At 48.7% G+C, this 279895-nt stretch overlaps 12 protein-coding genes and 1 long non-coding RNA gene across 23 annotated transcripts; 8 read left to right on the top strand and 5 right to left on the bottom strand.

The window, feature by feature from the left end:
* Positions 1-6006: 6006 nt before the first annotated feature.
* EIF1AD (eukaryotic translation initiation factor 1A domain containing) lies at positions 6007-8917 on the bottom strand. Of its 2 annotated transcripts, none has more exons than XM_007170977.3 (7): positions 8379-8917; positions 7825-7890; positions 7550-7747; positions 7294-7402; positions 7083-7191; positions 6863-6910; positions 6007-6324 (listed from the first exon to the last, which is right to left on the bottom strand). In XM_007170977.3, the coding sequence occupies exons 3-7, from the start codon at positions 7634-7636 to the stop codon at positions 6180-6182; spliced, it is 498 nt and encodes a 165-aa protein (XP_007171039.2). In that variant the 5' UTR covers positions 7637-7747; positions 7825-7890; positions 8379-8917; the 3' UTR covers positions 6007-6179. The 2 variants fall into 2 exon arrangements, with proteins under 2 accessions (XP_007171039.2, XP_007171040.2); XM_007170978.3 differs by having other exon boundaries at positions 7550-7724.
* Positions 8918-8959: 42 nt separating this feature from the next.
* On the top strand, positions 8960-10657 carry BANF1 (BAF nuclear assembly factor 1). Its single transcript, XM_057552867.1, has 3 exons — positions 8960-9098; positions 9734-9881; positions 10127-10657. The coding sequence occupies exons 2-3, from the start codon at positions 9759-9761 to the stop codon at positions 10271-10273; spliced, it is 270 nt and encodes an 89-aa protein (XP_057408850.1). The 5' UTR covers positions 8960-9098; positions 9734-9758; the 3' UTR covers positions 10274-10657.
* Positions 10658-10668: 11 nt separating this feature from the next.
* LOC130708838 (uncharacterized) lies at positions 10669-16122 on the bottom strand. The gene is made up of 3 exons (XR_009009247.1): positions 15992-16122; positions 10986-11454; positions 10669-10916 (listed from the first exon to the last, which is right to left on the bottom strand). It is a non-coding gene; the product is annotated as an uncharacterized LOC130708838 (long non-coding RNA).
* Positions 16123-16436: 314 nt separating this feature from the next.
* Positions 16437-17833, top strand: CST6 (cystatin E/M). The gene is made up of 3 exons (XM_057552866.1): positions 16437-16688; positions 17215-17340; positions 17691-17833. The coding sequence occupies exons 1-3, from the start codon at positions 16437-16439 to the stop codon at positions 17772-17774; spliced, it is 462 nt and encodes a 153-aa protein (XP_057408849.1). The 3' UTR covers positions 17775-17833.
* A 2825-nt stretch (positions 17834-20658) lies between these two features.
* CATSPER1 (cation channel sperm associated 1) lies at positions 20659-29294 on the bottom strand. The gene is made up of 14 exons (XM_007171252.2): positions 29238-29294; positions 28805-29191; positions 28301-28718; positions 27176-27388; positions 26336-26449; positions 25999-26155; positions 25664-25755; positions 25373-25516; positions 25145-25208; positions 24917-24989; positions 24719-24779; positions 23211-23286; positions 20947-21061; positions 20659-20789 (listed from the first exon to the last, which is right to left on the bottom strand). The coding sequence occupies exons 1-14, from the start codon at positions 29292-29294 to the stop codon at positions 20763-20765; spliced, it is 1998 nt and encodes a 665-aa protein (XP_007171314.2). The 3' UTR covers positions 20659-20762.
* Positions 29295-46374: 17080 nt separating this feature from the next.
* GAL3ST3 (galactose-3-O-sulfotransferase 3) lies at positions 46375-54203 on the bottom strand. The gene is made up of 3 exons (XM_057553349.1): positions 54014-54203; positions 50370-50603; positions 46375-48046 (listed from the first exon to the last, which is right to left on the bottom strand). The coding sequence occupies exons 2-3, from the start codon at positions 50489-50491 to the stop codon at positions 46885-46887; spliced, it is 1284 nt and encodes a 427-aa protein (XP_057409332.1). The 5' UTR covers positions 50492-50603; positions 54014-54203; the 3' UTR covers positions 46375-46884.
* A 2993-nt stretch (positions 54204-57196) lies between these two features.
* On the top strand, positions 57197-71102 carry SF3B2 (splicing factor 3b subunit 2). Of its 2 annotated transcripts, none has more exons than XM_057553537.1 (22): positions 57197-57383; positions 57543-57592; positions 57868-57945; positions 58732-58980; positions 59196-59243; positions 60367-60484; positions 61200-61300; positions 61662-61758; positions 61924-62015; positions 62398-62613; positions 62767-62904; positions 63224-63304; positions 63512-63739; positions 64559-64708; positions 65382-65471; positions 65584-65691; positions 66771-66878; positions 67166-67308; positions 67400-67501; positions 70128-70227; positions 70333-70518; positions 70855-71102. In XM_057553537.1, exons 1-22 carry the CDS (start codon positions 57251-57253, stop codon positions 70924-70926), a joined length of 2688 nt encoding a protein of 895 aa, XP_057409520.1. In that variant the 5' UTR covers positions 57197-57250; the 3' UTR covers positions 70927-71102. The 2 variants fall into 2 exon arrangements, with proteins under 2 accessions (XP_057409520.1, XP_057409521.1); XM_057553538.1 differs by having other exon boundaries at positions 57198-57383; positions 57546-57592.
* A 1459-nt stretch (positions 71103-72561) lies between these two features.
* On the top strand, positions 72562-230770 carry PACS1 (phosphofurin acidic cluster sorting protein 1). Of its 2 annotated transcripts, none has more exons than XM_057552954.1 (24): positions 72562-73130; positions 192255-192342; positions 203155-203244; positions 204390-204515; positions 206836-206980; positions 207218-207309; positions 207404-207484; positions 210050-210109; positions 210911-211071; positions 211432-211525; positions 216020-216100; positions 217789-217904; positions 218043-218178; positions 219254-219358; positions 220061-220167; positions 220842-220996; positions 221132-221242; positions 222250-222352; positions 222763-222805; positions 224967-225009; positions 225261-225396; positions 227602-227828; positions 229056-229175; positions 229296-230770. In XM_057552954.1, the coding sequence occupies exons 1-24, from the start codon at positions 72784-72786 to the stop codon at positions 229409-229411; spliced, it is 2883 nt and encodes a 960-aa protein (XP_057408937.1). In that variant the 5' UTR covers positions 72562-72783; the 3' UTR covers positions 229412-230770. The 2 variants fall into 2 exon arrangements, with proteins under 2 accessions (XP_057408937.1, XP_007171045.1); XM_007170983.2 differs by lacking the exon at positions 72562-73130 and adding an exon at positions 109738-109786 and having other exon boundaries at positions 229296-230769.
* Positions 230771-242583: 11813 nt separating this feature from the next.
* On the top strand, positions 242584-252311 carry KLC2 (kinesin light chain 2). Of its 6 annotated transcripts, none has more exons than XM_007170985.2 (16): positions 242584-242690; positions 243523-243797; positions 246152-246382; positions 246524-246593; positions 247251-247473; positions 248127-248214; positions 248307-248408; positions 248506-248679; positions 248787-248886; positions 249538-249587; positions 249695-249762; positions 250197-250305; positions 250408-250566; positions 250643-250767; positions 250977-251034; positions 251338-252311. In XM_007170985.2, the coding sequence occupies exons 2-16, from the start codon at positions 243570-243572 to the stop codon at positions 251419-251421; spliced, it is 1869 nt and encodes a 622-aa protein (XP_007171047.2). In that variant the 5' UTR covers positions 242584-242690; positions 243523-243569; the 3' UTR covers positions 251422-252311. The 6 variants fall into 6 exon arrangements, with proteins under 6 accessions (XP_007171047.2, XP_057409120.1, XP_057409117.1 ...); XM_057553137.1 differs by having other exon boundaries at positions 242606-242690; positions 243559-243797; XM_057553134.1 differs by lacking the exon at positions 242584-242690 and adding an exon at positions 242729-242834.
* Positions 252312-252973: 662 nt separating this feature from the next.
* On the top strand, positions 252974-260331 carry RAB1B (RAB1B, member RAS oncogene family). 2 transcript variants are annotated; one of them, XM_007170988.2, is made up of 6 exons: positions 252974-253121; positions 254781-254853; positions 255146-255241; positions 255355-255450; positions 258638-258769; positions 258862-260331. In XM_007170988.2, exons 1-6 carry the CDS (start codon positions 253108-253110, stop codon positions 259054-259056), a joined length of 606 nt encoding a protein of 201 aa, XP_007171050.1. In that variant the 5' UTR covers positions 252974-253107; the 3' UTR covers positions 259057-260331. The 2 variants fall into 2 exon arrangements, with proteins under 2 accessions (XP_007171050.1, XP_007171049.1); XM_007170987.3 differs by lacking the exon at positions 252974-253121 and adding an exon at positions 253740-253872.
* Positions 260332-261091: 760 nt separating this feature from the next.
* On the top strand, positions 261092-267199 carry CNIH2 (cornichon family AMPA receptor auxiliary protein 2). The gene is made up of 6 exons (XM_057553132.1): positions 261092-261400; positions 265239-265307; positions 265756-265803; positions 266040-266152; positions 266254-266397; positions 266592-267199. The coding sequence occupies exons 1-6, from the start codon at positions 261320-261322 to the stop codon at positions 266617-266619; spliced, it is 483 nt and encodes a 160-aa protein (XP_057409115.1). The 5' UTR covers positions 261092-261319; the 3' UTR covers positions 266620-267199.
* A 426-nt stretch (positions 267200-267625) lies between these two features.
* On the bottom strand, positions 267626-271843 carry YIF1A (Yip1 interacting factor homolog A, membrane trafficking protein). Of its 2 annotated transcripts, none has more exons than XM_028163725.2 (8): positions 271550-271843; positions 270658-270869; positions 270388-270492; positions 270170-270248; positions 268790-268847; positions 268464-268619; positions 267920-268013; positions 267626-267850 (listed from the first exon to the last, which is right to left on the bottom strand). In XM_028163725.2, the coding sequence occupies exons 1-8, from the start codon at positions 271578-271580 to the stop codon at positions 267665-267667; spliced, it is 921 nt and encodes a 306-aa protein (XP_028019526.1). In that variant the 5' UTR covers positions 271581-271843; the 3' UTR covers positions 267626-267664. The 2 variants fall into 2 exon arrangements, with proteins under 2 accessions (XP_028019526.1, XP_007171052.2); XM_007170990.2 differs by having other exon boundaries at positions 267626-267828; positions 271550-271783.
* A 2717-nt stretch (positions 271844-274560) lies between these two features.
* TMEM151A (transmembrane protein 151A) lies at positions 274561-279435 on the top strand. The gene is made up of 2 exons (XM_028163596.2): positions 274561-274752; positions 276989-279435. The coding sequence occupies exons 1-2, from the start codon at positions 274675-274677 to the stop codon at positions 278318-278320; spliced, it is 1410 nt and encodes a 469-aa protein (XP_028019397.2). The 5' UTR covers positions 274561-274674; the 3' UTR covers positions 278321-279435.
* Positions 279436-279895: the final 460 nt, after the last annotated feature.

Genomic DNA, 279895 nt, shown 5'->3' with positions numbered 1-279895 from the left:
AAAATGATAGTGTCTATAAAAAAAAAACCTACTGCAAAAATGCCAGGCACAGGTCGTTTTACAGTAAGTTTTACCAAAAATTTTAGAAGTGTAAAATCCCAGTCTTACACAAACACTAATAACGAGAGAGAACATTCTCCAATTCATTTTACGAGGTTGGCATAACCTTGATAAAACAAAACAAAACCACCCAGACAAGGGCAACACAGGAAAGGAAAAGCTTAAACCATCTCACTTATGAACCTGGATGCCAAAATCCTCCCAAACATCAGAAAACCAATTCCAGCAATACACTGAAAAATGTATCATGGCTATTTTATTCCAGGAATGCAAGGATGTCTTAACATGAGAAACTGTGTCAAGATATCTCACCATGTTTACATATTACAGGAGAAAAACCATGCGGCTAGCTGAGTGCCAGGGGTGCTCCTTGGCACACATACATGGGTGGCTGGATGACAAGGGAGGAAAGTGAGCTGGGCTGCATGGGGGGGTCCGATGGAAATGATCTGGCTGTAAAGGTTGGTCCTAAAGTGATAGATGTGCGGAGTCTGACGGGCCACAAGTCTCAAACCTAACTGCAGCAGGGGTCGGTACTATTAGGCAACAAATCACATGGACTGGCCATGGCATTGGGGAAAGAGGGCTCCTGAACGTCAGCTCATTCGGGGAGATCTATTCATATATGGTTGGACTCCACTACTAAGTTGGGAGAATAGAGGTGGAATTCAACTTTGGAGAATGACAAAGGGGAACAGTATGCAGAATACAAGGACTCTACCTCCATCAGAATTCCTAGGTATGACCCCCAGGAGTTAAATGGCTGATGAGAGAGGGAGAAGTCGAGATTAAAAGGTTTTAGGAAGAAAAAAGAGGTTATTAGGTAGATCACAGAATCACTGAGGGCTGGAGAAAAACATAAGGCCAAGCTTAGATACAATGCCCCCCCCAAATCACACAAATACACCCGAAAAAGTGGGAAACGGAATTCCCTGGTGGTCCAGTGGTTAGGACTCAGTGCTTTCACTACCGTGGCCTGGGTTCAATCCCTCGTCGGGGAAATGAAATTCCCGCAAGCGATGCGGCTTGGCCAAAAAAAAAAAAAGAAAAGAAAAAAAGCAGGAAACAAAGGAGTATTTAAAGGAAGATTTTTAGCCCTAAATGTACTAGAAAATGAGTCTGAAATTAAGCATACAACCCAATAAGTCAGAATGAGCAAATAACCCCAAAGAAACAGAAGGAAAAGGCCAATAAAGTAGACAGGTATCTTGCAAAGCTAGTCAAAGAAAATAAAATACACAGAATTCAGGACAACGTGTGTTGTTTTGGGAATTCCCTGGCAGTCCAGTGGTTAGGACTCCGGGGCGCTCTCACTGCCCCGGGGTTCAATCCCTGGTTGGGGAACTAAAATCCCACAAGCTGCATAGTATGGCCAAAAAAAACCTCCCCAAAACAGAAACGACAAATGTTTGTTGTTTTATCTGCTCTCACCCCTTGCCCCCTTTTTGGGTAAAAGAACCTCTCTATCCCCTGGGAAACGCATGTCATATGGGTCAGGGAGGCTCATCTCGCCTCCCCTTATTCCCCCTACTCAGCCCTGGCCAGAGTGGTTACCAGGAGAGGGTAAGTGACCAGAGCAAGACCAGTCGGTCTTCCCTGAAGTTCATGGATCCTGAAGAAGTAACTCTTTGTCTGTCAGGACCAAGTGCAAACTGGAGCTTCCTGAAGAAAAAACCTACAGGGAGAAAGGGATTGCTCAACCAAGAGGAGCACAGACTATCCAATAAATAAATGAGAGCCCTGACGAAACCATGCTGGCCTAGGTCAGCTCTGCCTAAAGCTCTGCCCTGAGACTGCAGACCAATGAGCCCTTGTTTGCTTCTGCTGGTTTGAATTAGACTTTTGTCACTTTTAAGTAAGACAGTCCCAAATGATACAAATAGTACGCATGATGTTTTGCCAAAAAAGGCTTAAATATACATAAAACGCACAATTCTAAAAAAATATAAATTACCGAAATTGACTCAAGGATAGAAAACTTGAATAAAATGCCACAGAAAAATTACAAGGCAGTCAAAGATCTACCCTTAAAAAAGGAATCAAGCACAGATTTTATAATTAAAATTCAATCAAACCCTGAAGAAACAACTCCTTTTCTTTTAAAAAAAATTTAAAAAAAAATTTTATTTATTTATTTTTGGATAGATTGGGTCTTCATTCCTGCACACAGGCTTTCTCTAGTTGTGGCGAGCCGGGGCTACTCTTCATTGCGGTATGTATGCTTCTCATTGCAGGGGCTTCTCTTGTTGCGGAGCACGGGCTCTAGGCCAGCAGTCTTCAGTAGCTGTGGCACGAGGGCTCAGCAGTTGCGGCTCGCGAGCTCTAGAGCCCAGGCTCAGTAGTCGTGGCGCATGGGCTTAGTTGCTCCGTGGCATGTGGGATCTTCCTGGACCAGGGATCGAACCTGTGTCCCCTGCACTGGCAGGAGGATTCTTAACCACTGCGCCACCAGGGAAGTCCCAAAACAACTCCTTTTCTATAAATTACTCCAGTCCAAAGAAGAAGATTAAATGTCTCCAAACCCATTCTACAAGGCTAGCATAAGGTTGTTGTCAAAATGGGACACAGAGATCATTAAAATAAAAAATGAAATTGGCCCAAGGATATAAAAATCCTGAAGAAATAAACATAAAACTAAGCAGAGTTTACATCAGAATTCAAGAATGGTTCAACACCAGGAAACCTAATCATGTAAATCAGTGCAATAATAAAAAAAATCTTTTGACTATCTCATAAATGTCAAAATTCATCACTGTTGAATAAAGGAAAAAAACACTCAGTAAGTTGGGTACAGAAGGAAACATCTTCAGCCTAATGAAGTTTATCAACCAGAAACCCAAAGCAAGAATAATATTTCATGATGAAACATGAGAACAATTCTCACTAAGAGAGGAACAAACAAGGGTGCCATCCAACATTATACCGGAAGTCCTGGCCTCCATAATTCACAAGGAAAAGAAATGAGTGTAAAGGACAGGATGAAACTGCCGCTGGTAGAATATGATTTGACACTCTATCCAGAAAGCCAAGAGAATCAACTGAAGAACTCTTAGAACTAATGAGAATTCAGTTAGATAAATAGGTGGGCACACAGAGATGGACAGCTTTCCTACCTGCCAGTGATGGCTGGAAATGTAATTTCAAAAGAACCCATTCATAACGACAAATAGCTCTAAAATTCTTAAGACTACATTGAACTAGACCCATATGAAGACAACATTTTTTTTTTTTTTTTGTCCACATGGCTTGCAGGATCTTAGTTCCCCAACCAGGGATCAAACCAGTGGCCCCTGCAGTGGGAGTGTGGAGTCCTAACCACTGGACCACCAAGAAATTCCCAGAAGATGACATCTTATAAAAGAATACACATAACTCATTTCTGTACAGGAAGATCAAAAACAACCGTTAAGTACCACTCCTCTCCAAATCACACTATGAGATTTAAAACCACGCCAACAGAAATTGCAACAGAACTTTTAAATGCAATGACCAGTTCATCCTAAAGTTTTTATGTAAAAGAAAACAGGAAAATTCCAAGGAATGATGGGGCAAGGGTGAGGGAGAATGAGTTATCAATCATGCTATAAAATATGGCGCGTGAGAGGGGCCGCGATAGTGAGAGGCCCGCGCACCGCAATGAAGAGTGGCCCCCGCACTGTGATGAAGAGTGGCCCCCGCTTGCCACAACTAGAGAAAGCCCTCGCACAGAAACGAAGACCCAACAAAGCCATACATACATACATACATAAAAAAAAAAAAAAAAAAAATATGGCGCGTGCACACACAATCAGTGGGCCAGATTCCAAAGAGATCCATATATATGCAGGAATTTCATTTATTTTAAAAAAAGGTATTTTGGACCAGTGAGCAAAGAATGAACCACTCAATAAATGGTATAGGGACAAGTGGCTAGCCCTTTAGGGAAAAAAAGTTAGCCATCTTCCATACAAAAATAAACTTCAGATGAGTTAAAAATACACTCACATCTTCAACTTACCTGGTTAATTTTTTGCACATGAATGTATATACATACATTTCTATATGTGCATATATACACACATAAGCACACACACATGTGTATGTATGTATTTAAGACTACACTAAGCAAGCGTAAAAAGAGAGTGAATGAGGAGCAGGTAAATGAAGCGGTAGCCGGAGAGGATGTGGGATCAGTGACAGGTTTTTTTCTGGTTGTTTTTCAGATGGGAGATTGTATAGCACCTTTGATGCTAACATACCCAGTACAGAGGATGACAAAAACCAAAACTCACAAAAACTCCTTAAGTAAAGAGAGACAGGCTCCGAAGCACGAGAGGAAAGGCTTAAGTCCCACCGGATTGCAATGGGCAGTAAAATGACAGGAAGATCCATGAGCACAGTTGTAGGGTTGGTAACAGAGAGGTAAGAGTTCCCTCCAATGGTTACTATTTCTCAATGAAGAATGAGCTACAGTCTGTAACTAGCAGGACAAGAGGGATTTGATTAAAAAAAAAAAAGAGTTTTCTGGGGCTTCCCTGGTGGTGCAGTGGTTGAGAATCTGCCTGCCAATGCAGGGGACACGGGTTCGAGCCCTGGTCTGGGAAGATCCCACATGCCGCGGAGCAACTGGGCCCATAAGCCACAACTACTGAGCCTGCACGGCCGGAGCCTGTGCTCCGCAACAAGAGAGGCCGCGATAGTGAGAGGCCCGCGCACCGTGATGAAGAGTGGCCCCCACTCGCCACAACTAGAGAAAGCCCTCGCACAGAAACTTGGACCTAACACAGTCAAAAATAAATAAATAAATAAATTTATTTTAAAAAAAAAGTTTTCTAATACGACATCCCAGGGTAGATCTGCCAGGCAGTGCTGAGTGGCCATCTGAGGCTTGTAATTACGAATTTAAGGTAAAACTAATGAACCAGGTTGGCTGTTTTCTCTAACAGTTACTTGCGTACAGGCAGAGGTGAGTGACTGGGTTGACCAGGGTTAGGTTTTACTAGATGAACACGATGGAGGAAGAAAGGGAGTACAGGGCGTAGACCACGGAATTGATGCTGCACAGGGAAGGAAGTGAAGATAGGAGATGACGGTGAGAATGTGGCAGGGCTGGAGGATGAAGATAAAGAATTTCTGTGGGGGGCGGGAGGGGTGGTAGTTGAGCAAGGAGGCCTGGAGGTGGTGATTGTACAGGTTTTTGAATTCAAATGGTGTTGCAATTTCTAGTGACGTCAGGGGTCCAGAGAGTGACTACGGATATAGGCAACAGGCCTGAAATAGAGAAGACAAGGGCATCAGTGATGGGAACATCAAGGACCTAGGTGGCCACAGCATTGAATGGGCCCATCCATGGGATGTAGAAAAACAATGATGGAAGCAAGGGTAGAAGACTCTAAGCCAGGAGGTAAACTTCAACGTCTGAGCAGTGACTAAAAGGTGAATGCCAGCAATGAAGAGGGAGAATGTACAGTTAGAGGTAAAAAGCTTCCAAGGAGAAGTGGGATGATGTGGTTTGCACGAGGGCTGAGGAGTGATGGTCTGAGCAGCCACGAGGAGGCCACCAACCAGGGCATGTACACAGCAGCATGGAGGTGGGCGCTCCTGCAGTCACAGGTGACTAGAAAGGCAGGGAGAACAGCTTACGAGGCACTGTGAAATTCATCCTGAGGGTCTCTTAGAGGCAGATGGGCACTAAGTCCCGCTGTGATCCTGAATGCCTGAGTCAGTACTAACTGCAAGCAGGCAATGAAGTGGGAATGCTCCCAGTTATTAACTACACGCAAGGAAGCACACAGGGCCTGGCACTTACTAAGTGCCCGATGAGAGAGGGAGAAACTAGGAAAGATTCCAGCCATTTCCCATTTCCTGCCCATTCAGCCCACCTGCCCATGAGGCCACCACCTAGGAGCAGTTTTTAACTTTACCACATGTCCCTCCTTCCTCCAAAGAGCCACTCCGACACCAGCATAAGTCATCACCCACCAGGGGTTTAATTCTCCTATGTCAGAAAGTCAGTTCAGAGAAGGGCCCTGCCTTGTCCCCATCCAGGGGGAAAGATCCACAGAGCCTCCTGGGAATGGCCAAGCTCAGAGGAGCCAAGGACTAGTCTCTGAGCAAGAGGAGAAGTGGGTCCCGGGGTCTCAGGCTGTCTCCTCTTCTTCACTCTCCTCCTCACTCTCATGATACTGTCTGCGGTTGGTGTTAACAAAAAGGTCAGCATCATCTTCAGAGCTGGACTCTTCTACTGATGACTGTGGCTCAGCTGGGAGTTCTGGCTGAGCCTGTCTGCATCGGGGCGGGGGGAAAGGACAGTTAGCCCAATGCCTTCTGGGGAAACCAAGAAGCCCCACAAAAAGGAGGACCATATGGCCAAGCAGTCAGGGCTCAGCGAGTCAGACACAGAGAGAATTGCAGGAAACTTGGCCAAGAAAAAGCGGCAGGAAACTACCTCCTCCTCACCCCCACCTCAAAAGTTTGCTAGAGCTACTGATTTTAATAATAATGATTCTACTACAACCGACACTCAATGAACCCACATTGCTTACCAGATACTATGCTCAGCAATTTTACAAGCATTAGTCTCTTTAACCCTTACAAAGCTCCCATTTTATAAGTTAATCTGCTTAAAATCACTCAGTTATAACTCGAAAAACCGGAACTTTAACCCAGGGGATCTGACTTTTAAGCCATACTTTTAACCACAAACTTAGAAGCTCTCACCAGGGACCCTATGTAGGAATGAAGGAAGGTTCTATTTCCCCTCAAGGTACCAAGGCCTGAAGCCCCATTTTCTGTCTTCCCTACCCCAGGACTTGTGCCTCACCTGTTCTGGTTATTGTGTTTCTCAGCCACTTCGGAGAAGGCCTCAGGCCTGTGCCAAGAGAAGAGCCGAAGTCAGAAAGGACAGACAAACCCCTCAGCAAAAAAGCTGTTTCCAGCTGTTCCTGCCTGAGATGTCATGATATTCCCTCCCCTAATTCCACAGCTAGGAAGTAAGTCCTCCAGAGAAGTAGGGCAGCCAGTGACCAAGGGGACCACCCTACCAGAGCCCCTCCTTCTGCAGAGAGCGCACGTGGTCTTTGCAGAGCACAAAGGAGATCTCAGCCTTCACCTTCTCTCCCTCTTCAATAGGGTCAACGATGAGAAAGTCCCCTGCAGATAGAGAGGAGAAAAAGTACAGTCAGTCCTGCTTGCAGTGACAGAAGCTGAGGCCATAGGAAACGGTTCTGTCTCCAAAAGGGCAGCCTCTCTCACCTCTCTTGATCCAGATGTTCTTGCGGTATTTGGAGGGCATGCTCACCAGGAAGCGCTGCCCCTGGGCTGTCTCCACCTCATGCAGATTGTTCCCTGGGGTCCTGAGTACCTGGTCCAGGAGAGACCAAGAACCAGTCAGCCTCATCAGCCAGTTCCAACACCTACTGAGCTGTGGTGCACCCTGCCCCCACCCCAGGGGCCCAACAGGAGTGGAGGGGTGGGGGAGGCAGAGCAGCTGGTCCCCAAAGCCACTCACCCTCACGATCTGCTGCTGGTCGGAGGGCACCATGTGCTCCCCCAGCACCTCCTTCACCACATGCTTCCTCTTGGTGGCCTGAGACATGTTCGGTCCTGTCCCAGGGCGGTGAGGGATGCAGAGACTATCAACTCCTCCTCCTGAGTTTCTTGGATGGCAGGCTCAGAATGCACGACTGTTTTGAAGATGGGGAGAAGCCTTTTACTGAGGAGTGACACAGTGTCCTGGTTAAGAACATGAGCTCTGAAATCCAATTGCTTGGATTCAAATCCTACCTTGGTTATTTCCTGGCTGTTCAATTTCTTTAGACCTCAGAGAAAAGCAGTAGCTAACTCAGAGCACTGTTATTAAAACAAAATAATCGTAAGCAAAACACTTAGCACAGTGTAAGACACGTAAAAAAACTCGTATTATTCTTAAGTACTGACATAACCACAAAAACTAAATACGTGTTCTAGAAAAATAAATCATTCTGGCAACCACTTGGGGAAGGAGTGAGATAAACCATTTCTTCCTCAACATGCTTGTAAATCCCAGGTGCAGCCCAACCACACAACACAGATGCTCAATCTCTCAACACAGTACAGACACAGACAAGTTAGGAGAATCCAAGTCAGGAACGAGTTAATTAAAGGTCGGGGTAGGCTGGCTTGGTCTTCGACATGTACTGTTTCTGACTTGGGTACTGAAAAAACAAGAACTAATGCGTACTCAGGAGACTGATGGCTTCCAAAGGAAACTCCGACGTGTCATCCCTAGTTGCCGCCCCCTGCCCTCCTGCCTCCCTATTCTGGAGGAAAAACGCTCAGAGAGAAAGCCCCATACTTACTCTCTGGCCCTCGAATCCCACGGGGGCTGCCTGAAAGACCCCGCTCTCCAGGCGGGACGCTGAGATCGGCTCGTCCACGACTCACTTCGCAGCTGAGCCAATGAAAGCCCAGAAAAAGGACTTGCCGGCGGTCACGACAGTGGAGTCGCCTTGGACTCAGGTCTCCGGCGCCTTCGGTTCCCGTCAGACTCTCACAAGCCCGACAGCGAGGAGGACGGCGCGGGTCAGCCTGAGTCGGACACCGTCCTTCCGGCGCTCTCCCGGAAGTCTCCTGGCCACGCCTCTCTCCTTGTCCGTCCCTCTAACTCTTCCCACCATCAGGTCGGCCAAGGCTAAGTCCTTTAAGTTCCGGATGCCGTGCAGCAGAGAAATAAAGTTTTCTTATCACAGACCTCTGCTCCCTGAGACCGGAAATGCTTCCCGAGAAGCGAGACCACAGAAGGCAGCCCGGCCTCCCGCGAAGCAACCGGAAAGGAGCGCCTACTAAGGGCACCCTCAAGGTCCGGGGGTGCCTCAACTCGGTGACTGTAAGCGGCTAGAAGCGCCCAATGTAGATTTTTTTTTTTTTTAAGGCGGCCCTTGAGGCGACCCGGAAGCGGAAGTGGAAGAAAGTTCTAGTGGGTTGAGGGATCGGCGGGAGCAGCCGGGTGGCGGGAGAAGCCGTGACGGGAACCGGAGCTGTGAGTGAGCGCGAGCCGCGGAGCAAGGCCCGGGCTGGAGGTCGGAGGAGGCGCGGGGAGGAGGGGAGGGGCCGCAAGTGCTGCGACGGGCCAGAGAATGCGCTCTCGGACGCGCCCTCTGAGAGGGTTCGGCCGCGGCACGGGGAGGGGGCGGGGCGCGGCGCGTTGTGGGCGGGCCCGGCGGCGTGGAGCTTGAGGGGCTGGCGGCGTGGAGCTTGAGGGGCAGGCTGAGCGGGTGTGTGCGCTCCCGGTGCGCCTTCGCTCTGTGAGCAGCCTGTGGGGCGGGTGGGAGAGCCCTTCATTTGCTTTTCGGACCAGGTGGTCGTTCCAGGCTGGGTCAGTGCCGCCTTTGCCCAGCCAAGGTCAAAGAGCAGTGACAGCTTTAGGATGGGCCCTGGGTACTGACCGACGCCTTTTGTCCTGCGTGCACCACCTGGTAGGGCAGGATAGTTTCTCCTGTGGGGCGGTACCAAAACGCAGCTTCCGCAGGGAGTGGCAGAGACCTTTGTCTTGAACAGTGAGGAAAAGACTCTACTTGGATCTGTGTTCTCATCCGTAAACTGGGGGAAATCGAGAAAGCCTCCCTAACGGATGCTCTAGCTGTCTCTTACTGTGAGATTGCCAGTGGGCCTTCGAGAGTTCCCGGGTTTTTAGCCATAACCTCCCTTTTCTTAGGATTCCCAGATTAAGCCTGATCAAGATGACAACCTCCCAAAAGCACCGAGACTTCGTGGCAGAGCCCATGGGGGAAAAGCCAGTGGGAAGCCTGGCCGGGATTGGTGAAGTCCTGGGCAAGAAGCTGGAGGAAAAGGGCTTTGACAAGGTGTGGGGTAGCTGCGTGCAGCCGGGGAGGGCCAGGGGTGGCCGACTACAGTGCTTCCCCGCAGCTGGGGAGTGAGGAGAGTGCGTGTACCTGTTGGGGATGGGCGGTGAGATCTGCAGAGCCCGCAGGCTGGAGCCTGCCCCGTCTCCTGGGCTCCTGTGCTGGGAGCGGCGCGGAAGTGGCCTTCTTGTTCTTAGTCCCACAGAGCGCTCAGCAGCCCGCCTTTTGCTTTGCCCGTCTTGCAGGCCTATGTGGTCCTTGGTCAGTTTCTGGTGCTAAGGAAAAATGAAGATCTTTTCCGGGAATGGCTGAAGGACACGTGCGGCGCGAACGCCAAGCAGTCCCGGGACTGCTTCGGGTGCCTTCGAGAGTGGTGCGACGCGTTCCTGTGATGCTCTCTGGGGAGCCCCCGACCCCGAGCCCCAGCACTGAGTCTCCAGAGTTTGCAGCCAAGTGAGGACTCTTCCCCTGTCCTCTACAAAGGAAACGATTGCTGTTGTCGTGCGCACCTCCCATGTACTCCAGGGTCTTTTGGGAGTTCTCTCCCCTCACCATTTCAACTTTTTTGGAATTCTTATCCTTGCATGCATCCCCCTTCTCCTTTCCCTGCCAGTTTCGTGACAGCAGTTACCAGCTTTTCTGAGTGATTCCTGGCCCTGTCCCCGCCCCCCTGCCCCCACCTCTGGTCTGTTTTATGCCATTTGGCCCTTTTTCTGGCAGAACGGTCACTGTCCTTGTAAAGTTTTTTAAATCAATAAAGTCAGTGGCCTTCGTGACTGGGCTTTGTACGTGAGAAGCAGGCGGGCTGGGAGTGGCCTATTCCTCAGGGAGTGACCAGGTTTGCCGCCCTCCTTACCAGTGCAGATCGAAACTGGCAGCTTCCTTCCCACTCCGGAGGGCAGCCATCCTGGCCACACAGGCCTTGGGCAGGTGCCTTGGCGTGTCTCAGTCCTTTAGTAATGTGGGAGAGAGTTTGGGTTGATCCCTTCCTGGGATCCAGATGTCCATGTGGTCGGCAGCTGGGCTAGGCAGCACCTGGTGGAAAAGTCAGTGGCGTTCAGAGCTACTAGGAAAAGGGTGGCCGGGATGTGGGTGAAGGTTTACCTGCCAACTGTCCGGTGCTCTCCTGGCCTCTGGGAGGAGTGGGCGGGGCTCTTGCAGGCTGCCCTGTTCTCTTAGGGAGGCAGAGTGTGAGCATCGCAACTGGGGTAGGGGCTTGAGTGAGTTACACGTTTATCTAGTATATTTTCATCTTTATTTCATTGAAGATTTAGTATGAACTAAGTCCAGAGCTAAGATCTTTGCAAACACTTTTTTCTTTCACAATAACAAGTGACTGTTTCCTCTTCTACGGGTGAGGAAGACTGGTCCTCAAAACATAATATGGAAACCTGAGAGCCCTGTGTTCCTTGGTCATGGCGCTTGGCCTCTCTGAGACTCAGTTTCCCCTCCTGGAAAATGATGTTGTAAGGATCAGATGCAGTGCTGGCATTGTTCAGGACACTGGCACACCTGCACCGGCACCTCAGCGAATGTTCACAGCAGCTTTGTTTATCCTCAGAGGGCTTACAGTCTGGTGAGGAGAGAAATGACAGATAATAAATACAAACATTGGGATAATATGAGAAGATTTCCACGATCTCAGTGTAGGGAAAGATTAAGAAAAAGCTGATAAATTCAACTCCATTAGAGAAACTTTAGTCATCTAAAGATACCGTAAAACGAGTGAGGAGCCTAACCCACGGGTGGAAATATTCGCAACACATACAGACAACAGAGGACTCTCTAGAGCACGTTCAGAGCTGCAATCAAGAAAAAGCAGACAACACAACAGGATAATGGGTAGAAGACGTGGAAGGCAGCCACAGAGGAATACCCAGGTGGTGAGTAAGCCTGTCAGAAGGTGTTCAGTCACATTCGTAATCAGAAATGCAAACACGATGCCATTATACGCTCACGGAATTGGCAAAAATTTGTAAGTCAGATGATACCAAGTGCTGATGAGGAAGTGGAGCCACAGGAACAGATATCCAGCTGGTGGGAGTGTAAATTGGTATGAACAGTTGGGGAAAAGGTTGTTCGCCAGTAAAACCGAAGACCCACCCTGTGAGCCGGCAATTCCGCTCCCAGGGTTGTGACTGAGGACACGCACACCTGCACCAGCACTTGAGCAACTGTTCACAGCAGCTTTGTCTATAAGGGCCCCCAGCTGGATCCCTATGTAGGGATCTCCATGGGTGGTAAAACTAGAGGAAAAAAAAAATGCTTATTGCAAAAGTCGATGGTAAAGAAAAAAGTTGGGAGTGATTGCCTTTGGGGGAGGGAGGCGGGTGTGATGCCTGGGAGTGCTTGGGGCTGGGAGTGGCAGTTTCCACTTTTTGCCCTGTGTGGTGGTGATCAGGTACGTTCTGTGTACTTCTCTGCACGTTAGCTATATCTCAGAACAGTAGAAGAAAGATAAAAGGGAAACCAAAAATAAAGACCCGAGGATCGAGCAATTAGGTGATTACTCAGAAAGTATGATGGTTATTAGTAGAGATGAAGGTTCAGTGCAAGCCTGGGTCTGGGAAGTGTGAGAAGCTCCCCTGGAAGGTCACCAGGTGGCCGGAGCTGGGCCCAGCTTGTGTTAACAGGCTGCTGCCTGGGAGGGTGCCAGTCTGAAGACCAGACTGAGGTGGTAATGTGGGCTGTCCCTGGAGTTTCAGGCCATACTGTGTTTTTCATGTTACTCTGGTTGGGTCCAGGGTCACCTTGGAGTCCCCTCAGCCTTGACCCATGTGCTGTGATGCTGTCACACAGGCCTGGTGTGCTTAGGCAGGGGCTGGGCAGGGCCACGGCCTCTCCCTGCTCAGCCTTGGTACTGCCACATGGTTACTGGCACTCTGTGAGGTAATGGAGACTCGCTCATCTTCCACGATGCCCTTCCTGCGGCTTCTGTCCCTGCTGGTTGCTGGGGGCTGCCCGGTGGAGCCCTGTGGGACGGGCTTCCCTGCCTCACGCACAGGCTTTGTCTGTGAAGGGGCTGAAGCCTGCCTTCTCACCTCACCCTCAGGCCCAGGCAGTATCTGTGACAGGTTGGTGGGCCCCGAACCCTCGATCTGGTCTTCTTTGTGCGTCGCACCCAACTTCCCGCATCAGTCCTGGAGCCGAAGGAGACCAACGGCATCTGGAATGTTCCTTGTGACACTGGCCTCTCAGAGGCCCAGCCCCGCCTCAGCCAGCAGGACAAAGGGAACAAGGCCTAGAACATTGGAGAAAGCAGACCTGGGTGGGGGTGGGTAGGAGGCGGGTTATCTAGACGTCAGCCCACATTGCCCGACAGGATGTGCCTGGCGGAGACACGGGTGGGCCTGGAAGTCAGCAAATATTGACCCGGTGCTCCCCCTCCCTGCTGCACCCAAGCCAGAGCTTAATGCCCTGAGCCAGTCTATCATGAGTTCCCAGATCTGCCCCAAAGCTTGAGGTGGACCCAACCCATGCACTCCGGGGTCCTGAAGGGGTCCTGCTGCCCCTGGGGAGGAAGTAGGGAGAGGCTACAGGGCAAACCCAAGCCCAAGACTCACCTCGCCACCTGCCCCAGTGGCAGCCCAGAAGGTGTGAAGTACGTGCTCGTGACCGTCACACGCGTACATGTGAAGTACGTGCAACCCCCTTTCATGTTGCCTCCTCCCTGCAGGGACCCAGGGCTCTCTCTACTGTCACTTCTGGCCTTGACGGATGGTAGCTTGAAAGAGCCCGCCAGGCCCGGCTCTGTGCTCAATTCCTTCCGTGTGACCTGGAACAAGTTGCTTCACTGCTCTGAGCCTCAGTCTCCTCCTGTGTTAGCTGGCGCAGGTTTGTGAAGATTCAACCAGCTAATGAACGCGAAACCCGGGGCACTTGGGAGAGCTCCTCCCCAGAGGGCAGCTTTAATCACGGTCGGATCGCAGCTTTCCTTGCCACACAGCCCCTTTTCCAGGACGTGATCCAGCAGGAAAGGGGAGACGAGCCCTGGGCAGGGAATAACTGCGGCCCAGCTCAAGGTTCAAGGAAGAGGGTTCTGGGAGCAGCGTGAAGGCCCGGGGTGACGTGATCCCGGGGTGAAGGGGATATCGAGGGCCCACCCTGGTCAGCAAGACCCATCAGCCAGGGACAAGAGAGGGGTGCCGTGGGCAACCTGGGTTGGGATGTCTGGGTCACAGCAAAACTGAAAGCTGTGTCCTGTGGCCAGTGGGGATGGCCCATCTGAGCTCAAACCTGGCCCAGGCCTCCTTCTGGAAGCCAGAGTGGTCCAGACTAAGCATGAATGGAGTCCAGGCTAAGACTCTTTTCCAGATGAGACCCAGCCCTGGGAAAACCCTTCCCAGGGCACCCGCACCACCACAGCAGACCTCATATCCCTGTGGAGCGGTCCAGAAGTCACACACTAGGATGCTGGCACATGGTTGCCCCCCAGCCCCCACCCCTGACCCCCTTTGACCCTGCATTTTCTCCTTGTAAAAAGAAGTAATAATCACTGCTTCTGCAGCGCTGTTATGAGGATGAGAGAACATATGTTGAGTCCCTGGTGCAAGGCTTGGCTCATACCAGGAGCCTGATAATTGTTCATTTCCCTTCCCCATCCCTCTTTTCTCACCAGGACACCACTTCTAGCTGAGTGAGTGACCTTAGACAAGTGTCCTGACCTCTCTGATTAACTTTCTTCATCTGCAAAATGAGCATGATGGTTACTAACTTGGTGCTTATGAGAACAGACCAGTGGGTGAAAAGTCTTTGAAAATTGTTAGGTTGCCATGCAAAAGATTTGCTGGTGTCGGCGCAAAGGAATAACAGGTAGAGTAGGGGCAAGTGAGCTGGGGACCCCCTGGCCCTTGGTGAGTCAGAGACTGGGCCTTGGCTTATTTCCCAGGGAGCTGTTGGAGTTTAAGTGTGGCCACAGCTGAGTTCCAAGTAACAGGAGAGCAGATCCGGGAGAACCCGAGGAGACTCCTGGCCCCTTGGGGCTGCCTCTCCACCTCTCCCCTGGGCTGCGGGCTTGGGCCTCTTACTCCCCCACTCCCAGCTTCTCTCAGGTTGGGCTCCTGCCTGACCTTGGCCTCTTCATCAAGCCAGGCTCTTGCCAGCTCTCACACAAATGGGTCTGTCCCTTTAAGGCAGACACCTGAGCCCACAACAAACTTGAGACTGTCCCTTGGCATCCAAAGATTGTTTTTCACAGCTGGGCTGAGGGGGTGGGGTAGTAGCTGGACTGGGCAGTGACCACACTGGTCCTGGTCTCCCTGGGAGAAATCAGTGCCTTTCCTGGCCCTGGGATTCTGAGAGGCCGAGAATTGGTGGGGGGGATGCTGGATGCTTTCTCATAATATTCATCACAATCATAGCTACCACTTATTAAGCACCAACACTTTTAAGCACCAACACTTAGTTGGGTACTGAAAACCACAGCCTGTCCCAAACCTCAGGTAAGATCCTTGGAAGCCCTAAGCACTAATAAGATCTTTGTGTCCCAGGAGCAAAAAGCCCCACCTCCCCCTGGCAACAAGTGATTAAAAGTACAAACGACCCTGAACTCTAAAATACTAATTCTAAAAAATTCCAACAAAAGCCAGACTTTTCCCGTGTTGACTACTTCAATGCTGTTTTTTATAGATTAATTGTCAGATTATTCCCAAAAACATCATAGCCCTATATTGCTGGTACCTCCAGCATAGGCCCAGTTTACCTATGGGTGACCCAGTCTTGGGCCGTTATTGTCAGCACAACCTTAGAAGACAAGAGTTGTCACATTTCTTCAGATGAGGACACTGAGGCTCCCAGAGGTCCAGGGACTTGCTGGAAGTCCCCCAGGCAGTAAATGGCAGAGCTGGGACCACCCACACACCTCCTTCTGGCCAGTTCTCATCCTTTGGGTTCAGTCTGGCTTGAGAGCACAGATTTGGGTTAGACTGCTGGGGCTCAAAAGCCAGTGTCACCGTTTACTCTTTACCAGTCGGTGTCCTTGGGCAAAATCAGTTGTTCCCTCTTTGTCCTGTTTACTCCTCTGTAAAGTGGAAACATTACTGATCCCCACATCATGCTGGTCGTGAGGGTTAAACAGTGCCCCGCTCCGCGCAGTAACGTCTCCTACTTACCTGCTGTTTATACAGCTCCTGGCCTCCCCTAAGCACTTTACTTATTGAATCCTCACAGCAACCCGTTTCACAGAGGAGGAAAGTGAGGCCGTGAGAGTGAAGTAACTTCTCCAAGGCTACACAGTGGAGACAGTTAAGAGCTTGCTGGTAGCTGTTGTTGGTATTTCACACGTGATGGGCCTCTGCGAATTGTCCCACTGGTGGCACTTGTTGCTGGGGGCTGTCCTTGCCCTTTCCCTCACCGGACTAGGTGTGCCTGGAGGGCACGTAGCGTCGTGATACACAGGTGTGCTGGGGCTGTCCGCTGTCCCCCTCGGCGTCCGGAAGGCGGCCTTGCCCAGGCCCGGTGATCCCTCCCCGCCGGCGGAGGCAGGCGGCGGGCGGGGGCGGGGCCGGGCGGGGCCGCGGAGCCCGTAAAAGCGGCGCGGGCCGCGGCTGAACACCGATGCCGGCAACCATGGCGCGTCAGAGTCTCCTGCTGCCGCTGGTCCTGGCCCTGCTCGCGCTCTACCTCCTGGCGCTGCCCCGCGACGCCCGGGCCCGGCCGGGGGATCGCAAGGTCGGAGAGCGGCAGGACCTGTCGCCCAACGACCCGCAGGTGCGGAAGGCGACGCAGGCAGCCATGGCCACCTACAACATGGGCAGCAACAGCATCTACTACTTCCGCGACACCACCATCCTCCGGGCGCAGAGCCAGGTGCGCCCGGCCGGCGGGGCGGGGCGGGGCCGTGAGAGGCGAGCGCGGCCCCAGCCGGGCCGCAGATGGAGGGGGCGACACAAGAGTAATCAGCCTGGCATTTTAATACAACATATTTTTCAAAATCCAATTAATTCCAAAACTTCTTGCGGAACAGAATATCTAAATTTCGGATAAGATCCAACCCTGAATTCACACGGCTACCTCACTAGCCTCACACTCGTCCCTGCCGGGATGGGCGAGTTGGGGGGGTGGGGTGAGGGAGATGGGGCAGTTGTGTGGACTTGGGTCTCAGCCTCCTGCGTGGCCCAGGCTCTGCCCCTCTCCCCAGGGCTCCCCACCAGAACTGCCTGCCGCCCCCTCCCCGCCCTTCCTCTCCCCCCATCCCAGACCTGAATCCCAAAGGCAGTGTGCTGGATATGTCCTAGGGAAGGTAATGGGAGATGGGAGCAAACGGAGGGAGGTGAGAGGTCCAGGTCAAAGGTTGTCCCCCGGCACCCCTGACCTGCCCCCACCTCTGCCCCAGCTGGTGGCGGGCATCAAGTACTACCTGACGGTGGAGATGGGGAGCACGGCCTGCCGGAAGAATGCCGTGGCTGGAGACCACATAGACCTCACCACCTGCCCCCTGGCCGGAGGGGTGCAGCAGGAGGTAACAGCCCTGCCCCCAGCCAGGCATCTGCTCAGCCAGCGGCCAGCAGCCGGGCCCTCAGGTTGTACAGCTTGAATTGGTCTGGCTGGCCGAGCTGACGTCTGGCTGAACCTGTCCCTGCCTTCTGGATGACTCAGCCCTGAGACCAGGGCGAGGGTGCAGAGAGGAGCAGACTGGGGCTTCCCCTGGAGTAAGGGCTGGGCTGGAAAGATCTGGGCTCTGGTCCTGGGCATCTAACTTGATGTTCCTTCTTGCATCCCAGAGCACCACAGGCACAGGGCTGACTGTTGGGAGCAGGCGGCCTGGGGCCTGGGCTCACCCCTCCTTCTTTCCTAATGATCTATTTGCAGAAGCTGAGCTGTGACTTTGAGATCCTTATGGTTCCCTGGCAGAACTCCTCCCAACTCCTAAAGCACGACTGTGTGACCCTGTAGTAGACCCCTGTGGGCTTGGGGGAGGGAGGGAGCGGGCGGGTCTGGGCAGGAGTGGGCACATCGGTGGAGGGCATGTCAGGTCCCTAGACCATATTTGTGGCAATAAATTGCTAGCACTGCTTCTTGCATTGGTCTCTTCTGAGTGCCTCACTCTTCCTCCCTCTCCCATTCCCCAGTCCCACTCTCGGCAGCTCCCAACAGCCCCCTCCAGCTGACAGGGTGCCCACACCACCCACAGCTGAGCTTCTGCTGTCTCAGCCCAGATGGTGCTAAGGGTGCAAAGTTCAGCTCCCAAATTTGGGGTCCCCCGAACACCCCAGCATCACAGACGTAGAGGAACGAACCTCCAGAGACTCCCAATATTGGCAGAGTTATGGGTTCAGAGACAAAGTCACAGGAGAGGGATGACGCCCCAAGACTGGAAAGGGACGGGAGCCAGTGAAGACTCTGAGCGGCACCTGAGTTCTGCTTCCTCTCAGTTGCCAAGACGACTCAGAATGGCGCGTGGGAGTTTTAGCCAGCCTGGCCCCAGGACACTGAGCTCTCAGCCTGTGAGATTCAAAGAAATGTTCTTTTTTTTTTTTTTTTAATTTATTTATTTATGGCTGTGTTGGGTCTTCGTTTCTGTGCGAGGGCTTTCTCTAGTTGTGGCAAGCAGGGGCCACTCTTCATCGCGGTGCGCGGGCCTCTCACTATCGCGGCCTCTCCCGTTGCGGAGCACAGGCTCCAGACGCGCAGGCTCAGTAATTGTGGCTCACGGGCCCAGTTGCTCTGCGGCATGTGGGATCTTCCCAGACCAGGGCTCGAACCCGTGTCCCCTGCATTGGCAGGCAGATTCTCAACCACTGCGCCACCAGGGAAGCCCCAGCCTGTGAGATTCTTATACCAGCATGTGGCCCAGAGATGGCAGAGCCCCCGCAGGCCAAGAGACCACGAAGGCTGGACACTGTGGACCACATGCCAGAAGGACTCCCCAATGCTTTGTCCTGAGCAAGACGCCTGCAAGGGGCTGGCAGGGAGCGCCAAGGGGACCGAGGTCAAATCCATTGTCCGTAGGAGGGATAAGGGGACAGATGCAATTCAACGTCATTTAAAGAAGAGATGGAACATTTTTTGCACACCTGAATTTGTGGCTGGAATTAACGCTCACTACACATGCACACACACACATCCAGGACTTCTCAAGACGCCAAACAGACACACACACAAACCCACCATGCACCCTCAGATTGCTCCCAGACACCACACATATATCCAGAGAAAGACACACATAACCTAGCAAACCGGAAACACAGACACACACACTCAGAAGCAACACCCCCATCCCGAGGATAACCTGGAGAATACACCCCAAAAGCCACAGCCCCAGGGACACACCTGCCCCAGCCGGAGCTGTTCCTCAGATGCACAGACACACACCCATGCCTGAGACAGGACGGGCAGGAAGCAGCTCCTGTGGGAGCGCGAGGTGTGGGCACCCCGGGGCCCGGCCGCCCGGCCTCGCGCCTGCGCATGCCTGCCTGGCTCCCTGCCGATGCTGGCACTTAATGAGGGACAGCCCCAGCTCCCAGGCCCTGCCCTCTAGGGCCCTGGGAGACCGTATGGGGTGGGGATGGGGAGATGGCAAATAAACTGACTCCCACCTGGAAGCTTGAGGGGCTGAGTCTGACAGGAGTGAGGGATGGAGGGAAAACTTCCAGCCTCCCGGCGGCTCAAGCCTGTTGGATGTGGCAGCGCAGACAGCCCAGGGGCCTGCGGAGGGGCTGCCGCTGCAAGGAGCTCCCGTGTGCCACCGAGCAGGAGCCTCCTGAGTGGCTGCCACAGGGTGAGAAGTGGCAGGAAATGCTTGTTGAATCAGTGTGTGAGGTGGTGGGGTAGGGTGAGGCCGGGTGGCCTCTCCACCCCCGGAATCTGTGCCCAAATCCCAGATGGCATTTCCTCCCCACAGTCTATGCCCAGGCCCTGGGCCAGCCCGCACCCTCAGCCAGGCCAGGGAGGAGACACGCTGCTTCTGTCCGGGGGCCCGGAGACGTCACCACTGTCTGGTCCGCACTGGAAGTAGGGGGGTGGCTGGCAAAACTGTCTGTCACCTCTCAGCTCCCACTCCCGGGTTCCGTCCCCGATTCCCTCCAGCTTCACTCTGCTAGAGGTGAGGTGGGTCTCCCATCTGGTGGGAGACCTCCCTCTGGCTGGGCTCCAGCTTGACTTAGTGCTCAGTGCCCCGCCGCCATCTTGGGCATCCTGCCCAGGCTCAGGCTGAAAGCAGGGGAGCTCATCCCTTGCTTTCCTCTAACAGAGGCTTGTCCACTCCACGCACACCCCGCCCCCCGCCCCGAGGCCACAAGGACTTGAGCAGCCTCCACCCGCCCTCCCCTCACTGAGGCTCTTTAGCCTGACCCCAGGCAGGGCAGGGTATGGCGATGACCTCTGCCTTCGGAGCTCAGGCTGTCCCCATCGAGTTGGCACCCTTGTGCTGGATGCCGACGGTGCCGGTAGGCCTGGGCTCTGAGACCTCATTTCTGGAGCATCCTGGTCCCTCAGGCCCCAACCGTGGGCTGTCCCAGCCTGTTCTTTTTCTCCTGTCTCCTGGGCCAGACGGGCCTCCCTCCCCAAAGCAGGGTGACCGCTCCCTCCCCCTCCAGCACTGAGCCTGGCCCACTTTCCACGTCACCCCGCTGGCTGCTGTTAAGGCCCTGCCAGGCCAGGATGCCAGGCCCCAGTGGGGCAGGGAGGGATCCAAGGACAGAGCCTTTCACCTGGAACACTCGCACACACACACGCTCGAGGACGCACATGCGTGCAGGCCCACAGGTTCCCTTGTGCCTCGGCCCAGCCAGTAAGGACACGGAGCCACCTGGGGTTTTAAAACTCTGTTGGGGCCCAGCCCTGCAGGCCCAGTGATCTTTCCAGCAGAGATGGGGACTTGGCCCGACCCGGGGGAGAGCCTGCCAGAGGCTGAAGTCTGGACTCGGGCTGCCACTCTGGGGATCACTTCCTGAAGTCCTCTTCTCCAGCCTGCGGGGTGGGGTGGGAGGTGATGGCGCAGGCCCTCTGCTTCCCAGAGGCCCACACCACTGTTACTCGGGGCGGCTTCCAGGCAAAGCCTCCGGGGCCCCGGCCTTCCAGTGCCCTCCCCCTCCATCTGGCTCCTCCCAGGTCCCGCCTGGTTCACCTCAAATGCGGTGTCCACAATCTCATCTATGACAGCTGCCTGGGAGCGGAATTTCTGCTGGAAATGCTCCACCCCGGACACCAACTGCAGGAAGTGGAACAGGAGCTCCTGCTGCCTGAGGGCGGGTGGGGGGAGGCAAGGCTGGGCCATCTCAGCCCCCAGAGCCCCCTTCTCCCCCCCATTCACAGCACCCCATGCCTCCATTTCCAGCCAGGGCACCACTTTTCTGTGTGTATATTTCCTCCATGGTATATTTCCTTTTCCACATATCCGCCCCCTGCTGCCACCAGCTGCCGGTACCACAGGGGGTTCTGATGATTAAACTGTTTACCTCCAAACCACCCATCTCTCCATCCATCCAAGCTACCCCACACTGACTCATGCACCCACTCAACCACCTACCCGCATACCCGCCTGTCTGTCTAGCCACTGCCTCACCCATGGGACCACCCCACCCTTTCCCTCGACTCACCTATCCCTCCATCCACCTGCTCTTCCCTGGCCCCGCCCCCCACCCCTTCACAGTCAGCCATCCACCTAACCCCCCAGCCCCACCCACTACCCATTCATTAACTCCTTCACTGCCAGCCTGTCTCATCAATCCAGCCATCAGATAACCCTGAAATCAATGAACACTGCACGGTGCTCCGAGGACAAAGAAACAAATAAGAAACAGCCCCTGCCCTTAAGAAGCTCAGTCTGTGGCAGAGCCAGAAAAGCAAACCAAGGGTCTTTACACTTGTGATAAGTATAAACAGAGGACATTGAGGGGCCCAGAGGAGGAAAACCTCACCCAAGTACTGGGGATCAGGAAAGGCTTCTGGAGGAAGCGTCACTGAGCTGAGCTTGAAAGACACTTGAGGGTTTGCTGAGCTCAGACCGGGTTTCTGGTGCGCCAAGGTCTGTGAGCAGCGGGGAGCGTACTGGGGGCCGGGGGTGGGCCTCGGGACGGATGAATTCAAGGTGGAGACGTCCAGGGGAGGTCAAAGCAGGGCGCCCGGATCTTAAGCTAAGAGAGACAGGAGCCCTTGTAGGGCTGTAAACTCGGGGAAGGCAGGGAAAGCCAAAACTACTTTTAACAAAGATCACTCCCTAAATCATTAAAAAGAAAAAGGAAGGAAGAAAAAAAGGATTCAAACAAACAAACAAAACAACAAAAACAACGACCACTCTCAGTGGAGGTGGAGGTGGGCCAGTGGAGAAGAGTTTGGAGGCCTAGAAACCCCCAGGGAAAGCGTCACAGAGGAGCCAAGGCCCAGCCCAGGCCAAGGTACGAGGATCTGGAACGTGGAGGGTGGAAGGCGGCCAGGAGGGCGGCCAGGAGATGAAACGAGCAGGATTGCATTTCAGCTTTTCCAGCTCTTGATCACCTGAGCCTGGTGTTGGCAGCCAGAGAACATTCCAGGCAGAGAGAACAGTGTGGGCAAGGGCCTGAAGGTGGAGAAGTATGTGCTGTGCTGTACGTAAAGCCAGGATGTGCTGGAGGTGTGGGGCGGGGCTGCCGTGATCACGGAGGGCTTGGCGCTTAAGCTCTGTCGGTGGCCAAGAAGAGCCTGGAAGGTGCCAGCAGTCAGGCTGGTTTGGAGCCGGTCTGGATGAGGTGGGGCGGGGCCCAGCTTTCGGGGTGAAGGCTCTCTGGGGAGCCAGGTCTGAGAGCCAGGGCGCAGGAGTCTGTGCCAAGGACCCCTGGCCATGAGCACAGCCACGAGTCCCCAGCTGTCCTGGCCCAGCCGACCACTCGCGTTGACATCTGCCTCCCAGGCCTTTACCAAGCTGTTTCCCGACCCACCCTCCTCATCCCTGAAGCCAGCTGGAGTCCACCCACCCTATGTGGCCCCGCGAAGGTCTTTAGAGGGGGGCCCTCACGGGCAGGTGCTAGTCTGTGTCCTCTTTGGGCCTCTGGAGTCCTCGCAGAACCTGGCCCAGAGCAAGGATCAGGGATGCTTCTGGAGCAAAAAGATGAGCAGAGCCCCTGCTCCTGCAGCCTCTGGCCGCTGCCCTGCCCTGGGCCCTTGGCCTCAGAGGGGCTCTCGTGGCCCTTCAGGTGCTGCTGGTGGGATTCTCTTGGTGGTACCAGGTGACTCTGAGTGAGCAGAAGCCACTCAAGGCCTCCACATCCCACCCACAGGCTCTACATAAGCCTTAGGGCTCTACCGCCCTTCCAGAGAGGCGGGCAATGCCCCTTTCCCATGGCGGCCCACCGGTCTGGCCCCCGGACCTCTCCCCTTAGACCTGAGGCCTCCGCTCCCTTTGCATCTCCTTACTCCTCAGTCATGGCTCCGAATTTTTTCTCAATGAGCTGCTTCTGTATGGTGTGTCCACTTATCACCTCTTTAGGCTCTGGATGTAGGGAAAGAAGGGGGAGGTCAAGAAGCTGCCTGGATTGAGAGAAGGTGGAGGAAACCCCGTGTGTCATGGAGATAGTCGAACAGGAGCTAAAGGGGGTTTTGTCCAGGATGACCCCAAAGAGATTGCTTCTCCGGGCATGGAGTGTGCTTTGTTTGTTTGTTTGCCCATCCAGCAGGCGTTCCCTCTTCTTCTGGTAAAAGTCTCCCAATTTTCCTGGGGAACCACTCCCACCCCTTTCGGTGCACGTTGCCTAGCTGGGGTTGACCCCACCCCCCAGCTCTAAGGACATGTGACTCAAGCCTGGCCAAGCAGAATAGCCTATCCTTTCAGCTATAGCGATTGGTTCAGAAATAGGCAGGTGACCAAACTGAGCCAAGGAGATTCATTTCTGGGACGTTGTTTGAACCACCGGGAGAAGAGGACCCCTGCTGGGAGAGCTTGGGGTACTTAAACTGTGAGGATTTGGGACTAGAGTTGCAGGTGGTCGCTTTCCCACCACAAAGGAAGAGCACCCTAAGCACAAAACCACACAGAGAGCCACAGAGCAGAGAGCTGGAAGGAGACCAAATTTCAACCATCATTGGGTCCTGGATCCAGCCGTTCCTGAAAGCCCATGCACTCTCAAGTTCCTAATAATTTGAGACAGTTAATTCCTCTTTTTGCTTAAGCTTTTCTGCACTGAGTGTTCATGATGGAGAGGGCAGGTGAGGGGCCAGGTGACCCCTGAGGGCCCTTAGTCCTCTGGTGTTGATGATCCTAAGAGTGGGATTCTGGAGCTCAGATTCTAAAGTTCTGAAGGTCTTTAAGCAGGAGGCAAAGTAATTGGCTCAAAATCTACCCAGAAAGTCAGGTGTGTAAAGATGAATATGTACAGAAAACTTCATTTTTATAGACTCTCAATTCTTATAGACACTTTGAGTGACTCTGGACGAGTGTGTATAACACCTTGACAAAAGCCTCAAAGGCAGTTGAAACCACCTCATATAAGACCAACTGCTATAAACTTTGTAAGTTATTAACAGAGACGAACGTTTGGTGAATCATAATTTGGCTAATTAGTTGTTTTGCAAATGGGTCTTTCAAGAATTGACTATCAGTTTAATTGGTTGTTGGCGGTTAGTCGTGGAGCTTTTTGGACCAAAGTTCTAAGCTCTGAAAGTTCTCCTGAGTGTCAGGTTCTAAGACTCTAAAGCTGGGCCTTGGGAATTCCCTGGCAGTCGGTCCAGTGGTTAGGACTTGGCGCTTTCACTGCCGGGGCCTGAGTTCGATCCCTGGTTGGGGAACTAAGATGCCTCTAGCCGCGCAGCGTGGCCAAAAATAAATAAATAAATAGATAGATAGATAAATAGATAAATAAATACATACATACATAAGCTGAGCCTGGAGCTCTGTGCCTGCCTGGAAAGAAGTGGGGTACTGGTACCTGCTTCGATGAGCTCTATCAGTGAGTCATCCAGTAGCTTCTCATGGATCTGGGAGGCCTTCTGCGAAGAAGAGGCCTCAGTTCTGCCAGAGCCCCATGTCTGCCCATCCCTGGAGCACCTTCCTTCCTTCCCTCCAGCTTCTGTGTCCCCCTCCCTGTGCCTTCCTGATTGGTCCCCCTGCCCCACTCCCTCACTACCTCCTGCTTCACTTTCTCCAGGCCTTTGAGCAGGGCCATCTGGAAGTTATCCACCAGGACGGCAATCACCAGGCTGGGGGGGTGGAGACAGGAGGAGGCTGGAGGGGAGGCCCTGAAGCCTCCTCTGGGTTCACCGTGGCAGAACCATGGTGAGAGGGGAGGGGAGGGGATGCCTCGGGGTTAGGCTGGGGGAAGTGAAGCTGGGGAGCACAGGCATGGGGGCCTCACTTGAGGAAGATGAAGTACTGGATGATGATATATATCATGAGAATGGGGATGATGTACCAGGCACCTGGGAGAGAGGGGGCCATTCGAGCTGTGAGTTCCTTGCCGGTCCTCACCACACCCCTGCCAGCAAGCCTCAGAAGCCCCACTTTGCAGATGGGGTAACTGAGCCCTCAGGGTCTGCCCACCCAGCCAGCCCCTGCCCTCCACCCAGCCTGAGGCCTGCCCTACCCTGGGCTCGGCTGTCCAGGTAGATGAGGGACCAGTCGTCCAGGGTGAGCAAAGTGAAGAGGGTGAAGATGGTGGTGAAGATGTTCTGGAAGCGCTTGGGGTCAGAGTAGCGGAACAGTGCCCGGAGCACCACAGAGAACAGGACTGGCTGTTGAGGACCAAACCAGGCTCACAGGGTCCTCTCTCCCCTTCTTCCTCTCTCCCTGCCACCCCCAGTTCCTGGTCCCTCCCCCCAGCTCTGTCCATTGCAGCACCTCACTCTCCCAGCCCAGTCCCCGTGGCACAGGATACAGAGACAGGTGAACATGAGGATGAGGATGGCGGTGATGGACGGCAAGGACCGGGCCAGGGTCCCGGTCACTTCCTGGAGGCTGGTCAGGAAGCTGTGGGCAGAGGTTGAGAGAGAGGCTGAGTCAGTGGGGTGGGGATCTGTGTCTAGCAGCTGGAGCTGATTACAGATTTCAGACTGCTGATTACAGGGGTGGGAGGTCCCTGATTTGCTAGTGACTTGGGGTGGGGGGTGTCCCAGACCCTCTCTGGAAAATAAAGAGATTGATCCTAGTGGATGGCAGGAAAAGCAGGCTGGAGTCTGCAGCCTCCTTGTGGGCAGCTGTGGGTCCGCTGACCTGAGCCTCCGCAGGACCCGGATAGCTCGCAAGGCTCGCAGGCTCTTGAAGACCTTGAAGATGCGGAAGATGCTTTGGTTGTAGACCACGCGCATGGAGGAAGAGTTGACCTGCATGAGCATGAAGTCCAGCACAGCCATGACCATGATGAAGAAATCTACAGAAACAGGGGCACCTGGGTGTCATGGGCTCCTGCCCAGGCTCACAGACCTCCCAGCGCCAACACCCCCTGCTCCTGTCGCCCCTGGGCAGTTCAGGGGCTCCCACTACACACAGACACACAGACACACACACAGACACACACACACACACACACACACGCCCCATCCCTACCCACCCAGGTTGTTCCAGGGGTCCAAAAAATACTTGAGGCCCAGAGCAATGATTTTGAGCACAGCTTCCACCACGTAGATGCAGAGGAAGATGGAGTCCAAGGCCATGAAGTACCACTCTGTGGGGAACACGGGGGAGGGGAGTCTCACTCAGGGGTCTCCCCAGCAACCCAGCCCCTCCTTCCTCCTCCCCACTGGAACCTCACCCTCAGCCATTTAGGGAGAACCTGACTCTGCCCAATGTCTGTGTGTCTTAACTGCTCTGTGACTCACTTTTCTTGCCTATAAAATGGTGATAATCACAGTCTGCCTGATAGAATTTTCACAAGCATTAAATGCTTTTCACATAGTAAAGGGCTTAGAATGGAGCCTGAAACAGCTTGCAAGAAACATCACTCTTCTTCTTCTCTCCTTAGTTTATGGGCCCTGTGGCAGGTCCTTACCTTCACTCTGCTCCCCAGGGTTTTAGGGACCATCTTCCCAGGTTTCCCACCCTCATCCCTCCAGGGCCTCCTGCTTGCACAGTCTCCTGGCCCTTCCAGCCGACCTGGGTTCTGGGCATCCTTCCGGCAAAGCAGCATACTTAGAGCTGATGCGCCACCTGGTGGCTATAGTCCAAAACAGCATATCCTCAAATTTATTGGGCTTTGGTGTCTCTGGCGGGCTGGTTGACTTCAGCAAAACTCTCTGAGCCTCACTCTACTGCTGGGCAATGCCGCTTACTTCCCAGGGTGAGGATCAAATGGGATAATGAAATAAATCACCCGGCACTTGGTCCGGCCCCCGGGAGGCTTGGGACAACATCAGTGGCCTTCTCCATGTGAACAGGGCTCCCTGGCTCTTACCACCCCGGACCTCGACTTCAGCGAAGGTCTGGGCCACGAGCATGATGGTGTTGAGGCAGACGATGAAGACGATGAAGGCTTCAAAGGCCAGGGAGTCAGTCAGTTTCCTGAGCATTCTCGAAAGGCCCCAAATGAGGTGGCTTAATTTTTCCCACAAAAAATAGAAGAGGTCCACAGTGTGCAGCTTCTTGTGGGTTCGTGGGGCTCGGCCAGCTGTAAAAGGGCCAGAAAGCCAAGCCCATGGGGGAAGGGGACACGGGGATCCGGTCTCCCTCGCAGGCTTGCCTGCCATGAGCTCACTCGGGTGCCTCCATGCTGGTCCTGCGCTGGTATAGGAGCCACAGGCTTGACTCCTTCCCCGACAGATGCCAGCTTGCTTGGGATTTGGGGTCTGCTTGAGCTCACGCTCCTACACCTCCATGCTTTTCTTTAGTCACATGGCAACTTACACACGGAAGACCCGATCCTCCTCGCCACCCCATCCTCTTGGTAAACTCTCCCTCTCCCTCCAAGATGCAGCTGAAACATCTCCCCCCATTGGCTGCCTTTTCTGCCCACAAACAATTAGACACTCATCCCTCACTGCTTGTTTGTGAGGCTGATGCCGTGTTTACGGAACTACCAGGGGCCAAGTTTGGGGGATCATATGTTAACAGCCAAAGTCTCTCCCTGCCCTCTAACCAGGCCCTCATTCAGGCACTGGTTCCAGCCTCTGGCCTCAAGAAGCTCACAGTTCAGTGGCGGAAACATGGACGAACAGAATCCACAGTGGTAAATGTTCTGATACGGATGATAGGCCCCTCTCACTGGGTAGTCTGGGATTGGTTGTATAAGTGATCACCCCCAGCTTTCATACTAGAGAAGAGGAAATGTTCGAGAAGTGAACATGCGAATGAATAAAGCAGTGACTGCATGAACCAACAACCGACAGTCTGGAGAAGTGCCTAATTCCAGGAATAAAAGATTGGATGATGAACAGTCAGGCGAGTGAATAGCCAATGGGATACACCTGCAGGTGAGAGCAAGCCTCATGATCTGCGGAAGGACGTGCAGGGCCTGACTCAGGTCTGGAATCTGGGCCAGGCAGGTGGAGTTGGGGGGTGGGGGGGGCGAGCCAAGACTCACTTTTGCACTTCTGAATCTGCTCGTCTTCTTTGGGCCAGCTTTCCGAGGTTTTAGAGGAGGAGCCCTGAGGATGGACTTTGCTGGAGGTCTGGGCAGGGTGTGAGTGCACTGTGTTCAGGGAACGAGCCAAGCTGAAGACCGAGGTCTGTCTGTCTGGCTTGCTAGGTTGGGGGGCTACTTGACGAGAATAGGCAGGGGCGAGGGAGGCTGAGGCCACGCTGTGGGACGCGTATGGGCCAAAGAGTTGGGAGCTACCACGACGGTGCTCCCCATAGCGGTGATCTCGGAGGAGGTAATCACGAGGATGTGCGCCGTGCTGGTGCTCTCCGTGGTGGTGCTCGGCACGGTGGCCGTGCAGGTGCCCGTCATGGCGGTAGGACCCCGTGGAGGCAGGCCTTCTGTGGTGATGGGCTTCATGCTGATGGTGCCCGCCATGGTGATGGGCCTCCCTATGCTGGGCAGGGCTACCAGAGTGGGACAAGTCTCTGTGGTAGTAAGGCTCACCTTGGTGATAAAGCCCACTATGGTGGGAAACCTCACTGTGGTGGTGAAACCCACCATGGTGGTGGGACTCCCTGTGTTGGTGGGGCCCCCCATGATGTCTCCTGCTACCGTGGTGGTGCTCATCATCAAAGTTGTCCTCACCATAGGAATGGTGGGAGATGAAAGTGCCACGGGAGGTATCCGGGAAGAGGGATGAGGAGTGGTGGGCTCCACCATGATGGTGGGCCTCACCGTGGTCGGGGGAGTGGTGGGAGTGGTGGGAATGGCGGGAGAAGGCATTGTCATGGAAGTCTTGAGATCCACCACGATGAGGGGATATGCCATGATGGTGGGACTCACCATGGGGACGGGACACCCTTTGGTGATGGCGGTGGACTCCACCATGGCCTGGCCTGTGGTGTGTGGTTGGTGAGCTGGGGTGAGAGAACACAACCGAGTCATCAGTGTCTGCCTCACTTTGAGCCTTTTCAGCCATCGAGAGTTGATCCATGACTATGCTGTGAACCCTGGAATGAGGAAAGCTCAAGATGTGGGCCTAAGAGCCCTTCCTGGATTGCCTTTCTCATCTAAGCCGTGGCACTGGGGCTTCTAGGAAAGCCTGACTTCTCATGGAATTCTCCCCTCTATGATGTCACAAACAGGCCCCTTAGCAGGCTTAATTCCCAAATGCCTCCTCCTGGGCTACAGTCCAGAATCAAGGATCAGTGTGTCTAACCTCCTCAATGTAAAAGGACAAAACTGAGGTCAAGAAAGGGGAAGGGACTGGCCCAAGGTGACCCAGCAGGTCAATGCGAAAGCTGGACAAAGAATTCCGGGGTGACACCATAGGCCCCAGCAGTTGCTTTAGCTCTGGTACTGGAAAAAACTTTAAGAAGCCAAATGGTCTAGTCCCCAGTTGTACCTAGATACCAACTGGCTCTAAGGTTCAAACTGCCCAACTCCACTGTAAGTAGGTGTGTGACCTTGAGCTAGCTGCTTAATCTTCCTATGCCTCAGTTTCTTCCTCTGTAAAATGGGGATAATAACACCTACCTCAAAGGATCAAAAAGGTTAAGATATGTAAAACTTATACTTACAGCACAATAAATGTTAATTAGTATCGTTATTCTCTCCTTCATCATTGACAGGGATGAAGAGGAAATCCCTGTCTTGGGTTATTACTAAAATAAAGCCATCAGCCATTATTTACTGAGGACTTACTTTAAGAACTTTTTTTTCTTTTTAAATTTATTTATCTATTTATTTATTTATGGCTGCACTGAGTCTTTGTTGCTGTGCGCGGGCTTTTGTCTAGTTGCGGCGAGCGGGGGCTACTCTTCATTGTGGTGCGTGGGCTTCTCATTGCTGTGGCTTCTCTTGTTGGGGAGCACAGGCTCTAGACACACGGGCTTCAGTAGTTGTGGCACGTGGGCTCTAGAGCACAGGCTCAGTAGTTGTGGCGCACGGGCTTAGTTGCTCCACGGCATGTGGAATCTTCCCGGACCAGGGCTCGAACCCGTGTCTCCTGCGTTGGCAGGCAGATTCCTAACCACTGCGCCACCAGGGAAGCCCACAAGGCTTCATTTAAAGCAATGTAAGGTCCACAGGAAAATTGAGGGGAAGGTAGAGAGATTTCCCATATGCCCTTTGCCCCGACCACATGCATAGTCTCCCACATTATTAACATTCCAACCAAAGTGGTACGTTTATTACAATTGATGAACCTACAATGACACAGCACCATCCTCCAGATTCCATAGTTTACATTAGGATTCACTCTTGGCATTGTATATTCTATGGGTTTGTATGCACTTTTAATATAATCCTCACAATAACCTCACAGGATGGATATTATTACCCCCATTTTACAGAGGAAGGTACTGTGGCTCAAAGAGTATAAATGAGCTGCTCATTAAATAAGAACTTAAAATCAGCGCGAGCTCCAAACTTCTCCCCCACCATGCTGTCCTGTCTTCCTGCTGAAATCCACCAGAATTCATTCATGCACAGTGCAGCTCTTCTGGAAGCTTTCAGGTCCCTCGTTTGACTACAGCTGCTTCCTGAGTGCTTGGTCACAGCCAGGTCCATAGCAGCATTGGGTACCAGGTTCCCAGTGATGAAAGCCCTCAAAAGGGCTCAGTGTCTGTTGCCAGTAGCAGACAGGGCAAAAGTTTGTGATAGGACTACTAATTGTTCCACAAATCCATTCTCCTCCTCTTCCTGGCACGTGGCCTCCCAGCTAGAGATGACATTTCCCAGTGTGCCTTGCATCTAGGCGTGGCCAAAGGGTGAGAGCAGAAGTAATGTGAGAACTTCCGGGTTTTGGATTTAAAGCACTGGGCCGGGAACCTCTGTTTCCCACCGTTCCTATGGGCTAGAGCGTGGATCAACAAGCAGACAGGATCGATATTCAAGGGCAGAGATTTCTAAGTTCTGCAAAACCACGGAATTAGCCTTGAGATGTTTCTACTTTACGGATTCTGTCTTGTGATGAGAAAAAAAACCCTCAGCATTATTTTTGAAACTCATGTGCTGTGTGATGCCAGCGCTTTCAGTGATGGACAGTAATGGAGCAGCCTCGGGAACCATTTGTGAAAGGTTGTTCAGCCCCGTCTGCAGTGCTCATTGGGTGGGGCCTTGCTCAGTTTTCAGCGTGAGATCAGGAAGTCTGTCGATCATGTGTGAACACGGCATTGCCCGGATAGGAGGTGGTAAAGACGGTGACCTCAGCCTCACCCTCCTGGTTACCTCCCCCCACCTCCCCTTAGGCGCGGATGACTGACTTAGGGGCGCAAACACTCTTTCTGGTGTGATAGAAAATCAGAGGAAATTTTTCTTCTAAAGAAATCATTTTTGCCGCGACGTAGCGGCCTCCCTGCCACTTTGCTGTTGATGCGAACACTGTAAAACATGAATTATGCAGGTTAGAGGTGAATTTCAGCATGATTTCATATCTTGTTGCAAGTTTCCTGTTTAGTTATTTATGATGCCCTTCTATTGTATGTCTTATTAGCGTTTGTGTTTTACAAATGTGTCTAGTGATTCCACGTGATGCTGTTTTATCATCAGGTGTGAAGTGAAAGAGGAGGAGCTTAGGACTGTGGACAAATCTGGTAGGGTTAGCGATGAAGAATTACAATTTACAAGTGTAGCAATGGCTTCAGGAAAATTGAAGAGAACTAAACTACAAATTACAGCCATTTGACAAATAAATGTGCTCATTTTTAACCTATGGTATCTCAAAACAAACAAGGTAAGGCTTTTATAGGCTACATTTAGTACAAAGGCTCAAAGAGCAAGTTATCTGTAACAGACCAATTGTCCAGAAAAAGAACCCAATAATGCTGGCATGTAAAATTATATGAGTGATGTGTTAGCGCAAGATGCTCAACAAAAGAGTGAAAGTGTTCTACTCTCAGAGAGAGTGACAGCACAACGTATTGATGTCACATGATGTTGAAGACCTTTTTTTTTTTTTCTTGGTAGTTAGCTGAAAAACAACAGATTCTTTATCCAGGCTGATGAGTCAACAGATTTCACTGATAAATGCCATGTTATACCACTTCTAAGATTTGTAAATGATGCTGGTAATCAAGACATTTTTTTTTTCTGCAGCAAACAGCTTTTACATACAAACAGCCAAGATATGATTAATGTTTTCTTCATATCTAGAATCAAAAGGTCTGTCTTGGAAGAACTGCCTTGGCATTTGAAATGATGGTGTTTCCATCAAAAGTTGGCTCCATAAGAGTTTTCACTGCAGTTATAAAAAAACAAAACCAGGACTTCCCCAGCGGTCCAGTGGTTAAGACTTCATGCTTCTACTGCAGGCGGGGGTTCAGGTTCGATCCCTGGTCGGGGAAGATCCTGAATGCCCCGTGGCATGACCAAAAGAAAAAAGAAAAAGAAAAAACACAAAACCAACCAAAACCCAACAAACAAAAACCTGTTGTTGCCACACACACTACTTTCCTTACAGGGAGGTACAGGTGTCACAAACTCTTGGAGATGAAAAAAAGAATGATGCTGCAAAATGGTTAACTTGATGAAACAAAGACTTAACTTGAGCATGTTTAAAAAACTGTGACTGGGCTTCCCTGGTGGTGCAGTGGTTAAGAATCTGCCTGTCAACGCAGGGAACACGAGCTCAAGCCCTGGTCCGGGAAGATCCCACATGCCGTGGAGCAACTAAGCCCATGCGCCAAAACTGCTGAGCCTGCGCTCTAGAGCCCGTGCTTCGCAACAAGAGAAGCCACCGCAACGAGAAGCCCGCGCACCACAACGAAGAGTAGCCCCCACTCGCTGCAACTAGAGAAAGCCCGCGCTCAGCAACGAAGACCCAATGCAGCCAAAAAAATTAAAAAACAAAACAAAACAAAACAAAACAAAAAACTGTGATTATGGGGAATTCCCTGGCAGTCCAGTGGTTAAGACTCCACACTCTCACTGCTGAGGGTGAGGGTTCAATCCCTGGTCGAGGAACTAAGATCCTGCAAGCCGTGTGGTATGGTGTGGCGTGGCCAAACCCTCCCCCAAACCAAAAAAAACCCTGTGATTATGATCCAGCAAGTAACTTCTGGGTATGCACCCAAAGAATTGAAAGCAGGGACTCAAACAGGTATTCATACACCCCTGTTTGTAACAGCATTCTCCACAACAGCCAAGAGGTGGAAACAACCCAAATGTCCATGGACAGATGGAGAGATAAGCCAAATGTGGTCCATAGATAAAATGGAATATTATTCAGCCTTAAAAGGAAGGAACTACTGACAACATACTACAACACGGATGAACCCTGAAGACACTATGCTAAGTGAAATAAGCCAGACACAAAAGAACAAATATCATATGCTTCCACTTAAATGAGGTACCCAGAATAGGCACATTTATAGACACAGAAGGTTAAATAGCGGTTACCAGAGGCTGTGGGAAGGGGATGATGGAAAGTTATTGTTTAACGGGTGCAGAGTTTCAGTTTGGGATGATGGAAAGTTCTGGAGATGGACCGTGGTGAGTGTTACACAACAGTGTGAGTGTACTCAGTGCCCCTGAATTGTACATTAGAAATGGTTAAAATGGCAAATTTTATGTTAATGAATATTTTACCACAATAAATTTTTTCTTAATTAAAAAAAAAACTGTGTGAAAACCTGGACGAAGAACACAGACGTCTCCTATACAGACATATAGAAATCTGGTGGCTTCCCACTTTGTGGTAGGTCCATTGAGAAAGCACCAATTTAGTTGGGGAAAGAGGCTGGCTGAATCTTTAGAATGGGTCATCTCAGCCAATTAGTGACGACTCCTGTGCTGATTAGCTTACATTGCGTTTACGTGGGACATGAATAACTTCCCATTTTGTGAGCATTTTAAGAAGTCATCCACAGACCTCTTCCCTAGACCATCATGTCATCAAGTTCCCAGTTGTGTTCTTTCCAAGTCTCTGTACATGGCCAGCCCATCAGATATTGCTCAAGAGTCCATATAAATCTGCACCTTAGCCCCTCTTTCCTTCCACACAAAGTGGATAATATATGTATTGCCCAAAGTTCTGCTCACTGGGAGGATTTTTCTTCACCACCGTCTTTCAGGGCCAACTCTGAATGGGGCTGTCGTGCAGCAACCGTCCACTTCCGGCTGTCGCTGGCTTATTGTGCAAAGTCTTCCATAAATCAGGCCTGTCCTTTTTCCTCCTCTCCTTGAAGCCTTTGAGTGTAAACAGAGGGAAAGGAGGTGAAGCATTAGAAACAGACATCACGGTAGGCTGAAGCACCTGCTCATGTAATTCATTTGTGTCTTCTGGATCAGACCTCCCTTGCTATACAGGAGGTCCATGTTGATTACCTCTTTTATATGTATTAGCGTGTATTTGTTAATCTCAAACTGCTACTTTATACCTTCCCCCCAGTATCATATATACTACTTCAATTTCTAATGGGATGCAACTGTGAAAATCCAATTTCATGATTCTGTGGGTCAGATAACACCCAGTTTATGATGAACATTTGGGTCTGATAATCACTAGGTGTTCCATAAATCAGTCATTCAGTCTTCACCAAGGGCCAGTAGCAAGCCATAGGCTGCTTTTGAGAGGATAGAATAGTTGTTGGCAGAGGATAGCATGACAAAAATTCCATGGGTCTTAGCTGTGATCCTCCTATTGGGGCTTGCTAGAGATGCCACATGGCATCTTTGGCTGACACCTAAGTCAGGGACGTGGATCTACTAGGCATAATGCCCAAGTGGTAGGGCAGCTTACACCACAGGCTGGGCTTTTGAAGAGCTTTTTTTAGATCCAGATCGAACATTGTCAGATTTACAGGTTATCCAGAAAATGAGTCAAAGCAGTTTGCCCCAGTGGGACCTACGTTGGCTCCAAAATCCAAAAGGCACACCGTACATTGCTCCTCTTTCTTCGTGACATATAGTGTTAAGCAGCAGCAACTTGCCTCTCACTTTATTTATTTTTTACATTTTATTTATTTTGGTCGCGCCACGTGGCATGTGGGATCCTAGTTCCCTGACCAGGGATCGAACACACGCCCCCTGCATGGGAAACAAGGAGTCTTAAGCACTGGACTGCCAGGGAAGTCCCTGTCTCTCACTTTGGAAGAGACGTGCAACATTCCCCAGACTTCTGGACCCCTGGAAACTTTCCTGATGTGGCAGGCAATTTGAACTTCCACGGGGTTCATCTCCAGCTCTCTGGCACACATATGTTTAAGGCACCTAAGGTGCTTGCTATTTCCTGATCATAGTGTCCAGTTAGCATAGTGGCTTCAATTGAGTGTGTCAAGATGGTATTCTCTGTGTTGTCAAGACTATCAACGTCCCTTTGGACCTTGCAGTTTGCTGGAGAATGGCATAATCCAGGGACAAGACAGTAAAGGTATACTGTTATCCTTGCCATGTAAATGCAAACAGTGTAAATTCCCATATTCATGGGAATGTAAGAGAAAGCATTTACTAGTTCAATAGCCACATAACAGTTGCTGGGGTTTATACTGAGTTTCTCCAATAAAGATCTCAAATTTAGAGTTGCAGCTGTGATTGGCATTGCTACATCACTAAGCTTGCTTTTCCACCTGCAAATAAGTAGGGGATATGCCTGGAATCACCACTTTTGCATCTCTCAAACCCCTAAAGGTGGCACTAATCTCTGCAGTTTCTTCAGGTTGTTGTATCACTTGATTTATAACTTCGCAGGGGTGGGGGGACAATTCCAGAGGTTTCCACTTGGCCCTTTTACCATAATCGTCCACACTACAGGGGAAGGGAAGCAACGTGAGAGTCTGCCAGCTACTGAGTACTAATCTCACAATCAATTCTGGAATGGGGGAACTAACCACAGCGTGAATCTGAGGGCCTCAGGAATGCGACCTTTCATCTCTAAAGGCCTTTAGTGCTAACTGGTCTCCACAGGTAATAATATTTGAATTAACATCTGAAGCTGCAGTGAATTTGTAGTGTCATTTTAGCTAAGCTGGAACTGCTTCCCAGAATTCTCTTCTCTGCATAGTTCTCTTTAGTGTGGGCCACGAGTGACATTTTGTGTAAGATTTGGGAAGTAGAAGTGAAACAGGAGTTGTATCCTTTTTCCATGAGGAAGGTTGGTGCAGGGGCACCAGAAGCAGTTGCATCTCCCTCACAATGACCCTCATTTGCTAGCTCACCTTTTTTGGCATCGAGCAGTACCTGGGTCCACAGCTCCTCCAGCTTTTGCTACTCTTGTTTCAGGTGCATGTTTAGCTCCCTGATGGAGTGCCAGCTTCTCCTGTGGGTCACCTGCTTCATTAAAGTTGGAAGCTTAGATGCAGTGAGAGACTGATACAGGTTCTGGTCCATCCTGTGGGTACTAGCTTATTCTCACAGGTGCGAGTTCATTCTTGCCTCCCTCACCTCACATCACATTCATTCCAGCTGTCTGCCTGCCATCATTTAGCTCCAGCACCAGAAACAAAGACGTCAGTCTTATATGATCTGCCCTCACAATTATATAGGGTCTTATCCATATGATACATCTTTACTGCCTATAATAGCTCCCAGTAATTTTGTTTCTCTGGATTTTATTTAAATCCTGGCTGATATAGTAACTTTATTTTTTTAATGGTTTTTTTGTTGTTGGTGGTGGTGGGGTTTTTCTTGTTTTTGTTTCTGGTTTTTTTTTTGGCTGTGCCATGTGGCTTGTGGGATCTTAGTTCCCCCCACCAGGGATTGAACATCTTCAGCAGTGAAAGCACAGAGTCGTAACCACTGGACCACCAGGGAATTCCTCAGTAACTTAAAAAATACACAACTTGCCATTTTCTGTGTCTAAAGAAACTTATAGCTCTTGTCTCTTGTCCCTTTGTGCACAAAGGTAAATAAATCAATGTTTCCAGTATCTTCCTTATTGTAACAAAGTGCTTATGACAGGTTGGGTTTTGTTTTGCTTCTTAGGAGTGCTGGATGAAAACAGAATCAGGAGTAAGCTCCTTCGCTTGGAGAAAGAGGGAACGGTAGTATGATAGACTGAACGTAAAAATAACCCCCGTTCTCTCCTGCTTCTATCCATAATGCCCCATGAAATGTGACTTTGAAACATCGACTTTCCCACCTCTTAAATCTGAACAGGTTTGGCTAATGAAATGGGGCAGAAGTGATGGAGTGTCTCTTGACAGCCTCAAAAGAGCTTGCCCGTTTTTCGTTGTTCTCTTGGACCCGCACTTGGGCGATGAGAACAAGCCCAGTCTCCTCTGCTGAAGATAAGAGAGACCATATGGAACATAGCTGAGTCATATGGGCTGAGGCCATCACAGACTAGCTAGCCCCTCCCCACCCTGCAGTTGATCCTGCACTGAGAGTGAGCACAGCTGAGATCAGTCAAGCCCAGCCCAGATCAGCAGAACCACCCAGATGACCCATACTCTAATGAGAAACAATGCATTTTAATAATTGATTAATTAATTAATTAATTAATGGCTGCCTTGGGTCTTTGTTGCTGCACGTGGGCTTTCTCTAATTGCATTGAGTGGGGGCTACTCTTCTTTGCAGTGCGTGGGCTTCTTACTGCAGTGGCTTCTCTTGTTGCAGAGCATGGGCTCTAGGCACACAGGCTTCAGTAGTTGTGGCATGTGGGCTCAGTAGTTGTGGCATGCGGGCTTCAGTAGTTGTGGCTCACAGGCTCTAGAGCGCAGGCTCAGTAGTTGTGGTGCACAGGCTTAGTTGCTCCACGGTATGTGGGATCTTCCCGGACCAGGGCTCGAGCCCGTGTTCCCTGCATTGGCAGGTGGATTCTTAACCACTGTACCACCAGGGAAGTCCATAGAATGCATTTTTAAAAGCCATTAGATTTTGGGGTGGTTTGTTACACAGCACATTGCTAACTAATACAGGAGCATGGGAAAATGGACATTTTGAAGAATGGTGAGGAACTTTACAGGTGGATCAGAAAAGAAAAGGCACTATGGGCAAAGAGAAGATCATGTGCCAAGAATGGAGGTGTGAATTGTCCTGGCACCTTCAGGCAGTGGTGTGCTGGGAAGCATTTGACACCTATCTCTCCATGTGTAGTTCTGATGTGAATTTTGGTTGCTATTTTTTGGTTTTGTTAATGAGTAACAGACTTTTTCCATGAAGGACCAAGAGGTAAATGTTTTAGTCTTTCAGGGCCACACAGTCTCTATTGCAATGACTCAACTCTGCTACTGTAGTGCAGAAACAGCCACAGAACAATAAGGAAAAGAATAGGTGTGGCTGGGTTCCAAAAAAACTTTATTTACACAAATAGGTGGTGGGCCAGATTTGGCTTGTAGTTTGCTTATCCCTGCTCTAGATGATTAACAAAACAATAAATCAATCTGATTTATAGTGGTTGTTGATTTGCAGTGTAACTACTTGCACCATGGCTGATTTCACGCTACCAATGTAACGTCGCTGAACACTGTCTGGAAGAAATGGACAATAAGGAGCATCCTATTCTCTAGGATTTCCACCAGGCAGATACAATAGACCTACATAAGCTTAAGAGCAGAAATAATAGTAAAATCTAGTAAACGAATTGGGAAGTAATGAGTTGTGAGTATTTATTACCTTTGTTCTTAATATAATTTATTTAATAGTAAGTTTATGTAATCTAATTAAAATTTTAATTTAATTTTTAATATAATTTAATTGTGTTCAACAACCAGCTGGCAAAATTCAGCATTCTAGAGCCAGTAAGAGCCAGACCTGGCATACCACTGCATTCAGGGAATGGTGTGTAATCCAGAGTGACTGGAGCAAGATGGGGGGGTGGGGATAGAGGGGCAATGGGAGATGCAGGTGAAAGGTTTTTGGAGGGTCAGACTAGGCTGGGCCTTGTGGGCTGGTAAGGGGGGGTGGCCTTTCAAAGAGTGATGAGATCAGATCAGCTGGCTCTAAGAAGGATGGCTGCACACAGAGAGGAGTCTCTTTGCTGTGGGGATCCTGAGGCCGGTGGGTCAGTTAGGAAGCTGTTGGCATAACCAGCAGAGAAATTCTGATGGCTGGGACTACAGGAGATGTTGGGAAAGAGAAATGGGTTGATGTCAGTTATTCAGGCGTCTGGATCTACAGGATGCAACGACGCATAGGTGGTGTTGGGGAAAGGGTGAGGGACACATTAAGGGGACATCAAGGATTGGGGCTTGAGCATCCTCAGGAACTGGGGCGCCGGTCCCTGAAACTGAGAGCGCTGGAGAAGGAGCTGGTTTGGCAGAAGATGAGTGTTTGGTTTGAACATAGTGGGTTTGACGATCCCGGGAACACTCAGGAGGGGATCCCTGGGCTGGAGGCAAAGTTGGGAAAGAGGACCCAGGACCTTGCCTCCTGGGGCTCCGGTGGCAGGACACTCATGGGAGTGTCCCCACTCTTGTCTCTGCCCTGGCTCCAGGCCGCCTCTGAGCCACATTCCCTCTCGGGAACTCAGTCTCCCCATTTGTAGTGGGGGATTAGGGTCTGACTCCTGCGCTCCTGTTGCCTGGCTTTTGTGAAAATCCCATGAGATCCGGGTGCGGGTTGAGAGGGGGGTGGAGGACGCTTTTCCTGTCCTGTCCTCGGCCCGCTGGAGGGCACTGGGGGACTCCTGGGAAGGAGACGATGGCCAGCCAGATTCCTGAGGCCTGGCTGGGTCAGAAGAGCCCAGCTCAGGTTCCCCCCATCGCCTCCCCTTCTGCCCTGCATTCCCTTGTCTGGATGGCCTGGGGGGCTGTCCCCTCTCCTCAGGTTCTCTTGCCCTGCAGCCCCTCTCCACTCCTCTCGCACAGCCCCAGAAGCCGCCAGCCAATTGCGCTGGCAGATCCCTGCCTTCCTCACCTCCGACACCCAAAGTGTCTCCCTGCCCCTCCCTCCCACTCGAGCCGCTCTCAGGGGGCTTTTATAAAGAGGCTCTTTAACAAGGAGCCTGCATTCTTGTTTCGGTCCTTGCTCAGGCTCTCCCTGAGTGTGTGGGTGAGCCTGGGCATATCACCTTTTTGTACCTCAGTTTCCCCTTCTGTGAAAAGAGGATAAGAATAGCACCTACCTCATGGGGTTGTTGTTAAGAAGCACGTAAGTTAAAATGCAGAAAGCATGGAGAAAAGCGCCCAGCACGTAGCAAGTGCTCAATAAATGTTAGCTGGTGCCGTGTCCCTCCTTGCCGTGCCTTCTCCCTGCAGCATCTGCGGTTTATTAAAGGCCTTTCTCCCGCTCCCCTCAGTGGCTGCATCATCTACAACAGAGCTCCCTACCTGGTGCCCTGCTGTGCCAGGAGTGGGCTACAGGTGGGCTGAGACGGTGACTCCCTCCTCTCCGGGGACAGCCCAGCACCCCCTGCTGGTCATCTCTGGTATTCCATTTACTCCAGTGTCCCGTGCAGAACAAGCCGGACTTCTTTTTTTTTTTCTTTTTTTTTTTTATAAATTTATTTATTTATTTATATTTATTTTTGGCTGTGTTGGGTCTTCGTTTCTGTGCGAGGGCTTTCTCTAGTTGCGGCAAGTGGGGGCCACTCTTCATCGCGGTGCGCGGGCCTCTCACTATCGCGGCCTCTCTTGTTGCGGAGCACAGGCTCCAGACGCGCAGGCTCAGTAGTTGTGGCTCACGGGCCCAGTCGCTCCGCGGCATGTGGGATCCTCCCAGACCAGGGCTCGAACCCGTGCCCCCCGCATCGGCAGGCGGACTCCCAACCACTGCGCCACCAGGGAAGCCCCCAAGCCAGACTTCTAAGCGTGAGATTCAAGGCCTTTCCTAACCGGACACTGGCATGCTTCTCCCCACACAGGTAGCCCAGCATTCTCTGTCTGGAGCACGCTTCCCTGTCCCTGTTCTCAGCTTTGAAACTGCCAGGAGATGCCTCAGGGAGCTCCAAGGGGCTCCGGTTCCTTAGGTCTCAGCGCAGAAAGAATTCAGTGAAAGGCAAAGTGACAGATAAGAAGTGATTAATTAGAACAGGATGCTTGCGAGGCTTACAAGCGGGCGGGTGAGCATCCCGCTGCACTGCCCCCAAGTACTTAGTGCGTTACATTTTTATAATCAAAGGAAAAGAGGGGAGGGGGAGAAGGCCACCTTCTTCCTCGTTCTCCTTTGAGTCTTCCATCATTAACTCCTCCGACATGTCGGGTGGGTTTTTTTTTTTTTTTTTGACCCTATATGACCCATCTGGGACTGTCATGGCACTATGGAAAAATTATTTCAGGTCTCAGTAGAATGAGGGTCTTTCACTTTGAAATGTCACCTTTCCCTAAATTATTGTTTTTTATGAGTGCAGAGAGTATGCCCTAGGGGTCATTATCTTGTTGACATCACTGGGCAGGATGTAGGCATTATTTTTCTACTATTGTTTTATTGTCTTGAGGCATGACTTGTGCCTCCATTGCTTAGTGTTGTTGCTAAGCACCTTGCTCTGCTTCGTGAGTCAAGCAAGCCCACATTGTTTCAGGGTTTTCCCATTGCTTTCCTCAGTGATCATTAACTTACTGTGGTCTCCCAAAGCCCCCTAAAGTTCCCTGTCTATCTACAGTCCCCTAGTGGGATTTCTAAACTAACTATTTGATTATCCCACTCTATCCCTATCACCTTCTCCAGGGCGCCTCTCCAGACGGCTCAGGCAGACACTCCTGTCCTCCTCTGCTCCCCATGAAACCGAGCAGGACCCTGTGGGGCTCCTGGCACAGAAGGCTGTCCGTGTCCCCCATTTCTTGTTGTAGGGAACAGGCTCCCACCTCCATGACCTTCCCTGAGTTCCAAAGGGCAGATTCAAACAGTTGCTAATCAGGGAAGGGAGGGGAGGCAGAGACAAGGAAGGAGGAGCCAAGAACAATAGTGCAGCCTTGGGGCAGGGTCCTGGTTCTGTCTCAAGGGACACACATAACAATTTATTTGAGCTCTTTACAGAACTAAAATCTCCAACAAATGCAGTCAGCATTCTTCATTCCAGAGAAGACCACCTGAGACCAGATTAAAGGAACCAGAGAAGCTCATCAAGAGATTACCTGAGGGGGCTTCCCTGGTGGCACAGTGGTTGAGAATCTGCCTGCCAATGCAGGGGACACGGGTTCGAGCCCTGGTCTGGGAAGATCCCACGTGCAGCGGAGCACCAGGGCCCGTGAGCCACAATTACTGAGCCTGCGCGTCTGGAGCTTGTGCTCCGCAACAAGAGAGGCCGCGATAGTGAGAGGCCCGCGCACCGCGATGAAGAGTGGCCCCCGCTCGCCGCAACTAGAGAAAGCCCTCGCACAGAAACGAAGACCCAACACAGCCATAAATAAATAAATAAACAAATACTTAAAAAAATAAAGACTCTCTTCTTTAAAAAAAAAAAAGAGATTACCTGAGGGCTTCCCTGGTGGTGCAGTGGTTAAGAATCCGCCTGTCAATGCAGGGAACATGAGCTCAAGCCCTGGTCCGAGCTCAAACCCTGGTCCGGAAAGATCCCACATGCCGCGGAGCAACTAAGCCCATGTGCCACAACTACTGAGCCCACGTGCTGCAACTACTGAAGCCTGTGTGCCTAGAGCCCGTGCTCTGCAACAAGAGAAGCCACTGCAATAAGAAGCCCTCGCACCACAATGTAGAGTAGCTCCACTCACCGCAACTAGAGAAAGCCCACACACAGCAAGGAAGACCCAACACAGCCAATAAATAAATAAATAAATTTATTTAAAAAAAAAAGAAAGAGAGCGATTACTTGAGACCAGATTAAAGGAGGGCAGGGCCTGCACACACACTAATCTTATCAGCAACCCCGCCCTTCAACCGTTGCTATAAAACTCCTTACCAAATCCTCCTGGGTTGGGACACACAGTTTTCTTTTTTTTTAATATATAAATTTTATTTATTTATTTATTTATGGCTGCATTGGGTCTTCGTTGCTGCACGCGGGCTTTCTCTAGTTGTGGCGAGTGGGGGCTATTCTTTGTTGTTAGTTGTGGCGAGCAGGGGCTACTTTTCATTGTGGTGCTCGGACTTCTCATTGCAGTGTCTTCTCTTGCTGCAGAGCACAGGCTCTAGGCACGTGGGCTTCAGTAGTTGTGGCACGCAGGCTCAGTAGCTGTGGCTTGCGGGTTCTAGAGCGCAGGCTCAGTAGTTGTGCCACAGGGGCTTAGTTGCTCCAAGGCATGTGGGATCTTCCCGGACCAGGGCTTGAGCCCATGTCCCCTGCATTGGCAGGCAGATTCTTAACCACTGCGCCACCAGGGAAGCCCAAGGGACGCACATTTTTCGAGGCAGGAGACCTCTCTGTCCCCTTTGCCTGGTAAAGCAATGAAGCTATTCTTTTCTACTTCACCCAAAACTCTGTCTCCAACATTTTATTAGGCACAGATGCACAGAGACCGACTTTTTGGCATCACCCACATGCTTTGCACATCCTTCTATAATCATACAAGTCCAAGCTGCTGCTCGCCCATACAGTGCCTTTGAGCAAAAAGGCACCCTTACCTCAAAGTGCTTTCTCCCACCTGCTGGAAAACTCTTGGAATAGATGTGCCAACCTATAACATCTACAGCGTGAAGGGTGTCTGTCCCAAAGGAGCCCTGACGACGCCAGAGCGGCCACTTTGGGACATTTCCATGTGTCGGGCACTGTGCTAAGTGCCTCATCTCAACTACTGTTCACAAAGCTCGGGAGGGTTCATTTCACAGATGAGGAAAGTGAGGCTCAAAGGCTAAGACCAAGGTCATGTAACCAGTAGGTGGCAGAGCCAGGGTTGGAATTCCAAAGCACTGATGGAGGTAGTTGCTTCCATCAAGTCACGTCACCCAGGTTGCTGCTGACACATCTGTCCCAGACCTGAGTGTGAGCTTCTCAAGGAGGAGACATGTAGAAAGGGCACAGGTGGAAGGAGGCTCTCTGCAGGGCACTGGGGTCCCAGGGGCTGGGGCCTGTTCCTCTGGGTTGTGGCTGAAGCTGGAGATGTTCAGACCAGAGTCTCAGCCACTGAAGGCTAATCTTTGACTCAGTGTCTGCTTAGGGTCTGCCCTTGCTCCTACCTCAAACAGAGAAACCCTCTCCTACGGCCTGATAATTCCAGATGATTCCAGTTAGTCCTTGAATCCAGAGTTTTTTGAGTCCAGAGTTGTGCTCTTTGCTGAAGTGGGGCAAGGTCTATAAAAGAGGCCCACCTGCCTGAGGATGAGGGAAGGCAGGAGAGGCCTATCAAGGCAAATCTTAAAGGCATGTATGAGTTTTCCAGGAGGATCCAGGGCACGGTGAAGGATGTTCCTGGCAAAGGTATGACCAGAGGCTAGGGCTGGGGGGAGCAGGGGCAGGGGACAGTAGTGGACAGACATCTTCTCGGCCTGAGGGCCACAGCATGTTTGTCTGCTTGTTTTTGGATAGATGACTTTGAGTCCAGTACAATTCTTTAAAGCTGCTTAACACCAGAAACCTAATTATGTCTTTGCAGGTCTCTAATTATTGTCTTTTGCCTTTTCCAGAGTGCCACTGTAAAAAGTGCTGTGTTTTCAAGCCCAGGGAGAGTCATACAACCTGCCAACTAAACCTTGCAATCTCCATTGCCCAACCAGGCCAACGATTGTCTCTGTGAAAGATAAAATGAAGAGGAGCTGACAGCAATGTCTTGGTTTCTTCACTTATCATTCTTTTGGGGAAGATCCTGGGCATCAGCCTAGCCTGGGGAGCAGGAACTTCTTTATTCTAGTGGCAGTGTGAGAGCACTTCGGAACTATCTGTCTGGGTTCAAACTCTAGCTGTGTGACCCTGAGCATCACTTAACCTCTCCCAGTTTCAGTTCCCTCATCCATAAAATGGTACCTATCTCATTAATTAATACATGTGAAGCCCTTCAACAGCAGCTGGCACATAGTATACCGTGTTAGCTATTGTTTTTATTGCTTGTCCAGATGTGTCAATGTAGCACTGAAGAAAATAACAGAAAAAGTCCTGATTCTCTGCTGGTCTTAACGGAGGTTTCATTTGAAAGTGCTGGGTGTATTACTGTGCTAAAGGACATTGGAGGCAGGGAGTGGTCCTCATCTGAGTCAATGTTGTCTTCTTGTGGGGAAGGAAGACCAGTGGTGAAGTCAGTGACTCAAAAGGGAGATAAAGTCCCAAGTTAAGCCCCTCCTGACCCGAAACGATCCTCCTTCCAGCCTCTGCTCTGTCCCAGGAGGGGTTGTCAGTGTTTTCCCATGAGGATAAAGGTCCTGTCTGCCTTGTTCCCCTGTGTCTCTAAGTTAGGGGGAAGATGCTTCATACATGGTGCTGAAATGAATGGAAAGGAAGGATTCAGATCTTCTCAAAGAGAAGTGAGTGGGGCTGAGGCGGCCAGTCTGGTGAACCCAGTCAATCAAGGGCTTGATGAATGTTATGAGCCTCTGGGAAGGGCAGTGATTGAGCCTGGTGATGCCGAAAACTCAGCCTCCGTGCACCAGTGCCTAATCGAATCTTGGAGACAGAGTTTTGGGGGAAGTAGAAAAGAATAACTTTATTGCTTTGCCAGGCAAAGGGGGACACAGCAGGCTCCTGCCCTCGAAAACTGTGTCCCACCTGGGAGGATTTGGTAAGGAGTTTTATAGCAATGATTCGAGGGCGGGGTTGCTGATTAGTGTGTGTGCAGGGCCTGCACTCCTTTAATCTGGTCTCAGGTAATCTCTTGATGAGCTTCTCTGGTTCCTTCTAGCCTCAGGCCGTCTTCTCTGGAATGAAGAATGCTGACATCTTCCATTTATTGGGGGTTTTAGTTCTATAAAGCTCAAAAGATATTGTTATGTGTGTCCCTTGAGGCGAACCAGGACCCTGCCCCAAGGCTCCACTATTGTTCTGGCTGCTCCTCCCTTGTCTCTGCATCCCCTCCTTTCCCTGATTAGCAACTGTTCGAATCTGCCCTTTGGAACTCAGGGAAGGTCATGGAGGCAGGAGTCTGCATCCCCTGCAAACAAGAAATGGGGGACACAGGAAGGCTTCTGTGCCAGGAGCCCCACAGGGTCCTGCTCGGTTTTACTGAGCCCCCATCCTCATGGTAACAGCCACACCTATTCTCGGGCATCTGCCTCATCCTCAAACGTGGGGAATCTGGCTTTTAATGATTGATATACAATCTGTACATTTTAAAATATTTTATTAAAAACAAGGAAAACCAACCAAACAAAAAGCCCAACCCAAGAACTCTGGGTTCTGGGGGTCTGGGAGCAGCTTAGGTCTGCGGGAAGGGTGGAACCTGGAAGACAGACAGTGTGGGGGGGCCTCTGACCCCTGGCAGGAAGAGCAAGAGCCGGGGAAGCTGACAGGCAGCGCAGCCTTCCCCAGGGCTCAGCCCCTTTCTGTGGCATGGGCTCATCCACTTAGGGAAGACAGGTGGGGGTCCTCAATCCCCATAAAAAGGCAGGGTGGGCGGTTCTGCACGGGTCTCAGACCTCTTGGCAAAGCCACCAACCAGTTAGGACGGAGGAGAGGGTGGCCCGGGGCTCGATCGGGCCTATCAGCACCCTCCCCGAAGGCGGGGTTCAGATTCCCCTCGGGAGGTGGGCTCAGACAGGGAGATGCGCCCCCAAGTACCGCTGCAGCCCCTCTCGGGTGAAAGGGCCCCGATGGGGTGGGACCTGGAGGCAGCCCTAGGCAAGATCCTGGTGGGCGGGGCAGGGTCCAGACTCCCATCCGGAGCTCAGTGGCCCCGGGGCAGCGCCCGGATGGGCCGAGGAGGGGGATTGTCCAGGACCGGTTCGGGCCGGGGGCGCACGCCACCTCGGCGCTTCTGTTTGCGCAGCAGGTAGCTCGAGTACTGCACCTCGGGCATGGCCAGCTTGAGGCAGGCCTCGGTGGCTGGGCCTGCGCGGCCGCTGGGCAGATCGTAGCCCATGATGTCCACCTTGCGGCTGGGCTGCCAGGGCTGCAGCTGCTTGGTGCGGATCTGCGCCGCAGGCCGCAGCACAGGTTCGTCACCAAAGCAGCGCCGCAGCAGGCGCTCTCGGGCCTCGCGCAACTCGCGCGCCTCGCGCTCCACGCAGGCGCGGCCGGCGAGCGCCACGCGGCGCCAGAAGGTGGCGTTGAAGTGGTCGTAGAGGCCGGCGTCGAGCGCGTTCCAGGCGCGCGCGGCCCGCGCGAGAGCCGCGGGGATGGCGGCGAGGCGCGAGCTGGCGGCGCGCGCGTTGAGCCTGGCGTAGAGCACGTCGTCCAGGTCCCAGGCCAGCAGGCGCCGCAGCAGCACGAGCGACTCGTCGAAGTACTCGGCGATCATGACGAGCGAGAAGACCTCCTCCACCTGGCGGATGAGGCCCGCCAGGTAGGCGGCGTCGTCGCGCGGGCTGCGCTCGTTGTCGCCACCCAGGTCGTAGGCCAGCGTGTTGTGAGCGAACATGGCGAAGTGCTCGCCCGCGCGGTAGTAGGCCTCGGGCGCGCTCAGGAAGGCCTCGAGCGACGCGTTGGGCACGCGCCGGAAGGCGGGGCAGTACTGGTTGTAGTAGCTGAAGAGCGACTCGAACATGGCGGCCGGCTCGCGCAGGATGGTGACGTAGACGGTGCCCGGGGGCATGAGGCGCTGCAGCTCCGCGCGGTCGAAGCGCAGGTGGCTGGCCAGCACGTGTGGCGGCCGCGTGGCCGGGTGCACGAAGTGCGCCGAGAAGTTGCGCGGGTAGCAGAACTGGTGCTCGCAGCTCGGGTGCGGCAGGGCCACGGTCAGGTTGTGGCGCTCGGCGAAGCGGAACAGGATGTTCTGCACTGTCGTGCCCGCAGTCTTGTGCGTCTTCAGAAAGGCTACGGTCATGTGCTTGGGGCGCGGCGGAGAGCCCTGCAGAGGCGGGCAGCTCAGAGGGAACAGCTTGGGGTACCTGCAGGGTCCAGGGGGTGTGCAGGGAGGAGGGCGTGAGAAGGGTGCGGCTTGACCCTGCCTCTCCCCAAGGATGGTGGGGATGGGCCAGGGCCCATCCTGGGCTTTACCCACAGAACAGTAGAGGCGTATGGTAGGCAGCCTCTAAGATGACCCCCAGTGATCCCTGCTGACCTCCTGGCATTCACGCTCTTGTGTATTTCCCTTCTCTTGAATATGAGTGGGACTTACTGATGCCTCTTAGGGAGTAGAACAAGGCAGAAATAGTGGGATGTCACTTGTGAGATTACATTATAAAAAGATTATGTTTTCTGTCTTGGTATCTTTCTCTCACTCTCTCTAGGGCAGCTCATGCAGGGGACGAGGAGGTACCAGGTGGGAACGGTCCCCAAGGAACCAGGCCCTCAGTCCATCAGCCTGCTTGAAGAGCTGAAGGCTCCCCCACCAACCACTTGAATGGGCTTATAAGTGGAGCCCTTCCAATCAAGGCTTCAGATGAGACTGCATCCCCAGCAGCCAACTTGATTGCAACTCCGTGAAAGACCTTGAGCCAGAGGTATGCAGCTAGGGCACACCTGGGTTCCTGACCCACAAGAGTGAGATAATAAATGTTTGATGTTTTCAGCTGCTAAGTTTTGAGGTAACTTCGTTACACATAAAAGATAATACAAGGACAAAGGCCCTTGGAGATCCTTGAGGAATTCCACTTCACAGATGTACAAACTGAGGAGCAGAAGGAGAAAAATCATTTCTATAAGTCTGGCGACTCAGATTAAGTCACCAAATCCTCTTGCTCTCTGTCTTCTTTCCACTGGCTCCTCACATTGTAGCTGAGTGGCATGGGCTTTGAAGCAACCTGTTGTTATGTGATTCTGTTAAGTTCTCTGGAATCTCATTCATTTATTCAAGTAGTATTTTTTTTAAGCATCTACTATGTGCCAGGCACTGTTCTAGGCTCAAGAAATATGATAGTATAAAAACCATAAGAATCCTAGCCTTCGTGAAGCTTTCATTTCTGTTTCCTCATTCCTGAAACAAGGGCCTTCGGGATTACAGGTGACCTGTGAATTCCCTTCAGACTTTGAGTCACTCTCCTGTTTCTTTTCTACCATCCTAAGCATCATGTAACAAGAACAACTCTATAAGCAGCTTTGAGAATACCGTTGAGACTTCCTATCTGTGGCTGGTTTGGGTTCAGGATAACGTCTACATGGATGCTCCTGAAGACCAGCAAATCATCTGGCAAGAGGGACGGGGCCCATTCACACTGTTCTCATGGGCAGACCATGTAGCGAATGGGGAAATTGAGGCCCTAAGGGGGTGCAAGGATTCACTGGGTTCACACAGTGAGCCAGGAGCAGGGTCAGGGTTCCTACTAGTCATCACATGGTATCCTGTATCAGGGTGACTGGCTGGGTCACACATACATCATTCCCATTTTATAGATGAGCAAATGGGCTCAAGAGAAGTGAGGAGACTTGGCCAGCACAACAGTAGTGAGAAGTTGTTTGCAGTTCTCTGGGAGTGTGTGGCTGAAGCACATTGTCTCCATCTTATCAGCTCCATCGTAGGGCCACAGTCCTACCCCTTCCCCTTTCTGCGGAACTGAGCTTTAGCCTGCGCACAAGGGGTGTGTCCAAGCCCAATAAGTTCCCTGTTAGCCTTTATGCTTGCCTTCATCCCATGTGAAAACTGCAAGAGTGCCTTTTGCTGATGCAGATGGTTAATGGCCATGAGACCCACCCCCCGGGGGCGGGGAGGAGCCCCCTCCTTCCCATCCACGCGATGTACTTCTCCCTAATAGATTCTATTTTTAGCTCTGGCCCCTTTAAATCCCCCTGTACCCCTTTCGGTGCCGCGGCGAATGCCTCTGGATCGACCGTCCAATCGTTCCTTCCTGCCTGTATGTAAGTTACCCACAACAAACTTCATAGTTGCAGTTTATGGAGTCGCCCACTTCATTTTTTGGTCTTAAAGTTCCTTCTCACTTTGGAGAATATTATTCAACATCTCTGCCTTCCGACAGGGCGGCACTCAGGAGGAGATGCCAAGGGAAGACTCGAGCTGGAATGGAATCCCAGATTACTCACTCAACCCTTTCAATGAAGTCCCTGCCCAGGGAGGTTGTGTGGATCTAAAGAGAAGGTATGCAAAGCGCTTTCAGAACAGAGGGAAGGAGCAGAGCCCATCAGAAGATGGACTCTTCTGGCAGCTTTCAGGAACGAGAAGGAGAGCTCCCGTCCACTAACGCTAACCAGGCAGCTGACTTCTAGAGGAACCCAACTCCCGGGCCCCGCCCCCTCACCGAGGCCCCGCCCCCTTACCAGCTGAGCTGCGCCCCCTGGTGGATGAGGAGGCTTAAGGTGCTGCATCCTAGCACCAGCAGCAGGATTTTCCTGCGGCTCATCTTGGTGGCCTGCTGCAGGCGCTGGAGGATGGGTGGCATGATGGGGTACCCACCCCTGGACCAGCCAGGGCCTCACTATCCAGGACTCCCTTCGCCGGCACTCATGGGGGCTCCTGGGGCTCTGGTAGCAGGGCCAGTGTTCCTGTGAGGCCTGGCAGGAGAAGGAGGCAAACAGGTTTGTTTGTAGCAGGCAGAGGAGATGGGCTCCGAGCCCCAACAGGACTGCTGCAAAGGAGAGCTGCAAAGGGTGGGGTGAGCAGAGAGGCCAGGGAAGATCAGATTCCTACCTCCTGTTACCATGACCCTATCTCCACACTGCTCCAGATAACTTAGTCTTGGGTGGAATTACACGCTCTGGGGTCTGGCCAGCCCTTCAGGCTGTAGCCACTCCCTTCCTTGAACCCTGTCTCTGCTTTTCTGCCTGCCCCTAATTGTCTTTGTCTCATGGCCATTTGTGTCTGTCTCCCCAGTAGATGTGCCTTAGCACCAGCACTTCACTCAGGGCACAGAAGTCTCAATCTGGGGTTTCCTCTCCTCTAGGATTCCTTGCCTCATTGCTTCAGCCAACGGTTGGTCTTGACTCCCCAGACACTGAGCTCCTCAAAAACACTGACCAGGTCTTCACCTTCTTGAGTCTCTGACATGAGGAAGAGGCTTTCTCTACGTATTATACTACCACACACTTAATCCCATTTAATCCTCGCTGCAAGGCTAACATAGGTATTCCCATTTCACAGACAAGAAAACTGAGGCTCTAAGAGATGATGTCACTTGTCCGTAGTCATGCAGCTGGTATTAGCAGAATCTGGATTCAGATCTGTTCCTTCTGGCTCCAAAGTCCATGCCCTCAGACAGTATGTGTGCTGCTTCTACAGAGAACTGATTTCCCCATCCCTGCCCTGGACTCTGGCAATTCTGCATGCTTCTGAGCCCCGAGGGCCCAAGACCAATAAATCCATGAGGGAAAGAAAGGAGGACTTGAAATCCTGGAACCCTATCTGGATTCCATCCCCAGACACCTGAAACCCTGGCCACCTCATCAGACGATTGCCGTGAGAGGTGCCTGGCCAAGGGAGGGGGGAGGGGAATACAGAGCTTGCCCTGCTGAGACTCTCCAGGAGAGGTGGGCCTCTATCCCAGCTGAGCGGCAGCAGTGAGAGGCAGCAGTGGTTTCTGGCCAGTCACCCGTCCCCACATGAATGTCTTGGCTCAAGGGCAGCTCCAGGGGAAAGTCAGCTTCAGTAGCAATGCCTGCCCCCCAGTTAGGGTGGGCTCTCTGTCTCAGCAGCCTCAGTCCCCAGGTTCAGGTTTGGCTTCCTCCTTGCACACGCCCCTCTCCAGAGGGGAGGGGGAGCCTGGAACCTTATGGGCATGTGCATGTGTGCAGAACTAGGACACCTGAGTCCCAGGAGGGTTGAGGTAATGTTAAAACTCTTTTGACCATGACCTTCCCCTAGGCCCCTGCACTTGGCTTCCAATCCTTCTCCTTTAGCCCCCCCCTTCCCCCAATTAATCCTGGATTACATTTAAACCTGTTTGGGTGGAAAGGTGTACTGGTTACCCCTTTCCCTTCTCTCCAGTTCCCATCACCTGGTTTCCTCCACCCCTGCAGATAGCCTTAATCCTCCCGGAGCCAAGGGGTATGAAAGGTCCAGCCACAGAGGGCAACCAAGCTAAGGTCCCTCTGTCTTCAAGGATGGCTAGGGCAGAGGAGGGCTGGCGCTGCCCACGTGAGGCTGCCGGCAGGAGGGAGTCAGAGCCGAGGCCCTCTCAGGATGCACACCTTCTTTCCCTGTCACTTATCCTGCCTAGAGGACTTGGTGACCAGGCAGGAGTTTCCCAAGGGGGCCAAGTGGAGGGCCAGCCTATTCCCATCTTTGCTCAACTCACTGAAACCACCGTATTTTCCAGTGGACTCTGGGTCAGCCAAGGAGAGGTCAAGCCTGGAGAGAGCTGCAGTGGGACTTTCCCTGGGAGACGCTTCAACCCGGCCATATAGAAAAGGGTGATGGGGTGCTTGGTAGCCCCCTCCATCCCACTCCCCTCCATGGCTTAGCCCTGGGCAGCCAGCCAGACCCCAGTCTGAGGCCCACTGGGTACAGGGTGTCATCACCATGAGAATTCCCTGGACACCAGCCCTGCAAGGTGGGCACGAGCTTCCGCGTGTTCGCGGTCAATGCCTGGATGCTCACCGCCTTCAGATACAGCCTGGTCCGTTTCTGAGCAGCCTTGGCTGTTCAAAAGCTCTTTCTGGGACAGCTGGGATCAGCCTGCCGCTGGTGGCGCCCTCCTCTCCTTGTCCCCTTCCACCTTCCACTCTCACGGTTGCTAGTGCTGCCCTGCTACACCACACGAACCATTTTTTCTCCATGAAAGACCTTCAGGTATTTCAAAGCAGTAACCCTGTCTCCTCTGGGTGGGCACTCGGCCAGGCTAAACATTCCAGGTCCCGAGAGAGGGTGCTGCTCGGACACTGGAGGAGGCCTCCCTTCCCTTGGCGAGTTCACTCCGCAATGCCTGTTCTGGACATGGAGTCAGGCCACTGGCACCCAGGAAGGGGGCCACCTGGGGCTGGGTTTCTCTCTGTAACCTCCGGGGTGGTGTGGGGTGGGCGGCAGTCTGCTGGGGCCAGAATTTAGAGCAACAGCCCTGGCTCCTGCCCCTCACGTGTTTCAGACTACTCCCTGGCGTCCCCTGTGCCTTCTCCGTGGAGACGGAGTTTCCCTCAGTCGTCCGAGACAAGTCAGGGTGCCCAGCCTCATCAGAAAATCAGTGCTAATTTTAGTCAGAACAATCAACCTCAGGCTGCTGCCTGGTTTTGCAAATTGCTTTCCTTTCTCCAGGGAACCAAAGAAGAAATGGTTTAGCTAGCCAAAGCTTTGAAAACCGGCCTGGATGCGCACCCACTCCCACATGAGCCCTTTGCTCTCTCCCTGTAAGCTCTAGGGCTGATATTGGTGCCTTTGGAGGAGGGGGGGGGGCACCCTGGCCTGGACCACCCGCATCTGACCGTCGGATGACCTGGAGACTCTATCCTTACCTGAGGATGGAACAGCCCACTGCGTAGGGCAACCTGCCCAGTGCACTAAAGAGGAAAGGGCCAATGGCTGAGCGGGCTGCAAATTAGTGGCCCAGGAGATCAAATATTTTTCCCTCCTCTTTTCCTTCCTTTCTTCCCACCCCCCGCCCCAGGCCTGCGCCAGGTCAGCCCCCCCCTCCAGTCCCCGCTCCCTGTCATCCACCCCCACGTCATCCCTGCCTCTGAATTCCCTTCATCCTCCTCTCTCCATCACTACTGCCCACCCTCCCAGACCCCATTCCCTCAATTGCATCCCAGCCTCCCCCAGCGATCGGTCACTGGGATCTGGTCCCCATAAGGGATAGGCCAGATTCGCTCTCTCACCCCCGTCCTCTCCTGCTCTGCAGGGGGCCAAGAGCCCGCCTCCTCGTGCTCTTCGGGGACTGGCCCCCATGACACCCTCCCGCCCAGCCGGCATCCCCCATCCTGGTCCGGTCCACCCCCGCGCCTCCAGCCCCAGGCCGTCCCGCTGCAGTACTCACGCTGAGCGAGCTCTGCTTTGACCCGGGTTGAGGGTGGTCGCCGCTACCTCCCAACCTTGGCCGCGAAATCCGCTGAGGGTCCGAGGGCGCTGGGGGCCCTGCGAGCAGAGTGCTGGTCGCTCGCCTCTCCGCGCCTGGATGGGATCAGGTGGCAGCGTCGGCTCAGCTCCGCTGCTCTTGGCTCTGCCCGCCGCCCGCCCCCCATCGCACACCGGAGGCGGAGGCGGGGCGGGGGCGGGGGCCGGCGAGCAGGGGAGGGGGAGGGGAAGAGGAGTGGGAAGGGGAGGGGGCAGCCCTGACTCACAGGCTCCCCGAGAACACTCTCTCCGAGTGGCGTCTTCGCATGCGGGCATCTTCCCTGGGCAGCCTTGCAGAGTCTGGACACCAAGGTGGCCAGCTGCTTGCCCTCACTCTACAGAAGGGGAAACTGAGGCCTGGACGGTATCTGGATACTCCGGCTTTGCTGGGCATTCCTGGGCCCCACTGGTCACCCTTGGGCGGGGTAGGTCCTGGGAGAGTTAGAGACACAGGTACATGTACAAGTACCTACATGGTTTTCCCCCACCCTCTTCTCTTTCCACCTCCAGCAGAGAAATACCCTCCAGCCAGGGGTCTGGTCCCATCTGTCCTCACACCCCTAGGGACCCTTTCCCTTCCAGCCCCTGCTGCTGACCCACTCCTACTCTGCACGGGGAGTCCAGATCCACGCACTCTTGGCCAGAACTGTAGTGGGCCTGGGACCCCTGCCTAGGCACTGTGTGCTGGGAATCAGAGAACCCAAGTTCAACCTGGGTTGAACTTAAGTTCCAGAGTCAAGAGGCAACTTCCTGGGCCTGGATGCTTCCAGCTCTACAATAGGGAGCTGTTCTTGGAGCTGTTCTCAGGCTGCAGAGATGATACATGTAAAGGCTCTGTGAGAACTCTGTGTGAGGATCCTGAATTTTCTACTGCCTTCTTTGTCCTTAGCTCCAGCCACCTGGGAGCCGAGCAGCAGAAGCTCCCAAAGTCGTACCAGACACCAAGAGCCCCAGCCCCACATTTAGTTGTGTGGTTCTCATGAACCCCTGCTTTCTCCTGCCTTCTTGGCCTGGTATGGCAAGGATCCTGGAGCTGGGGTAGCCACCCAAATCTGGGACCTTGCCTGGTATGGGAAGGAAGGGACTGGATTCCATTCTAGACCCACACAGATAGGTATCGTGTGAGGGTCCTTGTTAAGGAGAAGGGAATGGGGACTCTCAGAGTCAAGAGAACTGCTTGTGGTCCCAGTTTGGCCCCTTGGGGGCATTAGTGTCTCTCTGCCCCCAAGTCTTCCCTTCTGCACAACTGGAGGAGGGTCATATCCTGCCTGGGTCCCAGGGCTGTTGGGAGAAAATGAGGCCCCACTTGGCTTGTCCTTTTCTGGCCCTGGCTACATTGCACCCTCACCCATCGGCCCTTAGTTTATCCTGCCTCAGAGACCCCCAACCTCTTCCCTAGCACATACACATGCTTTGGGGCCTCTGGCCTCAGATGACCTGCAGTGGCTCTCCAGTTACAGGGAGCAGAAAGACACTTCCTTTGGGTCAGGAATGGTGCTGCCTGAGTGGGCTGACAAGCTGGAGGGGAGGGCACTGCTGTTCTTTCTTCTGTCCTTTCTGGGTTTGGCTTCTCCTCTGGGAATGTCAGGAGACTGGGATGGTGGTAGTGATGAAAAGGGGAAGGATTATAAAAAAAAAAAAGGGGGGGGGGAGGGTCCAGGTTTGGGTGGGAGCAAAGAGAATTTCCTAGCCTGGGTTAGGATGTGAGCAACCTTCCTGGTCCAGTCCTTTTCTTTGTCTCTCCTAAATCTCACCTTCCCTGGACCTGACATCCCATTCTTTTTTCCCTGCTCCCAGCTACTCCTCTGTTGGGGGTGGTTGGTGAAATAGAGCATGCTAGAGAGAAGATCTGAAGGGTGTGGGTGTCAGGGGGAAAGGAGACCATTCTGAGGTTCCCAGCTCTCTCACCCAACACACACACACTCACACAGGACCGGAGCCTGGCTGTCAGTGAGAGAGCTAGTGGCAGAGGGGGGAAGGTTAACTGAATTGACTGGTCAGGACAGGGAGAAGTAGAAGGTGGGCAAGCAGGGGGCACCCGCCCATCCCTCCCTCAGGGGCACAGGCCACTGGTGGGGTAGGGGAGCAGCAGACAGGGTCAGGTGCAGTGGTAGGCTGGTGGGGATGAGGGAAGAAAAGGTCCTAAATTTATTTTCTTTATTTTTTTTGTCTGTGCCGTGAGGCCTGTGGGCTTCCCTGACCAGGGATGGAACCCTGGCCCCGCAGTGAAAGCACTGAGTCCTATCCACTGGACTGACAGGGAATCCCCTGAGTTATTTTCAAGACTAAAAAAGACCCAAATCCTGTGGCCAGAAAGACTGTTACATTTGCTTTTTTTTTTTTAGTAATCATTTATTGAACGCCTCTTTAACGCCAGGTACTGCGAGCCAGTAAAAACTCCTATCTTGGGGTTGGAAGTGCGGAGAAAGGGCAAGAAAGAATTCAAAACAAATGGTGGAGGTTTCGACGTGTTATGGGCACTCCAGGGCAGGAAAGGCGGGAGACAGCTTAGAGGAGATGACATTTGAGCCGGCCAGGAAGGTGGAAAAAGGGGCTTTAGTGTGGCCCTTCCCCCAGGTCGGCAGCTGGAGCTCAGCCGGGAGGGCCCACTTCGCTCCCGGCTCCGATCCCCTTTCAGCCCATTCATCCATGCCTGGGCCGGGGGTGGGCGGGCAGACAATCAGACACTGTTTTATCACAGGCATCGGCTGCAACCTCCCGCTTGGCGCCCACAGCGCGCGGCCGCCGGGGGAACGAGTCCCTCCGGAACGTAAGCGTCCGGGCCTCTCACGCCCGACCAGGGAGTCGGGCCGGAAGGCGGGAGGTCAGTGCTGCGGCCGGTGAAACGCTGAAAGCACGCCCTCCAGGCAGGACCAGCTTTCCCCGCAGCCCCGCCCCGGCTCCGGCCCCCACTGTTCCCGGTGCCGTGGCCGGCCACTGTCCTCCCCTCCCACCTTCTGACCCGCAGGGACCGTGACCTGCGCACTACAACTCCCAGAAGGCTTCGCGACCAGGCCGCTTAGGACCATTGGAGAACGGCAGGGGGTGGCCCCTAATCGGAAAGGTCTAACAACCCTCGAGCGCTGCCGGAAGTTCCGGGAAGTGGGCTGGGAGGCTGGCCCGAGCTTCCGGGTTGGTCGCGCGCCTTCCTGCGGCTAAGATGGCGGCCGAGCATCCCGAGCCCCCTAAAGGAGAGTTGCAGCTGCCGCCGCCGCCGCCCCCTGGGCACTATGGTGCCTGGGCTGCCCAGGAGCTTCAGGCCAAATTAGCAGAGATCGGAGCTCCGATCCAGGGTGAGGAGCACGGGAGGTCAAGAGCGGGAAAGTGCAGGCCTGCTGGGAAGCGGAACTGGTTACCTCGGAGACTCGGGGGCGGGGGTGGAGGCTGGCCGCGGGGCCCTGACTTGGGCCTGCTCCGCCTGACCTACCCCATTGATCGTGTGCTTTGCCCAGCAGGGAGTCGCGAGGAGCTGGTGGAGCGGCTGCAGACCTACACCCGCCAGGTAAGTGTTGGTGGTGGGACATCAGGGTAGGCCGAGCTTTTCGAGGAGGCATTAATGATCCCTCACAACTCGGTCTTCATTCTTAACGTATCTCGGTACAGCAAGTGGGGTCTTGCTCTTTTTGCCTCTTCTTGCCTGCTCAGATATATCGGTCCTTCTGAGAGCCCAGTCCGAGCTCTGGCAGACAGGCGCTGGGTAAATTTTGTTGAACAGAGCGAATGTTGTTCAGTGGAAGAGCTCCTTTTGGACTGACTCAGAGTCCTTCTCATTCTCAGACTGGCATCGTCCTGAATCGGCCCGTTCTGAGAGGTGAAGATGGGGACAAAGCTGCTCCCCCTCCTATGTCAGCACAGGTAAGGAGGTTGTGCGGCTCGATAAGATCCGTTTCTACTCACAGTAGCCCATCCTCTCACATGGAATGTACGGGAGGGATGCAACTAGCCGATTGGGCAGGGAGGTACTGTGATGACAGAATTGGGAACTCTTCAGTTTTCCGTTGGTCCTGATCCTTGCCTCTTTCCTCAGTGTCAGCTCCTCCAAATTCTACATGTCATTTAAGATTCAGCTTAAATATCCGGAAGCCTGATTTACTCCACCCCCAGTGGAACGTAGTCACCCTCTTCTCTGCCCTCCCAGCACACAGTTGCCATGTTATTCAGTGAGACACTAGGGCTTACTCCCTGATTTGATTTCATACTCTCTATATTTATTGAGCTCTTGGGGGCACACTGGCTCCAACTCCTCTCAACTTCCATGTCTTTTCTGATCCAGGATTTGACTCTCTTTCTTTAGAGCAGTGGCTCTGACTTGGGGTCCAGGGACTTTTATGTGTGGGATGAGAAGTTCTTAGATGGCCTTTTGAGGTGTCCCTGAATCTCCTGAAATTGTATGCAAAGTCTATATTCATGATATTTTTCTGGAGAGCGAGTTGATAGCTTCCATTAGTTCGTGCCCCAGAGTTAACATTGCTATAGAGTATTCTTGATATCCTTGATATTGCTATAGAGTATTCTTTTCCTGAGTGCAAGAATTATGCGTCATTTGACTTCACATCCTAGCACCTGGCTTATAGCAGTTCCCCAGCAAATGTCTGCAGTTAGATAAATGCTGCCTAGTTAACGGTCTTATTTTCCCCACAGCTCTCTGGGATTCCCATGCCACCCCCCCCCATGGGACTCCCTCCTCTGCAACCTCCTCCGCCACCCCCACCACCCCCACCCAGCCTTGGCCTTGGCTTTCCTATGGCAGTTGGACCCCGCCCACCAAACCTGGGGCCCCCTCCTCCTCTCCGGATGGGCGAGCCTGTGGCGCTGTCAGAGGAAGAGCGGCTAAAGCTGGCGCAGCAGCAGGCGGCGTTGCTGATGCAGCAGGAGGAGCGTGCCAAGCAGGTAGGGCAGGTGGCAGCCTGAGCCTGGGTCCCATCAGGGTCCCGAAAGGGGAGCGGAGCCTCAGAGAGAGCCGGATCCTGGGGCCAAGGCTTCTGGGAAGATCTGAACCAAAGACTTGGGCCCTAGGCTGGAAGAGGACGCCAGGAAGCAGAGTTGTGGCAGACTGGCCTGTGGGGTATTGGTGCTGGTATGAGCTTGTTTTCTTTTTTAATCAGGGAGATCATTCACTGAAGGAACATGAACTTTTGGAGCAGCAGAAGCGGGTAATGCCTCCTCATCCTAACCTTTGACCTCAGGGTCCAATCCGTTGTCTGTCACTTCTAGTGCTAGTGTCTAAAATGAGAAGTACCATTCAAGTTTTCCATGGAGGGAATTCCCTGGTGGTCCAGTGGTTAGGACTCTGCGCTCCCACTGCTGGGGGCCTGGGTTCGATCCCTGGTGAGGGAACTAAGATCCTGCAAGCCGCATGGTATGGCCACAAAAAAAAAAAAAAGTTTTCTATGGAAGTTACCTCATCCTCATCTAAGTTCTAGTATCTCCCCAATAATTCTCTCTTTCATCTAGCCCAAGGGTTGGTAAACTGTGGAGTACAGCCTGTTTCTGTATGGCCTGTGATGTAAGAATGGTTTTTATATTTTTGAAGGATCATTAAAAAAAAAAAGAACAAAAAACAAACGGAGAATACACAACAGAGTCTGTACAGACAGTCTGAAAAGGCTAAAATATTTACTGACTGGCCCATTACAGAAAAGGTTTCCTGACCCCTTACTAGTCTTACATGATATCATTTTAGGTACATTGGAGAGAACTCTGGGTTAATTTAGTCATTTGTATCAGATTTAGTTTAAACGTGATGGCTCTGAGTTAGGGAACGATACATAAGACATTCAGCCACAGAGATGCATTATATCAGTTGTTACCCCATAGGTGGCTCAGGAGTATTAGAAAATAAGCATTAACAGCAACAAATATGGAAATATTTACAGAGTACTGTCTTTGCCCAGATTGTGCTAGATCTTGAGGGGTAGGTACAAGAAAAGAATTCAGTGTTCCTTAGAAATAACTTAATCTCTTGGGGAAGAAAAATCTTGTTAAAAAACATAAGGTAGTGTTTATTAAATATTAAATTCTCTGTTAGGAACCAGAAGTTTCCCAGGGTTTTTATTGGTGTCATTTCCAGGGGTTTTCTTTTGTGGGGAGAGGGCTCCTTCACTTGGATCAATAGGCTGGAAGTGTGGGTGTGGCGAGGATGTCAGAACGCGGGTGGTACCTGATTAGTCAGTTCTCCTTGGGCCAGTTACCTGGCTGAAAGGCTGCATTTGCCAGGGCCTGCCTGCCCAATGGATTTCCAAAGCGGTGTCTCCAACTCCTACTTCCCTCTCGTAGGCAGCTGTGTTACTGGAGCAGGAACGGCAGCAGGAGATTGCCAAGATGGGCACGCCAGTCCCCCGGCCCCCACAAGACATGGGCCAAATTGGTGTTCGCACTCCTCTGGGTCCTCGAGGTAAGACCATGGAAATGGAAGGGAAGGGCAAGGAAGATGATGACAATTTTTAATTTAAGTATATATCACATAAAAGAGTGCACATATTGTAAGCGTACAGTTCAGTGAATTTTCACAAACTGAATACATCCATACAACTAGCACTTGGACCAGGAACCAAAACTACCAGCACCCTAGAAGCCCTGCATCCTTCTAGCCACCCCCTCTCCCAAGTGTAACCATTACCCTGACTTTGAAGCAAAGAAGGTAATTTTTATTTTTTTATTTTTTTTTCCAAATCATTCTTTTTTAAAAAATTTATTTATTTTATTTATTTTATCTTTGGCTGCATTGGACCTTCATTGCTGTGCACGGGCTTTCTCTAGTTGCGGCGAGCGGGGGCTACTCTTCTTTGTGGTGCACAGGCTTCTCATTGCGGTGGCTTCTCTTTGTTGTGGAGCATGGGCTCTAGGCACGTGGGCTTCAGTAGTTGTGGCACATGGGCTCAGTAGTTGTGGTTCGCGGGCTCTAGAGCACAGGCTCAGTAGTTGTGGCGCACAGGCTTAGTTGCTCTGTGGCATGTGGGATCTTCCTGGACCAGGGCTCGAACCCGTGTCCCCTGCATTGGCAGGCGGATTCCCAACCACTGAGCCGCCAGAGAAGCCCCAAGGAAGGTAATTTTTAAAATGTGTGATTTGTCTTTTCTGACTTGAGATTTTGTTTTGTCTCCTCTCAGTGGCTGCTCCAGTGGGCCCCACTCCCACTGTGCTGCCTATGGGAGCCCCTGTTCCTCGGCCTCGTGGTCCCCCACCACCTCCTGGAGATGAGAACAGAGAGGTGAGATTGCTGATTTCCTCCTAGGGACAGGAGAGTGTGTTTTAGAAGGGGACTGTTTCTGGATTTTTTGAGAAGGATTCCAGAGAAGATGGGAGAACTTCTGGGGGTGGGGTTGGGTGGGGGGAGCCATATTTACTTAAAACATACTTAGGTAGGGCAGGAAGTAGGGTCTGGGAGACGTTTCTGGGGTAGGGTTCTGGGCGTCACTTTGCGGGATGCTGAGGAATGGTTGAATTCAGTTGGTGTTGTCCCCTCTCTGCTGTTCCCAACACCTGGCCAGCAGGCTTTTGAGTACAAGAGGTAGGAGTCGGAGGAAAAAGGGCACTGTGATCACCCCCTCTGCCTGGGTTGTCTCTGGCAGATGGATGACCCCTCTGTGGGCCCCAAGATCCCCCAGGCTTTGGAAAAGATCCTGCAGCTAAAGGAGAGCCGCCAGGAAGAGATGAACTCTCAGCAGGGTGAGTGTGTCACCGTGTCCCAAGGGCTGCAGGGACAGAACCTGCAGAGCTGAGGCCAAGTTTGCTTCCCTCCTCCCTCCCCCGAGGAGGATTTGAGAGAGAAACTGGCTCTTGGTAAAGAGGGGTTACCGTGAAGAGACTGATGGCCTCCTTCCTCCCTTACAGAGGAAGAGGAAATGGAGACAGATACTCGCTCGTCCCTGGGCCACTCGGCGTCAGAGACTGAGGAGGACACAGTGTCCGTATCTAAAAAAGAGGTATGGATGGAGCTGGATCTGGAAGGGATGTCAGAGAGCGGGTTTGGGCACTAAAATAGCTCCTATTCTAAGTGTTCAATAAGCAGTAGCTGCTGTCTTGTGCCAGTTCTTTGTCCAAAGCATCTTACAGGTATTTTTTAGTCAATTGGCATAAATCCTTTGAGTTCTGTGATGCATGCCTCCATTTTAGAGCTGAAATAACTGAGGTTCTGAGAGATGCAGTAATGTACTCAGGCACACAGCTTGAGAGGGGTAGAACTTTGTGGTCTGACTTCAAGGCCTCTTTTCTCAGTCACTTGGGGAAATTGGGTGAGATTAGGGGTTGGGAGGCAAGCATGGTGCTTGGATTCCCTGACCCAGTTGGTTTTCCATGTTTTGGCAGAAAAACCGGAAGCGTCGGAACCGAAAGAAGAAGAAAAAGCCCCAGCGGGTGCGGGGGGCATCATCTGAGAGCTCTGGGGACCGAGACAAAGAGTCAAGCCGCTCCCGTGGCTCTGACTCCCCAGCGGCTGATGTGGAAATTGAGTACGTGACTGAAGAGCCTGAAATTTATGAGCCCAACTTCATCTTCTTCAAGAGGATTTTTGAGGCTTTCAAGGTACAAGGAGGAGCGCACTCGGAAGGGGCAGAGCTGAGCAGAGTAGGGGCAGGGATGGGGCAGGACGGGGTGAGGAGGGCATCTCTTCAGTGCCAGGTGCAGGAACCGGGGAGGGGCCCAGGGCTGGGGTTTCCATGCTGTCTGCCTCCTCAGCTCACTGATGACGTGAAGAAGGAGAAGGAGAAGGAGCCAGAGAAACTTGACAAACTGGAGAACTCTGCGGCCCCCAAGAAGAAGGGCTTTGAGGAGGAGCACAAGGACAGCGATGATGACAGCAGTGATGACGAACAGGTGAGGCCCACGCCCTCCTGTTGGGGAAACAGGGACTCTGGGGACGAGTAGCTGAGATGCATCCAGCGAGTGACCATAGTGAACTCTTGCAGGGGAGAGGTCCTTTGGTGGCTTTAGTTTCAGGGTAAGCTGGGCGGTCTGATTCACACCTAAGAATCCTGCTCACAAGAGATGATTGTTCTGGGACTTCCCTGGTGGTCCAGTGGTCAGGACTCCACACTTCCACTGCAGGGGGCACGGGTTCGATCCCAGGTTGGGGAACTAAGATCCCGCAAGCCGCGCAGCGAGGCCAAAAAAAAAAAAAAATGTCCTGTTCTAGGAAAAGAAGCCAGAAGCCCCCAAGCTGTCCAAGAAGAAGCTGCGCCGAATGAATCGCTTCACTGTGGCTGAACTCAAGCAGGTGAGAGCTGAGACGCTCCATCAGGCCCTGGAGCCCAGCTGGGAGAGCACACGAGGAGCTCCCGGAACCTCACAGGGGGTTTGCTATCGGGGTGGGGAGGAGGGCTTTGAAGGAGGCCTGGGACGGGCCCTTTGAGGAAGAGAAAGCAAGCAAGCTTTAGATCTGAGAAGTTCAGGCTTTCCAGAGGGGTGTTGCTGTGTTTTCCAGCTTGTGGCTCGGCCTGACGTTGTGGAGATGCATGACGTGACTGCGCAGGACCCCAAGCTCTTGGTTCACCTCAAGGCCACTCGGAATTCTGTGCCCGTGCCTCGCCACTGGTGTTTTAAGCGCAAGTACCTGCAGGGCAAACGAGGCATTGAGAAGCCCCCCTTCGAGCTACCCGACTTCATCAAACGCACAGGCATCCAGGAGATGCGGGAGGCCCTGCAGGAGAAGGTGAGGGCCTGGCTGGGGTTCAGATCTGCCCTGGGGGATCCACGGCCTTAGCAGCAGCCGGCTTCAAAATTGCAGCTGGCTCCCAAAACCCACCTACACGTTAACCGTCTGATTATTTATTCTTCAGTTTAGAAGTCAGCACTGCATGTGACACATGGCGGGGAGGGCAGGAGGGGAAGGACATCTCACGAAAGGCAGACCTCACCTGTATGCTCAGAGCTCGCTCTCCTGCCCCCGCTGAGACTTACGGTTCTGTGCGGTTCGGTTTGCCCTTGTCTCCTTGTCCCCCTGCCTGCACTTTGCCAGCTCTCTGATTTGCACACGGTGACTCCTCCCTCTGCAGGTTGCTGTGTCTGTAGTTCTCTGCCCCCTGTGTGAACCTGATGCACTTGTGGCTAGAAATGTATGGTGGTTGTGTAACTTGTAGAATTTAAAATTTTTAATTAAATACCCTCATTAGGTAATAGTTGCGTGTAGTGCAGAAATTCAGGAGGTACCAAAGCGCATGGTGAAAACTGCCTCCAGTTAGATTCTAGTCACCCAGCTCTCTGCAGAGGCAACTGATGAGCTCAGTCTCTTGATCAGATGGCTTAAAAAATATTTGACCTAGATAGCTGAGGCTGGTTTCATATGTTACATCTATTTTGTTCAGTGTGGATCATGTAATTTTGAGGGGCTTTAGCAGGAAGGATTTTGGTGACTTCCGGAATGAGCCAAATGAGGTTTCCCTCTGTCTCTTTTGGGAGTGGGGATTTAGACCTACCAAGAGTTGAACTTGGTGAATACCTTCTATGGTGTGTCTTCGGCCATTCTCCACAGGAAGAACAGAAAACCATGAAGTCAAAAATGCGCGAGAAGGTTCGGCCCAAGATGGGGAAGATCGACATTGACTACCAGAAACTGCATGACGCCTTCTTCAAGTGGCAGACCAAGCCAAAGCTGACCATCCACGGGGACCTGTACTACGAGGTCCGGGAGAGTGTGGGGAGGCAAGGCTGGGCCTTTGGTCATGGCTGTGTTACTCTGGGTCATAAGGGGTTTGGAAGCTGGAAGCGGGTATGGGGCCCCTCCCCTCAGCCTTAGAATTGTCCATCAGCTCCCCTTGGATGGAATGGAATTTGGAATGAGGTGGTTTTCTGAAAGAGACATGCAGACTATGTCTTTGAGGTGATCATTGTTTATTGTGGGTGGTTTAGGAACAGAGGGGCCAAGGGCAGATGCTTCTGGGAAACGTTTAGTATTGAGGGTAGGAGAAAAGTATTTTTTTTCTGATGCTTGAAATCATTAATCACCGTGATATCATGCAATTTTTGAAGTGGAAGGACCTTGGAGATCATCTTCTCGAACGTCCTCATTTAGCAGATGAGAAAGCCTGTCCTTAGATTTGGCCATGTTCTCATAGTGGGTTAGTGACTGCACTGGGAGTCTTGCCTTTCTCCCTCCTTCCTGGCCTTTATTCCTTTCCCTACTCTAGCCAGGGAAAGAAGTGATGAGAATCAGAGTGGGAACTGGGCAGCCCTCAGTGGGACTTTGTGTCTGATGTGGATTGGGACATCTCGGCTTTGTTCTTATGTCCTCTTGCAATTGACCTCCCAGCGTGTGTCTGGTGTCCACAATACAGCATGCTTGGCTTTTTCCTCAGGGGAAGGAGTTTGAGACACGACTGAAGGAGAAGAAGCCAGGAGATCTGTCTGATGAGCTGAGGATTTCCTTGGGGATGCCAGTAGGACCAGTGAGTGCCAGTTATCTGACTGGGAAAGCAGAGAAGGGGTTGGGAATTGGGGCAGGAGGGAGACAAAGGGTTAGGGTTGGGCAGATGGTATCCTGTCCTCTTTTTCCTGCAGAATGCCCACAAGGTCCCTCCCCCGTGGCTGATTGCCATGCAGCGATATGGACCACCCCCGTCGTACCCCAACCTGAAAATCCCTGGGCTGAACTCGCCTATCCCCGAGGTGAGCACTGTCCTTGCTTTCATTCTTCGCTGGCTCTACTTTTTAACTAGAGGATGATTTTCTTTGCCCTTTTCTCATCCTACCATGTGTCTTTTTTTTTTTTTTAAAAAGGAGTAATGGTTTTTGTTTTAAAAAAAACCTGAGATGCTTGTCATAAAGTGGTCAATCAGAATTGACAAGTACAAAGATGAAAACACATCACCCACATTTTACCACTCAGAAATAACCAAATTTAATATCTGGTGAATGTGTTTCCAGATAATCTCTCTGATATACACTTGGATAGACAGATATAATTTTATCTCAGGAATGGCATTGAACTTATTTTTATTTTTAAAATTTTTTTAAGGAAAGATTTATTAAAGTGAAAAAGAAGTAATTGTTAAACTTCAGATAAAAGTTTCTGTTCCTTAAGAGTAATAGATTCTAAAAGCTTGCCAAAGTTAGGAAAAATCAGTAAGAAGTTGGAGTCAAGTTTTTTTTTTTTTTAATTTTTTTTTTATTAATTAATTTATTTATTTTTGGCTGTGTTGGGTCTTCGTTTCTGTGCCAGGGCTTTCTCTAGTTGCGGCGAGCGGGGGCCACTCTTCATCGCGGTGCGCGGGCCTCTCACTATCGTGGCCTCTCTTGTTGCGGAGCACAGGCTCCAGACGCGCAGGCTCAGTAATTGTGGCTCACGGGCCCAGTTGCTCCGCGGCATGTGGGATCCTCCCAGACCAGGGCTCGAACCCGTGTCTCCTGCATTGGCAGGCAGATTCCCAACCACTGCGCCACCAGGGAAGCCCGAGTCAAGTTTTTTAAAGTGTATGTTTCAGTTTCAGATAGCATGGACTCTGCCACAAAGGCTGAAATTACTAGCATGCTTTCTGCTCCCATCTCCTCATCCTGTTACCTCCAGATTTTTGTTGTTTACTACTTTTGCTTTGTAATGCTTTATAAGATTTAATTCTTCTCTGAAATCATAATCTCCAGAGTTCCCAGGTGTTAGTTCTGTACTTTGGAGCATGACTTATCTTTACAGCTTCAGTGTTTCTTTTGGAGCATAGGAGTGGAACTGACTTGCTTTTCCTGTTTTGCAGAGCTGTTCCTTTGGGTACCATGCTGGTGGCTGGGGCAAACCCCCAGTAGATGAGACCGGGAAACCCCTCTATGGGGATGTGTTTGGAACCAATGCTGCTGAATTTCAGGTATGGGCCATGGCTGGCAAGCTTGGTCTTAGTTAAGGTCATGAAGTTCAGAGATGGTTGGTTTATAGCTTCATTAGCAGAGAGCTGTGTGTTCTGAAGTTTCAAAGTCTGGAAAAGGGACGTATGTTTTCCTGAGATGTAATGCAAGCTCCGCACTGGCATATGAGCTCTCTGTGGGTAGGGATTATCGTCTGTTTGTTTACTAGCATATCCCTCTGTTTACAACCGCTTGACACATAATAGGTATATAGTAAACATTTGTTGAATGAATGAGTGATGTCTTTCAGACCAAGACTGAGGAAGAAGAGATTGATCGGACCCCTTGGGGGGAGCTGGAACCATCAGATGAAGAGTCTTCAGAAGAAGAGGAAGAGGAAGAAAGTGATGAAGATAAGCCAGATGAGACGGGCTTCATTACCCCTGCAGACAGGTGGGGGAAGCAGAGAGTCTGCCTCTCTGAAGTGGTATGTCTGTCTTTGGGGGCCTTGTCTTTACTCCAGAGCTTGTTCCTCTCTTCACAGTGGCCTCATCACTCCTGGAGGGTTCTCGTCAGTGCCAGCTGGAATGGAGACCCCTGAACTCATTGAACTGAGGAAGAAGAAGATTGAGGAGGCGATGGATGGGTGAGGGAACCAGGGAGGGCTGAGAGGGGAGGATTTTCAGCCTCTAGGTGGACTGGCTGACTTTTGTCTCCCGCCCCCCCCCCCTTTTTCTTTTTAAACAATTATTGAACACGAGCTCTGTGCCAGGCACTGCTCTAGGCACTGGGACGTCTGCAGTGAAAAGTCAGGCGAGGTAAACAAGTGATCAGAGAACAAGATAATTTCAGATGTGGATAAGACGTGTAGCAAAGGAAACTGAGTAATAGGATGTAGAGGGACTTGGGTGGTGGGGAGGCCTTTGGGAAGGTCTACGGAGGAAGAGGTATTTGGGCTGAGAGCTGGGGCAGAAGGAACTGTAAGAGCAAGTGAAAGAACACTGGAAATGGTAATAGACAATTCTTATTATTTAAATCTCTCTAAAAGATAATTGACCATTTAAACAAAAATAATAACCACGTAGTAGCCTTCCTTTTTGAAAGATACAGGATTCTAGGTTGACAGTGTTTTTTTCTTTCATTACTTTAAAGATGTTGATTCAGTGTCTTCTTTCTTGCATCATTTCTGACAGGAAATCTGTCATCATCCTTCCTTTGTTCCTCTGTGCATTTGTGCCATTTTTCTCTGGCTGCTTTTAAGATTCTCTTTTTATCACTGTTTTGAACAGGTTATGACATGCAGTGTAGTGCAGCATGTTAGTGTAGTTTTCTTCGTATTTCTTTCTTTTTTTAAAATGGTTTGGTGGGGTTTTTTTTCCTTCTTTTTCTGGCCATGCTGCATGGCTTGCAGGATCTCAGTTCCCCAACCTGGTGAAAGCCAGGAGTGAAAGCAGTGAAAGTGGCAAGTCCTCACCACTGAACTGCCAGGGAAGTCCCATCTTTGTGTTTCTTTACTTGGGTTTGTTAAGCATCTGGAATCTATGCCTTTATAGTTTTTATTAATTTTGGAAAAATTCTGGCCATTATTTCTCCAAATATTTTTTCCTGTTCCCTTCTCTTTCTCCTCTCCTTTGGGAACTCCAGTTATACATCTATTAGATTTCTTGAAGTTGACCTACAGCTCACCGATGCTCTGTTCATTTAAAAAATTTCTCATTTCTCTTTGTATTTCATTTTAGAAGTTTTCTATTCCTATGTCTTCAAGTTTGCTAATATTTTTTCCACTATTTTTAATCTGACATTAATCCCATCTAGTGTAGTTTTCATCTCTAGCAGTGCAATTTGGGTCTTTTTATATCTCCTGTGTCTCTTATTTGACTTTTGAACATACGGAATCCAATTATAATAACATTTTAATGTACTTGCCTGCTAATGCTAACATCTGTGCCAGTTCTGGGTTGATTTAAGTGGATTGATTGTTTTCCTCATTGAAGATTGTATTTTCATGCTTCTTTGCATGTCTGGTAATTTTTGATTGGATGCCAGACTTTGTGAAATGTACCTTGTCAGGTCCAGAATACTTTGATAGTCCTATAAAAATCTTTAGTTTTGTTCAAGGTCACAGTTAAGGTACTTGGGAACAGTTTGATTCTTTCAGGTCTTGCTTTTCAGGTTCATTAGGCAGGACTGAAGCAGTGCTCAGTCCTCCTCACTATTGAGGCACAAGACCCTATACTCTATCCAATACCCTGTTAATCAGGAGGTTTTTCAGTCCGGCTAGTGGGACTAGGCACTATTCCCAGTCCCGTGTGAAGAGCAGGCATGTATGATACCACTAATGCTTTCGGGTGGTTCTTTCCCTGGCCTTGGTAGTCTCCTCCTACACAGTACTCACCTGAGAACTTGAGGGGATCCTCTGTAGGTCTCTTGAGTTCTTCAGTCTCCGTGCTGCTTTCTCTTCTCCAGTTCTCTGTCCTATGATCTCTAGTCGCCTTAATCTCCCTGCACTTTCAGCTTCACCCCTTCAACTCCTAGAGTCCTCTGTGCTCTCCAGGAGTTCCCCTCTTTATTCTGTAGCCTGGAAACTCTCAGTGCAGTAGGATGGACAATTGAAGGAATCACCTCATTTGTTTCTTGTCTCTCAGGAGTCACTGTTCTTCGTTGCTTCGTGTCCAGTGACTTGAAAACCACTGTTTCATATATTTTGCCCATTTTTTGATTGTTTCAGGTGGGAGGGTAAATCTGGTCCCTATTACTCCTTATCCAGAAGCAGAAGTCTCAAGTTTTGAGGAAGAAAAAGAAAGAAGGGTATTGGGGCTAGACTGTACTGAGCAGGGATTAAGTACGGGACCAGACGATGCACCCTATAGGTCATGGTAAAGAGTTTGGGTTTATTCAAACAATGATCAGAAGCCTCAGAGGGTTTTGAGCAAAGGAGTGACAGGATGTGAATTCGGTTTTTCCTTCTGGCTGCTTTGTGAGAATAGATTTTCACCTCTTCCAGGGGGAGCGGTGGGGATGAAGTCATGGTCTGGGTTGGTATTGGTAGATTTGCTGTTGTATTTCAAGTAGCATTCTTGAAATAGGTGGCACTTCTTCCTCCCATGGGTCTCCATGACCTGCAGAGGCAGCTTGGGCAGAATTTTTCCCCTGGGTGTCTTGGAACCTCGCTGGGGAGCTTGGTGGGCCTGCTGCCCTTACTCCTTTTGCTGTCCCTCCTGGAGACCCTTTTATCCTTTCCTTTTTGGGCTTGACCCCCTCGTCCTTTGCAGAAGTGAGACGCCTCAGCTGTTCACCGTGTTGCCGGAGAAGAGAACGGCCACTGTTGGGGGGGCCATGATGGGATCAACCCACATCTATGACATGTCCACGGTGAGCACTTGGAGGATACTGCTTTTGGGGGCTGGGAAGGGGGGGCAGGAGCTAGGGCTTCTGAGCTTCCCTTTGGAGATGACAAGGCTCTGATTCCTCTTGCAGGTCATGAGCCGGAAGGGCCCGGCCCCCGAGCTGCAAGGTGTGGAAGTGGCCCTGGCACCCGAGGAGTTGGAGCTGGACCCCATGGCCATGACCCAGAAGTATGAGGAGCACGTGCGGGAGCAGCAGGCGCAAGTGGAGAAAGAAGACTTCAGCGACATGGTGGCTGAGCACGCTGCCAAGCAGAAGGTGGGTGCTCGCTCAGGAGCCTGGCGGTGAGAGCCAGGGAGCAGGGCCGCCTTCTCAGTGGGCTGGCGTCCTCTAGTGGTGAGAGGGCGGGAGGACGCGGTGCCTGCTGCCCTGAGCTTCCTTGTGGTTGGGAACCTTAGGAATCCTCCAGTGGGCTGCCCTCTTTCAGGATGATGAAACAGGCACAGGGAGGGGAGGGAGCTCATCCAAGTCTGAGAATTCCAGTTTCAGTACTTTTTCCACAGCCGTATGTGGCTCTGTCAGGCTGCCCACCCTTCGTTTTGGGGATCAGCCGGTTGTTTAATCTGTTGTAACCTGTTTCTTTCTCTCCTACAGCAAAAGAAACGGAAAGCTCAGCCCCAGGACAGCCGTGGGGGCAGCAAGAAATACAAGGAGTTCAAATTTTAGGTCCCCTCACACACCTGGCCCTCCTTTCGGCCCTTTCCTGGACACCTGGGCTTCTTCACATATGGGTCCCCAAGAGCCAGCTCTCCTGCTCTTCCCAGGGGCTTGTTATTTCATGTTCTTATTTTAGACCTGTTTTGTAAATAAAGCTGTTTCCCAAGGAAAGAGATGAAATGTAACACTTCTGATCCTCCTTCGTCTTTAGTCCCCTCCTGCAAAAGAACGGAAACAGCCATTTTCTACAACCTGAAGTTGCTCCGGTGGCTGGGGGCAGGCACTTGGATCAGGTGTTGCAGTTGAGACTGGTGATGAAGCTAAAGCACACTGAGATTGTGTGTTTTACCACTGCCTGCTTTTGTAGGAAGGCTCTGGGGGAAGGACCTCCAGATCTGGTTTGACCTTACTGGTGTGTCCTTGGGGACTAAAAATAGCCAGCTTAGCGCCCTGGCTGGGCTGAGGAAGTACAGTGGGCTTGGGAAGTAGGCCAGGTCAGGCCTTCCTAATAGACCTTGCGGCCAAAAGAGTCCAAGTCCTTACGTGGGAGAGAGCACAGCTCAAAGTCTGTAGGTTGTCCTGAGTCCGTGTGAGCCCCTGGGTGGTTTCATCAACCAGTCTCCAGGTTTTGGTGGGCGGGGGGGCTGCTTTCCCAGGTTCTAGTCCCCCTGTCCTGGGAGGTCTTTCTGACAGGCTAGACTACGTTGGACCAGTGGTTCCAACAGGCATTTGCCAAGCACCAGGGAGGGAAGTCACATGCTGCTGCTGTACCACTGATGCTGGTCCAAGCCCACCATCTGGGGTGCCGGCATGCAGGAGGCTTCGAGATGGTTTCTGGAGCCGGGAGTGTGGGTGACTCCAGGGAGGGTGAGGCAGTTGAGTAAGGCCTCGGGAGGAATAGGATTTTAGAAATCTAGTAAGTGACGAAGCAGAAAAACATCCCAAGTAGAAGAAATTGAGGGTAGAGATGGGGGCTTGGGACTGTGATGGTTCTTTGTGGCAGGGGGACATTAGGGGCAGAAAATAGGTGGTTGCTTCCAGGTGGGTCAGGGCTTAACTTCAGATTCACCCGTGCCAAAGGCCTTCTGAACTCTAGGTCCTTGAGCCCTTGCCCACACTGGGGAGAAGCGGGGCGGAAACTGCCGGGCCCACAGGCGCTCAGCCGGCCGCTGGGTCTCCATCGCTCCCTTCGCTGGTCGTGACGGCGAAGAAGCCCCGGAGCCGCAGTGGGGGGGGCCAGGGCGGCGGTCGGAAAGCGGGCTCGGGTGGGCAGTGGGTTGGGTCTCTGGTCCACAGACCCGAGAGGGCCGAGGCGCGCTCCCGCGATAGCCCCCTCCGGTCCGGGGCCGCGCCCCGGAAAAGCGAGGTTTCCGCTGGCTCGGCTGCCGCCGCCGCCGTGGAAAGGACGACGCGGGAGAGGAGGGGGGGTCAGCGGGCTGCCGCCGGGCCGCGAACTTCAGAGGATCCGGCCGAGGGCGCCAACCGCTGACCCCACTCCTGAAGAGCGAGGGGCGCGCACGCCCACAGGCCCGCCCGGGGCGCGAGCGCGAGCGCAGCCCCAGCCCCGGCCCCGCCCCTCGGCGCTGGGTGGGGCGGGCGCGGGCCAGGCCTCCCCGCCCCCTCCCCGGACACGCCCACCCAGTGCTTTGGCGGCGCGAGCCGCAACTGGCAGCGGCGGGCGAGCGCGAGGACCGCGCGGCGCGAGGCCCCGCGCGTGCGTGCAGTCTATCGCTCGCGCGCTCTGGCGGGCGGGCTGAGCAGACGAGTCGATCCCCCGCCGCAGCCGCCGCCGCCGGAGAAGCTTGTGCGTCCGCTCGGCGTCGCCTGATTCCCGTAACCCCCCGCCTCCCTATCCCCGGCCGGGCCATGGCGGAACGTGGAGGGGCGGGCGGTGGTCCCGGAGGCGCCGGGGGCGGCAGTGGCCAGCGGGGCTCTGGGGTCGCCCAGTCTCCGCCGCAGCAGCCACCGCCGCAGCAGCTGCCGCAGCAGCCGACGCCCCCCAAGCTGGCCCAGGCCACCTCGTCGTCCTCGTCCACCTCGGCGGCGGCCGCCTCCTCCTCGTCCTCGTCCACCTCCACCTCCATGGCCGTCGCGGTGGCCTCGGGCTCTGCGACTCCGGGCGGCCCGGGGCCAGGCCGCACCCCCGCCCCCGTGCAGATGAACCTGTACGCCACCTGGGAGGTGGACCGGAGCTCGTCCAGCTGCGTGCCCAGGTGAGCGGCGGGTGGGGGGGACCGGGCCCTCGGGGGTCGCCTAGCCGGGTCTGTGACAGGCCCCCGCCTTCCCATTCCTCCCCGTCCCATCGCCCAAGGGGGCACCCCGACCCTAGATTCCCTTTGGCTGCTTTGCCGCCCGGCCTGGCTCCTGCCTGGCCGCCCGGGACTCCTCCCGAGGGGACCCCGCCCTCTCCTGGCATCCCCACCTTCTGTCTGGGGCCGGGGCCACCCTCTTCCCCTCGCTGAGCTGGGCCTTCTGGACTCTCAGCCCTGGGCCTTCTCTTGTTGATCTGACCGAATCCGGCCTTCCTGTCAGTTTCCCCGTGAAAGTCACAGACTCTTTTCCCGGCCTTGCCAGCTCCCGTGGGCTGTACATATGTTACAGAGATGTGGTATGGATCTCTTTAGACATTATTATTTCCCAGTATACTCGGCATGTGTCAAACTCGGTTGTCACCTTCTGCCAGGTAAAGCCCGTATGGTAACCCTTGGCGCTTCTAGTTTGTCTTCAACACACATGTTCATTTGTACTCCAAATACACACATTCTGTCCCGGACTCTACGTCATGTAAAAGTCCTATTTAATGTGTCTTCAAGTGTGTTTTTCATCCTCTCCTCCCTCCCCACCCCCCAGTAACTGGTCACAACTTCTAGCCCTGCAGGGCTACATAAAATTACTGCCTGTTCCTAAATTCAATCCATTCCTCTGTCTGTTGGAACCATCTGGGGACTTTCCTTCCATTGGTAAAATATACCTGAGTTTGGGATATTTTCTGTTTCTGTATTGGCAAGGCAGTCTTTCTCAAACTCTTTGGGGAGAGTGTGCAACATCCTACAGTTTACCCCTTGAGTAGACATTGTGAAGCTGGTTTCACCCAGGAAGCCCAGAGAAGTGCCTGGAGGTGGTCTTTTTTGTCACCTGTAAACTGAGTTGATTCTGTTGTCTTGGAGTCTGGCTGGCTCCTTACTCTGTCAGCCCTGTCTTGGGCAGATGGACGTGTAAGTGGGGTTGGGGAGCATTGTCTGGTTACATCTTCAACTCTTTATTTTTCTCCATGCCTCCCCCTTTATTTTGAATTGTTTCATGCATGCAAAATTATGTATGTCCTAGAAAGGATTGTAAATAAAAATGACAAGAAGTACATCTCTGTACTTGACTCAGCTTGAGAAAGAGCATTACAATTGTGTTGAAGCCCTCAGGGTGCCACTTCCTGACCACATCCCCTTCTTCCCCCTACAAAGGTAAACATTATTCTGAATTGTGTGTCTATCATTGCCCTGTCTTATAAAATTAGTTTTACTGACGTATGTGCATCTCTAAGCTATGATTTTTAGTTGTGGATGTTTTTGGAAGTTTATATAAATGCTATCATACTGTATGTGTTCTGTGGCCTATTTGTGTGTGTGTGTGTGTGTTTAAACTCAACATAAAGTTCGTGAGAATCAGTGTTGTATGGTGGCTCTAAATATTTTCACTAATGGGTAGAATTTCACTGTATGAATATATCATAAAGCTCCTTTTGATGAACATTTGGGTTGTTTCCTGTTTGTTAATACAAACAGTAATGCTGTAAATATTTTCGTCCAGGACTCTTGGTGCTCCTTGCAAAAGTTTCTTTAGGATGTCTTTACACGTAGGGGTGGAATTGCTGTTTGAGGGATATACGTCTGGAACATTTTTAGATAACGCTGAATTGTTTTCCATTAGCCCCCCTCTACTCTTCGTGTCCCTTGTGTTTCAGCATTCACTTCACTGATTTATACTTTCTTTTTTCTCTGTCCTTTCTTCAGGGTAATCAGGAGCCACCTTAGTTTAATTAGGTTTGGCCAGTACCCTAACACACACCAGACGCAACTGGGAGTTTAGTATGTGGTGGTTTTCCTCTCATGGTCCTAAGCAGGCCTGCCGTTCTCTTTCTGTACAGGCCCGTCTATAGTTGAAATATTCTCATCTACTTCTTTCAAACATAAAAGCACTGGGTCCTTTCCTCCATGGGTCCAGTGTTAGTAATGCATGCTTGCCTGTTCTTCCGTCACATCCATCACTGTTTGACTGGTGACATTTGGACAGCTGCCTTCTCTAGCTTGTTAGATCCGAAAGGCGTGAGCCTACTGGCAAGAAGCTGCTGTGCAACCGAGGGGGATAAATAAAATCACTGATGGCTGTTGATTTCCAGTCTGTCTCTATTGGTCACTGAAAGGTCCACACAATAAATGATTAGCCAAAGAAACAGCCAGGCATACTGATCAAATCAGTCATTGTTTTTTTTGTTTTGTTTTGTTTTTTTAAATATTAAGTTTTTACTTTTTTTTTTTTTTAATTTTTATTTTATTTATTTATGGCTGTATTGGGTCTTCGTTTCTGTGTGAGGGCTTTCTCTAGTTGTGGCAAGCGGGGGCCACTCTTCATCGCGGTGCGTGGGCCTCTCACTATCGCGGCCTCTCTTGTTGCAGAGCACAGGCTCCAGACGCGCAGGCTCAGTAGTTGTGGCTCACGGGCCTAGTTGCTCCGCGGCATGTGGGATCTTCCCAGACCAGGGCTCGAACCCGTGTCCCCGGCACTGGCAGGCAGACTCTCAACCACTGTGCCACCAGGGAAGCCCCAAATCAGTCATTGTTATGTTGACTTGGTGTGAGAACCTTAGACTGTCTTGTTGTTTTCACCTGCAGGGAGCATGCAGTTCTGTCATGTCTACCAACCAATCTTTGGGATTGTCAGCTGTCCTGCTCTGACTTTTTTTTTAACCGGCACCCTTGTGCCTCCCAGCTCTTTGTGGAACACTTGTGCTCTTTGGAGCAGGCTGTTTTATCTGCAGGATGGAAAATAACACCCTGTGGGGAGAAAATGGCCTGCTATTGGCCCTTCCAGTGATTAGAGTCATCCAGTTAATTTGAGGTCTCCTTGGTATGCTTGTTCACGTTGTTTGGAATGTATTGGCAGCGAGCACTCTGTATACAGCACGCTGAGTATCGTCTAGGATTAACATTCTTGTCTTGTATAACTCAAATGAGACACAAATGTATGATTTATATGCACTTGAGAAATGCAAGCATGATCGTATGATCTAAGGTTGGATATGTATAAAATGTCCTGGGATTCAGTCTTGTGAAATTGTCATCCTCTTCCCAGTGCAGGGAAACGAGTTGAAAAGTCGAGTGTTAGGAAGGTCAGACTCCTTTTCTTGATCCCTGTAGAAATATAATTTACTTTCGGAAAAAAAAAACAAACTTTCTCCTTTATTAGATGTTTAAATAAAGTTGTTGTTTCTCAGGTATGTACTCTGCTCTGACTTAACAGCTACTAAATTCTCTCAGAATCCACAGTATTTTTTTTTTACTTTTTATGAATGAAGAGCATACCTATAGTTGGCTTTAAAATAACGAAATTGTTCTTTTCATTGCCATTTTTACCAGCATTTTTTTAAAATAAAAAGATGGTTTTTGTCCTGATAGTAGATTTTTATTCTCACAAGGAATTTCAAAATTTTAACTGAAATATAATTTAACTGAAATATAGTTGACATACAATATTATGTTGGTTTAATTTGCATTTGATTTGACATTTGCATACATTATGAAATGATCACCACGATAAGTCTAGTAATCGTCTGTCCCCACACCAAGTTATTACAGTATTATTGACCATATTCCTTATGCTGTACATTACATCCCTATGGCTTAAAATAAAAAGATCAATACATGTCCATGATTAGAAATTCAAGCAGTACAGAAAGATGGAAATGGTAAAGGAAAGCCCCAGCCCTGTGTCTCTTCTCACTCCCCAGAGGTAATCATTGTGAAATACAGTTGGCTGTTGAGATTCTGTCACCAGCAGGTAGGTCTGTTGCAGTTCCATTATGAAATTCACGGCTTTGGAAGTTGACGCTGTTTTCCCTCCACACTAAGGAGTGCTTCCTTGTCTGTGGTCCAGAGTATGGACGGTGGTGTGGCACTGTCGTAGGCACCAGGTGGCAAGATGTTAAAGGAAGGGTTCTAGAGTCTCATTGACCCTTTCTCTTAGGTCTTTGTATGGTGACATTTCCCTTGATGTTCTTTTCTCTTTTTGAGTTGCTTAAGTAGGAGAGACTGAAAAATTATTCAATTTCCTAAGTGTACAAAATTTCCTCAGGGGTGTAAAACTGACTATCAGGAGACAAAATGTGCTCTGCTGTATCACCCACTAACTGTATCACATTTGTCTTTGAGTACAGAGCACATTTGCATATCCTTATCTCTGTGTGTGCTTAGGGAAGGAGTTCAGTGGTTATCAGTCACATTTCTCCTTTAGACCACATTTGAAAAAAAAAAAAAAAAAAAAAAAGGGAGGTGGCCATGGCTAAGTTTGTGTGACTGTCCTGCAATAGAAGTGTTAATTTCATGAAGGCACTTGAGGCCAGTTACCCCTCTAACCCTGAAAGCACTGGGCAAGCCAGGATGTATTGCTGTTTGTGCTTCCTGTGTGCTAGGGCAAACTCTCCCACACCTCAGCGTTTTCATCCATTGGTTGGGAATACTTTTACTTACTATCCATTCCAAGATGTGGGTGAAATAAATATAAAATAGGACCTATAGATCCACAGGAGAAAGTACTTCTTAAATGATAGCTATAAAGTAAATGTAATTGATCAAATAAGAGAGAGCTGTTGAACTTTCTTTTATTTCCCTAGCGTTAAAAGTCTTGGAAGCTTATTTGTATCTTAGAAGATTTGAATTTCACATTGTGAGTGTTGTAATAGAATATGCTCTCTATCGGAGTAATATAATCCACCGTCCCTGTGGAAGCTCAGATTCCTTAAGTCAGAAAGAGAATGACTTTCACAGAGTCTGTCTTACATGTATTGATTTACAGATCTTTTGGACACATTAGTGGTTATGTGATTTCCTTTTAAGCTAGATTTCCAATTTCTTAGCTGAGCCAATAAGCTGCCACTGTTATTACGGTTGGTGCCGGCTCTGTGTGCACCAGGGAGGTGCAAGCCAGAAAGCGTTTGGGCTGTGTCTTTTCACCGCTTCACCCCAGGAGGCTTGTCCTGTTTTGGCCCGGACTTGAAGGCTCCGTGGGTCCTCTGAAATTTGGAGTCGGCTTGACTTGGACCTGTGGTGTCACATTCTGGGAGTACTTTGGGAATCCAGGGAAGCTGTAGGAATGATTGCAAGAGTTGGTCTTTTTCCAGTGTGAGTTCGGAGTGGTATTAAGGGCTCTTGAGAAAAGACAGAGTTTGAAGTTGGCCTTAAAATGTCTTTCAGAGCCCACTGGGCTGGAATTGAGCAAGACGGTTTGGTTCTAGCTTGGCGAGCCCTGACGCAGTCCTCCCTTCTCCAGGCCTAATGAAAGGAATAACCAGCATAACTTCAGAGGGCTTTAGGGAACCAATGTGTGTGCCTGGGCACCAACTCTGGAGTCATTCACAGGGCAGTTATCTGATTAGAAAGCCTGCTGGACCTGCCTTCCCCTTTACGTTATTACAAAGCAGAGAATAGCTGTAGTCACAGCCTAGGGAGCCACTTAGGCAGACACGTGCCTGGCCTCTCCCTTGGGGAGCGCAGTAGAGAAGGCCAGTAAAAGATGATGTATTGTTGCTGAGCTTCTATAGCTTCTAGAAGACAGTTACTTAAAACATCTTGTTTGACATTCAATTATGTCTTAAGATCATAGGCTATTTCATCTTTAAAGCTGTGCTGTTCAATACAGTAGCCACTAGCCACATGTGGCTGTTTAAATATTAGTTAAAATTGAATGAAATTTAAAATTCTCTTCCTTAGTTGCACTGGCCACATTTCATTTCACACCAGTCACATGTGGCTGGTGGCTGCCATATTGGACAGGGCAGATCTAGAACATTTCCAGGACCACAGAAAGTTCTGTTAGATAACACTGTCTTAGAGAGAATATTGCCTAAGTATGGGCATTTCTGGTATTAATATTTATGGCTTCTCCTTATTTGTTTAATTAGACTGAGTACCCAGTCTGTCCTCTTCCAAGTTATTTTAAAATGTCCCCTTTCTTCGCTATTCCAAGGGCCCATTAGTTTTCTTTTGTTAGTTTTCCCCCTTTAAGTGTTGTTACCTTCTAGTCTGCTCACTTCCTCCTGGAGGGAATTAGCTTCCTGGTGCTTCCCTGTCATATGTTTCTCACAATTTTAGGTCTTAGTCAATATCTACAGAGAAAACTGTCTGGAGGCGTTCACTCCAAAATGGTTTTGGATGGTAGGATTATGTGTGATACTAATTTTTGTCCTTGTGTATTTTTTGGTGATTTCCAGACTTTCTATAACAGACATGTATTACAGAAAAGACCAGTAAATGTTGTTTTAAAAAAATATATTTAGGGACTTCCCTGGTGGCGCAGTGGTTAAGACTCCACCCTCCCAACGCAGGGAGCCTGGGTTCAATCCCTGGTCAGGGAACTAGATCTCACATGCATCTCACCTGCTGCAACTGAGACCCCGTGCAACCAAATAAATGAGTAAATATTAAAATTAAAAAGTATATATATATATATATTTAAAGATGCATATCAACTCTTCTCGGTTGTATACGTACCTCAAAGGAGGGAACCTTACAAATTTTATATCGCGATAAAGATGTAAAAAATAGGATTTATTGACTGGATGACGACATTGGGGGGAGCTGAGGTTTCACTCCACTCACCTTCCTTTCTTGGTTCTAGAGTTGCTTGTTCATCTTTATTGATAGCAAAAATGGTGACTGGAGAATGCTCTAGCCTGCTGCCCACCTCGTGGTGTGTGGATGGTGAGGAACAGGTGAGGAGGGGGCATTGACAGAGGCACATTAGTTATTTGATGTCCGTGTAGCTTCTTTTATTTTATTTTTATTTTTTATTTTTGGCCACACTGTGCGGCATGTGGGATCTTAGTTCCCTGACCAGGAATCGAACCTGCGCCCCCTGCATTGGGTGCGCTGAGTCTTAACCACTGGACCGCCAGGAAAGTCCCATGTAGCTTCTTTCAGATTGTAAAGTTTTTAAATACATTAAAGGTCAGAATATCTGAGTTTAGTTCTAGCTTCACCAATTTTTCTGACCCCGAGTACTGTTCTTCCTCTTTTCTCCTTGGAAGTAATGATCCTCCACGACTCCCAGATGAACCTGTGTTTCATTCATCCTTTCAGCGCTTTCAGTTCTGTAAACAGAGGCACTAGGTAATATCCAGAGCCTATTTTGGCAAAAAAATTTTTTAGAACTGTGACAGACCTCTTAGCAGTTACACTGTGAGTGGTTTACCCTGTATGTTTTTTTAGTGACCTGGTGCAGGTATAGGTAGGCGTGAAAGGAGTGATGTTTTAAAACTTGGTTCCTATTACAGCACCTGCTCCTGTCTTCTTAGTCTGCAGACTCCTCCGAATGGCAGTCTGCCTCTCAGAGCAGTATTCCGAGCAAGACTCCCCCCAGGTAACAGTTTGGATGTGGTAAGCGGAATGTTAATTGTCCCTGAGGAAATTTAGTCTGGTTATTGTGCTTAGATGTAGGAAGGTGTTTTTTCTTTACAGTTTTTCTCCAAGACTGTGTGTGTGTGTGTGTGTGTGTGTATGTGTCTGGCTTTGAGCTTCCTTTTGTTCCTTTTTTTATAAACGAGACAGAGATTCTTTGTAGTGTTTTTTTTGTTTCTGTTTTTTTAACAGAAAAGGCTTAGGACATCAGTTGTCATTTATTTGGTCCCTCCTCCCGGACCTTTTCCTGTCTGTTGTTTAGAAACACCAAATGGCTTCAGGGGTTAGATAGTAGCTTTTTCCTCCCATGTCTGTGATTTACGGTGCCTGGAAAGCACATCGCACTCCCTCCTGTGTAATTCTACCCATCCTCTGCGACCCTGATCTCCTCCCAGAAGGTAACCACTAGTAGCAGTTCAGAGTGGTATGTTAAAATGAAAATCAGATCATGTCACTCCCCTGTTCATAATCTTCCCAATTCATTCATTTAGCAAATGCTTGTAGACCAGCCAGCATGTGCCACAAACAAAATCCTTGATCTCATAAAGTATACATTCTGTTGGGTGAAGATAAGAGACCCTATGAAATAACTTTTCATCACACTTAGAGTAAAACCCTTTTTATGACTTCGGAGATACTTTGTGGTGGGACTCTTCCCGTGGCTTCCACCTCATTGCTACCATTCTCCCCATGCTCACCTGGCTCTGGGCAAGCTGGGCCTGGGCACGGTCACCCTGCCTTTGGGCTTTTGCACTTGCTGTTCCCTCTACCCGGAACGCTGTGTCCCCAGATCATCGTGTGGCTGGCTCCTGGGTAGCATTCAGGTCTCAGCTGACCTGCTGCCTTGGAAATCTTCTCTCACCTGCCCATTCCATTCTGGGAGTTTATAAATCTTCTTCACACCAGTTACCATCATCTGAAATAATCCTGTTCATTACTTTACATAGTAGTTACTTTATAGGTGCTTAATGGATACATTTGTCAATGAACAGTGCCTGTTTATTTGTAAAGTTTATTGAATGAAACTCTATCCTACACAATTCTTTCATACAACAAATATTTTTTGAGTATTTCTATATGCCAAATACTGCTCCAGGTGCTGGGGAACCAGCAGCTGGTTGACGAAGTCCATTCTCTCCTAGAGTGAACATTCTTGTGGAGGGAGACAGATAATAAACACGTAATTAGGTCTGTAGTGAATAGTCCGGTGGTGAGTAGTGCCATGGTGAAAAACAAAGCGGAGTGGGGACTTGAGAGGGTTGGGTAGTGTGGTCAGAGAAGGCCTCTGGTGAGGTGCTGTTTGGGCTGATGCCTGGGTGAGGTGAACCAGACTGCTGAGCGTCTGCTGTGTGCACAGCACCTCCACAGGAAGGGAAGTCAAGGCCCAGGGAGGTGAAGGCAGTTCTGCAGGGCTCCCCAGTTTAGAAGTAGGTGGAGGGCTTCCCTGGTGGCGAAGTGGTTAAGAATCCGCCTGCCAATGCAGGGGACACGGGTTTGAGCCCTGGTCTGGGAAGATCCCACGTGCCATGGAGCAGCTAAGCCCGTGCGCCACAACTACTGAGCCTGCACTCTAGAGCCCGCGAGCCACAACTATTGAGCCCGCATGCTCCAACTACTGAAACCCGTGCGCCTAGAGCCCGTGCTTTGCAACAAGAGAAGCCACCGCAATGAGAAGCCCGCGCACTGCAACGAAGAGTAGCCCCTGCTCGCTGCAACTAGAGAAAGCCTGCGCACAGCAATGAAGACCCAACGCAGCCAAAAATAAAATTAATTAATTAATTAAAAACAAACAAACTTGGTGTCCCCTGAGCTCTGTCTGGTTCTCATGGTTGACAAATAATATTTAATGCTTTATACTTTGTAATGTTGGGATTACAGAATGCTGCTTTATTACCAAATTATAGACAGTGAGAGGCTTCGTAGCACAGTGGCTACAGGTGTCAGTTCTGGAACCAGTTAGCCAGGATTTTAATCCTGACTCTATTGTTTACTGTTTGAGTGACTTGGGCAAATTACTTAACCTCTCTAACGCTTAATTTTTCTCATCTTGTAAAATGGGCATAATAATTGCCCCTACTGTTCATTTATTATGAGGATTAAATGAGATTAATACACGTTAAGTGCTTATGTGGCACATAGAAAACACTTAAAAATGTTACTATTACTCTTGCTGTCTTTACTGCCAGCCTAGCTTCTCTGTCTCTCCCCGACACCCCTCGAAAAACTGCTTTCTGTCTAGAATCAGGGCAACCTTGTTTATATTCTGATTTCCTCAGGGGGACCATTACAAGGTCTTGGGTTCACTTTGGCCACAGATCCTGCCAAACCCCAAGCTTAATAGACTAGAAAGTCAAAGGAAAATATTTTGGTTCTCTGAAGCAGTGGCTGGGTCGGGATCCTGTTTCTACATCCTGCCAGCTTATATGAACGGAAGAGATGGTTCAGGCCCGGCCTGCAAACCACAACTTTGTTTTGAGCCAACTTGACTTGACAGCTTCCCTATTCTACCTGCTGACTTCTTTAGCTCTGCTTTGGCAGCCAGAAGAACAACTAAACCGCTTTACAGCTAGCCATTTATCACCAGTAAAAGCTGAGCGACTCCTAGGAAAATCAGGATTTAAACGGAGTTGATCTTTTTTCTCTTTTCTCCTTAAGCTTTCCTTTTTATGTCTCAAACTATAGAAAAACTGTATTTTACTTTTGTAGGAGGACCTGATAATACATTTAAGGCCTATTGTGAAACATTTGGATCTTTGTATACATGTCAGTTTTCTCCTTTAATAAGCACCAAGACTTTTTATCTTCCCATTTTGGTTAGAAACCCGCAAATATATTTGTGTGTTTCTGGTTCTTCCTTGAGAATATATAAAGCACCGATTTACCTCTTCTCAAGTGTGGATGGTCGTGATGAATGGGACCCTCATGGCGAACATCAGGGCTTGAAATGAAGAGTGTGGTGCGTAACTGTTTTTAAAGTCATATGTTTGCTTTTTTAGTTCTGTTTTTGTCTTCTTTTCTCCCTGTTGCTATCAACATGCCTTCTTTCTGCTTTGTTGCTTCTAATATTCCATGAGCTGAAGAATCATATAGTCAAATATGTTAAGTAGGAATGGGCTCTGAATATGAGGCTAAGAGTAATGGGCAGTGTAATCTGAGAGCATGAGATCCACAGCAGGGCTGTTTTGCTCACCTCGTGGTCCAGTTTGTGCTCTAGAGGTAGGCTTGCTGGTGAGTTGAGGGTGAGGGTTTAATCTTCTATTACTATTATGGATTAGTAAGTAAAGCCCTATATCTCGTGCTTAGTTAAATCTATTTTGATTACCTCTGGGCAAGTTACTTTTTCTCCTGATTTTTTTTTTACAAGTGGGGATACCTTTTTTGGCCTTGTTGATTTGTTATGCAGAGAAACAAAATATTTGTAAAATGTTTGAGCATCTATATTCATAGAAATCATTACCTTAACATCTTTGGGTAATGGCAGTGAAACTATGAATATGATGGTATGGTATTTGTAGGCCTGATTTACATTAGTCATCATTTACATTGTCTCTGCAAGTAGGTTTTTGTTTCGCACTTTCAGGTCGTATCCAATAGAATGTGGCAGCGTAATCTACCCTAAGTCTGTTGTTTAATAAAATTGTCTCCTCAAAATTAAAATATGTGGAAAGTAGACTACAGCATTCGGTCATCCACGCCATGCACTGTTTTTGCTGTGGATGAAAATGAATAAGCAACTCTGGAAACCAGCCTCCTCTGGCAACATAAAAGCTCTGTGGCTATTAATGGATTTAATTGTATTTCCACTCTGCCACCAAGATGTGCAATAAATTGTTTATGCCCTTATCTTTAATGGGGAGAATTGTTCATTAACTGCATATGATATCATTATCCCTTTGTTTTTATTACTTGTAGATAATCCCCTCTATCGTTCCTTTTTTAAAAAAAAAAAACTTATGAAAAGGAGCAGCTAAAATGTTATTAAACATTGCCCATTAATCTTTTTGGTTGACTTTTCTCTCCATGGAGGAAAAGGGAAGTGTCATCTCACTGGGGAAACAAATGCTTGGGTTGGAAATGGGACATGATCTGAACTAAGATTTGGCGTAGGATTAGTTTGGTGTGCTTTGGACTTAGGCCAGTGATGTGTTTGCGTATGTTCCAGGAGGGCCTCGTTCTCAGGCAGCCTCACTGATAAACGAGTGCCACGTCTCCGTGTGCTGAGGCGTCGTCTGATTGGAGTCCATTTAAGAGAACGTTGTATAGAACGTTTGTGATGCTGGCTCTATTTGGGTTTGGGTTTTGTTTTGTTTTGCTTTGTTTTGTTTGATGCTCATTCAGGTATTTCCTCCTATTCTTATAATATATCTGGAGGAAAAAAGTCAGCAAGTTGCTATCATCTCTTTAAAACCATGTGCCAAAAATGCTTTGGCTCTAGAATCGGGTTTCTTATTTGGCTTTACCTCACCATGTGGGTTTGCATAAGTCTCTGTGCGTCCTCCTCTCCCTAATAGTAACTTCATTTAGTTGGCAGGTACTCACCGTGCAGCAACCGTATGCCTAGTCACCATTTTAGACACCGAGGAGAGAGTGCGTAATAAAACAGGCAAAATCAAGCTCTCCTGGAGGTTACCTTCTAGGGTCAGAGGGGGCAGCAGACAATAAACAAATGAGTGAGCAAATGGTAGGGTATGTCAGATGGGGACAATTAAAGCAGGAAAGGGGTACACGTGAGGCAGAGAGTGTTACTGTTTTAGAAAAGGTAGTTTAGAAGACGCCAGAGAAGGTGAGTGATCGTGTGGCGCTCACACTTAGGCAAGTCATTAGCGGGAACAGTAAGTACTAGCAGGTTCCAGGAACATCCAGGAGGCCAGTGGACCGGGGCCGAGTGGACACGGTGGGGAGTAGTGGGAGAGAAAGTCAGAGAAGTGAAGGGACCCGATCTCGTAGGCCAGTGTAGGGCTCTGGCTTTGACCTTCAGTGAGATGAGGAAGCCATTGGGGATTTCGAGCCAGAGAAGACGCATGGTAATGACTTACATGTTAAAATAACCACTGGCCCCTGTGTGTAGCATAGCCCATAGAGAAGGGCAAGGGTGAAAGCAGGGAGTCCAGTTAGGAGTATGAAGATGATGTACTGGGAGCTGATGTTGCCTTCGGCCAGGGTGGTAGAGAAGATGAGAAGTCATCAGAGTCGGGTATAGTCTTTTCAAGCCTAGAGGATTTGCTTATGGGTTACATTTGGGATATGACAAAAGAAAAGGATTCAGGGACGACTTCAAGATTTCATTTAACCTCCTTGTGTCAGTTTTCTGTTTTTCACTAAAAAAATGATAGTGATTGTCATCTCTTTATCATAAGTGACATTATATGAGAATGAGATCTGTGTAACAGAACTCTTCAAAGCTCTTGAGGAAGGTTGTTTGTTTCTATTTTTGCCATTTGTGATTAACTGGGAATAAATTTCCTTGGGGATTTACTGGGCGATGGAATAATCCATAGGTTGGCAACTGATTGTGTTAAAAATCTAGATAAATTCTTTTTTTTATGCTGTAGGCCATGGTGAAGGTGTTGGAGCAGCAGAGTCTCAACGTCCCTAATTATTCTGCTGTCATATTTGCTTGGTCTGATAGCTCCTCTGTGATCCTTACCTATTTGATGGCTTTTGGTGAGGGACCTCTATTGCAGGGGCCATTAACAGCCATAGCACCTACCCTTTGTCACTAACCCAGTGGAACTGAAAAATGAAAAACATCTGTTTTTTTTTTTAAATGACTGGTTTGCTACAGCAGACAGCCTGTCTGTGCTGCCTAGGAGCTGCTCTATAAGGAGGAATCCTGCTGCAGAATGATCTAATTTGTGTAATCTTGAAGGTGGAGCTATTTTTGAAAGAGAACAGAAAAATAATGGAACCCTTTGCTTGTGAATGCCAAGCTGGATCTTACCGACTTAAAAGGAAAAGGGCTCAGTTAGATCTTGTAGTTTGAACTCTAATTTCCCTCTTGTCCTGCTCACCAGGTCTAGGTAGAATTTATAATAGATATATTTAGGTAATTGCTCTTGAAAATGGTAGCTGGGTTTTTCTTTTCCTTTTATCAAAAACATTTTAGATAAATATATTACTTGTGATTTGGATAATGTGAGTAGCATAGAAGAGCAGTTACCAAATTCAAGAATTAGAGTTCTCTTTACAGTTATTTGATAGACTGATGGTCTGTAACTGGTTCTCAAAACTATCAGATTTTATGGCCCCTTTTCTATTGTGAAATGAAATTCCCGGATAATCAGATTTACCAGCATGTCTACAATGTCTTAACTGCAATATAAAGGAAAAATAAAAGGAAAGCTGTTTGTAATACAATATGTATTTCTATATGTAAATTCTCAGAAGACGTGTGTAAGTGTTCACAGCACATTAGAAACCATAGCTGTCAGGTGCTTGCAGGTACACATCGCCTTATCTCTGTGGATATGGCTCCCATAAATAGAGACTGATACAGGTGTGCTGCGTGGGTGCCTCATGATATGTGGCAGTGCCATCGGTGATACAGTTTTCTAAAATGGTGGATAAATCATCAAATTCTACACAAAACAAAATATAGTCTTTTCTCTGTTTACTGTAGTTACATTAGTTACATTCCTGGAAAATCCAGTGTATATTGATTGGTGAAAAAAATCAATTAAGTTTCTATATAAAATCTATTTAAATCTAGGCTTAGAACATTATAAGCTGCTTTTTATTTACATACGTTTGTGTCTGGCAAGACCAAGGCAAATTTATTAGGAAGCTAATGAAACTTAAGTTTCAAGGTCCCTTTTTTTTTATAGTAATCTTTTATTTATTTATTTATTTATTTATTTTTATATTTATTTTTGGCTGTGTTGGGTCTTCGTTTCTGTGCGAGGGCTTTCTCCAGTTGTGGCAAGCGGGGGCCACTCTTCATCGCGGTGCGCGGGCCTCTCACTATCGCGGCCTCTCTTGTTGCGGAGCACAGGCTCCAGACGCGCAGGCTCAGTAGTTGTGGCTCACGGGCCCAGCTGCTCCACGGCATGTGGGATCCTCCCAGACCAGGGCTCGAACCCGTGTCCCCTGCATTAGCAGGCAGATTCTCAACCACTGCGCCACCAGGGAAGCCCCTCAAGGTCCTTTATTTGCCTTAAATTCAAGGCAAATTTATTATGAAGCTAATGAAACTTAAGTTTCAGGCTACTTCCGTGGCCCTATACCTAATTTTGTTTTGAAAAAACTTTATTCAAAAAGTATAATATATAGTACTTAGAAAAGGACACATATAATAAGTACAATTGATGACTTTTTACAAACTGAACAAAACTAGCATCCATATCAGGAAAGAACACATTACCAACACCCCAAAACATTACCTTGTCTGCTTCTAATCACTGCCTCTGCCCCCACCAAAGATGACTAGCATCCTAACGTGTAAGAGCGTAAGTTAGCTCTGCCTGCTTTGGTACTTCATACCGTGTATACTCTTGTATCTGACTTCTTTTGTTCAACATGATGTTTGTGTGAATCAGCCACGTTGTTGTATATGGTTGCAGCTCATATATTCTTGTTGCTGTACGGTATTCCATGTGCGCATGTATCACAAGTTATTTAATCACTGGGCTGGCGGTGGTCATATGGGAGATTTCCCATATTGTGAAGAGGGCTGCCGTGGACATTCTCACCCGTCTGTCGGAGGTCATAAGCACTCTCGTACAGTTCATTTCGTTTCTGTTGAGAGGACAGCCGGGAGTGCAATTGCTGGGTTGAGTGAGAGTTCCACTTGGGTCAGATCGCTACCGTCAGTTGGGATTGTCTTTTGCGTTTCAGTTATTCTGAGTGGAGGTAAAATGGCTGCTCCAGTGGTGTTAATCTGCATTTCCCTCATGATGTCGGGAACCTTTTCATAAGCTTACCAACCATCCGGTATCCTCTTTTATGAATTGTCTGTTCAGGTAGTTTTTCTATTGGGTTGTCTGTTTTCATTGAATTGTAGGAGTTCTTTTTCTTACAAATATCTTCTCATACTCTGTGGGCTTCCTTTTTACTCTTTCAATGGTGTTGTTTGTTGAACACAAATTCTTAATCTTAAATCTGTCCAGTTTATCCATTTCCCCACTTTATGTTTAGTGTCTTTTATGTCCTGTTTAAGAAATCTTAGTCCATTCAAGATCATGAAGAGGTTCTCTAATATTTTCTTCTCAAGCTGTATTATTTTTCTTTTACATTTAGATCTGTAGTCCATCTGGAATTGATATTTGTGTGTGGAATGTAGGGTTCAGATACATTCCCCCACATGGATCTTCCATTACCCCTGTACCATTTACTTAAAAGATAATCTTTTTTGATGGAAATAAGTGTTCTGTGTTTTGATTGTGATGGTGCTTACGCCATTTGTCAAAACGCATAAAACTGTACTCTCAAAATAGGTGAATTTTATTGTATATACATTAGACTAAAATTGAAAATAAAACAGAACAAAACTAAAAAAAAGAAAAAGATCATCTTTTTCCACTGCTCTGCATGTCACCTTGATTGTAAGTCACGTGACATTTTACATGTGGGTCTATTTTTAGACTTTCTCTCTGCACTGTTGGTCAGGTTGTCCGTGCTTGTACCAGTGTTCCCCCTGTCTCTACTCCTTTATCTTTATAATAGTCCTATTACCTGGTGGTGTAAGTCTTCAACATTGTGCTATCATGATTGCCTTGACTTGTCTTTGCTCTTTCATTTCCTTAAAAATTTTAGAATCAATTTTTCAATTTCCGTAAAAGTTTTTTGAGAATTTTATTAGGATTGCATTGACTCTGTGGATTAATATGGAGAGAATTGAAATCTTTAAAGTATCGGGTCTTTCAGTCCATGGATGTGTTATGTCCCTCCATTTATTTAGATCTTCTTTCACTGATTTTGCACTTTTAGCATAGAAGTATTGTAAATCTTTCTTTAGATGTATTCTTATATATTTGATATTTTAAAATCCTAGACCTAATTTTGTAACTGTAATTTTGTATGCTTCTCCAATAGAGGACCCTCCAGCTTGTAAAAGCTTTAGGCCCTACAGGACCTGGTTCTGCCCCTGGTCAGAACGTCTCCACTTACGTGAATGTTGGAAATTGTGCAGGAAGCTAGTCATTTCTTAATTGTGCGGGACTCAAAGGAATTGTGGGTTGTAGGAGGTCTGGCTTTCTTGTTTTTTCCACCACTGAATGTCAGTGAAGTCTCTAGTCACTGTGACAATCCAGAAAGCCCCCTGGAGGCGTTAGCACCACCATTATATTCCAGTTATGATAGTCCATGGTGTAAGTGTGCTTGAGTATCTTCCAGTGTGTTTGGCTTTTTGTTTGTTTTAGGAAGAGACCTAAAGTAAGCCAGCAATTTCAAATGTTGTCATCCCTAATCTAGACCTTAAAAACTAGCAAATGATTAATCTTCACAGACTTCTGTATGCACAGGTAGACTGGTAGAGTGGATTGAACACTGGCCTTGGAGCCAGAAGAGTTAAATCCTTCTTTGAACAAAAACTGTGATTTGGGGTTGGTTACCTTTTGAGCCTCCATCTCATCAGAATGGAAAGAAATAAAAAAGACTGTCCAGCTGACTACCCAGGGTTGTTGGGAAGAACAGATGAAATAATTTATAGATGCCGTCTAAGTCTTAGAGTACTGTAGAAAAGCCATTGAGTCGGTCTATGAGTTTGCTAACTGTTCAGTTTTTGCTGGGGCTGTAGGCATAATTACCAAGACGAAGTCTCCTAAACAGTATGGATCTGCCCAGTCTGGGGTTCTTTGAGTTTGGTCACTTTAGAGATAACTTATTCATGGAAAGTGGTGTCTGCTTTTTAAAAGCTCTGTGTTTATAGGAAGGCAACAAGAGCACTACTCTGTTGGGATTCCTATGTCTTAATTCAAATTCTGGTTTTCAACATGAAAGTAGGTAAACCACTCACTTTCCATTTCCTTCGTCATCTGACTGCTTAGAAATGCGTTGAGGATTCCGGTAAAATTTAAGCAAATATTATGTTCTTCAGTGAAAGTTTCCATGTGAATATATGTGTTACATTATTATAATTAAATTCTCATTAATATTAATTCACTATAACCCTGGCCTTCCAGCCAGTGGATTGAGAAATCCTTGGCCTCTTACTGGATGAAAAGGTAATAAGATTTTGGAATGTAAGTTGTGAGAGAGGAAGGATACTGTCTCTGCAGTTTTAATATGGAACATACTTAATACTCGTATGATACTGAATTACAATGTGATCTCCTCACCCCCTCCCATAACTAAGTCTCCGTAGTTAGTGTTACCTCTGGAATGCCCCTTCTCGTACAGACTGATGCTCGTTTTAACTGCCTTTTGGTTTCATTTGAAGTTTCAACATTTGATTATTTTCCAACCTGGTTTTATTTTTTTTACTAGTCCACTTCCCCTTAACAGTTTTCTTCCCCTTGTTGTATTTATTTCTAGTCACAGTTGTACATATATTTTAAAGAGTCAAGTAGTTCTACAAGGCTTCTTTCAAAAACAATCTTTGGATAGTATCTGGTCAATTCCAAATGTGGAAGATTGTTTGGCTTTTTCACCATCACCTCATTCTCCCAATAAAATTGTAATTTTGGTTATATTATTATTCAGGACTTTTATTATTATGACCGTAGAAAGGCAAGTCACTGTTGAGCCATGTAGCCAACTATGATTTTCCTTTCCTGGCCAATTTTTAGTTTTTCGAAGCATTCATAATCATCTTTTTAGTTTTGTTTGATTAATAGCTAATGTTAACTGAATGCATAATATGTACTAGGTGCTGCTCTAATTGCTGTCCACGTGTTAATTCATTTAATTATCAGATAGGTGGAGGTGTGCAAAGGGGTTAGGTAACTTGCTGAAGAAAGCGGCATTGCCAGAGTTCGGACCCTGGCAGCCTGACCTCAGGATCTATGCTCTTAACTACTGTGCTACACTTTTTTCATTGTCTATTAATATGCACTTAAACATTTTTTTAATTGAGGTAAAATTTGAATGCAGTGAAATGCACAGAGCTTGGGGTTATAGTTGGATGAGTTTTAACAAACATAAACATTCATGTAACCAACACCTTAATCAAGAATGTTTTTGTCGGGCTTCCCTGGTGGTGCGGTGGTTGAGAGTCCGCCTGCCAATGCAGGGGACACGGGTTTGAGCCCTGGTCTGGGAAGATCCCACGTGCCACGGAGCAACTGGGCCCGTGAGCCACAACTACTGAGCCTGCGCGTCTGGAGCCTGTGCTCCGCAACGGGAGAGGCCGCGATAGTGAGAGGCCCGTGCACCGCGATGAAGAGTGGCCCCCGCTTGCCGCAACTAGAGAAAGCCCTCGCACAGAAATGAAGACCCAGCACAGCCAAAAATAAATAAATAAATTAATTAATTAAAAAAAAAAAAGTTTTTGTCACTTCCAGTCATTCCCCACCTGTCATAGGCAGTTACCCTTCTGGTTTATATGGTCATAGATTATGTTTGTCTGTTCTTGAGCCTCATATAAATGGAATCATATATATTCTTGTGTTGACCTTCTTTTGCCAGATTCATCCATGTCGTGTGCGTTAGTGGTTCATTCTTTTTTATTGCCAACAAATACTACAATTTGTTTATCTATTCTCCTGCTGATGGACATATGGGTTGTGTACAGTTTTGGGCTTTTCTTTATAAGGCTGCTATGAATGCTCTTGTACAAGCCTTTTGTGGACTTACATTTTCGTTTCTTTGGGGGTAAATATGTAGGATTGGAATGGTAGGACTTAGTGTTGGTTTATGCTTAACTTTATTTTTTATACTATTTATTTAATTTATTTTTATTTTTGGCTGAGGCAGTTCTTAGTTGCAGCATGCGGAATCTTCGTTGAGGCACGTGGGATCTTTTCTCGTTGCGGCGCGCGGGCTTCTCTCTAGTTGTGGCGTGCAGGTTTTCTCTTCTCTAGTTGTGGCGTGCAGGTTTTCTCTTCTCTAGTTGTGGCACGCAGGCTCCAGGGCGCGTGGTCTCTGTAGTTTGTGGCACGAGGGCTTAGTCGCCCCGCGGGCAGGTGGGATCTTATTTCCCTGACCAGGGATCAAACCCGCGTCCCCGCATTGCAAGGCGGATTCTTTACCACTGGACCACCAGGAAGTCTCTATGCTTAACTTTATAAGGTGGTTGTGTCAGTTTACATTCTCACTTCCTGTGGCAGATTCTAAGGTGGCCCCCATGATCCCTGTCCCCTCGTATTTATGCTTTAGTGTAATCCCCTCCCTTTGAGCGTGGGCGGGACCTGTGACTTGCTCCTTCCTAACAGAAAATGGCAGAGGTGATGGGATGTACGTGATTATGTTGCATCAGACTGTAGTGCCCACCCTGTGAGGAGACTCTCTCCCGTGCTGGCTTTGGAGAAACAAGTTACCATGCCGTGAGCTGCCTATGGAGAGGGCCGTGTGGCAGGGAGCTGGGGCGGCTTCAAGTCCACAGCCAGCAGAAAACGTGGCCCTCGGTCCAGTAGCCCACGAAGAACTGAATGCTGCCAACAAGAAGGTGAGCTTGGACATGGATCCTACCCAACTCAAGCCGCACGTGAGACCACAGCCCCAGCCGACACCTTAATTGGAACCTTGTGGAGGACCCAGCCCAGCCACGCCAGGGCTTCTAACCCACTTAAACTGGGAGATGATTAACATGTGTTGTTGTAAGCTGCTAAGTTTGTGGTAATATTGTTGTGCAGCAATAGATAACTAATACCAGCAGTATACAAAAGCTCCTGTTGCTCCACATTTCCACCAACATTTAATTTTGTCAGTCTTTTAATTTTAGCTATGTGAATGTGTATGAAACGTTCGCTCCTTGTGCTTTTAATTTGCATTTCCCTAATTACTGATGACATTGAATACCTGCTCATTGGCTATTTGGATATCTTCCTTTGTGAAGTATCTATTCAAGTCTTGCCTGTTTTATAAATTGGTATGTTTGTCTTTTAATAATTTATTTGTAACAGTTCTTTATATATTACAGATATGTCCTTTCAGATGTATGTGTGTGCATGTGACTGTGTGTGCGTGTGTGTGTGTGTGTCTGTGTGTCTATGTGTCTCTGATATATAATATTTTCTTCCAGTCTGCGACTGGGAGGAACTCCCACATCCCTCTCACCTCACCCATGTTCCCAAACTTTTTACATTTTTCCGCATTTATTCTACTATGCTAGCTTTCTCTAAATTAGTTTTTCTGAGCCATTTGAGACCAAGTTATGTACATGATGCCCTACCACCCCCAAATATTCCCCCGAATCAAGTGCGCTCCTAAATAACTAGTACACACCCTCTAAGTCAGGTAATTAGCATTGATAAAACCCTTTTCTCCAGTCCGTAGACCCCAATCACATTTGCCAGCTGCCCTGCAATACCTCCTTTTGGTTTTGCTCCAGGATCCCACCAAGGAGCATGCATTGGATTTAGTTGTCATGTCTTTTCTTTTTTCTTTTTTAATATTTTATTTATTTATTTGGTTGCTCCGGGTCTTAGTTGTGGCAGGCGGGCTCCTTAGTTGCAGCTCGCTGGCTCCTTAGTTGTGGCATGCGAACTCTTAGTTGCGGCATACATGTGGGATCTAGTTCCCTGACCAGCGATTGAACCCAGGCCCCCTGCATTAGGAGCGCGGAGTCTTACCCACTGTGCCACCAGGGAAGTCCCCTGTCGTGTCTTTTCGTGTCCTCCAACCTGGGATAACCTCTTAGTCTTTTCCTGTCATTCATGTCCTCAGCTCATTGTATGTTCAGTAGGATGATCTGCAAGCTGAATCTATTAATATTTCCTTGTGACCAGGTTGTGATTTCTTGCCAAAAGTATCACAGAAATGATGCTGTGATAGTCTCAGTACATCACATCAAGGAACACATGGTGTTAACCAGTCCCATTACCGGTGATGTTAACCTTGATCATCTGGTCATGTTGGTGTCTGCGACGTATCTCTACTTTTCTGCAGCGTAAAGTCATTGCTTTTCTTTTTGTAACTGATGAGTATTTTGTGTGGAGACAGTTTGAGATTTTGCCAATATTCTGTTCCTCATCACACTTCGAACTTACCAGCGTTAGTGTCTTCCCTAAATCAGCAAGCACTATGTGTTTGCCAAATGGTGATTTTTTTTTGTTTCCATTATCCTTCTACATTTATAAATTGTTCTATTGTAAAGATGAGCCTTTATCATCTCCTTCCTCTCTTCCTCCCTCGCTCCTTTTCTTCCTTTCAGTATGGACTTACGGATTTATGATTTATTCATTGTGTTGTAATTTACTAGCGCTATTATTTATTTTGATGCTCAAAGTACTCCAGATTTGGTCAGTGAGAGCTCTTCCAAGCTGTTTCCCTTTTATATGTTCTTTGCATTCTTTGAACACTTCTAATTTTCTAGAACAAGATGTTCCAGGCTTATCTTGTGTTTTCTCTACCCTGGCCCTGGAATCAGACATTTCTCTAAAGAGTCCTGGTTCTTCTAGTGGAGGATGGTATTTAGAAGCCAAGATTGGAGGTGTGCTCATTGTTACAGGATGTCATTACTTCTAGGTGCTCTCAGAAAACAGAGCCTGGGGCTTCCCTAGTGACGCAGTGGTTAAGAATCCGCCTGCCAATGCAGGGGACATGGGTTAGAGCCCTGGTCTGGGAAGATCCCACGTGCCGTGGAGCAACTAGGCCCGTGCGCCACAACTCCTGAGCCTGCACTGTAGAGCCCGTGAGCCACAACTACTGAGCCCGCGTGCTAAACTACTGAAGCCCGCATGCCTAGAGCCCGTGCTCTGCAACAAGAGAAACCACTGCAACAAGAAGCCCGCGTACCGCACCAAAGAGTAGCCCCCGCTCATCGCAACTAGAGAAAGTCCACGTGCAGCAACAAAGACCCAATGCAGCCAAAAATAAATAAATAAAATAAATAAATTTATTAAAAAAGAAAACAGAGCCTGGAAATTAAGTATGTATCTATAACACATACCCCCCACCCCCGCCAAAAACACACACACACTCTCTATTTCTGTAGAGAAACCATGTTTTTTTTAAACTGTAAAAGACCCAGGAGTTCAATCTAACACCTTCATTTCCAATATAATACCTCAAGGTTCTCTCCAGCCCTACCCTTTTCCATGTTTGTGAGTACCTTTTCCAATTTCAAAAATATACCAAAGTAGAGAAAATGTGTAATGAATCCCTGTGACCTCATCACCCAGCTTCATTATCAGCTGGTTGTTTCATCTGTATCCCTACCTCCTACCCCGACTTTCACTCCCAGATAATTGAAGCAAATCCCAGATGTTGTAGGATTTCTTCTATAACAATTTCAACATATATCTCTAAGAGGTAAGGACACGTTTTAAAAGTATATAACAGCAATACCTTTATCCCTCCTAAAATAATTTACGTTTTAAGAGTATATAACAGTGATACCTTTTTCCCGCCTAAAATAATTAAGTCCTTAATATTAACTACTTACAGTCAGTTGAGCTGGACTTCACAGAGAGAAGATTTAATAGTGGGAGGAAGAGAATTCAGGTTGAGGGAACAGTATGTGTAAAAGCAGGGAAATGTGGGTAAGTGACAGGGGTTACAAGTCTGGTTTAGGGCTGCGGCAGTGGAAGTGGAAAGGAAATGGCAGATATGAGTCATTGTGGAGGAAAAGTCAATGGAATTGTCGCATTGCAGACAGCAGGTGTCTCTTCCCTCTGTTTCTGGTTAGCAGTGTTTGAGTGGTCGTTTCGAGCCGTATAGAACAGGGTCAGCAGACCGAGTCCTACTGTCAGCCAGTGTTTGTAAGTAAAGTTTTCGGGCACACAGCCACATCCATTTGTGCACACATTGTCTACAGCTGCTCTCGCCCTGAAGAAGCAGAGGTGAGTGATTGCAACAGACACCCCATGACCTGTGAAGCCCCAGATATCTACTGTCTAGCCCTTTATAGAAAAAGTTTGCTGACTCCTGATCCAGAGGAAACTGGGTCCTGGGTTTAGTGCTGTCAGAAGGCTGTGTTGAATGTACTGGTGAGGAGCAGCTGTGTTTGTGATGTATAGGAGTGAGAAGGCTGGGAGTTTGCTTTGTTCTGTCTTGATCATTCACTCTGTAGCCTGAGAAAGCAAGTTTCTCTAAGAATTTCTCTGCCTGTTTGCCTGTTATCTTATTTATTGTCTTTCTCTCCCACTAGTCAGGGATTTTTGCATATTTTGTTCACTAGTCTATCCCCAGCGCCTGGATTAGCGCGAGACACTTAGCAGGCACTCAGTAAACAATTATTGAATAAACAAGTCAATGCATTAGCGTTTCTGCTCCTCTTCTGCATTAGACACATTTGGAGCTTCTTGGGGGATAAGAATGATGTATTTTTAGGTGACAATGATGCTATTATGTAAATCCATTATAATTTTCCCCCAACAAAGTTTAGAAAAGTGTTCATCAATACAATGGAGTGTTAAGCAGCAACTAAAACTAGTAATTATGAAGATCGTAGAAATGTGGGAACATGTTATAATGGGTCAAAATCTTATGCACACTGCCTCTCTAAAATATATATGAATATGGACAAAGAGTAGACGATAATGCAAAAATGAAATCGTTTTAAGATAGTGGATTTTTTGGGTGGTTTTTCTCTCCAGATTTTTCTTTAATACTGTTGTTTTCTCATATTTTCAATAATGATTTTAAAAATATATAACTTTTCTGTGCCTCTCCGCCCGCCCCATACACGTACCTCTGCACCGTGTCCAGAAATATAACCTTTAGCTTGGGTCACAAATAACGCAATAATCAGAAATTAGAGTTAGTATTGGAAAGGTTGGTGGGCATTATGGATGAATGGTTCACTTTATCCCATGGTAAACTGCTACAGTATACTTCCCAGCAGGACACGCCTGTAAGCATTCTTGGTTAGAGCCTGATTTGGGTTTATATGTAAGCTTACATTTAGACAAAAGCCCTTTTATTTGAAATGGAACATGAACAGGCATGGTGGGAAGGAGTGGTCTGGGTGAGAATGTCTTATGTTTGCGTTTTCTCAAAGCAGTACTTCCCCCTTCCTCTTATTCTGAGATGCACGTTCTGCCTGGCTTTTCTTTTTTCCATAGAAAGGCAGCATTTTATCGGGGATGCAGTCATTTGGAGCAGTCATGTGGTTTTCTTCCCATTTCACTTTTAGGCTGCCTTTAAAAACATGGATAAGTCTTTTCTTTGTACCTCAGTTTCTCTGTGTGCAAAATTGTTGTTCGCTATACATCTTCCAAGGATGTGGTGAGTTTATAGCCGTTTTATTTAAATAGGTGTTTGTGTTTGTTCTACCTAACTACGTTTCTAGGTTGTATATAGTTGGTGTTCCAGCCGTTGCCTCTAGGCTTCGTCTGAGTGTCTTGTCAGGGGCTGGAATTCTGCACTGCAAAACAAAATACAGAAAGATCCCACAATTTCAGCCTGCTTTTTAAGGGAATATTACCTCTCAGGTTTAGCAAATGGGAAGATGATAAAGTATCTTAGTTAATTCAAGGTAAAACCCAGAGTCCTTCCAGTGGTCTACAAGAGCCTATGTGATATGTCTGTCTGCCCCTCTTACTAATCTGACCACCTGACACTTCCTTGTAGGTCACTCCATTCTCGTGGGCCTCTTGCGCTTCCTTGAAAATGTCATGTGACCTGCCTCTTTGCACTGCCTCTGCCGGTAGATACATGGTTCATTCTCGTTCTTCTAAGTGTTTACTCCAGAGTCACCTTCCCAGTGAAGTCTGCCCCAAGCCCTCCTTCCCCCATGTTGTTCCTGCTTCTTTTTGTCCATAGCAGTTGTCAACCTCTAACACACTATATAATTTTCTTATACATTATGTTTGTTGTTTACTGTCTCCTCCCTGCTCTTAACTAGAATGGACGCTCTGTGAGGACAAGGATTTTTGCTGGTTTGGTTCACTGTTGCATCCCTAGTGGTTAGATTAGGGTCAGCTGTATAGTAAGTGCTTGGTAAATATTTGTCGAATATTTACAGTGATTGGGACACTGACTTTCACTTTCCACTTGGAATCTTACTTATGTGATTGTTACTACTATACCCCCTTGACCAAAGGGATGCTCTGTTCCCCTTTAATGAGCAAAGTTGAAAACATCTCTTGGTTCTGCTTTGGCATAACTGAGATAGGCTGGAGAGTTCAAGGAAATGTTTTTGTTTTTGTTTTAATTAGGGGGTGTCCATTTTATTTATTTATTTATCTACTTATTTATTTTTATTTTTGGCTGCGCCGGGTCTTAGTTGCGGCATGCATGCGGGATCTAGTTCCCTGACCAGGGATCGAACCTGGGCCCCCTGCATTGGGAGCGCAGAGTCTTACCCACTGGACCACCAGGGATATCCCCAAGGAAACGCTTTGAGTGTTAAGAACAATGGAGAAATGAGTACAGAAAATGCAAGAAGTGTAATAGTCTAGCTTATAGTGTATGACTCTTGAATCTGCCTTAGCTAGCTGGCTCTGGTATCTTGCATGCCCTGTCCTAGTCTACCCATTTATGAGAAATCTAATCTTAGCTTCGAAGGACTAGTACTGACCTTGCCTTGATGTCCTTGCATGTAGCTCCATCTCATAATCTGCTACTGAGGAGCTTCCCCCCCGTACATCTTCACAACTATCAATGAGACCAACGGAACATTCATTTTCTAGTTTGAGTATCAGTCAGCTCGGGCTGCCATAACAAAACACCACAGACCAAGTAGCTTAAACAACAGACATTTATTTTCTCGCAGTTCTGGAGACTGGAAGTCCAAGATCAAGGTGCCGTCAGAGTTGGTTTCGGTTAAGACCTCTCTTCCTGACTTGTAGATAGTCACCTTCACATGGCCTTTCTTCTGTGTACACTTAGAGAGAGAGATGTTCGGTATCTCTTACACTCCTTATAAGGACACCAGTCCTATTGGATTAGAGCCCCACCCTTATGACCTCATTTAACCTTAATTACTTCCCTAAAGGCCCTGTCTCAAAACACAGTCACATTGGAGGTTAGGGCTTCAACATATGAGTTGGGGGTGGGAGTGGGGGAGAGGAGACATAGTTCAGTCCGTAAGTGTCATCTCTTTTACTGGAACAAATAACATTATGCTTCAGCTGAGATAGCACACAGGTGGCATGGCCTTCATTAGTATTTTAGCTGGCATTTATTGAGAACTAACCATGTCCCAAAATGCATGCTGGATGCAGGGGATATCCTGTACCCTGCCGTCATGAAGCCCACGGCTCAGCGGAGGAGACAGACAAGGGTGACGAGTACTGTGAGGGTGCATCTGTGTGTCAGGGGAAGCATACTTGAGAAGATCGTGTAATATTCTTGCAGATCTGTCAATAAATATATCCATGGGCTTCCCTGGTGGCGCAGTGGTTGAGAATCTGCCTGCCAATGCAGGGGACACGGGTTTGAGCCCTGGTCTGGGAAGATCCCACATGCCGCGGAGCAACTAGGCCCGTGAGCCACAATTACTGAGCCTGCGCGTCTGGAGCCTGTGCTCCGCAACAAGAGAGGCCGCGATGGTGAGAGGCCCGCTCACCGTGATGAGGAGTGGCCCCCGCTTGCCGCAACTGGAGAAAGCCCTCGCACAGAAACGAAGACCCAATGCAGCCATAAATAAATAAATAAATAAAAATTTTTAAATAAATAAATAAATAAATATATCCATAGTTACAGCACCATAGCATATAGTGTAGTAATACGGTAATAATACACATATACAGCAACAGGAAGGCAGTTCCTTCCACCTCTAGCCTAAACCCTCTTCCTTGTCTTCCCCTGGCTTTAGTCCTCCAGCCCCTCTCCCCAACCTTGACCCCCGCCCAACATTTTTCCCTTTTATTTTAACAGTCAATGACTTTTCTTCTCATTCTCTATAGAAAGTTACTGATTTTTTTTTTCTTATTACTTTTCCTTAACAAGTTGAGTTGAACATTTAGTTCTCTCTTCTCGTCTCTTAGCTTTCTGCAGAGGCAGTTCCTGATGCTAAGTGAAAACTGTTCCCATCAGAGCCTACTGTTTGCCATTAATAAATGCTAAAGGAAATTGTCAGCCAACATTAATGCTCTGTTCATAAAATTGCAATTACTGATGCAGCATTTTGTGAAGTTCTTACTATATAAATGGTACAAGTGATTTGATCAGTTACGACTCCTGAGAATTCCACGCATCGTAAGCCAACATTTCTTTTTCCTTCTCAGGACGATAGACATAACATTAAATTAAGGTTGTTTTGCTTACCATACATTTTAAACTGGGCTGGCTCTCCTGCCTGTGCCCAGGCGCATTTATGAGAGCGTAACTGATTTCTCTCACAGCATGGACATCGAGGGGGCAGCCTTCTCCTGCCTCAGTCTCATTAATGCTTCATGGTCTTGAAATAATCAAAAAGCACTTACTACTTGCCTTATTGCTTTATGACCCTGTGATAAACTACCAAAGCTCCTACCAGACACCTCCTGATTTTGATGGCATGCCTTTACCTCATAGCACACTCCATAAAATACTCAGTCTAATAGACATTATTTGTGGTCCTTCTCTTTTCTGTTGGTTCTGTTCCCAAGTCTTTGTATATAATGTTTCTAGTCCTTGGGTTGTAAACTTCCCCAGACAAGTGACGTGCTGATACGCAAGTTGAACTTATTTTCAGTAGCTTTTATAATTGTGTAGTAGAGGCTTTTAAAAAAGGTTTTTAAAAAAATCTTTCTTCTTTCCTATTATCCTTTCCTTTTATCTTCCTATTCCAATTTTGCTTGTTCATTCATCCATCTGTTCTTCTGTCCCTCTACCTGACATTTGTTGAACATTTACTAGGTGATAGTTGTTGTGGAACTTTCTTGGTCCTGTTGACCATAGCCCTGGCCTTCACATACTTCTTTTGGTCTCTGTAACCCATTTTCCTTTTCCATCCTCCCATGGAATATTTTCTGATACTCTGATAGCTGTCGGTTGTAATTAGTGAAGTTAATTTCTTCAGTAGATGATTCTCTTTTTTATTAGCTTAAGAATTTTACTGGCCTTGTTTTGTAAATAGGTCTATCACGAAGGCTATTATACAAACAGGGAATAGATGTGATTTTCTCTTTTTTTTTCTTTCTCAGTATTACTATAACTGACTCATGGTACCTTCATAAATGGAGAAACTGTCACTGTCAAATAGAAATACAGTGTGAGCTGCACATGTATTTTTTTAAAAAACAGCTTTATTGAGATGTGATTCACATACCATACAATTCACTTATTTAAAGTGTGCAGTCCACTGGTTTTTAATATATTCACAGAGACTGTACTTTAAAATTTTCTAATAGCCACATGAAAAAAAGGGAAAAGAAACAGGTGAAATTAATTATGTATTTTATTTAACCCACTGTATCTAAAGCAAGTGTGATCAATGTAAAAGAATTTCCACTGCTTCCGTTTTTAAATTTAAATTCATTTAAGTTAAATAAAAAATTTAAATGTCATTTCTTAGTCGAACTAGTTTCCTTTTAAGTGCTCAGCAACCACACGTGGTCAGTGGTTATAACCGTATTGGACCATGGAGCTCTAGAAGGACAATCTTGTTGCAAGATGATACTGCCTCAGGCAACTGTAATATTTATTGAAAATGTAAATTTTCTGACTGGTAATGAGGCTGTTTTGGAACATGAATCAAAGTTATTTGACTGACATGGTTGAGAGACAGTATGTTTATTTGCTGTTGGACAGTGAGAGAGGAGGTAAGATGCAGAAGAAAGTCTTGCCAACGTGACTCCAAGAGGATGCAAGAGTTGGCAAAAGATTTCACTTGGGCTATAGCTTTCCCATTCGTACACACTCATCCTCATACATGGATGCACTTACTTGATATTAAGCACCTCTTTCTCATTTCTCATAAAGCACTATAATTTTGGCTTTTGTATCTAGTTTGTCCCATGAAGCTTTTCAGTGTTTTCAAGGAGCAAACAAAGGTATAGTGTTCTCTTTTTCTAGCCTTTTAATCTGCTATCTCCTACATGTTTACTTTTTCCTACAGACTCTTTACCACCAACTTAAAAATCATTAAACAATTTTAAAGTATGAGACATGGTAGTAACTTCAAGTGCCCCAAGATGTTAGTCAGGTAGTTAGTTACTGTCATTTGAATACTTGGAGCTAACTGTATTGACTGGAAAAGTTCCTCAAAAGATTAAACAGTTTAACCATAAGACCCAGCAGTTCTATTCCTAGATAGATACCTAAAAGAAGTGAAAACACATGTCCATACACAAACTTGTACATGAAAGTTCATAGCAGCGTCACTCATAATAGCTAAACAGTAGAAACAGCCCACCTGTCCGTCAGGGATGGGTGGATGAATAAAATGTGGTGTATCCTTACAGTAGAGTATTTTTTGGCAATAAAAGAGTATGAAGTACTGATTCATTCTACAGCATGGGTGAACTTTGAAAACATTGTGCTAAGGGAAAGAAGCCTATCACATGCTGTATGATTGTATTTACATGAAATGTCCAGAATAGGAAAATCCATAGAGACAGAAGGCAGATTAGTGATTGCCTAGGGCTTGTGGGGTTGAAAGAAAATGGGGAGTGACTCCTAATGGGTATGAGGCTTCTTTTTGGGGATGATGAAAGGGTACTAAAACGGATTGTGGTGATAGTTGCACAGTTCTGTGAATGCAGTGACAACAACTGAATCGAACACCTAAGTGGATGAATTGTATAGCGCATGTGAATTGCATCTCGAAGTTTGTTTAAAAAAGTGCTGACAGGCAAGAGTTCTCAGCAAGTTCTCAGTAAATGGTAGTTCTTGTCCTCTCCACATTGGCTTTACCTTCTTTCCTTTATTCCCCCTGAGATAAAAATAAAAATAAATAAAAGCTGAAAGCCTTCTGGTCTTCCTGTATCTTAAAAACATTTTTTTTAATTAAGGTAACATTGGTTTATAACTTTGTGTAAGTTTCATGTGCACAACATCATATTTCTACTTCTGTGTACATTACAGCGTGCTCACCACCAAAAATTTGGTTTCCATCTGTCGCTGTACAGTTGACCCCCTTTACCCATTTCACCCTTCCCCCATCCCCACCCCTTCCCCACTGGTAACCACCACTTTGTTCTCTGTATCTACGTATTTGGTTTTGTTTGATTTGGTTTGTTCATTTATTTTGTTTGTTTTGCATATTCCACATATGAGTGAAATCATATGGTATTTGTCTTTTTCCATCTGACTTATTTCACTTAGCATAATTCCCTCAAGGTCCATCTATGCTGTTGCAAATGGCAAGATTTCATCTTTTCTTTTCTTCTTTTTTATTTATTTATTTATTTATTTTATTTTATTTTTGGCTGCATTGGGTCCTCGCTGCTGTGTGCGGGCCCTCTCCAGTTGTGGAGAGTGGGAGCCACTCTTCGTTGCGGTGCGCAGGCTTCCCACCGCAGTGGTCCCCGCCGTTGCAGAGCACAGGCTCCAGAGCGCAGGCTCAGTAGTTGTGGCACGTGGGCTCAGCAGCTGTGGCTCACGGGCTCTAGAGGGCAAGCTCAGCAGTTGTGGCACACGGGCTCAGCTGCTCCGCGGCATGTGGGATCTTCCCAGACCAGGGCTCGAACCCACGTCCCCTGCATTGGCAGGCGGATTCCTAACCACTGCACCACCAGGGAAGCCCTCATCTTTTCTTATGGCTGAATAATATTCCATTGCAAATATGGAATTGTATATATATATATATATATATATATATATATACACCACAACTTCTTTATCCATTCATCTATTGATGGGCACTTAAGTTGTTCCCATATCTTGGCTGTTATAAATAATGCTGCAGTGGACATGGGGATACATGTAGCTTTTTGAATTAATGTTTTCATATTCTTTGGATAAATACACAGAAGTAGAATTGCTGGATAATATGGTAGTTCTAGTTTTAATTTTTTTAGGAATCCCCATATTGTTTTCCATACTGGCTGCACCATTTTACATTCCCACCAACGGTGTGTGTGGTTCCTGTATCAATCTTCTTCCGCCCAGATTTCAGTGCTTTCCCGACCAATCCTACCAACCACATTTAGCGTTTTTCATATGTAACTTATATTATTTTCTTTTGATACTTATGTCTTGTAGATCTTATTATACAGTGAGACCCTGTAGAGAGAAAATATTAGGGCTAGTGTTTAACCAGGGGCTGTGCTTAAGCGCCTTGCCTGTGTTCTGTCATTTAACCCCTGCAGTGACCCCGTGCCTCCACAGTTACTGAGCAGCACAGGTGGGATGTGAACCGAGGCCCGTGGACTCTGCAGTCCACGTCCTAACAGCTGTGCTGCTCTGCCTTCGTGTGAGCCCACAGCCTCAGGCCCTGGACTCTAGTCCATATGTTACATTTTTGCTAATTAATTGTTGTACATTCTGATACTTGTCCAACTTTTTTCCTGAAATACTCCAAGAGATACGTGAAGATGTATCACTAGGTGTCTTGTGGTATAGTCCAAAGACTGCCAGCCACAAACACAAAATGGCTTTGAAATCTTATGTTTAATCATGAACAGTTGTGTAAATCCAGCATTTTAGTCTTTACATGTGTGCGTTCAAATATAAAATTCATCCCTCCCTACCCCCTCACCTGCAAATCGCGGTAAAATTGTTCTTGGAGTCCTATTCATCCGGTGTGATCCAGGTGCACTGAGGTATATGTCAGAATATTTTCAGAAGCACAATTGTATAATCTATTTCTCAGTTTCAGATACTATTCTCTAATACTATCAATATATATCCAGCACTGACTTCTCGTCTTAACTTCAAACTCATATATCCAAGTGCCTATTTGACATCTGCATTTGGACGTTTAATCAGCATCACAACTTCATTCTGGTGGCAATGGCTTGGACTACAGGGAGAGCAAAGAAAACACCTTGTAGATGTGCAGAATACACTAGACTAGACTAGAATAGAACTCTTGATTCTCCCCAGAAGTCCAAACCTCTTTTTCCTCCAATTTTCCCCATCTCAGTAAATGGTACTACCATCCACCTAGCTGCCCAAGCCAAACACTTAGAAATTATCCTAGATTCTTCTTTTTTATTCCTACTACATCTAATCCGTTAGCAAGAGCTATTGATTCTACTTGTAAGATATCTTGAAATCATCCCCAGCTCTTCTCTTTTCTTTGCTTTCCCTGTTGCCCAAGCCATCACCACCTGCATCATGCAGTAGCTCCCTAACTAATCTGCTTCTCCTCTTTCCCTTTACAGTTCTTCTCTACACAGCCAGGGTGATGTTTTTAAAATGCAAATCTGATTATTTTACTCCCCTGCTTAATAGCCTCCAGTAAAACCCAGACTTCTTGGCCCATAAGATTATTTGGCTTGGCCTCTGCCCGCCTCTCCAGCCTCATCTTTTACCCTTGTTCACTACATTTCTTTTTTTTTTTTAATTGTTATGATTATTTTAAATATTTATTTATTTATTTATTTGGCTGCGTCAGGTCTTGGTTGCAGCACACGGGATCTTTCGTGGCGGCACATGGGCTTCTCTCTAGTTGTGGCATGTGGGTTTTTCTCTCTCTAGTTGTGGCACGCAGGCTCCAGGGCGTGTGGGCTCTGTAGTTTGCGGCACGTGGGCTCAGTAGTTGTGGTTCGCGGCCTCAGTAGTTGTGGTGCGCGGGCTTAGTTGCCCCGAGGCATGTGGGATCTTAGTTCCCCAACCAGGGATTGAACCCGCGTCCATTGGAAAGTGGATTTTTTACCACTGGACTGCCAGGGAAGTCAGTCCCTCTTTCACTACATTTCTATCACACTGGCCTTTCTGCTGCTCCTAGATGAGGAGAAGTTCAGTCTGTCCTTAGGGTCTTTGCACTTGCAGTTCTCTTTGCCTGGGATGCTTTTATCTTAGATAGTCACATGGCTGTCTCCTTGGTGTCATTCAGATCTCAGCTCAGATAGGCCTTCCCTGGCTGCCGGATCTGAATTAGATACCCATGCTTCTAGCCACTCTCTGAATATGTTACTTTTAACTTTTTCTATTTTGTATCCTCTCTGAAATTGTTTCTTTTATTTTTGTATATCTCCCCTTCTGCAGTCCTTCCCCTCAAAAAAGATTCTAAGTTTTACAGAAGAGGGATTATACTGTCTTGTTCATTACTGTGTCCCTGGTGCCTGAACAGTCCCTGGCAAACAGTAGGCCCTTAATATATGTTTGTTGAATAAGCAATTGCTTTTCCCATTGCACATAGGGCCAATGTAAGAATGGGACTTGTAAGAGATATGGGAACATATGTATATGTATAACTGATTCACTTTGTTATAAAGCAGAAACTAACACACCATTGTAAAGCAATTATACTCCAATAAAGATGTTTAAAAAAAAAAAAAAAAGAATGGGACTTGTGGTGAGCTGAGAGTATATGGACAGTGCTGAGGTAGAAAATGAAAGGAATGAAAAGCTCCTGGTGCCTTGCATGTTCATCACAGATTTAGTCATAATAATTCAAAACTGGAAACAACCCAAATGTCCATCAACAAATGAGTGGATAAACAAATTGTGGTCCGTACAATAGAATATTATTTGGCCATAAAAAGGAGTGAAGTACTGATATGTGGTACAACATGGGTGAACCTTGAAAACATTATGCTGAGTGAAAGGAAGCCAGACACAAAAGAGCACTACTTATCCTTTCATTTCTACGAAATCCTAGAAAAGAAAATCTAATCTGGAGTGACAGAAAAGTAGTTAACCCAGGGTGAGAGTGGATTGACTGGAATGGGTCACAAGAAAACCTTTAGGGTTTTGGAAATTTTTATATCTTCAATATGGTGGCAATCACACGGGTGTATAGATTTGTCAAAATGTATTGAAACAAAATTTAAATGGGTCCATTTTATTATATGTAGACTGTATCTCAATAAAGTTGATGAAAAAAACTTGTGGTGCCTGCATTTAAGAGCGCTTTGGATTTCTCTTGTCTTGTTTACCTGCCTGTTTCTTGGGCAGATGACTTTTAAATTTCAAGATCCCCTAGTCACCTGTCGACTCATCCTAGACATGCTGGCATTCCAGTTCATGAATCAGTACCAGCATCCTTTGGGTCTCTTGTCCTCTATCTCTAGTTGGCAAAGTATCTTTTTAATTGTAGTGCTGTTGGTTATTTTCAGATGTGCTGTTGGAATTTGCCATCAAGGCTAGTTGGATTTCTTTTTTCTTTTTTCTTTTTTGGGGGCACACCCCTTGGCTTGTGGGATCTTAGTTCCCTGACCAGGGATTGAACCCAGGCCCTTGGCAGTGAAAGCATGGAGTCCTAACCACTGGACTGCCAGGGAATTCCCTTTCTTCCCTTTAATTCATAGAATCATCTAGTCCCTTTTCTGTTATTAAGTTTTTTTTAATATACAAGCGATATGTGAATGATGTGAAAAATTTCTCCAAACTCCCCCTCTTCTCTCACCCTCCCCAGGTGAAATAATTATTAAGAATTTGGCATATATTCTTCTAGATCTTTTTCCCAAGTATTTAAGTACAATATATGTACAGGTTCACGTAAATGTTTTACATAAGCAGAATCACTATGAGTTGTTCAGTTTGCTCTTTTCCTGTAACAAAGGTGTCTTGGAGATTTTTCCATTTCGTACTTGGACGTCTCTCTCTTTCTTTTTCATGGCTGTGTACTATTCCATAGAATTGACAAAACACAGTTTATTTAACTAATCCCACTAGGTGGCTATTTAGTTTGTTTCTGATTTTCACTTTAACAGTCAATTGAATTTAGACTAATGTAAATAATTTGTGTTTTTAGGGTTTTTCATTTCTTTCTTATTCAGTTATGTAATTAACCATACTACATTTTCTAAGCTTATTGGGGTGAGAAATACCTCACTGATGTTGTAAAGTTGGAACGACACTGTTTGAAGACCTTTACTTTGAAAGAAAAGGTTGAATATAAGTTCTCTGTGCTTGTGGGTTTTATTTATCATTGTGTCGTCAGCACTTTCTTTTAAGGTGTGTTTATAAAGCAACAGTAGTTACAAAATTGTACTACAGTTTTTATCTGGCTAGTTCGAAAGAAGCATACATCTCTAAGGATCAGAACCAGGACGATACAGGAAGTCAGCCGTGGGTTGTAATGGTTGCTCTAGGTTAGTATTTTCCCATTGAGCTGGAGTCAAGCCTACGTGAAAAATGTTTTTGTCTCCCTTTTTTTTCCAACTTGAAATCCTGTTAATACACATCATTGCCGTGGAACTTTCTGTCATTGACCAGCTGTTGCTGGTTTATTAGCACTCGAAATATTAAAAACAAACCCACAAAAACCCCTGTCTCTTCCCGTTTTCTTGCTCTGTATGTAAGAAGATGCACATATATGGATAATTCTGATGTTTAAGGAGATTTAGGAGGTTATATTTTAAGCAGATGGGTTTGAGTGTCTCAAAACCCTCATGATACAAGCGCATTTCCTCCGCTCTGCTTTCGGGCCAGCGCTGGGGTTGGGGAGCAGGCTGACGTTTGTGTGACCACCCAAGAAGGGCCCAGACTGCCTTCCGGTGAGGTTTTGACTGCTGCCTAGTTATGAAACAGTCTGAGGACACCGCTTCTGTCGTATTAACTGACCTTGTTGTTAACCTCACCTTCCCTCCCCACCTTTCTTTTCCTGGTTTCTGGTTTGCCTTTCCAATCTGTTATCACACTACAGCATGAAGGCGTTGCAGTTGGTAGAAATTATTACATTTCTCTGGACCTTCGAGTTGTCTTGGCTCTGAGCTTCCTTCCTCTTAGGACTTTGTGAGACAAACAGCATAGGCAGCCTGTCGTGTCTGAGGGTTTACATTCTTGTTAACCTTTTAATTTACTGTGAATAAGATGAATTAAAATTTTTTTCCCTCTATTTAAGAGTTGCCTTGGCAAGAAGCTGGAAACCCTAGAACCTTGTTGCCAAGGAGAGTGTGGCTATTTGTTGTGAATGAGTTGTCTCTTATCGTTAGCGTGCAGCTAGATACCTTCAGTGGGAAAGAGACGGAAGGCAACGCAACAAAAGCTTCAGAGGGCAAAGGGTAAAGTGAAGGGAGAGTTAATAAGCACGAGACCTGGCCCATGGATTTTGTTCAATGACTAACCTGGAGGCATTTGACTTCTCTACCTCACCTCCCTTCTTCGCCCTCAGTCAGTAGATATTAAGTTTATTGTGGAGGCATGAAGTTGCCTTTATAAAAGGTTTCCAGTGCTACTAAGAAGTAAGTAAACCTGAAGTCTTGTGTATTATCTTGCTTAAGGATGACAGATCCTAGTAGAACTGCCTGTGATTCCCCAGAGAGTAATAGCTCATAGGAGACAAGAGGTTTATTTACTAATTCAGAATATATTTATTGGGCATCTGTTAGCTACCAGGCATTTTGTAGGTTTTGGAAATAGAGTGGTAAACAAAATAGATAAACTTCCCTGCCCTCATGGGAACAAGGTTCTAGTTGGGAAGACATCTACTAAATAAGAGAACAGAAGTGAAATATGCATAGCGTGTTAGATAGTGACAAACGCTAAGCAGAAAAAATAAAGCAGGGAAAGGAGACAGGAAGTGTCGGGGGAGGTAGTGTGGGCTAATTATTATAACTGGTTTCCTTTTTTAAACTACACATACTATCTTATGTATTCGAAAACATTGTTCTGAGCAGGGCTCTGCTGGCTTCTCAGGACTGCCAGAGGGACCCCCGGCACAGAGAAGGTTAATGATCCAGCAGTACAGGGTCATCCACCCGACCATATGTTTATTTCTCTTTTATGCTTTATGTGATAATGATGAGGTAGACTTTTCCATGTTGATTTTCATGTTATATCTGGTAATTGTGGCTTTTCAGGTTTTCTTCAAACGATTTGAAGCCATCATTTGTTTTTTTTTTGTTTTGTTTTGTTTTTTAATTTATTTATTTTATTTTTATTTTTGGCTGTGTTGGGTCTTCGTTTCTGTGCGAGGGCTTTCTCTAGTTGTGGCAAGCGGGGGTCACTCTTCATCGCGGTACGCGGGCCTCTCACTGTCGCGGCCTCTCTTATTGCAGAGCATAGGCTCCAGACGCACAGGCTCAGTAGTTGTGGCTCACGGGCCTAGCTGCTCCATGGCATGTGGGATCTTCCCAGACCAGGGCTCGAACCCGTGTCCCCTGCATTAGCAGGCAGACCCTCAACCACTGCGCCACCAGGGAAGCCCCATCATTCGTTTTTGAGGCTAGTGTTATAGGACAGTAGCTTTTTTTTTTTTTTTTTTAAAGTACATTTTTTTTTTTTAACTTATTTATTTATTTATTTATGGCTGTGTTGGGTCTTCGTTTCTGTGCGAGGGCTTTCTCCAGTTGCGGCGAGCGGGGGCCACTCTTCATCGCGGTGCACGGGCCTCTCACTATCGCGGCCTCTCTTGTTGCGGAGCACAGGCTCCAGACGCGCAGGCTCAGTAATTGTGGCTCACGGGCCCAGTTGCTCTGCGGCATGTGGGATCTTCCCAGACCAGGGCCCGAACCCGTGTCCCCTGCATTGGCAGGCAGACTCCCAACCACTGCGCCACCAGGGAAGCCCAGGACAGTAGCTTTTGCATTTGTGTTCTGCAGACCCCCAGGGTTCCCCGAGCCTTTCCGGAGACTCAGTGGTCATTTTAAATTTATGCTTGGATCTTTTTCATGCAGATTAGTCTAAACAAGTTAGTCCGATGCCTGGTTTGAGGGAGGTATAAGTATAGAGAATAGATGGAGGGGTTGGTGCATATTTATAGGGCATAAACAATATAGATTGTTAACAGATGCAAAAAGTAGCTGAACCACTGATTTAACTCCTTAGGTGTATGTCATGGAACCACTGTCAAGACTTTGTGCTGATATCTAGTGTCTGTATAAAGATAAGAGTTTCTGAGCTTATTCCTCTTTTATTTTCCTTATCACGCTTCCCCCCGCTATTTTTGAGCATCCACATCGGCTAGGAATACAGATTTAAAAACAAGCAAAAACATATACAAATGATTGATTGAATATATTATGGTAAGTGTTAGGATAGAGATAGACCCAAGTTTCAGTAAGAACACAAAAGTGGGACACCTCCCCCAAGTGGGAGTGGGGGATGGCCCAGGAAGGCCTCCTGAATCAGTGAATCCAGAACTGAGTCAAGAAAAAGGCCGTAGCCTTGCTTTGTTGCAAACTGCTTTTCCTTTGATCACTTCTGCCTTTTACTTGTTTGTTTTAATGCAGGGTCAGCATATGCCCTCTGGCCCACTACCTGTTTTTCTATAGCCTGAAAGCTGTAGCTTTTTAAATAGTTGGGAAAAATCAAGAATAATATTTCATGGCATGTGCAAATTATATGAAATTCAAATTTTTGAGTCCAAATATTAAACTTTATTGGAACATCACCAGGCTCATTCGTGTATTGTCTGTGGCTGCTTTTTTCCCTCACTAACGTGCTTTTAATGCCCTACTGAAAGGCAGGAGGCTGTAAAAATGATGGTGGTGAAAAGGAATGCATGAAATCCTGTTATCTTCTGTTAGCTGGTTGCAAGTAATGTGCACAGGAAATGTTTGAGGCGTCTCTTGTCCTGTCTCCCACCGAAACATGATGCATCCATAGCTCAAGGCACGGTGACAGGCATTTACATATATCATTCTTGTTTTGTCTGTTTTATGGGGAAATTATTAATATTTCTCCAAAAAAAAGTATCTGGTATGAGTCAAAATGATTACAGACTGTGCTTGCCTCAGAGTAGGAAATCTGGGGTTCACTCCCAGTTGTGCTGTAAGCTAGCCAAAGGACCTAAGGAAAGTCCTTTACCCTCCCTACAGGTCTCTTTAAATGATAGGGTTGATTGGTGAATAAACCAGATAATCTCTAGGCTGCTTGGTGGAAGGAGCATGCACATCGGCGTCAGACAGACCTGTGTGTACATCCTGGCTCTGTCACTTCCTACCCGGGTGACCTTGAGCAATTGATGTAAACTCTCTGTGCCTTAGTTAGCTCATCCAAAAGCGAGGCTGTCAGAATGAAGTGAGCACTTGTTCTTAAAACTCCTGGCACTAATAAATGTTTAATCTGGTATAACTATGATAATTATTGTCAGTCTGTGAACTCTCACTGTACATTATGAGACATTTAAAAAAGCAAAGATCTCCCAGCAGTTTGTTTTAATGATTTATTAATAGCCCACCAACTGTGACTTAGTACATTTGCATTTTTGCTGAACGGCTTCCGAAAAAACTGAGTTCTTTGAACCAGGACTTTCCCTAACTGATAAAATTTCTGCTCATGTTTTAACTGGAATTGGCACATAGACTGTTTATCTTGCCTTGTAAACACATTCAATGATAATTTCTATGCTTAAAGCAAATGATAGTGGGGAAAAGAGATTTCGTGTGTCATATCATCTTTCCTCTGTCTTAGCTACTTTCTTTTCTTTCCACCCATTCTCAGTAATTGATTGAGTTGTTTAATTCATAAGTTTAATTCTCCTTAGGAAGGTTAGTTTTGATGAGGCGACTTAGAAGTTCTAGTGTTTGCTTAGCATAATTTTTGATGGTTTAGAGGTAACGTAATTCTAGAGACAGTATTGGAATATCAGTCAAGACACTGCATTTTCTGTCTCTGAATAATTTTCATTTGATATTCATTTTAAAAAGTCTATTGAAAAGGGCTTCCCTGGTGGCACTGTGGTGAAGAATCTGCCTGCCAATGCAGGGAACACAGGTTCGAGCCCTGGTCCAGGATGATCCCACATGCTGCGGAGCATTTGGGCCCGTGTGCCACAGCTACTGAGCCTGCGCTCTGGAGCCCGCGCACCATAACTACTGAAGCCCGCGCGCCTAGAGCCCGTGCTCTGCAACAAGAGAAGCCACCGCAATGAGAAGCCCGCACACCGCAGCGAAGAGTAACCCCCGCTCGCCGCAACTAGAGAAAAGCCCGCGTGCAGCAGCGAAGACCCAGTGCAGCCAAAAAAAAAAAAGTCTATTGAACACTAATTATATACTTTATTTTAAACAATCTCAATGTATGAAATATTTGTGTTTATGATTCGCTTAATGAAAAAGATATGGGATTCCTTAAATAGCCAGCTTTCCTAGTAGGATCAAGATAATTATTTGAATTACATACAGCTATATAAGATCATGTCAATGCACAGCGAGCTAGACAAGGATTAGACTGTGGTTAAGAGCACAGGCTTTGGAGTCATGTAATACAGCTGCAGTTCAGAGCCTGGCTTTGCCATTTGCTAGCTGTGTGTGATCTTACCTCCTCGTGGGAGTAATAATGCTCAGGGTGGTTGTGAAGATGAAATGAAATTATACATGTGAGGTACTTAGCATGGTGCCTGATGTACAGTGAGTGCTTCCATCATATCCATTGTTATTGGATTATTTTAGGGATCTTTACAACATATTGCTATCTCTGAATATCGAACTGAATCTTGCTGTCTCTCAAGCTTCATTTATCTCTGTCTGATCTCAGACTCCAGCCATAGTGAGCTCGTGGGGTAGTTCCCCTAAAATTCCATGGCCGCTTTCTTCTCTAAAGATATACGTAATGCTCTGTCCGCCTAGGACACCCTTGTCCTCAGTTCTTTTCCTCCCAACTTCCTTGTCCTTCAGGGCTCTGTTTGGGGGATTCTCCTCCATGAAGCCTCCCCCCGACCCACTGTCTTGTGCTTCCATAGAGCCCCGTGCACACCTCTGTCCGCCTCCTGCATTGTGTTGGAAGGGACTGTTCATTTGCAGTCTCTCAGACCGTGAGCCTCTTAAGGGCAAGGTGTTCTGCTCAGCTTTGGAAATGCCGTGTGGCGGTGGACAAGAAGGACCTGTTCTCAGGGCATGTACATCCTGTACATTTGGGGAAGACAAATATTTAAATAATCGTGAGTACACACAGTGCTTCAGTAGAGCATTGCATGCAGTGGAGTGTAACAGGAGCTTTGGACCTTGTCTGGACACATCAAAGAAGCCTTTTTCTAAGGAAGTGATGTTTCTGTTTTATTTTTTTTTTAAATAAATTTATTTATTTATTTATTTATGGCTGCATTGGGTCTCCGTTGCTGCACGCGGGCTTTCTCTAGTTGCAGTGAGCGGGGGCTACTCTTCGTTGCGGTGCGTGGGCTTCTCATTGTGGTGGCTTCTCTTTGCTGCGGAGCGTGGGCTCTAGGCTTGCGGGCTTCAGTAGTTGTGGCATGCGGGCTCAGTAGTTGTGGCGCACGGGCTTAGTTGCTCTGTGGCATGTGGGGTCTTCCCGGACCAGGGATTGAACCCATGTCACCTGCATTGGCAGGCAGATTCTTAACCACTGCGCTACCAGGGAAGTCCCGGAAGTGATGTTTATTCAAGTTGGAACCTGGAAGATGTGTAGGAGTTAGCGAAGGGCAGAAAGGGGAGAGTTCCAGGTGGAGAAAAGTGCATGGATGGGGTGACTTTGGCCAGTTACTTAGCTTCTCTGTGCTTCAGTTTTCTCATTTGTAAAATAGGAATAGTGTGACTGTTCTCAGAGGATTGTTGCAGACGTAAGTACTGTATGTAAAGTCATCATCTTCTAATGAATATTTCTGAAATGAAGCACAATCAGTTCATACAGGCCAGTTTCCAGGTCCAAGTTTATTCATTGAATTGTTAAACATATGGATTCACTTACTGTATTTTTCCTCGTAACCTTGCTCTTTACCTGTCCCAAAGCCTTTCTCATGTTTTAATGACAAGAATGGGGTATTTCGTTTTGCTTTCTTGTTTGTTTGTTTTAATTAAAGAGATCCAGTTCTGCCTTTCATTGCTGCACGCGGCTAATGGTGTGCCCAACCTTTTAGGTCAATAAGTGTCATCGGTTGGAATGCTTTTACCTTCAAGAAAAACAGAAAAGCCAACTCAGTGACTTAAACACGCAGAGAGTATCTCAGGTAACAAGAAGTCTGAGGTCGGGTGACTCCGAAGCTGCTTAATTCAGCAGCTGGGGAGCCACGTTCATTTTTCTTCTTCCTGCCCTGCCATCCCCAGAACACCGGGTTGTCCTGGCTGCTCCCGGGGTCTCAGGTGGTCTGTCGCCGTTCCAGGTGTCACAGATGGACACCAGAATATCCAGCTGAGGAAGAGGGGCCGTTGTTTTTCCTTGTCTGTCTCTTTATCGGTGGACTTCTGGGTTGTTTTGGCTATTATGAGGGAAGCTGCTAGAAGAAAGGAAATCAAAACCTAGGTGGGTTGATTTACCAGCTTCACACAGCCGGCTGGCTTGACACAGCAGTATGGCCTGCAGGGGAAAGCACCAGACCAGGAGTGAGAGTTCCTTGTTTGGGCATTACTTTGCCCTGGACTGCTAGTAATCAGGGTGTTTCCTTCTCCCGAAACACGTTTGTTAGTCACCACAGGGTTCCCAGCGGAGCACTGACTGGAAACAGACTCAGGACATGCAACCAGGTAACCCCTGAACAAGTAAATCCCAGTGGAACCAGAAAACTGGGTCTTGCTTTCCTTAATTGGAGCCTGACTTAGAATCAGATATTGAACTGGAAAGGAAGTATTAGCCATTAGAAAAAGAATTTAAATTACTGGTCTGTCCATATTTAGAATTTCTTGGAATCATTTCCACTGTATGTAACACTGAAATCCTTTGTGGTTGTCTGCTGCAAAAATGGATCTTTGACCTGGCAGCTTTAAATGTGTTTGACACCATTGGGAATTTTGAGAATTCTTAATTTAATCTGTGCTTGTCCAGAGGTGGGGGCCAGGATGAGGGAGAACTCGATCCTTTTGTACTGAAGGTTATGCTGTTTGTAAGCAGAGACCTGTGCTTCTGGAACTTATGTTACCAGGCAGTAGTTACTGGCATAATAAGTATCATATATTCTAACTTTTACTTCTGGAGGCAGTAAGAACCAGCCAAGCACGGAGATGAGTAGGAGGTGGCTGGCAGTGGAGGGCCCTGTAGCTATTAGTGCAGCATCGTGCTGCAGGTGGCTGAGGGTTTATCAGAGTGGGAAAAAGGGAGAGGCCCCAGTCGTCCTGCCAGTAACTCTGGCTTCCTCCGCATGGCTCAGTAACAGTGGGCCTCTCCCCTGGACTTGGGTGAGGTTGGAATGTAAACTTGCTTTCCTTTTCTCCATCCCAAGTGTCCTAGGTTATCTCTTTAATTTAACTGATTCTTATTCTCCTTCGTGATAACTTAGTTCTTGTCAAGCAGGGACTTGCCCTGCCAAAGAGAGCAGGAAGGTCACTTTACCGGGCCCTCTGGTTCCTTGTGTAAACAGCATCCACAGCCCTTTCCCTCAGACACTCAGATTGTTTAGTCTCACGCATCTCCCTGAAGGGAAGGAGGAGGCATTAAAGTAGAAACACATGCAACTCAGCAGGTTTCTCCGAACGACCAGTGATCTCTGATTTCTCATGGTAACCTTCCACCGATTCACTCTTCATATTTCTTCTCTGCACCTCCGTTTTCTGGTCGGTAAAATCTGGATGTCGCTGGCTCTGGAGGAAGGTGGTAAAGAGCTGATGAAGGAGGCTGGACCTCATCAGAGATAGAGAAGGGCCTTTCCTCAGCAGAGAAGCGTATGGCGGTCACTCTTGCCTGGGTGATACCTGTGTGCAGAGCCAGTGTTGAGGGTGGAGGAGAGGCCTAAGACTGCACCTCTCCTCTCAGGGAGATAAGACATGTGCAGAAGATGGACGTGGCAGCGTGTGTTCGGTGTGTGACTTCAAGTAAGTGATACGTGGATATGATGGATGGAACCATCTGAGACAGTGACTCAAAGCCTATTTTTCCTTTGTAGGAACACCACAGTCCAGAATCAATCTGTTAAAATGGGGGTCGATGTCCTATACTTTTATACTTTTCTAAATTATATGAGTCTTATAAACTATCATAAATGCTTTTCTTTTCAATTAGTTGAGGAAAAGACTATGGTTTTCAAAACGTGAGACAAAGAGAATATGGGACATGATATGTGCCTCCTGATAGAGGTCCACGATACCGCCCATAATGTAGCCTTGCCAGCTATAACAGAACCTGAATTTGTTACAACTTCTAGATCTTATTACAAATTTATAGGGAATACAAGGGACAGAAACTTGGTAAATGTTTTTTAGGGAAGCAGTCAGCAAATTCCAAACTGCAGGTGCTTTATAGGACAAACTAGTTTCTTCAACAAATAAATTATAAGGGGGGGGGGAGAAAAGATGGAGGGGACACCTATAGATAAAAAGGGACTTAAGAGATGAATGAATCAATAGTAATATATGGATCTGATTCAGACAAACATAATGAAGGAAAAAATGTGAGGCAATCTGGGAAATGCAGGTACTGACTGATTATTTCATGGTATTGAGAAGCTTATTGTTAATTATTTTAAGCATGAAAATGGTATTATGGATATGTTTTAAAAGAATATCCTTCGGAGATATATACTGAAGTATTTATATGTGAAGAGAAATAATGCCTGGGATTTTCTTCAAAATAATCCATGCAGGGGCGTGGCAGGAGTATAGATGAGACAGGATTGGTCATGCATTAAAAATCATTGAAGCTGAGTGTTGGGTAAATCACTTTCATTATACTCTTCTACTGTGTGTGTGTGTGTGTGTGTGTGTGTGTGTGTGTGTGTGTGTTTTAAATTTTCCAAATATTAAGTGAACCTGTTTTTATATTAGAAAAAGTATAAAGATGGGTATCTTGACAGAGGGTCATCAGTGGTTGCCTGGAGCCAGGGTGGAGGGGTGGACTGATTGCATAGAAGCATGAGGGAACTTTTGAGGTGATGGAAATGTTCTACATCTCGATTGTAGTGGTAGCTGCATTCATTTAAACTCATCAAACTGTTCATTTAAAAATGGGTGCAGGCAGGACATACTTAAAGTGATGAAAGGGAAAAACCTACAACCAAGATTACTCTACCCAGCAAGGATCTCATTCAGATTCTATGGAGAAATTAAAACCTTTACAGATAAGCAAAAGTTAAGAGAATTCAGCACCACCAAACCAGCTTTACAACAAATGCTAAAGGAACTTCTCTAGGCAGGAAACACAAGAGAAGGAAAAGGCCTACAATAACAAACCCAAAACAATTTAGAAAATGGTAATAGGAACATACATATCGATAATTGCCTTAAATGTAAATGGATTAAATGCTCCAACCAAAAGACACAGGCTGGTGGAATGGATACAAAAACAAGACCCGGACTTCCCTGGTGGCACAGTGGTTAAGAATCCGCCTGCCAATGCAGCGGACACGGGTTCGAGCCCTGGTCTGGGAAGATCCCACATGCCACGGAGCAACTAAGCCCGTGCGCCACAACTACTGAGCCTGTGCTCTAGAGCCCACGAGCCACAACTACTGAGCCCGTGTGCCACAACTACTGAAGCCCGCGTGCCTAGAGCCCGTGCTCCACAGCAAGAGAAGCCACCGCAATGAGAAGCCCACGCACCGCAACAAAGAGTAGCCCCCGCTCACCGCAACTAGAGAAAGCCCGTGTGTAGCAACGAAGACCCAATGCAGCCAAAAATAAATAAATAAATAAAATTAAAAAAACAAAAACAAGACCCGTATATACACTGTCTACAAGAGACCCACTTCATTCAGACCTAAGGACACATACAGACTGAAAGTGAGGGGATTGAAAAAGATATTCCATGCAAATGGAAATCAAAAGAAGGCTGGAGTAGCAATTCTCATATCAGACAAAATAGACTTTAACATAAAGCCTATTACCAGAGACAAAGAAGGACACTACATAATGATCAAGGGATCAATCCAAGAAGAAGATATAACAATTATAAATATTTATGCACCCAACATAGGAGCACCTCAATACATAAGGCAAATGCTAATAACCATAAAAGGGGAAACTGACAGTAACACAATCATAGTAGGGGACTTTAACACCCCACTTTCTCCAATGGACAGATCATCCAAAATGAAAATAAATAAGGAAACACAAGCTTTAAATGACACATTAAACAAGATGGACTTAATTGGTATTTATAGGACATTCCATCCGAAAACAAAAGAATACACTTTCTTCTCAAGTGCTCATGGAACATTCTCCAAGACAGACCATATCTTGGGTCACAAATCAAGCCTTGGTAAATTTAAGAAAATTGAAATCGTATCAAGTATCTTTTCCGACCACAATGCTATGAGACTAGATATCAATTACAGGAAAAAAAATGTAAAAAATACAAACACATGGAGGCTAAACAATACGCTACTAAATAACCAAGAGGTCACTGAAGAAATCAAAGAGGAAGGCAAAAAATACCTAGAAACAAATGACAATGAAAACACGATGACCCTAAACCTATGGGATGCAGCAAAAGCAGTTCTAAGAGGGAAGTTTATAGCAATACAATCCTACCTCAAGAAACAAGAAAAATCTCAAACAACCTAACCTTACACCTAAAGCAGTTAGAGAAAGAAGAACAAAAAACCCCCAAAGTTAGCAGAAGGAAAGAAATCATAAAGATCAAATCAGAAATAAATGAAAAAGAAATGAAGGAAGCAGTAGCAAAGATCAGTAAAACTAAAAGCTGGTTCTTTGAGAAGATAAACAAAATTGATAAACCATTAGACAGACTCATCAAGAAAAAAAGGGGGAAGACTCAAATCAACAGGATTAGAAATGAAAAAGGAGAAGTAACAACTGACACTGCAGAAATACAAAGGATCATGAGAGATTACTACAAGCAACTATATGCCAATAAAATGGACAATCTGGAAGAAATGGACAAATTCTTAGAAAAGCACAACCTTCTGAGACTGAACCAGGAAGAGATAGAAAATATAAACAGAGCAATCACAAGCACTGAAATTGAGACTGTGATTAAAAATCTTCCAACATTGGGCTTCCCTGGTGGCGCAGTGGTTGAGAGTCTGCCTGCTAATGCAGGGGACACGGGTTCGAGCCCTGGTCTGGGAGGATCCCGCATGCCGCGGAGCGGCTGGGCCCGTGAGCCACAGCTGCTGAGCCTGCGCGTCTGGAGCCTGTGCCCCGCAGCGGGAGGGGCCGCGATAGTGAAAGGCCCGCGCACCGCGATGAGGAGCGGTCCCCGCACCGCGATGGAGAGTGGCCCCCACTTGCCGCAGCTAGAGAAAGCCCTCGCACGAACCGAAGACCCAGCACAGACAAAAATAAATAAATAAATAAATAAATAAATAAATAATTAATTAAAAAAAAAAATCTTCCAACAAACAAAAGCCCAGGACCAGATGGCTTCACAGGTGAATTCCGTCAAACATTTAGAGAAGAGCTAACACCTATCCTTCTCAAACTCTTCCAAAATATAGCAGAGGGGGGAACACTCCCAAACTCATTCTGTGAGGCCACCATCACCCTGATACCAAAACCAGACAAAGATGTCACAAAAAAAAGAAAATTACAGGCCAATATCTCTGATGAATATAGATGCAAAAATCCTCAACAGAATACTAGCAAACAGAATCCAACAGCACATTAAAAGGGTCATACACCATGATCAAGTGGGGTTCATCCCAGGGATGCAAGGATTCTTCAGTATACGCAAATCAGTCAATGTGATACACCATATTAACAAATTGGAGGATAAAAACCACATGATAGTCTCAGTAGATGCAGAAAAAGCTTTGACAAAATTCAACACCTATTTATGATAAAAACTCTCCAGAAAGTAGGCATAGAGGGAACCTACCTCAACATAATAAAGGCCATATATGACAAACCCACAGCCAACATCGTTCTCAATGGTGAAAAACTGAAACCATTTCCTCTAAGATCAGGAACAAGACAAGGTTGCCCACTCTCACCACTATTATTCAACATAGCTTTGGAAGTCTTAGCCACAGCAATCAGAGAAGAAAAAGAAATAAAAGGAATCCAAATTGGAAAAGAAGAAGTAAAACTGTCACTGTTTGCAGATGACATGATACTATACATAGAGAATCCTAAAGATGCTACCAGAAAGCTACTAGAGCTAATCAGTGAATTTGGTAGAGTAGCAGGATACAAAATTAATGCACAGAAATCTCTTGCATTCCTATATGCTAATAATGAAAAATCTGAAAGAGAAATTAAGGAAACACTCCCATTTACCATTGCAACAAAAAGAATAAAATACCTAGGAATAAACCTACCTAGGGAGACAAAAGACCTCTATGCAGAAAACTTTAAGACACTGATGAAAGAAATTAAAGGTGATACAAACAGATGGAGAGATACACTATGCTCTTGGATTGGAAGAATCAACATTGTGAAAATGACTCTACTACCCAAAGCAATCTACAGATTCAGTGCAATCCGTATCAAACTACCAATGGCATTTTTCACAGAACTAGAACAAAAAATTGCACAATTTGTATGGAAACACAAAAGACCCCAAATAGCCAAAGCAATCTTGAGAAAGAAAAACGGAGCTGGAGGAATCAGGCTCCCTGACTTCAGACTATACTAAAAAGCTACAGTAATCAAGACAGTATGGTACTGGCACAAAAACTATGTTGATCTATATTAAAATATAGATCAATGGAACAGGATGGAAAGTCCAGAGATAACCCCACGCACATATGGTCATCTTATCTTTGATAAAGGAGGCAAGCGTATACAACGGAGAAATGACAGCCTCTTCAGTAAGTGGTGCTGGGAAAACTGGACAGCTGCATGTAAAAGAATGAAATTAGAACACTTCCTAACACCATACGCAAAAATAAACTCAAAATGGATTAAAGACCTAAATGTAAGGCCGGACAGTATAAAACTCTTAGAGGAAAACACAGGCAGAACGCTCTATGACATAAATCACAGCAAGATCCTTTTTGACCCAGCTCCTAGAGAAATGGAAATAAAAACACAAATAAATAAATGGGACCTAATGAAACTTAAAAGCTTTTGCACAGCAAAGGAAACCATAAAAAAGACGAAAAGACAACCCTCAGAATGGGAGAAAATATTTGCAAATGAAGCAACTGACAAAGGATTAATCTCCAAAATATACAAGGAGCTCATGCAACTCAATATCAGAAAAACAAACAACCCAATCCAAAAATGGGCAGAAGACCTAGGTAGACATTTCTCCAAAGAAGATATACAGATTGCCAACAAACACATGAAAAGATGCTCAACATCACTAATCATTAGAGAAATGCAAATCAAAACTACAATGAGATATCACCTCACACCGGTCAGAATGGCCATCATCAAAAAATCTACAAACAATAAATGCTGGAGAGGGTGTGGAGAAAAGGGAACCCTCTTGCACTGTTGGTGGGAATGTAAATTGATACAGCCACTATGGAGAACAGTATGGAGGTTCCTTAAAAAACTAAAAATAGAACTACCATCTGACCCAGCAATCCTACTACTGGACATGTACCCTGAGAAAACCATAATTCAAAAATCGACATGTACCACAATGTTCATTGCAGCACTGTTTACAATAGCCAGGACATGGAAGCAACCTAAGTATCCATCGATGATGAATAGATAAAGATGTGGCACATATATACAATGGAATATTACTCAGCCATAAAAAGAGACGAAATTGAGTTATTTGTAGTGAGGTGGATGGACCTAGAGTTTGTCATACAGAGTGAAGTAAGTCAGAAAGAGAAAAACAAATGTCGTATGCTAACACATATATATGGAATCTAAAAAAAAAAAAAAGTTATGAAGAACCTAGGGGTGGGACAGGAATAAAGATGCAGACGTAGAGAATGGACTTGAGGACACGGGGAGGGGGAAGGGTAAGCTGGGATGAAGTGAGAGAGTGGCAGGGACTTATATACACTACCAAATGTAAAATAGATAGCTAGTGGGAAGCAGCCGCATAGCACAAGGAGATCAGCTCTGTGCTTTGTGACCACCTAGAGGGGTGGGATAAGGGAGGGTGGGAGGGAGACGCAAGAGGGAGGAGATATGGGGATATATGTATATGTATAGCTGATTCACTTTCTTATAAAGCAGAAACTAACACACCATTGTAAAGCAATTATACTCCAATAAAGATGTTTAAAAAAATTTAAAAAGCATAAAAAGGTGCTCTGAAAAAAAAAAAAAAGTTGCGTTTCGGGAATTCCCTGGTGGTGCAGTGGTTAGGACTCAGTGCTTCCACTGCAGGGGGCCTGGGTTCGATCCCTGGTTGGGGAACTAAGATTTCACAAGCGTGGCCAAAAATAAATAAATAAATAAAAATAAATAAAATGGGTGCATTTTATTGTATATAAATTATACTGTAATCAAGCTGACTTAAAAATCAATTAAGAATGAATAAGAAGGGTTTTCCCGTTTTGTACATATAGGGTCAAATGGTCATTTCAGAGGTTAATGCTACCTAGCACTGCCAGGAACAGGAATCATCCGACTTGTGCTGCATCTCTTTTTTCCCCCCACTTAAAATGAACTTTTATCATTTGCATTTCTGATTTTGCTGTAGCATCTCTGAGTTTCCTTGCAGCCATAAAGTCGACTTGAATTCTGTGATACGTTTGTTCATGTGTCTGTCATCCAAATGGACATGCCTTTTGATGCTAGAATAAATGATGCTGGGAGGGACATCTAGCCATAGCCAGTGAGCATTAATTGAACATTCATTTAGCTACATTGTAACAGTCAAGAAGGTTCAGTTGAGTTCTAATTTTGGTTTATTTTTCATCCAGTCTACCAAGCAACAAAGCGGTCGGCCAGTCAGCATTGACTGAATGTATTCTTTGCAGCAGCCACTGTGCTGAGTCCTGGGTTTATGAGGGTGAATGCGATCTAACGCTCAGGGTGGGAAGCTCGTCGTGATGCATGTAGTTGCAGCGGTGTGATGAATGCCGTGATGATAAAGGTGGGTGCAGGATACAGCGGGGCTCCGTTTGCACTGTGCCCTGGTGCCTGCCCTCCTCCCTCCCGGCTCCCTTAGTCGCCTGTTAAGTCAGATGAGTCAACTGACAGAATGTCAGGCAGTTTGGGAAAGACAGTTGGAACAGATGAACATTCCTTTTGCCCTGTAAAATTTGTTGTTTTTCCTTTTAGATCTCAAGTGCAGAGCTGAATTTATCATACGACATTGTACTGACATTGCAAGACCACTCTCATGTTATTATTTCTCATTATTGTCATTTTCCATCTCTTCTCCCATTCCCGGTAACTTCTTCTATAATGTGTTGAGCATTTATCCTTGGATATGTTTGTATCCTTGTATGATTTGTTTTATAAATTTATATTAAATAATATTATGTCATATTTCTCATTTTGATCCTTTTTTCATTTAAAACTACATTTTTAAGTTCTGTCCATGTTGTTGCGTTTCTATATTGCGTTTAGCTCCTTTATTGTATTTTATCACTAGCATCTACCGCATATTATTTATCTATTTCCCTAGTGATGGACGCCTAATTTGTCCTCCAACTCCCTGCACCACAAACAAGTGTTCTGATGGAAATCCTCACATGTTTCTTCTTAGGGACTTGAGCAAGAGTTTCTCCAGCTAAATACCAACAAGTCTAATTGTTAGGTCCCAGAGTATACTCACATTTAATTTCACTAAGTGTGGCATGACTGCTCTCATTATATTCCCACCACAAAGTGCAGCACGCGGTATCTGACTTTCAGACTTTTGTCAGTTTGGCGAACGTAGCGTGTTATTTTAATTCCTGTTTCTCTGATTGCTAGTGAGGACGAGAGTCTCTGTGTATACTAGTCTTTGGATTTTCCTTTTATGGATGACCTGGTCATATCCTTTTCCCAGTTTTCCAGTGAAGTTCCTTATATGGTCTAGATATTAATCCTAAATCAGTTATAAATGTTGCAGCTGTCATCTCCTGGCCTTACCCATCTGTTAACTTTGCTCATAGTGTCCTTTATTCAGCAGAAAACTTACATTTTATGTTTTATTTTATTTTATTATTATTATTTTTGGCTGTGCCTCGCGGCTTACGGGATCTTAGTTCCCTGACCAGGGATTGAACCCGGGCCCCCTGCAGTGGAAGCGCCGAGTCCTAACCACTGGACCGCCAGGGAATTCCTGAGAAATCCTACGTTTTAGTATGTCATTTCCTTTGGTTTTTCCAAATATAAAGATTTGTGCTTTTTGATATCTTAAGAAATCTTTTCCCATCCTCAGGTCACTAAGAAATTACCCTATATTTTCTTCTAATTAGAAGAAACACATTAGGCTTACATGTGTCTCTTAAATTTGCATCTTCAGTTTGATTGTTGCATCTCTAAATTTGTATACCCACTGCCTACCTCATAGATCCATCTGAATATCTAATAGATACCTCAGACTTAACATTGCTAAAACAGATCTCTTTATTTTATCCCTTTCCCATTAAAAAAAAAAAACCTCTCCCAGTCTTTATTCATCTAAGTAAAAGGGCACCACCATCCACCCTTTTGCTTAAGCCAGCAACCTAGGAGGCCTCTTTGCTTCTTTCCTTTTTCATGTTCCCCCACAGCCAATCCATCAGCAAGTCCTAAACATTCTAACTCCAGAATAGAGCACAAATCTGTCGCTGTCTTTTCAGCTCCACCCACTGCTGCCCTAAACCACATCACCATCATATGTCCTCTGGAGGCTGGCGGTGGCCTTCCCGCCGGCCTCCCTGCTTTCAGTGTAGCCTCCCCCCAGTTCATCAGCAGCCAGAGGAACCTTTCACAAACACCAGTCAGAGGGTGTCACTTCCCTGCTTAGAAAAACCTCTGATCATTTCCAATCACAGAATAAAATGCAAACTCTGTTTACCTTAGCCTTAGGACCAACACGACCTATCCTTGTGCATCCATCTAACCCCACCTCTTGTTCTGCTCCAGCCAAACAGGTCTATTTTTTGTTGCATACTGAGCCTGTTTCTTCCTCGGGGCATTTGCGTGTGACCTGGAATGTTCTGCCGCTAGCTATTTGCGTGGCTGGTTCTTGTCTTTCAGTTCTCAGCTTTATGTTACCCCCTCAGTGTAGCCCTTCTTAACCACTCAGTCTGAATCAGGACCCTTGCCCCACTCTCCTGTCTGTGTCATGTTTTTGGTAGTCATTGTTACTCTCCCATGTTGTGTTATTTGTCTGTTGTATATATTCATTGCATCACTACCTCACCCTGCTTTTCAGCTAGCTTTACAAGAGTAGGGCACCGAGTCTCTCCTTCACGGTTGTATTGGTATTTGCAGCTGTGCTCTAGATATGGTGGCAGTTAGGGCATCTGTTTTGAATGAATGAATAGGCTTTCGAGGCAGCGTCTCTTGCAAAGTTGTAAATGGCCCGTGCGCTTCCGGCTGGAGGAGTTGCTCTTTGCTTCTCAGTGAGAGGAAGGCAGCTGTCATTTTAGAGCCTTCGATGAGGATCTGGCTCTACCACTTACTGGTTTTGAGGCCTTGGGCGAGTCACTTGTCTTCCCTAGGTGTGTTCAGTCATTTATAGAATGGAGATAACACATATCTTATTGGTGTTTGGTGAGGAATAAATGAAATTACATGAGAACACCTAGCAGGCACCTGGCAGTGTGTGCCCCCTACCCTCTGTCTCAAAGCAAAGCTGCCTCCCTGAATTCTGAAAGCTCATTCCTTTCTCTGGGCCAGCTCCTAAACACCAAGCATCTGATGTAAAAACGATATTTCTAAGGAATTCCCTGGCGGTCCGGTGGTTAAGATTCTGGGCTTTCACTGCCAAGGGCCCAGGTTCAATCCCTGGTCGGGGAACTAAAAGAAAAAAAAAAAGAAAAAGATATTTCTAACATGTAGTTATGTTATATAGCCAATATTATTAAAATTGCACAGATGAATAATTATTCCTATTCCACTGTGGGAACAGGGCAAAGCAGTCAGTACCCAGGGACATCACCTAAAGACAATTTGGGGGCACTCCGTGTAGTCTAAACTACTACACCAGCTTTTGCCCTTTCTGTCCGTTTTCTATGTTCTCCATTTTTATACTCTCTTCTCTCCTCTCTGCACGGACCCTCAGCCTTCTTTCCTCTCGGCCTCTTCTTTGGCTTCTCTCGTGGCTGCTGGAGGCCTCACTGTTGACTGACTCTTACGGTTAAGGATGCTATCAACCCCAGTACAGATCATCGGAACAGCCAGTATGTCTCATGGTTTGTAATATAAAGTAATATAGGTCAAGAGACGTCTTGGAAAGATTTTGCCTGCCAGCAGGTTTGAGGGATGAGGACCACACAAAGTAGCTTCTGAAGGAACAGATTTGCTTGTATGTGTTATCCAGGCTCAGATATTTAGCAGACCTCTTTGTTAAATGTATCTTAAAGCAATACTTTCTGCCTTTTTAAAAAAAAATTGTGAATCTCTGGCATCTAATGGAAAAAAAAAAAACTGGACCAAACAGGTATACCAGTAATCTTTGTCCTGGTTAAGTGTGATACCGAGTGAGACATTTAACTTCCTAGTTTTTCAGCCGCCTGTGAAATATACCCCATGTTTATTCACCTTTCTCAGAGATATGAAAAGCTAGCTTTAACATATCTGTGAAACATATCTATCCTTGAGGTCACTGCTCCAGGCCTCTCACCCCTGCCCCTGCCTGAAATCCCTATTCGCTTAATTCCCCTGCACCGCAGCCTGGGTCCGAGGGGCCTCAGCACGCTGTGTGCTGCCCTGGGATGGTTCAGGGTTCAGGGCATCAGGAGCTCCTTGAAGAAATTTCTCCAGCTTTCCCTGGCATTCCTTCCTTCTGGATACCAAATGACACTGTCATTGCCCTTTCTGATTTGGATAAGCAAATACAGAAACAGATGGCAGATAACTGGTTTTGTTTGTTTAAATTTTTTTCTCGATTACCTGGCTATGAAAGCATTTCTAAAGCTTGATAGATTAGTATAGCTTTCCAGTTTGGGAATATGCTACAACTATCGGAAGTCCTGTTAGAGATGTCTCCCTGCCACCTGGAGCGGCTGAGTTGTCCTGGCTGATGGCGCCCCCTGATGGCCGGTAGAGAAACTCGGCCACGGTGTCATCTTCCTCTTTTCCCACCTTCGCGGGGGATTCTCTCCCTACCCCTATACACACTTTTATTCTATCTTGCATTTTAGATAATTATGCTTCAGATAAGCCTTCTTGCCTCTTCTTTGGGCTTCTTATTTACTGCTCTCTTACCTCAAAAGCATCTTATTTCTTGTCCTCACTCATTCTTTTCATTATACTTTTTTTTTTTTGCATACTTTAATTTCAGAACAAAATGAACAAAAAGCTATGATACACAGCATTCAACCCTCATGTCAAAGGTGGAAAGGGATAGGGTTTGAGGCCCTTGTATCCTGCCTTAGACAGAAGGACAGAAATAAAACCACTAGCCGTCAGCAGAGGGAACCAGGTGGGCCAGGACTACTGGGCCTGCTTCTCAGGGAGCCGTGGGGATCTTTTCATTATACTTTTGAACTAAAAACTTTCCCCCATCACGGCTAAAAAGCACTCGGTGGCATGTCCTTATTAAGGCAAAAAGCAGCACCAGATTTTGAAGTGAAATTAGATGCCACAGTAAATAAAGACTCACTGTTGCCAACTTCTGGAGCTCTTGAGAGATACATTAGGAGCTCCCTTCAGAACCTTAACAGATTTTTGTTCCCCGTCTCAGCCTTCTTCAACTACATTTGCTTTGTCTTAAGTATTAGAATTCAAAGTAAATAAAACAGTTCTTCCATTTTATAGCTACTTTATTTATTTATTTTTGGCTGTGTTGGGTCTTCGGTTCGTGCGAGGGCTTTCTCTGGTTACGGCAAGTGGGGGGGCCACTCTTCATCGCGGTGCGGGGACCGCTCTTCATCGCGGTGCGCGGGCCTTTCACTATCGCGGCCCCTCCCGTTGCGGGGCACAGGCTCCAGACGCGCAGGCTCAGTAGTTGTGGCTCACGGGCCCAGCTGCTCCGTGGCACGTGGGATCTTCCCAGACCAGGGCTCGAACCCGTGTCCCCTGCATTAGCAGGCAGATTCTCAACCACTGCGCCACCAGGGAAGCCCCAGTTCTTCCATTTTATTTTACCTTATAAACTGCTAGTATTCCAGTGGTATTTTCTACTTGGAAAAAGGGCCGATGCTCAATATCTCAGGTACTTTGTGGGTTCACCGTGCATGCACTGACAGGCTGGCCGAGGGACCCGCCTCCTCTTAGCTCTCCTCCTCTCCAGCTCTCCACATTTTTAGTGTCGTTTCAGATTCTACCCAATTGACTTGCAAAACTCACTGCTGGTTTATATCCTGTTTGTAAGCTGAATTTTTCTATCATATTTGTTTGTGCTTTTTAGCTCATAATCAGACTATAGTGAAAGTGACCTTGACGTCGACGTATCTGTCATGGGTTATGGGTTACGGGTTTTATACGACAAAGAACCACACTTGTGAGACCTCATACTTAACTCTCCAACCCTAATTCACTCTCTTTTAAAACCCTTCTTTTGCTTTTAGTAATGAAGGAGCAGGAGCAATGAATGAAGAAGGCTTGCCCAACCCCCCACCATAAAAAAACCTCAGAATACTCCTGAGTACCGGAGTCATGAGTCAACAAATCATTTATACCCTCCCCGCTGTCCCCCTGCCCCCAGAGAACATTGTACTTATAATGAAGAGTTACGAGTGATAAGCACCATGGTTTCCAATCTTTTTGGAGTTGTGAGAGCCTAACGTTATTTGATTTTGTGCTGTTAACTTTTCCAGAGGTGATGTAATCTTTGGGATAGAATTGCATAATTTCAGAGTTTGACAGAACCTCAGAGATCATGTTGCTTAGTTTCCCATCTTACGTGGTCCTCCCTTCCAAAAATTTCCTAAAATTTGGCCACTTAGCCTTGGCCTAATTCTTAGAAAGTTTTTCTGTATGTTCAGCTGACATTTTAACTCATGGGAATTTCCACCATCAATCCCGATTCAGCCATTTATAGCAACACATGACTCAGTGTTTTCGCTCTTCCACAAGAATGCCCTTCAGCTATTGGAGGACAGCTGTCAGCCTCCTTAGTCTCTCCAGGCTGAGCTTTCTCTTTGGCGTATTGGGCTTTTTTCTTGATGATTTTGGGAGTCTTTGTACATTAAAGAAAATAGCCCTATGTCTTTGATATGAGTTGTAAAATTTCCCCTACCTGTTGTCATTTTTCTTCAGGTTTTGTTTACAGTGGTGTTTACCTTGCAGATTTTTTTTCTTAATGTAATAAAATGTATCAGCTTTTTAAAAACAGCCCCTGGATTTTATATCCTTTGGATTTTGTTCATGCTTAGAAAGACCTCACCTACTTTGAGGTTATTTTAAAAATATTTTCCTCATGTTTTCTTCTCATACTTTAATGGATTTGTTTTTATGTTTAAATCTTTGATCCTTCTGGAATTTATTTTGATATAAGATGTGAGTTAGAGGTTCAAATTTATTTATTTTTCAAGTTAGCCACCCAGTTACTCCAATACCATTTATTAAATGATTCATTTTTCTCCCACTGATTTGAAATGCCATTGTATTAAATTCACAATATACTTTTGGACTTATTCCCAGGATTTTTCGTATGTTTTGCTGCCAGGCAAACCATCACACATCTTATACCTTCGTTATTAAAATTTTTAGCTGAAATGTCAAACTTTTTATATATTTATTATAGTTCAGAGTTCAGCCTGTCATCTGGCCTGTCAAGATGGCCTGATTCTTACTTCTTGCAGTAGCAGCCTCTTGCTTAGTGCCCCCTGCAGGTTAATAAGCTTCTCTTTTCTGTCATTATCCAGGCCGTTGATTAAAAGAGTGACAAAAATATTGGTCAGTGTACGGCTGTCCTTTGAACTTCAGTGGAAAGCCACTGCTCATTTTCCTATATCAGAGATGCAACATGATGTGTTAGAAAGAGCTTAGGATTTTACTATCTGTTGCAAGACTTTATTTGGGCATCGCTTATTTTCATTGTTTCTCAGACTTTAATATGTGTAGGAATAACCTGATAATCTTGATAATCTGCAGATTCTGATTCAGTAGGTCTGGAGTTGGGCCAAGATTCTGTATTTCTAACAAGGCTCCAGACCATGCTGGTGCTGCTGGGCCACAGACTCACCCTATACAGGACGGAGGCCAGGGGGAGTCCAGCGAGATGCCCTGGATGCCCCAGTTAAGGAGGCACTTACTCTCAGGTTTGCTCAGGTGGCAATCTTGCACTTGGGTAAACCTGAGAGTAAGTACTTCCTTAAATTTTGTGCCCTAGGTGCCTTCTAATCCCAGCCCTGATGCCATGTTTCTTAGAATTGTTAGAGTCACTACTGATGAACTAAAAGGACTCCTGAGAGGTGAGACCTTGCTATCTTCCTTTGCAAACAAGTTCCCCCGGTGATCCCCAGGTGCACCAACGTTTGAGAAGCACTGAAACAGACATTTAGAAGTTCCGACTTCTAGGATTAATTTCTTAAATAAATCCCGTTGTGACACTAATGCTCACAACCTGAGAACATCATGGAACCATTTGCCCTTAGCATGTCTGATGTGCTGGGCCCCAAATACTGACAGTGGTTGCTCAGGTGGTGCCAAACCACAGACGAAAAAAGCCTCCTTGAATTTGACGAAACCAACCGTCACCTCTGCATTGATGACTCTTGTAACATGAGCTCAAAATCAAGCTCTTATATGGTATTAAAAGCTTAATTGAAAACGTGCTATCGGCCGGTGTATCTCAAAGGTTAATGTGTATACAGATCTCCTGGGTGTCGTGTTAAAATGCAGATTCTGATCTAGTGGGTCTGGGGTAGGGCCTGGGATTCTGCATTTTAACAGGCTCTGAAGTGATGCCGAAGCTTCTAAGCTACAGCTACAGAACACGAAAACAGGGAGAATTTTGACTGACCTCTAGTTAAGTTCTTAACTTCTTTCTAAAGTATGAGAGGGTTTTGGTTAGGAATGTCTGGAGAAGTTCTTCATGGATTTTACTTCAGGAAACAAGGAAAGAAGCTTAAATTGTTTCCCCTCTCTTGCTGTTATAAACAATGCTGCAAAGAATACGTTCATCACATTCATTATTTTATGTACATTATACATATTGTTGTCTGTTATGCAGCAAGGTTATTCCATTTTAGAAAGCCTTGAAATGTATTTATCTTGAACTTTTTATATATTTAATGCAGTATTATTATTTTTATACCTTTCAGTTCTCTTTTGGTGGATTTGGAAAGTATTTTCTCATCCCTAATGTTATTAACACTGTGTGTGTGTATATATATATAAAACACTGTATATGTATACATGTATATATGTGTGTGTGCATATATATATATATATAGAGAGAGAGAGAGAGAGAGAGAGAGAGAGGGATTGTTTTTCTGTAACCCAGGTAGAATGTGCTCATCTCTTACGAATCAGCATCTTATGAAAAAAGAGGAAGTGGATAATCTCTGTCAGATGTAAACCCGACGCTTTCTATAATTCAGAGCTGTTAGTTTAAACCAGATGGGAATGGAACTCATGAAGAGAAAGAGCAGGGCAAGTTTCGAGTCAGCTGCCGTCTAACACTGCTTATCCTGTTAGAACAGCCCTGAGACTGCGTTGATCTGAATGATGTCCAGGGTTTTTACATTCTGTCCCCTTACATGTTAGCCACCTTCACTGGAAAAACCCCAAATCCGTAAATGGTATTTGTATCTGGAATGCCATCACTGAGAAAACAGAATGACTCACAAACCAAAGTTTAGCCTACATTGACTCCAGCTGTATGGCTTGACTAGAAATTCTGTTATTTATAGGTGGGTCAGGTCATTCTATCCAGTAAAGACCGTACGAGAGGGACTTTCCTGGTGGCGCAGTGGATAAGACTCCATGCTCCCAATGCAGGGGGCCCGGGTTCGATCCCTGGTCAGGGACCTAGATCCCACATGCATGCTGCAACTAAGAGTTAGCATGCGACAACTAAGGAGCCTGTGAGCCGCAACTAAGGAGCCCGCCTGCTGCAATTAAGACCCGGCGCAACCAAATAAATAAGTAAATTTTTTTTAAAGAATTTCACTTTATTTATTTATTTATTTATTTTTTGGGCTGTGTTGGGTCTCGTTTCTGTGCGAGGGCTTTCTCTAGTTGTGGCAAGCGGGGGCTACTCTTCATCGCGGTGTGCGGGCCTCTCACTATCGCAGCCTCTCGTTGCGGAGCACAGGCTCCAGACGTGCAAGCTCAGTAGTTGTGGCACACGGGCTTAGTTGCTCCGCGGCATGTGGGATCTTCCCAGACCAGGGCTTGAACCTATGTCCCCTGCATTGGCAGGCAGATTCTCAACCACTGCGCCACCAGGGAAGCCCCTTTTTTTTTTTTTTAAAAAACCGTATGAGAGGCTGTTCTTCCTGATGCAGCTTTTTAAACTGCAGTCAGGTGGTTCTGTTAATGAAAATGCCGAACAAAAGGAGTGATTTCCCTCCCGAGCAGTATTAGATTATGGTGTTGTCAAGAGTCTTACAATTGAATTACCTTCTTGTAATCCACCCCACCTTATCAGTTAACTCCAGTTGTAATGGACGGCTGACTTCCAGGGACGCCGTGTGGATTACTTAAAACCTCTTGCTGTCTGGAGGAGCCAGGATCTGCAGCATTTCCACCTTCCTCGGGGGGCGTATTCCTCACTCCCATGCTGGTGAGGCTAGCATCCGGGAGCAGCCGCTGAGTGTGACAGGCAGCGGGCGTGTGGTCATCTCACCGCCGATGCCCTCACTGTGTGTCCTCAGCTGGATTGGATCTGGTCAGGCCAGTGACTGCTCTTCTCTCTTGCGTTGGCCTGTCACGTGGTACCACCAACCCAAGGGAAGCAATGAGTGAGAAATTCCCTTTGCCGTTATGTTTGCCCTGATTTAACATATAATGCTCAGTCTGGGAAGCCATGTACTGCTGAAGACTTTTGTGAGGAAAAAGCATTTTAAGAAGTTTCAAAAGCCATTTGCAGTTACTTGAGGGTGGGTCGTGTGGAATAAATGCTCTTTCACAAACTCACAGTGTCAGTGTAGCAACAATATTGAAGAATGCTTTAGTTTTGGGAGGCGTGTAACTGTAGAACTAAGAATCCGAAATTCTTGAACTTTGATTCCTGTCTGCCTCTGACTGATAACTGACTATATTTAGCTTTTTCTTTTTTTTTAATGTATTCAACTGTTCCTTTTTTATTTTTTTAATTTTATTTATTTATTTATTTGTAAATATTTTATTTATTTATTTATTTTTGGCTGTGTTGGGTCTTCGTTTCTGTGCGAGGGCTTTCTCTAGTTGCGGCAAGCGGGGGCCACTCTTCATCGCGGTGCGCGGGCCTCTCACTATCGCGGCCTCTCTTGTTGCGGAGCACAGGCTCCAGACGCGCAGGCTCAGTAGTTGTGGCTCACGGGCCCAGTTGCTCTGCGGCATGTGGGATCTTCCCAGACCAGGGCTCGAACCCGTGTCCCCTGCATTAGCAGGCAGATTCTCAACCACTGCACCACCAGGGAAACCCTGTTCCTTTTTTATTAATTAAGTAATTTATTTATTTGGCCACGCCCTGCAGTATGTGGGATCTTAGTTCCCTGACCAGGGGTCGAACCCGCACCCCCTGCATTGGAAGCACGGAGTCAACCACTGGACTGCCAGGGAAGTCCCTATTTAGTTTTTTCTTGAGTTGGGTTCTAAGGAAAAGAACAGACAGGCAAACAGATAGTAACAATAATACCTGTTTGCTAAATGACCAGATCAAGCCATGTGATAGTTTGCAGTTTCAGTAGGGTAAGGTACAGCAATAGGAGCCGTTTCTATTACAAAAAGAAACTGTATCACATTGAGGAAGGAAACAAGGTTTATTGGAGTGAGGGAAAATAAATCCCAGGTGTGTTACTGGTACAAATAAACACAGAAGGCTATCAGGGCAGTCTGCCCTTCACTAGAGATCTGGTAACCAGCTCTCAGGAGCCGGGTGACTTGAGATGCCAGCCAATAGAGAGAATGTGTGACTTATGGGGAAGGAGAACAAAAAGTAGCCAAGCAACTTTCTTCCATAAAAGAGTCAAGGTGAAACCTGCTCCTGGTACCTAGATAAGACTTGAGGGAAACACAGGCATTTGGTTTACTTTTAGACCAGGCAGAGTTGTAGAGCCATCTTTAAAAACGTAATATTTTGCTCCCTCTTTGTAATAGCGTAGGAAGACAGCTGGGCATGAAGGATGCTCACTTTCCTTTATGATCCCGTATTTGACTTATAATGTGGTGTTATGTCATGTGGCCGAGTGGTACACTGAAGATGAAAGAAGGTTTAAAAGTAGCTGAGGACAGAGGCAGGACTTTGGTAAGTGGAGTGAGGAAGTCTGCAAATCTCTCCTCGAAAAACAATGATAAACTGAACAAAGTTGTCAAAAACAACCATTTCAGGTCTGAGGAAAGAGCACACATGCCAACAGCAAATTGAGAAGCATTTGTCCATAAGAAACTGCTGAACTTCAGATAAGGACAGTGGGAGTTTTTGATGTTCTTAGCCTGGGACTACTCCCTGCCACCCCAAACCCATTAATGTAGTAATTCCATCGTGGGGGGGTGTTAGGCAGACCGTAAAAGCTAGCAACTGGCTGCCAGAGGAAACGCACTTATTTGGAGCAGAAGGTGAAAAGCCCACGCCCACTGGCATTGTCAGTAAAAGTTATGATCTCGGTGGCAAGCAAACAGGCAGCTCTGGTAGCCTAACTAGCTGCCCCACTTGGGTCAAACAACAGACTGTGGACTAGCCAGAACCTTAGCAGAGGTCCTAGAAATGACAGCCACAGACAGGCTTGAAAAACTCTCCACACGTTCCTGACCAACTGGAAGCCGTGCACACGTGTAAGACTAGATGGGTCCCAAGCTAACCACACAGCCCTGGTCGGCTGGGCAGCTGAATGGATGTACAGAGGAGATGCAGGAGGCCCCGGGAGAAAGTCACAGTTGGGGCAGACCTGAACTGTGTGTTCTTAACCCTACACAAATCAATGTGCAGAGGTTGGAAGTCTCGCTGGCTCCAGATGTGTGAGCACGACCTTTAACCAATCATTGGCTGATCACTAAACCGTGTAGACACAGGGGCAACCCCTAGGAAGTCAGGTCTAAAAACAGAAACAAGAATTGAAAGAAAAGAAAGCACCTGAGTAGAAACATCATGGCTGCACATCACGGAGGAGACAGATTCTGCAGATTTAGTCCAGGAAAATTACTCACATGGAAGGGTGTCCACTTAATCAATGTACGTTGTAAAATACGAACAACAGGATTTGGTTAAAAAGAGAGAGCAAGAAGTACAGAAGTATATGCTCAAAGGTTGGTGGACACACATACACACATTTTTTTTTCCCTTGGATTTTTAACAGTGATCCTCCTTGGAGGTTTATAGGGATGTTTCTTTCACTTTGCTATATATTTCCAAAATAAACTAAATATTTTTTCTGCAGTGTATCGGTAATACTTCGTAAACATACATGCACAGACAGAAGTAACTCATAGCATAACACTAACTGTGATTTGGAGTTGTGAGATTTACTAAATCAGGTACTTAGTCTATAAACAGCACTTAACTGTCTACCTCCCTTCCACCTCCTGTGTTTCTCCTCTTCTGTTTTTGTTTTTTTTCTTTACATGTCTATTTAGTACATCATAAAAATCTTTGGGAGCAAAACTGATCTTATTCACATTATTCACTTTTCTTCCATCCCATTTCTCTGTTCCTATTATATTTATGCATTGCTTATAGCAGACCATCTGTAAATATTTACACTTTGAGACATATAAAATCTCATTATCCCATACAGCAGTTGGAATCCAGTACAGTAACTGTTGAACAGTTATTCAGCCCACATTCTTTCTCCTCCCCGCAAAATAACCATTGAGACTATCACAACAAAGCAAAACAAAACCAAAACAAAGAAGAGCTTTATTTTTCCCATGTCCTTCATTTGCTAAATGTAGAACAGACTGAGTTGTGGTGACTCCTAGGCAGGAAAAGATTCATTTTCTAGAATCAGAATTCTAGTTGCTAGCTTCTTTAATTTGGGCCCTGGGCTTTTCTTTTTCTTTCTTTCTTTTTTTTTTTTTTCACTTTATGTTTCCTCTTCATTAAAATAGGAAGAACAGCCCCAAGCCTTTTCTGCCTTTGACTTTATTGCATGCAACATGTGGACTGCTTGACTTAAATTTTCTAAAGACAATTAGGTCTTTACCGGTGAGATTGTTGTTCATTATTTTAAAACTTTTATTACTTATACATATTTTGTATAGCGCTATGCTTTTTAAAGGTAAGGTGTTATTTTAAAAAACCTAAAAAGTGTACTGAGTTGTAAATTATTCTCAGTTGGATTAGGAAATTTCCAGCAGAGGAGGTAGAGTGAAGCGGTTGCTCAAGCCCTCCCACAGATAATAATTAGAAAATCTGGACAAAATAAAAGAAACTACTAAAAGCACCCAAAAGCAGACAGATGCTGGAGGAGAAAAAATTGTAATTGGAAGGAGCAAGACTTGCAAGTTTGTGGGGTTTTTGCCTAAAGGTGTGCTTCAGTCCCTATGGTGGCTACAGTGGAGGAAGTGACAGTGGAAAACTGCAGCCTTACAGGTGAGGTGACAGAGAAGGGGGAGGTCAGGGATGGAGGGCAGAGGAAACATAAGGGGAAATCCTGGAGGCAATAGAGAACTGCAAAAAGGGTGAGGCCCAACATCTGAGTAAAAACGCTGCCCAAATCCCTTGTTGACTGCTCTATTAGTCAGGATTCTCCAGAGAAACAGAACCTATAGGATATATAGATATATAGGAGGAGATTTATTATGGGAATTGACTCACGTGGTTATGGAGGCAGAGAAGTCCCACGATCTGCAGTCCGCAAGTTGGAGACTCAGGAGAGCTGGCAGTGTAATTCAGTCTGAGTTCAGAGGGCTGATGGTATAAGTCCCGAATTGAGTCTAAGAGCCCAAGAGCCAGGAGTGCTGATGTCCGGGGGCAGGAGAAGATGGATGTTTCAGCTCAAGCAGAGAGAGAAAACAAATTTGCCCTTCTTCCACCTTTTTGTTCTATTTAAGGCCCTCAGTGGATTGAATGATACCCACCCACACTGAGGAGGGCCACCTGCTTTACTCAGTTCACCAATTTAAGTGCTAATCTGTTCCAGAAATACCCTCAGACACACCCAGAAATAATGTTTCACCAGCTATCTGGACATCCCCTAACCCAGTCGAGTGGACACATAAAATTAACCATTACAATTGTTAAATTCCAAATGTGCAGGAGAGACACCAAGGGACCCAGCAAAACAAAAAACAAACAAACAAGTAGAGGCAAGAAGGAACCAGTCCTTGAAGGACAAACCTATACGAGCTGAGATCTGTAAGTTTGATGCCTTTTTTTTTTTTTTTTTTAAGATGAGTTAATTCCTAAACTACACAGCTCAGGCAGGAGAAAGCTGGAGGCTCACTGGCTTGGGGTGTCAGAAGACAGACCCTGAGACTGGCAGAGCAGCTAGAAAATTAGAGGGAAATTACAAAAACACAAAAATCGCAGAGTGTGAGCCCTCAAATCTGAGTATAAGTTGCCCAGGTCTTTGGCTGTCTGCCAAATTACACAGGTGCAGGGGAGACCCCAGGGAGCCAGTCTGAAAAAGTAGTAGCTAGAAGCTGTAAGAACTGAGGGGATTTATCAGCTGCTGCATACCAGGGGAAGACCAATATGTAGTTTGAATCTGGGCAAGTTAACTGCCTACTAGAATAAAAAAACCCAACAATCCTTAGAAGGACACAGCAGAGTCCAGAATTGCTACAACATCTTATATACATTGTCTAGCTTTCAACCTACAATTACTAGACATGTAAAGAAACAGGAAAGTGTAACTCATACTCAGGAAAAAAAGCAATCAATAGAAACGGCTTCTGAGTGTCTTAGTGGGTACACATGTTGGATTTTGTAGGCAAAGACTTCATTCAAACCAGTTATTATACATATGATCAGAGAATTATAAGAAAATATCAGAGAAAGGAAAAATAAGTGAACAGATAGAGGAATTGCAACAAAGAAATGGAAACTATGAAAAAAATGGAAATTTCAGGGCTGAAATGAAACTAACTGAAATAAAAATTCACTAGATGTGCTCAACAGTTTTGAAATTACAGACAAAATAATCTGCACTTGGAAACAGAGCAATAGAAATTACCCAGGTCAAAAAAGAGGGGAAACAATATTTAAGAAAAGGGAACAGAGCCTCAGAGGCTTGTAGGACAATATGAAGTAGTCTGATATAGCTGTAATTGAAGTCCCAGAAGGAGAGGGGAAAAATGGACAGAAAATAAAATCTGAAGAAATTAATAGCCCCAAACTTTGTAAATTTGATAGAAAACACTGATTTACAGATCCAAGAAATTCAATGAACTTTAAGCAGAATAAACACAAAGAAAAGCACTTGTAGGTACATCATAGCCAAACGGCTGAAACCAAAGATAAAATCTTGAAAACAGAGAAAAATGACACATTACATACAAAGGATCAGTGTTACAAATATGGCTAACTTATCAGAAACAACGGAGGCCAGAAGACACTGGAACAATATATTCAAATACTGAAGGAAATAAAACTATTAACCAAAACCTCAATATCCAGATAAACTGTCTTTCAAAAATGAGGGGTAAATACATTTCCAGAAAAACAAAAACAAAATTTGTTGCCAGGAGACTTACACTAAAGGAAGTTTTTGGAACGAAGGGAACTGGCAGATGGTAACTCAGATCTACAGGAAGAGATGAAGAGCACTAGAAACGGGAAGTAATATGGTGAATGTAAAAGACTATGTATTTTTTTCTTCTCTAATTTCTCTAAAAGACATATGACTTTATTTTTTTATTTTTTATAAGTTTATTTATTTTATTTGTTTTACTTTTGGCTGCGTTGGGTCTTCGTTGCTGCACGCGGGCTTTCTCTAGTTGCGGCGATCGGGGGCTCCTCTTCGTTGCGGTGCAGGGGCTTCTCATTGCGGTGGCTTGTCTTTGTAGAGCACGGGCTCTAGGTGCACAGGCCTCAGTAGTTCTGGCATGTGGGCTCAGTAGTTGTGGCTTGCGGGCTCTAGAGTGCAGGCTCGGTAGTTGTGGCGCACGGGCTTAGTTACTCTGAGGCATGTGGGATCTTCCCGGACCAGGGCTCGAACCCGTGTCCCCTGCATTGGCAGGTGGATTCTTAACCACTGCGCCACCAGGGAAGCCCCAAGACATATGACTTTAAAGTAAACATTATAACACTGTACTGCTGGATATATAATGTATGTAGAGGTGTAGCACAGTAACTACAGTAGCACTAAGAGAGGTGGTAAATGGAAATTTACTGTTGTGAGGTACTTGTATTTTACCTGCTTATAACCGACAAACTTTACAAAGATACACAAGTTGAAACTAAAAGTGTGGAAAAAGACACACTGTGTAAATAGCATAGAAAAGCTGAAGTGGCTGTATTAACATCAAACAAAATAGACTTCAAGACAAGGAATATTATAAGAAATAAAGAAGGACATTTTAGATGATAAAAGGGTCAGTACCTCAATGAGACATAAAAATCTTCAATATATATGCCCATAATAACAGAGCTTCAAAATTCTGAAGCAAAATTGATGTAATTAAAGGGAGATGTCATCAAATCCACAATCACAATTGGAGGTTTTAACATTCTTTTCTTGGCAGTTGATTGAAAAACTAAACAAAAATCAGTAAGGACGTAAAAGATCTGAATGACACTGTAACCAACTTGACCCAATTGTCATTTGTAGAGCACTATACAGCAAACATTCCATTTTTACATGCATATGAAACATCAGCCAAAACATTAACTATGTGCCGGGCCATAAAACCAAACTCAGCAGAATTAAAAAGAGTGATATCTTATACCACATATTCTCTGACCCCCAAATAATTAAATTAGAAATCATGAATTATAAAAACATCTAGAAGAGCTCCAACTATTTGGAAATTAACTCATTTTTAAACAACCTAGGGATCAAAGAAGAAATCACAAGGAAAATTAGAAAGTATTTTGAACTGAAAAATAATGAAAACAACATATCAAAATGTGTGGGATGCAGCCAAAGCACTGCTTGGAGGGAAATTTACAGGTTTAAATACTTATATTCGAAAAGAAGTTAGATATAAAATTACTTATATAAACTTTTACCTTAGAATGCTAGAAAAAGAAAATTAAACCTAAAATAAGTAGAAAAAAAGGTTTAAAAGACTCAAACAAATCATTGAAAGAGAATATGAATATATAGAAAAAAATCAATTGAACCAGAAGATGATTATTAAAAAAGACAAAATCAATAAACCTCTAGAGTGATCAAGAAAGGGAGAGGACACACATTGTAACTATTAGGAATGAAAGGGGGGGGGCACCACTACAGATCCTCTGGACATTAGAAGGATAATAAGGGACTGTTATGAACAATTTTATGTCAATAAATGGTCAATTAAAATGAAGGGAAAAATTTATTGAAAGATACAAATGACCAAAAGTGACACACACAAAAATAGAAAATCAAATAGTGAGTAGCTGTATATCTACCAAATAAATTGAATCTGTAATTTAAAAACATTTCACAAAGGAAACTCTAGGCCTGTATGGATTCATTGTTTAATTCTGTTGAACATAATACCAGTTGTACATGGACTCCTTTAGTAAAAAGAGGAGAAGTGAATACTTTACTTCTCATTTTGTGAGGCTGGTATTACTTTGATACCAAAACCAAGCAAAGACAGTACAAAAGAGAAAACCACAGACCAATAACCTTCATGAACATAGCTACAAAAATATATAACAAAATATTAGCAAATAGAATTTTAAAATATAATAGTATAATACATTGTGACCAAGTTCATCCCATTAATGCATGGTTGGTTAGACACCCCCAAATCAATCAATGTAATTCACCATGTTAATATAATAAAGGGAAAGAAAGCCATATGATCATCTCAGTGCATTATTCCTAGGATTTGGTAGCAAAGCATGGATGTCTACTTTAACTACATCTATTCAGCGTTGTACTGGAAGTTGTAATCAAGGCAACAAGGCAAGAAAAAGAAGAAAAAATTAAGATGTGTAAAAGATAAAGAAATAATATGGTTGCTGTTTGCCAATGAAATGATCAGGTATGTAAGCATTTATAAAGAAATTACAAAAAAGCTACGAGGGGCTTCCCTGGTGGTGCAGTGGTTGAGAATCTGCCTGCCAATGCAGGGGACACGGGTTCGAGCCCTGGTCTGGGAAGATCCCACATGCCGCGGAGCGACTAGGCCCGTGAGCCACAATTGCTGAGCCTGCGCGTCTGGAGCCTGTGCTCCGCAACTAGAGAGGCCGCGATAGTGAGAGGCCCGCGCACCGCGATGAAGAGTGGCCCCCACTTGCCGCAACTAGAGAAAGCCCTCGCACAGAAACGAAGACCCAATACAGCCAGAAATAAATAAATAAATAAAATTTTAAAAAATAAAAATAAAGCAAAAAATTTTTTTAAAAAAGAGCTACGAGGACTAATAAGTGAGTTTATTATTAGCAAGTGAGTTTATTATTATAGGATACAAGGTCAGTATAATCAAAAGCAAATCATTTGTGTTTATATACAAGCAACGAATAACTGGAAAATGATAAAAAGGTATAGTTCCATTTATCTTACTATCCAAATACATAAAATACTTAGAGCTATGTTTAACAAAATATGTGCAAAACCTGTGTAAGGGAAACTGCAAAACATTTCTGGGAGCAATGAACAAAGACCTACATGGGCTCATGGATTGAAAATCTCAATATCATTAAGAGATTCATTTTCAAAAAAATTGATCTATAGATTTAATACAATTTCAATAAAAATTTCTGCTTTATTTTTGTTGTAGAAATTGACAAGGCAATTCTAAAATGTGTATAGAAATGCAAGAGACCCAGAATGGACCTTTTAAAACAGTTTTTAAAAGAACAACAAAGTGAGAGGACTGACTTGCTTGCAATACCATAAAGTTATGTACTGGCAAAAGAACAGACATATAGATAGATGAGACAAAATAGTCCAGAAATAGACCCCCACACATGCAAATCCACACATATAGACAGCTGATTTTCAGCAACAGTGTCAAGGTGATTCGATGGGGAAAGGAAAGTCTTTTCCAGAAATGGTGCAGGACCAACTGAATTTCTCTATGGAAGAAGATGATCATTAGCCCTTTATATCCTACGCAAAAAAATAACTCGAAATGGATCAGAGGCCTAAAAGTAAGAGTTAAAACGATAAAGCTTCTGGAAGAGAACGTAGGAGAAAATATTTGTGACCTTTGGGTATGAAAAGATTTCCTAAATACAACACAAAAAGCACAAACCATAAAATAAATGAGTGCTAAATTGGACTTGATCGAAATTTAAAATATTGCTGTTTGAAAACACTATTAAGAAAAGGCAGGCCACAGTATGGGAGAAAATGTATGCAATCTATGTATCTGACAAGGACTGTAAAGAAGTCTTTTTAAAATATATATGTTTATTTATCTATTTATTGTTTGCGTCAGGTCTTCCTTGCTGCGAGCGGGCTTTCTCTAGTTGCGGCGAGCGGGCTTTCTCTAGTTGCGGCGAGCGGGGGCTACTCTTCATACGGTGCACAGCCTTCTCATTGCGGTGGCTTCTCTTGTGGAGCACAGGCTCTAGGCGCGGGCTTCAGTAGTTGTGGCATGTGAGCTCAGTAGTTATGGCTCGTGGGCTCTAGAGCGCAGGCTCAGTAGTCATGGCTCATGGGCTTAGTTGCTCCGCGGCATGTGGGATCTTCCCAGACCAGGGATCAAACCCATGTCCCCTGCATTGGCAGGCAGATTCTTAACCACTGAGCCACCAGGGAAGTCCTTAAAGAAGTCTTACGATTCAATAAAAAGATGTTAACTCCATTTTTAAAATGGGCAAAATGATGTGAATGGGTACTCTACAAAATAAGATATACTAATGGCCAGGAGTTACATCAAAAGATACTTCCAGGGCTTCCCTGGTGGCGCAGTAGTTAAGAATCTGCCTGCCAATGCAGGGGACACGAGTTCGAGCCCTGGTCCGGGAAGATCCCACATGCCGCGGAGCAACTAAGCCCGTGCGCCACAACTACTGAGCCTGTGCTCTAGAGCCCATGAGCCACAACTACTGAGCCCGCATGCCACAACTACTGAAGCCCATGTGCCTAGGGCCTGTGCTCTGTAACAAGAGAAGCCACTGCAATGAGAAGCCCATGCACTGCAACAAAGAGTAGCCCCCGCTCGCCGCGACTAGAGAAAAGCCCTCGCACAGCAACGAAGACCCAACGCAGCCAAAAATAAATAAATAAATAAAATTAAAAAAAAAAAAGATACTTCCATTACTAGTCTTCAGGGAAAAGCAGTTTACAACCATAATGAACTACTCCTGTACACCCACTAGCACAGTTAAAATTTAAAAGACCAATAATACCAAGTGCTGGCAAGTCTGTGGGACAAGTTGCACTTTGATACTCTTCAGCTGAGAATGTAAAGTGGAGCAGCTAGTTTGGAAAACAGTTGACAGTTTCTTTTAATGTTAAACATATACTTACCGTAGGACCCAGTAATTCCATTTTTAGAGATTTACCTGAGAGAAAGGAAAACAGAAGTGCACATGGAGACTTCTGTATGAATATTCATAGAAGCTTTAGTCATCACAGCCAGACTGGAAACAACCCACGTGTCCGTCAACAGGTGGATGGATAAACAAATTGTAGTATACCAGTACAATGAACTATTACTCAGCAATATAAAGAAACTGCTGATAACACACCACAACATGGACCAATCTCAGAAACATGCTATGTGATGGAAACCAGTAACAAAGGTGTACATATTGCATGATGCTACTTACATAAAAATCTAGAACATGCAAACCAGTGTATAATGACAAGAAGGCAGATCAGTGCTTGCCTGGGGCCTGGAGGAGCGGGGGTTGACTGTGAGGGAGATGTTCTTTATCTTGATTGTGGCGGTGGTTACACTGGTATCATCTGTAAGCTTTATGTTTATGGTGTATAAATTATATCCCCCAATAAAAGTTGGTTTTGAGAAAACCTCTCCACTATTTAAAGAAGGCTGTTCAACATTCATTGACTAGATGATTACGCGGCAGGTTGCTTATTCTCTTTTTCAGAACCTCTGTTTTGTTCCGGTGTCAGGTTCCTCTTTGTGGTCATGTTCTTCTAGGAAGACCGATCCTATCCCAAGTTCTGAAAATTTTGCTTCATCTTGATAATTTTGCTTCCAGAGCTACTTAGGATGGTGCATGTCACCCAGTTCCGGCTAGTGACAGACGAGCAGAAGTCTGCTGGGAGTGACTCTTAGAAAAGATGAAGAAATGTGATAGATCATATTTACTCCTTTCCTAACCCCAATGAAATGACAGTAAAGGATTTTCTTTAAGGTGTAAACCTGTGAGGATGAAGAGAAAGAGGGAGGAGGTAACAGTGGGCCAAAATTTTACTAACAAAATTGTGAAAGCTGAAAAGTAGATGCATGTTTGATAAGGAACTTAGGTTTCAACGTCCTTGCTCTACTGAGTATTTACAGTGGAGGAAGCTAATGAGAAGCAAGCCAATTTTCCGCTACGAGTAGGCAATGTTCTATAGTAAATTTTAGGTACCTCTGAATGTAGGATATACATTGGGGCTGAAAACAGAAATATTAGTTAAAAGTCTGAAACATGGCAGTTAGCACCCAGATCCCCATCTCACCCTTTCAGGTTATTACTTCCCTCCCATTCCTGCCCAAAATGGGAAGTTTAATATCTGGAGAAATTGAAACAGAGAGAATCTGTGTGTGGAAGTCTGGTCTGAGGGTGAGAGGCAGGTTTTTCGCCCGGAATAGTGAGATTGAGTGAAAGTCTGTACATACTACCAGGAGACCTTTGCAGCCAGCTTCCCTGGCTCGGCGTCCAGCATCCTGGGTGCGGGGTTTATTAGCACAGCCACCACCTCTGCTCCCCAGGACACTGAAAGACCTGTCTCGGAGAAGCGGGCCCCTCCTGGGCTCCCAGACAGTGGTTTATTAACCACCCCCACGCCCCCAGCAATGAGATTTTAGCATTCCTTTCTGGGGAAATTGACCAGCCTATGAAAGAAAACATGATATCTGGAGTTTCCCTATCCCATCACGCTCTGATGAGGTCCAACAGGAAACAATTCTGTGTTGAGAGACATAGAATTCCTAGTTGGCAGTTGAGCACCCTCTGTTAAATATGAGCAGAGTTTAAGTATCTCCAGATATTTAACGAAAGCCAGCTCCTCGAAAACCAAATTCCTCAAAGAGATAAGATGTTTCATCCAGGACATAAGAGCAGGATGCTGTATAAGAGAACTATTCAGGAATGCTCTCGAGAACTAAAACTATCACTAAGTGAAGCTGGAAGGTAAAGTTGAGGAAATCTCCTGGAAAGTAAAACAGTCAGTCAAAGAGATACATGATAAGAGAGAAGAAAAAAATAAGAAAATTAAAGGATATTTAGAAGGCCCAACAGCTGACTAACAGGAGTTCTAGAAAGAGAAGATGAAGGACAGGACATTGTTACAGAAATAACGCAAAGTTTTCCCAAAAGTTAAGGTCTCTAGATTGGTAAGGGCCCACCCCGTGTCCAGAATGAAAAAGACCCTCAACAAAGTACATTATTGTGAAATTTTAGGACATTGACAACAGATTTTAAAAGCTTCCATAGAGACAGGTCATATAAAAAGATCTAAAACAAGTGGCATTAAGCTACTTAACAGCAACACTAGAATCTAAAACACAATAGATCAGTGCCTTCTAAAGTCTGATGGAAATATTCCCAACCTGTAGTTCTATCCTCAGCCATACCGTCAGCCAAGAGTGAAAGTAAATTAAAATGTTTTCAGAATTGCAAAGTTTCAAAACGCTTACCTGCTGTCTGCCTTTTCTTAGACCACCTAGGGGATGTGATCTTTCAAAACTAGAGAGTAGGGACTTCCCTAGTGGCTCAAGTGGTTAAGAATCCGCCTGCCAATCCAGGGGACACGGGTTCGAGCCCTGGTCCGGGAATATCCCACATGCCGCGGAGCAACTAAGCCCGTGCCCCACAACTACTGAGCCCGTGTACCACAACTACTGAAGCCCACACACCTAGAGCCCGTGCTCTGCAACAAGAGAAGCCACCACAGTGAGAAGCCCGCGCACTGCAATGAAGAGTAGCCCCTGCTTGCTGCAACTAGAGAAAGCCCGCGCACAGCAACAAAGACCCAACACAGCCATAAATAAATAAAATTTTAAAAAACCCAAAAAACTAGAGAGTAAACTAAGAAAGAGAAAGACCTGGAATTCAGGAAAAAGGAATTTGACCCAGGATATGTGGGGAAACCTCAGGATATTGGTAAGGAAAATCCCAGGATGACAACTTTGCAACTGGACCAGGGCAGATTGGAAGTAAAGACCCTGGGTTCCAGGAGGTGTGTCTTCTAGGAAAAATGGGACTCAGAGGCTGTGTATATAATGTGATTGATTGTATTGAGAGGAATCTTAGAGTTCTGTTTGAGAATTTTTTAAAAAAAGAAAAAGGCAGTCTCCTCCAAATTTTGAAGTTATGTAAGAAAAAAATATAATCATAGCGTACCACATGACTGAACAGGACAATATTTATATCAGAACAATAGTCATAATCATGTGAGTACTGAATATTGATTTAATAATATACCGCCATGTAACTGTTGTGGGAGATGAAGGAAGGATAATGTGTGTGTCTTTGCATGGTGTCAGAGAGCTAAATTTTAATCTTGTAGAGGAGGAACTCAGTAGATAATGTCTGAAATTGAAAAATTTAGATAGATATAAGCTTCATATAGAATACTTATGTCTATCTTTAGAAATAGAAAAATGAAGGTAAATACCAGAAGAATTGAAAAGGGAGTATCTCTGGAAAGTGAGGAGGGATGAAGAAGGAAACTGTTTTGTTAATTAAGCCTTGCAGCACCATTTGGTCTCTTAAATAATGTACACCTTCTATTTTGATACAAATAAAAATTAAATTAAAAAAAAGAGATGCCTAAGAAAGAGAGTCCTTATTTTCTGCCTCTGGATGTTGGTGCGTGATGGATGTTGAGGATGTGATAACAGGAGCTGCACGGTTATTGTCTACCCATGAATGAGCAGAGTTAGCTAACATGCTATAAAGGACAAAAGGCTCGACTCTTTCCCTTTACATCCCTGTTTTCAGAATGATGAGTCCCCTAGCTACCTTGAAAGTTGTTACGTTCGTGTTATGAACACAGGGATTTTTATTTATTTGATGTTTTTCAGTCTGTTGCCATCGTTGTTCTTTTGGGTGTTCAAATTGTCACATCTTTGGCTGTTGTCTCTTTCACGGTGGCTTCCATGTCATTTGATATGGTCCCAGCAGTCTGTGATAGCTTCCTTGCTTTCCAGTATGACAAGATTTTCTAGGCTCATTTGGTACATTTCCGGTCCCAGACTTAGAATCAGTTACTTTCCTTTTAATAAGAAATGGTATTTAGAGACCATGATCTGGATGATAAGGGTGCTTATTGCTACTGAGATGATCATTGTTTGTAGGCCTTTTCAGTGGTCAGAATTAAGGAATACTTTTTTTTTTTTTAAACCTGTGTGTTTTTTGCTTTTTTTTTGTTTTGTTTTGTTTTTTTGGCTGCGTTGGGTCTTCATTGCTGTGTGTGGGCTTTCTCTAGTTGGGGCGAGTGGGGGCTGCTCTTCATTGTGGTGTGCGGGCTTCCCATTGCAGTGGCTTCTCTTGTTGCGGAGCATGGGCTCTAAGCACGCAGGCTTCAGTAGTTGTGGCTCACGGACTCTAGAGCGCAGGCTCGGTAGTTGTGGCTCACGGGCTTAGTTGCTCCTCGGCATGTGGGATCTTCCCGGACCAGGGCTCAAACCCACGTCCCCTGCATTGGCAGGCAGATTCTTAACCACTGCGCCACCAGGGAAGCCCCAGTTTTTTTTTTTTCTTTAAAAGTAATCATGGGGGCTTCCCTGGTGGCGCAGTGGTTGGGGGTCTGCCTGCTAGTGCAGGGGACACGGGTTCGAGCCCTGGTCTGGGAGGATCCCACATGCCACGGAGCAGTTGGGCCCGTGAGCCACAGCTGCTGAGCCTGCGCGTCTGGAGCCTGTGCCCCGCAACGGGAGGGGCCGCGATAGTGAAAGGCCCGCGCACCGCGATGAAGAGCGGTCCCCGCACCGCGATGAAGAGTGGCCCCCACTTGCCGCAACTAGAGAAAGCCCTCGTACAAACCGAAGACCCAGCACAGCCAAAAATAAATAAATAAATAAATAAATAAATAAATAAAAGTAATCATGATTTTATACTGATAATTTCAATTGAAGTTAAATTTTTCAGAGGTTTTTTAACTTATTTGTCCTTTATTTGCATTTCTTTTATGCTGAAAAACTTAAATAATATTAACATAATTACTTATCCTAATATATATAATAGTTTTAAAATAATACTATGTTGTTATTAACAATATAGTTGTTACTCGATACAGGTTAAGATTTCTTTGTGGTTCTTTTTGGTCTTAGAATATATCCCACTTGGAATAAGACTAGTTTCCTTGGCTTAGACGAACCAAGAACCACCCCCTGAGCCAGGGAGGACTCCTCCCGTGGGACATGACTCCACATTTGTTTTTACCTCTTTTGGTTGAATTATAAAAGATCTATTGACTTTCCAGTGTGAAATATGAGGACTTAATGTGTAGCACTTTATTTTCTTTCTTCTTCCTCCCTCCTATATTTGGAAACTATATTTTCAATTTTTTTTGTTGTTGCTAACTTTTATACTTTTAAATGTTTCAGTTATACTTTCCACTAATGGCATTACCTGTAGTTAGTTTTTTCCCTCCCAGGTAAAAGTTGAAAAACCATAAATAACATTTGTCATTATGTAAACATTGTGACTACCCACAACTCTAAGTACTTGCAGTACTAAGATTACGTTTTCTTTATTCAAAGGAGAATGCTTCTAGGATAAAGATCACAAGGCTTCTTTTTTCATAAATTTTATCAGTTACTTAAGATTGTGTCATACTTTGCCTCATGTTTGGATCGTTTCTTTTATGGTTTTTCGGTTTTAAGCCCAGGATTTCTCATCGCTTTTCTTTTTTTCTTGTTGGCAGAATAATATGCCTTTGTGATATCATCAAGTTTTTCTGACCTCTCATTGATACTATTTATTCCATGGAGTTCCCCTTTTTATCCAGAAATTTCTTTACTAGAGTCCTCTTCCCTCCTAATCTTGACCATTTGGTGTATGAGCCTGCTCTACAGCTGTTATTATAAGATTTCTAAAATTCCAGTCCCTGTGCGTTTCCCAGCTTTTATCCCTATCCCATTCTGGAAACTACTGTTAGTTTGTTAATTATCCCAGGGTTACTTTATCCATATACTAGCAAACATAAATATATATTTCGTTTCTTCCTGCTTTACATAAATGTCAACATGCTATATACTGTTGTGTACCCATTTTCACTTAACAGTTTATCTTGGAGATCTTTTCCTATCAGTACAAAGAGAGTGTCTTCTTCATTTGTTTTTACAGCTGCATAGTTGTCCATCCTAGGGATATACCATAATTTATTTAACTAATCCCCTGTTGATGGTTATTTTAGGTTTTCCAATCTGCTGCTTTTAGAAACAACATATATCTGTAGAATGAATCCCTGAGTAGAAACGCTGAGTCAAAGAGTATATATGCATTTGCAGAGTGGGTAGAAATGACCAAACTGCTCTTCATAGGGGTGTACAGACTTAGGTTCCCACGAGTAACAGATGAGTTCCCCCCTTCCCCCACAGCCTTGCCCACAGTGCTACAGGTGTGTGAGTGTGTCTGTGTTTGTGTATGTGTGTGTGTCTGTCAGTCTCTCTTTTTAGGGGGTGGTGGTGGTATTTACTAATCTGATAGGTAAAAGATGACAGTTGTTCAGTGATAAGTCTACCCCTATGAGGCTGACATAGAAAGATTACCCCACTTTCACAAAAACAATGGAAGAAAGTCCAACTCTCTTTACATTTAAGAAGATGTAGGGAAATGCTAACAGATTAAGAAATTAACCACAGGACCTAACTAGAAAAAGATTTGGCAACACGCCCAGCTCATCCAGTGGCAAAGGGAGAAAATATTCTCCATTTGTGGCACTGTTTAGAAAGGAGTAATTTAAATGCCCTCTAATCTGGGCTAGTATTGTCCAACTAAGATGTCTATTAGAATGAAAACACATGGGTTTTTTTATATGTAGTGTGGTTAAGCAGATTTTTTTTCTTCCGTTAAAATCTTCTCTTAAATATATTTACATTGAATGATAAACGGTAAAGATTACAGTTCAATTAAACAAACTGAACATTTCCTGTTTTCTTTCAAACCACTGTGCTAGGAATCGGAGGGAGTCAAGTAAGAGTAGGACAGCGTCCTTGTCCATCAAGCACATTTGGTTTGGGGTGACTGTAATTCGGGGAAGAAGATGATGAGTGCTTCAAGAGGTAGAAGCAGTGTGGTTCTCAGCAAAGGGGAAAAGCTCACCCAGTGGTGGGAAGTCAGGAGAGGAGGTGGTATTTAGGAACATCTGAAATAATGAATAGCGATAGACACAGAGATGCAGAGGCAAGGGAAAGTTTTTTAATTGTCTTTTTATCTGGTTTGGGTCACAGGATGTGAAACATTTTCTTGGTGTTTTGTGTACTCTAAAACAGCGAGTCATGCCGGAATTTAGCACCAAAGTTTTATATCAAATTTAGGCAGCGTTAACCTAGTTTAGAACACAGACTCAAGCTAGACAATCCTGGCTGCCACCCACTAGCTTGTGACCTTGGGAAGGCTATTTAACTTCTCTGCACCTCTGTTTTCTTCTCTATAAAATGAAGATTATAATTGTTTTGAGGATTAAATTGGTGTATGTAAATCACATATTGCAGTGCCTGGCTCATAGTGTTATATGCTTGTTATTGTTATGTTGTACCCTCACTAACGGATACTTTTTTCCTCCTTAAAGGAGTACTTTTCTGGTTATAAAATCAATATATGACCATTATAGGAAATGTGGGATATGTAGAAAAGCATCTTTCAATCCTCACCCGTAACCACTCTGCTGTGGACTAGCCTAGCATCTTGGCATGTTGCCTCAGAGGCAGCCTTGCGTAGCAGCTAAGAACATGGACTCTGGAGCCCACCTGCTGGTTTCACATTCTGGTTCCACCCTTTACTCATCTCTCCTCGTCTCTCTCAGTTTGCTCATCTGTAAAACCTGGATAATAGTACCGTTCCTAGAATGAGGATTAAATAATTTAATATATGTAGAGCATTTAGAGCAGGGCAAGGCAGAATAAGTGCTGTGTAAGCATCTGTGCAGCTGCTGTTATTCTTCCCTCTGCGTCTTTATGACCAAGATTTAAAGAAATCCTATCAGCCTCTGAAATAGAAAATAAAAGTGAGTATGACTAATGGTGGTGGAGTAGGCAATCAAGAAGTACGATGGGGACTTCCCTGGTGGTGCAGTGGTTAAGAATCCGCCTGCCAATGCAGGGCACACAGGTTCGAGCCCTGGTCCGGGAAGATCCCACATGCCGCGGAGCAACTAAGCCCGTGCGCCACAACTACTGAGCCTGCGCTCTAGAGCCCACAAGTGCCAACTGCTGAGCCCATGTGCCACAACCACTGAAGCCTGCACACCTAGAGCCCATGCTCTGCAACAAAGAGAAGCCACCGCAATGAGAAGTCTGCGGGCTGTGACAAAGAGCAACCCCCGCTCACCGCAACTAGAGAAAGCCCACGTGCAGCCACAAAGACCCAACGCAGCCAAAAAATTAATTAATTAATTAATTAATTAAAAAAGGAAGAACGATGGAATAAATACACACACACATACACACACACATATATACACATACACACACATACCATACACACACACATACACACACACGTGATTTGCATGACCTGGAGTAAAGGATGGCTAAGGAAAGGCAGTACAGTGGGGAAAGGGAACTAAAGTAGTTACAGCTTGCTAAGAGGAGGTTATAACTTGATTTGATGGAATCTTAGTTCTCCCTGTTGAAAAATCATTTCTTCCTGGGTGATTGGGGAAAAAAGGTGAATAAATCCATGGTTTTAAACTCAAGTAGAAAAATAGGAATGTCTATACAGATCAGGCCTGTGGTTGCCAGGGGGAGGCGGGGAGGGAGAGGGATGGACTGGGAATTTGGGGTTAATAGATGCAAACAATTACATTTATTTTATTTTTTTTTTAATTTATTTATTTAATTTATTTATTTTTGGCAGCATTGGGTCTTCCCTGATGTGCAAGGGCTTTCTCTAGTTGCATAGAACGGGGGCTACTCTTCGTTGCGGTGCGTGGGCTTCTCATTGCGGTGGCTTCTCTTGTTGCAGAGCATGGGCTCTAGGTACGCGGGCTTCAGTAGTTGTGGCTCGCAGGCTGTAGAGCACAGGCTCAGTAGTTGTGGCACACGGGCATGTGGGATCTTGCCGGACGAGGGCTCAAATCCATGTGCCCTACATTGGCAGGCAGACTCTTAACCACTGCACCACCAGGGAAACCCAACAATTACATTTAGAATGAATACATAGCAAGGTCCTACTCTATAGCACAGGGAACTATATCCAGTCTCCTGGGATAAACCACAATGGAAAAGAATATTTTTAATAAAATGTATATATGTGTAAACAAAACCAGTGCATAATCAATTGAAATATTAGTGCCAAATTGCATTAGCCACATCTACTTTCTTGCTCACCCATCAACAAAGCCCTTGAAAATGGCATTTCTTAAGCATCATAGGCCACCTTAGCCTTCCACACGTCCCATCCTTTGCTGTTCACCAAACCATTTTGTTTCCTTTGACTATTTTGATCTTTAACTGTATCACCCTCTTTGATGCAGTTCTGAATTTAAAAGCTGTGTGACCTGGGTTCGATCCCTAGTCCAGGAAGATCCCACATGCCGCAGAGCAACTAAGCCCATGCACCACAACTACTGAGCCTGCGCTCTAGAGCCTGCGAGCCACAACTACTGAAGCCCACATGCCACAACTACTGAGCCCTCGTGCCATAACTACTGAATCCCACACGCCTAGAGCCCGTGCTCCGCAACAAGAGAAGCCACCACAACGAGAAGCCTGCGCACCGCAACAAAGAGTAGCCCCCGCTCGCCGCAACTAGAGAAAACCCGTGTGCAGCAACGAAAACCCAACACAGCCAAAAATAAATAAATAAAATAAATTATTATTTTTTTTTTTTGTTTTTTTTTTTTTAATTTTTTTTTTTTTTTATAGCTACTTTATTTATTTCTTTCTTTATTTTTGGCTGTGTTGGGTCTTCAGTTCGTGCGAGGGCTTTCTCTAGTTACGGCAAGTGGGGGCCACTCTTCATCGCGGTGCAGGGACCGCTCTTCATCGCGGTGCGCGGGCCTCTCACTATCGCGGCCCCTCCCATTGCGGGGCACAGGCTCCAGACGCGCAGGCTCAGTAGTTGTGGCTCACGGGCCCAGCTGCTCCGTGGCATGTGGGATCTTCCCAGACCAGGGCTCGAACCCGTGTCCCCTGCATTAGCAGGCAGATTCTCAACCACTGCGCCACCAGGGAAGCCCAAATAAATTATTAAAATATATATATATATTAAAAAAAAAAAAATGTGTGACCGACTCCCTCTTGCGAGAACACCAGAATCACAACTAAGTGCTGAACAGTCATCGACGGGAAGACACTGGAACTCACCAAAAAAGATACCCCACATCCAAAGACAAAGAGGAAGCCACAATGAGACGGTAGGAGGGGTGCAATCACAATAAAATCAAATCCCATAACTGCTGGGTGGGTGACTCACAAACTGGAGAACACTTATACCACAGAAGTCCACCCACTGGAGTGAAGGTTCTGAGCCCCACATCAGGCTTCCCAACCTGGGGGTCCAGCAACGGGAGGAGGAATTCCTAGAGAATCAGACTTTGAAGGCTAGCGGGATTTGATTGCAGGACTTCAACAGGACTGGGGGAAACAGAGACTCCACTCTTGGAGGGCACACACAAAGTAGTGTGCACATCGGGATTCAGGGGAAGGAGCAGTGACCCCATAGGAGACTGAACCAGACCTACCTGCTAGTGTTGGAGGGTCTCCGGCAGAGGCGGGGGGTGGCTGTGTGTCACCATGAGGACAAGGACACTGGCAGCAGAAGTTCTGGGAAGTACTCCTTGGCGTGAGCTCTCCCAGAGTCCGCCATTAGCCCTGCCAAAGAGCCCGGGTAGGCTCGAATGTTGGGTTGCCTCAGGCCAAACAACCAGCAGGGAGGGAACCCAGCCCCCCCTCCATCAGCAGACAAGCGGATTAAAGTTTTACTGAGCTCTGCCCACCAAAGCAACAGCTAGCTCTACCCACCACCAGTCCCTCCCGTCAGGAAACTTGCACAAGTCTCTTAGATAGCCTCATCCACCAGAGGGCAGACAGCAGAAGCAAGAAGAACTACAGTCCTGCAGCCTGCGGAACAAAAACCACATTCACAGAAAGATAGACAAGATGAAAAGGCAGAGGGCTATGTACCAGATGAAGGAACAAGATAAAACCCCAGAAAAACAAATAAATGAAGTGGAGATAGGCAACCTTCCAGAAAAAGAATTCAGAATAATGATAGTGAAGGTGATCCAGAACCTCGGAAAAAGAATGGAGGAAAAGATTGAGAAGATGCAAGAAATGTTTAACAAAAATCTAGAAGAATTAAAGAACAAACAAACAGAGATGAACAACACAGTAACTGAAATGAAAAGTACACTAGAAGGAATCAATAGCAGAATAACTGAGGCAGAAGAACGGATAAGTTACCTGGAAGACAGAATGGTGGAATTCACTGCTGCAGAACAGAATAAAGAAAAAAGAATGAAAAGAAATGAAGACAGCCTAAGAGACCTCTGGCACAACATTAAATGCAACAACATTCACATTATAGGGGTCCCAGAAGGAGAAGAGAGAGAGAAAGGACCCGAGAAAATATTTGAAGAGATTATAGTTGAAAACTTCCCTAACATGGGCAAGGAAATAGCCACCCAAGTCCAGGAAGTGCAGAGAGTCCCATGCAGGATAAACCCAAGGAGAAACATGCCGAGACACATAGTAATCAAATTGACAAAAATTAAAGACAAAGAAAAATTATTGAAAGCAACAAGGGAAAAATTACAAATAACATACAAGGGAACTCCCATAAGGTTAACAGCTGATTTCTCAGCGGAAACTACAAGCCAGAAGGGAGTGGCATGATATACTTAAAGTGATGAAAGGGAAGAACCTACAACCAAGATTACTCTACCCAACAAGGATCTCATTCAGATTCAATGGAGAAATCAAAAGCTTTACAGATAAGCAAAAGCTAAGAGAATTCAGCACCACCAAGCCAGCTCTACAGCAAATGCTAAAGGAACTTCTCTAAGTGGGAAACAAGAGAAGAAAAGGACCTACAAAAACAAACCCAAAACAATTAAGAAAATGGTAATAGGAACATACATATCGATGATTACCTTAAACGTGAATGGATTAAATGCTCCAAGCAAAAGACACAGGCTCGCTGAATGGATACAAAAACAAGACCCATATATATGCTGTCTACAAGAGACCCACTTCAGACCTAGGGACACATACAGACTGAAAGTGAGGGGATGGAAAAAGATATGCCATGCAAAAGGAAATCAAAAGAAAGCTGGAGTAGCAACACTCATATCAGATAAAATAGACTTTAAAATAAAGAATGTTACAAGAGACAAGGAAGGACACTACATAATGATCAAGGGATCAATCCAAGAAGAAGATATAACAATTATAAACATATATGCACCCAACATAGGAGCACCTCAATACATAAGGCAACTGCTAACAGCTATACAAGAGGAAATCGACAGTAACACAATAATAGTGGGGGACTTTAACACCTCACTTACACCAATGGACAGATCATCCAAACAGAATATTAATAAGGAAACACAAGCTTTAAATGACACAATAGACCACATAGATTTAATTGATATTTATAGGACATTCCATCCAAAAACAGCAGATTACGCTTTCTTCTTAAGTGTGCACGGAACATTCTCCAGGATAGATCACATCTGGGGTCACAAATCAAGCCTCAGTAAATTTAAGAAAATTGAAATCATATCAAGCATCTTTTCTGACCACAGCGCTATGAGATTAGAAATCAATTACAGGGAGAAAAAACGTAAAAAACACAAACACATGGAGGCTTAACAATATGTTACTGAATAACCAAGAGATCACTGAAGAAATCAAAGAGGAAATCAAAAAATACCTAGAGACAAATGATAATGAAAACACGACTATCCAAAACCTATGGGATTCAGCAAAAGCAGTTCTAAGAGGGAAGTTTATGGTTATACAAGCCTACCTCAAGAAACAAGAAAAATCTCAAACAATCTAACCTTACACCTAAAGGAACTAGAGAAAGAAGAACAAACAAAACCCAAAGTTAGCAGAAGGAAAGAAATCATAAAGATCAGAGCAGAAATAAATGAAATAGAAAGAAAGAAAACAATAGCAAAGATCAATAAAAGTAAAAGCTGGTTCTTTGAGAAGATAAATGAAATTGATAAACCATTAGCCAGACTCATCAAGAAAAGGAGGGAGAGGACTCAAATCAAAAATTTCTAAAATTAGAAATGAAAAAGGAGAAGTAACCACTGACACTGCAGAAATACAAAAGATCATGAGAGATTACTACAAGCAACTCTATGCCAATAAAATGGACAACCTGGAAGAAATGGACAAATTCTTAGAAAGGTATAACCTTCCAAGACTGAACCAGAAAGAAATAGAAAATATGAACAGACCAATCACAAGTAATGAAATTGAAACTGTGATTAAAAATCTTCCAACAAACAAAAGCCCAGGACCAGATGGCTTCACAGGTGAATTCTGTCAACCATTTAGAGAAGAGCTAACACCCATCCTTCTCAAACTCTTCCAAAAAACTGCAGAGGAAGGAACACTCCCAAACTCATTCTATGAGGCCACCATCACCCTGATACCAAAACCAGACAAGACACTACAAAAAAAGAAAATTACAGACCAATATCACTGATGAATATAGATGCAAAAATCCTCAACAAAATACTAGCAAACAGAATCCAACAACACATTAAAAGGATCATACACCATGATCAAGTGGGATTTATCCCAGGTATGCAAGGATTCTTCAGTATACGCAAATCAATCAATGTGATACACCATATTAACAAATTGAAGAATAAAAGCCATATGATCATCTCAGTAGATGGAGAAAAAGCTTTTGACAAAATTCAACATGCATTTATGATAAAAACTCTCCAGAAAGTGGGCATAGAGGGAACCTACCTCAACATAATAAAGGCCATATATGACAAACCCACAGCAAACATCATTCTCAATGGTGGAAAACTGAAAGCGTTTCCTCTAAGATCAGGAACAAGACAAGGATGTCCACTCTCACCAATGTTATTCACCATAGTTTTGGAAGTCCTAGCCATGGCAATCAGAGAAGAAAAAGAAATAAAAGGAATTCAGATTGGAAAAGAAGAAGTAAAACTGTCACTGTTTTCAGATGACATGATACTATACATAGAGAATCCTAAAGATACCACCAGAAAACTACTAGAGCTAATCAATGAATTTGGTAAAGTTGCAGGATACAAAATTAATGCACAGAAATCTCTTGCATTCCTATACACTAACAACGAAAGATCAGAAAGAGAAATTAAGGAAACACTCCCATTTACCATTGCAACAAAAAGAATAAAATACCTAGGAATAAACCTACCTAAGGAGGTAAAAGACCTGTACTCAGAAAACTATAAGACACTGATGAAAGAAATCAAAGATGACACAAACAGATGGAGAGATATACCATGTTCTTGGATCAGAAGAATCAATATTGTGAAAATGACTATACTACCCAAAGCAACCTACAGATTCAATGCGATCCCTATCAAATTATCAGTGGCATTTTTTACAGAACTAGAACAAAAAAATCTTAAAATTTGTATGGAGACACGAAAGACCCCAAATAGCCAAAGCAGTCTTGAGGGAAAAAAACGGAGCTGGAGGAATCAGACTCCCTGACTTCAGACTATAGTACAAAGCTACAGTAATCAAGACAATATGGTACTGGCACAAAAACAGAAATATAGATCAATGGAACAGGACAGAAAGCCCAGAGATAAACCCACACACCTATGGTCAACTAATCTATGACAAAGGAGGCAAGGCTATACAATGGAGAAAAGATAGTCTCTTCAATAAGTGGTGCTGGGAAAACTGAAGAACTACATGTAAAAGAATGAAATTACAACACTCCCTAACGCCACACACAAAAATAAACTCAAAGTGGATTAGAGACCTAAATGTAAGACCAGACACTATAAAACTCTTAGAGGAAAATATAGGAAGAACACTCTTTGACATAAATCACAGCAAGGTATTTTTTGATCCACCTCCTAGAGTAATGGAAATAAAAACACAAATAAACAAATGGGACCTAATGAAGCTTAAAAGCTTTTGCAAAGCAAAGGAAACTACAAACAAGACGAAAAGACAACCCTCAGAATGGGAGAAAATATTTGCAAACGAATCAATGGACAAAGGATTAATCTCCAAAATATATAAACAGCTCATGCAGCTCAATATTAAAAAAAAACAAACAACCCAATCCAAAAATGGGCAGAAGACCTAAATAGACATTTCTCCAAAGAGGACATACAGATGGCCAAGAAGCACATGAAATGCTGCTCAACATTACTAATTATTAGAGAAATGCAAATCAAAACTACACTGAGGTATCACCTCACACCAGTTAGAATGGGCATCATCAGAAACTCTAGAAACAACAAATGCTGGAGAGGGTGTGGAGAAAAGGGAACCCTCTTGCACTGTTGGTGGGAATTTAAATTGATAACAGCCACTATGGAGAACAGTATGGAGGTTCCTTAAAAAACTAAAACTAGAATTACCATATGACCCAGCAATCCCACTACTGGGCATATACCCAGAGAAAACCTTAATTCAAAAAGACACATGCACCCCAGTGTTCATTGCAGCACTAAAATAGCCAGGTCATGGAAGCAACCTACATGCGCATCAACAGATGAATGGATAATGAAGATGTGGTACATATGTACAATGGAGGATTACTCAGCCATAAAAAGGAACGAAATTGGGTCATTTGTAGAGACGTGGATGAATCTAGAGACTGTCATACAGAGTGAAGTAAGTCAGAAAGAGAAAAATATCGTATATTAACGCATATATGTGGAACCTAGAAAAATGGTACAGATGAACCAGTTTGCAGGGCAGAAATTGAGACACAGATGTAGAGGACAAACGTATGGACACCAAGGGGGGAAAGCAGCGGCGGGTGGGGGTGGTGGTGTGATGAATTGGGAGATTGGGGTTGACATGTATACACTGATGTGTATAAAATGGATGACTAATAAGAACCTGCTGTATAAAAAAATAAAATTCAAAAATTCAAAAAAAAAAAGCTATGTGACTGAATTTTCAAAAATACAAAGTTAAAAAAAAAGGAAAATAGGAATGTCTATACTGTGGGTAATAGTGATAATAAAACAATCCTATTAATCTAATTTCACTAGGCCAATGAATAAATTCCCACTTGAAATCTCAGCCAGATAAGAAAGTGGAGATTCAATAGGCTACATTTTCTTCCCACAGGAGAACACTTATTTGGATTTAAAAATAGATAACTTAGGAAGTGAGCATTCACAGTATCAAGGGATTCGCTGTTGACTTCCTATCAATAATAGCTTTTCCCAAGTCAGGTTGGATTCTTGGCAGAATATGACGAGTAGCATGAGAGGCAAACATGCTTTATTTTTGGAGCTCAGCCAGATGGATAGTGGTCTATGCCGTGGGTTGAATGGTGGCCCCAGGAAAAGATACATCAGTGTGCTAACCCCCGGTACCCGTGAATGTGACCTTATTTGGAGAGAGGGTCTTGCAGATGTAATTAAGTTAAGGATCTCAAGATGAGATCATCCTAAATTTAGGGTAGACCCTCAGTCTGATAACTAATCTCCTTAGAAAGGAGAGGGAGATTTGAGACACAGAAACAGGAGAGACAGACACAAGGGAGAAGGTTATGTGAAGACAAGAGGCAGAGATTGGAGTGATGTGTCTACAAGTCAAGGCATGCCAGAGACTAACAGCAGCCACCAGGAGCTGTAAGAGGTGAGGAAGGATTCTCCCCTAGACTTCAAAGGCAATGCAGCTCCACTGACACCTTGATTTTGGACTTCTGGATGTTAGAACTATGAGAGAATAGATTTCTGTTGTTTTAAGTCACCAAGTTTGTGGTAATTTATGTCAGCCCTAGGAAAGTAATACAGTCACAAATGAAAATAAGACATATTTGAAGTTGTCAGGGAAAATTATTTTATGCAGACACACGAAAGTACGTTTTCTAAGACTTGTGCATCTGTTGTATCTTAAAATTTTACAGGCAGTAAATTTGGGATGGGAGGAGTCAAATATATCATTTTAGATGTAAACAATCCTGAAACGCATTATAAAATGACCCATTTTTATTTAATTAATTAATTTATTTATTTGGTTGTGCCGGGTCTTAGTTGCAGCTCACAGGCTCCTTAGTTGCGGCCTACCAGCTCCTTAGTTGTGGCATGCGAACTCTTAGTTGTGGCATGCATGTGGGATCTAGTTCCCTGACCAGGGATCGAACCTGGGCCCCCTACATTGGGAGTGCAGAGTCTTAACCACTGTACCACCAGGGAAGTCCCAAAATGACCCTTTTTAAAAAAAAAAAATTTACTTTATTGAAGTATAGTTGATTTACAATGTTGTGTTAATTTCTACTGTATGGCAAAGTGATTGTTATACATATATGTATACACATTCTTTTTCATGTTCTTTTGCGTTACGATTTATCACAGGATATTGATTATAGTTCCCTCTGCTGTACAGTAGGACCGTGTTGTTTATCCATTCTCTATATAACAGTTTGCATCTGCTAATCCCAAACTCCCAATCCATCCCCCCCACCCCTTGGCAACCACAAATCTGTTCTCTATGTAAAATGACCCTTTTTATTTGTAGAATTGGAGAGAGAGAGGAGAGATTGAATCAGGTAAACATAAGCATAGCCATTAAATTTGCCATTAGAGAATAACTAAACAACCGTACTAAAAAAGGTACTCACAACTTAATTTTATTTCTTATTAATACAAAAAATTGATTGCAGTTCTTCCTTTGAAAATAGTTGTTGATAAAGTCTGACCTGATTGTCTTCTTATCCCAGTATCTCAATCCCACTCAACATTTGTAATTGCTTTGAGACCAGGCTTATTTGATTTTATTTTTTAGTTTATTGCTTCTAACATTTCTGATCCAAAGCTAAATTCTGATCTTAGGTCTAAAATGTGTGCTTCAGGTATTATGCTCATTCAAATCCCAGCATTCTTCTTTTCAAGTGGTAGCTCTGTGAATAGAAAACTATGACATGTGGAATATTCTTATTTGAAGCCCTATGGTTTCAAACTGTAAGATAACGGTAGTTCCTCTCCGTGAACTCCTTTATCAAGAATGCCTAAGGATTATCCTGTTACCTCACCTCTAAGAGCAGCTGTTTGTTTCTGGAGCCAAATGTGGGTCCTGCCTTGAGGTGGGATAGATAGAGAGATTAGAGAAAGATGGAATTATCTCTGGAGAAAAAGAAGCCAGCTGGTTATACAGTATTTAAAATATATATATATTTGAAGGTAAAATGGCAAGCTGTTTCAGCCCCCAACATGACCTACTTTTTAAAATGTTAATTATCTCCGTAGAGAAAGCCACCTTGAATCCAGATTACACAGTTTTCTTGTTTTGTTTGTTTAAACATTGTAAGAATCTGTCAGAGGCTGAATGTTGGGAGAGGGGAATAAAGGAAAGAGGAGGCAAATGAGAAAGGGAAGGAGCCGCGCTAGCAGTTGGGTGTTTCCTTCCTGGCTCTTCAGATCGTGTGAAGCTGCAGCATCTGCATGGCTGTGACACCTCTATAACTGGGGATAAGAGCAGCGATCTCTGGTTTCAGCCTCCTGCTCTTACTGTGCTTCTTTTGAACTTTACAGAGTTAAAGATTTCTTTCTTGTATGTTATTCACTTTATCGGTCAAGGCTGATTACAGAGGAAATTCAGATCAGCTCCTCATCTGTGTGATTTCAAAAATAGTACAGTGACCCTGGGATAATGATATGGCAGGACACAACTGAAACTTTCTGGGCACTTGCGTGCTATATCATTTTTCCTGTATATAATTCTAGAGTGACACCAGAGCTACTTTAAATCTTTTCTATTTGGTTGACTTACTCCATTTCAGGTCTCCAGTCACCTCTCTTCCCCACATTCTCAGATAAAACTTATTTTCTCTTTTTCCAGGGGAACTCTGAGAACCACAAGGGGACCTTAGATGAGACCACTTGGTCCCAACATTTTCCCAAGCAGCTGAATGCTAGAAAATGTGAATTGTTAGACTCACACACTGGTCAGTATGGAGACCAACTTCCTCCTTCTGTACCATGTTGCTCTTTCTCCAGCTCAAAATTTTCTCCTCCATCCTCACCTCCATCTACAGCTGCTTATATTTCTCAGGAGAAAGGATACTTCAAGCTTTTGTTTTTACCACTCCACTGAAATGACTGATGTGGTCACCAGTATTCTCCGTTTTGCTAAATCCAGTGATTAGTTTTCTCTCCTCAGCTTACTCTGCTTCTCAGCAGCGTTTGACACATCTTCTTAAGCGCTTTCTCCCCTAGGTTCATGCAGGCACATCCTTTTCCTACTTCACTGGCAGCTTCTCCGTCCCCTTTACTGGACCCTTCTCCTTGCCAGACTTTTATGCGTCGGAACGCCAAGGATTCCGTCCTTGGCCTTCTTTCTTATTTGAACTTCCCTCTGGAAGATCTCAACCATTCCCATTGCTTTATGTATCATCTTTATGCCAGGACTCCTAAATCCGTATCTCTAGCCTAATCTTTCCCTTGAGCTCAAGACTCATATAGCCAGCTGTCTAGTTATTGTTTCCACTTGGATATTCAAGCTATCTCAAACTTAACAATGCCCTGACTTTTCTGCCCTATTCACCCCAAAACTTCCCCCCAACTCCCTCATCTCAGTAAACAGTACCACCATCCATCCACCCAAAGCCCAGCTAGCTTATAGCAAACTTACGATGGGCCAGGCACTCTTCTCAGTGCTTTTATGTATATGAATCCTGACAACAACTCTGTGAGTTGGTATTACAATCCTCATTTTGCAGATGAGGAAACAGAGGCATAGGAAGATGAAGTGGCTCACCCAAGGTCACATAGCCAGTGACGTGGCTCCTGGTACACAGGGCAGGATAGTTTCCTGAGTGATTGTACCAGTTGAAACCCCCACTAGCAGCATATGAATTCCCGTTGCCCCACATCTTCACCCACATTGAGTTTTGCCAATTTTGTGGGTGTAAAATGATATTTTGATTTCAGTTTGCATTTCCCTGATTCATAATGAGGGTGAGCATATTTTTGTGTATTTATTAGCCATTAGTGTTTCCTCTTCTGGAAACATGAAACGTCTGTTCATGTCTTTTGCCCACTTTTCTGTTGATTTGTCAATCTTTTTCATATTGAACTATAGGAGTTCTTTATATTCTAGACCCTTTTTCAGTGTTACGAGTCTTAAATATCTCCTCTAAGTTCATGATTTATGTTTTAACTCTATGGTATCTCCTGATGAACAGAAATTCCTAATTTTACTATAATTGAATTTCTCAATGTTTTCAGTATCTTGTTTGAGAAAACCATCCTTCAGAGTACGAAAGATATTGTCCCATATTTCTCCTACAATTCCACGTTTCACATTTAAGTATTTAATCCACTTGGAGATTATTTTTATATATGGTGTGAGGTGTGGATCTGATTTTTTTTCCCATTTCATAGCTTTTTCTTTTCCCAATTATTGAAATACTGCCTTTTTCTTCTATCAAATTTCTGTATAATTGTGAAATTATTTCTGGGCACTCTGGTCTGTTCCATTGGTCTACTTTTCTGTTCCTTCACTAATACCATACTACCTCAACTAATATTGCTTTACAATAAACCTGGATATCTGATAGGCTAATTTACCCACCTCATTTCTCTTCTTCAAGAGTGTTGTTGTTTTTCTTGGTCCTCTTCCTTTTAAATTTTAGAATTAGCATCTATGGAAAATCTTATTGGAATTTTGATCAGTGTTGTATTAATTTTGTATATCAGTTTGGAGGGTGAATTGAGATCTTGATGGTGGAGTTTCCCTTATACATGAACATGGCATCTCTTTTACTTGTTTAGTATCTCACAACAATATTTGTGCATGGTCAACATAGCCTACAACTACGTAGAGGCCTTGCCCATCTTGCAGAGAGGGAGGCAGCTTGGAGGGGTGCTAAGAGCAAAGGCTCCAGGACCATACTGCCTGGGTTTAACCCTTCACGTGGCTGCTTACTAATTGTGTGATCTTGGATAAATCAACCTCTCTGTGCCTCAGTTTCCTCATCTGTAAAACAGGGCGAATAAGAGTTTCTATTTCATAGGGAGACACAATGCTCAGCTATTAGCTCAGTTGTTAGCTTTTGCTATTACTCTATCTCAGGTGTCTAATTTTTGTTGCTTTGCAAATAGTATCTTTTTTAAAAATTACGTTTTATTTCTTTGTTGCTGGTGTTTAGAAATGCAATTGATGGGCTTCCCTGGTGGCGCAGTGGTTGAGAATCTGCCTGCCAATGCAGGGTACACGGGTTCGAGCCCTGGTCTGGGAGGATCCCACATGCCGCGGAGCAACTGGGCCCGTGAGCCACAACTACTGAGCCTGCGCGTCTGGAGCCTGTGCTCCGCAACAAGAGAGGCTGCGATAATGAGAGGCCCGCACACCGGGATGAAGAGTGGCCCCCACTTGCTGCAACTAGAGAAAGCCCTTGCACAGAAACGAAGACCCAACACAGCCAGAAATAAATAAATAAATAAATAAATTTATTAAAAAAAAAAGAAAAAAGAAATGCAATTGATTTTCAGAAATCTAGCAACCTGGTTAAACTCTCATCAATCCTAATAATGAGAAATCTTCTGGATTTCCCAAATGGGCTGTCATGTCAGCCTGCAAATAATGAGTTTTGTTTCTTCCATTTAAAAAAAAATTTTTTTTATATTTATTTATTTATTTATTTATTTATTTATTTATCTTTGGCTGCATTGGGTCTTCATTGCTGCGCATGGGCCTTCTCTAGTTGCAACGAGTGGGGGCTACTCTTCACTGTGGTACGTGGGCTTCTCTTTGCAGTGGCTTCTCTTGTTGCAGAGCACGGGCTCTAGGCACGCGGGCTTCAGTAGTTGTGGTGCGCAGGTTCAGTAGTTGTGGCTCACGGGCTCTAGAGAGCAGGCTCAGTAGTTGTGGCGCACAGGCTTAGCTGCTCCACAGAATGTGGGATCTTCCCAGACCAGGGCTCGAACCCGTGTCCCCTGCATTGGCAGGTGGATTCTTAACCACTGCACCACCAGGAGAGCCCCTGTTTCTTCCATTTTAAGCCTTGTAATTTTATGTGTTTTTTGGTTTTCTCCCTGGGCTGGCTAGGGTCATGACAACAGTATAGCCTTGAATGCAAGTGGGAATGGTGGACACTGTGTGTTATTCTTGGTTTTAAAGAGAAGGTTCTAATGCTTCACCGTTAAGGTTTTTGCTGTAGATTTTTGGTATATACCCTTTATGTCAAGGAAGGTTTTTCTATTCCAAGGTTGCTAAGGGCATTTATCACGAATGGACATTTACTTTCCCCAAATGCTTAATATGATATGATCATATTGATATAATCATATATTTTGTCCTTTATGATCATGTACCTTGTCCTTGAATCTGTTAATGAAGAAAGTTGCATTAGGTTTTCTAATGTTAAGGCATCCTTGCATTCCTGTACAAATGGGTCATGATGCATTTTTTAATACATTGTTAGGTTTAGTTTGCTAATATTTTGTTTTGAAATTTTGCATTTATGATCGTAAATGAGATTGGCCTTTAATTTTACTTTCTTGGGTACTAAGCTATGTAAATCTTATGAAATGGATTGGAAAGTATTCCCTCTTTTTGATCCTCTGGAAAAATGTGTGTAAGCTTAATATTATCTCTTTCTTGAATATTTGATAGAATTTGCCTCTAAAAATTATCTGGACCTGGTGTTTTCTTTTTCAGAAGAGTTTAAATTACTGCTCAATGTCTTTAATGGTTATACAGCCATTCAGCTTTTCTCTAGCTTCCTTGGTTATTTCTGTAACATTATATTTTTTAGGAATCTGCCTTTTTCATCTAAGTTTTCAACTTTTTTTGCATAAAAGTGTTTTGTGGCATACTCTAGTAAATCTCTGCTTTGTCTGGAGTATGTCCATTTAAAAAACGATTCCAGGTTTCTAAATTTTATTAGTCTACTAAGTCATATATATTTATTTTCTATTTTATGAAATTTGCTTTATCCTCATCATTTCCTTACTTTTAGATTTTTTTGGGTTTATTTGGCTGGGTTTTTTTGTTTGTTTGGTTGGTTGGTTTGCTTTGTTTTTGCTTTTGTTTTTTTTTTTTTTTTCTTCTTATTGGCTGCTTAATTCATTTATTTCAACATTTCTTCTTTTCTGATATAACCACTTAAGACTGTTGTTTCCTCTAAAAAACAATAATAAGATAAAATTTTCTCTAAGAACCTCTTTAGTGGCATAACAAAGTTTTGATATACAATGTTTTAGTTAATTTTTGGTTCTGAATATTTTCTGAATACTTCTGATTTCTATTATGATTCTTTTTCCTGTGTTTCCTTTTTTTAACCCTTTTCCTCTGTTTCCTTTTGAATTGGTTAAGTTGGGTTTTTTTCTCTCACATTCCATTTAAACTACCAATTTGAAAGATAGGCATTCAATTTTCAGTTTCTTGTTGATTACTCTCAAAGTTTGAAAGTGAATACCTAAGAGTTTAACGTTAGTTAGTTTTAGTTTTCCTCTGAAACAATTCAGGGACCTTAAAAACATTCTCTGACTTCAGGCAGTTGCTCTTACCATGCATGCTATAATATTTACTGTGGGTAAATTAGACATAGTCATTCTTGTTTCATATTAGCAGTTTGTTTAAATTTACCCACATTTTTACGATTTTCTTTGTCCATCATTTCTTTTTCTATCCTTGACCTTGATCTTCTAGGGCCATTTTCTTATTTTTATAGTATAGCCTTAAGAAGGCACATTAATGCTCAAGCCAGCCTCTAAGGCACCCCAATGATTCACCCTCTCTGGGATTCACACTTAGTATACTTCCCACACTGAACAAGGCTGACCTGTGTAACCATTAGGATATCGTGGAAATGATGGAGTGTGACTTCTGAGGCTAGGACATAAAATACGTTGCACCTTTGCCTTGCTCTTTCTTGGACCACTCACTCTGTGAGGAAGCCAGCTCCCATGTCCAGAGGTTATCAGTCAGCCCTGGGAGAGGAACTGAGGCCATTTGTCAACCACCAGCAAGTACTTGTGAGTGAACCACCTGGAAAGAAAGCAGACCCTGCTGTCCTGGTCAGGATGATTGCAGCCTTGGCCGACATCCTGACTGAAACCTCCTGAGCGACCTTGAGCCAGGACCACTCAGCTCAGCTGCTTCTGAATTTCTAACACACAGAGAGTGTGAGATAATAAATGTATGTTATTTATAGCCATTTGTATTGTTATTTAGCAGTAGATAAAAGTAATACACATAAACTCTCATAAACTCTTGGTAGTAAACTCTCAGGTTTTGTTATCTGAAAATGTTTTAATTAACATTTAATTAACGTGAATGTTTGTGAGGATGTGGAGAAACAGGAACCTCATATGTTGCTGGTGGGAATGTATAATGGCACTTTGAAAAATAGTTTGGCAGTTTCTTAAAAAGCTAAACATAAATTTACCATATGACCCAGCAATTCCACTGGTAGTATATACCCAAGAGAAATGAAAACATGGGTCCACACAAAGACTGGTATGTGGATGTTCGTAACATTGTTATTCATAGTAACTAAAAAGTGGAAACAACCCAAATATATATATATATCATATTTATAATAGATGACTATTTGGTAATAAAAAATGAATAAATAAAATACTGATACATGCAACAAATGGATAAACCTCAAAATCATTATGCTAGGTATATATCCTTTATGTACATCTTTATAGAAGCCAGACACATATTGTGTATTTCCATTTATATGAAACGTCCAGAAAAGACAAATCTATAGAGACCGAGAATGGATTGGTTTCTTGGGGTGGTGGGGAACAGGGATTGAATGTAAATGGGCAGCAAGGGATCATTTTGTTGATGGAAACATTCTAAAACTGTATTGTGGCTTCACCATCTGGTAAATTTACTAAAAATCATTGAGTTGTGCGCTTAAAATAGGTGAACTATGTAACACGTAAATTAAACCTCAATAAAATTGATGGTTTTTTTTTTAAGTCAGTTGTCAGTCTGATTGTTTCTTATTTGTCTTTTTTTCTCCAGGAGCTTTTAAGTCTTCTTGTCTTTGGTGTGTTCTGCAGATTTACAGTAATATGTCTGAGTGTGGATTCATTTTTATTTACCCTCCTTCGGATTTGTTGGACTTTCCAAATCTGAGGATGGGTGGCTTTGGAAAATTCTGGAGAATTCTTTGCTATTATCTCTTTGAATAATGTCCCTCCCCTAATTTCTCTATTTCTCCTAGATGTTCATTATATTTCAGACCTAACTTTTCTGTTTTCTTTTATTTCATATTTACCATTTCATTGTCACACTGATAACATTTTGTGTAATTTCGTCAGATCTGTCTTCCATGTTACAAACTCTCCATCAGTTCTAATGGCCAGAGGCCATGGTGTGTGCTTGTTAGAGAATATTACTAAACAGAGGCAAATGTCAGCTCCCATTTAGTGCCTAATCTCCCTGAATTTAAAGTGGAGTGGAAAAAAAATAGAGTTTCCACCTGACAGTTTTCTAAAAAATGTTTTTAACCCTTTTTGCACTGGTACCAGCTCATCTAGAATAAAAGAACCCGATACTAATGTCTGACTGTGGCACCTTTAACCTAAGACCAATTAATGTGTTCTTTATTCTAAAGTCAGCCACTAAGAGACTTTACTTATCCTATTTTCTTGTTTGCCTGGAATTGACATTGCTTGGTGAAATGGGTTCATGAATAATCAAGTAGTCTGTATAGAAATTCCCACTCATTTTTCAAGGGCAAAACTGTAGAAAGTATGTTTACTTGTTCAACAGTATTTTCACTGAGTGCCTACTGTGTGCTGGACACTCTGTTAGGTGCTTGGATTGCTGTGGTCAGATAAAATAGCTAAAATAGATGTTGTCACTGTCCTCGCTGAGCCTAGCTGGGAGACATATTAATTGAGGCTGAGGGGTACCAGACATGATCAGACTGCTGGTTCAAAAAGATCTCTAACCACAAGGTAAAGAACAAACTGAAGGGAAACAAGAGTGTAGGTAGATTGGTTAGGAGGCTGTTGCAGAAGAAGGTTATGGTGTCTTAGACTAGGTTGGTATTGGTGATAATAGAAAGAAATGGATTTGAGAGCCCTTTTGGAGGTATCGTTGACAACACTTGATAATGGTTTGGATATGAAGGCAAGGGAGAGAGAGCTGTCGTAGGTTACTCCTAGGTTTCTTGTTTGCTTAATAGAATGGATTGTGAACAGTGAAAAGGACGAAGTTTACTAAGGAAAGTTTGGTTTTGAACATGTTGAATTTGAGATGCCATTGATACTTCCAAGTAGAACTAACTGCCAGCCAGAAAGCAGTTGAATATACAAGTCTGATGATTGGAGGAAATATGTAACTGATAAGTTGTCTCTGTATAGGTCCTTATGTATAGGTCTCCAATTCTCTGGTAAAATTCTCCATCTTTTCGTCTCCTTTTTTCGTCTTTTCTCCTGTTTGTTTTTTTCTTTTTTTGTTGTTCCTGTTTGTTTTTTAAACCAGATTAATTATTATTATTTTTAGGTGCTTTCCAGTTAACTCCTAACATCTGGGTCATCTTTGGGTCTCTATCAGTCTTTTTTTTCCCCCTTAGTTTTCAATTGTATGGTCCTGTCTTTTGCCATGTTTAGTAATGCCAGGCATTGTATACAAAAATAATTATAGGAGGTTCATAAAAAAAAAAAAAAAAATTATAGGAGGTTCAGATGATGATATTTTCCTCCAGTCAGGGCTCGCTTTTCCCTCTGCTTGGCTGATCACCTTAATCCAATCAGAGGCTGTGCTAGATGGAAGTTGAATTTGCAGTTCTGGTGAGGCTCAGACTTTCTAACCTCTGGTTCCCCCCAGCCCTCCAGGGTTTCCCACTGAGACCTCATGTGTTCTCAGGACCCTCTTCCCTGATAGAGACCACATTCTTAGTCTAACAAAAATGCTTTTCAGGAGATTTTTGCTTAGGTTTTTACTGCCTCATACACCATCACTATTCAGCAAACATCCTCAGAGAAAAACTGGCAGTGTGCTTAAAGCCACCATTTTGCTTGTATCTGACACAAAGCCCAGATTCTCTGCCTCCTGCCCATATTCAGAATCTGTAATTTACTGCAAAAGTCAGTTCTCTTCTCAAGATTCTCTTCTCTTGGCCCCTCCAGAAACTCTCTACTACTTTATTTTTTTAAAGGTTTTCTCCCTATTACTTTTTTTTTAAAATAAATTTGTTTATTTTATTTATTTATTTTTGGCTGCACTGGGTCTTCGTTGCTGCGCGCGGGCTTTCTCTAGTTGCAGTGAGTGGGGGCTACTCTTTGTTGCCGTGCACGGGCTTCTCATAGCGGTGGCTTCTCTTGTTGAGGAGCATGGGCTCTAGGCATGTGGGCTCAGTAGTTGTGGCATGCAGGCTCAGTAGCGGTGACACATGGGCTTAGTTGCTCCGCGGCATGTGGGATCTTCCCGGACCAGGGCTGGAACCCATGTCCCCTGCATTGGCAGGCGGATTCTTAACCACTCTGCCACCAGGGGAGCCCTCTACTACTTTAAAATAGACCGTTCCTATATTTTAGCCAGCTTTTTCCATTGTTCTTGGCCGGAGTGCTGATCTGCTGCAGCTTCTCCATTCCTCTATGAAGTGGAGGAAGTCCAGCCTCTCTTCCTGTGAACTTCTTAAGGGTGGGGAGTTTGTGTATTTTGTATTCCCTCAAAAATTATCATAGTAGTACATGGCGGATGCTTAAGAAAAATTTAGTGAATTTACTCCCCATTTTTAGTCTTTAGATCTGCCTTATCTTTTCCAGAGTCTTGAACCACTGTGATCTCTAGTTGTTCTTATTAGATATTGAACATTTTACTAAATATTGAGTAGATATTTAAGAATATTTAGAAGAGGTATACTATATAAATATATAAAGAATCATTTTACAGCAAACACCCAAGAACCTACTACCCAATTTAAGAAAAAGAGTTTAATCATTGAGTTCCTTATATATCCCTCTTTTTTCTCATCCTTTTCCCTCCCCCTCAGAGGTAACTGCTATCCTCAATACATAACTTTTTATCATTTGCTTGGATATTTGTCTTCCTAAACAGTGTATTATTTAGTTTTGTGTGTTTTGAGCTTTATGTACATGGATTCATATTGGGTATATTCTGTTTTCTTACTGTTGTGTATGTCTGTAATTCATTCATTTCCACGGATGTGTAAGCAGTATTCCATTGTATTACTGTGTATGCATGTATGTTGATAGACATTTGTGGTGTTGAGTTTTTTGTTTGATCTTTTTTTGTTTGTTTGGGGTTTTTGCGGGGGGAGTCACAAATAGTCATGCTAAAGACATTTTTGTGCATGTCTCCTGGTGGGTTATATCTGTTAATATTCACTGTACTACAAATTAGAATAGAAATGTTTAAAATGTTTACTTATTAACTTATTTAAAAAACAATGATTTTAAAATTAAAATAATAAAATAAAATTAACATTTTTCTGAAAGAAAAACTGTGGTTTCCAAAACCAATTAATGAGAAATATGGAATGGTTTTACATTTTTTTCAAATCTTTTTACTGTCTTAATAGAAAACCACTGATTTCTCGTGTCTGCTTCTGCATTCGATTTGTTACAGTGTCACACATGAGTGGAAAACACTGCATATTTGGGAGAGAGTGAGAGTGAAAGAGGAAATAACACCTTAGAATTATTTTGAAAATAGTTTTGACCTTGCATACCTCCTGAAAGGATTCCAAGTGTTCCAGACCATGCTTAGAGAACTACTGCCCTAGGGTCTGTTCACAGACTAAGCCCCAGCGTGTGTGCGTCCTCTGCCTTTGCTTTGTAAAGCCAAACTCTGCAAAAGTAGATAGACCAAGTTGCCCTCCCACCAGCAGTGTTTAATTGTTCTGATCACCGTAATCACATCACCTGATGTTGTCAGATTTATAATTTTTGCTCCTCCAGTGGAAGTGAAATAGTATCTCCCTGTGGTTTGATCTGCATTTTCCTTATTACTGATTGGTTTGGGCATCTTTTTATATGTTTATTAGCTATCTGCTTTCCTTTCCTGTTAAGTGCCTATCTAGTATTTTTCAGCTGTAATTCAAGTTTCATTCTTCCTTGTAAAGTGAGATAAAATGTTTTTTGTTAAAATACTCATTACAGAGTCAAATTGACCATTCTCATTACATAGTTTTATTTGAGCAATAATTTTAACATGTGAGGGAAATATTTGAGATTTAAAACATTGGTTTAGGCTTCTCCTTGATTTCTTTAAGTAGCCGTTAAGTTGCACTTTTTCAGGGGAGAACATGTGTTTGGTTTGGTTTGTTATAATATTCAGCATTTAGCATCTATACCCATTCTAATTGGAGGGAATGTATTTGGCTGAAGAGGTTTCTATTTTTTATGTCTCATCTCTTTGAGCCTGTAAAGTGGAAATAGTGTATTTAGTTCCAGTATTCTGGGATTCTAATCTACTTTGTTTAATCTTTACCCTTATATGAGTGGGCTTAGAATTAGTTTTATGGATTTTTTTTCCTCATTTAAACCATAGATACTTTTAATTTTTTTACTTTTAAAATTATTTATTTTATTTTATTTATTTTTGGCTGCGTTGGGTCTTTGTTGCTGCACGTGGGCTTTCTCTAGTTGTGGCGAGCAGGGGCTACTCTTCGTTGCAGTGCATGGGCTTCTTATTGCGGTGGCTTCTCTTGTTGTGGAGCACGGGCTCTAGGTGTACAGGCTTCAGTAGTTGTGGCATGCGGGCTCAGTAGTTGTGGCTCGCGGGTTCTAGAGCACAGGCTCAGTAGTTGTGGCGCACGGGCTTAGCTGCTCCGTGGCATGTGGGATCTTCCCTGACCAGGGCTCGAACCTGTGTCCCCTGCATTGGCAGGTGGATTCTTAACCACTGCATCACCAGGGAAGTCCTGATACTTTTTAAATAAGTGCCTTTTAGTGATTGATTGTAGCCCTCTGATTTCTTTTTTTATTGAAGTATAGTTAATGTACAATGTTATATAAGTTACAGGTGTACAATATGGTGATTCACAATTTTTAAAGGTTATACTCCATGTATAGTTGTTGTAAAATACTGGCTATATTACCCATGTTGTACAATATATGCTTGTAGCTTATTTCATACCTAATTGTTTGTACCTCTTAATCCCCTACCCCTATATTGGCCCCACCCCTCTCCTCTCCCCACTGGTAACCACTAGTTTGTTCTCTATATCTGTGAGTCTGCTTCTTTTTTGTTATATTCACTAGTTTGTCATATATTTTAGATTCCACATATAAGTGATATCATATAGTATTTGTCTTTCTCTGTCTGGCTTAGTTCACTTAGCATAGTACACTCCAAGTCCATCCATGTTGCTGCAGATGGCAAAAGTTTCACTCTTTTTTATGGCTGAGTAGTATTCCATTGTGTATGTGTGTGTGTGTGTGTGTGTGTGTGTGTGTGTATATATATATATATATATATATATATATACCACATCTTTATCCATTCATCTGTTGATGGACACTTAGGTTGCTTCCATATCTTGGCAATTGTAAATAATGCTGCTATGAACATTGTGGTGCATGTATCTTTTCAAATTAGTATTTTGGGGGTTTTTTGGATATATTCCCAGGAGTGGAATTGCTGGGTCATATGGTAGTTCTATTTTTAGTTTTCCGAGAAACTTCCATTCTGTTTTCCACAGTGGCTGCACCAATTTACATCCCCACCAGCAGTGCACAGGGGTTCACTTCCCTCCACATCCTCACCATTTTTATTTGTGTTCTTTTTGATGATGGTCATTCTGACAGTTGTGAGGTGATATCTCATTGTGGTTTTGATTTGTATTTCCCTGATGATTAGCGCTGTTGAGCATCTTTTCATGTGCCTGTTGTATGGCCCTATGATTTCTGTTCAGCCTGTTTCTTTTACTCAAATTGTTTATTTTTTAATTTATGGATTTTCAAAACTAGAAAAAATAGTATGGTGAATCCCCCATGTACCTGTCACCTAGTTTTAATAATTATCACTATTAAAAAATCTTTCTCCTAAAATGGAAATATATTTTTTGGTAAGAAAAATAGATATTTTTAAAATGTAAACAATACCAAAAAACTTAAAGAAGAAAATAAGAATAAGGTGGAATCCCACTGCCCAGCAATGACCACTGTCAGAATTTGTTTGAACAATCTTCCATTTGTGTGAAAACTGAATGTGAGAGATTTAACAAAAATGGAATTATACCATAATTATTATATTATGTTTTCTCAATTTAATATGTATAGATCTACATCATCCCTTATAGTAACTATACATTGCTTTTTATATAAATATAATATTTATTAATCAGTTCCCTATGTGTACTGCTCTATTTATCTTCTTATATAAATTTCTAAAAATGGGATTATACTTTCAAAAGGTATGCATATTAAAATTTTAATACTTATTATGAAACTGCTCTCTAAAAACTGAAAATTGCTAGTAGGTTTCATTCCTGCCAGCGGTACATTAGAGTGCCTTTTTCCCATATTCTCACAACCCTGGGTCTTGTCACTCTTTCTCATTTTTTCAGTATGGTTGATATTTGTATTTATCTGATTAGTAGTAAAATTAAATATCTGTTTATGTTTTTCTCACCACTCCTTTTTCTTCCTTTGTGAATTGCCTATTAATATTCTTTGCCAATTTTTATTTTGAGGTATTTGTTTTTTCTGTTGATTTGTAATAACTCTTTACATATTAAGGATTTGACATTTTATCGTATCACAAATATTTTTCATTGTAGTTATTAAAATCTTTAAATTTTTTTGGGTACGTCTAGATTTCTTTTTTTATTATTGATTTTGCTATATAGAAGTTTTCTATTTTTATGTGTATCAGTCAGTTCCTTTATGGGTTCTGATTTGGTGTGATGCTTAGAAAGCCTTTCCCCACCAGAAGATTATTTTTTTAATTGTCCATATTTTCTTCTGCTACTTTTATGGCTTTCTTTTTTCTATTTAAATCTTTAATCCAGCTGAAATTTACTTTGGTATAAGGAATAAGATAGGGATCCATCGTTGTTTTTGTTCAAATAGCTAGCCAGTTTTCCAGTACTATTTATTAATTGAGTAATTCATCTATTTCTTGCATACAGTAAATTCCTATTTATACTTGGGTCTAATTTTGCACTCTGTTCTCTTCCATTGATCTCTTTGTTTATTCTTTTCTCAATACCAAGGTATTTTAATTACTTTGGCTTTAGAATACAGGTTAATATCCTATTGGGTCAAGCTCTCTTCGTTATTCTTTATCCCTAGAAGTTTCTTGGCATTTTTCTTTTCTTTCTTTTTTTTTTTTTTTTTTTTTTGTTACTATGAAATTTTTAAAACCTACAGAAAAGTAGAGAGAAGATTTTAGTGCAGCCCCATATATATTAATCTCCTACCTTGAGCAATTTTTAAAATTTTGTCCTATTTATTTTTTTCTGAAGCATTTTGAAGTTAATTAGGAAATCATTTCCTCCTTGAATACTGCAGCAAGCATCTCTACCTACTTTCCAATCATATTTATTATTATTTTTGATTAATTAACTTATTTTTGGCTGCATTGGGTCTTCGTTGCTGCCCCAGGCTTTCTCTAGTTGCAGCTAGTGGGGGCTACTCTTCGTTGCAGTGCGCAGGCTTCTCATTGCGGTGGCTTCTTGTTGCAGAGCACGGGGTCTAGGCACATGGGCTCAGTAGTTGTGGCGCACGGGCCCAGTTGCTCCGCGGCATGTGGGATCTTCCCGGATCGGGGATGGAACCCGTGTCCCCTGCATTGGCAGGCGGACTCTTAACTACTATGCCACCAGGGAAGTCCCTCCAATTATATTTAATTACTGGTTAGCATTCGCATTAAGCAAACTTCTGATTTTTATATATTTATTTTGATATTTTCTTAATGACTCTGCTAGCTTTTTGGTTGATTCTCTTGAGTTCTAGCACACAGTCACACACCTGCAGATGGGATAGTTTTGTCTCCTCCTTCAGCTTCTATATCATTTATTTCTAATTACTTCAGCCAGCTTTTAAGACCAGTTTTATATAAGTAGCAGAAATAGGCCTATATATTGTTCCTGTCTTCAGAAGGAATGCTCTGGTCTCTCACCTTCAATCCTGATGCTGACTATATGGAAAGTATATATGTTTAAAGTTTATGTTAAGGAGGTATTTTTCTATTGTTCTTTTCCCAAGGGTCTTTTTAAATTAGGAATGCATGTTGAATTTGATCAAATCCCTTTTCAGCATCTAATAAAATAATTGTATTTTTTCTCGAGCTTATTAATGTGATAACATGTATTACTAAGTCCCTAATATTCAACCATGCCTGCCTTGGGAGTCTCCTTGGATATGATTTTTTTTTTCATATATTTTATTGGTTCTTGCCCCTGTTATTTTTGGCTGCACCCTAGAGGGTTTTGTTTGTTTGTTTTTGTTCTTCCCACACATGCCCTCTACCTCTGTCACTGAAACACATGGATTAAGGGGTTGTCACAATGAGAGACAGTAATTTAAGTGACTAGGACTTGTCCGATGCTGACGGCATGTACACTTTTTGAGCACTTCTGGTGTGCCAGGCTCTGTGCTAGGTGCTTTCCCATTTGCTAGTTCACACGGCAGTTCGTTTTATAGATGAGAGAACGTACACTTCAGTCTCTTCTGTCTTACTAAGGGGCTACAGACCTGAGAATTTTCCTGTCTGATTTTAATAGGCAAGCCCCCTCCGCACCTCCCCATACATTCGAGGCCTGTTTTCCTATCCAGAAGACTATCATCAAGAACTTTGTAGAAAGAGGGGAAAATGTTATAAATCTTGTTGGTATGTGCAAGTGATTGGCATTTATACTCCAAAGATAAACATGTGCTGAGTAGCTGAAAATTAGGGATTTATTCATAACCTTACATTCCTCTGCTTCGTAGAGTCATATCCGATGGCTGGGGAATAAAACGTGTCTAAGCATCTTCCTGGGTTCTGTTTCTTATTTGGGTCTAAGTTTTTCTCATTCTCTGGTGTTTCTCCATTTGAACAATGCCTAGTGCCGTCTGATTTCTTGCGAGACAGTTAGAGACAGGAAATCTTTTTTCCTCTTATCCATTCACTGGAAAATCCACCCTCCTCTGCATCTCATTCAGCCCATCTCTTCCAAGTTGTGCCTTTCCGGATGATAATTTAGTCGCTTTACTCTTTAAAAATCTGCTTTAGGGCTACTCATTTTAAAATAATAATGCCTTAGTTAATTGTTTCACAGTGAAAATTATGCTATTTCACGTGAAGTAATAATTTCAATATCTACATAGTCAAGTAACTTTGTAAGCAGTAAAATACACTGCTCAGAAATTTACCTTTCACGTTATTGTTATTGAAGCTCATGCAGACTTCTACAGGCGCCCTGTTAAAATGGAGACAGTTTTAGAAATGGAGTTACTCTCACAAAGAAAAACCTTTCCCATAATTTTTTTCTATTGATTTGCACTTCATCCTGATAAATGCTGTTGTAGGGGGAAGGCAGAGCTCACTCTTCCCATTTTAGGACTAAAGAACTGCAGGGGAGAAAAGCGAGACTTGCTCACGTGACACAGCCATTTCTTGTTGGGACAAAAGAATGATCCAGGTCACTTGGCTTCTGGTCCAGCATTTATCTGCTCTGGTCCCAAGAGGACCGTCGGTTTGGTTCAGAGACTAGCTCTTCAGTTTTTTGTTTCATCCAGGTCTTTGTTTCTCCTTTCTTCCCCCTTTTCTGTCTAAAATATGGCCACTTCATTGTTCACTGATACCCTATCAGAATGGGGATGGGGGCCGGGGATGGAATATGAGACTGTTTCTCTCCTGGTGAGCCCCTCTAGTTCTGGTTTGCTTGGGGATAAGTTTGAAACAGCTGTGAAATGCAGATTGGAGATCATCTGTAGATAAAACTTAAGGCTGTTTCTCTTTTATCTTACAGCAAAGCACAAACTAGAATAATTTAGAAGGTTTCAAAAGATTCTTATTATATTTTTGTTCCATTTTCTACCTAGTTATCAAGCTTTATTTTTATTCTTTCAGATTTAGTCTAATAGGATCTAAAGATAACAATTTCTTGAGAGAATTTACTTGGGCTCAAATAATATATATCCTCACTGAAGCCGCAGCTCAATTACTCGTGACCTTCTTTTATGTAATTTAGTACTTGTATTATGTATGCACTGTTACATTTGTTGGCAAATTTTTCAATATACTTAATTCCCATCCTCTCAAAAACTGCTCAAAAGCAGAGATTATGCCTCATGTTTCTATGTACTTCACATCTTCTAGCATAGAGCTGAAGTTCAGAGAAGATGTACAGTAAATGGTTGATGGAGATCCTGCTGGGCAAAGAGAAAGTCTTTAACCCAATTCTAGATGCCGTCAGTGTTCCTCTGACTTCATCCTTCCTGTGGATGATCTCAGTGAAGATGTTCTCCACCAGGGCTCGAGTGCCCGTGAAGTGGGAGAGAAACGGCCCAGTGCAGGGAATGAGGGTAGAGACCAGGAGCTCCCTCCTCTTTACAAGGGCAGTTGCCTCACTGCTCTTATTGGAAGGAAGTTGATCCCATAGAAGAGCAAACCAAACACAGGCTTAAACAGTAAACAAGTAAGAGTGATGATGATGATGGTAATGCTGATGGGTCCAAGTGTAGCGTTTACTGCATCTCACCATATGCCAGGCCCTGTGCTGCCTTTCAGTCTCTCAATTAATCCGAATCACAGTGTTATTAAGTAGAAAGGGTTATCTTCATTTTATGTGAGAAAACTGAGGCAAAGGGGTCACCAGGGTTCCCGAACAAGGAAATAAGGGGTGGGATCAGGAAAAGATCAAGATGCAGAAGGAAGGACCACTTTGAGTAATCAGGGGACCCTGATTTGATGTTTTATCATTTTGTTAATAAGGGACTTAACTAAGATTTCCAAGTGGAGTCTTTAAACATGACAGTAAACAAGTCCTGTTATCAATATATTTTCAAAATTCCTTTGCAGAGAGCAAGATTGTCTTTGAGCTGAATAACCTGGGATCCTCCTTTATAAGTCCTTTGGATTCCAGCCATCTCTGTGATACTGTTTTACTTTAAACCATTGATTTCTTTGAGTTCTAGTACCTAGAGGCGTGCCTTTCTCTGTCTGGCTTTTCTCTGACGTTCCGGAGGTGGACTAGCTGGGGAACCCCAGCCACACCTTCTATTTGAAACCCCCTTTGATTAAGGACTTTTAGCTAGAACTGCCCTCCCACCTCATCCCCAGATGAGGAGGTGGGTAGGAGGGTGGGGTACAGAGGGGTCTTCATTCAGCTCCCATACTTCTAAGTGGTGCTGTGGGACCTGCTTCCAACCCTCTGTACCCTGGAGATTCCTAGTTAGCTCTCTGAAGTGCAGAAGACTAGGGATTTGGTTCTTTTAGGGATCATGGAAAGAATCTTTTTTTCCTTCAGCTTTTGAGAAATCTTCCTTTCCTTCCATAAGGATGGGAGTCGGGATTTCCTCATAGGGCATCACCCATTAAAACGGACTTTAGGAATAATTCAGCTGGTTATCTTAAAAGTATCTGGGAGCTGATGACTAAAGTCCTAACATCTTGGGAATCTATTCCCATATAATAATAATAGGTTTACCGGGACTTCCCTGGTGGCGCAGTGGTTGAGAATCCACCTGCCAATGCAGGGGACACGTGTTCGAGCCCTGGTCCGGGAAGGTCCCACATGCCGCGGAGCAGCTAAGCCCGTGTGCCACAACTACTGAGCCTGCACTCTAGAGCCTACGAGCCACAACTACTGAGCCTGCATGCCACAACTACTGAAGCCCGTGTGCCTAGAGCCCGTGCTCCGCAGCAAGAGAAGCCACCGCGATGAGAAGCCCACTTGCCGCAACTAGAGAAAGCCTGCGCGCAGCAATGAAGACCCAACGCAGCCAAAATAAATAAATTAAAAAAAAAAAAGAATAGGTTTACCTGCATATAACAAAAAATAAGAAAAGATTTATATAAGATAGCGGCTTATTGCTTTCTTACATAAAAAATAAAAAATCCAGAGGTGAACAGTCCAGGGCTGATAGAGCAGCTCCCATGGTGTCATCAGGGATCCTGGCTCCTCTCTTTCTAATTGACGTTCCTGACACATGGATTGAATTATCACAGTTTCCTCATGGTCCAAGTTAGCTGCCAGAGCTCAGGCCATCAGCCTGCATCACAGACCAGAAGAAGGAGAAAGGACGAGAGAGGGTCCTGTCACGTGAGTGAGCTCCCTTAAAAAAATATCTTCCCACACGTCCTACCTAATACGTCCACTTATACGTTGGCCAGATTTCAGTCACGTGTTCTCACCTAGCTGCAAAGGAAGCTGGAAAGCGTGGTCTTTTATTTCAGGAAGCAACATGCTCAGCTAAAAACTGGTGCTCTGTTATTAAGTAGGAACGGGAAGATAGATGTTGGGTAGGCAATTAGCAGACTCTAGCACACTGGGTAGAACCTTCCTTTTAAAACAAAACAGCTTTGGACTTCCCTGGTGGTGCAGTGGTTAAGAATCCTCCTGCCATTGCAGGGGACACGGGTTCAATCGCTGGTCTGGGAAGATCACACATGCCGCAGAGCAACTAAGCCTATGCACCACAACTACTGAAGCCTGTGCACCTAGTGCCCGTGTTCTGCAATAAGAGAAGCCACTGCAAGGAGAAGCCCGCACACCACAATAAAGAGTAGCCCCCGCTCACCGCAACTAGGGAAAGCCCGTGCGCAGCAACGAAGACCCAATGCAGGCAAAAATAAATAAATAAAATATAAATAAATTTTAAAAACAGCTTTATTGAAGTATAATTGATATACAATAAACTGCACATATTTAAAGTGTATAATTTGACAACTTTTGACACAAATACACTGTGAAACCATCACCACAATGAAGATAATGAACATATCCATCACTCCAAATGTACCCTTTGTAATTGCTCCTTCCCGCCCCCTCTATGTCAGGGGTCCCCAAGATCACTGCCAGGTTTGATTTTTTTTTTAATTAATTAATTTTTTTGGCTGCATTGGGTCTTTGTTGCTGTGCACAGGCTTTCTCTAGTAGCGGCGAGTGGGGGTTACTCTTCATTGCGGTGCACAGGCTTCTCATTGTGGTGGCTTCTGTTGTTGTGGAGCATGGGCTCTAGGCACAGGGGCTTCAGTAGTTGTGGCTCGTGGGCTGTAGAGCGCAGGCTCAGTAGTTGTGGCGCACGGGCTTAGTCGCTCCGTGGCATGTGGGATCTTACCGGACCAGGGCTCGAACCCGTGTCCCCTGCATTGGCAGGCGGATTCTTAACCACTGCGCCACCAGGGAAGTCCAGGTTTGATGATTCTTAGGAGAACTCACAGGACTCAGAATATAGTTGTAGTCACAGCTATGATTTATTTCAGTTACAGGATACAAAAGCCAAGTCAGGGGGAAAAGTGCATGGATAAAGTCTAGAGGAAACCACGTGCAAGATTCCAAGAGTCCTTACCCATTGGAGCCACACAGGACATAATTCCTCCAGCACTGGATTGTGACAACGCATATGAAATGTTCTTACCAGGGAAGCTCCTTAGAGATGTACTGCCCAGATTCTTACTGGGGGCTGGCCAGTTGGGTACCCTCTTCCTAGCACATACCAAAATTCCAGACTCCCAGAGGGCAACATGTATTCAGCATAAACCACATCATTTGTAAAAAACAGTTTAGGCACAGAGAGCCACTCTTACCAGTTCTGGAAGCCCTCCCAAGATCCAAGTACCAGATGTCAGGCAAGGGCCCATCTTGTAAGCAGGCCTTTTCTCAGGACTTCTAGTTAATGCTTTTCTGTACACCACCACCCCGTCCCCATCCTAAGGTAACCGCAGGTCTGCCTTCTGTCACTAAAGGTTTGCATTTTCTAGAATAGTTTGTACCTCTTTTTTGGCTTCTTTCACTCAGAATTATTTTGAGTTCATTCATGTCATATGCATCAGTAGTTCATCCTTTTTTATTGTTAAGTAATATTCCATTGTATGGATATACCAGTTTGTTTATCCATTCATCTGTTGGTGGACACTTAGGTTGTTTCTAGTTTGGAGCTATTTCAAATAAAGCTGCTGTGAACATTCAGGTACAGTTCTTTGTATGGGAATATATATTTCCTTTTCTCTTGGGTAAATACACAGGAGTGGAATGACTGGATCATATGGTAGGTGTCGGTATAACTTTTTAAGGAACTGCTGAACTGTTTTCCAGAGTGACTGTACATTTTACATTCCCATCCACAGTGTGAGTTTCAGTTGCTCCACATCCTCACCAACAGTGAGTAATGACCAGTCTTTTAAATTTAGATTTTCAAACAGGAAGGTAGTGGTCTCTCATTGTGATTGTAATTTGCATTTTCCTAATGACTGGTAAGGTTGAGCATTTCTTCATATGTCTTGCCTTCTGTATACCTTCTTTGGTGAAGTGTTTGATCAAAACATTTGCCCATTTTTTTCACTGGGATGTTTGTTTTCCTAACATCAAAACTTGAGAATTCTCTACATATTCTGGACGCAAATCTGTTATCAAATAGGTGATTTGCAAGTATTTTATCCCACTCTATGGCTTGTCTTTTCATTCTCTTAATAGCATCTTGCAAATTCATTTTGACAAAGTCCAATTTTCTAATTTTTTTCTTTTAGGGATTGTTCTTTGGTGTCATGTCTAAGGAATCTTTGCCTAACCCAAGGTTCCAAATATTTTCTCCTGTGTTTTTTCCTTAGAAGTTTTATAATTTTATGTTTTACATTTAGATTTGTAGCCCATTTTGAATTAATTTCTGTAGACAATTTAAGGTATGAATTGAAATTCTGTTTTTTTTAATATGGGTATCCACCTCAAACAATGTATGTCTCTCTATTTAGGTCTTCTTTACTTTCTCTCAGCAATGTTTTATAATTTTCAGTGTGCAGGTCTTGTACGTTATTTGTCAGATTTATCCCTGTATATGTCATTTTTTTGGATGCAGTTGTAAATTGTATTTTTTCAAGTTTCAATTTCTAATTATTTGTTGCTAGTATATAGAAATACCATTGATTTTTGTATATTGATTATATTGATCTTGTTTCCTGCAACTTTTCTAAACTCACTTATTATTCTAATATTTTTTGAAGATTACATCAAATTTTCTATATAGATAATCACATCATCTGAAAATAAATTCCAATCTTAGATACCTTTTTTTTCCCTTAATTTATTTGGTTGTACTGGGTCTTAGTTGCAGCAGGTGGGCTCCTTAGTTGCGGCATGCAAACTCTTAGTTGTGGCATGCATGTGGGATCTAGTTCCCTGACCAGGGGTCAAACCCAGGCCCCCTGCATTGGGAGCGCGGAGTCTTAACCACTGTGCCACCAGGGAAGCCCTGCATTCCTGAGATAAAACCTACTTGGTCGAGGTATATTATTCTTTTTACATATATTGATATTTTAATATATTGTTTATAATATTTTGGATGTATTGAGTTAAATAAAATATATTATTAAAGTTAATTTCACCTTTCTTTTTACTTTTTAAAAAATATGGCTATCAGGAGAAATTTAAATTACAAATGTGGCTTGCACTATATTTCTGTTGGACAGGAAGTTTACAGTCAGGATACGGGGATAGAGCTAAGATTGAAACAGATTTGCTGTCTCCCAGTTCCTTTCCTCCCATTCTCTCTTAAATTTATTCCGGTTAGGCTTTCGTTTTCACTCTTCCAGTGAAACCGCCCTTGTTGAGGTCCTCAGTGGCTTCCATATCACTAAATTCAGCGATCAGTTTTCAGTGCCCCTCTTGACCCATCAGCAGCAAGTGATACAGCTGACCATTCCCTCTTGGCTTCTAGAATATCGCGTTCGTTTGATATTCCCCCTGCCTCACTGGTTAATTCTTCTTCATATCCTTTGCTAGTTCATCCTCTTCATCTCTCTGTCTTAATGTTGAAATATTCTTGGGCTCAATCCTGGTCCTCTTCTCTGTATACTCACTCGTCCTCATGATTTTAAATTCCATCTTTATGCCGCACTTCCGTCTTGATGTTCCCAGCCCACAGGCAGACTTGTGTATCTGACTCTCTGCTCAACATCTCTACTAGACATCTCAAATTTAAAACGTCCAAAATTGAACTCTCGATCTTAAACTCCCAAAACCTGCTTTGCCCAGAGTTTTCCCCATCTCAGTTAATAATAACCCCATCTTTCCAGATGTTCAGGCCCAAAAGCCTGTATCTTCAACAATATATCCAGAATTCAAACCATTTTTCACCACCTCCACTGCTCCTACCCTCCAAACCTCTGCCGTCTGTTGCTTGCACTACTGCAGTTGCTTTCTAACTCTCAACCTTTTCCCCTTTTCCCTTTGCTTCCCTCCATCCTGTCCTAATAGAACAGCTAAAAGAATCCTATTAAAATGTAAAACAGGTTACGTCTCTCTCACTTAAAGCCAATGGCTCCCCATTTCTTGCAGAGTAAGAGCCAAATCCTTACTGTGGTTTACAAGGCTTTGCATGGCTGGTATGGCTCCACTACCCACAAGGCATGTCTTTGACCTTGTCCCACACCACTGTCACCCTTGCTCCCTCTGCCTCAGCTCCACTGGCCTTAATATTTCTCAAGCAGACCAGGTGTGCTCCTTTGCACTTCTTTCCCTTAATCTAGAACTTCTCAGTGAGGCCTACCCTGACCACCTTACTTAAAATTACAACGCTCCCTGCCCTCCTCTGCCTCACACTCACAATCCCCCTCACCTAGCTCTATTTTAACACAATCTAACATACTATGTAATTTATTTATAATTATGTTTATTGTTATTGACTGTCTTTTCTCTAGAACATAAATTCCATGACAGGAATTTCGTCTGCTTTGTTTACTGATGCATCACAAGTGACTGGAATAGTGCCTGGTTCAGCGTAGGCTGATGGATGACTGGCAGAGTAATATGACAGAACTGTAATTCAGACCAGCTTATGTCTGACTCTAAAGCCTTCATTCTGCTCTTAAAAAATTTTTTTTGATGTGTAGTTTCTGTACAGTGTGGTGCGTGGGTCTTGAATATAAAGCAGCTCTGTGGGCTTTTGCAGGTGTGAATATCCATGTGGCCACTGTCATGGGTATCTCAGTCACCCCAAAGGGTTCCCTTATGACCCTTCCCAGTCAATGTCTCCACCTGCCTCAGTTACTGAACTGGCTCCTATCGCCATGCATTGGTCTTACGTATCCTTGAACTTCATATGAGTGGAATCATACAGTCTTTTGTGTCTGCCTTTTTTAGCTTAGCACAGTGTTTTTGAAGTTTGTCCATGTTGTCCCATGCATCAGTAGCTTGTCGTCTTTGTATGCCACAATTCGTTTGTCCATCCTGTTAGTGGACACTTAGGCTGTTTCCAGTTTAGGGCTGCTCTGAACATTCTGTCTTTGTGTGGCCTGTGCCCTCATTTTTCTCGGCTTCTCTTGGGACCTGGGCAGAGGAATAGGCATATATTTAATATCTACTAATAAACTACCAGGTAGTTTCTCAGATATCTGTATGATTTTGCACTCTTACCAGCCATGTAGGGGACTTTTGGTTAGTCCACATCTTCACTAGCACTTGGAATTACCAGTCTTTATGATTTTAGTGCAAAGTTATTTTCTGCTGTAGAAAAACTGATTAAAGCTGGAGTCTGGTCAGGGAAGGACTCTTCTCTCAGGCCTTGGGTACTGTATTTTTACTGCATATGAAGTGCCCAACCAATAAAACATATGGTAACAAAAAACCCTAGGATCAGCATCTAACGCAGCCTCTTACTTGTTGAGATACCTCTGTCGGAACACCTTGCCAGACTCAGTCATCCTCAGAACTATATCTGGGACCATTTCAATCAGTATTGTGTGAGTGAGTGTGGGTTTAAGGAGAAATGTGTCTTATTTACTCAGAGTTTTTCCATTATATTAAGATATATGTTGAAAATATTTACTTGTAATTAAAATAATTTCTTCTTATCTTCAAATAAGTGCCCTGTACTAATTTTAATTGGGTTCTGACCTAAGATAAACCTAAGTTTGCATCTTGGCTCAACCACTTTTTTGTGTGACCTTGGGCAAGTTTCTTAATCCTTCTCAACATCTGTAAGATGTAGAGTACCCCACCCCTTAGAATCGTTGTAAGACTTACATGAAATAGTGAAATGTATCTCAAGCAACTGGTACATGGTAGATGCTTAATGAGTCACATTTTCTTATGCTTTGAAGAACCAGAATACATTTAAGTCCCCACATCCCCTTGAGTGATACCATTAAAAACAAACAAAAAGACCTGTTGAACTGATTGCCAATAGTATGGAAATCAATGTGGCATGTCTGGTTTCTGAGCGAACACTAAACACATCCAGTCTTGCTATTATTTTGTTACCTAAGGTACTAGATCATTGTTGGCTTTCTTCTTTTATACAATTTCTTTTAAATAAATTTATTTATTTATTTTTGGCTGTGTTGGGTCTTCGTTTCTGTGCAAGGGCCCTCTCCAGCTGTGGCGAGCGGGGGCCACCCTTCATCGCGGTGCGCGGGCCTCTCACTGTCGCGGCCTCTCGCATTGCGGAGCACAGGCTCCAGACGCGCAGGCTCAGTAGTTGTGGCTCACGGGCTTAGTTGCTCCCCGGCATGTGGGATCTTCCCAGACCAGGGCTGGAACCCGTGTCCCCTGCATTGTCAGGCAGATTCTTAACCACTGCGCCACCAGGGAAGCCCCTGGCTTTCTTCTTGACATAAGGTGCTGTGGCATAAAGGTTTGTTTATTTATTCACCAAATATTTATTGGTATATGATGTGTTTTTCCTTCCTAACAAAATTCCACCGTATTACCTATTACAATATTTTATATGTTATGTAAGAGGAAAGATGGTCCAGAGCCTCATGGGACATAGAAGAGCTGAGGCCAAGGAGTGTCACGTAAGTCGTTGCTTGTCTTCCCCGCCAGACTGTGTAATCTCCATGAGGCTATGGACCATGTCCTCTAAACACCCACTAACCCAGTGCCTGGCGTACAGGAGATGCTCTCTCAACGTGTGGAATGTGTGAGAGGGTGAAGGATCACAAGCAGAGGGGAAGAAACACGCATGTTCCCAGTTTATTCCTGTGACTCTTTTTTTCCTGCAGTGAGTTTATTCAGCACCGGCGCATCCGTCTGTGGGTGCTTTGGAAACAAACAAAAACCTAACTTATCAGAAGCATTTATAATCAGCAGCCTTAGATGAGGAACGAAATTGGGCATATCCAGTCTTTTCCATTTGCTCACCCCAGTCGTGTTCCTTCCCTTTCCTTTCCAACAAGGCTTGAAAATCAGCTGAACAGTGTAGTTAGTGACATTTCTTAGTAGTCAACTATGTGAAATGTAATAATCCCTTGGGTGTTGGCAGAACCACAGTTCCTTTTGGGCCAGCACGTTTCTACTCTGAAGGGAAAGGAGAGACAAGTGATGCTGTGGGTAGCTGTTGATGGCCGGGGAGAGGGGGCGGCGAGCATCAACCGTGGTGACTCCAGTTTAACAAAGCTGAGCGTGTTTTAGGAGCACAGGTGCGGGAGCTCCAGTCATTGGCTGAGGAGGCAGCTGTGTAGTGGAGGCCTCAGGTCTTAAGAGGAGACGCGTATTAGCTCCTACAGCTGCTGTAACAAATGACCACGGACTTCGTGGCTTAAAACAAAACACACATTTATTTTCACAGTTCTGGAGATCAGAAGTCCAAAATGGGTTTCACTGGGCCAAAATAAAGGTGGTGTCAAGGCTGCGTTTCTTCTGGAGGCTCCAGGGAGCATCAGTTTTCTTGCCTTTTCCAGCTTCTAGAGGCTGCCTGTATTCCTTGGCCCCTGACTCTGGGGTTCTTCCATCTTCAGAGCCAGCCACACGTCACTCTGACTTCTGCTTCTGTGGTCACATCTCATTCTCTGACTTGGGCCCTCCTACCTCCTTCTTATAAAGACTTGTGATTGTAGTGGACCCATCCAGATAATCCAGGATCATCTCCCCACCTTAATTTAATCACATCTGTGGAGTCTCTTTTGCCATGTAAAAAGTTTACAGGTTCTGAGGATTAGGAGATATTATTTGCCTACCACAAGGAGATTGGAGTTAGAATCCAGCTCTGTCACTTACTAGCTGTGGGAATTTAGCTGAGTCACTACTCGGTTTAGAATGTGTTTCCTGGGACTTCCCTGGTGGTGCAGTGGTTAAGAATCCACCTGCCAGTGCAGGGGACACGGGTTCGATCCCTGGTCCAGGAAGATCTTACATGCCACGGAGCAACTAGGCCCGTGCGCCACAACTACTGAGCCTGCGCTCTAGAGCCCGCGAGCCACAGCTACTGAGCCCATGTGCGGCAACTACTGAAGCCCGTGGGCCTAGAGCCGGTGCTCTGCAACAAGAGAAGCCACCGCAATGAGAAGCCCGCGCACCGCAACAAAGAGTAGCCCCCGCTCACCGCAACAAGAGAAAAGTCCATGTGCAGCAACAAAGACCCAACGCAGCCAAAAATAAATAAAATTTTTTAAAAAAGAATCTGAAAAAAAAAAAAAAAAAGAATCTGTTTCCTCTTCTGTTATATGGGTAGAGCAGTGACCCCTGCCCCACCCCACCCCGCCGCCTACACACACACACACACACACACTCACACAGAGTCATGTTTTTGAGGTCTGGATGAAATAATATATATGAAAAGACTTGATAGGCTTTCTTTTTTTTTTTTTTTTTTTTTTTTTAATTTATTTATTTATTTATTTATTTATTTATCTATTTTTGGCTGTGTTGGGTCTTCGGTTCGTGCGAGGGCTTTCTCCAGTTGCGGCAAGCGGGGGCCACTCTTCATCGCGGTGCGGGGACCGCTCTTCATCGCGGTGCGCGGACCTTTCTCTATCGCGGCCCCTCCCGTCGCGGGGCACAGGCTCCAGACGCGCAGGCTCAGCAATTGTGGCTCACGGGCCCAGCTGCTCCGTGGCATGTGGGATCTTCCCAGACCAGGGCTCGAACCCGTGTTCCCTGCATTAGCAGGCAGATTCTCAACCACTGCGCCACCAGGGAAGCCCGATAGGCTTTCTTTTAGTTGATTTTGATTGTGACTTAAAGCAAAAGGAAAGAAAGAGTTTTATTTGCTTCATGTTAGCAGATCTTAGCAAGTGTTTGGGGTGAGGGTGAATTCAAAATTAGAATTCAGTTCTGTTGATCTGGATTTGTCCCCCTTTTTTCATGAATTACATGAATTTCTTCAACATGTATTCTTGTTCACCTGGTTTTAGCTAGAGGCCGTTTTAAGAAAGTGTTAAACTTCATTAACAAATATTTGCTGAGCAGCTGTACTGGGCCCTGCCCTTTGGAAGAAGGCCCAGAGGTGAGAGAGTGGGCACGCGAGGAGCAGAAAAGAATTCAGGGCGACTGGAGCTTAGAGAGTAAGGAGGAGGCCCAGAGGTGAGACCGATGGGAAACGGGGGAAATGAGCACCAGACCGAGTCGGGGTCTCAGGACCTGACTCGGGTCGGCAGCATCCCACCTACAGCTTTCCATCCTCCAGAACCTCACCAGGGAAAAGGATGTTTTAAGGACTTGAACCACTCAAACCAGAAGCAGAAAGGCAGCATCTGCAGTTTCCCTCCCAGCTCCTCCTGGAAGCCCAGGGTAGCCCTGCCTTGGGAAGCCACGGTCGAGTCACGTTAGAGGTGCCAAGACTCCAGAGTGAGGGACAGTCCCATTGCTTTTAATCAAGGGGAATTTCCTCATTGTGGCACTGAAGATTTTCTGCATGTTTGAAGCTAAGTTTGGCTGAAATCGAATTTGTGGTCATTTAAAGCATTTCCTGCCAAATGGTTTCTGTTTTGTTTGTGTGGATTTTCTCTTTGTTGCTACAGATTTACGTCTGTAAATGTTTCAGGTGTGATTAGACGTAAGGTGGAAGTGGAACTGGGCAAGCAAAATAAACACTGATGCCCCTCCCTGGGCTACTCCCCGCTCCCAGAAACTGCTCCCACATATTAGGAGTGAAAAGGCATCTTGGTTTTGGCTGGCGATAAAGGGGCATCCACAGACATTCATGGAATAATGTACCTTTTTGACACTTACCAAGTACAAAAGTTAAATAAGAGGGATGCTGTTTTACTGATGGTGGACACAGTAAACAGCATTCTAACACTCTTCCTTTAGGTAAAGCAGCATTTCCTCAACAGATTGTCTGTCACTTTTCTCATAAGTTCCTTACATTTGACTCGATCTTCTTTCTCTGAATTTTTCTAGGCTGTTCAGCTTGACCCTGAAGAAACTTGTCATGCTAAAAGAAATGGACAAAGACCTTAACTCAGTGGTCATCGCTGTGAAGCTGCAGGTGAGTTAACAGGATTGTTTGTTCAGGACCCAAGGAAGCTAGATAACCTTGTGCCCACTGTCGGGGCTTCAGAGATGCTGGTAGGGGACTAGCTCTCCCGTCCTTCACTCAGCAAAGCAGGTGCAATAGTGGGAAGACGATTGAGCTCATGCGACCTACTGGCTCCCACTTCTGCATCTTAGTTAAAGCACTCAGTCGCTTTAAGCCTTAGTTTCTTTGTCTGAAGGATAAAAGTGGCTCTTCCTGCCCTGCCTGTCTAACAGGATGAGCATGAAGATCAGGAAATTCAGAAGTTACTAGGGTGGCTTGTGTAGATTTCGGTCTTATTCCTGGGATTTCTGGGTATAAGGAGATGTATGGGTTGGGGAAGCAGCTTTGGCAGTTTTCTATAGGGTGGAAGAAACTTGTAGGTTATTATTTCAGACTTGACAGTTTAAAATTTACTGGGGTATTTTGTCTTCTGAGTCATCCCCACATTTAATTCCTTGAAATTACCTCAGTATCTCCAAGGGACCCAAAGTATTTCACAAACATTCATATTCTAAGCATTCCAGAATTTCAGTTTCAGGAGAAACTGAACTCCAGAAAGGTCAAGGAATTTACCTGTTGCCAGGTGATACCAGGTGGCAGAAGTGGGACTAGAAACCAGAGAGCCAGTAACATATGTAGACATTAAACTCCGACACCAGGGCTTCCTTAACTGATCAGTCCCTTTTAATGACGATCCCTAAAGCTTACTGAGTGTCTGAAGTGCCTCTGGAACCGTTAAACGATGGAATCCTTCAGCTTAAGAATGGTGTATTTACTGAGTTCTATTTCATGGAAAAATAGTGAGCTGTAAGGAAACTCACTACTAACCAGAACATTTGATTACTGGCTGACCTGTTTGTTGTGCAGCAGTTTCTTGGCTTCACAACAACCCACGTCTGTAGCATTTTCGCAGTCTGTGAACCATACGCTGAGGTCCTCAGTTCTCTTTCTGAGATAAATACATTATGTTAATTTAGTTCTCAAAAGTTGAAACACTTTAATTACTCCTTATGATTTCCTGTGTGTCCCTTATATTCAGACTCCCTGTTCATCTTTGTGCATAATTCCTCTCGATTCTGTGAAACGTTTCCAGACACTGTAGGTTGAAAAAACAAGTGTGGGACCATGATGGGCGAGTGGAAACTTGGGGTGTCTTTTCCTCCTTTCCCGATTTCACACCTGTTTCTAGGTCACGGGCAGGGTTCCAGTTTTCAGGAGTTATTTGCATAGCTAAAAGCAGTTGCTTTCCAGTGCAAACACTGTTGGTACAGTTTTGAAAGTTCCTTGCTGCTTTTGCATCCCTGCGGTTAAATGCCTTTGCCAAAAGAAATAATGTCTTTTATTTCCTGATTAAATATTTAACATTCTGTAAAATTTTAAATTATACCCAAAAGCTACAAATATCCTAAATTTTTTATTGCTTGACTTCCAAGCAGCTGAAAGTAATTACAGATGTTATCACATTCCTTTATCCAGTCACTTATTTATTCATTTACACATTTATCTAATAAATATTTATTGAGCACCTGTTATAGGCCAAGTGTTGTTCTAGGCACAGGGGATTCAGCAGCGAACAAAACACACCCAAACCCCTGCCTTTAAGGCCCTTTACGTGCTGATAGAGCAGCAGTTCTCAAAATGAGGTCTGCAGAGCCTGGGCTCCCTAAGACCCTCTCAGGGGATACGTAAGATCCAAACTGTTTTCATGATAATACTGTGGCTTTACTTGCCCTTTCCACCACGTTGACATTTGCATTGAAGTTACAAGAGCAATGGCTGGTAAAATGGCTGGCTGGCCCTTAGTGCAAATCAGGGCAGCTGCACCAGAATGTCAGTAGTCATTGTATTGCCTACCATCGCAAACTAGAAGGAAGAGGGGAAAAGCCAGTTTTGCTTAAGAATGTCCTTGGATAAGCAGTAAAAACTGTTAATTTATTTTGTCTCAGCCTTGGAATACGTGTCTTTTTAATAGTCTGTGTGATGAAACGGAAATGCACATACAGGGCTCCTGCTTCACAGAGGAGGCTACCGTTGCCTCGAGGACAAGTCCTCATACAGCTGAGCTGTGCACTGAAGTAGCTGCTTTTTCATGGAACACCATTTGTACTTGAAAGAGGGGCTTACAGACAAACTGGTTATTCAGACTTAGGTATTTGGAAGATACTTTCTTGAAAATAAACAGAGTAAGCCCATTCAGAAAATGAACAGTTTCCCACTTTGAGGGAAACACCTGAGAATATTTTTGGCCAATAATAAATGACATTTGAGCTTTCAAGTGAAAATCAGAATTTTGGAAAACTTGTCTTTGTCACTGTAAGCTTAAAAGCTTCCGAGTTCTTTTTATTTAGTTATTTATTTATTTATTTATTTATTTATTTATTTATGGCGGCGTTGGGTCTTCGTTGCTGTGTGGGCTTTCTCTAGTTGCAGCGAGCAGGGGCTACTGTTCGTTGCAGTGTGCGGGCTTCTCATTGCGGTGGCTTCTCTTGTTGCAGAGCACAGGCTTTAGGCACGTGAGCTTCAGTAGTTGTGGCACGTGGGCTCAGGAGCTGTGGTTCACAGGCTCTAGAGCGCAGGCTCAGAAGTTGTGGCTCATGGGCTCTAGAGCACAGGCTCAGTAGTTGTGGCGCACGGGCTTAGTTGCTCCGCAGCATGTGGGATCTTCCCGGACCAGGGCTCGAACCCGTGTCCCCTGCACTGGCAGGCGGATTCTTAACCACTGCGCCGCCAGGGAAGTCCCAGCTTCCCAGTTCTTAAAGACTTTCCTAAAAAGGTCTGTAGTGATAGTAACTGTCGTGATTTTTTATATTGTGTAATGAGTAACATTTGAAAGATTTGCGTAACTCAGTGAACCAGTATTTTCCAAATGACCAATTCATGAGGTCACAAAATTGTGCTGGGTAAAGATCCATTCAAAGAACAAAACAGGTCAATGGATTGGATTTTATTTTTTACTTTTTGTTTAGAAATAATTTTAAATTTACAGAAGAGGTGCAGAAGTAGTACATAGAGTTCCCATATACCCCTCACGCAGCTCTCCCAGTGTTAACATCTTTCTTAACCATGGTATTTATTAAAACTAAGAAATTATTATTGGAACAACACTATTAACTAAATTACAGACTTTATTCAAATTTCCCAGTTTTTCCAGTGATATCCTTTTTCTGTTAAGTGACTGGATTTTAATATATAACAGACTATAAAACCTTATTGATATGGTTTCAGACTCTACTTTGCGACTAACCTTAAGAGACTACCACTTGTAGAGTTTTGGTATACTATCAAAGAAAAATAGTCCACCATTATTTGAAAAGGCTGTTAAAATGTTCTTCCTTTTTCTAACTTCGTATCTCTCTGAGTCTGGATTTTTTTAATATATTCAACCAAAACAATATTTTGTAACAGATTGGTTACAGAAACGGGTATGAGAACCTCATTGTCTTTTATTAAGCCAGATGTCAGAGATTCACAGAAGTGTAAAAGTATACCATCTGCCTCATACACAGCTGTTAGGTGTGTACGGTGGTGCAGCCACTGTGGAAAACAGTCTGGCAGTTCCTCAGAAGGTTAAACACAGAATTACCATATGACCTAGCAGTTCCAGTCCTAAATATTACCCAAGTGAGATGAAAACATGTCCACACAAAACTTTGCTCACAAATGTTCATGGCAGCATAATGGCTGAAAAGTGGAAACAACCCAAGTCCATTAATTGATGAATGAATAAATAAAATGTGATATATCCATACAATGGAGTATTACTTGGCAAGAAAAAAGAATAAAGTACAGGGACTTCCCTGGTGGCGCTGTGGTTAAGACACCTCGCTCCCGGGCTTCCCTGGTGGCGCAGTGGTTGAGAGTCTGCCTGCCAATGCAAGGGACACGGGTTCGAGCCCTGGTCTGGGAAGATCCCACATGCCGCAGAGCAGCTGGGCCCGTGAGCCACGATTACTGAGCCTGCGCGTCTGGAGCCTGTGCTCCGCAACAAGAGAGGCCGTGATAGTGAGAGGCCCGCACATCACGATGAAGAGTGGCCCCCACTTGCCGCAACTGGAGAAGGCCCTCGCACAGAAACGAAGACCCAGCACAGCCATAAATAAATAAATAAATAAATAAATAAATAAATAAATAAATAAATAAAAATAATTAAAAAAAAAAAGTGAATGGGAAAATTCCTCTTAAAAAAAAAAAAAAAAGACTCCTCGCTCCCAGTGCAGGGGGCCTGGGTTCGATCCCTGGTCCAGGAACTAGATCCCACATGCATACAGCAACTAAGAGTTCTCATGCCACAACTAAGGAGGCCGTGAGCCGCAACTAAGAAGCCTGCCTGCCACAACTAAGGAGCTCACATGCTGCAGCTAAGACCCAACGCAACCTAATTAATTAATTAATTAATTAATTTTTTTAAAGAAAGAATAAAGTACATTCATGCTACAATATTGATGAACCTTGAAAACGTACTAAATGAAAGAAGCCAGTCACAAAAGACCACATATTATATGATTCCATTTTATGAAATGTCCAGTATAGACAAATCCATAGAGTCAGAAAGTTAAATTAGTGGCTGCCTGGGGTAGAGGGATGGGAAGGTTGGCAGGGTGACAGACAGCTATGAGTATGGGGTTCCTTTTTGGGGTGGTGAAAATGTTGTAAAATTGATTGTGTTCATGGTTGCACAACTCTGAATATACTAAAAGCCATTGAATTGCACACTTTAAATGGGCAGATGGTGTAGTATTTGAATTATATTCTAATAAAGTTGTTATATACATAAAAAAACTATGCCCTCTTCTTAATAGGTTGTTTTTGCTTTGGAAAAGATATTTTTCATAAAACTATTTTTATGTAAACACATAATAGGTTCATTACAGTTATTTTTAAATGAATTAATACATATTTTTAATATCTCAGTTTTAATTCCTAGTGTGGTAAATATTGAAAGATACATGTACATAAACAAAAGCTATTTGGGGTCCTCAATAATTTTTAAGAGTGTAAAAAGATCCTGAGACTGAAAAGTTTAAGATTAATCATTGTAGTGGAAGGAAAGAGACAATAAACATAAATTAGTTAATCAATTAATTTTTTTAAAGAAAGATAATTTTGAAATTGGACTCAAGTTGGTAGTGCCTGGCACCTGGAAGAAGCAAATACTGGGACCCACGAAGGGCTAAATCTTTGGAGGAGGTTGGTAAAGATGAGAACGGTACTGTGCCATGCTTCGAGAGCGCCTGAGCTGGCCGTGATCCTATGGCTGCACCGCAGCTGCATCCTGTTACCCGCACGCGCAAGTTCACGTTCACAAGTTTGCAATTCACATAATGCGTTTGGGATAGAAATGTTTACAGGTATTTATAGCATATATTTGGATAGTGAGAGTTCAAATAGTGAGGGCTGCTGCTGTTGGAAGGTGATATGTCCCGGAGGCGGGGAGATGGGGGGGGGCGGTGGCGGGGCATGTCAAATAAATAAAATACGGTGAAGAGGATGGAGCATGCCATGCCCTGGGGTGGAGGAAGTTACAAATCGTATGTGGTGGTCAGGGGTGGCCTCATTGAGAAGATGACTTTCATGCAAAGACTCTGAAGGAGATAAGGGAGGAAGCCGTGCAAATATCGGGAGGGAGAAGCCAAGGCAAGGCCCTGAGGCAGGAACCTGCTGGCAGGTTTATGTCTGGCAGGGCGGAGAGGGGGTGGGGCGGCAGTGAGGCTGGAGGGGAGTGAGAGGAGGAGGAGATGAGGTCAGAGAGGTAGGGGGAAGGGTGTGCGCAGTAATGGCAAGGCCTCTGGCTTGCATTCTGGGTGAATTGGAGGGTTTTGAACAGGGAAGTGATGGGGTCATTCTGGCTGTCGTATGGAAGATAGACTGTAGGTGGGAAAGAGGGATCAAGAAGACCAGCTAATAGGCTCTGACACTGATTCTGGCAGGAGGTGAGGGCGGCACCAGAGCTTTGGCCTCAGGGACTGGAAGGGTGGAAACGCCATTAAGTGAGATGGGGAAGACTGTGGGGAAGGCAGGTTTTGGGGGAAAGATCCAAAATTCAGCCTATCACATGGTGTTTGAGACGGCTGTTAAACATGCGAGGGGAGATATTGAATAGACAGTTGAATATGTGAGTTTAGAGTTCAGGAGAGAGGTCTGGGGGCGAGAAACAGTTTGGGGAATCGTCAGCGTATCTGAGACCATAAGGTGGATGAGCTGCCCAGGGGTGGAGGGAGCCGTTACAGAGAAGAGAACAGGTCTAAGGAGTGAGGCCACAGGCTCCCCAAGACTATGTCAGGGAGGAGAGGAAGGACCTGACACGGAGACCAGGAAAGAGTAGCTGAGGGTGAGAGGAAATCCAGGAGAGTGAGGGGCCAGGAGGCCACATGAAGGGAGAGTTGCTGGAGGGGAACGAAGAGGAGTCCTCCTCATGGAGGTTATCGGAGACCCTGCCAATGGCAGTGGTGGCGGAGTTACGAGACAATGAGAGAAGTCTTCAAGAGCAAAAGTAGACAGCTCTTGAAGAGTTTGCTATAAAGGGGAGGTGAGATGTGGGGTGGTAGCCAGCAGGGCACGTAGGGAGACGAGAGGGGGTATTTTTTTTAATGAGAGAAAAAACATTAGCCTGTTTGCTAATGGAAATGATCCAGAAGAGAGAGGGAAGTTGATTGTATAGGAGAGGAGAGAATGGTTAGAAGAGCCTCCCTGAGTCGGTGAGCAGGGGTGGAGGGATGGAGCGGCTGACGTCGGGTGGGGGCCGGGAGCCCGTCCGTGTGTAACCGGAGGGGAGGAAGCTGCAGCCATACAGACTGGGCAAGGAGCTAAGTGTGGTGGGCGTTCTTTTCCTGTCGCTTCCACTTTCTCGGCAAGGTAGGAATCAAGGTTATTCGCTTAGAGTGAGGGAAGGGGTGAGGAGGCGTTGGGGTGTGAAGAAGAATGGGAGGTCATCTCGTGGAGTGAAGGGGCAGGTGCCCGGACTGGGGAAAATGCAGTGATCGCTGGGCAGCTCTGCAGGCCCACATCACGTTTGGGGTCATGAAGTCAAAGTCAGAACAGTTAGCAGATTGTATGATTCTCTCCAGGCATGTTCAGCTGGGGCAGCTGGATTTGTACAGGGTTGTAATGGACCAAGTGAGTGCAGAGGACAGTAGCGGGCAGAGGCGCTAGGGCGTGTGCAGGGACCACTCGTCCAGACTGACAGGGGCATTTAAACCGAGTGAGGAGGAAAGGGGGGACAGCGGGCATGAGGAGGAGTGAAACATGGCGGGGGGTGGGGGTGGGAATCAGTGGATCGTAGGCCTGGTGGGTTCAAGGGATTATTGCTCATTCTCAAACAAGCGAGAATGAGCTGGAAAGTTGGGAAGTGGAGATCAGAGAGTGGGGTGCATGACACTGAGATGAGGCTTTGGTTGTCATTATCGGTAACCATAAGGCCCAGAGTGTGACCATGTGGGTGAGGGGCTCAGACAAGGGTGAGGACAAGGCCACTGAGAGAGGGAAACCACGGGGTTTAGGGGCCAGGACATTGGAAAGCACACGTGTCGAAATCACGAAGAGGGACTTCCCTGGTGGCGCAGTGGTTAAGAATCCACCTGCCAATGCAGGGGACACGGGTTTGAACCCTGGTCCGGGAAGATCCCACATGCCACGGAGCAACTAAGCCCGCAAGCCACAACTACTGAGCCCATGTACCACAGCTACTGAAGCCCGCGTGCCTAGAGCCCGTGCTCTGCAACAAGAGAAGCCACTGCAATGAGAAGCCTGCGCACCGCAACGAAGAGTAACCCCCGCTCACCACAACTAGAGAAAGCCCACGCGCAGCAACGAAGACCCAATGCAGCCCAAAAATAAATAAATAAATAAATTTAGACAAGGATGCTTTCATCAGTAAGTTATACTATCGTTAAAAAAAAAAAAAGAAATATGAAGAGTTACGGCGGGAGTAGTGCTGGGGAAGGAGCAGTGCGGGAGGAGCTAAAGTCAAGAAATGAGCAGGGATGCTGGCAGGTACAGACAAGAGCCACAGCCAGGAAGAGAGGCTAGACTAGGGGCATCCACTCAAAGGGGGAGTTTGGGGGAGGTGGAAGGGAGAATGTTCTGGAGCTGCTGATGAGGAACAAGGAAGACCCTGCCCCACCCCCAAGCCCAGCAGTCAGCCCAGGAAGCAGTGTCTTCAGGGGGGAGCAGGTTTCAGCTGTGCAGGGTTTCTCAGCAGTGTTGTGGGGCTGTGCTGTGTGCCTCGTAGGCCGGTCGGCAGCAGCCCCGGCCTCTACGCTCTAGAAATACCACGCATGCACGCACGCACATACCCCAGCTGTAACAGTCAAAAATGTCTCTAAACTTTGCCAAATGTCTCCTACCCCTGGTTGAAAACCACTGCTATATATAAACCACAAACCACATTTTGGATTCTCAGCATTTCTGAGATTCATTGTCCAGAGACTTCTTGAATCCTAAGAGCCTATATAAATTCAGGTGAAAACTTTGCCAAGACTCTTGTTCATAATAGAGGTTACAAAAAGCATTATCTAACACATGAGGCAGGGCTTCCTTTATTATTTTTAATTGTCATAATATAATGCTATTCTAATTATAAAAGCATTGTGAAATACTACATTTAGGAGATTTTCCTTCCTCCATTATACAAAATCTGTATTTTATAAAAGCAAAAATTAGAAATGGATAAGAAACCTAAAAGTTAAAACTAAATTTTTTTCATTTCTAAAGGAAAACAGAGTGGAATATCTACTCTAATACAGCAGAATAACTTCATTACCTTGGAGTAGGCAAAGATTTCTTAGCTAGGGCCCAGAATGCATTAACCATAAAAGAAAAAAAATAATAATAAAGTTGACCAGATCAAAATTAAATACTTCCTCAAAAGATACTATTAAGAAAATGAGGGCTTCCTTGGTGGCACAGTGGTTGAGAGTCTGCCTGCCAATGCAGGAGACACACGTTCGAGCCCTGGTCTGGGAAGATCCCACATGCCGGAGCAACTGGGCCCGTGAGCCATAATTACCGAGCCTGCGCGTCTGGAGCCTGTGCTCCGCAATAAGAGAGGCCGCGATAGTGAGAGGCCCGCGCACTGCGATGAAGAGTGGATCCCGCTTGCCGCAACTAGAGAAAGACCTCACACAGAAACGAAGACCCAACACAGCCATAAATAAATAAATTTAAAAAAAAAAAGCAAAACCTTTAAAAAAAAAAAAGAAAGAAAAGAAAAAATGAATAGGCAAGAAAATATTTACGGTGCATATGTCTGACAATTTCTTGTATAAATAAAAAACTTACACCCGAATAACAAGATAAACAACACAAAGAAGTTTGATCAGGCACGTCATAAATGGAGATTTACAACTGACCAATAAACAGCTGAGAAGGCGCTGCACGGGCTGAGTCCTCAGGGAGATGCAAATTGCAGCCACAGTGATGAACCTCTCTCTACGTGGCCAGTAGAATCCACGTGTTCAGGACAGACCACGCTGGACGCAGCTGCAGGTGGAAAGTGGTACTAACACTTTGGAAATCAGTCTGGCGGTTTCTCGTGAAGCTACGTATGTGTCTACCCTAAGACCCAGCCATTCCTCTCCTAGGTGTCGGCCCAAGAAAAAGAAAACACATCCACTTGTGTGGATGACTTGTACAAGAATGGCAGCTTTAGCCATAATGGCCCCAAACTAGAAACACCCCAAATGTGAAATGTTCAGCGACAGGAGAACGGAAACCACATGTGGTACATTCATGGGACAGAATTCTGCTCAGCAGTAAAAAGGAACAAGCTTTCGATACATGCAACAGCCTGTATGAACCTCAGACACATTATAAATGTTGGGCAAAAGAAGCCCGACCAGAATAGTACACACTGTATGATTCCATTTATATGGAATTTTAGAACAGGAAAAACTGACCTATGGTGAAAGACCTCGGAACAGTGCTTTCCTCTGAGACAGGAGTGCAGGACTGACTGGGAGGCATCACAAGGGATTTTTCCAGAGTAATAAAAATGCTCTACATCTTGATAGAGATGCGGGTTACACGGGTATATACATTTACCAACTCATCGATCTGTATACTGGAGATCGGGGCACTTCACTGTGTTAAATTAAACTCAGTTTTTTTTTAAGTAATTTTTATAAATATACTGGCGTTCCTCAAGCTCTCCTGCTGATCTCTTTTTACATTGAGGAACAGTTTAGCCCAGCTTTATTTTTAAGAGCTAAAACCACTATGGTGTTTAACCCAGCATTAGGTTTGGCGGAGCGGGGGTGCCGGGGGGCACGGCGGGGGGAGCGGGGCCAGGGGGAGCCGCACTGAAAGGAAGAGTTCCTGGAAAAAAATTATATCGAAGCTGCGACTGGGAAGGTGAGTTGGTTAGCTGTGTACAGAAGCATGAAAGACTATCCAAGAAGAGAAAGCAGCATGTGGAAATGCCCAGAGACAGGACAGCGTGGCCGAAGTGTCAGTTAGACGGGAGGAGGGCGGCTGAGGTGCCATGGGGAGAACTGCCGCGCCTTGGGGTGCGACACCACTGCCTCTCCCTCAGGAGCGGCGGGAGAGGAGAACTCAGGTGCAATAACAAATCATTTCCATGTGAAAACCCTTTGCAGACGGACAGCATAGTACATGTAAAATCATATCTATGGTAGTGGCTTGATTTTGATCAAGTACAACAAAAAGACTGCTGGAATACTTGAGCTGGTAACAATCTCTGTAGAGTTTAGATGTTGTTTGCAAACAGTATTTCTTTTGGTCTGATTTTTGGTGATACAGGCTTGACCTATTTTTTCTTGGTTTCAGGGTTCAAAAAGGATTCTTCGCTCCAACGAGATCATCCTTCCAGCCAGTGGATTGGTGGAAACAGAGCTCCAGTTAACCTTCTCCCTCCAGGTGAGAACCTGCTCAGTCTTAGGTCATTAATATGCCATGTCCAGCCTAATCCCGAACAGTCCTCTAATCTGGAGACTGTTTTATCCGAGAACAGCCGTAGCCCAATGATTTGAAGTCACCTAGAGCTTCTGTGGCTGGCCTGGAGGACCAGAGCAATCACTCAGACAGCCACAGCAAGGGCGCCGAGACCCAGATGGGCTGCTGAAAAGTACACCACGAATCGTTCTTTGTTTTGTCTTTTTTTTTAATTGCAGTATAGTTGATTTAAAATGTTGTGTTAAGCTGCTGCATTGCGCAAGGAGATCATCTCAATGCTTTGTGACGACCTAGAGGGATGGGATAGGGAGGGTGGGGGAGAGGCTCAAGAGGGAGGGGATATGGGGATATATGTATACATATAGCTGATTCACTATGTTGTACAGCAGGAACTAACACAACGTTGTAAAGCATTTATACTCCAATAAAGATGTGAAGTAAATAAATAAATAAATAAATGAAAAGCACTAAAAAATAAAATAAAATGTGTTAATTTCTGCAGTACAGCAAAGTGATTCAGTTATACATATATATATATGTGTGTGTGTATACATTCATATTCTTTTCCATCATGGTTTATCACAGGCTATTGAATATAGTTCCCTGTGCTCTACAGTGGGACCTTGCTGTTTATCCATCCTGTATGTAATGCTTTGCCTCTCATTCTTCTTCCCCTTTTCCTCAGACAGAGCTATTAACCCCACCACCCCTCCACACTCGGCCCCGTCACCTCTCCTTAGTAATCCACGCCATGCCCCCCAGCAGAGGCGGATGCTTCAGTCTTGTTTTGCCCCCATACTGCAACCTCCATCCCTTCCCTTCTCCTCCTTATCCGTCCTAGTATGTCTGTCTCTCCGCATAACGCCAATACCCCAGGTTGCATTGCACGGACACCTGATTATCTGGCAAGGAAGGAGGCTGTTTTCTGAGCGTGTGTGGACCACCCCGCTGCGGAGTGGAAGCCAGGCGCTCCCCTCACCCCTGTCACCCCCTCGTGCAGCTGGGAGCCAGTGAAGCACAGGAAGGTGGCACGTCCTCTCGCAGCACCAAGACCCACCGAGGACCCAGTTGCTGATTAACTGTGCTCGGCTCTGTTTTGTGCTCGGCAGTACCCTCATTTCCTGAAGCGAGATGCCAACAAGCTGCAGATCATGTTGCAGAGGAGAAAGCGTTACAAGAACCGGACCATCCTGGGCTATAAGACCCTGGCTGTGGGGCTCATCAACATGGCAGAGGTGAGAGAGGGCGGCCTCTGGACAGTCAGCCTTTCGGAGCCTACGAGAGACACCAGCCCAGCCAGTGATTTTCCCAGCCTGCTGTTTGGGTTTTATTCTGTGTTACAAATTAATTCTTTTATTGGAAATTCAGGATGCACTTCTTTTTATCGAGAGCTTTCTCCCTCATGAAAAGTTTTTTCTTTAACTTTTAAAAAAATGTCAAACTTAGAGAAAAGTTGTAAGAATAGTATAAAGAATCCCCGTCTACCCTTCACCCAGATTCTTCAGTGCAGTGTTAACACCCCATCACACATGGTTAATACGTACTGTGTCTACCATGAAGATCAGGACATTAGCACCGACACAGGGTTGCCATCTAACCCGCAGTCCCCACCCAGGTCATGCCAAGCAACTCAGGGATGTCCTTTGCAGGCCCAGGGTTTCATCTGGGATTACGGGCTGCACTTAGCTCTCGTCTCATTAGTCTCCCTCGACCTGCAGTCCCTCGGATTTTCCTTGTCTTTCATGCCCTTGACATTTTTTAAGAGTACAGGCTCTTTATTGAATGTGCCTCAGTTCAGGTTTGTCTGATGTGTTCTGAAGATTACATTCAGCTTCTGCGTTTTTGGCAGAATTACTGCAGCAGTAGTGCAGGCAGCACTCTGTGTTGATTTGTTCCGTTACTGGTGAGGCTAACTCTTATCACTTGGTTAATTTAAGATGGTGTGTGCCAGGATTTCCAGTATAAAGTTAATTAATACATAGTTTGTTCTTACCAATGGAAAAAAAACATTTTATAGGGAGGAGATGTTTTGAGACTATATAACAGTCTCTTTTCTCCTCATATCTTCACCAAGTAGTTTTAGCCTCTATTAATGATTCTTGCCGGAATCAGTCATTACTTTGATGTTTGCCAGACAGTGAATTTCCAATCCCACCGTTCCTTCTCTATTTATTAGTTGGCCGTCTGCTGTAAGATACAGCTTTCCCTTCTTCCCCATTTACTGATTGATTCATTTCTTTGTATCAGTTATGGATCTGTAGATTCCTGTTTAATTCAGTGGGGTTTAGTCTGCTACTATCATTATTTATTTTGATGCTCAAATTGTCTCGCATTTGGCCAGTAGAGCCCCTTCAAGCTGATTCCTGTATCCTTTTTTATGTGCCTCATCGTTCTTTACATGCTTCTTCACTTTCTGGTACAAAATATTACAGGCTCATCATGTACTTTCCCTGAGCCAGCCTCAGAATGAACTGATCCTCCAAAGAGCCCCGGTTCCTTTTAGTGGAGAATGGTATTTAGAAACCAAGATCTGGGTGCTAGAGGTGCTCGTTTTCCCAGCTGGGGTATCATTGCTTCTCCTCCCTCTCAGCAGACGGAGCTAGGAAATACATGTATACATATGCATATGCACGTGTATATACATACACATCATATCTGCTTCCACATCTGTATCTATCTGATCATGAGCTCACATTCCAGTCAATTCCAGTCAGCACCTTTGGGGTTCCTCTAGCCTTTCTCCTTTTCATGTTTCTAATTCCCTTCTCAGTATGTTTGCTCACTTGTGCGGCTTCCCTGTATGCCTGGTGAATCTTCTCAGCCCTGACCAAGGGGAAGAGGAAAGGGGCCACAAATCAATTTTAAAACCTATTTCTGTGTTTTAGAACATTAAGTAAGAAAAATTTTGTGGCCATAGTAAAAGGTGAGATAGTCCCAGCCCATCTTCCTGTCCTCTTCATGTTTTGTATCAGAACGAGGGCCTGGGGGGAGTGAAGTATGTGGGTGGCACGTTTTGCCAGCTGTGTCAAGCCCTTATCGCCAGGCACAGGTGGCCCGGCACAGGTGGCCATGGTCTGCAGGCGGGCCTCACGCAGCCTGGAGAGCTAGTTTCTCTGTGAAAGACTTAAACTAAAATGCAGTCCTAGAGATTAGCAGTCATTTTCAATCTCAGGCCTTGATTTTTATCTCTAAGCACGTGGCCCGACCCGTGGCTGACACTTCTGGAGGTAGTTTTAAAGTGAGACTGGGGACTTCCCTGGCGGTCCAGTGGTTGGGACTCCGCGCTTTCACTGCGTGGGCCCTGGTTCAGTCCCTGGTGGGGGAACTAAGATCTCACAAGCCGCGTGGCACGGCCAAAGAGGGAAGAAAAAAAAAAGGTAAAGTGAGACAGGCAATAGGAGAACAGTAGGCGTGAATCTGGAAGATAGTGAAAAAGAAAATGTGTTAGCAGAACGCCATTCCCAGTGGCTCGCCTGTCCGTTGGGCTTTGTGAAAACGGGCTGCTCTGCGGCACTGTCAGTAGTGAGGTGTGTCCGTGGCCGCCCGTGCTCGTAGGTGATGCAGCACCCGAACGAAGGCGCCCTGGTACTCGGCCTGCACAGCAACGTGAAGGATGTCTCCGTGCCTGTGGCAGAAATAAAGATCTACTCCCTGTCCAGCCAGCCCATTGACCATGAAGGAATCAAGTCCAAGCTGTCCGGTAAGACGTGTGCGGTGTTGGGAAGCCCTCCCCATCACCTGATCTCCATCCCAGGAAAGCCTAACACGTTCCTAGGAAAGAGGAGCTTAGAGCTCCCTGGAAATGAAAGGGGGTCGGGGCCCTCTCCTCCACCCCAGCTGCGGTTCCACTTGAGGAGAGCATGATTCCAGCCAGCCAAAGCCTCTTAGACCAGATCTTCCCCTTGCGAGGTCATCTTATCAAGGTGTCTGTTTCCAGACCGTTCTCCTGACATTGACAACTATTCTGAGGAAGAGGAGGAGAGTTTCTCATCAGAACAGGAAGGCAGTGATGATCCACTGCACGGGCAGGTAACTTTCCACAGCCCCTCAATAAAGCGGCCGAGAAGCAGTTACAGACCCTCCTAGGGTTTCCCAACCTCAGTCCATCCCCCTACCCACTTAGGACCTGTTCTATGAAGATGAGGATCTTCGGAAAGTAAAGAAGACCCGGAGGAAACTAACCTCAACGTCTGCCATCACAAGGGTGAGCCTCCAGGGTCCGGGGAATGTTTTAGCAGAGATTTTCAATCTGGGGGTAGGATAGGAGTGGTGTATTCAGACTTCCTGGGGGCTTTTTAACATCTGCCCAGGGCCATGCCCTCAAGGCTGTGATACACCCCTCGGTGCCTCCACCTCCACCACCAGCTAATTAAGCATCACTGTGGCAGAGAACCAGCGTTCCTGATAGGAGCGTGTTATATTCTTCGGGTTATCTTAGGATAGAAGAAAGGTTGAGAAACCTTGTTGTAGACTTCGGAACAGATGCTTCCTCGGGGAGCAGAACCCCTCGGGCGCCCTCCCTCCCTTCTCCAGGTGATTACTTCAGGTTTCGTGCTGTCCGCTGCGTAGATAAGTCCAGTCCTCTCTAGGAGCATCTCCATTTGGAATCATTTGTTGAACTTACCCAGAAATAGTAGGCTAGTGCTTGGAACTGTGGGCTTGATACAGTGCCTGCCTTAATGGATCCAGAACCTTAGAGACCAGAGGCCTTTGGATTGTGTCTCCTGCATGCGATCTCCTCAGGAGTCACTACTTCTGGTGAAATTAGAGTCCTGGACTGAGATGCTTAATACCTGAATTTCTAGGTTAACTCTGACCTTTTCTGGGGTTCCCGTGCCAGAGTGTGGGGGAGTCAAAAGTGCCAGGAGCTTTTTGGAAGAGAAGTTCACAGTTTCATTTGTCCCCAGAGGCAGCCTGATTCTCTCTAGCGCAGAGCAGCCCAGGGACCCCAAGAGCAGAGATTCCCGTCACCTTCAGGAGTGAAATAAGTGGAGGCCAGACCTTCCGAACGTGTCGTATCTGAGCCTGGTCCACCGTGAAACACGCTGTCCTCCCTCCAGGCACCCTTGGGTATCCCTGGGCTTCAGTGTATAATAAATCCCCAAGGCTGAGGCCTTGATTCCCCCACTGGACGACGACTAGAGCGCGTTTGAACTGTGTCATCGTCCTCAGGCCTCTAATCCTCGATTGGCGCTCCTAGGCCCCGTAAGGCCCATCCTGGCCTCCAGCCCCACCCTGTGCTCTGAGGACGGGAGAGGCTGGAGGTCGCTCTCCGTTGTGGCGCCTCCTGCTAGGTTTTTCTTCTTCCTGTGCTGTAACCACAAGAGGCCCCGTTTTCTTGCCAAAGGTGCCCCCTGGAGCTCTATAAGTCGCCTCTTCCTGTGCTCGCCTCCGTAGCTTCACAGGTTAGACGACCAGAGCTCGGTGCTCCTTTGACACCCACTCCCCGAAAGGTGTTTTTATTTTTTGTGTTAACTGCAGGCACTTTCCAATCAGATTGCCAGAGTAATTGTCCTTTCGCTCCTGTCTCCCGTGCACACGGATCCTTCTCTCCCTACCAAGAGCGCTTTGTTCTAGACGTGTTAACTGACTCGGCGTTCTCTGAACCGCCTTCTGCGTCTCGGTCGCTGTGGCTCCCGTTCGTCCTCTGCTGTGGGCGTCCTTCCACCTTGGGGAGCCCCGCCCTTTCTTGAAGGCCCAGCTCAGTCTCACCCACAAGTTAGTCTCCCCCATCCCCAGGCGGTGAGTCTGTCATCCAGTCAGGAGGTGCTGAGGGCCACAAGCTAGTCGCCGTGCCTGGGGTCGGACACATAGAGATAAGGAAGGCCCGGTCCATGCCGTCAGGGAGCTCACCGTGTCCAGTGACACAGACACATCTACACAAGTGACCGTAACCCCGCAGGGCGGGCGCCAGACGAGCTCTGCGTCAGGGTCAGCGATGGCCCTAAGGGGAAAGTGACCGGCTCTGAGCAGGACAGCTTCACGGGCAAGATGCCGGGAGATGGGTTTTCTAAGAGTAAATAGAACTTCGCCAAGCGGATCTGGGGACGATGTTTAGTCAAGGCAGAAGTTACCATGTAAATGGCCCAGAGGGGTGCCACGTCGTACGTGAGCAGTTAGTTCCCACCTAAGTGGGGTGTGAGGGGTTGGGTGGTGGGTGAGGCCAGGGTCAGGCAGAGCCAGCGCTCAGCAGACACAGGGTGACACCGAAGTTCTTGAGGCTCTGGGGCCGGTGAAGGCCTTGCATCTGGGGAGTGACGAGGTGAGATCTGCGTGTGGAACAGTCGCAGCGGACTCTGGAGGACATGAGACTGGGAGTGGGAGGGAGGAGCCCGTTGAGGGTGGTCGGTGGGTGGCCGCAGACAGGGCCGAGGAAGGAGGCCAGACGGAAGCGGTGGGGTTTCGGGTGGACAAGAGGGTAGGAGCCAGCACCCCTGGGCCGGGGGTCGGGGGAGGCTCCGGGTTCAGATTCGGTGACTCCTCGGTGCCTGGGCGACCAGGAGGGGGAAGGCACAGAGCAGAGGGTGAGCTCCGTTTTGGAAACGTCGAGTTTGAGGAGCCTGTGTGTATACAGGTGGCGCTCACCGGTCAGCACTGTGGTTCTGAAGTTCTGGAGAAAGGGATGAGCGGCAGGTGACCATGGGGAGTTACTGGGGTGGAGGTGTGGCCCTGGTTCTTTACCAAAGTGGGTCCTCGATGACTCTGCCGGAAGTGATCGCCGTCCACAGGGGGCCACTGGCTGAGGACCACTGTGGCTTTGTCCCCACAGCAACCTAACATCAAACAGAAGTTTGTGGCCCTCCTGAAGCGGTTTAAAGTTTCAGATGAGGTACGACCCCTTACTCCCGAGCTGGATGGTGAGTAGAATTCCCGGAGTTTCACCCTCGTTCCTGGGGCACAATCTGGAGTCAAGATTCCAGGAACCCCAAGTGAGGGGGTAGCTAAAGGAGGGCTTTCCGCTACTTGAAAAGAGAAGGAAAGATTTACATGTAGCACCCAAGGTTCCGTGGTATTCGGAGCAGGGGCACATGCTTCTGCCCAGCTTTCGGGTGTGGGGTGTCCAGCACAGATCCAGTTGCCACTGTTCAGTTTTCCCTCCTGCCCCGAGGGGAGCATCGCGAATAGCAGCCTGTGAGGTGGGAGCCTCCTCCATGGCGTCAGGAACTGGCCGCTAAGAGAAGCAGTGCCTTCCCGGGGCTCCGGCAGGCCTGGAGCCAGTTTTCATGGGCTCTCTTCTCAGTGGACTGAGGCAGGGATGGAGATTTGTCCCCTGCGGGCTCTAGAGGAGGCCAGCGTGAGCCCGCCAGGGCCCCAGGCATCTGGGTTTCCCTGCGCCTGTTCCTCCGGAGAAGTACCGTCTCAGCCCCGCTCTTCTTCCCGACGCAGGGTACTAGTGGGGAGCACTAGGGAGGCTCTGAGAGGGGACGGCGGCCTCACCACGTCCCTGCTCTCAGGATCAAATCACAGAAAGGACACCCAGACCACTCTGATGAGCGTGAAACTATGGCATGTCCCTTAAGGGGACTGGGTAGGGAAGCCAGTGGGGCCTGCCCAGGAGGAAGGAGTTTCCCGTCTGCCATGTCGTTAATAGGGGTAGCCCCAGACTCCAAGGTTTTGTTTTCTCCCACAGGTGGGCTTTGGGCTGGAACACGTATCCCGGGAACAGATACGAGAAGTGGAAGAAGACTTGGACGAGCTGTATGACAGTCTGGAGATGTACAATCCCAGCGACAGTGGTCCCGAGATGGAGGAGACAGAGAGCATCCTTAGCACGCCAAAGCCCAAGCTCAAGTGAGGCCCGCACCCCCCGTGTCACATTGTCTCTCTAGGCCATGGCAATCTCCTAGTACCCCCTCTCTCACCCCCACCCCCATTACCCGGGAGTCTTGGTTCCTCACCCCTGCTGAACCTCCTGCCGTCTGGATAAAGCTCGCTGCTTTAGCCTCTAACCGACAAAAGCCCCGATGGGACTCTCCTGAAGTCCTTCGGTCCAGGTCCCTGCTGGTCCAGCCTCTGCTGTGTCCTTCCTCGCCGGCATCCTCGAAGCCCGGGTTGTCGATCTTTCTTGAACACCAGCTCTGCCCGGCTGTCCGTGAGCTGCTGTTCTGGGCCCTGGCGGCCACTGACCCTGGCTGTGCTTCTTTGCCACAGGCCCTTCTTTGAGGGGATGTCGCAGTCCAGCTCACAGACGGAGATCGGCAGCCTCAACAGCAAGGGCAGCCTCGGCAAAGACACCACCAGCCCTGTGAGCAAGACCAATGGCTGTGGGGTGCGGGAGCGGGACCAGGGGAGAGTCAGGGCTTAACACTGGGCCCTCTGCTCCTGGCTCATTTGGGACCTACGGGCCATCTCATCTCGTTTCCACCTCGGTTGTCATCTCAGTCCTGCTGGGCTCTTAGTGCGCTGAGGATATTGCTGTGGCCAGGCGGGTGTTCTCTATGGTCTGTTCCCGCCATGACCTGGCGCCTTCCCTCAACGCAGGAACACGCAGTGCCTCAAGACCTCTCCCTCAACGCCCGTCATGCGGTAGCTGGGAGTGTGGCACCCGGCCAGTGGTGGCGATTCTGCATCCAGGCTGGGGAGAGGGTGGATGCAAAGGGGCAGGATGCCCCCAAGGTCTGTTCAGGAGAAATTATATGGGCTTTATTCAGAAAGTGGGCAGTGCCCTCGAAGAGTTTAGAACTCGGTGGGCTGGTTTCCATTTTGCCTGGCGAGCCAGAGGGAAAAGGAGCTGTCTACTGCAGCACCCCAGAGCCCCGCCTCACCCCGGGACCATGCTCTGTCCCTGTTTGGGAAGGCTCTCCCCAGCAGTGGAGCAGGGGCAGAAGCCCGGGTTGGTGCTGTACCCACCTCGGGCCCTAGGAAGCTGCCCTCCCCCTTGTGTATGACCAAAGGCAGGATGACGTGCCTGATTTTAGTGCAGTTTTCGGTTTGCTTTGAAAGCCCAGTGTGTTCTCTGTAGATCAAAAAAACTGAATCCTTTAAGTCCTCCTGCTCTTGCCGCTTTAACAGAGGGAAAACAAAACTCACCCTGCACGTAGGTATTAATTGTGAGGAAACGACCTGAGGCCTGTGAGGCTCTGCATCCCCTGAAAAGCGCTGTCTATGGAAGGTCTGCCTGCCGCCTGTCCCAGGTGTCTGCGGACCGTCAGCTCATGGACTGCCTGCTGCCACCAGGTGGCGCTGTCGTCCACCTAATCCCTCTCCCTGCTAAAGGCGCAGCAGGGTGATCCGGCCCTAGAACAGCGGCACCACGTGGCCTTAGCGAGTAAATGTGGGATGGGAAATGGCAGCCCCCACCGAGAATCCCTCCACAGAGAAACCTCAGGCCCGGCACTTGCAGACCGGGCACTCTCAGCCTTTCCAATCCAGGTTCATATGATCTGGGGCTGAGGAGGCCTTACCTGACTAGTTCTGCTCAGGATGCGGCTTGGGGCTGCCCTTTCTCACAGGGGGCTGCTGGGTGGCCCTGCTGAATCATCACTATCCACGTGGACAGATCATTGGCCACTGGAGCCAGATTCCATAGCAAGTATAAATATAAGGGATGACTCTTCTAGAGAGAAACCTGGGACCTGGCCAGGGGAGGACTGTCTTACAGTGTCCTAGGAATGCAGAACAAGGGCCCTACTGTAACACAACGCAATCAAATTTTAAATGAGATTAATGCCCCAGAAATGCTAAGTGTGACACCTAACATATGGTGACCGCTCAATAAATTTTAGGGATCGTCGTTACTAAATCAGTAAGAGAAACTACTCTATACTAATGAAGCTGTTTCTGGGTTGATAGAATTTGTAGGTTCTACATTTAGTCTCAGCTGCATGGCTTACAAAATTTAAAGAGAAAAATCACCTTGATGCTCTGGGCCTCAGGTGCCTTATTTGTGAGGTGAAGGTATTGGCCCAGGAGCCCAGTTAGCTCAAAAGTCAATGGAGTATCAGTGTTTACAGTGTGATGGCCTAAGGATCCCTGTTCAGGCCAAACATTTCTTTGGGGCTGGGTAGGGCTGGTTTGAGAGCACATGCTCTGGAGTCAGACTTCTGGGTTTGAATCTTGACGCCATCACTCCACTGACTGTGTGATCTGGGCAGTTACCCAGACTTCGTGTCCTCATCTACAAATTGCGTGTACAAAGGACATGCCTTACAAGGCAGTGTGAATATCCAGTGGGAGAATGCAGCTAAAGCCTCCAGCATGGCGCTTGATAGATGGTTGGATTGATTTACGGCATGGGGAGCATCAGTAAATGTAAGCTGCTTCGCCATTATTATTATAGACCCTGAGAGCCATTCCAGTTCTGGACTCCTGAAATTGATAGAATCTAGATGTCTTTTTAGTGAGTTCTTCAAATTCTGGTTCCCTTGGCCAGATTTCAGACTTTGCTGGTTCTCTGTGATATTTCTATTTTGAAGAGCCCCATATGTCTTGATGTGGGTGTGGAACTTTGGAATCCTTTAGTATGAAAGACACTTTGGGAACTACAGAGCAAGGCTGTGCTCTTACACAGAGAACTTCTAAACGTATTAGGGAAAACATACGGGGATGGTGCATCCATAGGCAGGCATGCACGTGCTGCCCAGCTTTTGTCCTCTCTTCCCTGATTTCCTAGCATTGTTATTCATTTATTTTTCTTAACCTTCCTTTTTGTCGCCCAAATTTCAGAGGATTCAGTTTTATCACTAGAACCAGAAGGAATTTCTGCTGATACAAATTATTACAGTTGTTGAGTTTTCCCAAGACTTGAGCACACAGTAGCAACATAATTTGGTTCTTGGAGCTGATAACTGTAGGCCCCGACAGCGCTTCAGTTGGGGCAGCCAAGAGATGGAGACTTTCTGCCAGGACTGCCTGCTGCTAAAAGTTGCTAATTCCACAGCACTGTAACTCATGGTGCAAGAGACCAGTACTTCATAAAATTGAGAGTCTAAAGTACCACCACACTCTGCCCCCTCCACGTGCGCGCACGCGCGCACACACACACACACACACACACGAGCACGTGCACCCCCTGCAGCAGCCAGCGTCGCCCCCAGGCACAGCGCCTTGCACTGCCGCATCTGCCTCGGAGCCACACAGTTAGGCAACACAGCTACTGCGCTGCTGGGGTGAGAAAAGCCTGAAGTATTTATAGAAGCAGGAAGAAGAACTGGGAGAATCGGGAGTTTGATCCCGGTGGGACTGACTGAAACATCCAGAAGAGTCAGTGCACAGCCCACAGGTGCCCCACCCCGAGTCCACCTTAGAGCGCTCAGCACATCTCAGCACAGCGCTGTGCCGTGAAACACTGCTCTCCTGTCCGAGGGCTGGACCACAGGGCTGCTGCCTGAGAGCCTTCCAGTAGGATGGTGTTATCGCCCCGATTCCTCCTCTTTAAAACGTGTTTAATTCATTTGTCATGCTGAGATCCCAAATTGAGTGAAACCATCTTCAGTCATAAGTCTGATGAAGAGTTCTCTGGGATTGTGGACTCTGTTAACATCAGTTATTCATACAGACAATGTGTAAATGAGCTAGCGGTGCAATCTGGAGGCAACCTGCTGCGCGTGGCTCTGAGCCAAACCGTCTCACCCTCAGGGGTCACAGGGTCTGGATAAAGTGTGTTAGGTTCGTTTTGCAGATGGCTCAGAGCAGTGGTCCTCAACCAAGGGTGATTTTGCCTCCCAAGGGACATTTGACGAGGACTGGAGACATTTTTGGTTCTCACAGCAGGGGTGATAGGGGATAAGGGGCTGCTCCTGGCATCTAGTGGGTGGAGGCAGGGATGCAGCTCAAATCCTGCACAAGATGCCCCTGAGCAAAGAAAGACCCGCCCCAGATGTCAGCGGTGCCCACGTGGAGAAACCCTGGTTTAGCGTATGACATGGGCCTACTTTTGTGGTCCTTGTTCATTAGTTTGCTGAGTGGCCCCTTGAGCTTATTAGGGCCATTTCTCTGTACTCTGTTATTTACTCAGAGAAAAGGCTTTGGGTCATTGGGAGGAGGTGGGATATCCTTGACCCTTTCTGATTCCCTGGTTCCCCACAAGAACCAGAGACCCACTGAGGCCAGGACCTTCCCCATAGCTAAGACCCACAACCCGCAACTGCTTATGATTTTGACACTGGTGTCTGCACAGCCAGAAGCAGCATTAGCAAGTGTGAAAAATCTGGTTATGTATCTGTATTTGCAAAGTACATTTTTATTATGAGAAATGCTAATAAAAGTTGGGGACAAAGGGAGAATTATTTCACACCTAAATGGCTTAGTATATTCTGTTTGAGGGTTTTCCAGACGTTTCTACCAAGCAAAAAGCATTTGGCTACCATGGATGTTTTTAGTCTCGAAATCAAAGACGTGGACTCTGAGATTCCCCTTTCTTCTTAGCAACTCTGACAGCAGAAGAGGCCCTGTGTGCCCCTCCTGGGCAAGGGTGTTTACCGAATCCGGGGTTAAGACTGACGGATCCCACAGCCATGCCATCTGAACGTTGAGCTTATCTTTCCTGGTGACGTCTTGTGAGAGTCAGAATTTCTGGGTTCCACATCTCACTGTGTTATGAATTTAATGATCACAAAATAACTGACCTTTCTGAAGCTCAGTTTTCACAAAAATATGCTCCTTGTAAGATGAAAGTCCCAAAGATTTTATGAGGTCTCCAGATTAAGTGAAAGTATTTTAAGCTTCCAAGGGACCTAGAAAACAAGTTAGAGTGGTGGATATTTGGATTGATGATGACTAATTATTATAATTTTTACAGATGGAATTGGCTGCTTTAGAAAAAGTCAAATCTGCTTGGATTAAAAATCAAGATGACAGCTTGACTGAAACAGACACTCTGGTATGTATGGTTCGGGCTCCTGTTTAAAATAGTCTTTGGTACCTTTAGAAATACAGGCAAAAAGACCCTGATGACCACCCTGAAACTTTGGCCTAACTCTGTGGACTTGTGAATGTCCTGCCTGCTCTTCCTCCCAGAATCCTTACCCGTGGAATATAACGCTCTTCCCCAAACTAGCAAACTAGAAATGTCCCCATTCTGCCCTTTAGTTAGATCTGATCAAGTGCTAATTTAGATAATTTCTCACTATCTGTCACCCTCGTTTACTTCTCAGAGACGATGACCAGTATCTTCCCCTGAAAAACCATCCCTTCCTCCAGGTTGCTTTTACAGTGGCCAGATAGCCCGCAGCATTAAGTCTCCAAGTGATTACGAGTCAGCTCCTTCCACTAAGAGTTGTTGGAGCTGCTCAGGGGCGCATGGGGTGGATCGGCTGGGGTGCCCAATTTAATTACGCACAGGTTGAAATTCCACACACATACACGTGTTGAGCACTGAAGGTGCAAAAACGAGAACACCGTGGATCCACCTGCGGGAGGAAAGCCAGTCGCGGCACACCCGGCGCAGAGGCTCTGTGGGGCCCGGGAAGGACAGAGCCATTCACCTGCAGGGAGGGCGTCTGAGCTGGGCCCGCAGGTTCTGCCACAGTTCAGCCGGTGGGACTGGAGGCCGGACCCAGCAGATGGGAGGGAGGAGAGAACTTGACCGAATACCATCTGGGGGTGGGCTGTGCATCCGCCTCACAGTGGGAGCTGCTAGCTGAATGGAATCGAGGAGGAATTGTTTCAGGCTTATGTTTCCTATAGTAAGTAATGCTGCATTAAGGATCTGGTGTCTGACAAAGCCTTAGGTTGGATTCGACATTACTGTAGTTCACCCGTAATCCTAGTAGCCCATCTTCCACTCTTGGTCCACTTTGGCCCATACTGCACAGCGGTCGTTTCAAAATGAAGTTCCAGGGGCTTCCCTGGTGGCTCAGTGGTTGGGAATCTGCCTGCCAGTGCAAGGGACACGGGTTCAAGCCCTGGTCCAGGAAGATCCCACACGCCGCGGAGCAACTAAGCCCGTGTGCCACAACTACTGAGCCTGCGCTCCAAAGCCCGTGAGCCACAACTGCTGAGCCCGTGTGCCACAACTACTGAGCCCACGAGCCACAACTACTGAACCCACGAGCCACAACTACTGAAGCCCGTGAGCCTAGAGCCCGTGCTCCGCAACAAGAGAAGCCACTGCAGTGAGAAGCCCGTGCACCGCAACGAAGAATAGCCCCTGCTCGCTGCAACTAGAGAAATCCCGCGCACAGCAACGAAAATCCAATGCAGCCAAAAATTAATTAATTTTTTTTTTTTAAATGAAGTTCCAGTCATGTCACTTCCTGAGTGAAACACTCTCCTTCCCACCTAGAGAAGCTAGATCATCAGCCCAGGTTTGTGGGCTGTCAGTTCATAAATGTAGGGTACAGATTGAATAGCAGGAGATGGTGCCCGGCACAGCGGGTGCACTTAGCTAAATTAAACAGTCACGGCGTCCTCGTCGGGTGAGGTAGGAGTTGTAGAACCCCGTGCTTCCCAGAAAAGAGAGCGCGGGACTGACTTTCTCGTGATGGTCATGGGCCCCGGCAGGAACCATGAGGCTCCCGTGGTCACCAAGGGGAAGTAACCCTCACTGCTTCCTTTCCTCCGTGGCAGGAAATCACTGACCAGGACATGTTTGGAGACGTGAGCGCAAGTCTGGTTGTGCCAGAGAAAGTCAAAACTCCGATGAAGTCCAGTAAAACGGACCTCCAGGGCTCTGCCTCTCCCAGGTACTCAGGGTTGGAAGTAGCTCCTAAAGCGTCGGGTAGAATGAGGGAGGCCCGGCAGGAGGGGCCTCGGGAAGAGGGGGCAGGCCATGGCTCTGGGTCAGGGGGCTGTTTAACCGCCTCCTTCCACGTCTGTGGCAGCAAAGTGGACGGGGTGCACACCCCCCGGCAGAAGAGGAGCACTCCCCTGAAGGAGCGGCAGCTCTCCAAGCCCCTGAGCGAGAGAACCAACAGCTCCGACAGCGAGCGGTCCCCAGACCTGGGCCACAGCACGCAGGTACCCCGGCCTGTCGGGCGCCCCTGGACCCTGGTCTCTGTTCCGTTGTCTCCTCGGGCGGTTGGGTGAAGAGGAGGGGGGAGTACTTTGAACGTCTCTGCATAAGGTCTTGAAGACACACCTAAAGGGGGAAGTCTAGCATGCTTGTTATTTGCTACTGCTGAGGAATTGGTGGGGAGCGGGGGACGGGGCAGGAGACTCTGGCTTGTTCTGCCCCCGTCAGACCTTAGTGGAGACTGTGCGGGGACAGTGGTTCTAGGGACAGCAGCCATCGGCTCTCACGGGACGTCTGCTCTGGGCTCTGATACCCTTAGTGCTGCTGTGGGCCAGTTACAGTGGTTTCAAGCTGGCACGTCAACCGTATTAAAATGTTTTGATGGAAAGACCTAAGAGTGGCTGGAGCAGGCGCAGAAGGAACTGGCCCTCGGGAGTCCTGTTCCCTCTGAAGGTCGGTCTCCGGGGGAAGGATTCTCCCCCGACAGACCTCCTGCTCTCCCGCGGTCAACGGCAGGCCTGTTCGTTTCCCTGATACGTATCATTGGAAGGGAAGTTTGTGTCCATGTGGCTTCCTGAGCTGACGCTCTTATAGCTGAAAATGAACCCGGGACTAGAATAGCCCGGTGCCTGGGGCGAGGTATTGTCCTTCTTCTTAATCACTGTTCCTGAAATACCTTTGTTCCCTGTGACGGGCTCCCCACACAGCCTCCTTGCTGCTCTCATTAGTTCTCTCCCCGTTGTTGCCCTCGTTTTCCATCCTGTGAGCACCCGCCTGCTGTCGTCTTCCTCCTCCTCTCCTGCTGCCCTGCTTCATGACCCTTTGGGGCCCTTCCTGCTCTGGCAGGACGGCCAGCTGTGCTCCTGGCGCACCAGCCTGTGTTCTGAGGCCTCGCTTTGCTCGTTCTTGATCCCCCTCCTTCCCCTTACGCTCTGGCCGGTGGGCTACCGGGTCTCCTGCGGAAGTCCCTGGTCGCTGTTCTCTGAATACCCCTCTCCCAGGAATTCTCAGCCCGCTAGACCACGCAGCCCTACCCTCAACTCCCTGGGGACTGCCCAGCAGACGCTCTTGTCCTTGTAGATTCCAAGGAAGGTGGTATATGACCAACTGAATCAGATCCTGGTGTCGGATGCCGCCCTCCCAGAAAACGTCATCCTTGTGAACACCACTGATTGGCAGGGCCAGGTAAAGCATTGAAGGTCGCAGGGCTGTGGAGGAGAGATTCTGGGGAGCGAGAGACAGATCTGAAAGGCAAGGTGTGGGGAAATAGGAAATCACCCCCCTTTCTCAGGCCTCCTTACGCCGAACTCAGCCCACAGTTCTGGACTCTAGTCCCAGTGCCATCGTCTTCCCACCTGTGGGGCTTAAATCACCAATTTTCTGTACCTCGGTTTCCTCAGCTTTAAACAAACAGCGGCATAACCTGTCATGCCTGCCTTCCTGGCCCTGAGTCTCAGGCAGCATAACGGAAGGGAGGTGCCTCGGGGAGCACCAAGTGCTGTGAGACGCCAGAGGCGCCCTGGTTTCCATGAAGGCCGCTCGGAAGGGGCACAGCAACAGCAGCCCCTGTCCCTCTCGCCCCCGCCGTCCACCCGGTTAGATCCCGGCGCCACCTAGCGTGTGGGCGACAGAGGCCGAGTTAGAATCTAGTGTGCCCTAGGTCTTCCCACACTTCCACATGAGCCCATCTACGCGGGGTCCGGCCCCACCTTCTCCTCACTGGCTGCCAGAAGCCTGACCTTTGCCCGGCTGTGGTCTGAACGACAGAGCATGGGGCCCTGCAGCTCCGTCTGGGCCTCGCTGCCCTCTTGGCCTGCAGGGAGGCAGTGCCCCTGCTGCGTGGCCTCACCTGTGTCCCTGCTCCTTTCCCTCCCCCACCCCACACAGTACGTGGCAGAGCTGCTCCAGGACCAGCGGAAGCCCGTCGTGTGCACGTGCTCCACGGTGGAGGTCCAGGCCGTGCTGTCTGCCCTGCTCACCCGTATCCAGCGCTAGTAAGGCCTCGGCTCTTCTCCTGCCCCTTGGGGGGTTCCCTCTGACCTCATCCTCCCACCCTGATTTCTAAGCAGTGAGAGGACCTCCCGGCCTCATCAGACCAAGAATTCGCAGTTGGTGCCTGGTTGGGCAGCGTCAGACTGTGGTTCTCTGATGCCCCTGCTGGCCCCAGAGGGTTGGGGTGAAAAAGTCACCTTCCTGCCCGCCTGGTCCCCTGCCACACCTTGAGTTGCCTCGTCCTCTTCTTAAGCCCATGACGAAGAAGGCCGGGCAGAGAGAGCCTAGGGTTTTACAAGACCTTTTACTCCCGTCCCTCCGACTACCCCGAAACAGGGCCTTCCCTCCTCAGGACCTGCCGTGAGAAAGAGCTGCGGGCGTTCCTGGGTGTCTGGGCTCATGCCCACCGCCAACCCCAGGGCACTGCCGAGTCTTCTCCCCGTGAGCCTCAGCCAATTCTGCCTTCCTTCTAGACAGTTCCCTGTCCTCTCTGATCCTGGGTTTCTCTCTTTTTGCAAAAGCGCTGTGGTTTATTGCCTCTCTCTGTATTATTTTGTTTATTGGTTTGTTTTTTCCCGTGGGCTGTTGAGATCAAGTGAAGTCTGAGCTTGGGGCCTTCCTCTGAGCAGGACGCAGGCCCGCCTGACGTGGCCGTGCCTCTCCCCTTGCTTCCCAGCTGCAACTGCAACTCCTCCATGCCGAGGCCGGTGAAGGTGGCAGCGGTGGGCAGCCAGAGCTACCTGAGTTCCATCCTCCGCTTCTTCGTCAAGTCGCTGGCCAGCAAGACCTCCGACTGGCTGGGCTACATGCGCTTTCTCATCATTCCCCTCGGTAAAGGCTCAGCAGGGCCCACGCCTGAAGCGGGGTGGTGGCGCTGGGTCCCAGGAAGTGACGGGCAGGGAGACCGAAGGCTGGGCCATCATTCACCCCCTCACCAGCTCGCCTTGTCTGGTTTCCACCTACCAGGTTCTCACCCGGTGGCCAAGTACTTGGGCTCCGTCGACAGTAGGTATAGCAGTACATTCCTTGATTCTGGCTGGAGAGATCTGTTCAACCGCTCAGAGCCCCCGGTGTCAGGTAACGGCCCCTCGTAAGGGACCGAGACAGAATGTGGCCTGATTTCCGGAGAGCCAGGGTCGGGGGGTGTGCTTCTCCTCCCTGTGGCGAGTTCATTTTTTTCAGTACTTATTAAAAGGAGGCCTATTGGGCTTCCCTGGTGGCGCAGTGGTTGAGAATCTGCCTGCTAATGCAGGAGACACGGGTTCGAGCCCTGGTCTGGGAGGATCCCACATGCCGCGGAGCGGCTGGGCCCGTGAGCCACGGCTGCTGAGCCTGCGCTTCTGGAGCCTGTGCCCCGCGACGGGAGGGGCCGCGATAGTGAAAGGCCCGCGCACCGCGATGAAGAGCGGTCCCCGCACCGCGATGAAGAGTGGCCCCCACTTGCCGCAACTGGAGAAAGCCCTCGCACGAACCAAAGACCCAGCACAGCCAAAAATAAATAAATAAATAAATAAATAAATAAATAAATAAAAATTAAAAAAAAAAAAAAAAAGGAGGCCTATTAAGCGCAGCCCTTCCACTCTGGATGTGTTTAGTCTCTGCCATTTGCTCTGCACAGCTGGAAATGAGGGGGGCTGTGAGGGTGGCAGGGAATATGAATAACGCTCCACCAACCATGTCTTTTCCTGAAAGACAGAGGAGAGGTGGCAGGGATGGGCGCAAGCTTGGGCTCTGCGGGGCCGGGAGGTGGTCAGTGCTCCCACGGGCCTTGCAGGGAGTGCCAGGCAGACGTTGGACGGGGAGGGCAGGCTGCTGCAGTGGTTCCAAGGTCGCTGCAAGCAGAAACGGAGGCGGGGGCAAGCCGAGCCTGGGAAGGGGCAGGCTGGGGAGGACGGCACGAAGATCGGATGGGAGGACGGCTCTTTGCTCCATGATTCCTTAGGTTCAAGCCAGCGGGTCTTTAGAGCCCTTTCTCTGCCTCAACTCCTGGGGTCGTCTGGCGGGACTCAGGAAGGGGGCTCTCGGAGAGGGTTTTCGGGCTCGCCTGCTGAAATGTCGGCGTTTGTCTCTTGGCTTCTCTGCAGAGCACCTGGACGTGGTCGGGCGGGTGATGCAGTACATCAGCGGCGCGGGCGTGACGCACCAGCTGCCCGTGGCGGAAGCCATGCTGACCTGCAGGCACAAGTTGTAAGTTGACCGAGGGGTTTCTTAAAAACACGTTGGGTGGGCTAGATAAATCTTAGGTCTCCTTTGCTTTTCCATACTTTCCTTCGCCCCACCCCATTTCCCTTGGTAAGAACTCAAGAGGATATGAGAGTGTTTTTTACTGCCTCCCCCCAGGCGTCCCCTTCCTTGCCTGGGCTCCCCACCCATGTGGGCGCCCCTCGGTACAGACACGGGGGCAGGGGTAGCGTGTGCAGAATCGGAGCTTTTGCCTCCATTTGGTGGCTCCTCGCGCCATCCTGAGGCGCCATGGGAAGATGTTATGTAGTGTCTGGACTCCCTTAAAGCCACAGTAAAACATGGAAAGCTTGTGTCCCCATCTCTCCACGAAGTCTCACCCCCCAACTGTAAAGCTTTCCTGTCTCTCCCAACAGCCCTGATGAAGACTCGTATCAGAAGTTTATCCCCTTCATTGGCGTGAGTACAACTCCCCTGTTCTCCGTTCCCCACCCACCCATTCTCCTGGCCTTCCTGTCCTGCGCGTGTGCGTGCACACGTGCACGCGCACACACACACACACACACACACACACACATACACAGAGGACTCATCTAGACAACGGTTCCCATCCGGAGGCGATTTTGCCCCCAGGGGACATCTGGCAGTGTCTGGTCTGGAGACAAGTTTGGCTGTCACAGCTGGGGACGGGGGTGGTACCGGCATCTCATGGGTGGAGCCCAGGGACGTGCTTACCATCCTGCAGGGCACAGGACAGGCCCCCGACAGGGAGTGATCCAGCCCCGAGTGTCAGCAGTGCCGAGGTGAGGGAGCCCTGGGCTGGGACAGGCGCCGAGCTGTTCCTTTCAGTGTCCTTTCCCGATCAGGGGCCATCCCCAGCTCACCGTGGGTATCTCGTGCTTATTACACCAGGCGCTGAACTTGGTGCCGTGGCCTAGGGAGTGATGTCCAGGGCATTGGTTCTACAGGCTCCAGGGAAAAGAAAGCTGCCTCGGGGATAACGATAGATGGTATTCGTAGAAGTCCGAGGAGTCGGTAGCCTTCAGAGCCAGGTGGACACCAAGCGGAAGAGGCTCTTTCCTCCTCCTGCTTAGTCAAGGCAGAGTCTACACGAGTGGATCTTGAACATAAAAGGAAAACCTCTTGGGTATCTTTGGTGTCAGGTGGTACCGGCCTTTGCTGCATTTGGCAGTAGCTAGGCCACAAGGCAGAGACCGACCAAGAGAGGGAGCCCAGAGGGGACAGAGCCGACGCCCTCCCGGGGCCAAAGCACGACACAGACGCATGGTTGAGAACTCTGATTTCCATTTGCGAGACGATTGAGTTTCTCTTCCAAATCAGCTGGTATCTTTTCCTACAGTCTCCCTGAGGATCCTCCCAGCTTCTAGGGGAGATAGGGCACGTGCGGGTGAGGGGCCCAGCTCCCACTGTCCCTGTTCTCTGTTCGTCCCAGATCCTGGGCGTCTCGAGAGATCTGGGGAGATCCTCCGTAAAGCCTCCCGTCTGCCTGGTCCAGTCAGTCCCCATTAGCCACTGGGGCTGCTCCCACAGCCCCGTCGGAGGCCCAGGGCCATGGCCTGTAGCCGGGGCTGGCAGTCTGACCCACATCTTTGTGGAGCTGTGGGATCTTCATGGAGCTGGGGGTCACTGCCTACTCCAGCCTCACAGCAAGACAGAGAGATAGAAAAAATTAAAAATTCAAACAAACAAAGGAGCTGGCAGCCTCGTGCAATGCCAGAGGAGCTAGGGGAGAGGAGTCGTGTCCAGAAGTTCAGAGTATCGATGTGTTACTTTCTCGGAATTAAAATCAGGATGTGTACAGGATCGGGAACAAATTTCAGTGAATGGCAGCATTGTGCTCTGATCTGTGTGTGACCCCTGCTCCCTGCCATCCCCGGGGCTCAGCTTCCGTGACCTCCCCGCCCTGCTGCGCCTCTGCCGGGTGCTGGGATTCACCTGTCACCTCAGGCCCCAGTCCTGACCTTCCTGGTCTGTCTCTAGCTGTGCCCTTTGCTGGCCACTGGAGGGCCCCCTCTGTCCTTCCCAGAATTCTCTCAGAGGAATCTAAAATTCTCTGGGGAGCTGAAATGGACACCACTGCCTTGCGGGGAGGGAGCGGCGGTACTGGGGACCCCCTCCTCATTGGTGTTCCTCCAGATTCCAGGAAGTCTGGAAAGGAGGGGCCTGCTCCCAGCACGTCAGCGTGTTCCAGCATGTTCGCTGGGCCTGGTGCAGCACACGCGCCCCCCCAAGCCCCCGCCGCACCCCGCTCCTGTCTGCCGAGGCTTTCTCCCGGTCCTCCCCTCTCTCTGACATGAGACGACGGCCTCCTGCCCAAGTGGTCTTAGAAGAAATGAGATCAGGATACGAAAGTGCTTCCCACCCTCCAGGTGGCCTTGCCTGCATCCCCAGAGAAGAGCTGCAGGTCTCCTGTGCCCCTGACTTATTGTTTGCAACTGGGTTTTTTCACATCTCTTAACTATCCGGGCTGCTCGGGATCGGCAAAGAGTTTTAAAGCCTACGATCAAACAATGTTCAGTGGCGGCGGCTGGTTCCAGCTGATCAGAGCGCGTCTGGCTTTGGTAGGAGGGTCTAATGCGGCGTCTCTTCTCCCTCCCAGGTGGTGAAGGTGGGTCTGGTCGAAGACTCTCCTTCCACTACAGGTGAGCCTGGGGCCCCTTGGCCTCTACAGGGTGAGGGTGGTGCCTTGCCATCTCCTTCCTAGTCGAACAGGCCAGAGGGCGAAGACCCAGGGGGTCCCAGGCCAAGGCAGAGCTCGAGCCTCGGGGCGAGGCCATGGCCGGGGCGGTGTGGGGAACAGGCTGCAGCCGAGACGGGGGCACCTCGACTCCCTGGCACCAGCGGGTCGGGGCGGCTTCCCTTGCCCAACTGTGTCTGTCTGTCCCGCTGGCAGGCGATGGTGATGACTCACCCGTGGTCAGCCTTACTGTGCCCTCCACGTCACCGCCCTCCAGCTCTGGCCTGAGCCGAGACGCCATGGCCACCCCTCCTTCCTCCCCGTCCATGAGCAGCGCCCTGGCCGTCGTGGGGTAAGCCTGTCGCCGGTTCCTGTCTTTCCTGCCGCGTCCCTCCATCGGGGCAGCAGCCCGACTGATTTCCCTGCTGCCACAGCGTGTAGGGCGGTGACACTGAGCTCGGAAGGTGGCGGGGGAGGGAACGAGAGCAGTGGAGCTAGGTCACTGGCCAAGCAGGTCATCACACAGCTCTCCAAGTGCAGGCTCCCATCTGTCCTGCCTGCCTCACAGGTATAAGATCGAGTGAGACAAAGGGCAGAGAGGCCCTTGGTAGCCTGTAAAGTGCTGTGCATGTGTCCCATTGTAGGACTGCCCAGTGTGGTAGAGGGAGTGTGGGCGTGGGCGTCACACAGCCGGATTTGAGTCACAGTGTGTGTTAGGTCCGCTGCGTTAGCTTGTGTTAAAGAACAGATCACTCAGTGACACTTGTTAGAGCAAGAGAGGCTTTCTCCACGCTGGGAACAGTCGCCGTAGGTGTCGGGACCACCTCGATGGGATTCTGCAGTGAGAGAGGGATGGGACTTGACTCCAAACCCTTGAGCAGCTGGGTTTACAGTCCAGGAGCAGCGCGGGGGCAGCGGATGGAAAATTACCAGGAGGCACATCGGGAGCGAGGAGGGGTCTGATTCCGGCTAAACGGACCTGACGGGAGCCTTGCTGCCAACGCTCCTGAGGGAAGGCAGAGGGTGAGGAGCCTGCTCGCAGATCCAGGGTGATCAGAAGTGCGGGCCGGGGGCTCCTTGCAAGAACTGGATTTTCCAAGGAAGCGCACGGGTGGGCCCGGGAAGAGGTGCAGGAGCCTGACTAAAGTTTGGTCAAGCAAAGAATCTTTGTCACTTGGGCAAGTTACTAAGTCTCCTTTCAACTCCGTGAAAGTAAAGGTGAAATAGCCACGTCAGTCTTGCTGTGAGGCGGAAATTAGAGCGTGCATTAGTGCCTGGCCCGTGGAGGTGCGGCCTCCTTCCAGGCACTTGGTCTGTCCATCACTTAAAGGCTGCCGCGGCCAATGACACGGGCAGGACCCTGTTCCAGAGCCCAGGCTTCTGGGCCCCAGGCAGGGCCAAAGCCACAGAGAGAGTGTTGTGAACAGTTAGGGAGCGGGGTGGCTATGAAGGGGGACGGCAATTTCTTTAGGATGTAAAATATCCAAAGTTTAGATCAGGCGGGCAGGGAGGCCTCCGGGAGCTGACCAGAGCGGGGGTGGGCGGGAGGGCAGTCCCACCAGGGGGTCAGGGAACAGCCCTCGAGGTGGGAAAGAGCTGAAAGGAGCCCCTGCTCCTTCTTCCTCCCCGTTCCCTTTCTTCTACCCTCACCTTGCTGGTCTTCTGGTGATGGTCCATGTGGAGCAGAGAGGGTAGGCCCTGGCCAGTGGCTTTTCCAGAACCCCCAGTGACAGAATACGAAGCGTTCTCGGGGGGGAGCCCAGACCCCAGCCCTCAGCCTCCCTTGCCCTGCCTTCCCCCTTCACTTCCCATCGAGGGTCTGCTGCTGACTTGCCGAAGTGCGTGAAAAGGAGGAAATCCCACCGCAGGTCACATCGTGACCTCACGGTCCAGGCTTCCTGGGTGCCTGGGGGCCTGCCTTACCCCGACCTCCTTTCCCATCCAGTTTAAGCTTGTTTTTTAGTGGAACCACTGAATCCAGGCAGAAAGAGAAACGTCAGATGACTTTTGCAGCCTGTACCTATTGTGTCTGACGCCTCCTTTCAAGAAAACATCAGCTCTTTTTCCCCTTGGAGCTAAAATTATCCCTGAGCTAGAAGTGCCGTAAACGGGAGAAAGCCACAGGCCGGCACCCGTCAGCGCTCCCGGCCCTGCCCCGCTTAACCTCTCCCACGCTTGGCGGGGTTCTGCCCCGGCTCTGCTCGTGGGGGGGGTGCGTGTGTGTGCGTGTCCTTGTGTATGTGTGTGCGCACGTGTGCATGCACACACTTTCTCCCTTCGTAAAGCTTCCTTCCTCTCTGCTTCCCTTGTCCCCGTGTGAGTGTTTGTGCGGTTCCCTCGTGGGGACTCGGGTCTTCACCCTCTGCTGGCTGTGTCCTCGGATCAGCCTGATTCTCCACTCCCACACCAGCCAGTGCTGTGAGGCTGGAGGGAACCCAGGGCCACTTAGCGGGCGCCTCCCCCGGCCCCTCCCAGAGCCTGGCGGGGCCCTCTCCACCCCGTCGTCTGCCCTGTGGTCGGGAACTGAGCCCGCTCTCCCGCGTCGCCCCTTCTCCAGGAGCCCCAGCAGCCCGTACGGGGACGTGATTGGCCTCCAGGTGGACTACTGGCTGGGCCACCCTGGGGAGCGGAGGAGGGAAGGTGACAAGAGGGACGCCAGCTCCAAGAACACCCTCAAGAGCGTCTTCCGCTCGGTGCAGGTTTCCCGCCTGCCCCACGGTGGGGAGGCCCAGCTTTCCGGCACCATGGCCATGACCGTGGTCACCAAAGAGAAGAACAAGAAAGGTAAGTGACATGTGAGGCCAGAGGCCATCAGGGCCACCAGGCCTCCCCGTCCGTCTCGGGGGCTGGGACAGGATGTGCTTCTGGGAGACTGTGGACGAGGACAAAGGCAGCACACGTATCATGTGATCCAGCCTGGGGTCCCATGGGGGTCCCGCCTCACCTTGTGGGACGAGGCCGTTCCTTCTGTCACAGAGGAGACCTCGGTCCCCAGGGAGTCACTGGTCCCTCCCTGCAGAGCATCGGCACCTTAGGGGCTGAGGCAGTTCGTGCTGCCGTAAAGAAGGGAGCCTTTCTGGCCACCGCCCTCCGGGATGGATGGTGTGACAGGGGAGGACGTGTCCCCCTGCCGCAGCCCCACGGAGCGGGGTACTCGCACCCGACCCTGGAGGCCACCCAAGCCTTCGTGAGCAAAGGGCATGACTCTTTTTAAGAATTCAGGGGAACAGTGCCCCGCCCAGAGGAGAGGGTGGCTTCAGCACCAGCAGTGGCGGGGGAGCGGGTCCCGTGCGCTGTGGAAGTGAGGCAGGAACCGCCACGACCAGGCCACCGTGGGGATGTCACTCGCTGCTGTCGGTCCCCGTCGGGAAGCCGCACAGCTGGCTCTGCGCCTGCAGAAGCCAGCGGGGTGACTCTGGGGCGCTCGCAGCCCCCCAGCTGTCACGAAGGGGCTTCCTTCACTGCCGGGCCCTGCCTTCCTCCTCTGGGCGCATCCAAAGCAGCTGGGCCTTTCCGTTCATGCCTCTCTGGAAGAGCTCCCCTGGAGGGCGAGCAGGGCCTTGCCAGACCCGCAGCCAGAAGCCGCTGTGGCACCCAGAGACCTGCCTAGGGCGTCCCAGGGCTGAGCTCATGCAAACCCTGCCGCACGGCCTCCCCGTGCAGGTGCACGAGCTGGTGGGAAGGAGGCACCCGACAGGGCAGCAGACCCCCTGCCCCACAGGCTGCCGGAGCGTTCGAGCTGGAAGGGACTCGGAGACCATCTGGCCCTGGGTCCTCGTTATTCAGTGAATATATCGAGGCCCAGGGAGAGGAGCAGGAGCTTAGCCAGTGCCCAGACGGGGGCAGGAGCTTGCAGATCCTGATATGTAGCCTGGAGCCAGGGAGCAGGGGAGGAAGAATTGGCTGTCTGCCATTCACCTCCTTTCCCTTAGGGGGAGAGGGCAGTGGACGGGGGAGAGTGGTGGCCGCTTTTCAGGGGCTGTGACAAGGCATTTCCTGCTTGCTTTCCAGTTCCCACCATCTTCCTGAGCAAGAAGCCTCGAGAAAAGGAGGTGGATTCTAAGAGCCAGGTCATCGAAGGCATCAGCCGTCTCATCTGCTCTGCCAAGCAGCAGCAGACCATGCTGAGAGGTGCGGGCGGGGCATGGGTGGAGAGGGAGGGGGGCAGGGGGGCCGTGGCCCTCCCCAGCGACCCTGGGAAGATGGCCTTAGCAGCCCCGGTCACCCCCTCGCCTCCCCTGTCACCCCCAGTGTCTATCGACGGAGTCGAGTGGAGTGACATCAAGTTCTTCCAGCTGGCAGCCCAGTGGCCCACCCACGTCAAGCACTTTCCAGTGGGACTGTTCAGTGGCAGCAAGGCCACCTGAGGGCACCGTCTCCTGGCTACTCTCCCTCCTGGCACTGCCACCAGCCTCACCGCCTGCAGGCAGGGGGAGGCCAGCAGGCCCAGGCCCAGAGTCCCCTTTCCTGGCCCCGGGGCCTGCATCTCCCTGGCCCGGTCCTGAAGGACACTGCCGCCGGGGACGCTGCTCCTCACCACCCCCCCCTCCCCCGGCCTTCTGGGTCCCATCCCTGGGCAGCCCCCGCCCTCCCTCTCTCCTTTTCCTCCTCTCCCTCTGTTCCAGTCCCAAGGCACGTTGATTTTGCGTTTTGGCGGCCATCCCTGGTCCCTGGAACTGAGTCCTCCGGGCCTTCCTTCGCCTGACTTCCAACCTCTTTCTCCACGTGGCGCCAGTTCCCTTCCCGGAAACAGGAAACCCAGGGTCCTGGCCCACAGCAGGGGGTCCAGCCTCCCCCATCTCCCCCAGGATCTCGTTTTCTAAAGCTCAGCTGCCAGATGCCACTCAGCCGGCCCCCCTCTAGTGGGGCCCAGAGCCAAGGCCACTTCCCACTGCTGTGGGGTGACGGGGCACGACCCCTCCTGCCCACTCACCCCAGGACAGCATTCCTGCGGCCACGCATGGGTTTCTGGGGTGGAGAGGGCTCCGTGGTCTCGCCCGTGCAAGGGTTCACCGTGTCCAGGTCCCCTGTAGGTGCCGCGCATGTCCCTGAGCGGTTCTTTGGTTGTCCGCACAGCCAGTCTCTTGGTGGTTCCGTGTGACTCACACGGTCGCTGGTCCCTGTCCTTGGGTCTCCCCCTGTTGATGGCTCTCCTCTCCAGCCTCCTCCCCCACGCCCCCAGCACACCTCCGCCTCTGCCTGCAACTCTGGACCCGGAGAGATGGGAGGCAGCCCCATCCAACGTGTCGTCTGTGGCCCCGGTCCCTTCGGCTCCCTGCTCCCCGTGTCCATCCGTCTCCTTTCCCCAGTCTGTCCTCCCCTGCTCACCTGGACCCCTGGCCTGGGCAGGCCCCGTCCTCCTAGCCAAGCCTCCCTCTCTCCACGGCCTCGGGGGGCCTGAACCCCTCCTCAGCCCGCACCATAGGTCTTGGCCTTCTGGGGAGACGCGGAGCGCGTGGGTGGAGCTCCAGCTGCAGCCCTCCCAGCCCGCCAGCGCCTCCGGAGCTTTGCCGTGGCCCTCTCACCCTTTCTAGAAGTTTTTGCACAGAACTTCATTTTGAAAAGCGTTTTTCTCATTCTCCATACCTCCCCCAAACTCCTCCAGCCCTTCCCCCGGCTCAGCCCTGCTGTCCAGAGCGTTCCTGGGGCTGCGCTGCTCACTCAGCCGGAGAGAGGGGCGGGGTGGGAGGGACTAAGAGGATGTTGGATTTTTCATTCAATAAACTGGTGATTTCTTACCAACGAGCAAGCCTTAGGCTTCTGCGCCTCTCATTGTGACACAAGATCTGTCCAGCCTCATCCCCACTTCATGCCGCGGCCACTTCACTCAAAATCAACCGGGGTGGGGGGGCCTTCCCTGGTGGCGCAGTGGTTGAGAGTCTGCCTGCCAATGCAGGGGACACGGGTTCGAGCCCTGGTCTGGGAAGATCCCACATGCCGCGGAGCAACTGGGCCCGTGAGCCACAACTACTGAGCCTGCGCGTCTGGAGCCTGTGCTCCGCAACAAGAGGCCGCGATAGTGAGAGGCCCGCGCACCGCGATGAAGAGTGGCCCCCAATTGCCACAACTAGAGAAAGCCCTTGCGCAGAAACGAAGACCCAACATGGCCAAAAATAAATAAATTAAAAAGAAAAAAAAAGGAGTGTCCAAAAAAAAAAAAATCAACTGGGGGGACTTCCCTGGAGGTCCAGTGGTTAGGACTCTGCACTCCCATGCGGGGGCCCCAGGTTCGATCCCTGGTCAGGGAACTAGGATCCCGCAAGCCACGCAGTGCAGCCAAAAAGGGAAAAAAATCAACTGGGAACTGGCTGGAAAGAAGCAGATTCCTATTTGCTTGATGATAGAAACAGAGGCGTGAAGGTGTGTTGCCCAGTATGAGGCAAGCCGAGGTCAGGAACAGAAGTCACACCATTCCCACTCCGAAACCCCATTTTTTTCTGGCACCTGCCATCCCCAGATCCCACCTCCCAAGGCAATGACACATCGTCGGCAGCTTCCACTCTTCCGACTGGAGATTAGAACTCGGCTTCTCTCCCGCTACTAGGCTGATGTCCTGCCACAGTTTCTGAAAGTTGATGAAGTCTGAGGCCCAGGTGGAGGGGGTGAGCTGGGGTCCATCATCAGGTTCGCTTTTCTGCCCGCCCTTAACCTTAGAGGTGACGGTCAGAGCTCCTGCTCCCTGGAAGCCTGACTCTTCACGCACTCCCGGGACAGAGGCCTGCACGCCAGGCCTCCTCCGGCGAATACGTGCCCAGAAGTGGCAGCTTGCACCCCCCCGCCGCCCGCAGGACACAGCCCCGGAGGAGCGGACGGCCAGGTGGGGCAGGCTGTCCCTGGCTCCCCAGGTCCTGCGGCCAGGTCACCTAACAGAGGGAGGCTCTGGGACCCGGCAGCGCGGCCACCCAGGCTCTCTGGGCCTGGAAGATGGAACCAGTGCCCGTCTCCCAAGGGTCAGAGTCCAGTCAGGTACCGGAAGTTGTCCCAGAAACGCAGTCTGCGCGTTAGTTCCCGGATGAGGGGTACAAGCCAGCCAGTGAGAGGAAACGCCAGGAGAGGGTGAGGCTGAGGTGGGCTAGAGGGGGTACAGAGCCAAGGCGCCCACGGAGGCTCCGGCAGGGCAGGGGCCTGGGGACCTGGGCGCTGGTGGGGGGCCCGAGCGGGACGGGCATGGGACAGATGGACTCAGGTCCCAGCTCAGAACCGAGAGGGGAAGCAGACGATGGAGAGACGAGCGTGAGGAGGCGGCGTGAACTCCCTGCTGACCTGACTGCAGCCTCGGCCTCCTGCCCGCCGAGACCAGCACCCTCCCCTGCTCCTGCCCCGGGTCCCTCCCACCTTCTCCAGGGCTTCCTCCTGCTGCCGCCCCCTCTCCTGCATCATCGGTTCCCCCACCCCACCAGATGGTTCGCGTCCACGTGCAGACATGCAGTGATAGCTCCCCGGTTCTAAATCCCCTCTGGCTGTCACACCACGTCTCTGCTCCCCTTTCAGCGAAAGTCTTCAAAAGGGGGTGTTGCAATGTAAATAGAAGTGAGAGTTTTCTTTCTTCTGAGAGCAGGGAAAACAAAGGGAACAGCGAACGGGCTAGAGAAGAAACAAAACCTGGCCTGAAAGAGTTAATCACTCCTTGGTTTACTTTAACTGTCACTAATTGGTAGTTAACTAGATTTGTACTTTATAAAGCTAACCTCACTCCCTGACACTACGTAATTTACATTCAGCACCTATCACCCCTAACTCTTATGTGAGTTACATCCCATGCCTCTCACTCCCTAACCTTATTACCACCCCAGCACTCACATTCTGTACGCCCCTCATAACAAGTCACCCCCGGCTGATAAACCAGAGGCAAACGGACGCAGTTACCAGACTGCCAGACCCCAATTACCAGGCGGCCTGATGCCATCTATGACTGCTTTGAAATAATGCAAAGGAGAAGAAAAATGCAAGACCTTCACAACTTTGATCCTTATCTTATACCCCAGACTGCAAGCCCCACATATAAAATCTTCCCTGATTCCCAAGGAGGGAGGGCACAATTCTTGAGGCACTAGCCTGCTGTGTCTTCCCTTCTGCCTGGCAGAAAATAAAGCCATCTTTCTCTTCCTCCAAAATCCCTGTCTCCGTACTTCTGTTCGGCCTTGGTGCACAGCGAAGCCGATATTTCGGCAACAGGGGCTGTTCGGGTTCCCTGTCTCCCATCCTCCCACTCCTCGGGCTTGTTGCTCACTGCCCCATCAGGACTTAGGAGTTCCTTTGCCAAGGTCACTGATGACCTGGGCTGCCAGGCCCAAGGCTCAGTTTTCTTGTCTGACTGACTAGGAGCATCTGATGCACACGCTCACTCCTTGCTCTGCCTGTGGACAGCGCTCTGCTCTCCCCGCCCCCGCCCCCCACCCCTCCCCGCCTCCTTCTCTGGCTGCTCTTTCTGGACCTCCCTTGTATCCTCCTCATCTTCCCGACCTCTGGCCTCCCCTCTCCCCTCACCCAGCCCCAGGGTGGGAGATACTCCCTGTGTGCAGACTTCCCGACTCTGTAGTTGCTGAGGCCCGAATCTTTAAAATCGTCCTCGACCCCTCTCTCTCACACCCAGCATCCAATCCCCCAGCAAATCCTATAGGCCTTCCCTTCAAGACAGACCCAGAACCCTGCAGCTCCTGGCCGCTTTCACTGCTGTTCTCCTCTCTTTTCTGGATGTCATAATAGCCTCCTAATTACCTCTGCTTCCACCTACTCTTCCTGTAGCCTATTCTCCACACAATGGCCAGAGAAATCCTTTTAAAATGTTAATCAGATTGTGTTAAATTACTGATCCAAACTGTCCAATGGCTTCCCACCCCACTAGGAATATAATCCAAAGACCTCCTCACAACCTCCAGGGCCTACCTGATCTGACCTGCCTGGGGCTGCTTATCTGACCTCCTCTCACTCTCCCCCTCACCCACTGGCCTCCTCCGCATTCCTCAGACACACGGGGCACATGCTGCCTCAGGGCCTTTGCACGAGCCATACCCCCCTGCCCATCCTGCTCCTGTCCCTGGATCCATATAACTTGCTCCCTCGCTCTGGTTTCGGCTTAAATGCCACCTCAGAGAGGCCTTCCCTGTTCATCCTCTCTAGAATAGCACCTCCCTTTTCTCTCACCCTTTTGTTTTTCTTATTAGCACTTCTCACTCCTTGGCATTTAATTATTTGTCTCTCCCCACCAGAATGTAAGCTCCAAGAAAACAGGAACTTTATTTTTTGTTCTGCTCTATCCTTGGCACCCAGGATACCGCCTGGCTCATCATAGGTGAACAATACATATTTGCTGACAGAATGAATGAAAAGCCTTTGTGCTGCTGGAATGGATGGGACTCCTCATCCACACTTGCTACTCAGACCCTTCAAGTCCTCAGCCCCAAAGGACACCTGAGTTTTCTCGTAGGCGTGGAGTAGCAACATAGACTCTTACTCTGAGCAAAGAGGAGGTAGAGGGTTGTTCAGGAATGGTTTCCAGGATTCCAAAGGCGAGGCAGCTCTGGTGGAAGATGTGCCCCGAGACGGCTTGCCAGGGGCCAGGCCAGAGCAGAGCCGCCCACGGGGCCGCCAGAACAGAAATGTTCTCTAAAGGCAAAGGGGTGGCATTTTGGTGCAGAAGGTAGAGGAGCCGCTATCTGATCTGCACGCCAACTCCGGACTGGTTTTATTTTTTTTAATAGATTTATCTATTTATCTATCTATTTATTTATTTATTTATGTTTGGCTGCGTTGGGTCTTCGTTGCTGCGCGCGGGCTTTCTCTAGTTGTGGCGAGCGGGGGCTACTCTTCGTTGCGGTGCGCAGGCTTCTCATTGCAGTGGCTTCTCTTGTTGCAGAGCACAGGCTCTAGAGCGCACTGGCTTCAGTAATTGCAGCATGCGGGCTCAGTACTTGTGGCTCATGGGCTCTAGAGCGTGGGCTTCAGTAGTTGTGGTGCACGAGCTTACTTGCTCTGTGGCATGTGGGATCTTCCCAGAGCAGGGCTCGAACCCGTGTCCCCTGAATTGGCAGGTGGATACTTAACCACTGCGCCGCCAGGGAAGCCCCAGGTTTTACTTTTTATTTAAATAAACTCTTGGAGAACTCCCTGGCGGTCCAGTGGTTAGGACTCCGCACTTTCACTGCTGAGGGCCTGGGTTCAATCCCTGGTCGGGGAACTAGGATCCCACAAGCTGCATGGCGTGGCCCATATAAATAGATACATAAATAAACTTTTTATTTTAGAATAGTTTTAGACTTACAGAAAAGTTGCAAAGATAGAACCAAGAGTTGCTAGGAACCCCTCACCCAGTTTCCTCTATTGTTCATGTGTTCCATTGGCATGTAACATTTATCATAACTAATGATGATGATTAACTAAAGTCCACATTTGACTCAGATTCCTTAGTTTTTCCCTAATGTCTTTTCTCCATTCCAGAATCCCATCCAGGATACCCCACTACGTCTAGTACTTGGGGCTATGACATTCTCTCAGACTTTCCCTATTTGGGGTGACCTTGACAATTTGGAGGAGTCATGGTCAGGCATTTTGTAGGATGCCCCTCGACTGGGATTTGTCAGCATGTCATACCAAGGGTACATGCCATCGGCGCGATAGCCCCGATGATGTTAACCTTGATCATTTGACTAGTCAGGTGTCACCCTCTTTCCAAACTCTGCTCTTCAGAAGGAAGTTACCAAGCACAGCCCACACTTAGGGAGTGAGGAGTCTTCCCCTTCATTACCTGGAATTCTGTACCGCAGATTTCAGATCAATGTGTTCAGCTACTGTACTTTCATCACCCACTGCTGTGTCCAAGGACTGAGGGCAGAAATCGCCCTGTCACGGTCACTACGGACATTTTCTTTTAGCCAGGCTGCTGCTGAGTGCTTCCCATGGTTTATTTCACTGAATTCTTAGAGCAGCCCTAGGAAATCGATTCAGCTGATATCTCCTTTTTACCAAGGAGGATGCCAAAGGTCAGAGAGCCTCGCCTCCCAATTCTCAACTCTCATTTCTAACCATTTACTTGACTTGAATGCACCCAGCCATCTCGAACCTCATATGGCCAAAACAGAACTCTCCATGTCCCTCGCTCCTCCCCAGTCTTAGTAAATAGCACCAGCATCCATCCTATTACTCAAGCCAGAAACCAATGAGCCAGCCTCTGTCGTCTTGGCAACTCCTGTCCATTCTGCCTCCCAAGCGCCTCACTCCCTTGCTAGAGGCAAGTGGCTTCCTAATGCCTTTGAATACAGCTGCCCAGCCCCACGGTCCTTCAGCCTGCACGGTCTCCCCGCCCCACCTCTCTAACTTCACTTAGAGTAGCTCCGCCCCCCGCACCCCCAGTGCTCAGCACCCTCGGGCCACACCTGAACTTTCAGTAATCAGATCCCTCCTCCTCTCTCCACCTTATACGCTCTCCCTGGCCCGCAGAGCGTCCCCTTTTCCTTTAGGATGTAGCCTGCAGATCACCTCCTCAGAGAGGTCTTCCCAGCTGCTCTGCCCCAAACCCACCGTTAGTCTCTACCTCGGCCCTTTCTTCAGTCGGGACGTCCACTGTCACCTGCAATAAACGTCTGTACCATGTTAGAAGGAGAGCTCCAGGAAGGACAGGGACTCAGGCTGCCTCATTGCTGTGTCCCCAGCCCCCATCACTCTGGCACAAGGCAAACGCTCAAAGGCCAGATAAAGGAATGAGCAAGGGGGAAAGTCACTTGTCTGACACACTCAGAGTGGCCAAGAAGGAGCCAGATTTCTAACCCAGGTCATCGGACTCCAGACCATCTCTCAAGGCCCTGCTCAGATCCCAACTTGCCAACCCTCCAACCGTCCTACATGTATTAAGTTCCTACCGTGGGCCAGTTCCTGTCCTAGGTATGATGACACACGGATGAATCTAGGGCTGGGTCTTTACCTACACCTATAAGGAAACTCTGAGCCTCGCAGGGGAGACAGACAAATAGACAATTGCCACAGAGCATGAAAGTTTGCTTGGGAGCACAAAGGAGGGGCAGCTAAGCCAGCCTGGGAAGGGGTGTCCAAGAAGATGTCTCAAAGGAAATGACGACCGACATGACAGGTGTTCTGGTGCAGGAAATAGCAAAACTAGAGATAAGACAGAGTCTGGCCTCTTCTGAGACTCACACGTGCTTTAGTGGGGCTGAAAGCAATGGTGAGTGATGGGGCAGAAGAGAAAGGAAGTGGCCAGAGCACTGAGGAGCCTTGTAGATATTATTGTTACTACGCTGAGCCAGAGCAAAGACTATGTAATTTATCGTGAGATCAGTGGGAGCCAATAAAGGGTTTTAGGCAGAAAAATGAGATGACAGAATTTATTTATTTATATTTATTTAGGTTGCACCGGGTCTTAGTTGCAGCAGGCAGCCTCCTTTAGTTGTGGCTCGAGGGCTCCTTAGTTGCGGCTCGCCGCCTCCTTAGTTGTGGCATGTGAACTCTTAGTTGCGGCATGCTTGTGGGATCTAGTTCCCTGGCCAGGGATCGAACCCGGGCCCCCTGCGTTGGGAGCACGGAGTCTTAACCACTGCGCCATCAGGGAAGTCGCTGAGATCATAGAATTTAGAAAGATCACCTTGCTACAACATGTTGGAGGAAATAAGAATGAAAACCAGAGGAGTTCAAAGGGTGTGGCAGCAATTTAGAAAAGATGTGATGAAGACATAGACTAAGGTAAGGGTAGAAGAGGAGGTGGAGGAAAATGGAGACTTGAGTCCTATTTAAGAGGCAGAATCGAGGTGTAGGTGGCTGGTTAGAAAACTGGGTCGAAGGAGAGAGAGTCGAGGATGGGGACTGGCCATCTGCTGGGTGAACGGGTCGATGGTGGAACAGCCCTGGAGGAGATTTAGGTGGGAGATGGTGGGTTTAGGGCAAGGTGGACGTGTTCTATTCAGAGGTGGAGTTGAACTTGTAGGTCTGGATGGAGTGCAGGGGAGTTCTCCGGGCTGGATGGAGATTTGAGCACCCTTAGCATGTGGAAGAGCCGATCTTAGGGAGACGGTGAGACGGCTCCTGGCCGGGCTGAGCTCCCTCTCCCTCTGTCCTGACCATGCAGGGCACCTACTGCCAGCACCAAACATCTCAGCACTCGTTATCTTCAGACTCGCCTGCTTGCTGCCTCATTTGTTCCTCACTTTCAGTCTGAACGTGTTTTCCCTCCAACGACACCCCAAGCAGAGACTGCTCTATATTTCATGTATTTTCTCCCCACTCTCCATTCACTAGCACAGGCTCTGTCAAATAGTAAATTTGATGATACTAATGATAATAACTACTAGTAATAGTGTCTGTTATGTAGAGGGCATAATGTTAAGGTCTTAACTCTGCTACTTTATTCCGTTCTCTTGAGGACCCAACAAGGTAGGTATCAGGAACCTCATTTTACAGATGAGGAAACAGATGAAGTTGCAGCGCATGCCTAAAGCTCCCCAGCCAGCAAACGGAGAAACGCAGCTCTGGACGCAGCTGAGTCTGCCCCCAAAGCCTGTGTGCCCTCCCGCTAAGCAGGACACGGACCCTTCCAGTCTGGCTGGGAGGCCACAAGGAAGAGAGGGTGCAGATTTGCCCCGTGGCTGCCAGGACAGGAACCAAAAGCCTCTCAGGGGACCTCTGAGCAGACTTGGTTCTTAGCTCAGTGGCAGAAAAACTGGCAACCAGAGGTGTTCAAGGTGAAACCAGCTCCGCAGGAAGTGGTGAGCTGCCCGTCGTGGTCACGGAGGAGGGGCTTCGTGAGACATGGTCTTTAAGGAACCTCCAATCTTGAGCACTTATGGGTGCTGATTTTTCTCTTTTTCTTGGCTGTGCCACACAGCATGCAGGATCTTAGTTCCCCGACCAGGGGTCGAACCCGTGGCCCCTGCAGTGGAAGCATGGAGTCTTAACCACTGGACCGCCAGGGACGTCCCGACCTTCTGATGTTTCAAGGGGGATGATATGCTTGGGAAAAGCGCCCACCCCCACCACCACTTCAAAGAAAAAGCATGAAGCGAGCCAAAGGGAAAAGATTGACTTAAGAAAGCAGATTTCAGTGCTTCCAAGGATCCAAGGGGAAGGGGTGGGAGCAGTGGGAGTGATTTTCAGGGAGAAAACAATGTTGAAAGTAGCGAGAACAACTTCCGCAGACATGGGACAGGCGGAGGCAAGCTGATGAGCTCCGTGGAAAATGGCATGAGAATCACCATTGGGCACGGACCCCTTCCTTTCTTCTCCATTAACTGAGCACCCATCAGCAGCCTGGCACCAGACCAGCAGCTGCGGAGGGGGGTGGGGTCGGGTCATGGGGAACAGAGCAGGGTGAAGTAACAGTCCCTTCCCTTGGGAGAGCACAGTGTAATCCTCAGAGACAAGATAAAAAGCCGAGTGGCTAAAAAGATTGAACACATGCAAGGTTACGAACTGAAAGCAAGATAAGAGCCTGAGAACCCGGCAGGGAAGGCCCAGCCTTCCCTCTGAGCGGCATACAGGGAGGAGTAGGGCCAGATGCCGAAAGAGAACCACAGAGAAACCACGGAAGCCTAAGGCTAGCAGAAAGGCTGGAACAGGAACCCAGCAAAAGCCATAAAGGGAGATTGAAAAATGTTCTCTCCGTTTACCTGGAAAAAGGTGATAGAAGGAATGTGCTCCTTTATTAGATGGAGAGAAAGCACAAGGTTAGAAAGCCCGGGCTTTGTGTTTGCGCCCGAGTATGTGTGGTGTGCATGCGTGTATGTGGGCCTGTAAACCCATGCACGTGGAGGTGTGAGTGTGGCGCATGGGCGTTCAGTGCCCCTGGGTGAACCTGCCCGAGGCTGTGTGTTGAGGGTGCGTGCGTCTGTGCTTCGTGTGGCTGTGAACAAGCAACATGACCTCGGTCCTCTTGACCTCTACTCTATGGGGTCAGTCCCCCTTACACACTGGGACAAAACGATGTGGACTCTGGATTGGAGAAGGACACAGTGGTCACCTCGTGCAGCTGCCTTCCCCTCTTTGGGCCTCACTTTCCGTACTTGTAAAACAAGGACACTGAAGCATTGGCTTTCACCCCAGGGGGCACATCATGGGCACCGCTGAAGTTTCAAAATAATAAGAGATGCCCAGGACCCACTCTGGCACTACTGAATCCCAATCTCTTGGAGAGCCTTCTAACAAAGTTCCTTCCCAAGAGGTTCTGAAACCTAGCCTTGTTAAGAACAGCAAAGGTGCCCTGGGCTCCAGATTCCACTTCCTCCCCATGAACTTGCCAGCGAGCTGGGCGTGCACTCATGGTATGATGGAGTCTGTTTGCACAAAGGCAGGCTTATCACACCGCAGCCAGTGCAACTCTGGGAGATAGGGCCGCCGTGTAGGCTGAAGACCTCGAATGCAAAAGACTCCAACCTGCAGGGTCCTGGATGAAAACTGACCCGATGAAACCGACAAAGATAAACACAAGCTCTGGACTGAGGCAAACAAGGTAATCCGCAAACACAAGAAACTGGTAACAGCAGGTGCTTCGGGGGAAGGCAGCTGCATGACTGAGGACAGTGGTCAGTGAGAAAGAGCTACATTTCACTGGAACTTGTAGATGCCTTTTGAATGTTGCATCATGTGAATGTATCAACTGTCTTTAAAAATCACTGGGAGGGACTTCTCTGGCCGTCCAGTGGTTAAGACTCCGAGCTTCCAATGCAGGGGGTGCAGTTTGATCCCTGGTGGGGGAACTAAGAGCCCACGTGCTGTGTGGTGCAGCCAAAAAAAAAAAAAAAATCCCTGGGAAAATATCACTGGCAGAAGCACAGAATCGGGCAGAAGAACCTGGCTGGATATAAGTGGGATGCACGCAATCTAGGGTTTTAGCTGACAAGCTTAGCCTGAGCAGACACCGTACCGTGGCTGTCAAAGTCAACCTGACTTTCAGCTTCACGGTGGACGGGTGGTGTGCTCCTTAGAGGGGGACTATCCCTCTGTGATCTGTGCAGTTCACTCCCTGTCTGGATCCCTGCGCCCTGGACTGAGCACCACATTCGGAGTAGTGTCTGGACTGACAAGCTAAGCCACAGAAAAGAGAAATCGGGAGGGGGAAGGGTCAGAAACTGCACAGGAGTGGGTGAAGGGACCCAGACTGTCAGCCCAGGCAGGGGTAACACTGTGTGGGGCACCATCACTGTATCCAAATATCTGCATTGGCAAAAGGGAGCAGACTGTCCTTCCTGAGGCCAGAGCTTCAGTTTGGTGTGCGCAGGCACTGTGGGCAGGTCCTCTGGGGGCTAAGGAAAAGCTTGCTAACTTTTAGAGCCATCTCACAGCAGAATGTAGTGGGCTCCCTGTCACAGGACATACTTGAGCTGGCGGGGTGCCGGACCATCTCTCTGTCAGAGATCATGCCAAGGGGATTCTCACATCCACCAGGACACTGAACCGGGTACAGTCTGAGTCTGAACACACCCTGACTCATGAGGAACGCCCCAGGCCCCTGGATACCATTGCCAGGCCTTGCTTGGCAGGTTTTGTCTCTCAGGGTGGTTATGCTGCTGTTACCCACTGGGATGTCGACCTAGAAGCAGTGCAGGTAGAGCTAGGGTAGCCAGCAACCCAGGGCTGCAGAGCACCAGACCCAAACCTGGGCCAACAGGTGCGCCCTTCTGCCTTTTAAAAAAACCAGCATTTACTGAGTGCTGCTATGTGGTAGCCAAGAGCTACTCTGAGAGCGGCCAAGAGCTACTCTGAGAGCGAACAAGACAGGCAGATCTTGGCCTGCATTCTAGGGAGGAGACAGAAACTGACAAGGAAAATGTTAGAAGGAGTAAATGCTACAGAGAGAATTAAATGTGTGCTTGAAATGGGCTGGAGGGCTGCTCTACATAGGGGGTGGGGAATCAGGGAAGGGCTCTGGGAGGAGATGACGTCATCATCACCTTGTCCTGATCATCCAGCCCACAGAATCTGTAGTGGTGCTCACCCACAGGGTCACGAGTCTGTTTCGGCCGATGCCCAACTGCCCCTTGCCATCCTTTTCTCCCTCACAGCCGGAAGCCTCCGTCCCTTCCTCCCAAGAAGCAGCCCTAAGATGCCTAGAATCCCCTACTGGGATAAGGACAGCTCCGAAGGATCTGGGTGGGGCATAACCACTCTCTAGAGACAAATGAGCCTGGGGTCAGATCCGCGAGATTGGGATAACAGCAGTGCCCGCTTTATCCGGTCTTTGCAAGCATTAAATGTGTCATCGCACTTAAGGCATCCAAGCGCCCCGCACACAGTAAGCGCTCAGAAAGTGGCAACTACCTCAATAAATGTCAATAAATGTCAGCTGTCTCGTTCTGGACTCTGAGGAGGCCGGGCCTTCTCCCTGGGCCCCAGTTTCTTCTGCCGCCCTCTCTGGCAGCGGTACAGGGTAAGTTCAGGTGCACATCCTCCCCAGGCTGTCCACACCGCTGCGTCCTCGGGGGGCGGGGTTACAGCGGAGGAATCCGAGGCCGCGGGAGAGTGGGAGGTGGCCGCTATGAACCTAAGCTTCAGGCAAACCCATGCCCGGCGCCTCAATGACCACGCCCCATCCCCGAAGGCCACGCCCCCGGATCCCTTCCCCTTGCCTGGAGTGGGCCCAGCCGGCGTGCTCCTTTAAGGCAGCCAGCGGGCCGAGAAGAGTGTTTAGCCCCCTCCGACGCCGCCAAGGTACGGGCTTCACCTTTAAGGCGGCGCAGGGACTGCTGGGAAGGCCGGCGGGATGGAGGCGGTGGGACCTGCTCACGGCTGCTGGTCCGGGTGAAGCGGGGCGGGAGCCGGAGCCGGAGCGGGAGGCGGGCCCGAGCGGGAGACGCAGGTCCACGCGGGCCGATCGGGCCGGGAGAGGGGGGGCTCTGGGTCGGCCTAGGGGAGGGGTCGTCTTGGGCGCGGCCTGTGAGAGGGCCAGGCCAGCCCGCGGGGAGGGGGCGCAGTCCTGGGTGGCCGGGGGCGGGATCTCGGCCTTTTCAGGGGAGGGGTCCGCAGGATGTCGTGCTGGCCTATGGGGCGCGGCCTGGGGGGAGGGGGGGGACGAAGAACCCGAGATCTCAGCTCCTTAGGGGGAGGGTCTCCCCAGGGTCGAGCTGCCCAGGAGGAGGGGCTCTGTGGCTCGGCCTGCCTGTTGGGAAGGGGGCTGCCCGAGGGGGGCTGGGGCCGGATCGCCCAGAGGGGACGGTGTCTCCGCACGGGAGTGAACCCCCCAAGATCCCCGTAGGTCCATCCTCTGGCGCGCCCTGCTCTGGCTTAGGGAGTCTCCAGGGAAGCCCCGAGATTGGGTCGCCTAAGCCGGCCTGAGCCAGTGGTCTGGGCCGAATCCGGGTCCAGCCTCGCCGGTCGCACCGCATTGCGTCTCCCGGGCCAAGACGAGCCGGGCGCGCCCCCTGTAGGCCGAGCGCGGGCACGGTGCGGGCTGCTGCCTGGGGGACGGGGCACCCCGGGGACCCAGGCGTCCGGGGACCCTAGGTGTTTACCTAATCCGGGGCGGACGGCGGCGTGGCCCCAGGCCCGGCACCCCCTGCCCGCCCTCTCGCCTTCACAGGTGGCACGGCCATGGCCACGATGGTGCTTCCTCGGGAGGAGAAGCTGAGCCAGGATGAGATCGTGCTGGGCACCAAGGCCGTTATCCAAGGGCTAGAGACCCTGCGCGGGGAGCATCGTGCCCTTCTCGCTCCCCTCGTCGCTCATGAAGCTGGTGAGGCAGAGCCCGGCTCACAGGAGCGCTGTGTCCTCCTGCGCCGCTCCCTGGAGGCCATCGAGCTGGGGCTGGGGGAGGCCCAGGTAGGCTGGTCTGGGGTGCTAAGGAGGGAGGTCATGGGAGGGATGGAGCCTTCCAGAGGAATCCTGGCAATGTAGTAACAGAATCAGAAGGGAAGGAAGAATCTGTCCCCTGGAGCCTCATGGTAGGATCCCAGTAAATATCTGTTGAAGAAATGGATGGGCTCTGGAGACCCCAGCCGTGCCTGGCCCCAGGAGAGCCTGATCATCTGGCTTCTCTGCTAGGTAGCAGAGACTGCATGGCCTAAAAAAACTGAGGAAATCCTTAAGGATCCCCCCATTCATTCTTCTATTCATTTGTTAACAGGTAAGTTATCAAGTGCCTACTATGTGCCTGGCAATGTGTTAGGTGCCAGGGCTACAGGTCCAGCAAGACAGACGAGATCCCTGCCCTAGTCCAATAGGAAGAGAGTCAGAAATACACATATATTTATTCAATATTATAAGTTCTCCAAAGAAAATAACAAGATCTTGTGATAGCCTTAGCTATTGGTCAAGCAAGACTTCTGAGGAAATGACATTTAAATCAAGACCTGAGAGAAGGAATGAACCAGCCTCCAGAGAAAGAGGAAAGTGAGAGGTTGCATGTACAAAGGTCCTGAAGTGGAAAAGATCTTGTTGTGGAGGGAGAACTGAGAGACCTGTCTAACTGGAGCTTCGTGAGGAAAGAGAGGGACAGAAAAGGCCTGCGGAGAAGGTGGGGACCAGATCATGCTGTGCCTTATTAGTTTGGGTTTTATTCTCAGGAAATCAGGAAGCCTTTGGAGGGTTTAAGCAGTAAAGCGACACAGTCTGGCTTAGGTTTTAAAAACTCTCTCTGGCTGAGGGGTGGAGAATGAATGATTGTGGGTCAGGGTGGAAGGAGGTAGTAGGTGTTAGGAAGCCACTGCTAGAATTCCAACGAGAAATGGTGGGTTGGGCCATGAGGGTAGTAAGAAGGGGGTCAGTCCTAGACGTTCTGGAAGTAGGTCCAGTAGGGCCCGGGGATGGACTAAAGGAGACAGAGAGGGGCAGGGAAAGTCCCAGGTTTGTGGTTTGAGGAAATTAAGAGGAGGAGAGAGCCTGGATGGGTCAGGAGTTCTGTTTGGGCCCTCTTAAGTTGGGGCTGCCAGGATGACATGCAGACGGAACTATCCAGGAGGTGCTGGGGTGTACAAGGAGTTAGACTCTCGGGCAGGGAGTCTTGGCCCACTCAGATCTTGGCTGAGACACTGCCTGGCTCTGTGAATCCTGGGTAGGTGGTATCACCTTGGTTTCCTTGTTTTTAAAATAGGGATCATGCCATCTGCCATAAATACTTCCAGGCTGTTTAGGATATTTTTAAAAAATAGCTAGTGGTTGTGAAAACACCTGTCACTTAGGCGTTTGCTAGTCAACTAGAAAGCACGGGGTCCCAGACTGCCTGGCTCTCTGGGAGGGCAATGTGTCGGGCATTCACTCCTCGGCCGGCTGACTGCCAGGTACAGAGATGAACACACCAGGGCCCCCTCCCAGTGTATACAGGCACAGATGGACAACAGGATGGCATGGAGCTGGGGGAGGTGCCGTGCTTTCCGGGGGCTGAGGGCATAAGAGGCTTCACTGCAGAAATGACCCTGACCATGAAGAACGGAGAAAGGGTAGAGTCTAGGCAAGGCCCCAAGGCGGGAGGAGCCTGGAAGCTCAGGAAAGGAGTCGTGGAGTTTGGGGAGAGGGATGGGGGCTGAGGCTGAGGCCTCTGGATCCCCTTACCTGCCCCTGTGGTTTTCCAGACACTGGGGGTTTAGGACACACACCCCCTTCCCTCCCTGGGAGCTGCAGGAGGACAGGGGCTGCCCTGGCCCCTTGGCAGAAGTCAGGATGGAGTCTTTCGGTAGCCCTTCAGTCGTCTATCAGGGTCTTTGGGAAAGCGCTAGCGCTGGGCCAGGGGCAGCGGTATGGTATAGTGGCTCTGGCTACAGGGCTTGAGTACAACTCCTAGGAGAGACAGGAAACGAGTGGACGGCTCGGGGAAAGGGCAGCACCCTAGCTAGCGCTCTTCATGATCCAAACAACCCAACAAGGTGGGAACTGGACCATCGATGTGGAGGACTAGCTGGAGGCCCAGGAAATGGGATGGGCTATTTCAGAGTCTAGCACAGCCAGCCTGGGAGCCCAGGGCTCCTGACCACAGAAGGAAGGACTTAGGAATCCCCAAGCCTCCTGGTTTCAGGTCTCAGGCTATGTTGGTCTGTTTGGGGCCCTGGGGCAAAACTCCTTTGATGAGAGGAGAACTTCGGGGCCCTCAGCCCTGCAGCTCCTCCGGGCCTGGCTCTTCTCTGGGGCCCAGGCTGGGGGGTCAGCAGGGCTCTGACCTCCGTTCCGGCTGGCTGCCGCAGGTGATCTTGGCGCTGTCGAGCCACCTGGGGGCTGTAGAGTCGGAGAAGCAGAAGCTGCGGGCTCAGGTACGGCGCCTGGTGCAGGAGAACCAGTGGCTGCGGGAGGAGCTGGCAGGGACGCAGCAGAAGCTGCAGCGCAGCGAGCAGGCCGTGGCCCAGCTCGAGGAGGAGAAGCAGCACTTGCTGTTCATGAGCCAGATCCGCAAGCTGGACGAGGACACCTCCGCCAGCGTAAGCCCTACCACGGCCACTGGGTGGGGCAGGGGCACCTGGGAGCAGGGAGGGGCGGCGGGGGGCAGACGCTGCTCCGACCCAGCCCGCCAACCCCTGGGCCGCCTCCTTCCCTGACACCCGTCCCGTCTTCCTCCCCAGGAGGAGAAGGGGGACGTCCCCAAAGACTCTCTGGATGACCTGTTCCCCAGTGAGGAGGAGCAGAGCCCAGGTGCGGAGGGGCAGCTGGCTCTGGGGGCGGGAAAGGAAGGCTGTGTGAACTCCTGGTCCTTGGGACCCAGAGGTCACAGAAAACAAGGTCTGAGTGGCTGCCGTGTTCTTTCCTGCCTCGTTTCTGATGATAACATCCGAGCATTAGAGCTTAAAAGGCAGGTTGTACATGTTGCTTCTCTCATCTCCCAAGTTCTGTGAGGAGCAGGCATCACAGTTCAGAGCTTGCGAGCAGGCCGGCCTGGGTGCGAGCCCTGCTCGGCCTCCATTTGCTCTGTGACCACTGGTAGAGTTTCTTTCCTCTCTGAGCCTCCTCTGAGGGTTAAAGGAGGACGCATGCACAGTGCTGAGCCCCGGGCCAGTACTGGCCTTGCTGATCGGGTGGCCTGTGTATCAGAGCCTCTCTTCTGCACGTGAGGAGGCTGAGGCTCGGGGGTTAGGCGACTTGCTCTGGGACACACAGCTTGAAGTACCGGAGCTGGGACTCTACCCACTCTTTTTGTGGGGTGACTAGACCCACTCTACAGATGGGGAAACTGAGAGCGAATGGTGACTTGCCCAGGGCCACGTGTGACGTCGGTCAAAGGTATGGCTGGCATGTGCCGGCCCAGCTCAGGGGGCACTTGGTACCTCTGACCTCCCGCCCTTGGCTTTGCAGCCCCCGGCCCTGGAGGAGGAGATGTGGCTGCGCAGCACGGGGGCTATGAAATCCCAGCACGGCTCCGCACCCTGCACAACCTGGTGATCCAGTACGCCTCTCAGGGCCGCTATGAGGTGGCCGTGCCACTCTGCAAGCAGGCCCTCGAGGACCTGGAGAAGACGTCAGGCCACGACCACCCTGACGTGGCCACCATGCTGAACATCCTGGCGCTGGTCTATCGGTGAGGGCTCCTCCGGCCTCGGTCACCCATGGGAGCATTCTTCCTGAAGGCTCCAGCCCTGGTCACAAATCCTCAGTGCCTGCAGTGGGCCAGGACTCGGGTTCCACCAAGCAGTTGGGTGACAGAGAAAGAAGGATCTTGTCCCTGGAGAGGGCCAAGCCCACTGGGTGCCTGAGCTACAGACATGAATATGCCTCAGTCTAGTGGTGGACAAAGGCTTGGACATATCCAGGGAGGGGACGGCACACGAGGACGCCGGGGGCACACCTCCTCCAGGCACCAAGGCTTGAGGAGGGCCTTTGGTGAAAGTTGAGTTTGCCCAGAGCACAAGAGGGTCGGAGAAGGTCTCCTTGGCAGAAAGGACACCATGAGCAGAGGCCCTGGGGAACAGAGGACAGGGTGCACTGGGCATGGGGCAGTGAGGGTGGGATCTGGGGGAGTCTGGCTTGCACCCCAGCACTGCATGCCCTTCCTGCACAAAGCCCCCCAAGCCAGAGAGCAGGGGCTGACCACGTCTCCCCACGCTCAGGGTCACACCCCATCATGCTCACTCATTAGTAAGTATGGGACGAGTGACCACAGGGATCTTGGGCCACTAGGAGGAGGGCCTTGGGCTGGAGAATAACCCTCATCGTGCTCCCACCTGCCCCCAGGGACCAAAACAAGTACAAGGAGGCTGCCCACCTGCTCAATGATGCCCTGGCCATCCGCGAGAAGACACTGGGCAAGGACCACCCAGCTGTGAGTGAGGCTGGGTGGGAGGTGGGGGCTTCCCCTCCCCCCTGCAGCTCCCAGGTCCCGGGTCATGCAGCCTCCATTCTCCCACCCGCTAGGTGGCTGCGACACTGAACAACCTGGCGGTCCTGTATGGCAAGCGGGGCAAGTACAAGGAGGCTGAGCCCCTCTGCAAGCGGGCACTGGAGATCCGGGAGAAGGTGGGAGCAGGCAGGGCTGGGCAGGCCAGGTGGGCTGGGCAGACAGGGGACGTAGGCCGGCCCCGAGCCCAGCCACTGGCTCCCGCTCCTGTCCCAGGTTCTGGGCAAGTTTCATCCAGACGTGGCCAAGCAGCTGAGCAACCTGGCCCTGCTGTGCCAGAACCAGGGCAAAGCTGAGGAGGTGGAATACTACTACCGGCGGGCACTGGAGATCTACGCCATGTGCCTTGGGCCTGACGACCCCAACGTGGCCAAGACCAAGAACAACCTGGTGTCCTGGGCTGGAGGGGGGGCTGGGGGAAGGGGGAGGGGGGAGGGAGGAGAGGAAAAGGCTCCACTCCTTGCATCCTGCTCACCCTCTGGGCCCTGCCCCTCCAGGCCTCCTGCTACCTGAAACAGGGCAAGTACCAGGATGCAGAGACCCTGTACAAGGAGATCCTCACCCGCGCTCACGAGAGGGAGTTCGGCTCTGTCAGCGGTGAGCATGGCTGCTGGGTGCCCCAGCTCACCCGGCACAGGCCCACCCAGCCGTCAGCATCTAGGACGAATACCTCAGCCGGGCAGGCCTCACGCCTAGGGTCTGGCTGGTCCGCAGCCACTTGTGTGCACACGTGAGCACACACACCCAACTCACACAGCCCCCTAGGAGGTTGTACCTGTGCAGTGCCCTCCCTTTGCATACCTGTGCCCTCGGCCCAGAGCCTCTTCCCCTTTCTCCACTGGGCAACTCACACTCACCGTGAAGGCCCAGCCCAGATGTCTCCCACTCTGGGACGCCACCTTCTGGTCCCTCACGGTCAGTCACTTCCTGCTCTGGGACCCCTCAGCCCGGCCCAACATTCAGGCCTAGCATCATCTCGCGCCGTGGGCCTGAGGTTTGTAAGGGTGTGCTCCCCCCAACCCCCAGTCACGAGCCCCTCAAGCACAGGCCTGTGCCACAGGCATCTCTGTTCCAGAGGAGCGTCAGTCATATTTTGGGTCTGTTTCTTGTCCATTCATTCATTCAACAAAGCCCAACCCTGGTCCTTCTTGAGTACCCCTGACTTCCCCCGAGACCCCAGTCATGTGTCCAGCCCAACCAGGAGAGGCCCACGTGAGAGGCTGGTGACAGCCCCGTCTCTCCCTCCAGGGGACAACAAGCCCATCTGGATGCACGCAGAGGAGCGGGAGGAGAGCAAGGTAGCTCTGTGGGGCAGGGCCGGGGCAGGCGCCTGTGGCGGGAGGATGAGGCCAGGGGTGTGTAGAGGGGAGGGCCTTCTCCCACCTTCCGCTTCTCTCTCCCCCAGGATAAGCGCCGGGACAGCACCCCCTATGGCGAATATGGCAGCTGGTACAAGGCCTGTAAAGTAGACAGGTGAGGACAGTGGGGCGGGACTGCTGGGCTGGCAGAGCGCCGGGAGGCGGCATCCTGGGCGGGGGGCCGGGGCCAGACTCCACCCTCCACACTGCTCAGCCCCGATACACACCTCTTCTCCGTCAGCTCGTCTTTCAAGGCCCAGCTCACAGGCCACCTGTCCCAAGAAGGCTTTCTGTCCCAGGACAGCCTGATTATCTCACTCCTGGGTTTCCCAGCTTTTAGTCCTGGTGGCAACATCCCACCTAGGGCCCTCAGGTGATTCCCCAAAACAGGGGAATCCAGGTGGACCTGGCACAGGGCCTGACACACAGGAAAGGCTCGATTTTGGTCGGCTGGATGGTTCCTCAGGGCCAGCGTGGGCTGGGTGTCGGGATGGGCCCTGGCTCCTGGGGAGCAGGGAGTTGGAGACCGTCCCGCTCTCCCGTCCGCAGCCCCACGGTCAACACCACGCTGCGCAGCTTGGGCGCCCTGTACCGGCGCCAGGGCAAGCTAGAAGCCGCGCACACGCTGGAGGACTGCGCCAGCCGCAGCCGCAAGCAGGTAGGGCGACAGGCACCAGGGGTGTGGGCAGGGACCTGCGTGGCCCTGTGTGTGATCCAGTTAGGGCCCGCTGCTCCGCCTGATGCGCCCGCCCTCCCTCAGGGCCTGGACCCCGCAAGCCAGACCAAGGTGGTGGAGCTGCTGAAAGACGGCAGCGGTGGGCGCGGAGACCGCCGTGGCAGCCGAGACGTGCCCGCGGGTGCTGGGGCTCGGTCTGAGTCCGACCTCGAGGAGGGAGGGCCTGCAGCCGAGTGGAGCGGGGTGAGTCTAGGGGCTGGACTGGGCCAGGGGGCTGTGTAGCTGGCATGGCGCAGAGACGACCCTGTCCGCCCCACAGGACGGCAGCGGCTCGTTGCGGCGCAGCGGCTCCTTCGGGAAGCTCCGAGATGCCCTGAGGCGCAGCAGTGAGATGCTGGTGAAGAAGCTGCAGGGTGGTGGCCCCCAGGAGCCCCCGAACCCCAGGTGAGCCTCTCACCCCACAACCTACCAACCCCAGCTGCACTTCAGACCCAGGGTGAAGTCCCTGTCTCGCTCAAGCTCCACCCACCACCAATCTCCCTCCCCTTCCGCCTCCCTCCCCATCAGCCTCCCTCCCCTGCCCCAAGCTGACCCCTTCCCCCGTCCTCCCCCAGTTCCACCGTGGGCAAATCCTGACCGCCCTTTCCCCTCAGGATGAAGCGGGCCAGTTCCCTCAACTTCCTCAACAAGAGTGTGGAAGAGCCAGTCCAGGTACGGGTGGGTAGTTGTCGGCACTGGGCAGCTGAGGCCCCGGCCCCAGGCCTGCGTGTCCTGTGTACTTGCCGAGCTTCTCAAGCATGTCTGTTCATCCAGCCACACTTCCTGTCTCCATCCCAGGCCTGGCTTTGGGCTGGACCCTGGGGAGACAAATGAGGGAAACTCAGCTCCTGCCTGTGAGCGGCCAGTGGCAGCACAGTAACTGTGGAGGTGGGTGGGAGTGTCAGGCCCCTCGGGGCCAGGGAAGCAAGAACTGGCGGCAGCATGAGGCTGAGCCACCCGCCCCTCTGCCCACAGCCTGGAGGCACAGGCCTCTCTGATAGCCGCACCCTCAGCTCCAGCTCCATGGACCTCTCCCGACGAAGCTCCCTTGTGGGCTAATCCTGAAGGGGCAGCCGGTCGCCAGAGCCTCCACCCGGCACCATCCCCACCCCAGCCCTGCGCATGGGCCTGCTGCTTGCCCCTCCTGTCTCTCGCAAGGACCCCTGTCTTTTCTGTTCAATCTCAGGGTAACCTCCTCCCTTGTCATCTCAGCCTGAGCCCTGGAGGCTGGGCCTGCCCACTCCAGCTCTACCCCTTATTTATTCCTTCCAGCAGGGCCCCCTCTTCCCTAGGTTCAGGGCCAGCGGAGGGGCTGGCCGGGGTCTCCAAAGGTAGAGAGAGGCTCAGTGGCCCCCCCTCCGCAGACCCCAAATCCAAGAACACTAAGCACCCGCCGTCCCTTCAGCACCCTGCCCTCCCCCGGCCGTTGCTTCTGTATATAGAGAAATAAGTTATTGGCCGCACTCCTCCCCTCAGTCCTTGGTACTATCCGGCCTCCCCTCATCCCACCCTTCTCTAGTGGTACCGCCCAGGCCTTAATCACCCCCATTCCGCGCGGTGGTATCTCCCAGGCTCCACATCTCAGGGGCGGTGCCTCCCCAAAGGGTTCCCTGGGCATTCTCGCGTTCCTCCCGGCCTCTGAATGGTGCGCCCTGCCCCGTGTCCCAGTACGGAGAGCCCACCCCCTGTCCGTCCTCTCACCGCCGGGCTCTGCCCTGCAGCCCGGTCTTATGCACTGCCCCTGCCGCCCGGCCCGCCCAGGCTCGGCCTGACCCCGCCCCGGGCACCGCCCATAGAGCCATCCTGCCACGCCTCCTCCCACGCCTGTAGCTTCTTGCTAGGGGCAGTGATGGACCCCTGTGGCAGGAGGGGCTGCCCCAGTTGGGAGGTGAGGCGGTCGCTCTCTATTTTCAAATGTTGCTGTAGAAATAAAGACGGTTTGACTCTGAGCTGGGCTTGTTTTGGGGCGGAGCCCGAGGGCTCCTAGCGTCTCTACGTCTCTACATTGGGGGTGGGGTCAGGAGAGGCTGCGAGTGAGTGTGTGTGTGTGTGGCTCGCTCACGTCTGGCCCCGCTCAGCTGCAACCTAGATAGGCTTCTCCTATCCCGGAGTTGTTCGGGAGCCCCACAGATTAAGGATTTTTTTCTAACAACCTTCATCTCTGAGATTCTGGAGACCACAGGCTTTGATCGAGCTTTGCCCCTAACCAAGCTGTTTGACCTTGAGCGAGTTACCGAGTCTCGATTTTTTCATCTATAAAATGTGGGTGACACCTTTTTCCTGGGGTTGCTGCTGGGAGTTAGGAGCGCCAGTACACGAAGAACCCTGGATAAATGAACTTTTACTAACGCTGCGGGGAGTGTAAGGATGAATGCCTCTGTCAGACAGACGTGAAACGTGTCAACGACAGCACTAAATTGAGGATCCAACGCCGGGACGCTGTCAGGCTCCCGAGCGCGGTCCTCCAGCCCAGGTACTTCTAGGGAGCGAACTACAAGCTCCAGAAGGCAACGCGCGGCGATGGTGGGGCCTGGGCTAGGATTACGCCTGCGCAGCGGGGGGCGGGGTGAGTTGCACAACGTAAGGAGACTACAAGTTCCGGGGAGCCACGCGGCGAGGTCCCAGTCCGGAGTATTTGCGCCTGCGCGTCGCGGGCGGGGCCTCTGGGGCGGAGCGGCCACCATCTTGGAACGGGAGGCGGAGCAGAGCCGACTGGGAGCGACCGAGCGGGCCGCCGCTGCCGCCATGAACCCCGAATAGTGAGTGCGCCCCGCCCGCGCCGTCCGGCGCAGCCTCGATCCCGAGTACGGGGCTGTACGCTTACCGGGGTTGTCCGGCCCGGGTCAGGACTGCGCGGCGCCCCCACATCCGGGTCCCTCTTCCGCTGACCTCCCCCCCTCACATCCGGGTTCTGCCCCTCCCCCGGGGGCCCCAGAACCCCAGCTCGACGCCCCGAGTTCTTGCACCCGGTCCCGGAGACTGCGACCCCGAGGGGCACCACTTGGATCCCGAGGCACCGGCACTAGCAGGCCTTGTCGGTCAGGTGACCCCGCAGCCCCGGTCTTTCCAGGCCTCAGTTTCCCCACCTGCTGCCTGAGAGTAGCGGTCTGGGTGCTGACGACGGTCCTGGCATTGTGGAGCCCATCCCCAGAGTTTCTGGTCTCGGTCCAGATTCGGGCCCTTTAGGTCGGGTCGTACATTCTGCTCTCCAGTCCTCCCGGAATCCGGTTCCTGGGGGCTGGCCCGCTGGGTAGCTTTTCCGCAGGTTCTCCCCTCCGGGGCTGCCGCTTTGCCCTTTACCTGGATCAAAGTGCCCTGCCGCTCCCAGAGGCTGGTCCCCTCCCGCCCTCCCCTCACCTTTGCGCAAGCACCTGGCGCCGCCGTCACACCCCTTCCCTTCGCCGTCACCCTGCCGAAGAAGTTCAGATGAATGTGGCATTTGCTTTCTCCCTTCCAGTGGGATTCTTTGTTCCTCAGACTTTCCTCACTTCTTGGTCACTCCCCCTACGGGTAGGTGGCCCACATCTCTGCCCCGACTTCTCATCGACAGTTTTCCCTTAGTGTCAGTTATCTTCTTCCTCTTTTGCCACTTCCTTTTTCTTCTCCAGATCCTGGCTTCAGATATCCTTGGGGAAGGGTGAAGCTCTGAGCTGGATTGTAAGGGGTAACAGAGAAGGGAACCAACAGGCTTTCACAGAGACTTTGGAGTCTGAACCTGGTTTCCAGTATTAAAGTTAACAGCTGTGTAACTTAGGGCAAGTCACTTCCCTTCTCTGGTCTCTGGTTTCTTCATTAGTTGGGAATAACCAGCACTCACTTCATTGGGCTGTTGTGAGGCTTGAATGAGATGATGCATTTGAAGTGCTTAGCACAAGGCCAGGCACAAGTAGGAACTGGATAAGTTTTAACTGCTATTATCATTGCCGCTTGTTGACCGTCTCTTTCTGGAGACTTCATACCAGGTTCTTTACATAGGTATTCAGTTAAGTTCTAGGCTGGGCCCTGGCTTCCACTTCTGGGGCCTCCCCTGCCAAGTCAGGTATGGCAGATGGCAGTGTAGGAGGGTTTCCCTAAATAACCCCTGCTGGACCCGAAACCATGGAGTCTATCAGGAATCAGGGTAGGATACCCAACTCTGTCACCTAACTCATGTGATCCTTGGCAAGTCACGTCCCTCTCTGTGGCTCCATTTCCTTCTCTGTGAAGTGGGGATTCAGATGCACCCCTTTGGGCCAGCTGTGTTACGGGGAGTGGTCAACCCTCCCCATCCCAGGACTTGTGGCAGGATCTTGTGAGTGCTTTAATACTCTAATCCAAGGCACACCTCACAGTGTGGGAGAATGCTATAGTTTTGACTCCAGGATGATGGCAGGTGGGCTCCCTGCCTTCCTTCACACCTTCCCATCCTTTCTCTCCAGTGACTACCTATTTAAGCTGCTTTTGATTGGTGACTCGGGCGTGGGCAAGTCCTGCCTGCTCCTGCGGTTTGCTGTAAGTAAGAAGTTTCCTATACCATCCATCTGGGGTCCTGGCTGGTGGCCGGAGGGAGAGGGGGGCAACCCAGAGAATAGTGGTTGCAAGACCTGGGAGACCAAGGATGAAGTTGCAGGACTTGCCAGCAACATATCTGACTGAACAAGGGCATAGGGCTGGCAAGTTGGGGTGCTGAGAACTGGGGCTCAGCAGTTAGGAGCTCAGCTGGGGCAGGACACTGGAGGGAGGTTTTCCAGATGGGCCTCAGACCTGTTCACTCAGGCCATTTCCCTGGTCCCTGATCTTTCAGGATGACACATACACAGAGAGCTACATCAGCACCATCGGGGTGGACTTCAAGATCCGAACCATTGAGCTGGATGGCAAAACCATCAAACTTCAGATCGTGAGTGTTGCTCCTTGCAGAATCCCTGGTGCAGAGACATCTCCCTTGGGAGGGGAGGGGCCCTGGGCACGGAGCCCAGGGCTGACCTGCCCGTCTCTCCTGCTGTCTTGTAGTGGGACACAGCTGGTCAGGAACGGTTCCGGACCATCACTTCCAGCTACTACCGGGGGGCTCACGGCATCATCGTGGTGTACGACGTCACTGACCAGGTACTCCCGGGCTCACCATCCCCCACTTTGCCTCCTCAGCCTCAGGTCTTTGGCTTTTGCTGCTTTTTACTGTTCCCGTCCTCTCTTTCTCATGCTGCCTGGAAAGGAGACTGTTCTCGGACTCATTTCACAGGGGGGGAAATAGCTGCAGACCTGGGTCCTCCCCAGGCCCCGCTGCAGGGCCTTGGCAGAACCAGGCCTCACCTCCCTGTCAGACTTGCCACCTTACTCTAGACCTTCCAGGCACCTGTGTTTTGTGGGGGGTTCAGTCAGCTGACTGCTTGCTGTGCTGGGCCCGTGGCCTCCTGGGTAAAGACACTGTGGAGAAGCGATTGGAGGGCCTTACGCAAGGAAGTGAGGGAGCCCTGCACTCTGGGCCCAGTGTGAGCAGAGTTCTGGGAGGCCTGTGTCTGCTGTGGCAGCGTGAGTCTTGTGTCATCGGCATCAGCGGTGATGTTAACAGCGGGAAACAGTCCTGTCACGCGTTACAGTTCACAGGTTGTGTCACAGCCCTTTGATGCTCGTAACACTCCAAAGAGGTGTGTGTTATATTCCCATTTTACAGATGAAGAAATGGGTCGGGGTGGTAAGACTTTCTTAGGCCCTGCAGCCAGTTAAGTGGCGGAGACAGAAAGCCCAGGCCTACTGATTCTACCCGCTTTGTTTTTTTTTAAACTTTGTTGCTTCATGGAGGTCAGGCCCTGGGGACATGGAGATACTTGTGTCAGCCCCAGGCCAGGAGGAGTCCCCACTCTGAGGGGCAGCTGGGCTCTTCAGCTCACCAGGGACTCGTGATGCCTCCTAGACAACAAGCTGTGGGTGAACTTTGCTCCACTCAGACGGAGGTCACCAAGGACCTCTAACCGCCAAAACTTGTGACTTCATTTCAGTTTTTGCCATGATTGATCTCTCGTGGCTTTTAACTCTGTTCTCTTCTCGCTCTTTGAAAAAGTTACTGTCTCAACGTCTGCCACCTCCTGCTGCAGCAGATTCTCTTTTCAGTGACTTCTTACTGGTCTGTCGTATCCTGCCCCGCTACAGCCCCAGATTCTGTGCTTCTTGATTGCCCCAAGCCGCCTCCTGACTCTCCCTGCACAATTCTGGCCACCTTGTGGTTTGGCTTCTTGTTTTGTGATTTCTACAACTAAAGAGCTATCACTGTGGATCTCCTCCTGTGTCCTGCGTTCTGCTGGCACTTTATGTCTGTGTTAATTCTCATGTTCACAGTATAACCCAGTGAACTCAATGGTGGCGTCCCTCTTTTCCAGATGAGGAAACACACTTAGACGTATGTTGAGTTACCTGCGCATGGCTTCACAGTCAGGAAAGGCAAAGCCCGTATTTTGAACCCAGGGTTCTTTGCTTCCCAGCACATCCTTTCCTGCCTCTTGACCGCCTTTAGGCCATCTGCAGAGCTCCAGACCATCTGCAGGACTCAGCTTGTCTGGTGCTGGTCTCCCCATCTCTTCCTGAACTGGCTTCTGCATCCTCATCTTTATAACAGAGTCCCTGTTGGCCTGACCAGAAAACTCTTCCCTCCCCCATCCTGTCAGTCCCTGGGCCCCTCTGTTCTCCCCCATCATCTCTCCCAGATCCGTCCCCTCGTAATAATAGGAGTGATGAGGATAATGGCAGCTCTTGCTAATTAAGCACTTGTTATGAGACAAGCCTGCATTCATTATCCCATACTCACAACAGCCCCACCAGGAGGTACTGCTTTATAGAAGTGAGGAGACTGAGGTTCCGAGAAGCCAAGTGACATATCTAGGACCATACAGTAAGTGGCAGAGGTGGGGCTTAACCCAGGCTGGTCTGACTCTAAATCCTGTGCTCTTCCCTGCCTCATTCCCTGGCTCAGGGCACATCTTCTCTTCCCTGGATTATTCCAGCCATCTCCCAGCTGGTGTCCACCTCCTTGCCAGTCTGATCTGGCCTCTGCACTCCTGCCAGGACTCTCCTCCCGGAACACAGGTGTGCTGCTGCTGCTCCCTTCCGAAGGAAACCTCTGCTGGCTCCTGGTTGTCTAAGATTGGGCCAGGCTAAGACCCTCCCTGCTTGGGCCTGCTTCCTCTTCCTCTCCTTCCCTGCTCAGGGCCTGTGTCCCAGCAGCTTTTAGCTTTTCCCCCTCCCCAAAGACAGCACGCCCCTCCCATCCCATCCCGTGACCCAGCGTATGTCTTCTCCTCCCCTTGCGCCTCTCCCCGTCCCTCCACTGGCACCCACATGGGGGTAGTTTGTCCCTGCAGGTGTAGGTAGGCTGTAATCTCCCCAGGCAGAGATGATCCTGGAGCTCCACCAGCTCCTGCCTTCTGTCCCTGCAGCGCTTGGTCTCCCTGTCTTGCCATTGTGTGTGCCCTAGTCTAGTCCTCCATTGTCCCCTGAGTGCTTTAGGGCAGGGCCCAGGCATGATTCCATTATTTGAACCCAGTGTCCAGCACAGGGCCCCGCCTGGGACATGGCAGGAGGTGTACGTTTGAATCCAGTGTGATATCACCAGACCTCTGGCTCCTAAGAAGGGAAAGCGGCTCTAGCTCAAGCATATTCCTAAAAGTTCTGTCCTTTGTCGGCATGCCAGGCGTGGGGGGGGGTGGGGCGCAGCAGGCCGCCAGGAGAGCCAGGCCGAGCGCGGAGGCTGTCGGTGCCAGAAGTAGGACAAATATCAGGCCCTGTTCCCAGGATACCTGTCTCCCCCATCGGCCAGGGTCTCCTCTGCGAGGATCCTCCACCTACCACTGGGCTCCAAGGTTTCAAACCTTAAAGGGATTTTAAGGCCACTGTGGGGACTTTGTAATTCTTGCTAACCTGTTATCCTTTGTCTCTGTCTTCCCTCTGGCCTCTCTCTTGATGCCATTTGCTCCCTCCACGTGGTTAGGCCTTTTCTGTGTCTTGGGGAAATACGAGCAGCTGCAGGAAGCAGAGCTGGCTGGCCCTTGGTCTAAGCTGTTGAGGTGTTGGGGCTGTTGGTAGACAGCCGGGGCTCTGCTGGGCCTGGCTTTTGGGGTCTCAGACAGAGGAGGGCAGGAAGGAGCGCTAAGCCTGGAGGAGCTTCCTCTGGGTCCCTGAGCCCAGGGCGCCTGCCTTTCTCAGGAGCCCAGGACAACCATCTTCCCCTCAAAACCCCTGTTCTCCAGGCCTGGCGTAGGGGTGGGAGGTGGGAGCAAAGTAACTTTTGATCTGGTCCCTCTAGGAATCCTATGCCAATGTGAAGCAGTGGCTACAGGAGATCGACCGCTATGCCAGCGAGAATGTCAATAAGCTCCTGGTGGGCAACAAGAGCGACCTCACCACCAAGAAGGTGGTGGATAACACCACAGCCAAGGTGAGCAGGCCTGGGCCAGGCTGCCCGGGTGGGCTGGGGCCTGCTGCCCCTCACCTCCTCTCCCCTTCTCTTTCCTCCTCTCCCCTTATCAGGAGTTTGCAGATTCCCTGGGCATCCCCTTCCTGGAGACGAGTGCCAAGAACGCTACCAATGTCGAGCAGGCGTTCATGACCATGGCTGCTGAGATCAAAAAACGGATGGGGCCTGGGGCAGCCTCAGGGGGTGAGCGGCCCAACCTCAAGATTGACAGCACCCCCGTGAAGCAGGCTGGTGGCGGCTGTTGCTAGGAGGGGCTCGTGGGGTGGGACCGGAGGTGGCACCTTCTCCAGATGATGCCCCTGGAGGGGGCAGGAGGTACTTCCCTCTCCCGGGGCATTTGAATCTGTGGCTTTGGGGTGTCCTGGGCTCCCCATCTCCCTCTGGCCTGTCTGCCTGCCGCCCTGAGCCCCGGTTCTGTCAGGGCCCCCAAGGGAGGACACCCAGGACCTTTGGCTGGGGTGAGGGTGCAGGCTTGCTCTGCTGCTGCCTCTGGGTGACTTTAAAAGATACCCCACCGCACACCTTTGGGATGAGGGCTCTCCTCTGTCTGTCTCCCTCCCCCTGCCCCCCGTGTATGCTGCAGTGGGTTTCTCTCCTTACTCTTCTTCCTCCCCTCCCCTGCGCACCCCCCTTCCCCAGGAGCCGAGGGCCTCCCTGGCCTCTACTGCCCCTGGCTGCAGTCAGCACCTGGGGCCAGGAATGGGACCAGGGGATCCAGGGCCCTGGAATGCAGGGCCCTGGGCTGGACCTCAGGACGGGCATGGGGCCACAGGGGCCCAGCAGCCCACTTTCCTCCCTGCCTCCGCACCCCGACACACACACTCACAGCTCAAGCCGTCCAGCTGCGGTGGGGTCTGAGCACATCTAGGGCAGGTGGGTGGGCAGCCGCGCTGGGCCTGTGTCTTGAGCCCAGAGGGAGCCTGCTCCTGCCACTCCCTGCCCTGCCAGAGCCAGGCCCGTGTGCTGCCCGCCCACCGTGCCCCTTTGTCCCCAAGGCAGGCGGAGGCGGAAGGCCCACCGTGCCAGAGGCTGGGCACCAGCCTTAACCCTTACTCTGCCAGCACCTCCTCCCTTGCCCTGAGGCAGCACATCTGGCTTATTCTCCCCCTTCCGTCCCTTGGAGCCTATGAGGGCGGATCCTCATCCCCTGTCGCTACTTCTCTGGGAATGTGGGTGCAACCCAGGGTGGGGGGGGCCTCTCCACTTAACTCCCTCCCACCCAGGATGCTAGCCCCCTGCCTCTGACACAGCTTCTTCCTGCAGAAAAACAAACCTTTGATCTCTACCTGAGAAGCCATGTCCCTTGTGCTGTCTCTTGCCTGTCCCACCTGTGCCCTCCCCTCCAGCTTGTATTTAAGTCCCTGGGCTGCCCCTTGGGGTGCCCTCCCAACTCCCAGGTTCCCCTCTGGTGTCATGTCAGGCATTTTGCAAGGAAAAGCCACTTGGGGAAAGACGGAAAGGACAAAAAATAAATAAATAAATTTCCACTGGCCCTCGGGGGAGCTGAGGGTTTTTGCAAGGAAGTTGTGGTGGCTGAGTGTGGTCTGTGGTGGGAGCTGCCTTTGGGTGGCGGGGAAGGAACTGGAGCCCTGGACTTGGTGGGCTGCACAGGGGTCCTGGCTTGGGCTGTGTGTCCTAGGGTTGCTGTTGAAAGGCCTTGACCCATTTCCTGAAGCTAGGAGAGCTGCCTGCTTGTGCTTCTATGGTCTGTCCCCACGGGCCCAGCACTGTTCCGGCCGGCCGGCCGGGAGGGCGGCTGGCGGCCGTCAGTGAGCACCTGGTGAGCTGCCGCCGCCGCCAACACCCACACAGGCGGGTCCGGGATGGGGAGTTGGGCCGCAGCCCTTGTGCCCCGCTGTGTCTGGCCCGCAGCCCCTTCAGCCCCGTGGCTCAGCCCCCTCTCCCGGCTTGTTCTGGGTTCAAGCCAGGTGTCTCTGACCCCTCGGACAGTGACAAGTGCTTTGCACTTAAGACCTCGGTCCGACCTCCGTGGCCGGCGAATGAGGGCAGAGGTGCGGGCACCCGTCCGAGTGGACCGAGTATGGCAGTGGTGGGCTCGTTGTGTGACGTGGGGGGGGGGGCTTATGCCAGGGATGTGCGTCCATGCTTACGTGTCCCTGAGGTTGGGGCGGGGGTGGCGCCCGGGCCGCGCTGGCGGAGGGGCGCACAGAGACCCAGCCCCGCCCGCCCGAGGCTGCTCGCACGGCGGCCCCGCCCCCGGCTCCGCCCCGCCGGCTTCGCGGGCTGGAGAGCGAGGGAGCCGCGGGCGAGGGATCGCAGGATGAGCGATTGGGGCCCGGGCAGCCGGCAGCGGACGCGCCCCCCGAGCCCACCGGCCCGCGCCCCACGGCCCCGCGGCCCCGATCCCGGCCGCGCCGCCCGCGTCCCCCGAGCCCGCGCCCGAACCCTGCGGGCCATGCCCGGCCGGCCCTAAGCGCGGGCCGGGGGGGCGTCCCCTTGCGCCCGGGCCCCGCGCTGGCGCCCCCCGGGCCGCCGCCCGGCGCGGGGGCCATGGCGTTCACCTTCGCCGCGTTCTGCTACATGCTCACCCTGGTGCTGTGCGCCTCTCTCATCTTCTTTGTCATCTGGCACGTAAGGCCGGGCTGGGGCTGGGGCTGGGGCTGGGGCTGGGGTCGGAGTGGGGGCAGGGGGCGCTGGGAGCAGGAGGGGGACGGACGGATGGTCTCAGGGCCCGGAGAAACTTGGAGCCTCCTCTCCGCTATCCCCCATCAGTCGGCTTCTCTTCGCCCCATAAACACCCCCCATCATCGGCTTCCTTCCCGGGGGGGCCCCCCCTTTCTCCGCCGACCCCGACTGTCTGTGGGTATGTCAGTCGGTCTCTGACCCCCGTCCCCTGCCCCATGGCAGCCTTGGGGTGTGGGGCGGAATTCTGGGATTCTTGTTCCTTTCCCTCCTATTTCCCTGCCCCCCAACCCCCGCCATCTAGTCGCCCCCGTTTGTCCGTCGGGCAGTTTGTCTGTCTACTCTCCCCACCCCCTTTGTGGGTTTTTCCAGCCAGAGTGATGGAGCCAGTTGCTATGGCAACTGCATCTGTTTACAGGACCCACAGATCGCAGAGCCCATTAACCCTTTCCATTCCCACCCCCCACCCCCACCCCCTGACCCAGCAGTGATTGGCTCTAAGCAGCCCCAGAGACCTAACCCCGACCACCAGCTCACCTTGGGTTTCCCTACACCCTCCTGTTCGGGCTTCCTCCCAGTAGGTTTCCTCCCCACTTTCCAGCTTTCCTCCTCTTCCTGCCCCCACTTTCCTCTTTGTCTCCTGTTTCATTTGGTCTGTCTCTCTCTCCAGCCTTGCCTCACACCTGGTTCTTCAAAACGTCCATTTCTCATCCCTTATCCTGATTGCCTCCCTTTAGGGAGGGTCCCTCTCCCCCACTCTCTGGGGCCTTCTCAGTGGTACCCTGCCTGTCTCCCTTCTACTCACTACAGAACTATCAATCAGCCTCCAGCTTATTTTTTGGGACCCTTGCCCCCCACCCCCTTTACTGCCCTCTCTTCTCCTATGTCCCCTGAGGTTTCAGCCACCACCCTATCCCCTCCACACGGCCTGTGCATCTTGGCCCTGGCCCGCTCAGCTCAGCATCCTCTGCTTGTACGTCCAGCACACACCTCCCTGATAATCGTGTTATCCCCCGCCAGTCTCTCCATACCCGCTTCCTTCCTCTTCCTCCCCATTGCCTCACCTGCTTCTTTCTTGGTCTTCCCACTTCATCACTCCTTTCTTTTCCTGGGACCTGCTGCCTGCCTGCTCCGTGGTCTTCCCTGGCCCTTGATCAGTCTCCCTTCATCATCCCCTGCTGTCCCCTTGCTGTCTGTCTCTTTTACATCAGGATTCCATGGACTCTGACTGCACCCCTTTTGTGTGAGGAGTGAGCCCCCATAGACACCTTCAGACACACACACCCCATCTGCAGCCCTCTCTCTCTCTCTTTGGGTCTCTCAGTTGCTTTTTCTTTTCTCTGCCCCCTTCTCTGTTTCTCTTTCCCTTCCTCCATCTCCCCTAGGTCCATCTTGGTCTCTCTGAGCCTCCTATCTCATCCCAGGGCCTTGGACAATCCTGTGGGGTGGTGGCAGGAGGGCTGGAGTCCTGAGGACTGGAAGGAATTGAGAGTCACGGGCTGGGCACACAGAGGTAACCAGCTCCTGGGAGGAAGGCTCCTGGAATTCAAGAAGCCCCTTTTTGGGCCCTTCCCCACCCAGAGGCCTCCAACAGCCTCTATGGGGGTCCCTGTCCTCAGGGGATCCTCAGAGCAGACCTCCATCCAACACACCTGTGTCGATGCTCCTGAGAACCAGGCTCTGGGCGGCTTTGGGAGAGACAAGGATGAATAAGACTCAGGCTTCGCCCTTCCGGGGCTCCCAGGCTGGGAGAGAGGGCCCAAGTGCTCTCAAAAAATACTCATTGAGCACCGACTACGTGCCAGGCACTGTGTTCGCTCAGCTGTTTAGCTGGGCGATCATAGCAAGTCTCTTGTCCTGAGTCTGTTTCCTCATCGGTAAAGTGGGCTTGTTGTATATACAGCAGAGTGTATATAAGCCCAGAGCAAGGCTTGCCAAGGGGTGTGCGGGTGGGGAGAGGAGGTGTGGTCCTCAATCCAAATTGGTAAGAACTAGAACCTTCCAGGGCAGGACCCCAGATCCCACCACAGACCCTGAGCCTAGGCCCCACTGGTCGCTAGGCAACCCTGGTGGGGAGTGACGCGTGTCTGCTGTCACCGTGGGGGATTGTTTGTTCCAGGGGGCTGAGTCAGCGCCAGGCAGCCTGGGGGGTGGGAGGTGCAACACTCGCCGCCTGCTGGTGGTGCCAGCTCTGGGGCAGACAGACGGCACCCTTCCGCTCCCTGCTGGACCCTGTTGCTGGGCCTGACAGGCAGGCGGCTGCCCAGAGTCAATGGGGAGTTGGTGGGGCTGCTCCAGATGGCCCCAGCTCCCTCCAGGAAGCGCGTGTTCTCTCCCTTCGAGTCTTAAGGGGTCCGGGATGCTTGGGGGTGGTGGGCCCGCTGCCTCATCCTTGGGCTGGTGCTCAGGGGAGGGGACTCCTGAAGGCTCCTCTGCCAGCCTTCCGCCCATGCCAGCTCCCCCCAGGTCTGTCCCATCATCCTCTCAAACACCTGCTCCCCCCAAGAGTTCTCCATCCCAGTGAGGACAGTGCCATCCGCCAGATGCCCCAACACCCAAAGTCACCTTGGGCCCCTTTGCCTCCACTTCACTGCCATTCAAGCCCTCTGGAGTCTGGCTTCTAAATAGCTCTGGAATCCATCCCCACCTCTCCATCCCCACTGTCCCTCTCTTCACTCAGATCACCATACCTCCCCCCCACCCCAAGCCCCAGCCGCAACACTCCAATAGTCCCCTGACTGGTCTAGCCTGAGTGTAGTAAAGTGGTTCAAATTTTAACTCTGGAATCTAACGGGTTTAGAAACCTGGCTTGCCACTAACTAGCTATGTGGCCTTGGACAAGTCATTTAATCTATCTCAGTTTCCTCATCTGCAAAACGGAAGTGATAATACCAGCACCTACGTCATCAGGTTGTTGCAAGCATCAAATGAGTTAATAAACATAAAGCCTGTTGGCATGGAGGAAGCATCATGTATGTCTTGGCTGGGACCGTTAACCAGTTTGTACTTCCTGATCGGTCAACCCTAAAACATCAACCTAACCACCCCGCTTTGCTGCTTTATACCCCTTGATGGCTCCCCTTTACTTCTGTGTTGAAGTCCAAACATCTGGTCCGGCCTCACAAGGCACCCACGTCTGGCGCTGCTGACCTCTCCAGCCCATCTTTCACCATTCCCGTCTTTCTTGCCGCTCGCCTCACGCTTTCACTTTAGCCATATAGAACCTGCAACTTCCTGAATGTTCCTTATTCTTTCAACCCTCTGCCTTTGTACCTGCTGTTCCTGCTGTTCAGACTGCCTTTCCCGCATTTGTTCACCAGACAAACGCCTACTCAAGAGTCCAGCCTGAACTCCCCATCCCCACCCCATGCTGGATCAGGCACCCACCCCAGGTTCTTCCTGCACTCCACAGCCCTGATCACCCTGGATGTAGTTCACAGTTTTTCTCCCAAGTCTGGGGTTCCTCCCGGGCAGGGGCGGTGTCCCAGGCCTCTGGGACCCAAGTGTTCAGCACAGGGCCCAGCGGAGAAGACACTATCTCTTGGGATGTTTTGGATGGAGGTGTAGTGGACATGTCCTGAACTGGGCATCAGCACACTAGAGTTCCATTCCAAATTGTTGTGTGACCTTGGGCCAGGCCCCACCCCTCTCTGGGCCTCAGTTTCTCCACCTTTGCAGCACGTCCCATCTGGTCCGATCCCCATGTGTGAATCTTATGCCACAGAAGAATGCGTGGGGGGCCATAAGCTGCTGCCCCAACCCTGACGGGCACACGCCCCTCCCCCAGATCATAGCCTTTGACGAGCTGCGGACCGACTTCAAGAACCCCATCGACCAGGGGAACCCAGCGCGGGCAGTAAGTGATACATGTGCTGCGCCGAGGTGTGTCCGTCCGTCTGTCTTGCCATATGTCGCGGGTGGAGGACGGCGGGGGGACAGGAAGATGGAGGTAGAGGGGATGGTGGCCGTGCCCCTTCCTCTGCTTTGTCCCCGCCCCCAGCAAACACCTGGCTCGGGCTCAGGGCTCGGGTTCCTCCTGGCGGGGCAGCCGTTGCCAGGCTCTGGGCCGTTGCCAGGCTCTGGGCCGTTGCCATGGAGACGCGGGGTGAAGATCCCTCCATGGTGACGGTCGCTATGGGGACGGCGCGGCTGCTTTCCTGACGCGCCGCCGGAAACGCCGCAGAGCCTGCTCTGGCGACCCCTGGCGGCCACGTGCAGGGAGTGGGGGGCGTGGGAGGGTGGCGGGGCGCCCCCAGTGCCCGCTCCTTCACCTCCACCATTGCGGTCTTTTCCTCTCCCTACAGCGCGAGCGTTTAAAAAACATCGAACGCATCTGCTGCCTCCTGAGGAAGGTCAGTGTCAGGGCTAGGGGCAGGAGGGTCCTAGCCGAGCTCAGCGCCACTGTAACCCAGAGCCGGGCCTTCCCCCTCTGCGGCCTGTTTGATCTGCTCTGCCACGTGGGAGGGAGTGGGAGGCTAGAAGCCCTTTCAGTCCCCAGAGGTGATGGTGGGTGGGCACCTCCCAAGTGCCCTTGAAGCTTGGATCTGTCCTAGCACCTGGCCACTGACCTCTCACCCTCACTCCCCAGCTGGTGGTCCCAGAATACTCCATCCACGGCCTCTTCTGTCTGATGTTTCTGTGTGCAGCAGAGTGGGTGACCCTGGGCCTCAACATCCCCCTCCTCTTCTACCACCTCTGGAGGTGAGGGTAGCAGCTGCCTTCGGGAGGGTGAGATGGGAGAGCGGGGCAGGATGTGGGTGGGAGCCTTGAGGGTGGGCACTCAGGCCCCTCCCTCCCCCCAGGTACTTCCACCGTCCTGCGGATGGCTCTGAGGTCATGTATGACGCAGTCTCCATCATGAATGCTGACATCCTCAACTACTGCCAGAAGGAGTCCTGGTGCAAACTCGCCTTCTACCTGCTCTCCTTCTTCTATTACCTGTACAGGTGAGGTCCTGCCCATGGCGGTCAGAAGTCAGGGAAGGGATGCTCCAGGCACCATCCCTCCAACCCCAGGAATGGCTGGGCCCCAAGTTCCTGCCCTTTGCCCTTGATGACTGAGGGCAACCTAGGGCGCGACAGGGTGGGTGGCCAGTAGCGGGCATGCCCGCGACTTGGCTCACTGCCTTGTCTTCCCACAGTATGGTTTATACGTTGGTGAGTTTTTAAGGGGGAAGCCGGCCAGGGAGCGAGCCCAGAACGGACCGGACGCCTGTGCACCCCCAGCCCTGCCCCTGGGCCGCAGAGGCCTCAGCCCCGGGGAGGGAGGGGGCACTGGTGCCCCCAGCCTCCTCTCCCCCCCACCCAAACTGCTGCTGCGGGGACTTCCCGCCTTCAGAGCCCCCTCCCCTTGGACTAGGGCTGGGCAGAGCTCTAAATAGGGGCAGGAGCTCCTCTGCCAGCCTGTGGGCATGGCAGTCAGTCCTGGAAGGGGCGGGACCTCCAGCCTTGTCCACTTCAGAGGGCATTTAGGCCCTGCCACGGGGCAGGGCTTGACCCTGGAAGTTCTGGGCCGCCCCCTCCACCCCCCACCCTGGGGCTCCCCCTGCAGGTGGGGCGGTACCCACACCGGGAATGAGCAGGCTCAGCAGGGGGGCAGCCCCACCCCTAGTCTGCCCTCCCCCCTCCCCCAGGCTTTCTCTCCAGACCCCTCCCTGTCCCCCCTTGCCCCAACCCCAGCCACCCTGTCTCTTGGACCTATTTTCTATGTTGCCTGGAGGAGTCCGGCACCCCCTCCCCGGCCATTTGTGACAAAATATGAATAAACTACTGCAAACACGTGGGCCCCAGTTCTGCTCCTAAAAGGCTTAAAGAGGAGATGGGGGGAAAGGGACTGCATAGGGGGCAGTCCTGAGCTAAATCCTTAGCACAGCTGGCCTCATGCCACTAGCCTACAGACCCCGCTAGGGACCTCCTCAGATGGATCAGAGGCCTTTGAGGTCTCCTTAGCAGCTGCCCACTTCCATTCTCACTTTCTCAGCCACAGATAAACAACTATTTCTGCTGAAACACTTCCATCTGCCTTCTGAGGCAGTATCAAGGCCACCAACTCCAGGGAGCCCTCCCTGGATCCCCCTCCTTCGCGAAAGCCCAAGCCTGGTCCCCTGGGCAATGCAAAGGCCCAGAAGTGTTGGCAAATCCCCCCATAAGCCCCAGAAACAAGGCTCAAACGAAATCAAGGAAACCAAATCTTCAATGTATGGAAAAATCAGTGTCAGTGGGGACCGGGGGTCACCGGACCAGGTGGAAGGTCAGCCAGTATATCACGAGGGGCTGAAAGGCTGCAGCTCCCAGAGTCAGGTAGAGCTGGAGATGTTGCCGGGGAGCCGGGACCCCCATGCTGTCGGGGCCCAGGGCTGCTGTTCGCAAAGAGCGCACCTGGAATAAAGGAGAGCTGAAGCTGGGCCGGGAAGGGGAAGCTTGTCCCCAGCTCCGACCCCAGGAGAAGAGGAGCCAGCCCCAGACTCACGATGAAGTACATGAGCGCGGATGAAGTCCAGGCCAGCGCCACGTAGTAGCCATCGCTGCCGAACAGCAGGCCCGTGAGAACACTGAGGATCATCCTGCAGCGGGCGGGGGTGCGGGAGGGAGGAAGAGAAGGCTGGAGACCTCCCAAGGGTCCAGGCCTGAGACTGCCCCAGAGCCCAGCCTAGACCCCGCCTACCATCACCGGGGCCCTTTACCCCCAACCTGTCCCCCCCAGGGACCTAGACTCAAAATGAATTGGGAGGGCCAGGACTCAGCCCTAGGACCTGGATCTGAGACCCCCTTCACTACCCCAGCTCACCCCTCTCCCCTGTGCTCCCAGGGTGACTCTCAACACATTCCTGACCTCCTGAGCAACACTACGCAGTTCCTGAGGAGGCTGCTGAAAACAGGTGCTCCCTCTAGCAGAGAAGAGCTAGAGGGGGTCCAGGGTCACAGTTCGAGGCTATAGCTATGCAGGCCGGGAACCCAGAGTGGTAGGCACCCCCGACCCAGGCGAGCCTCCCGCTCGGCCCACAGGTGCTCACCCCACGTATTTGTAGCCGCTGTAGGCCAGCAGGTGGAAGGTGCTCAGGTCGCTGCGCACGGTGGCCAGGTAGACGCCCAGGAGCAGAGCTAGCACCTCCATCACAACCCACACCAGCGCCGTGCTTGCACACAGGCCCAGCACCTCTGGGGAGAACCTGTGGCCGTGTGGGGGTGGGATGAGGGGAGCCCCAAACCAGCCATCCCGTGGCAGGTGCAAGACTGGGGGCACGGGTGGACTTGAGAGCTGGCACAAATCCCCTAGGGAGGTGAGGAGAGGAGTCAGGAGTGGAGAAGTGGTGGGAATGGGGAAGGGGTTGGCACTGACCTTTTCTGAATGCCCAGTGCCATCCCAGCCAGCAGCACGTAGGTGATGAAGGCCATTGCTGCCAAGAGCCAGAGAGATGTCATCAGCCTGGTTTCCTCAACCAGAGCCACCCCACTAGGTATTCAGAGCCACTGACACCCCTGTACTTCCTTCCCTGCATATCCCAACATGCTCGACCTCCACACTCAGCTCCCCAGTGCCCTGCCTGGGACGCCTTTTCCTGCTCAGCCCTCTCCCACTGTGTAAATGCTACCTGACCCTTCTCTCAGGACCACCAAGCCACCTCCTTCCCCGTCCCTGTACTAGGAAACTCACCAAAGTTTCCTGCTGTGTCTCAGAAACTACATCACAGGCCAGAGTTACCTCTGCTATTCTCACAAAAGCTCAGATGGCAGCTGGGTTTTCACAGCAATTTCAACTCCTCAGTCCTGTCCTCTGCCCCCTTCAAGCACCAGAACTGACGTGCCCACAAGAGGGCACAGTGTCTGGAGACAGCAAACCAACTCTACCACCTATAAGCTGTGTATCCTCAAAGATACTCAAATCTCTCTGAGCCTTGGCTTCAACGCGTAAAACAGGGATGGCAGTTCCTGCCTTACACAGTGACTATGAGAGGGCAACAAAATGAAGGAGGGAAGAAGAACCTGTGTCTCTCCCAGGGCAACTGGGCTGTTTGGCTGCCCTCCTGGTAGCCCCTCTGAGGGCTGGCCCGGGCATACTCACCCCTGCTCCAGCGTGTCCACCAGGGGCCTCGCCTTGTGCAGGCCCCAGGACAGAGAGAAGTCAGGTGCAGAGTCTGCCAGCCACTGCACAGTGTGGGCGGCCTGACCCATGCCATGTAGACAGGCAGTTGTGGGAACCCAGAAGGGAGTGACCACCTCCTCAAAGAAGGGGATACTGGAGCAGGCCTTGGAGGACAAGTAATAACAGTGATAACAGCTAATGTTACTGCGTGCTTCCTGTGTGCCACGTGCTGGCTGAGCACACACAGCCCTTCGCTGAATTTCCACAACAGTCCTCTGTGGTAGGAACTGTTGTTATTCCAGTTTTTCAGGAGCATGAAAGTAGCCACCTGAGGTCCCATAGCTGGAAGTTGCAGGGCCAGGTCTAAACCCAAGGCTCCAGGCTGGGGAGGGACATGGTCTAAGTCAAGTGGCAGGAAGGTCTCAAAAGGGAGTACCCTGAGAGTACACCCAGGAAGCTGCTTACTGGTCACCCCACTCTGTCTACCTGGTCTACCTGGCGTCTAGGGACACCACAAAAAGCCAGACACAAAAGCACCAAGAGCAGATGCTCAACCAACACATGAGCATCTCTCTTCTCGTTGGCGCCTCAAGGCACAAGTCCCCCCATAACCCCTAGCCCAGGTCAAAGACTCACTGGGGATATAGAGGTCGGGGGCGTTGAGGTCTTGCCGCGGGGGCAAAGGCACATCACGACTGTACTGCACTTCCCAGTTCTGGTGGTGGCAGCAGCAGCCAGGTTAGGAGGAAAAGACAAGAGAGGAAAGAAGGGGGTTGAGACCTGGGGGCCAGACTCTGGGGCAGGATGAGGGAGGCAAGGGGGTCCACCACCAGCTCACCTGGTAGGCAGCTCACCTGGTGTGTGTAGGGGAAGACCAGTAGCCCTAGCTTCTTGGCCACATAGGCTGTGTCCACAGCGAAAAAATACTTGAGTTTGTTCACAGACACAAAACGGTGCAGCTGGGAGGGGAGAGAGGAGGCTGTGGGCAAGCTGCACCCTCAAACCTCGGGGTGCGCTTCTATGTGCTCCTTCCCTGAGGGCTACTGTGAGGATTAGGTGGGATCCCGTGATGCCCCAGCCCTGGCCAGAAATCCTGCCACCCTTGCCCTGGGGGTGGGCCACACCTCCTTGTGCACCATGTCCTTCCCATGGGATGCGATGGAGCTGCCATAGGTCATAGCCATGTTGGCCATTGGGTCCCCAATCAAGTGGTTGACATTGAAGGCCACGTCGGCTCCTGGGGCTGGGTATCCCCCCGGCTGGCTGGAGTAACCACCGCTTGTGTCATCGAAGAGGGGAGGGGGATCTGGAGCTGCCCGGGCCCTGTGCTTGGAGCCTGTGGGTTTGTAGGTGCCAGAAATACCAAGCATGAGCCCAAACCACTGCCCCTTCCCCAGGCTGGGCAGCCCTGTATGGGTCCTGGGAGCACCAAGCAATCAGTGAGGGAAACCAGCTGGATGAGGAGTAGCTGACCCAGACAGAACTTTGATGAGGGATCCTTTTGGAGAGGTGCTAAATGTGGGCAAAGAAAGAGCTGAGGCAGCCCCTGGAAGTGGGTACCCGTCTGAGGGTTCCTGGGGGCCTCCTCAAGGGTACTGATCTCTGAACTGAGCCTTGGAGACTGAATTTGCTAGGTGAAGACAATTGGCAGGGCATCCCCGCATGAACAAGGGTGGGAAAGGCGACGGCTGGGTACGCGGAGGCCCTGGGAAGTGGTGAGAAACCCTACCAGGGTCATGACAGGGAAAGGAAGTTTGGGAGGCAAACCCCATTCATGACCGAGTCGGGCACGGGGATCCCAGCAGTGCTGTCACCGCCCGATCTGATCTCAGGTTTGGGCCGAGAGGGCGAAGTCCGGGACGCGTTGCAGAGTCTCACGGGGCAGGAATCCGAATGACATCCGCCGCCCTGGGCAGCGGTCACGGCCGCCCCTCTCCCTCAGGGTGAGCGGGCCGCGCAGCCGACACTCCTCGGGCCGGTCGGCCCGCGCCCCCGCCCACCCCGCGCCCCACGCACCGTGGGCTCCGTAGCCCGAGTGATAAGCCATGGCCCAGACGCTCGCTCTTTCCGAGGGCCCGCTGCGTCGCCTCGTGGTACGAATACTAGTGAGGCAGCTGCTTCGCTTCCTGGGCACCGACCGAGGTTACCGAGCAGCCAGACACGTCCCCATCCTGTCCGACGACAAGAGCATGTCCGCAGCGTCATCCTCTGCCGCCTGCCATTGGCTCCTCGGCGGCGCCGGCTTGCCCATCCCCTCTCCCAATTGGTTACCGGCGTGCCCTCGCCGAAACGGATTCGGCAGTAACCAACTTCCGGGAGGGGGAATAGGCGGAGCAACTTGAGGCTCTCTCGGATTGGATAGTGAGGTTGTTAGTTCGCGGCGGAGCAGCCAATAGAAGGGTGAAAGTAGGAGGAGATTGAGAAGTATTTCCGCGCCTGCGCAGTGGAGCACTTGACGCTCTACCTGCCACGACTACAGCAGGAGAAGACCCGGCGGAGGCTGGCGGCGGCTGGAGTCCGGGAATGAAGTGTCGCTCGCGGGACGTGCTCCAAGAGGGAGTGGGACGGTGGGGCTGTGACCAAGCCCCGTCCCTCGGGGCTCTTTCCCCTCCTTCTCAATGCTAGCTTTCCTTCCCCGTCCTCCATACTTCCCCCAGTACTGGCGCGGAGCCCGGGCAGCCGGGGCGGGGGTGGGGTGGGGTGGGGTGCTGGTAGGAGGCCGGGCCGAGCAGTGACTGCGCGGCCCAGCGAGCTCCGGGATGTTGACTCCACCTCCCGTATCCCACCACTCCTTTCCGCGCGGGTGCTGTCCGCCGTCTGGTGCTGAAATTCCCTACCGCCACTGCCGCCATCCTGCAGACTCCGAGGGCCTGGGCTCTCGATACACACACACACACACACACACACACACACACACACACACCTGGGCTCTCGATACACACACACACACACACACCTGGGCTCTCGATACACACACACACACACACACACCTGGGCTCTCGATACACACACACACACACACACACCTGGGCTCTCGATACACACACACACACACACACACAGACACATTACATGTATTGAAAAACCGAGGTCCGGGTCTGAAGTCCCAGAAATTGGGTGGTAATAAATTGGGTGGTAATAGTTGGGATAGGATCCTGCACCAGGCTTGTCCCGTCGACTCTCCCGTGGTCCAGATGATTTGTGGGTGGAGGTGTGCCGATTCGCCTCCTGAAGCATGGTTGCAACTCCTGAGTCATTGCCAGCCCTGCAGTCATCTCGAAGTGAGACCCCCAAGCCTCACTCATGACCTCAGGGGCTCTTTTCTCTCCACCTTTCTCTCATTCCCACCTTTCCCGGAGACAGTCTTCTGGGCCTCCCTTCACACAGACCTCCAGCCACCACTTTCTTTTTTTTTTTTTTTAATTTATTTATTTTATTTATTTTTGGCTGTGTTGGGTCTTCGTTTCTGTGCGAGGGCTTTCTCTAGTGGCGGCGAGTGGGGGCCACTCTTCATCGCGGTGCGTGGCCCTCTCACTGTCGCGGCCTCTCTTGTTGTGGAGCACAGGCTCCAGACGCACAGGCTCAGTAGTTGTGGCTCATGGGCCTAGCTGCTCCGCCGCATGTGGGATCTTCCCAGAGCAGGGCTCGAACCCGTGTCCCCTGCATTGGCAGGCAGATTCTCAACCACTGTGCCACCAGGGAAGCCCCAGCCACCACTTTCTACAGAGCAAGATCAGGTCCTCTTCGACCTGCCTCTAGTTAGCTACCCAGTGTCCAGTTACACCAGGTGACCTCTCCGAACTCAATCCACATGGTCCAATTGCAGTGCCTTTGCCCAGAAGTCCCCTCCACCTGGGATGCCCTTCCCCCTCATATCCACTTGTCCAAAACCTAATTATCCTTTAAGAGTCAGTTCAACTTGTGCCTCTCAGAGAGACAGAGGGAAGAGTCCTGGCTTGGGATGGAGGCCGGAGGCCAGGCTCTAGGCTCCCTCTGGGTGCAGTAGTTTGCCCTGGATGTAAATTCCATGAGGACAGGGCCTGTGTCATTCTCCACTTCTACACTTGTCTTCACGATGCTTGTGAATGCTTCACAGTACTTGTATATAGAAGACACCTAATAAACATCTGTGCCTAATAATTTTTTTTTTAATGGATGAAACTCTGGTTCAGTCCTTTTTTCTCTCTACCGTTTCGGTTACTTCATCTTTAAATGGGTAGGGGTGTTGAACAGAATGGTCTTTGAGTTGCTCTTTGGGGAAAAAAAAAATCACAAAGCAAACCCCACCTAGCATTGCTGCTCCCTATGTCCCGCCCACTGATTGTCTACCTTGGGGGCTAGGCCCTGGCCCAGGGGCAGATGTGAAGGTCTGAGGCCCCTGAGGGTCAGAGAGCAGCACTGGGGCCACCAGTACCTGGGAGGTGGTCCTCTCATGCAGGACAAATCCCACTCGCCTGTACAGCATGATGAATGTGCATTGAATCCAGCACCTTTCCATCCCCATTTCTCCGGTGGGAAAACTGAGGTTGGGGGTGAAGGGTGCTGACTCAAGATCACAAAGCCTAGGGCCCCGGGTGTCCTGGCCTCCTGCTTGCCTGCTCTAAGTGGAGCCCAGCGCCTCTGTCCAGCTAACGAGGCTCACCACAGCTTTCAGGGCTGTAACTGCCCCCTCCACCACCGCAAGCGAGGCTTCAGGGGTGGGGTCTGGGTGGGCTCAGGCCTGGGCCTACTCAGAGATAGGACCCCGCGGGTACCCACCCCCTTCGAGATTCATTTTACAGCAGGGGAGGCTCAGGCCCCAGAGAGCAAGGACTCGTCCAAGGTCGCAAGCTCGATCGCGGCAGAAAGGGAACCCAGGCGTCCGTTCACCCAGCCTGGGCTTCTCAGGGGCGGGAGCAGCGCCCGAGGTGCCAGGCGCTGCCGGCGGCGCCGAGGGTGCCGCGGGGGCGGGGTCAGCGGAGGGCGGGGCGCCGGGCACCGCGGCTGCCAACGCCTCCGCCGCGCTCAGGCTCTAGCTCCGCGCACTCCCTCCGCGGCCGCTGAGCCGAGCGGACGCCATCCGGGGCAGCGCCGCAGCCCTCCGCGCTCCCCCCTATCATGCCCCGGGCCCGGGCGGGGGCCGCCCAAGCAGCCAGGACACCATGCCCGAGGGCGGCGGTGGCGGCGACGGCGGGGAGGTGCCCGCGCTCATCCCGGACGGCGAGCCGCTGCGGGAGGAGGTACCGGCTCTGTGTGGTGGGGGCCGGGGCTGGAGCGGGAAGAGGGGGACGAGGGAAGGGGCGACCACCAAGGCGGGGGCTGAGGAGGGAAGTCCGGAGACCCTGTGGCCAATGACGTCACTGGGGTAGCTTGAGTCCTGCAAGAGGTCCTGGGGCCTAGGAGCCCACGTGGGGGTAGGGGTGGGGTTGTCTGGGAAGGGATGGGGGGCAACTCCCGCCCCCGACGCCCCCTCATCCCGCCTCGCCTTCCTGTGACGTCAGCACCTGGCCCCTGCGCGGCCCCATTCTGCAGCGCTGCCCCTCACCCCCAGAGCCCCGGGGTCAGGCCCCCAGGCACTCACGAGGTGCCCGGGCGGCGCCTGCAATGCAGCAGCGGTAGCGGGGACATGGGGGGCGGGGAGCGGAGGGAAGAGGGGAAAGAGGGAGGGAGGTGGCCTGTGGTACCCCTTCTCCCTCTCCCTGAGGTGAGGCCCCAGGGCCCATCCTGCTGGTTGGGACCCTCAGAATGGCCCCTCCTCAGTCCTAGCCAGGAAGAGGGTCTGCAGGGCTGTAGGGCCCAGTGTGGGGTGTTGGGGGTGGTAGGTGGTGAGTAGATCTCTGTGTGTGTTTCGGTGGACGGAGGGTGCTTGTGGGTGTGTGAATGTCAGTGCGTGCTCTGCACACCTTGAATGGGATATACATGCCCTATAGTCAGGTGAGGGTCTGGTGGGTCCCTTGGCTTGGGTGAAGTGCTCACGTGTGAGTGCATGTGAGTGTATCATCCTGCGGTGTGTGGGTCTCTCCCGGTAGAGTCTGTAGGGTGTGGGTGTCAGGTCGCAGTAGGGGTGGGGGGATGTGCACCGTGGTAGGTAAGGGGCTGCCATGTCCCTGCACTTCAACGAATGTGTAACATTTATGTGCATCTGTGTGTCCTGTGTGGGTGGGTTGGGGGAGGGGGTGCGTGTGCACCTGTGCACCAAGTTACAGTGGAGGAGGGGGGTTGCGCCCTGGGCTCTGGTGAGGGTCTGCTGCGTGCTGGATAGACAGGCAGCGGTCACATTCCCGGTGGGTGGGTTCTTCCGTGAACTTGGGGTGGGGTGGGGTGGGGGTCGCGGATGAAGGTACGTGCATCCCACTGGCCCCGCAGGTCAGGGTAGTGGTATGCCTCTGGTAGGCGGCTGCTCCGGGCTGGGATGGGGACAGTTCCTCTCCTCCTGGGTTTCTCACGGCCTGGTGGGACTGTGGGGGAAAAGGTGGCCCGTTAACCACCCCCCCCCCGCTGCTTCCTCCAGACCACGTCTTCCTTCTCCCCCTTTTCGCCCCTTCTCTCTTCCGCCTTCTCTCTCCTTAGGCACCTGGGGGTGAGGTGGGAGCCAGGCTGGCAGCCCGGCCAGGGAGTGGTCCCTGCTGCCCGGCAGCTGTGTCCTGCCCCCCCTCAGCACAGATGGGGAGTGGAGGACGGCACTGCATCTGCTCCCCACCCCACCGCCCAGACTCACACCTCTCCCTCTCTTCCTCTTTCTCGTTTACTTAAAAGCCTCGCCCAAGTCTCCTGCTGTCCCTAGCGAGACCAAGGGACTAGAGGGAGTTGCAGGGTGACGGTAATAATATTTATTCCCATGGCCAGACCCTGTGCTAAGATCTTCACACATTATGATCTCGTTGAATCCTCACAACAACCCCAGTTTACAGAGGAGGAAGTTGAGGTCCAAAGAGGATGAGGGAACTGCCCAAGTCATACAGTGAGTGGTGGAGCCAGCACCCAATCCTGGGCTCCTAAGCCCATGCTCTTCACCCCTAGGACCCCTGCCACCCTGGCTTCCCACACCATCAGGTCCAGGAATCAGTGCCCAGAGAGGGCAGGGATATGGCCCCAATCACACAGCAAATCGGGAGCAAAGTCAGGACCAGAGCTCAGTTTTCTCAGTGGCCAGTCGTGGGGGGAGAGGGGGGTCCTCTCCTCTTTTGGCAGAGATGGGTCTATTTTGTCCTACATGCCCCTGACCGAGAGATGACAGGGCACAGTGGAGGATAGGCTTGGGGCAGAGAGGCCTGGGTTTGAGTCCTGCAGCTCGACTGTCAGTTGGCTAGAAGGGTGAGGCCTGGAGCAAGTTGCCCCGTCCCTCAGAGCCTCAGTTTCCTCCTCTGTAAAGTGGGGGCACAGCACCACCTCCTTCAAGGGGCTTCAGCAGAGCAGCAGGCACGGCGGACGGCCGCAGGCTGACCCACGCCTCTCCTCTCTCTGCCCACTCCGCAGCAGCGGCCCCTGAAACAGTCCCTGGGAAGCTCCCTGTGCCGCGAGTCGCACTGGAAGTGCCTGCTCCTCACGCTGCTCATCCACGCCTGCGGCGCCGTGGTGGCCTGGTGTCGCCTGGCCACGGTGCCGCGGCTGGTCCTGGGGCCCGAGGCGACCCTGGCCCAGGGGGCTGGGGGCCCGCCGCCCACCTACCCAGCCAGCCCCTGCTCGGATGGCTACCTGTACATCCCACTGGCCTTTGTCTCCCTCCTCTACCTCCTCTACCTGGCCGAGTGCTGGCACTGTCACGTGCGCTCCTGCCAGGCGCCGCGCACCGACGCCAACACCGTGCTCGCCCTGATCCGCCGGCTGCAGCAGGCGCCGCCCTGCGTCTGGTGGAAGGCCACCAGCTACCACTACGTGCGGCGCACCCGCCAGATCACCCGCTACCGCAACGGCGACGCCTACACCACCACGCAGGTCTACCACGAGAGGGCCGACAGCCGCTCGGCTCGGGGCGAGTTCGACTACTCGGCCCACGGCGTCCGCGACGTCTCCAAGGAGCTCGTGGGCCTGGCCGACCACGCGGCCACGCGGCTGCGCTTCACCAAGTGCTTCAGCTTCGGCAGCGCCGAGGCCGAGGCCTCGTACCTCACCCAGCGGGCCCGCTTCTTCAGCGCCAACGAGGGCCTGGATGACTACCTGGAGGCCCGGGAGGGCATGCACCTGAAGGACGTGGACTTCCGCGAGTCCCTCATGGTCTTCGCCGACCCTCGCAGCCCGCCGTGGTACGCGCGCGCCTGGGTCTTCTGGCTGGTGTCGGCGGCCACGCTGTCCTGGCCGCTGCGCGTCGTGGCGGCCTACGGCACGGCCCACGTGCACTACCAGGTGGAGAAGCTCTTCGGCGCCAGCTCGCCTGCCCCCGGGGCCGGGCCCAGCGGGCCCCCGCTCTCCCGTGTGGCCACGGTGGACTTCACCGAGCTCGAGTGGCACATCTGCTCCAACCGGCAGCTGGTGCCCAGCTACTCAGAGGCCGTGGTCATGGGCGCCAGCTCGGGCGCCTACCTCCGTGGCTGTCAGCGCTGCCGCCGCTCCGTCAGCAGCAACTCGCTGCCCCCCGCCCGGCCCAGCGGGCCCCGCCTGCCTTTTAGCCGCAGCCGCCTCTCGCTGGGAGCCGGGGGCCGCGCCACACCGGGGGTCTTCCGAAGCCTAAGCGGGGGGCCGCTGGGGCGCCGTGGGGAGGACACGGAGCCCCTGGAAAGCCCACCGTGCTATGAGGACGCCCTTTACTTCCCGGTGCTCATCGTCCACGGTGACAGCGGCTGCCAGGGGGACGGGCAGGGTGCGCTCTGAGACCCCCGCAGCCCCCAGACTGGCCCTCTCCCCACCATCCCACCACGGGGCTTCCACGCCTGAGTAATTGTTATCCAAAACAGGAGGGAAGACAGACCAGCACACAAGGGATGGGGTGGGGTTGGAGCCCTTAGACAGGCTAACATGCAGGGACCCGCGGTCATTTGGGGGGCGGAGGGACACCACCGCGGTTGGGTCTACGAACCGTCCCAGCATGGCTCCCCTCCACCACCACCACCACGTCCCACCCCCTGCGATGGCGGACGATCTAGCTTGGGGGCCTCTCAGGCTGCGCAGGGAAGGAAGTTTCCAGAAAGCCTGGGCTGGGGGAGGAGTCCCGGGGACAGCTGTTGCATGCAGCAGAGGGCTGCCTATGGACTCTTCCCTGCATGGCTGAAGCCACGTCGGGGGCCCTCGAGCAACCCAGAAGCACAAATCAGTGGTTTGGGGCCACCCAGCTGGGCTGGCATCCATGAACCTGAAGAGCCGGCTATGGCAGCACCACGGCCTCGGCCCCACTACCCTCCCAAAGTCCCCGTCCTCCTTCCCTGACAGGTCCGTCCCTGCCTGCCCTCTGGCCTCTGCTCAGGGCCAGTCCCTGATCAGACCCTGTGGCGCGGCCCCTCTACCAGGAGCCTGGTTCTTGGAGCACAGCCCTGTCCCACCCCCCACCCCCCCTGTTTTCCCTGGTCCACCCTCCCCTGCACATCCAGTCACCCCTGTAACCCGGGGTTCCTTCCCAGGGCCCCATCTCAATTCCATATTCCCTGATCTCTGCTCCTGGCCCCAGAAGTCCACGTCCGCCTCTGTCAGCCGTGCACACGCCTTCCAGGCTGTGTCCTCTCATCGCCCCTGACTTCTCTGCTCTTTACCTTCCTGATGACCCACGGGGCTCAGGGCTACCGGGCATCCGAGGGGCCTCGGCCCCGGCCACAGGCTCTTGGACGATGCCCTTGCTCTGCCATGGAGGGCCCTGCTTCCCCCGTCCCTGGGGCCTGGCCCAGGGGACACCAGCCCTCCCCCAGGGAGGAGAGAGTAGTCCCTTCCCTTCCAACTGGGGCTTCCATCCCCTCTCATGGGCCGGTGGGGGAGGGAGGAGGCAGAGAAGATGCAGATAAAATAAAAGGTATGAAATGGAAGGTCTTCTCACGTGCATTCCTGGGTGGTGGGTTCAGGGCCACCACAACGAACACAATGGGCCATGTTGGGTCTGGGAGGGGATGCAGGGTGGGGCTGCAGACCCCCAGGAGAGGGTGAGCTCCCTGCCTGGCCTGGGGTCTCTGAGACTCAGATTTGGGTTGCTCTGAGCAGCTGACTCCAACCGACCGGTGTCTGGGTCGCTTCTAAGAGACTGTCCAAGTGGCCCCTCTTCCAGCCCAGCAGCGGTTTCCATTCTGCTGCTGGGTGTGCTGAGGACTAAGGGAGTGTGGCTGGTCCCCAAAGTGGGAAGAAAGAGGTATGGCCTGTGGCACAAATTCAGTTCCCCCGATGGCTGTTGGTGTCATGGATCTGAGGGAATGGGCACTGAGCAGGTCAGAGGACGCAAAGCTGGAAACAGCCAGCCCCAAATCAGGG

This window comes from Balaenoptera acutorostrata, chromosome 9 (assembly GCF_949987535.1).
Source record: "Balaenoptera acutorostrata chromosome 9, mBalAcu1.1, whole genome shotgun sequence".
Taxonomy (NCBI): domain Eukaryota; kingdom Metazoa; phylum Chordata; class Mammalia; order Artiodactyla; family Balaenopteridae; genus Balaenoptera; species Balaenoptera acutorostrata.
This window is presented reverse-complemented; position numbering and strand designations above follow the sequence as displayed.

Coding starts and splice junctions, on each gene's coding strand:
- TMEM151A (XM_028163596.2), top strand. CDS start 274,675: ATGCCCGAGGGCGGCGGTGGCGGCGACGGCGGGGAGGTGCCCGCGCTC. Junction 274,753..276,988: donor GCGAGCCGCTGCGGGAGGAG/GTACCGGCTCTG, acceptor CCCACTCCGCAG/CAGCGGCCCCTGAAACAGTC.
- CATSPER1 (XM_007171252.2), bottom strand. CDS start 29,294: ATGGATCAACTCTCGATGGCTGAAAAGGCTCAAAGTGAGGCAGACACT. Junction 26,156..26,335: donor GGACCCCTGGAACAACCTGG/GTGGGTAGGGAT, acceptor CTGTTTCTGTAG/ATTTCTTCATCATGGTCATG. Junction 20,790..20,946: donor TTGTGGACACCGCATTTGAG/GTGAACCAGGCG, acceptor CCCACCCCGCAG/GCTGGAGAAGAGGACTTCAG.
- RAB1B (XM_007170987.3), top strand. CDS start 253,793: ATGTGGCATTTGCTTTCTCCCTTCCAGTGGGATTCTTTGTTCCTCAGA. Junction 255,242..255,354: donor AAACCATCAAACTTCAGATC/GTGAGTGTTGCT, acceptor GCTGTCTTGTAG/TGGGACACAGCTGGTCAGGA. Junction 255,451..258,637: donor TGTACGACGTCACTGACCAG/GTACTCCCGGGC, acceptor TGGTCCCTCTAG/GAATCCTATGCCAATGTGAA.
- BANF1 (XM_057552867.1), top strand. CDS start 9,759: ATGACAACCTCCCAAAAGCACCGAGACTTCGTGGCAGAGCCCATGGGG. Junction 9,882..10,126: donor AGGAAAAGGGCTTTGACAAG/GTGTGGGGTAGC, acceptor CCCGTCTTGCAG/GCCTATGTGGTCCTTGGTCA.
- PACS1 (XM_057552954.1), top strand. CDS start 72,784: ATGGCGGAACGTGGAGGGGCGGGCGGTGGTCCCGGAGGCGCCGGGGGC. Junction 204,516..206,835: donor GGCTCATCAACATGGCAGAG/GTGAGAGAGGGC, acceptor CCGTGCTCGTAG/GTGATGCAGCACCCGAACGA. Junction 210,110..210,910: donor GGTTTAAAGTTTCAGATGAG/GTACGACCCCTT, acceptor TTTCTCCCACAG/GTGGGCTTTGGGCTGGAACA.
- KLC2 (XM_007170985.2), top strand. CDS start 243,570: ATGGCCACGATGGTGCTTCCTCGGGAGGAGAAGCTGAGCCAGGATGAG. Junction 243,798..246,151: donor TGGGGCTGGGGGAGGCCCAG/GTAGGCTGGTCT, acceptor TGGCTGCCGCAG/GTGATCTTGGCGCTGTCGAG. Junction 247,474..248,126: donor ATCCTGGCGCTGGTCTATCG/GTGAGGGCTCCT, acceptor ACCTGCCCCCAG/GGACCAAAACAAGTACAAGG.
- SF3B2 (XM_057553537.1), top strand. CDS start 57,251: ATGGCGGCCGAGCATCCCGAGCCCCCTAAAGGAGAGTTGCAGCTGCCG. Junction 57,946..58,731: donor CCCCTCCTATGTCAGCACAG/GTAAGGAGGTTG, acceptor TTTTCCCCACAG/CTCTCTGGGATTCCCATGCC. Junction 59,244..60,366: donor TTTTGGAGCAGCAGAAGCGG/GTAATGCCTCCT, acceptor TCCCTCTCGTAG/GCAGCTGTGTTACTGGAGCA.
- CNIH2 (XM_057553132.1), top strand. CDS start 261,320: ATGGCGTTCACCTTCGCCGCGTTCTGCTACATGCTCACCCTGGTGCTG. Junction 261,401..265,238: donor TCTTCTTTGTCATCTGGCAC/GTAAGGCCGGGC, acceptor CCCCTCCCCCAG/ATCATAGCCTTTGACGAGCT. Junction 265,804..266,039: donor TCTGCTGCCTCCTGAGGAAG/GTCAGTGTCAGG, acceptor CTCACTCCCCAG/CTGGTGGTCCCAGAATACTC.
- CST6 (XM_057552866.1), top strand. CDS start 16,437: ATGCCGGCAACCATGGCGCGTCAGAGTCTCCTGCTGCCGCTGGTCCTG. Junction 16,689..17,214: donor TCCTCCGGGCGCAGAGCCAG/GTGCGCCCGGCC, acceptor CCTCTGCCCCAG/CTGGTGGCGGGCATCAAGTA. Junction 17,341..17,690: donor CCGGAGGGGTGCAGCAGGAG/GTAACAGCCCTG, acceptor ATCTATTTGCAG/AAGCTGAGCTGTGACTTTGA.
- EIF1AD (XM_007170977.3), bottom strand. CDS start 7,636: ATGTCTCAGGCCACCAAGAGGAAGCATGTGGTGAAGGAGGTGCTGGGG. Junction 7,403..7,549: donor ACCAGCAGCAGATCGTGAGG/GTGAGTGGCTTT, acceptor CTCCTGGACCAG/GTACTCAGGACCCCAGGGAA. Junction 6,911..7,082: donor CTGCAGAAGGAGGGGCTCTG/GTAGGGTGGTCC, acceptor CTCTTGGCACAG/GCCTGAGGCCTTCTCCGAAG.
- YIF1A (XM_028163725.2), bottom strand. CDS start 271,580: ATGGCTTATCACTCGGGCTACGGAGCCCACG. Junction 270,870..271,549: donor CTCGGGCTACGGAGCCCACG/GTGCGTGGGGCG, acceptor ACAAACCCACAG/GCTCCAAGCACAGGGCCCGG. Junction 268,620..268,789: donor GCACTGGGCATTCAGAAAAG/GTCAGTGCCAAC, acceptor ACACGGCCACAG/GTTCTCCCCAGAGGTGCTGG.
- GAL3ST3 (XM_057553349.1), bottom strand. CDS start 50,491: ATGCCACCCATCCTCCAGCGCCTGCAGCAGGCCACCAAGATGAGCCGC. Junction 48,047..50,369: donor CAGGGGGCGCAGCTCAGCTG/GTAAGGGGGCGG, acceptor TGGACCCTGCAG/GTACCCCAAGCTGTTCCCTC.